This window comes from Loxodonta africana, chromosome 10 (assembly GCF_030014295.1).
Source record: "Loxodonta africana isolate mLoxAfr1 chromosome 10, mLoxAfr1.hap2, whole genome shotgun sequence".
Lineage (NCBI taxonomy): Eukaryota > Metazoa > Chordata > Mammalia > Proboscidea > Elephantidae > Loxodonta > Loxodonta africana.
Window position 1 is genome coordinate 109580143 of NC_087351.1, and position 288358 is coordinate 109868500.

Genomic DNA, 288358 nt, shown 5'->3' on the forward strand with positions numbered 1-288358 from the left:
CCCCTTTCTGTACCTGTATCGGTGTAGCATAGGAATGTTTCAGAAGGATACACAATAATCCAGCCGAACGCGCATTGCACTTACTGTGTGCCAGGCACTGTCTAGGTGTTTTGTGTATAACTAGCTCATTTAATCCTCGCACAATTCTAGGTGGATGGTATATTAGTACCCCCATTTTACAGATAAGAAAACTGAGGCACAGAAAGGCTGAAGAACCCCCCCAGGGTCACAGAGCTGAGTAATTTGGAGTGCTCAAGCTATTCTCCTAACTATTGGGCTGTGCTGGTGCCTCTGGGGCCCACGGGTGCTCGGGGCTGGGGGAGACCCACCTCTCACTGAACCCCATAACAATGACCTTTTCCCCATGCACATGGAGCATTTACAAAACGTGCTTTAATTCCATGTGAACCCCCGGGTGCTCCGGAAGGTCTGCTCATTCAGCCCTGGCCCCTTTGGGGCTGGTGGGCAGGGTGGGGACCTGGTTCCAGTGGGTACAATCTGGGGCCCTGGCTGATTCATGTTCCCCTCCCCCTCCCCCCAGCCCAGGTCTTTTCTGAGTCCCCAGGCCTAAGGAGGAGCCGGGCCAGCTGCAGGCATCCCTGGTGCTTCCACCTCTCACTCACTGACCCCAGGTCAAGCCTTGGCCTTCCAGTCTATGAAATGGGCGGCCGCTTCCTGGGGCAGCTGTGATCATGCCACCAGGCCGTGGTCAGGAGATGCCTGGACTACCTAACAGCAGGAGGTGGGAAGAGAGCCAGCAGCCCTTCTTGCCAAAACTGGGCAGGCTCCTTCCAGAGGGAGGAGCAGCGCCCTAACACAGCGAAACCATGCCATGAATTGTTGGAGGAGGGGTGCAGGTGGTCAGCCCCGCAAGGACCCATAACAGCAGAGGACAGAGCCTGCTGGGTGTGCAGGGATTTTCAGGGCAACTATCCCAGGGCTCAGAGGCATCAACCCCTAGGGTGGAGGCTGGGCGGGGACCCAGGCTACCTCACCACCCCCCACCCACACACACACACACAAACACACCCAGAAGAGCTTGGAGCCCACGGAGGGGGCATGCCTGGGGCTCCCGTCCACATGCCTGTGTCCCGTCCCTGGGCTGACCCGGAAGGGAGATGGAAAGGGGTCTTCACGCTGAACGTTGTGCCCACCAGTGCACGGCTCGTCTCTTCCCAACAGGCTCCCCCAGGCCTGGACTGAGCAGAGAAGAAACCTTCTGGGTCAGGGGCAGGTTCCTTCTCTTCTCCTGATGACGGAATCCCCTCCAGGCGCCAGACCGTCGGGAAGGCCTGCAGGAGGGGTGTCTCCAGGCCCCAAGACCCCCAGCTGGGGCCCAGCCCACTGGGGTGACAGGGGATGTTCCTTCTCCTGGTACAGATGCAGACCCTAATACTCCAAGAAGGAAAACGGGGTAGCGCAGCTGGAAAAGGGCGGACCTGAGACTGGGACCGAGAGTTCGCGACCCCGCTCCGCCTCCAGAGGCAAGCGTCATCTTCCCTCCCCGCCCCCGGGCGCGTAGCCCCTGCGGGCACTGCGAGGGGTGGCAGGCCAGCGAACTGCGAGGCCAATGCCTGCGGGGGACGGGGCGGGGGTCACCGCGGATCCCAACCGGGGCGGGGGGCCGGAGTCGCTGCCGGGGGTTGGGCCGGCCTTGGCCCGGTCGTGACCTCCGAGTGGGGCCCTAGCACGCTGGGTCCTCGCGGCCTCGCATTGGTAGCAGCCAGGAGAATCAGGGGCGGGCCACCCCACGTGCTCCGCCCCGGCCTCGGGTCCCCCACCCCCACCCCGGCAGCCCCCCGACCTCGGGCACGCCCCGCAGCCGCGCGGGCCACCTTTTCCTCTGACATCTGTCCACAGAACTGCAGAGCGGCCTCCAGCCGAACACTGCGACCGGGGGTCTGCACCGCCCGGACGGCGAGCTGGGTGGTGGAAAGGAGGCAAAAGGCTGGACCCTCGGTGGGAGGGCGGCGCCCAGGTTCCAAGGCTCAAGTCCCCTGATGGGGCAGAGTTAGTAGTCCTGAAGGCCGATATAGGGAGCTTATCCTCTGAGCACTGGAGTCCCTGGGTAGTACGAACAGTTAAAACTCCGGGCTGCTAACGGTAAAGATTGGAGGTTCAATCCACCGAAGGTGCCTAGAGAGAAAGGCCTGGCTATCTACTTCCACAAAATCAGCCTTGAAAACCCTATGGAGCACAGTTCTACTCTGACACGCATGGGATCGCCCTGAATCGGTGTTGAACTCTATGGCAGCTGGTTTGGTTTTTGTTTTCTGAGCTCTGGAAGGGAGGTGGGGTGGTTAGGTCCATGATAACAATAATAATAATAAAATGACAACGACGCGGGTTATGGAGTGCCCACTGTGCCCACTGCTCCGGGCACTGAGCAGAATATTTTATCCGCATAGCCCTGGAGGGCAGGGACTAGAATTCTGCTAACAGATGAAGTCATCTACTGGCTTGGGCAGGTGAACCAGCAGACCGAGTGAGTCCAGACTAGATGCTGCCCAGCTCCCTCTCCATTCTTACTGAGCATTGGGAGGGCAGTACAGAGCCCTGGAGAGAAACTGCAGGGTGAACCCCCACCCCAGGGTATGTCTGGAGGCCACAGCTGTCGTGGTTCTCAACCTTGAGGGCATCAGAATCCCCTGGTGCCCAGCCCCGGCGGCTCTGTGGCATTCCACCTGGGGTGCATTTCTAACTAGTTCTCGAATGATGCTGTTGCTGCTCCTGGTCCGGAGACCACTCTTTGGGAACCAGGAGGTGAAAGGGGCTGCAGGAGTGACTGCAGGGTCCCTTCCTGTGCCTCTTCTGGCCACACCCCAGGCAGGGTGGGTGTGCCCCCAGGCTAGGGGCAGCCAGGCTGCACCACCCTGAGCCCTAAGAGGAAATGGAAAGAGCAGAGACAAGAACCCAGAGGGAGAGAGGTGCCTGCCTTGACAGAGATCTCTGGCAGGGGACATAGCCAGGGGCCAGGCCACAGGGAAAGAGCCATGGGAATATCCATCCTCCCTCCCTCCCTGACCTCCAGCCAGGGCTCCCCAGTGCCCAAGCCCAAGAGCAAGTCAAGAGCCCAGAGCCTGGTAAGTCACCCTCACAGGCAGGCTTCAGGACAAGGAGAGGGTGGAGGTGGCACCTGAGGGGCTGATGGAGACAGGACACAGGTGGTGACAGCTATGCCGCTGCCAGCCCCTTCCTGCACCATCCCTGTGGTTCCCTACATCTTCCCCTGCCATTGGTCTCTTTGCAAACAGATCCTTCTGGAATGATCCTAATTCAAGGGGGCCAGCCATTTCTCACTGGAACCCTGGCAGAGACAGATGTTTTAGGGCTCTGTGTAGCCAGGCCCTGGGGAGCTGCCCCATCCAGCTCTGCTCAGCAGCTGAGCCCAGCCTGGTGTGCTCCCTTTGCCTGGGGGCTGTGGAGGACCCCAGGGTCGGCTTTCTGGCTTCCCGGGGACCATGCTTTTGGCTACTTGGGCCTCTATGATAATGGCTCCTCTGATTCCATCACCCCCTTTTGCTCCCCCACCACTGAGGGACTGAACAAAGAGAAGGAAGGGAGAAGTCCCCACCTCAGCAGTTCACGCTAAAGGGCGGGCAGACTTCTGTACCCAGCGAAGTTCAGATCTGGGTCCTGTAACAGTGGGGACCACTGTGGTCCTGTTCTCTCCTGCCCCCCATCGCTGGCGCCTTGCCCCCTCCCTCCACACGTTACACAAACATTTCTGTGGGCGCTTTCTTTGCATCTAGCCCTGGCAGGGTACTAGCCAGTGCCCCAGAGCTTCAAAGTCCTTCATGTGGTCAGCTCAGATGTCAAGAACAAGGAGAGAAATACCCTTCAGGAAGAGCCACAGGCTCTGAGAACCAGGCAGCGGGAAACCAGCTGTCATGGATTGAATAGTGCCCCCCCCCAAAAAAAAATGTGTCAGCTTGGCTGGGCCTTGATTCCCAGAGTTGTGTGATTGTCCACCATTTTGTCATCTGATGTGATTTCATCATGTGTTGTAAACCCTACCTTTATGATGTTAATGAGGTGGGATTAGTGGCAGTTATGTTAATGGACAGGACTCAATCTACAAGGTTAGATTGCATTTTAAGCCAATCTCTTTTGAGATATAAAAGAGAGCAGAGAGACGGGGGACCTCATACCACTAAGAAAGTAACATTGGGAGCAGAGCGCATCCCAGGGGTCCCTGCACTGAGAAGCTCAAACTCCTAGACCAGGGGAAGATTGATGACAGGGACCTTCCCCCAGAGCCTACGAAGAGTAAAAGACTTCCCCTGTAGTAGCCTCCTAGGCTGTAAGAGAATGAATCTCTCTTTTTTTAAAGGCATCCACTTGTGGTCTTCTGTTATAGCAGCACTAGATGACTAAGACACCCAGGAACCACAGCCAGGTAGGCGATAGGGAAGGTGGGGTCTCTGCAGAACCACCCATGGGCAAGGCCCACCAGGTACATCCAGGCCTGGAATATGGCCCTGCCCACCTCTCTGCCACACCATGCTTGCCTTTGCCCTGTGCCAGTCCTGTGCCAATGTTTCCTCTACCTGGGAGCCTCTTTCTTGCCATTGCTGAAATGGCATTGCTAAAATGTTGCTGAAATAGAGGCCTCCCTTCCGGCCCTCCTCTCCCTCATGTTACTTGTCCTCTTTCCTTGAAGCTCTCGCCACTACCCCAAATTCTCTCTTTACTCCTCCAGGCATTGGTTTGTGGTCCGCGTCTCCAGGACTAGAATGAATCCTCTGGTGTCTGTCTTGACCACTGCTGTGTCCCCCAGCACCTAGAACGGTAATGGCACACAGCAGGTGTTTAGTAGCTTTTTTTTGGTTGAATGAATTAATCTACATCTTTTTTTTTTCTTTTTAAGTAATGTCTTAGTTTCCTAGTGCTGCTGTAACACAGGAGCCCTGGTGGCACAGTGGTTAAGAGCTTGGCTGCTAACCAAAAGGTCGGCAGTTTGAAGCCACTAGCTGCTCCTTGGAAACCCTATGGGAGAGTTCTATTCTGTCCTATAGGGTTGCTATGAGTTGGAATCAACCCATTGGAAATGGGCTTGGGCTGTAACACAAATACCACAAGTGGGTGGCTTTAAAGAACAGAAATTTATTTTCTGATGGTTCTGGAGGCTCAAAGTCCAAATCAGAGTTTCGGCTTTGTCAATTACTTCCTTGTAGGTAGCACTGGGCATGCATCATTGGTTCTGGTTGATCCTTGCAAGGCATCTGTGCTCTCTGGGTGTGTGCCCAACTCTGTGTCTAATCTGCTCTTTTTGTAGCTCAGAAGTGATTAGGCTTAGGACACACCCTACTCTGATAAAAACTCTGATACGGTGTCATTAATATAACAAAGTAAACCCTATTCCCAAACAGCATTATATCCACAGCTGTAAAGATTAGGATCTGAACACATAGTTTGTGGGAACACAATTCAGTCTATATCAAGTGACTATGTGGAGTTTCATATTGTGGATGTGTTGCTGTTAGGTGCCATCGAGTTGGCTCTGTATAGGGGCTTTTAAAATTGAGGTGCTTGGCACATCTGAAATGGTTGGTTCAGGTTTGGGCCCAACTCCATTTTGTAACTTCTGCTTTTGTCTTAGTAACAGCGCACCTTACCCCTGAAGGGGCCCAGAGGCAGAGTAGGTGGTGACAGACAGCAGGGCCAAGAGGAGTTTGTCCTCAGGGGCCAACTGGAGGCCTACACGGTAGAAAGGAACCTAGAGAGCTTTCCTGCACGGAAGAAGGGAGACTTTCCCTCTATGCTTCCTCATCCTGATTGTGAGTTGTGTCTTGTTACTTCCTTAATAAACTACTTACCTGTAAGTATGGTCTGTGAGTTCTGGGTGTCCGTTGCAATAGGTTACCAAAACTGGAAGAGAAGTAGAGGGTGCCATGGGAGTGACGGCTGGTGTCAGGATTGGTAAAAAGGTATGTCTGACCTAGACCTCATAAGGATTGCCCTTGGGCTGATCTTGGTTTGCACTATCCCCCCTGCAGTTAGACGAGGCTGCTAATACTACCACCACTACTTCCGCTAGAATTTAACAATGTCCTTCTCCAGGGTCTGGTCCCTCCTAACAACATGCCCCAAGTAAGTGAGAGGAAGTCTCCATCCTAGCTTCTGAGGAGCATTCTGGCTGTACTCCTTCCATGACAGATTTGTTAGTTCTTCTGGCAGTCCATGGTATATTCGATATTCTTGGCCAACGCTGTAATTCAAACGTGTCAGTTCTTCTTCAGCCTTCCTTTTTCATTGTCTAGCTGTTACACACCTATGAGGTGATAGAAAATACTGTGACTCAGGTCAGGTGCACCTTAGCCCTCAAAGTGACATCTTTGCTTTTTAGCACTTTAAAGAGGTCTTAAAAAAAAAAAAAGGAAGTCCCCCAATAAGATGGACTGACACAGTGGCTGCAACAGTGGGCTCAAACACAGCAGCAGTTGGGAGGGTGGCGCAGGACCAGGCGACGTTTCACCCTGTTGTACGTAAGGTTGCTATGAGCCAGAGTGGACCTGATGGTACCTAACAACAATGACATTTTGTTTTTGATGGAAATTTAGGTTTTCTTTTTTTAAGGTAAAATACAAATAGCACTGTCATCACTAATATTGTACATTAAACTATGTCAGAGTCCCAGCAGGTGGCATGCTGAGCAGGGACATCAAGGAGGGGCTCTGTTGAGGTGTGGGCAGGAGTAAGGGAAGTTGGGAAGGGGGGGAACAGTTCCCTGAGGTGACAGTAGCAGGGAGTTGACACCACCTCTAGGTCCTCCAAGGGCAATAGGAAGGAGGAGTGGCCAGAGCCTGGAGATAGGAGCTTCACAGAGGGAGCAGGTCCCGGGCAGGAGCTGTGGCTTTCAGCTGAGATATAGCACGTGGTGAAGAGGAAAACAAAAAGCCAGTTGCCAGCAAGTGAACACCAACTCACGGTGACCTCATGGGTGTCAGAGTGGAACTGTGCTCCACAGGGTTTTCAGTAGCTGATTTTTGGAAGTAGATCGCCAGTGCCTCGGGATGGATTTAAACTGCCCAACTTTTTGGTTAGCAGCCAGGCACGCTAACCGCGCCACCCGGGGACTCCGGTGCAGTGGCTCTGGGGAATAAATGCCTGTTCTCCACCTAGCTCCCACTCTCGTGCCAGAGCCTCCTGGTGGCCAAGGGCAGAGGTCAGAGGGCAAGTTTACCTATTGGCACAGCCCATAAAACCAGGTAGAGAAGGGTGGCAAGTGGACCTGGAGGGGCGAGGGGGGAACGTCCACCCCTGTGCCCTCCAGTATGCCCCTTGTCCACAGGGGACACACAGAGTCCCTTCCACTCCTGGTCGTCGTGGGTGATGGCAGCAAGAGTATTGAGCAGCCCCCGTGCTCCTATATCAGGAGGCAGGTGGGAAAGAACAGGAAAGAAGCCATCCACATGACACATGCCCCTGCAGTCCCTGCTTCCAGGCAACCTGAGTGGCCCGAGGTATAAACAGGGAAGCCCAGCTCCTCAGCAGCATCTTTTTCTTTTTAACCTAGTAGGTGGTCTAAACTTTCATTCCTTCAGGACCTGGATCCTTCGTGGGCCTGTCTTTAATGGGTTCCCTTCCCTTTTCTCTTTTCCCAATAAGCAGACAATTAAATAAGGACGCCCTTTAGTGTCTCTTGGGTACAGACATGGTCTGCTTGTCCATGTGTAGAATCGGTCTACATTCCCTCAGTTAATTAGAATCAATTACCCCAGCTGGTCCAGAGGTCCCTTCTCTGCCTGCTGGTCCCGTGGAACGAGGAACCAGAAAGAGCCAGTGGGGGAGGGTGACCTGAGTTTTAATTCACTGGCACCAAAACTGAATTTCCTGGTGGAAGCACTCCTTTCTTGGACACTAGCCCAAGGTCACAGGAAGGAAAGCTAACATTCCTCCAGTGTGGTGTTTGGTATAATCGTTGGTTCCTGGACGCATGCATTTGGGCTGTGGGGGAGATGGCACCACGTAACTCCTGCTGGTTTGAAGCACACACCTCACCCTGCAGGAAAGCACTTCAGTCTCACAGCCTGCTATTTCTTATCTGGCACCACAGCCAGACTTCTGCGGGCCATCCCGCCATCCTTTCAAGGCAGCTGCTTCTGGGGGATGGGGCAGGTCCTAGGTTCCTGTTGTTAGTTGCTATTGAGTCAGCTCCAACTCATGGTGACTGTTATGAGTTGAACTGTATCCCTCAAAACTTTATGTCAACTTGGCTAGGCCGTGATTTCCAGTATTGTCTGGTCGTCCTTTATCTTGTGATCTGATGGAATTCTCCTGTGTATTGTAAAATCCTAACCTCTATGATGTTAATGAGGCAGAATTAGAGGCAGCTATGTTAATGAGGCAGGACACAATCTACAAGATTAGGTTCTATCGTGAGTCACTCTCTTTTGAGGTGTAAGAGAGAGAAGCATACAGAAAGGAGGGGGACTTCATTACCACCAAGCAAGAAGAGCTAGGAGTAGACTGCATCCTTTGGACCTGGGGTCCCTGTGCTGAGAAGCTCCTAAACGAAGGGAATATTGATGACAAGGACCTTCCCCCAGAGCCAACAGAAAGCCTTTCCTTGGAACTGGTGCCCTGAACTTGGACTTCTAGCCTTCTAAACTGTGAGATGATAAATTTCTCTTTGTTAATGCCATCTGCTTGTGGTATTTCTGTTATAGCAGCTCTGGATAACTAAGACAGTGACCCTATGAACAACAGAATGAAATGTTGCCCAGTCCTGCACTGTCTTCACGATCGTTGGCATGTTTGAGTTCATTGTGGCCATTGTGTAGTGCCTTCCGACCTAGGAGGCTTATCTTCCAGCACTACGTTGTTGTTAGGTGCCCCGGAGTCAGTTCCGACTCATAGCGACCCTATGTACAACAGAATGAAACACTGCGGGTCCTGCGCCAGCCTCACAATCGTTGTGCTTAAGCCCATTGTTGCAGCCTCTGTATCAATCCATCTCAGGGAAGGTCTTCCTCTCTTTCACTGACCCTCTGCTTTACCAAGAATGATCCCTCCTGATAACACATCCAGAGTATGTGAGACGTAGTTTCACCGTCCTTGCTTCTAAGGAGTATTTTGGTTGTACTTCTTGCAAGACACATTTGTTCTTTCCTTTGGCAGTCCGAGGTACGTCAGTATTCCTCTCCACACCACAATTCCAAGGGGTTGATTCTTCTTCAGTCTTTCTTATTCATTGTCCAGCTTGGGTCAGACACACCTTAGTCTTCAAGGGGACGTCTTTGCTTTTCAACACTTTAAAGAGGTCTTTTGCAACAAATTTGCCCAATGCAATGCATCTTTTGATTTACTGACTCCTGCTTCCATGGGTTCTGATTGTGGATCTAAGTAAAATGAAATCCTTGACGACTTCAACCTTTTCTCTTTTTATCATGATGTTGCTTATTGGTCCAGTTGTGAGGATTTTTGTTTTCTTTACGTTGAGGTGTAATCTATACTGAAGGCTGTGGTCTTTGATCTTCATCATAAGTTCTTCAAATTCTCTTCACTTTCAGTAAGCAAGGCTGTGTCATCTGCATAATGCAGGTAGTTAATGAGTCTTCCTCCAATCCTGATGCCCCCTTTTACTTCATATAGTCCAGCTTCTCAGATTATTTGCTCAGCATATAGATTGAGTAGGTGTGGTGAAAGGATACAGTCCTGACACACACCTTTCCTGACTTTAAACCACACAGTATCCTTGTTCTGTTCAAATGACTGTCTCTTTACCTATGTACAGGTTCCTCATGAGCACAATTAAGTGTTCTGGAATTCCTATTCTTGACAATACTATCTATAATTTGTTATGATCCACACTGTCAAATGCCTTTGTATAGTTGATAAAACACGGGTAAACATTTTTCTGGTATTCTGAAGCCAGGATCCATCTGACATCAGCAATGATATCCCTGGTTCCATGACCTCCTCTGAACCTGGCTTGAATTTCTGGCAGTTCCCTGTCGATATACTGCCTCAGTTGCTTTTGAATAATTTTCAGCAAAATTTTATTTAAGTGTGGTATTAATGATGCTGTTTGATAATTTCCGCATTCAGTTGGATCACCTTTCTTGGAAATAGGCATAAATATGGATTTCTCCCACTCGGTTGGCCAGGTAGCTGTCTTCCAAGATTCTTGGCATAGATGAGTGAGCACTTCCAGTGCTGCATCCATTTCCTGAAACATCTCAGTTGGTATTCTGTCAATTCCTGGAGCCTTGTTTATCACCAGTGCGTTCAGTGCAGAATGGACTAATTCAATACCATCGGTTCCTGATCACGTGCTACCTCCTGAAATGGTAGAACATTGACCAATTCTTTTTGGTATAGTGACCCTGTATCCCTTCCATCTTCTTTTGATGCTTCCTGAGTTTAATATTTTCACCATAGAATCCTTCAATATCGCACCTCGAGGCTTGAATTTTTTCTTCAGTTCTTTCAGCTTGAGAAATGCCAAGTGTGTTCTACCCTTTCTAACTCCAGGTCGTTGCACATGTCATTATAATACTTTGTCTTCTCGAGCTGCCCTCTGAAATCTTCATTTCAGCTCTTCGACTTCATCATTTCTTCCTTTTGCTTTAAGCTACTCCCCATTCAAGAGCAAGTTTCAGAGACTACTCTGACATCCACTTTGGTCTTTTCTTCCTTTCCTGTCTTTTTAATGACCTTTTGCTTTCTTCAAATATGATGTCCTTGATGTCATGCCACAACTCATCTGGTCTTCGGTCATTAGTGTTCAATGCATCAAATCTCTTCTTGAGAAAGTCTGTAACTTCAGGTGGGATATACTCAAGGTCGTACTTTGGCTCTTATGGACTTGTTCTAATTTTCTTCAGTTTCAACTCTAACTTGCAGTGAGCAATTGAGGATCTGTTCCACAGTCAGCCCCTGGCCTTGTTCTGACTGATGATATTGAGCTTTTCCATTGTCTCTTTCTACAGATCTAGTAGATTTGATTCCTGTGTATTCCATCTGGCGAGGTTCACATGTATAGTCACCATTTGTTAGTGAAAAAAGGTATTTGCAATGAAGAAGTTGTTGGTCTTGCAAAATTCTATCATGTGATCTCCAGCATTGTTTCTATCACCAAGGCCATATTTTCAACTAACGATCCTTCCCCTTTGTTTCCAACTTTCGCATTCCAATCACCATGAATTATCAATGCATCCTGACTGCATGTTTGATCAATTTCAACTGCAGAAGTTGGTAAAAATCTTCAATTTCTTCATCTTTGGCCTTTGTGGTTGGTGTGTAAATTTGAATGATAGTCGTATTAACTGGTCTTCTTTGTAGGCGTATGGGTATTATCCTATCGCTGACAGCATTGTACTTCAGGACAGATCTTGAAATGTTCTTTTCAACAATGAATGCAACACCATTCCTCTTCAAGTTGTAATTCCCAGCATAGTAGACCATATGGTTGTCTGATTCAAAATTGTCAATACTGGTCCATTTCAGCTCACTAGTGCCTAAAATATCATTGTCTACATGTTCCATTTCATTTTTGATGATTTCCAATTTTCCTAGATTCATACGTCATACATTCCATGTTCCAATTTTTAATGGATGTTTGCAGCTGTTTCTTCTCATTTTGAGTCATGCCACATCAGCAAGTGAAGGTCCTGAAGGCTTGACTCCATCCATGTCATTAACGTCAACTCCACTTGGAGGACGCAGCTCTTCCCTAGTCATCTTTTGAGTAACTTCCAACCTGAGGGGCTCATCTTCCTGCACTATGTCAGACAATGTTCCACTGCTATTCATAAGGTTTTCATTAGCTACTTCTGTTCAGAAGTAGACTGCCAGGTCCTTCTTCCTAGTCTGTCTTAGTCTGGAAGCTCAGCTGAAACCCGTCAACCATGGATGACCCTGACGGTATTTAAATACTGGTGGCATAGCTTCCAGCATTACAGCAACATACAAGCCACCACAGTAAGACAAACTGACAGACGTGTGGGGGCCCAGCACTATACCAGATAATATTTTGTTGTGATTCATAGGATTTTCGTTGGCAAATTTTCAGAAGTAGGTCACCACGCTTTTCTTCCTAGTCTGTCTTAGTCTGGAAGCTCCACTGAACCCTGTCCACCATGGCTGATCCCACTGGTATTTAAATAACTGGTGGCATTGCTTCCATCCCCACAGCAACACACACACCTCTACAGTACAACAAACTAACAGAAGAGCGGTGGTCTTAGGTTTTTTTTTTTTTTTTTTTTGTCGTATTTCTTATGCTTCGAGTTCATTTAACTTCTTGGATGTGTGGATTTACAGTTTTCATTAAGTTTGGAAAAATTTCTTCAGATATCTTTCTGTCCTCCCCCTTTCTTGCTCCTCTCCTTCAGGACTCCAATATCTTAGGCTATTCGAAGTTGTCCCAGAGTTTACTGACGTTCTGTTCTTTTTTTTTGGATTCTTTTTTCTCGGTGTGTCATGGATTGAATTTTGTTCCCCAAAAATATGTTGGAATTCTAACCCCTCTACCTGTGGATGTAATCCTGTTTGGAAATAAGGTTTTCTTCATTATGCTCGTGAGGCCATATCAGCCGTACACCTAATCACTTTTGAAACATAAAAAGAGCAGGGTAGGCACAGAGATAAGCAAGCTGACAAAGGGGGAGGACAGAGACTACGTGAACACGATGGAGGCAGACAGCCTAGAAGCTCAGGAGCTCCAAGGGTGGCCAGCTACTAGAAACTGAAATAGATAAGAAAGGACCTCCCCCGACAGCCAGTGCATTGAATTTCCTAGCTTCCTGAATTGTGAGAAAAAAAAATTCTGTTCTTTAAAACTACCCACTTTGTGGTGGCACAGTGGTTAAGAGTTATGGCTGCTAACCCAAAGGCTGGCAGTTTGAATCTACCAGGTGCTCCTTGTAAACCCTATGGGGCAGTTCTACTCTGTCCTATAGAGTCGCTCTGAGTTGGAATCTACAGCAATGGATTTTTTTAAGCACTAGCTAACTAAGATGTCCACAGGTTGCAGGTATTAAGATGCGTATATCTTTGGGCCATTATTCTGTCTCTCACGGTGGGGGTCTTCAGGGGCCATCTTGGAGGCTGCCTTTCACACCACGAAATCAGGGACTTGCATCCCTTTAGGTTTCCTGTCCCTTCCCTTTCTACTTTTCTGTGTCCATTGTCTTCATTCTCTTTCACTGCAGCTCAGCACATCTGTGGAGGTCAAGGAAGATGGCTGTTGACTGCTTCAGGCCTTGCTTCCTGAGACTCTCCCACCAGATAGGAGCCACCTGCTTTCCTGAGTTCCCGTATATATAAAAAAAAAAAAAAAACATGGGGAAGGATTTTGATTGGTTTGGCTTGCATCAGATTGAACCAATCAGCTGTGGCTAGAAGTTGATCCCTCTTAGCCAATGAAATCACCTCTGTGTGCTGGAGTGTTTTCAGAGAAAGGGGAAGAAGCATCATGAGCAGCAGAGTCACTCCCACTAGTCCCCCGTACATTGGGTTAAATGATGTAAACCTTTTTTATTTCTGCTTGTGAATTCCCAAAGGTTTGGAAACCTTTCCCAAAAGGTTTTCCGGGTTGGCGCAAGCCACACAATGACTGCAACAGCTTCCTAGTGGTCCTCCTGCCTCTTGTCTGAAATTAGCTGCAACAGGTACCCAACTGATCATCTCGTTCCCCTGCTCACTCCCTTCTGTGGCCCCAAACTCTTTGGCACTCCTCCCTTTGAGAAAGGGGTCTACATCCCCTTCCCTAGAACCTGGCCAGGCTTGTGACTGCATTAGCCAATAAAATATGGCGGAAGGGATGCCACGTGACTTCAAATGTTGGTCATAAAAGGCCATGTATACGGGAATGTTCATAGCAGCATTGTTATGGATTGACTTGTGTCCATAGGTCTTGTAAATCCTAATCCCTGTATCTGTGGTTATAATCCCATCTTGGACCGAAATTTCTTTGTTATGTTAATGAGACAGGATTAGTGTAGGGTTTGTCTTAAATCGATCTCTTTTGAAATATAAAAAGAGCAGATTAGGACAAGCAAGAATGCAGAGATGAGGGAAGATAGATGCCATGCCACATAAAGATCACCAAGGAGCCAAAGAATAGAAGCTGAAGAGACAAGGACCTTCTCCCAGAGCCAGCAGAGATAGAAAGCCTTCCCCTAGGGCCAGTGCCCTGAATTCAGACTTCTAACTTCCTAAACAGTGAGAAAAATAAATTTCTGTTTGTTAAAGCCACCCACTTGTGGTATTTCTGTTATAGCCATTGTTGTTGTTAGGTGCTGTCGAGTCAGTTCTGACTCAGAGAGACCCTATGTGTCACAGAATGAAACACTGCTCAGTCCTACGCCATGCTCACAATCATTGTTATGCTTGAGCCCATTGTTGAAGCCACCGCAATCCATCTCGTTGAGGATTTTCCTCTCTTTCACTGACCATCTACTTTATCAAGCATTATGTCCTTCTCCAGGGACTGATTCCTCCCGATAACATGTCCAAAATACATGCGATGCAGTCTCACCATCCTTGCCTCTAAGGAGCATTCTGGTTGTAATTCTTCCAAGACAGATTTGTTTGTCCTTTTGGCAGTCCATGGTATATTCAATATTCTTTGCCAACACCACAATTCAAAGGTGTCGATTCTTCTTCAGTCTTCCTTATTCATTGTCCAGCTTTCACATGCATATGATATGACTGAAAATACCATGGCTTAGGTCATCTTAGTCTTCAAGGTGACATCTTTGCTTTTCAAAACTTCAAAGAGGTCTTTTGCAGCAGATTTGCCCAATGCAATGCATCTTCTGGTTTCCTGACTGCTGCTTCCATGGGTGTTAATTGTGGATCCAAGTAAAATGAAATCCTTGACAACTTCAATCTTTCCCCATTTATCATGATGTTGCTTATTGGTCCCGTTGTGAGGACTTTTGTTTTCTTTATGTTGATTGTAATCCATACTGAAGACTGTGGTATTTGATCTTCATCAGTAAGTGCTTCAAGTCCTCTTCAATTTCAGTAAGCAAGATTGTGTCATCTGCATAGCGAAGGTTGTTAAAGAGTCTTCCTCCAATCCTGATGCCCCCTTCTTCTTCATATAGTCCAGCTTCTTGGATTATTTGCTCAGCATACAGATTAAATAGGTGTGGTGGAAGGATACAACCCTGACACACACCTTTCCTGACTTTAAACCAAGTGGTATCTCCTTGTTCTGTCCAAACAACTGCCTCTTGATCTATGTACAGGTTTCTCATGAGCACAATCAGGTGTTCTGGGATTTCCATTCTTCGCAATGTTATCCATAGTTTGTAATGATCCACACAGTTGAATGCCTTAGCCTAGTCAATAAAACACAGGTAAACATCCTATTATAGCAGCACTAGATAACTAAGATAAGCATTCTTCACAACAGACTAAAGGTGGAAACAATTCAAGTGTCCATCAACAGATGAATGGATAAAGGAATTATGGTATGTCCATACAGTGGAATATTCATCAGCTGTAATAAAAGAATGAAGTACTAATTTATGCTACAGCATGGATGAACCTTGACAACATTATCCTAAGTGAAAGAGGCCAGATACAAAAGACCACATATTATATGATTCCTTTTGTGTGAAATATCCAGAATAGGCAAGCCCATGGAAACTGATTAATGGCTGGCAGGAGATGGCAGAAGGAGGGAATGGGGAGTGATTACTCAGTGGGTATGGGATGTTTTTCTAGGATGATGAACATTTTTGAAACTAGGGAGAAGTGGTGTTTGTACAACGTTTGAACACACTAAATGCCACTGACTTGTACACTTTAAAATGCTTAACTGTATGTTATGTGAACTTTACCTCAACAAAAACAAGAAAGACCATGTAGCCTCACCCTGTTCATTAGAACACTCACTGTTGGTGCTCTGAGCCACCATGTGAGAAGTCCAAATACCCTAAGGCCACCATGCTGTGAGGAAGCCCAAGCCCCACAGAGAGGCCAAGTATAAGTGCTCCAGTCCATAGTCCCCACTGAACCCAGTCTTTGAGTCATGCCAGTTCAGACACCAGACTTGTTAGAGACAAAATTGCCATGATTCCAGCCCCTAGCCATTCAAATCTTCCTAGCCAAGGCTCCAGACATCATGTTGTTGTTGTTAGGTGCTGTCGAGTCGGTTCCGACTCATAGCGACCCTATGCAGAACAGAATGAAACACTGCCCGGTCCTGCTCCATCCTCACAATCGTTACGCTTGCAGCCCATCGTTGCAGCCACTGTGTCAATTCACCTTGTCGAGGGTCTTCCTCTTTTCCGCTGACCCGGTACTCTGCCAAGCATGATGTTCTTCTCCAGAGACTGATCCCTCCTGACAACATGTCCAAAGTATGTAAGACACAGTCTCGCCATCCTTGCTTCTAAGGAGCATTCTGGTTGTACTTCTTCTAAGACAGATTTGTTCGTTCTTTTGGCAGTCCACGGTATATTCAATATTCTTCACCAACACCACAATTCAAAGACGTCAACTCTTCTTCGGTCTTCCTTATTCATTGTCCAGCTTTCACATGCATATGATGCGATTGAAAATACCATGGCTTGGGTCAGGCGCACCTTAGTCTTCAGGGTGACATCTTTGATCTTCAACACTTTGAAGAGGTCCTTGGCAGCAGACTTGCCCAATGCAATGTGTCTTTTGATTTCTTGACTGCTGCTTCCATGGCTGTTGGTTGTGGATCCAAGTAAAATGAAATCCTTGACAACTTCAGTCTTTTCTCTGTTTATCATGATGTTGCTCACTGGTCCAGTTGTGAGGATTTTTGTTTTCTTTATGTTGAGGTGTAATCCAAACTGAAGGCTGTGGTCTTTGATCTTCATTAGTAAGTGCTTCAAGTCCTCTTCACTTTCAGCAAGCAAGGTTGTGTCATCTGCATAACACAGGTTGTTAATGAGTCTTCCTCCAATCCTGATGCCCCGTTCTTCTTCATATAGTCCAGCTTCTCGTATTATTTGTTCAGCATACAGGTTAAATGGGTATGGTGAAAGAATATAATCCTGCTGCACACCTTTCCTGACTTTAAACCAATCAATATCCCCTTGTTCTGTCCAAACAACTGCCTCTTGATCTATGTAAAGGTTCCTCATGAGCACAATTAAGTGTTCGGGAATTCCCATTCTTCACAGTGTTATCCATAGTTTGTTATGATCCACAGTCAAATGTCTTTGCATAATCAATAAAACACAGGTAAACACCCTTCTGGTATTTTCTGCTTTCAGCCAGGATCCATCTGACATCAGCAATGGTATCCCTGGTTCCACGTCCTCTTCTGAAACTGGCCTGAATTTCTGGCAGTTTCCTGTTGATATACTGCTGCAGCCGTTTTTGAATGATCTTCAGCAGAATTTTGCTTGCGTGTGATATTAATGATATTGTTCTATAATTTCCACATTTGGTTGGATCACCTTTCTTGGGAATAGGCATAAATATGGATCTCTTCCAGTCAGTTGGCCAGGAAGCTGTCTTCCATATTTCTTGGCATAGACAAGTGAGCACCTCCAGCGGTGCATCTGTTTGTTGAAACATCTCAACTGATATTCCATCAATTCCTGGAGCCTTGTTTTTCGCCAATGCCTTCAGAGCAGCTTGGACTTCTTCCTTCAGTACCATCGGTTCCTGATCATATGCCACCTCTTGAAATGGTTGAATATCAACTAATTCTTTTTGGTATAATGACTCTGTGTATTCCTTCTATCTTCTTTTGAGGCTTCCTGCATCATTTAATATTTTCCCCATGAAATCCTTCACTATTACAATTCGAGGCTTGAATTTTTTCTTCAGTTCTTTCAGCTTGAGAAACGCCGAGTGTGTTCTTCCCTTTTGGTTTTCCATCTCCAGCTCTTTGCACATGTCATTATAATACTTTATTTTGTCTTCTCGAGAGGCCCTTTGAAATCTTCTGTTCAGTCCTTTTACTTCATGAACTCTTCCTTTTGCTTTAGCTGCTCAACGCTCAAGAGCAAGTTTCAGAGTCTCCACTGACATCCCTCTTGGTCTTTTCTTTCTTTCCTGTCTTTTCAGTGACCTCTGGCTTTCTTCATGGATGATGTCCTTGATGTCATTCCACAACTTGTCTTCGGTCACTAGTGTTCAGTGCGTCAAATCTATTCTTGAGATGGTCTCTAAATTCAGGTGGGTTATATTCAAGGTCATATTTTGGCTCTCGTGGACTTGCTCTGATTTTCTTCAGTTTCAGCTTGAACTTGCATATGAGCAATTGATGGTCTGTTCCACAGTCGGCCCCTGGCCTTGTTCTGACTGATATTGAGCTTTTCCATTGTCTCTTTCCGCAGATGTAGTCAATTTGATTTCTGTGTGTTCCATCTGGCATGGTCCATGTGTATAGTTGCCATTTATGTTGGTGAAAGAAGGTATTTGCAATGAAGAAGTCATTGGTCTTGCAAAATTCTATCATGTGATTTCCAGCATTGTTTCAATCATCAAGGCCATAGTTTCCAACTACTGGTCCTTCTTCTTTGTTTCCAACTTTTGCATTCCAATTGCCAGTAATTATCAATGCATCTGATTGCATGTTCGATCAATTTCAGACTGCAGCAGCTGATAAAAATCTTCTATTTCTTCATCTTTGGCCCTAGTGGTTGGTGCGTAAATTTGAATAATAGTCGTATTAACTGGTCTTCCTTATAGGCGTATGGATATTATCCTATCACTGACAGCGTTGTACTTCAGGATAGATCTTGAAACGTTCTTTTTGATGATGAATGCAATGCCATTCCTTTTCGAGTTGTCATTCCCAGCATAGTAGACTACATGATTGTCTGATTCAAAATGGCCAATACCAGTCCATTTCAGCTCACTAATGCCTAGGATATCGATGTTTATGCGTTCCATTTCATTTTTGATGATTTCCAATTTCCTAGATTCATACTTCGTACATTCCAGGTTCCGATTATTAATGGATGTTTGCAGCTGTTTCTTCTCACTTTGAGTCGTGCCACATCAGCAAATGAAGGTCCCGAAAGCTTTACTCCATCGCGTCATTAAGGTCAACTCCACTTGGAGGACGCAGCTCTTCCCCAGTCATCTTTTGAGTGCCTTCCAACCTGGGGGGCTCATCTTCCAGCACTATATCAGACAATGTTCTGCTGCTATTCATAAGGTTTTCACTGGCTAATGCTTTTCAGAAGTAGACTGCCGGTCCTTCTTCCTAGTCTGTCTTAGTCTGGAAGCTCAGCTGAAACCTGTCCTCCGTGGGTGACCCTGCTGGTATCTGAATACCGGTGGCATAGCTTCCAGCATCACAGGCACACACAAGCCCCCACAGTAGGACAAACTGACAGACCCATGGGGGCAGACATCATAGTGGTGCCAAACTATGCTCTTGTCCAAATTCTTTTCTTTTTTTGGATTTTTGTTTATTTATTTTATTATGTTTTAGGTGAAAGTTTACAGCGCAAAATAGTTTTTCATTCAAAAATTTTATACACAAATTGCTTTATGACATTTGTTGTAGTCCCTGCAACATGTCAGCACTCCTTTCCACCCTGGGTTCTCAGTGTCCATTCGCCCGGTTTTCCTGTCCCTTCCTGACTTCTCATCTTTGCTTTTGGGCAGGTGTTGCACATTTGGTCTCATTACTTGATTGAATTAAGAAGCATGTTCGGCACGTGTGTTATTGTTTCAAGACCCGTCTAATCTTTAGCTGGAAGGTGGACTTCAGGGGTGGCTTCAGTTCTGAGTTAGCAGGGTGTCTGGGGGCCATAGCCTTGTGGGTTCCCTGCCCAAATTCTTGACTCATGAAGTACTTGCTCTCTTTGTGCCTGTTTCTTCACCTGTAAAATGGGGCCAATAACAGTACCCACCCTATACAGTTCTTATGAGGGTTCAATGAGTTAATATATGTAAAACTTTAGAATAGTGCCCAGCATGTTGTCAGTGCTGTGGAAGTGTTTGCTAGCTTCCTCCTTCTCTTATTATCTAATAAATGTGCCCAAGACTTGGTTTCCCCATCCCAATCTCCATTCCCGGCCACCTGGGCTACTGGGCCTCCTGCAGGTGCCTTTCCTACCTGCCCTGGAGTACCGTCTCTCCTCAGCTTGCTCCCTTCACCCCTGCAAACACCTTTTGCTGTATGGGGCACTAGGAACCTCTGCCCGGACCTTGGAGGCAGGGTATAGGCTCAGGGAGGCCCATAAGAACGACTCACTTCAGCCTGTCTATGGAACAATGGAATGGGGGAGCTGAGCAATAACACTGGTGCTATGGGAGCATGGAGGAGGGGGGCAGAGCCCCAGTGCCTCCTCCCATCTCATCAGCCACTGCCAAGGTCAGAATGGTTGTGGGTGACACTGACACTCTGGCCTACCTCGACTGCCTCCCCAAGCGCACGGCTTACCTGCATTCTCCACGCTCTCCTCCAGCCCAGTGCCCACGTCACCTGCACTCTTCATGCGGGCAGAAGCATGCATCCTACAGGGCCCACCTCTGTGTTCATTCAGGTAGCCATTCCTTCAGCCCTGTTAGTGAGCTGTCAGGTGCTGGGCTAAGGGCAGAGGACATGGTGCTGAGCAGAAATCTTATGCTCCTAGTAGTTTCCAGGCTAGTGAGCAAGCTTCACATGTACCAAATGTACTCAGTGCCAACAAAGAAAAGTATAGGGTGAACTGGAGCCTGGTGTTATCCCGGGAGTTAGGCAAGGATTCCCTGAGGGGGCAATATGGAAAAAGAGATTTGAGATTAAAGTAGACAAGCTGGGGGTGAGTGGCAGGAATCCAAGGTGGAGGGCCTGGTAAGTGCAAAGGCCCTGAGGCAGGAAGAAACTGGAATAGCTGAGGAGCAGCAAGGAGGCCAGTGGCGCTGGAGTTAAAAGACTGAAGGGAAGATGGTTAACAATGGGCTGGAGGGCTGAGAGGGACCAGGCAGAGCCTGCTGGGACAGGAGACAAGATAATGTACTGTTCAAATCAGGATGCTTGTGGGAGTGAAGGACACTGTGAATACTAACACTGCAACAAAGGCATAAAATGGAAACTGGCTCAGATAAATTGGGACATCTGGTCGTCCTACTTAAAGGTCAAGGTAAAGAATTTGGTCTTTAATCTAAGGCCAGCAGGAAGCTGCTGGTTTTGAGGCAGGTGACCTGTTTTTTTTGTTTTAACTTTTTTATTTTAAAAAAGCACACATGCAATAAAGTACAGAGATATAGTTTGAAGAAGTTTTATATGTGTAGACTCATGTAACACCAGATCAAGATACAGAATGTTTCCTGCCTTCCAGAAGGCTCTCTTGTGGCCCCTCCAATCCATATCCCCCAAAGGTAACCACTACTTAATGTCTATCACCAAAGGTTACTTTTGCCTATTCTTAAAAATTCAGTAAAAATATATACACAGTGACATGCACTAATCTGAGCACACAGTTGGAAGAATGTTTACTGATGTGTACCCTTGTGTAACCACCACCCCAATCAAGTCATTGAATGTTTCCAGATACCAGACAGCCAATATCATTCCCCAAGAGGTAGGTCCGATTCTGACTTCCAGTACCATAGACTGGTTTTGCCACATTTGTTTTTCAAGATTGAGAAAAGGGGAGCCCCCAGGATCCCCTAGCTTCCCACCACCAAACCCCTATCTGCCCCTCATCTGCTCCACTTAGCAGCCTGCTCCTACCTTTCCTTGGGTTACGGTCCCTCAGTCTGGGGCCTGGACCGGAACACTCCATCCCCAGAGGCTCTCACACCCTCCCATGGCCCCAGATCCCCCACAAGTTCGAGCGGGTCCACACACCCCCATGGCCCCAGATCCCCCACAAGTTCGAGCGGGTCCCTCCTCTCCAGATGCCACGGGTTGGTTTAGGGGGTAAAAACAAAACAAAGAACCCAGACCAGTTGCAGTGGCCTGGATTCCAACTCATGGGGACGCTGTGTTTTCGAGAACTGTGCTCCACATGGTTTTTCAACGGCTGTGACCTTTTGAAAGGCCTTTCTTCTGAGGTGCCTCTGGGTGGGTTCAAACCCCAACCCTCCCGTTAGTAGTCCAGGGCTTAACAGTCTTCACCACTAAAAGACCCCTCATATTCTCCATCAGTTTTCTTCCCCCAGCCACCCAAATAAACCAACAGAAACCAACGACTTTAGTAAAAGCAGCGGCTAGCCAGGCAATCTGTATCAAATTCACACCCTATACCATCTGTCTGAGAAGAAGGGGTAAATCGAAGCATGGGATTTAAATGGCCACGGCAGCAGGCGTCGCGAATACACGGGGTGACCGGCTGGAGTGACCCGCTGGTCGCCGCCTCTCTAGCAGCTGCGCCACATTGCGGGTGCGGCCTGGGCAGGTCAACCTTCAGGCCTGGGTCTCAGCTTCCCGGACCCACGTTTTAAGGCCGCTTCAAGCGCGGATGAACCCCGGTTTTAAAGCACTCTCCGAGGCCGGGACGAGGCACCGGGGCTGCGCCTGCGGGCGGCCATCGATGTCTACGGCGACCAGGCTGGCCCAAGACCCCACAGGCAGGACACGGCCCACGGCGCTCCGGGCAGCGGGCCGCTCGCCCAGTCCTTCCTGGGGGATCTTCGCATTCGATCGCGACCCCGGCTGTCTGCACTGGGGCCGCCTCCCGTACCCTCGGGTCCCGCGCGGGCCGTGAGACCGCGGCGCGCACTCGGACGGGGACGCGCGCACGCGCCGGCCGCGCACAGCCGGTGTTCAGTCTCGCGCACGCCCGCCCCTCGGCTCCTGCGCACGCGCCGGCCAGCAATCTCAGCCGTGCACTCGGCGGCGCTCGCCCCGTCCCGGCCCCGCCCCTCCTCCGGCCCCGCCCCTCCTCCCTCCGCCCCCGCCCACAGTTGCCTTCCCAGCATCCCGGCCTCCCTACGGAAAGCGGCGAGGCCCGATCCCGCCGGGAGCCGGGAGCCGGAGTGCAGGGCGGGGCAGCGCGCTGAGGTCAGCGCGGCGCGGCGGGCGGCGGCCGGCCCCGCCGTGGTTGGCTGCGCCCGCGCTGGCCGCGCCCTGGTTGGCTACGGGCCGCGGGGCTGGGCCGCTGGGTCGGGGCTGGGGTCGGGGCTCGGGCGCCGGTCGGGCTCGCGCAGCGCTCGGATCCGCGCCGCTCCAGGTCGGCGGCGGGCGGCAGGCCCGGGGAGGGCGCGGCGAGGGCGAGGGCGGGCCGGCAGGAGGGCGGCGGCGCCGAGGGGAGGGACCGGCCCATGGACCCGCGGGGCCCGGCGCCCCAGACGCTGCGCCGCCGGGACCGACCCCAACATGTCGGCCTAGGCCGGGGCGCGACGACGCGGACGGGGCGGCGACGAGGCGCCGCTGCTGCCGGGGCGCGCGGCCGCCGGGCCCCCGAGGGCTCGCCCTGACGGACTGGCCGAGCGGGCGGCGAGAGGCCGGCGCGTCGGGAGCGGGCCGCGCGACACCATGTCGGCCAAGGTGCGGCTCAAGAAGCTGGAGCAGCTGCTCCTGGACGGGCCGTGGCGCAACGAGAGCGCCCTGAGCGTGGAGACGCTGCTCGACGTGCTCATCTGCCTCTACACCGAGTGCAGCCACTCGGCCCTGCGCCGCGACAAGTATGTGGCCGAGTTCCTCGAGTGGGGTAAGTGCTGCGCCGGCCCGGCCCGGACCTCGGCCTCTGGCCGCCGCCGCCCCCCCGAGCGGCTACCTGGCCTTCCCATGCGCATCCTTCTCCACCCTGTCGTGTGTGCCTCCACCTAGAGCCTTTCCCCAGCCAGTCGGTGCGCCCTTATCCCTCGCACATCCGTGTCCCATCGTCCCGCCCCCTCATCCTGGCCCTTGGAGCCACATCCTCCGTTCCCATCCCCACCCCTCCCCCCCGCCGGGCCATCGCCCCGGCCGCTTCCTAGATCCACCCTCCGAGTCTGGATATCATTTCCTGCAGCACTCCCAGGGATATCCGCCCCCCCCCCGCACCTCGCCTTTGGGGTCCGGAGGCAGGTTGAGGAGCCCTCCCTCCCCACCCTGCCGAGCTGCGGGGGTAGCCGCATGTGCTTTCCGCATCTGCCTCGCCCACCGCCCAGTGGGCCCCCCACCCTTGTCTCCTGGGAACCCAACTCGAATGGCCCCTCCTACGTGACAGCCTGGCTCTATCCCCGGATGCCGGGGGCCTGAACACCCCCTTAGCACCTCCAAGGGATTTTTTAAGGCTAATTTTAAAATGTTGAGTCCGCCATGCAAGAGCACATTGCTTTTTTTCATTGTAATTGTTACAGACCGTTGTCATATTTTGGGGGTAGGTGAAAGTGTCAGTATGTGGAAGTCACTTAAAAACTTTCTTCATATGGTGTTCTTTGCATGCTTTCTCTAGTTCCAAATTCACTGAGGGATGTGATCATTTAAGAATCTGTAATGCCACTTATAGAGACATCTGACCAACTGTGTTTGACTAGAAGAAAATTTGATTAAGCAGCTTAATGATACTGTCATCATTTATGGATTGAGAATGGTGCATGTAAGGAGCACTGGTGGCCCGGTGGTTAAGAGCTCTGCTGCTTAAACGAAATTTGGTGGCTCTGACTCACCAGCCGCTCTGCGGGAGAAAGATGTGGCAGTTTGCTTCCTTGAAGATGACAGCCGTTGGAAACCCTATGGGGCAGTTCTGCTTTGTACCGTAGGGTCTCTGTGAGTTCAAATCGACTGGACGGCAACAGGTTTAATGCTGTAGAGTAACTTGACTGACTAACCTATATGCTTTACTGGGAAAATATTTTGATTAAGCCACATAATGATAGTTAGAACTGTGAAGACGGTAAAAGTGTAAAGTGAAACCCTTTTACTTCATCTTTCCCTAATCTGAACATGCTGTCAAGACCCTCTGACTCTTCTTACACCCAGAACAACTGAGAGGGAGAAGGCAGTGCCAAACCTATAAAAATCTTATTCTTGGGCCATGTGCGTCATTGGGCTAGGACAGCGCAGTCTGAACTAGTAGTTTCAAATCTTTGGCACTGATAAAGCTGGTATTTAAAATGTTAGCTGGAATTTGGCATTTTGTTTACGGATTAAAACTGAAGTTGCAGTATTCCTAAGGGGGCTTCCGCTTTTTGCTCTTTGGTGAAAAGTTGACGTGATGTCTTCTGAGAGCAACGATGGAGGCTGCCAGAGCCCCAGGACAGTGGGCCATTTCTTGTTTCTGAGGGGACCACCATTCCTGGTTATCTAGAATGTCAGTAAATTCAGAGTATTCGCTCTCTCGGGTCTTTTATCGACGCCAGTGACATGCTTTCCCACTGAATAATTAATTGACTTTCCAGTGAGGTCTTTGGTGTGTCTTAGGATCTAAGGCCTCTGAGCATTGCATTCACCATTCCTTCCTGAACACTTGATCTTGAAACCTAGACAGACCCACAGTCAGGTTCAACTTGGTGCACGGTGTGTGAGTAAAGCGTGACTTTGAGGAGGAAGCCGAGGGCAGAGTGGCGTGGCTGGTCAGGTGTGGTCTGGCTGGCTCTGGCCTGGGAGCTGCATGGTGACTCTGTGGGGATTAGTTGGAGGTTGGGTGCCCCCTGGACCAGTCGCTGCAATGCAGCTGCTTCTCGAAGTCCACACCATAAACAGGGTTGAATGTCACTGGGTGAGACTCTTAGCATGTGTGAGGGTCATAGTTTGAGATTTGACCTTTCCAAGTTTAAACAGAAGTTGGTGTGCAGTCATGCAGAAATGGTTTTCAAAGGGATATTCTGACTCTTTGGGAATTGCGATTACAAATAAATTACATTATTTTCCCCCTAAGAACTCAGTTTGCACAGAAGTGTAAACTTTTAAGTTACGGAGAAGAAAAATGGACTTAAGATGGCATGTTTATGAACTATAAATATATTTGGAAGTAGTATTAATTTTGTAGATGTTAGCATGTAACCCTGGAGTTACTTGTCACTAGTTACTATATGTGTGTACTGCTCACTGAGATTGGAAGGCAGGGAATAGTCTTTCAGACAGAGTTGTTTGCAGAGTGTTGTTAGGATATTTTAACCTCCAAGTTCTCAGGAATGTAGAGCTTATTACTTTTGCTCCTGGCATGCCTTAGTTTTGGGTCCACCTATACTGATAGCGGAAACCCTGGTGGTGTAGTGGTTAAGAGCTACGGCTGCTAGCCAAAAGGTCGGCGGTTTGAATCCACCAGGCACTCCTTGGAAACTGTACAGGGGAGTTCTGCCCTGTCCTGTAGGGTTGCTATGAGTCGGAATCAACTCAACAGCAAAAAGTTTGGTTTTTTTAAATACTGGTAGCACATCTGAGAATTAAAGAACACAAGTAAAATAAGGAGTTGTTGGGTGGCACACATGGTTAAGCACTGGACTACTAACGGAAAGGTTGGCAGTTCAAACACACCCAGAGGCGCCTCAGAAGACAGGCCTAGCGATCTGCTTCCAAAAGGTCACAGGCTTGAAAACCCTGTGGAGCAGTTCTAGTCTGCGTGCATGGGGTCGCCGTGAGTCGGAAGCCACTGGATGGCAGCTAACAACAGGTTAAGTAATCAGAGTGCTATAGTCACTTTCCAATATATTTGCTTATGAGGAATGCCTCTGTGTGTGTGTATGTGTGTGTGTATGCTAAATATACAGAGGCTCTCCGTCCGTGGGTTGTTAAGTTTTGGATTCACACACTGATGTTTGTAAACTTTCATGTTGGTTCCTGATGTGCAAGGGGATTGGCCTCTTCTTACCTCCTGAACCTTGCCTGGTGTCTAATGATAATTATGTAGAATTCTTGAAACTTATAAGCAGCTGGTTCTGCCCAGAGTTTGAGACTTACTGTGAGATTCTGAGGACATTCAGAAAATATAGATAATAAAGTTTTTAAGCTTTAAAAAAAGACTTTCTGGCTCTTATTATTACCACAGAGCCTGCGTGGGACAAAAGTCAATTTCTGCCTTCAGTTCGGGTTTTTGTCTTTAATTTTCCCTTGATTGTGTTTATAGTTTGATTAGCTTCCCCCTTTGAAATCTTGGACCTTAATTAAAAGTTAGACATACCTTGCTTAACAAAACAAACCTTTTTTTAAATTGTTTGTTAGGTGGAAGCTTACAGAGCAGTATAGTTTCCCACTCGATAGTTTGTGCATAAAGTGTTTCAGGACGTTGGTTTCCTTCTCCACAGTGTGTCACCACTCTCCCCATCTCTGCCAGTCTCCCCATTTCCTTTCATCCTAATTTTCTACCCCTTCCTGCCTTCTCATGGCCCTGGTGGCGCAGTGGTTAAAAGTTTGGTTGCTAACAAAAGGTCAGCAGTTCAAATCCACCAGCCACTCCTTGGAAGCCCTGTGGGGCAATTCTGCTCTGTCCTGTAGGGTCGCTATTTGTTGGAATCCACTCGACAGCAATGGGTTGGTCCTGCCCTCTCATCTTTGCCTTTGGGCAAATGTTGCGCTTTTGATCTCACATAATTGATTGTTCTAAAGAGCACGTTCCTCTCAGGTGTTAAAAGCTATTTTTTTTTAATGTAAATTTGATACCATTTGAATCAGAACATATGGAACACTTTAAAGTTTCTTCTAGTAAATAGCAACAAATGTGGACATCTAGATGTCCTTGTTGTTATGTGCCGCTGAATCGGTTCCAACTCATAGTAACTCCAGGTACAACAAAACGAAACACTGCCCTGTCCTGCGGCATCCTCACAATCGTTGCTAGTTTGAGGCCATTGTTGGAGCCACTGTGTCAGCCTGTCTCATTGAGGGCCTTCCTTTTTTTTTTTTTCACTGGACACGCTGCTTTACCAAGCTTAATGTCATTCTTCAGGGACTGATCCCTCCTGATAACATGTCCGAGGTACGTAAGGTGAAGTTTTGCCATCCTTGCTTCTAAGGAGCGTTCTGGCTGTAACTCTTCCGAGACAGATTTGTCCCTTCTTCTGGTAGTACACGGTATATTCGTTATTCTTTGTCAACACCATAATTCCGAGGCACCAATTCTTATTCTGTCCTCCCTACTCGTTGTATAGCTTTCGGCGCATATGAGGTGATTTGAAAATACTGTGGCTTGGGTCATGCACGCCTTAGTCCTCAAAGTTACATCTTTGCTTTTTAACACTTTAAAGAAGACTTTTGCAACAGATTTGCCTAATGCAGTACATCCTTTGATTTCTTGACTGGCGCTTCCCATGGGCATTGTTTGTGGATCCACGTAAAATGAAATCCTTGACAACTTCAGTATTTTCTCTTTTTTTATCATGATGTTGCTTATTGGTCCAGTTTTGTGATAATTTTTGTTGTCTTTATGTTGACGTGTAATGCATACTGAAAGTGTAGTCTTTGATCTTCACCAGTAAGTGCTTCAAGTCCTCTTTGCTTTCAGCAAGCAAGGCAGTGTTATGTTCGTATCATCGTTAGATTGTTAATGAGTCCTCCAATTCTGATGCCAGGTTCTTCTTCATATAGTCCAGCTTCTTGGATTATTTGCTCGACATACAGATTGAGTAATTATGGTGAGAGGGTACAACCCTGATGCACACCATTCCTGGTTTTAAACCACGCAGTATCCCATTGTTCTGTTCAGACGACTGACTCTTGGTCTATGTACAGGTTCTGCACTATCAGATTAAGAGTTCTGGAATTTCTGTTTCTGGCAGTGTTACTCATAATTTGTTATGATCCACACAGTCGAATGCCTTTGCACAGTCAATAAAACACAGGTGAACATCTTTCTGGTATTCACTGCTTTCACCCAGGATCCATCTGACGTCAGCAATGATAGCCCTTGTTCCACATCCCCTTCTGAATCTTGTTTGAATTTCTGGCAGTTCCCTGACTATGTACTGCTACGACTGCTTTTGAATGATCTTCAGCAAACTTTTACTTGTGTGTGATATTAATGATATTGTTTGATAATTTCCACATTGTCTTAGATCACCTTTCTAAGGTGTGGACACAAATACAGATCTCCAGATGTCTGCATGGACGTCTAGAATTTATTTTCTTTAATCTTAGGCATATAAACATAGTTTTAGCTTACATATGTGTTCATAGCATAAATATAATGACTTGTGTTACATTTTGATGGAGCTGATGTGTGAAATCCCAGCATGCTGGCACGGGGCAGGACTGTAGTGGTCACCTGCACACCAGGCCACAGGCCTAGAGTAGCTCGCTGCTAGTGTGGACACAGCTCATGGAGGTGACCGAGCGTGGGTTCCCAGTTCTCTGTCCAGGGCATCTTCTGTGACGCTGTGCCTCCTCCGTATCATGAACACGTTGATTTTCCTAAACTTTTGCCTTATTTCCTCATTTGTGGCTTTCTTCTTATGAGTGCAAAAGGTCTTCACTTACACAGAGTTCTCCTTCATAAAGGCGAACACTGGTGGCTTTTAACCTGGGGATACCCAGATCTAGGTGTGAGCAGGCTGATTGGGGAAACTCCTGCCTCAAATTAAGTAAGTAAGGTTTAACTGACAGTGGTAAACATTCCAAACTATATTTTAATCTTAAGGTTTCCTCTGGTTAGAATGTGTAACATGGGCACACTCTCTTTACAGATTTCAGGACTAAGATTTTGAAATAAGATGTAAGTTACAGGGAAATGTCGCCGTTGCATAATAACTATTACGCTAACATAATTTTGATTTCATAAATAGCTTTTTGAAATGCTGGTTGATATTGACTACCTAGACTGCAGTGGGACAGTTGAAACCAGACGTTAAGAAGCCAACTTTGTTTTCTCTTCTAAGAACTTTTCCAGTGACAGTCAGACTTTAGAGTGGGCAGCAGTATCTTTGTTAGGTCTAGACTTGCAGCAAGGGTGATTGTAGTGGGTGAATTGCCCTCACTCCAGGATACCACCATGTGCTGCCTGAAAAAGTTCATGATGTGCATTTGTGCAGTCGTCTGTTCTTCGAGCAAAGCACTCAAATACCTGTAAGTTACAGAGCTCCAGGTGCTGCAGGCTTGACGGGTAGCTCCTCTCGGGGCTTCCTGCCTCTGCCCTCCTCCCAGTGAAGAGCCAGATGCCCTTAGAAGCCCCATTTGTATTGACCTCGGTGATGCTGGTTAAACATGTGGGCAAACAGGGCTGTTAATTCCAAACTATATTAAATACAGGAAACTGTCGAGTGCTTTTCTCAGAGACACAAAAAGTATTTTTTGAGGCCGGCAAAGTGAAAGGGTCTTGGTAACAGAGACTGCATATAGATTTTACTCTTTTTATTGAAAAGGGGGTTAAAATAAAATTAAAGAAATATTTGAAAGAATCATAATAATAATTTAAAAAAACTAATCTCATCACCCTGCCTTCCCACAATATGTTTTAGTTATTGTTCACATTTACATAGGATCCTTAGATTCTTAGAATGTTACTGAATGACAGTGGGTTAAGTTACCTTAAATTTGCCGAGAAGCTCCCACAAATGGCTCTCTTGCTAATGAAAATGGATGAGAGGAAAATGCACTTCCATTAAGTCTAAAATCACAAGTGCTTTGACAGCGTGAACTGAGTATGGGAATCCTTTGAAGACTTTATCTGGGCTTAAGAACTTCATCTTGCTAGTAAAATAGGTACTACCTGTGAGATAAAGAAGCACCCCGATGGTGCGGTGGTTAAAGCGCTCAGCTGCTAGGCTGCTAATCGAAAGACTAGCCCCTGGAGGAAGGTCTGGCATCAGCTTCTGTAAAGATTCACAGCCTTGGAAGTCCTGTGGGGCAGTTCTGCCCTGTCCTGTTGGTCCCATGAGTTGGCGTTGACTCGAGGGCAATGGTTTGATTTTATAAGGTAAAGGTCACACTTTAGAGTCTGACTTTCAGCAGCCTGTGTTGAGTATTAGGGTTTGTTCAGCTTTATCAATTAGGTAGGTAGCTGTGGCAACAAACTTGCTTTTAGATTAAGACATTGCCAAAAGGATGGATTATGTAATTGGGGATTTTAGATTTTTGTTATTCTAAGTGAGGAAAGGATAACAAAAATTCAAAGTCCCCAATTTTTGTTATCCTTAGTGAGGAAACCTACCACTTGTGTCTCTGTTGTACTGTAGTAGCTTGAGTGTTGCTGTGATACTGGAAGCTATTCCACCGGTATTTTAAATACCAACAGGGCCACCCATGGTGGGCAGGCTTCAGCAGAGCTCCAGATTAAGACACACTAGGAAGAAGGACCTGGTAGTCTACTTCTGAAAACTTGGCCAGTGAAAACCTTATGAATAGCTGTGGAATGTTGTCTGATACAATGCCGGAAGATGAGCCCCTCGGGTTGGAAGGCACTCAAAATATGACTGGGGAAGAGCTGTCTCCTCAGAGTGAGCCGACCTTGATGACGTGGATGGAATCAAGCTTTCAGGACCTTCATTTGCTGATGTGGCACAACTGAAGATGAGAAGACACAGCTGCAAACATCCATTAGAATCGGAACGTGGAATGTACAAAGTATGAATCTAGGAAAATTCAAAGTTATCAAAAATGAAATGGAATGCTTGAAGATTGATATCCTAGGCATTAATCACCTGAAATGGACTGGTATTGGCCATTTTGAATTGGGCAGTCATATGGTCTACTGTGCCAGGAATGACAAAGAGGAACGGTGTCACATTCACTGTCAAAAAGAACATTTCAAGATCTATCCTGAAGTACACTGCTGTCAATGATAGAATAATATCCATACACTTATAAGGAAGACCAGTTTATATGACTGTTACTCAGATTTACTCACAAGCTGCTGATGCCAAAGATGAAAAATTGAAAGTTTTTACCAACTTCTGTAGTCTAAAATTGATCAAACATGCAATCAAGATGCATTGATAATTGCTGGTGATTGGAATTCAAAAGATGGAAACGAAGAAGGATCAATAGTTGGAAAATATGGCATGGTGATAGAAATAATGCTGGAGATTGCATGATAGAATTTTGGAAGGCCAATGACTTATTCGTTGCAAATACCTTTTTTCAATAACATAAACTGCAGTGATGCTCACAGACCTCATCAGGTGAAATACACAGGAATCAAATCGACTACATCTGTGGAAAGAGACTATGGAAAAGCTCAATAACAGAACAAGGCCAGGGGCTGACTGTGAGCACACCGTCAATTGCTCATATGCAAGTTCACGTTGAAGCTGAAGAAAATTAAAACAAGTCCGTGAGAGCCAAAACATGAACTCAGGTGTCTCCCACCTGAATTTAGAAACCATCTTAAGAATAGATTTGACATGTTGAACACTTAATAACCGAAGACCAGATGACTTATGGAAGGGCATCATACATGAAGAAAGCACGAGGCCTTTAAAAAGACAGGAAAGAAAAGGTCAAAATGGATGTCAGAAGAGACTGAAATTTTCTCTTGAATATGGAGTAGCTAAAGTGAACAAAAAAGTGATGAAGTAAAAGAGCTGATGAAAAGATGTCAAAGGGCAGCTCAAGAAGACAGAGTAAAGTATTATAATGAAATGTGTGAAGACCTGGAGTTAGAAAACTAAAACTGAAAGAAGAAAAAATTTAAGCCTTGAGTTGCAATATCAAGAGATTATATGGGCAAAATATTGAATGAAGCAGGAAACTTCAAAAGAAGGTGGAAGAAATACACAGAATCTCTGTACCAAAAATAATTGGTTGATGTTCACCCATTTCAGGAGGTAGCATGTGATCAAGAACTGATGGTATTGAAGGAAGGACCCAAGCCTCCCTACAGGCATTGGTGAAAAACAATTGAGAGAATACCGACTGGGATGTTTCAACGAGTGCAACAACTTGAAGCACCCACTCATCTCGGCCAGGAAATGTAGAAGACGGTTAGCTTCCTGACCAAGCAACTGGAAAAGATCCATATTTGTGCCATTCCAAAGAAAGGTGGTCCAATAGAATGCAGAAATTATCAAACAATGTCATTAATATCACACGCAAGTAAACTTTTTTTTATTGTGATTTAAGTGAAAGTTTACAAATCAAGTCAGTCTCTCACAAAAATTTATATACACCTTGCTATGTACTCCTAATTGTTCTCCCTCTAATGAGACAGCACACTCCTACTCTCCACCCTGTATTCCCTGTGTCCATTCAGCCAGCTTCTGTCCCCCTCTGCCTTCTCTAAACTTTTGCTGAAGATCATTCAAAAGCAGTTGCAGCAGTACATCAACAGGGAACCGCCAGAAGTTCAAGCCGGATTCAGAAGAGGACATGGAACGAGGGATATCATTGCTGATGTCAGATGCATCTTTGCTAAAAGCAGAGAATACCAGAAAGATGTTTACCTGTGTTTTATTGAGTATGCAAAGGCATTCGATTGTGTGGATCGTAACAAATTATGGATGACATTGCAAAGAATTGAATTTTCAGAACACTTAATTGTACTTATGCTGAACCTGTACACAAACAAGGAAGCATTGTTCAGATAGAACCAGGGGATACTGCAGGGTTTAAAATCAGGAGTGGTATGCATCAGGGTTGTATCCTTTCACCATACTTCTTCAGTCTATATGCTGAGCAGATAATCTGAGAAGCTGGACCGTATGAAGAACAGGGCATCAGGATTGGAGGAAGACTCGTTAACGTGCAGTATGCAGATGACACATGCTTGCTTGCTGAAAGTGAAGACTTGAAGCACTTATAATGAGGGTCAAAGACTACAGTCTTCAGTATAGATTACGTTTCAACATAAAGAAAACATCCTCATGACTTGACCAATAAGCAACGCCATGATAAACGGAGAGAATATTGAGATTGTAAAGGATTTCATTTTACTCGGATCAACAGTCTACATCCATGGAAGCAGCAGCCAAGAAATGATGTATTACATTGGGCAGACCTGCTGCAAAAGATTTTTAAAGTGTTAAAAAGCAAAGATGTCACTTCGAGGACTCTGATCGTTAAGGTTGCGTGTCAATTTGGTCAGGCCATGATTTTCAGTGGTTTGGCAGTTACGATGTAGTTTGGCAGTTGTGTGATGATGTGATCACTTCCATGATGAGATTCAATATAATATGATCTCCTCCATAATGGGATCTGTTGTGAGTAGCCATTCAGTTGAAAGGGAGTTCCGTTGGGGGCGTGGTCTGTTTCCAATGTAAGTGGACTTTCTGACAAGGTTCTCAAGCTTTTGCTTGCTCTGGATTCTGCAGATGGCTCCTGTTTGTCTGACCTCTGGTTCTTAGGACTTCAGCTAGCAGCTTACCTGCTGTCTTGCCTGCCAGTCATGGGATTCATCCGTCTCCACAGCCTGTGAGCCAGATCCCTGCTGTCTGACTTGGCAGTCTGGAGTTCGCCAGCCCCTGTGGCTGCGTGAATCAGGATAAGCCTCCAGCCTGATCCATGTTTCAGTCTCTACAACTGCATGAGCCATTTCCTTAATATAAATATTTCTGTATTTATGTGCTTTACTGGTTTTGCTTCTCAAGGGCTAAGGTGTGCCTGACTCAAGCCAAGGTCTTTTCAGTTGCATCATATGCATGCGAAAGCTTGACAGTGAGTAAGGAAGACTGAAGCAGAGTTGATGCATTTGAATTATGGTGCTGGTGAAGAATATTGAATATATGTACCATGGACTGCCAGAAGAATGAACAAATCAGTCTTGGAAGAAGTACAGTCAGAAGGCTCCCTAGGTGGTAGAATTTCGTGACTTCATCTTACGTTCTTTGGACGTGCTGTAATGAGGGACCAGGCCCTGGAGAAGGGCATCATACTTGGCAAAGCAGAGGGTCAGCGAAAGAGAGGAAGACCTTCAACGAGATGGATTGATACCATGGCTGTAACAATGGACTGAAACATAGCAAGGCTTGTGAGGGTGGCACAGGACTTACCACTGTTTTGTTCTGTTCTACGTAGTGTTGGCTATGAGTCAGAACTGACTGGATGACACCTACTAACAAGAATAGTGAGGAAAGACTTAGAAATTCAAAGAGGAATACATACCCAAAAGACTTGAAAGCATAGACTCAACAGAAATTTCTACACCAATGTCCATTGTAGCACTATTCACAATAGCCAATGGGTGGAAACAGCCTAAATGCTCATCAACAGATCAATGATAAACAAAATGTGGTACATTCATACAATGGAATACTACTCAGCTGGTTGGAAAAATGCAGTCTTGGTACATGCTACAATATGGATGGAGCTGGAAGACCTTGTGCTGAGTAAAATAAGTCCATCACAAAAGGACAAATGTTGTATGACTTCACTTATTTAAAAAGGCAGGAAGGCAAATGTATAAACAGCAAAGTTTATTAGTGGTTACTGGAGATGGTAGGGAGGTTAACAGCGATGGAAATATCACATTGATTAAGGGTAGAGTTGCACAGCTGATAATTGCAATTGCTGTCAGTAAGTCGTACACCTATAGAAAGTTTAATTGGCAAAAGTTGTGTGATAGATATATTTACAACAACAACAAAAGAGTAGCTGCTGAGGCTGCTTATGTACAGTCAAAAACCTCATGGGATTTGGTTTCTTGGTTTGGAGGTTTAGGGTGGTGGTTTCATGGGACATCCTAGTTAATTGGCCTAATAGCGTGTTTAGTGCTTCTGTCCTACCTCCTAGTTCATTGGTCTCTAATCGCCTGGAGCAACAGAGGAAGAAGGCATGTCAGGACTAGGAAGAAGATGTGGAATGTGTGGCTAATTGCCTCCATGAACAACTGCCTCTTTTGCCATGAGACCGGAAGAATTGGATGGTGCCCGGATACCACTACTGAACATTCCTATCAAAGATTCTTTTAAAGTAGCCTGATGAAAAAGCCTCTGAAACTGTTGCCCTGAGATAGTGTTTAAACCTTAAACCAAAATTATCCCCTGAAGTTTCCTTAAAACCAAACAGTAGTTTAGTTTAACTAGTAAAAAAATGTCTACCTCGAGCATTATGCTCTTTTAAAACTATCTCTCTGGGGCGAAATTGACAAGAGCAACTCGAAAGATAGGAACCTTAAGGGGTAGTAAATCTGTATTCATGGGGGAGGAACAAGTCGGAAAAGGAGGGTGAGAATGGTCGCGCAGCTGGAAGAATGTCATCAGTGTCACTAAATGGTACATGTAGAAACTGTAGAAATGATATACGTTCTGCTGTGTATGTTCTGAACAACGCAACAAAATAAATAAAAATTCAAAGAGAAATTTAAATTGAATCATAATTTCCATCAGATGCTATCCTTGTATTAGAACTCCTTTGGAGAAGATGTGGAAATTATTCTTTTAAGGTGACTCAAAGTTATTGAGGTGATGACAGTTACTCTGACCTCTAAAATCAGAGTCATGGGTTTGAAAACTGTTAAGAATTTTGAGAGATCATATGATCTGTCCTCTCCCCTTCTCCCTAATCCCTGACTCTCCTTTGGGTAAACCAGTTCTGGACATTTTTCCTAATCATTTCTGTTCAAGCAGCCCTCCAACCAGGGCTTCACCCCCTCCATGATAGACTATGGTCAACCTTGGTCCCCCTTGCGGCAACTGCTTTGAAATATCTCAGTTTTGTTTTAGCCCTTTCTTTCCATTCTCTTTATCACTGATGAATAATCAGTGCCCACAGAAGCAATAGTCAAGAAATCAAACGATGTATTATATTGGGCACATCTGCTACAAAAGACCTCTTTAAAGTTTTAAAAAGCAAATATGTCAGTTTGATGACTAAGATGTGTCTGACCCAAGCCATGGTCTTTTCAGTCACCTCATTGTGTATGAGAAAGTTGGATAATGAAAAAGGGAGATAGAAGAATTGATGCATTCGATCTGTGGTATTGGCAAAGAAAATTGAATAAACCGTGGACTGCTGGAAGAACAAACAAATCAGTCCTAGAATAAATAAAACCAGAATGCTCCTTAGAAGTAAGGATGGTGAGACTTCGGCTAGCTTATTTTGGACATGTAATCAGGAAGGACCAATTGCTAAGAAAAGACGTTATGGTTGGTAAAGTAGAGAGGGTCAGCAAAAGTGAGGGAAACCCTCAGTAAGGTGGACATGATAGCCACAACAGTGGACTCAAACATGACAACGATCACGTACATAAGCTTGCCACGAGTCAACTCAGTAGCAACAACTGCTAATTTCTGATTTTTCCAGGTTAGACGTTATCTGTTGACTTCCTTCTATGGAAGAAAAAACTTCAGAACTCTAAACTCCTCCCTCCCCCGGCCCCCCCCCCCCCGCCCCGGGTGCTAGAAACACACACACACACACACACACACACACACACACACACTCACTCCTTCATTTATTTCCTTTTTTCCAAATTTGGTTATATAATAATTTTTTAAATTGATATTTAGTATTTACATTATTACGTGTTCATAGCCAAGCCACATTAAAATAGATAGACAGACAGATTAGATTAGATTAGATAGATAACAAACCTGTTGATATTAAGTTGATTTCAACTCATAGCGACCCTATACAGCAGAGTAGGAGTGGCTGGTGGGTTTGAACTGCCAGCTTTTTGGTTAGCAGCTGAGCTCTTACTACAGCGCTCTGTTTCCTAATTTTTGTGATTAAATGAACTGTCTTTTCTTTCTGTTAGCTTGGTTTTGAATGTACAGTCATGAATTTAGTCTTAGACTTCTTAATAGAATTCTCAGTACAGTCAAACATCTCTAGTAATCTGTCGCTTTTAATTCTTTTCTTGGAGCCATCTCTTCCAGAACTTTCCATTTTCCTGTTCAAATCCAGACTGTTTGCTGTCTAGGCCTGCTCCTTAATAGTGGTCCTGGGATTTCTGTTCATTCCTTGCCATGGGAATTCCCTTTGTCCCCTCTGTTGAATCCCCTCTTTGGATCCCATGTCTTTCTTTCTCCTTTTGATCGTTTATATCACACTTAAATGACAGTTTGCCTTGGTATGGAAATTCAGGTTAGAAATTATTTTTCCTCAGACATTTGAAGGCATAGCTCCATTGTTGGCAGTGACAAATCTAAGGCCATTGTGATTCCTAAGCCTTTGTGTGTGACTTGTTTTGTCTCTGAAACCTTTAAGGACCTTCTCTTTACCTGTTGTGTTCCTTGGTGGATCTTTTTGGTCTTGGGACTAGGGTCCTTCAGTTCTGAGAAACTTAGTTTTTTTTTACATTGTAAAATTTATTTTGGTTTTGTTTTTTTTTTCTATGATTTCTTTTTTCTAGGCTTCTTAAGCCCTGGTGGTACAATGGTTAAGTGCTCGGCTGCTAAGTGAAGGTTCAGTGGTTTGAGCCCACCAGCCGCTCTGCGGGAGAAAAGACCAGTCGATCTGCTCCAATAAAGATTACAGCCTAGGAAACCCTATGACGCAATTCTACCTTGCCCTGTAGGGTTGCTATTAGTCAACAGCACATAACAACAAAGCCTTCTTGGTCTCCTATTGTTCAGATGTTGGACCACCTAGAATGTTCTCCTAATTTTATTGTTTTTTTCCATTCTTTATCTTTTTTGTTGTGATTTATTCGAGAGAGGGCTTCAACTTTATCTTCTAGTCCTTACATTGAATTTTTATTTCTGCCATTATAGCTTTCATCTCTAAATGTTCTTATTCACAGTATTCTTTTTTATAACATTTTATATGTTTCATAGAAGTAGTACATTAAAAATTGTTTATTAATTTTTTATGTCTATATCCATTTATACATAGACACATATAGACATTTTCTTTTATTTCCTGTGTTTCTTCTGAGGTCTTTTCTTTTTTACTATTTCCTACTTTGGTCTTTGTCTTTGATGTTAGAGATTTTTCTCTAAATTGTGATCAGGCTATCTTTTCACAATTGTGAGTGGACTAGTTGGAAACTCCCTGTATTTATGGGCAAAGTTTAAGTGATGAGTTTCACCGTTAGGAAATAGGGTGTGGGCCCTGCCACTTTGAGAGGGCACTACCAGAAGTTGTAATTCTTTCCATTGGGCCTGTCAGAAATTCCAGAGAGGAATTTCCCGTCTCCTGCCTGGGAGATGGAGGGGTTGGAAGTGGCATGGTAAATGCCTGGCTGCCAGTGTTCTGGGAAGGGGGGGGTGAGGGGGTAGACCTTGGGTGTAACTGCTTCTTCTGCAAACTTGAAGCCAGTCCTTCTTCTGTCCCGTTAGGACTCAGACCTTCAGAAATACTGGTGCCTCTGATAATCCTACCTCTTTGTCCCCTTCCCTTATCACACACACACAATTAGGTTTCAGTTTTCTGCGCTTTGCTGAATTAGATACCATGTCTCCATTTGCTTCCTTTTCACTTGCAAAATTATGTTGCCGTTTCTAGTCTGCTGTTATCTCCAGTCATTCATTCAACACAATTTTTTTTAAAGAAATTAGAATGAGCGAAGCGCTGCAGCGGTGAAAATAACAAAAGGTCTGCTCTCCTTGAGCTCATTTCCTCCAGGGCTCTGTGCCCACGGTGCTCGCCTGCGCGCTGTCTTTGGAGCAGGGTCTCCACGTGGCCCAGAGATGAGCTGTGGGTTCTCTGCACCCTACTTAACTGACAGTTACCCTGGTTTTCACCTCTGTGTGACATTGAAGTTATAGTTGCTGGTTTCTTTGATTTGAGTGTGTTGCTATTTCTATTCTTATCGTTAGAGGATGTCTTCCATTAGTAGAAGGAAGAAATGAGAATTAGGGAGGGCAGGTTTTTCATAGTAGCTGTATCAGTGTTAGAAGAGGTGGAAAAGAGAAATGGGTTAAAAGGGGGAATTGCCTGGGAGGTACACTGAAAGCAGGAAAAAGGAGTGCCTAGAGCGTCTCTATGAGTCTGAATCGACCCAAGGCCATACAGCAACAACAGAGCGTCTGCCTCCTCAGGGGCCGGGAAGAGTGGGAGTGGGTCTGCTTCCTCAGGTGAATGGGAAGAGCGGGAGCGGGTCTGCTTCCTCAGGTGACTGGGAAGAGCGGGAGCGGGTCTGCTTCCTCAGATGGGTAGGAAGAGTGGGAACGGCTACTCTTGGGTGGTGAAGTGGGGAGGTGTGTGTGGAGAGCCTCTACTGTGGAGAGGTTTGTAATTGGGCAAGGACTGCCTGTTTAAACTTTATCTCCTTTGAAATGCTGCGGAGCTTATCCTGTCTGACACCACAGCTTTGGCTATGCGGGAAGAAAGCACCAATTTAAAATTGACATGAGCAGAATAAAACGTCTTCTCGCCACTTAACATTTTTCTAAAAGCATAAATAATAGAAATGAAATCCAAAGGCCTATAGTCTCCCCTTACCGTGATGCCCAAGGCTACGTTTTTGGAGCCGTCACTGTGTTGTACTGCACCCTTGTTAGTGCGAAACATTTAAATTGAAGTAGTTGAATTTCTCAGTCGTGTGGTTTGAAAAAAATTAAATCAGCGGACTGAATTTATTTTTTTAAACTTCATTTTTATTTGAAATAGTATTTGTATTAATTCCTAACTGCTACCAAGAAAGATGTTGATTTCATAATTAGTGGACATTTAGCAATCCTATATGAAAATTCATTTTGCAGCCATGTCACAAATAGATTCTTCCCTTTTTTACCCAAAGTATTTGGAATAAGATTGTTAAGAAGTCTGTAAGTATATTAACAAATCACCTTTCTGATGTACCTTTAAAATTGGGAAAATGTCAATGAATCGTTTCTTTAAAATACGTAGGCAGTGTTATCTGAGTAAATTAGGAGTGGTCTCTTCCCAGTGTAACCAGTTCATTCAGGCAACAGGGATGGTATTTATATTATACTGTGTGAGGACAAGAAATAACTTCTCAAAGCATCAGATGTTAACAGTTTTATGTAACTGAAGTGATAAGCCTGGATATAGTTCCTTCTACAAATACTTATTTTTTAAAAAAGCAAGATTTGTGTTTATGTAGTTTTGATAATCTTTGTGAAATAACATGTTAAGAGGGTTATTGAACAAAAACTGGGTGTCTTATCAGTAATTTGAGAGGAACATTCTGTTATACTTGTAACTGAGTTTGTTTTTCATCACTTCAGAAAGGAACCCCGTACGCTTTAGCTATCACCCCCATCTTCACCTTCACCAGCCCTAAGCAACCGCAATTTACTTTCTGTCACTGTACATTTGCCTATTTTGGACATTTCATATAAATAGTCATACCATATGTGACCTTTTGTAACTGGCTTCTTCCACTGAGCATAATGTTTTCACGATTTGTCTATGTTGTAGCATGTATCAGGGCTTCACTCCTTTTTATGGCCAAATAATATTATATTGCATGGATAGACCACATTGTTTATCCATTCATCAGTTGATGGGTATTTGGGTTGTTTGTATCTTTTGGCTATTATGAATAATGCTGAAATGGACATTTATGTACAAGTTTTTGGGAGGACCTGTGTTTTCATTTCTCTTGGGCATATTCCTAGGAGTGAAATTGCTGGGTCACATGGTAACTCTGTGTTTAACTTAGGAACTGCCAGCCTCTTTTCCAGAGTTGCTTTACCATTTTACATTCTCACCTGGAGTGTTCAAAGGTTCTAATTTCTTCACCTCCTCGTCCACACTTATTATTATCTGACTTTTTATTATAGCCCTTCTGGTGGGTGTAAAGTGATCTCATTGTGGTTTCGATTTGCATTTCCTTAATGGCTCGTGATATTGGGTATCTCTTCATGTATTTATTGACTATTTGTGTATTTTCTTTTGAGAAATGTCTATTCAAGTCCTTTGTTTATTTTTTGGTTCGGTTTGTCTTTTTCTCGATGAGCTGTAAGCATTCTTTCTGTATGTTTATCGGAAGTATAATTTGCAAATGCTTTCTCTCATTTCGTGCGTTCTCTTTTACTTTCTTGATGGTGTTCTTTGAAGCACAAACATTTTTAATTTTTGTTGTGTGTGTTTTTGATGTTATATCTAAGAATGCATTGCCAAATCCAGGGTCATGAAGAGTTACACCCATGTTTTCTTTAAGAGTTTTGTCGCTTTAGCTCTTACATTTAAGTCTTTGATCCATTTGAAGTTCATTTTTGTGTACGGTGTTAGGTAAGGATCCAAGTTCATTCTTTTGCTTGTGGATACCCAGTTGTCCCAGCATCATTTGTTGAAAAGATTGTTCGTTCCCATCGAATGACCTTGGTGCCTTTGTTGGAAATCTGTTGACCGTAGACATATGGGTTTATTTTTGGACTGTCAGTTCTGTTCTGTTAATTAATATGTCAGTCCTTATGCCAGTGCCACATTGTCTTGATTAGTCTCGCCTAGTTTTGAAATGAGAAGTGTGAGTCCTCTCAACTTTTTTTTTCCTGCAGGATTATTTTGGCTATTCTGGGTCCCTTGAAGTTTCCATATGAATTTTAGGATCAACTTGTCAGTTTTTGCAAAGAAGTTTAGCTGCTATTCTGATAGAGATGCTTTGAATCTGTAGCTCAATTGGGGTAATATTGCTACCTTAACACTATTAAGTCTTCCTGTGAATGAACATGGAATGTCTTTCCATTTATTAAAATCTTCAATTTCAACAGTGTTTTATAGTTTTCAGAATATGTTTTGTACCTTGTTAATTTTATTCCTAAGTATCTTGTTGTATTTTATGTTGATGTTATTGATGGAATTATTTTCTTAACTTCGTTTTCAGATTGTTGGAAGTGTAATAAAAAATACAATTGATTTTCGTGTATTGATCCTGTATCCTGCAACCTTGCTGAACTGTTATTTCTAATGCGTTTTTTTTTAGTGGGTTCTTTAGGATTTTCTGTATACAAGATCATGTTATCGGCGAATAGAGATAGCTTTACTTCTTCCTTTCCACTCCAGATGCCTTTTATTTCATTTTCCTGCTTAATTGCCCTGGCTAGAACCCTGAATAGAAGTGAGAGCAGACATCCTTGGCTTGCTCCTGATCTTAGGGGGAAACATCCAGTTTTTCACCCTTCAGTATGTTAGCTGTGAGTTTTTCATGCAAAAACCCATTGCCGTCAAGTCGATTCCGACACATCAGGACCCTGCAGGACAGAGTAGAATTGCCGTGTAGTGTTTTCATGGAGTGGCTGGTGGATTCCAACTGCCGACCTTTTGGCTAGCAGCTGGGTGCTTACCACTGCACCACCAGGGCTCCATCAAGTTGAGGAAGTTCCCTTCTTTTCCTGGTTTGTTGATGGTGTTCTTATCATGAAAGGGTGTCATATTTTATTAGATGTTTTTTCTGTGTCTGTTGAGATAATCATGATTTTTATTTTTTATTGTATTGATATCATGTATTACATTTATTACATTAATTGATTTTCTGGTGTTAAACCAATCTTGTATCTGTGGGGTAAATCCTACTTGGTCATGGACTATTATTTTATGTTGCTTATACTAATATACATGGAAACCCTGGTGGCGTAGTGGTTAAGTGCTACGGCTGCTAACCGAAGGGTTGGCAGTTCAGATCTGCCAGGCGCTCTTTGGAAACTCTATGGGGCAGTTCTGCTCTGTCCTGTAGGGTCACTATGAGTCGGAATCAACTCGATGGCACTGGGTGTGGGTTTGGTATATTAATACATGCAATGCTATTGATCATTCATGCATTCCCAGAGTAAAACACACTTAGTCATGGCATTTTATTCTCTACCTGGACTGCGAAGCCTGTTGTATTCATGTTGTACTTACTAATTTTTTATGCATTACCAAATTAAGAATAGCCTGTGGTTTTGCATTTTGTATGTTATTTTTGAAATATTTTGGTATCAGATTTATGACAGTTCTGTGAAAAATTATGCTTCCCGTATTATAGAATGAAATTTTAAAGTATTTATTCGTAAAACTGCCTGAATATAGTGCCTTTTAGTGGGGAGTATTGTTAGACAACTTTCAAACTTTTTTCCAAAGTTAGTATTTTATTATTTTTTGGCTGATTTTAAAATTAATATTTCCCTGGAAATACCATCTATTTCATCAGTAATTTATGGCTTATTAAAGTAGAATTGTATATAAAATTACTTCATCACTGTAATTTCCCTTAGATCTGTGGCTATGTCATTTTTAAATTTCATTTCCTTCTACTTAATTAGGGAAATTATTGGTTTTATGTTGTCAAAGTTAGTAACATTTATGTAATGTTCTGTGACTTTAAGTGTTCCTTTTTTATCAAGTTGGCTTTAAGAATTGTAATCTAATAAACCACATTTATAGTAAATATACACGTGAATATTATTCACTCAAAAACCCAGCCCTGTGACTTGGGCCTGGAGAGAAGGCAGGTAACCTGCTGCTGTCAGCTGAGCGTGGTCCAGACGTCACTATGGAAGAGTTCCTTCTACTTTCCTCCTTATTTTCTTTGCTGCTTCTGGGTCGTACCCAGATGTCCCTGTTCCTTACACTCACATCGCGCTTTCTTGAATTTCTTTTTCATTTGCTGGAGTGTTTTCATGGGGGGAGGAGTATGGGATGTGTGTGTGTATAAAACTTAGTCCTCCCCTGCCATATAGGGAAGAGGGGTGGTAGCCTTTCCCAGTTAATGTCTAAAAATGTCTTACCGTATCCACAGTACCTCAGCAGCTTGACTGATTACGGAATTCTAGGTTTCAGATCTTTCCCTCCTGAAGAAGATACTGCTTCATGCTTATGGAGCTGATGAGGTGGGAGGTGGGTGGTTGGTAGCTAGTACCTTTTTTCCTGTCTTTCTGAGGATACTAATTAAAATTTTTAAAAATGTCCTCTGCTCAGATTCATCTCTTTTGTCTGTGGTCAGTTCCTTGTTCACCTTGGAATTTTCCATCTAATGCTTTTCCTTAAAAGACTGGTAATCTGGTTTCCATTTTGATGTTCATTTTTTAGAAAACTTCCCCCAAAATAATACAGAATTACTAGTTGTCCCTATTGAATGGTGATATTTTTGAGCTTTGTTAGATCCTCACTTGGTCAGATTTTATAGTTTTTCTTCTCCAATAACATTTTGGTGACGATTGGTTTGTAATATAAATAAAACTTTGTTTAACCATACGAACTTTTTAAAATCCATGCGCTTCTGAATTAATATCTATTTCATAGTACCACCCACGTCACTCTTTCTGTGGTTTATTTTTCTCTGCTACAGTAACTTTTGTTGATAATATTAACTAAAATACTCCATTCATTATATGAGGAAAATATTTTTCAGTAAAATGAACTTTAAAGGTTTTAAAAAAGAAGGTTTGGTGTGGAGAACATTAACTGTCGTTTTTCGTTTTCCTGCCGTGTTATCCAGTACCGTGTTTGTGAGGAAGGCTTTAGGTAAACATTTAGCAATATAAGCATTACGATAGCCGTTTTGATGAAAGTAGAGTCCAAAGTGCTGCTGTGTCGGCATCTGTCAGGGTTAGGATAGATATGTATATATACCCTGCTGGATGCTGAAACCATTAGTCATGACGGCTTTGCAGAGCTTGCACTAAAGTTTACCAGCTCATAAAACTGTTTTATGACCCAGAAGGAATGCCAGCAGTAAAACACACGAACTCGTAACGGATGAACTGGGCATGGAGCTGATTTTCGAGCTGCGGTATGCTTCCAGTGAGAAAAACACTGCTGCTGCTTTGGGACGAGAGAGTGTGGCGATTTGAATTCAGTCTTCCTGTTTCGAGTATTTGTGAAAGAAAACTCCTTTTTCAAAAATGTCTACACCAGTGCGCATTTCATGCCCTCAGCTGTGCTCTGTTCGATTTCATTAATGAAAAGTATGGGTTAATCCCATGTGTGAAAATGTTATTCTTCCTTTTTTGGAATGCCTGGTTTTGATATTCATTTTCATAATCAGTATTAACAAGCGATAGCAACAGGTAATATTTCCTGTTTAGAATTTAAAATTTTTTATTATAGGAAATCTCAGGAGTAGATAGACTAATGAGCCCCCTTTACAGTTGTCAGCTTCAACAGTTATCAACTCATGGCAAGTCTTATTTTTATCTTCCGTTTTCCCAGGAAGGATTATTTTGAGGCAAATTCCAGATACCATTCATAAAAATTTCAGTATGTATCTCAAAAAGACACTGTCTTGAAAAACATAACCATAATAACATTATAACTTTGGGAAGAAACAGCAGTTACCCGGTATCAAATATTTAGCCGTTGTTTAAATTTCTTCTCTCTTTTTTTTTAATAGTTGATTTGTTCTGTAGGATACAAAACAAAGTCTGTACTTGGCATTTGGTTTCTGCAGCTCTTAATGCTCTTTTAATCTGTAGATTCCATCTTCCCGTTGTCTTCTCCATTGGCAATTTAGTGAAGAAACCGGGCTCTTTGTCCTGTCCTGCTCACAACATTTTAACTTCCAGTGTTTTCATAGCTGAACAAGGTTGTTGTTGTTAGGTGCTGTCCAGTTGGTTCCGTCTCGTAGTGACCCTGTGTACAAAAGAACAAAGCACTGCCAGGTCTGGCGCCATCCTCACAATCGTTGTTATGCTTGAGCCCATTCTTGAAGCCACTGTGTCAGTCCATTTCATTGAGGGTCTTCCTCTTTTTTTCAGGCTCTCTACTTTACCAAGCATGATGTCCTTCTGCAGGTATATGAGATGTAGTCTCGCCATCCATGCTTCTAAGGAGCGTTCTGGTTGTACTTCTTCCAAGACAGATTTGTTTGTTCTTTTGGCAGTCCATGGTATATTCAATATTCTTTGCCAACACCACAATTCAAAGGCGTCAATTCTTTGATCTTCCTTATTCATTGTCCAGCTTTCACATGCATAGGAGGTGATTGAAAATACCAAGGCTTGGATCAGCAACACCTTAGTCTTCAAGGTGATGTCTTTGCTTTTCAATACTTTAAAGAGGTCTTTTGCAGCATATTTGCCCAGTGCAATGCGTCTTTTGATTTCTTGATTGCTGCTTCCATGAGTGTTGATTGTGGATCCAAGTAAAATGAAATCCTTGACAACTTCAATCTTTTCTCCGTTGATCACGGTGTTCCTTATTGTTCCAGTTGTGAGGATTTTTGTTTTCTTTACGTTGAGGTGTAGTCAGTGCTGAAGGCTGTGGTCTTTGACCTTCATCAGTAAGTGCTTCAAGTCCTCTTCACTTTCAGCAAGCAAGGTTGTGTCATCTGCATAATGCAGGTTGTTAATGAGTCTTCCTCTAATCTTGATGCCCCGTTCTTCTTCACAGAGTCCAGCTTCTCAGATTTTTTGCTCAGCGTACAGATTGAATAGGTATGGTGAAAGGATACAACCCTGATGCACACCTTTCCTGGCTTTAAACCACACAGGTTGGCATTTCTACACAGAGATTTCTAGGGCTTTGTCACTCTCAGAGCTCTCTCCTCAACGTGGTTTGTGTGGATCCAGGTTGGGAAGAGACCTGAGACCAAGCAGGAGGTGTGACTTGTCTACTCTAGAGGATGTGGTCTCTTGGAACCAGTGGAAATAAGAACCTGGGTCCTGGACATCTGTGACAGAACAGAGAGAAAGGAGAAGTGGAAGAAATGTGAATGTGCCACGCCAGTCCTTTGTGTCAGAACAACCCACCATGGCTCCAAGTGAACAAGGACACCATCCCAGCCACTGTGTCCTTGTTGGTTGTATGTGCTTGCTAAGCCTTGATGACTTACAGGTAAATGGAGAGAAAACATTTATCTTTTAGTATTTATCTTACCATTAAAAATATGTAAGATAGGTTATACATATGTGCGTGTGTGTATAAAACAGAGGTGGCCAGGGACACTTTGGAATTGACATTGAGGACTCAATTTTTAAAATGTGCTCTTAATAATAAACTTAATAGTAACTTATAATAAACTTTTTGGTTTTTCAGTTGAACTTAGTTTATACTTGTCCATCCTTGTGTGGAGAGTGATTCTTTACTCTCCAGTATGCCCAGATTTTTACTTTTTTAAAAAATCCGGCTCTTAAAAGTGAAACGGGTTGAGCATTCTGCACGCAAATAAAACCACACAAAGGCTGTGCTTTAGAAACAAGGAAAGCGAGGCCAGCTTCCTGGTGAAAGCATTGTGGGAAACACTAAGTGTGGGTGTGTAAAGTATTATAAGCCACTCACAATCATGGAGATGTTCTGGAAGAGTGTGGTTTTTGCAATCAAATAACGTTTGCCGTGTAATTCGTTTGATTTCACTGAAGCATTTGTTTAAGGAGAACTCAGGTTTGACGGCCGTTTTAGCTTAGGAAAGAAAATGCAGATTTCACCAAAGCTGGGTGTCTTCTTTTGAAATGTTAAGCATTTGCCAACCTTCAATAAAATTGAGTTACTTGGAAAGCTCTTTTCATTTTCCTTGATTCCAGGCATCCAGTGGGCAGGGTGGCAGTTTCAGCTGACCAACGGCTGTTTGAAGCCAGGGTAGTTGTTGGAAAAATTTCTGACATAAAACAGCCTTATTTCCTATTTATTTACTAATTAATTTGTTTTGGGGGGGCCAGCGAGCTAAAGATGTTGTTGTTATGTGCTGTTGAGTTGATTCAGCACGAAACAACATCTTTAGTTTACCGGGGCCAAAAAAACAAATTAATAGCGACCCCATGTGACAGAGTAGGGCTACACCATAGCGTCTTCTAGCCTGTAGTCCTTATGGGAGCAGATAGCCAGATCTTGCTGCCGTGGAGCTGGAGCCGCTGGGTGGGTTCAAACCGCCAGCCTTTTGCTTAGCAGAGCGCTTAATGAGGGAGACATTTGCTCTCCTTCTCTAATTGGTGTCTAGACTGATTTCCTTTTTGTTTCACCTCCTTTATGCTGATGTTTCTGTACTGCTGAAAAATATGAAGCACAGAAGTTTTGTCTTCTTATTTTAAAAGACATACCTCAGAAACGCGTAGGTTCAGTTGGATAGCGAGACATACCGTTAAGCGTGGATAGTGTAGCACCCATCTGAACAAAGCTAACTGCTGATGCTTAATTGATAGCATTTAAAGTGAGTGAAGCCGTTTGTATCACAACCAGGATTATTTCTGTTTCCTTAACAACTTGTTAAGCCTCATTTTTTGTAAATTAGGTTCTTCTGTATGTTCATAAGAGTTTTAAACAGCACCGTTTCCACCTTAAACCTGTTAACCAGCAAGAGGCTTTGGTAGTTTAGTGGCACACTGAGAAGCACAGAGTCTTGGAGGCTGGTGTGGGTGCCGGCTGGGCTCGGCTGAGGGCTGGGCCCCTCTACGTCTCTGCTCCCACTTTGGTGTGTCCCACTGAGGGCATGTGCTGGGTGACTCTTCCTCTGTCTCGGAAGCGGTCTCCCTGAAGGCCAGTCGAGTACTGGTTGCCGAATGGACAGCTATCCGACCCTCCTCTTCCTGCTCATAGTCATGTCTAGTCACTGGGGGCTGCAGCCTAGTCTTCGTTTGTGGCCTCAAGTGTCTGCCCATAAGGTTCATGTAATTTTGACAGGAGCAGTTTTTTTCCTTCCAGAGACCTTGGTTCCTGGTGTAAAAATACAGAGCTAATCACAAAATGCAGTAAAAGCTTGCAGGGATTTTGGATAAGTGAGGATGACCCACGTTTACTTTTTAACCTGTCATTTTGCTATGCCATCGTATTTCTGGAATATCGGCCCTCCGACCTAGAGAGGGGGCCAGGTAGGACTTGGATAAATCAGTATTTGGTTCTGGGCGAAGATTATAAGCACTGGTGACCCTGGTTTCTATGCAGAAGATTTAGGAGATTAAATAGACTCTATCGATCTCAGAACTTAGGCTAGAAACTCCCTGGCAGAAAGTTGTTTTTTTTTTTTCGCTAGGTGCTTTTCAGTTGAATGAAATTTAAAAATGAACAACAGCCCTGTTAAATGAGATTTCCACTTACTTGTACTCAAGTGGGGAAACCCTGGTGGTGTAGTGGTTAAGAGTTACGGCTGCTAACCAGGTCAGCAGTTCGAATCCACCAGGTACTCCCTGGAAACTGTATGGGGCATTTCTGCACTGTTCTATAGGGTCGCTATGAGTCGGAATCAGGCTTGTTTTTTTGGTGTACTCAGATCGAATAGTACGCTCCATGTATATGTACAGGTCATGAGCAGGTATAACAGAGGGGTAGATGGCAGTGGAAAAGCCTTCTTGGAAGCAGTGGATTTCGTTTGAGTTAAACAAGGTCAGTGTGGAGGCGCCTGTGAGGTCAGAACTCCAACGTCTTCGGTGTCCTCAGGCCTGGCAGAAATGGTGTTTGTGACGGAGACGGATGCAAGGAAGGCCCAGGGCAGCCCACAGGGAAGTGGTGGCTGTTTCGGGTCAGCTCACAGTGTCACGCAGGAAGGGCCTGTGCCCAGGAGAGTGCAGAGCGTGGGATGGAGGCTCAGGGCCCTCTCTTGCACCTATGGCGCTCTGGCTGGACACCAGGCCCTGTGCCGCCTGCAGAGGATGCCCTGTGTCCTTGGCAGGGGCCTGGCTGTTGCTTCTGTGGGCAGGGGACTCGCTGGAAGCCCAGTCAGGCTTCCTGTGATGGGTGTGTGATATTGTATGAATATAATGGCTCCTACTTAGTGACATGTTCTAAGGGCCCACAGTGCGCTCATTGCTTACAGTCATTGTCTCATTTAATCCCTCAATGACTCGCAGCCCTAGGATTATAACTAATTTACAGATGAGGGAACTGGTGCTCAGTTTAAGCACTTGCACCCAGTGGCGCAGCTGGATTTGAGCAAAGTCTAACTGAAGTGCCTGCTCCCAACCACTGTGACTGTTGCTTCTTTCCGGCAATGTCTTTGGATAGCTTTCATCTCTTTTGAGTGAGTGAATGAATGAATGAATGATGCACCTTAGTAGGCTTTGTTGTATGCCCCTGCACCCCCACCACCCTGTTGTGACCCATATCATAGGTTCGTTGTGGCTGGTTTTACTTATTCTTTTTCAAGTGTACAATTCAGTGGTTTTTAGTATTGCAAAAACGGCTTGGGGGCAAGTGTCTGACCTCCTCCAACCCCACAAGGGGGAGGGAGAACCAAGATCAACAGTGTAAGGCTGACTCCCGTGAGGTGGAGGCCAGGTAAGCTTCCTCTCTCTGCTGTGTTTACTAATTCTGACACCAACCATCCCTCCCATGGCACTCTCTGCTGAATTCGATAATTCTTTGCAGTGGCCACACAGAACTCACAGACCACACTCACAATTATGGGGTTTATTAGGGAAGTAACAGGTTACAGTTCAGGCTCAGGAACACTCAGGATACAGTTCTTCCATCGGGACAGCCTCTTCCTAACTGGCATGCCCGGCCCTGGCCTTAGGCCTCTCCCCAGAGACGCTGAGCTTTCTCTGTGGGCCGGGAAGCCCACCGCACCATCTCCTGCTGCGGAGTCTCTGCTGTCAGAGCTTGCTCGCTCCGCCCTTCCCCTTCCCCTTCGCATTCCTTCTCTTCCCCCTTCTTTTCCCCAGTCTCCCCTTATTCTTCTTCCTCCGTCATGCTTCTAGGAGCTTCTTAGCACAGGGATCCTGGGTCCAAAGGACCTCGCTCTCTGCTCCTGGCTGTTCTTCCTTGGTGGTGGTAAGAGCCTCCTCTCTGCTCTGGAATTGGTGCATTTTTAAGGCAAAGCTGACCAATCACCTTGGTGGGCCACAGTTACCCTGTTACACGGTCCTGCCCAGTCACCTGGGTGGGAGTTACAACACCATCGCTAGAAAGGCCACAGACCAAAGTAATTAATTGCACTGCAAATAATATTCACGGAGTTGTGAAGATGTGTATGAATTTGGCCTTCTGTTTTCTCAGTTTGCTTATTTATCCAACCAAAGCAAGCCCATTGCTGTGGAGTCGATTCCAACTCATAGCTACCCTATAGAGTAGAGTAGAACTGCCACATCTTTCTCCTGTGTAGCAGCTGGTGAGTTTCAACCACCAACCCCTCCGCTAGCAGCTGAGCACTTAATCACTGTGCCACCAGTGCTCCCTGCCATTAGCAAAATGGGTGATTTAATATTTTATCAAGTGCTTGGGGTGTAAAAGAGGTTAAAGGCAAATTTAGAGAATTAAGCACTGTCAAGATTGTGCCTCATGTCTCTTAAATGGGACCGTGTTATAAATTGAAATTATTGCATTGGTTAGAAGGCAGGTGGACACTATACTTGGCTACTAAAAATTCCCCTAATTACTGATAACTGAAATTGAGTTGCCTTCCTTTGAATTTTAAAAGTCTGCCCTGATGCTTTCCAAACTGTTTACTTTCCCATTTCCTGCATTCCTATGTTACTCTCCTCACTCGCTTCTTAGTTGTAGCTTCCTTCCCAGATGCTAGTTTATCAGTGTCCTGTCTTATACATACGTTCCTTGACCACTGTCTTCTGGCAGTGTGAGCAGGTCTCAGACTCGGGGGCCAAGCACCAGGAAGAGTCATCGACCTCACTCTGCTCTAGACTCTGGTGGCTAAAACGTGGGGCTCCTGCTTGTCCTTCCACCTCAGTTCTCTAGAGTCATTCACACAGATAAGCACATGGCCTCTGTGAGGAAGAGACGCAGACACTTCCCTTCCTTACCGTTCACATCCTCCTTCCTGCCCTGGCAGGTCACAGTCCCTTTAGAAATTGGGAGGGGGGGTCCCCTGTACGTGTAATTAGGAGGGCCCACGCTTCGTGCTGGGCAGGGCTGAAGGAATTCCTTCTTTATGTCTCATCCGGCTCTGGCACAGCACTTAGGCTCATTTCCTGTGCTGCTTTCCCTGGTGATGGAGCAGGAGCGGGGGATGAGCGGGCCCACACTGGCCCCAGGGTGTCCCTCCATAAGTTGTGATCGTTTGGCCTGCACGCAGGCTCCTTTAGACGTGATCTGCTGGGTGGAAATGACGTGCAACCATACATACCCTGTGATTGTATACTGCCTTTGTCTTCAGAGTAACCACTGGAGTGCTCGGGACAGCATTGACCGGTTCCTAAGGTTCATGGAGACCTAGTTAACAGTAAGAGCGGAAACCAGAAAACCATCGTTCGAGTATGGCCATCAGACTGTACTGTTGAGCTAGCAGAGGCCGTGTGCTGATGTCACATGGTCTCACACACTTAAGCTTGGCCTACTGTAAGCCTGTATGTCATCAAAACATATGTAACCACCCCAGTGGTTGACTTAAGAAAACAGTATGAATATATACAAATATATTTTCTTTATCAAAACCAAAATTTTTATCTAGAATTCCGTAGAGAAAGATCAGGAAAAACTGAAGAAAAATCAGTGAGTTAAAATCACTAATTCCTACAAAGAAAATAAATGTAGATATGTTTGTGTCCTTGCTGCCTTTGTGGTGTGGAAATGAACGATCTATCACAGGTACTGTGGGTCTGTGCGTGGGACCATCATCGGGTGAGCGCCCCTGTCACTGGAGAAACACTGTGTGGTCCCTGGTCACCAGGTACAGGCTAGGGGTACTGAGTACTATCAGTGCCTGTTTTAAGGAAATGGCTATTCTTTCGATTGCTTATTGAAGCCTGGGGTGTTTGTTTTGTAACCCTGGATTTGAATTTTATGGTTTATTGCTAGCATCTAAGCCAGAGAAAGTGACTTTTGTTTATAACCTCTGTGATGTGATCTGTCTCTGTGCGTGGGCGGTGTCTTAGTTATCTAGTGCTGCTATAACAGAAATACCACAAGTAGATGGCTTTAACAAAGAAATTTATTCTCGTACAGTCTAGGAGGCTACAAGTCTGAATTCAGGGTGCTGGCTCCAGGGAAAGCCTTTCTGTCTCTGTCAGCTCTGGAGGAGGAAGGTCCTTGTCATCAATCTTTCCCTGGACTAGGAGCTTCTCAGTGTAGGGAGCCCCGGTTCAAAGGACACGCTATTCTCCTGGCTCTTGTTCCTTGGTGGTATGAGGTCCTCCTGTCTTTCTGCTCACCTCCTCTTTTACCAATCTTGTAGCTTGAGTCCTCCCTTGTTAACATAACTGCCTCTAATCCCACCTCATTAACATCGTAGAGATAGGATTTAAAATATATAGGAAAATCACATCAGTTGACAAAATGGTGGACAGTCACATAATACAGGGAATCGTGGGATAGCCACTTGACACATATTTTGGGGGACACAATTCAATCCATGACAGGCAGGTAACTGTCAGTGTGGTGAGCACACAGGTTAGGAATGGACCATTCTTACCTCCACCCCAAGGTTAGTGGGGTTTTCTATAAAACATTTAGTGAAAATGATTTCTAGCATCTAATCCATGGATGATTTAACAGTCACAGTCTTCAGAGTTGTTTGTTCTCATATCTCTACGCCCTCTTCTTCCATTTTCAAACTCATCTAATCAGGTTTTTGTCCCCTACCACTGCCCCCAAACTCGGCTTTTGTCAAGGCCACCTGTGGTCACCACATGGCAAAAGCCAGTGGTTAATTCCCAGTACTCATCCACCTTCCAACATGCAAGTCCTGGTGTTTTCCCGACCTTGCTGGCGTTTTCCTTCTCTTCCCCTCGCTCTCGGAGTGTCAGAGTTCCTTCTCAGGTCAGTGCCAAGGGCTTCAGCTGTACAGCTCCAGCCCAGGCCTCTGCAGGACCCAGACTCCTGCATCTGCTGCCCTGTGATACTGCCACCCACAGATGTGCTCCCTCCCTACCCACCCCATCTCAGTGTGGAGACCTCCATCCTCTAGCTGCTCAGGCCAGCACCTGGGCTGCCTCTCCCACTGCACGTCCAGCCCAGCAGGAAATCCTGGTGGCCCTGCCTCTCGATGGGTCAGCCAGAGTCTGACGGTTTCTTTCTTTTTAACAGCTTTATTGAAATAAAAGTCATGTGCTGTAAAATTCTCCTACAACTAGTTTTTTAAGTCTGCGGCTCTTCCCTTGCTTGTCCAAGTACTGTATTCACAGTGCCTTTCTCTGTCCCTGCTCTCTGCTAAACTGAGAGAGCTCAAAAGGCAGGTAGAGGGTCTTGGATAGGGTGATTTATATGAATTTAGATTCGAAGCCTGTACTTCTCAGATCTTGCAGGGCATGCTGGAGGTGGACAAGGAGGCAGGACCCTTTCCACAGGGCTGGGAAATGACTCCAGGACAGAGCCAACAGGGCTGTGTCTTCAGGTCACAATAATGACCTGCTTCACAAAGGTGGAGCCCTGATGGCGCAGCGATTAAGAGCTGCGTCTGCTAACCAAAAGTTTGGCAGTTTGAATCCACCAGCCACTGCTTGGAAACCCTTCTACTCTGTCCTACAGGGTCGTTCTGAGTCGGAATCGACTCGACGGCAAAGGGTTTTTTTTTTTTTTCCTTGCAAAGGTTACCTCACGATGGTGACCTGACGTCATGAAGGTTACCTCACGGTGGTGATCTGGCCTCATGAAGGTTACCTCACGGTGGTGACCTGGCCTCACAAAGGTTGCCTCATGGTGGTGACCTGGCCCCAGCAAGGTTACCTCAAGAAAGCGAATTACCAGTTGGCAGGTGCCTGAAATCAGCAGTGGTCTGACATCGCATAGGTCTGATACAAGCCTCAGCCTTTGTCCACTCCTGTAGCTGGGCGTTTTGGAGTTCATCCTTAGGGACTTCTAAACAATAATTTGATTCGTTAAAGTGAAATTTCTTCAGACATTCAGAATTGTTGCATTTGAAGAGTGATACAAGTAAATGAGCATATTGAAGGATTTGGAGAAAAACTGCAAAGATGAGTAAAAGGTCCTAGAAAATTGAGCAGTGTTGGAAGGAGGAAGCCATGATTGTTCCACTCAGGAAGGAAAAGTGATTCACCAAGTCTCTTTACTCTGTGGTTGGGGCGCTTTCTTATCGCTAAAAACTTAAGCAAAAGAAACAGACAAGCTACCATTATTAGATTACAGTTTTTCTTGCTGAGTTAAATTTTAGAATGGGGTACGTTAGAGAGTGATAAAAACTTAGAAAAAAATTTTTTTTCTCATATGTCTGTCTTGGCCAGCATAGTCCCTACAAGCAAGAAGGTGACTTAGATGACCTCTTAGGATCCTCCTCAGTCTTGCATGTTTGAATTTTCTAGAAATGGCCTTCTGACAAGTCCTTAGCACTCTATAAACAAATAATAGGCACCATGTTTCTCTTCTTCCCTCTTATCCAAGGCTTTGCAGAAAGGGGAGACCCAGGTCACGTTACAGCCTTCAGAGCTCCAACCCCAGTGCTCTGGGCAGAGGGGGCACAGTACCCTGGGTAGACCATAGATGATTGACATTGCTTTAGCTTTGCCTCCCAGAAGCTTTGCTACTTCCTCTCTGTGTTGTCAGACAGATTTCTCGTCTTCTGATCCATGGTTTTCTTACCTATAAAATGGGGGGGTAATTGTGCTGACCTGGCAGGGTGGGTGGGTAGCAGTAATCAGTGCCACTTTGTAGCCACTCAAATGGTTTTGGTGTTTGTAGTGGCATTTGTCCTAGGACATGCTCTAAATTGGTGTGTTATTGTGTCAGATTCATTAGACTTCACCCTGGACTTGCCTTATTAAAATGAGGTCAAACAAAATGAAAGATCATTAAAACTTTCATATTAGCAATTCTACTGATTTCAGGAAGAAAAAAATGCATTTTTCAAAAGCTTTTTACCTGGTTTTCCCCCAAAGCAGTAGGATACCGTATCTTATTGTACTTCTCTCAAACCTGTCTTCAGTTAATTTTTTTGCGAGTATCTTCTCTGTATGGTGAAAGAATACAACCCTGACGCACACCTTTCCTGACTTTAAACCAATCAGTATCCTGTTGTTCTGTCCGAACAACTACCTCTTGATCTATGTACAGGTTCCTCATGAGCACAATTAAGCATTCTGGAATTCCCATTCTTCACAGCGTTATCCATAATTTGTTATGATCCACACAGTCGAATGCCTTTGCATAGTCAATAAAACACAGGTAAATATCCTTCTGGTATTTTCTGCTTTCAGCCAGGATCCATCTGACATCAGCAGTGATATCCCTGGTTCCACGTCCTCTTCTGAAACTGGCCTGAATTTCTGGCAGGTCCCTGGCAATACACTGCTGCAGCCATTTTTGAATGATCTTCAGCAAAATTTTGCTTACATGTGATATTAATAGTATTGTCCTATAATTTCCACATTTGGTTGGATCACCTTTTTTGGGCTAGGCATGAATATGGATCTCTTCCAGTCGGTTGGCCAGGAAGCTGTCTTCCATATTTCTTGGCATAGACAAGTGAGCACCTCTAGCGGTGCATCTGTTTGTTGAAACATCTCAATTGATATTCCATCAATTCCTGGAGCCTTGTTTTTCGCCAATGCCTTCAGAGCAGCTTGGACTTCTTCCTTCAGTACCATCGGTTCTTGATCATATGCCACCTCTTGAAATGGTTGAACATCGACTAATTCTTTTTGGTATAATGGCTCTGTGTATTCCTTCCATCTTATTTTGATGCTTCCTGCGTCGTTTAATATTTTCCTCATAGACTCCTTCACTGTTGCAACTTGAGGCTTGAATTTTTTCTTCAGTTCTTTCAGCTTGAGAAACGCTGAGTGTGTTCTTCCCTTTTGGTTTTCCATCTCCAGCTCTTTGCACATGTCATTATAATACTTTGTCTTCTCGAGCTGCCCTTTGAAATCTTCTGTTCAGGTCTTTTACTTCATCAGTTCTTCCTTTTGCTTTAGCTGCTCGACATACGAGAGCAAGGATTGGAGGAAGACTCATTAACAACCTGCATTATGCAGATGACACAACCTTGCTTGCTGAAAGTGAAGAGGACTTGAAGCACTTACTAATGAAGTTCAGAGACCACAGCCTTCAGTATGGATTGCACCTCAACATAAAGAAAACAAAAATCCTCACAACTGGACCAATGAGCAACATCATGCTAAATGGAGAAAAGACTGAAGTTGTCAAGGATTTCATTTTACCTGGATCCACAATCAACACCCATGGAAGCAGCAGTCAAGAAATCAAAAGACACATTGCATTGGGTAAATCTGCTGCAAAGGACCCCTTTAAAGTGTTGAAGAGCAAAGATGTCACCTTGAAGACTAAGGTACACCTGAACCAAGCCATGGTATTTTCAGTCTCATCATATGCATGTGAAAGCTGGACAGTGAATAAGGAAGACTGAAGAAGAATTGACACCTTTGAATTGTGGTGTTGGCGAGGAATATTGAATATACCATGGACTGCCAAAAGAATGAACAAATCTGTCTTGGAAGAAGTACAACCAGAATGCTCCTTAGAAGCAAGGATGGCGAGACCACGTCTTACATACTTTGGACATGTTGTCAGGAGGGATCAGTCCCTGGAGAAAGACATCATGCTTGGCAGAGTACAGAGTCAGTGGAAAAGAGGAAGACCCTCAACAAGGTGGATTGGCACAGTGTCTGCAACAGTGAGCTCAAGCATAACAGTGATAGCTCAGGACTGGGCAGTATTTCATTCTGTTATGCATAGGGTCGCTATAAGTCAGAACTGACTCGACGGCGCCTGACAACAACAACAACATCTTCTCTCTGATAATGAGCCTTTGAACAAGTGTGGAAGTCAATGAAATTTAAAGGCCAGGCCTGGTGGATACCTATCACAGTGTCTGCCTGAGGCAGAAATTTCACTTTGATTGACCTGTCGTGTTTTCAGTTTATAAAGAAATTCTTAAACTGGGTGTGATGCAGAAGAAGGGAAGTCATGTCTGTCACAGTGTGAAGGTAATGAGAATAATAAGAACCCTGTACCACACCCTGGTGCCACTCACCCTAAACCCAAGTTGCCGCTGCTTCTGATGCTAGATGTATACTGATGAACATTGGGAATCAGCTGGGGTGGGAGAGAATGGAAGCTATAAACAACCATGTGTGGCAGTTTGGACTTGGCAGGTAAAATCCTCTTATCTATCCCCCTGATCTAGAGAGGCAGAGCAGTGGACAAGCAGACCTTCTGCCCATGGCTCAGTTGTCAGTGTCTTTGTCTGCTGGGCATAAAAGTTATTCTGCAATGATGCCTTTCCGGTAGGAGGATGGCCAAGGCTTGGTGACAAGAGATGTTTGGCTGACAATGCCTACCGCTGCCTGGCTGATGTTGCGAAGGCTCTGGACAGCCGCAGACCTGCCGTTCCAGGGGTGCTCGTGGGCTGCGCTACACTGGGGCCTGTGGGGCCCCATTTTGTGGTACTTGGTGCACACACTTAGTGCAACCTGTGTGGTAGAACTTGCTTGTGACCAGTGTACCTTCTAGGTTGGTGGCTTAACTGGACTCTAGGATATGTTTGCTGATTTGGCTTATTTGCTTTTTGTTAAGCATGACATATGTGATCATACTAATATAACTGATCAAAAAGCAAAATGTCCACTTGTGAGCAGCCATCTAAGATACCAGTATTGATCCATACTCGTCCACAGCAAAAGAGAAAGAAGGAAACAGGCTCAAAGAGGAAACTAGTCTACAGGATTGACAGTCTGCACAAATCATGGCCTCATCCACCCTGCGACCAGAAGAACTAGGTGGTGCCTGGCTATCACTACCAGCTGTTCTGATCAGGGCCACAGTAGATGGACCATGACAGAATGGGAGAGAAGTTCTTAAAAAATCTAGACTTCTGGATTGGTTGAGACTGAAGGCCTCCCCAAGAGTACTGCCCTGAGATACTCTTTAAACCTTGAACCAAAACTAGCCTCTGAGCTCACCGTTTAGCTAAATAACAAATTGGTTTACAAAATAAAAGAATATCACCCGTGAGTACTGTGCTCCTTTAAAAAATCATCTGTGTGAGACCAAATGGTCAACAATTACTTTAAAACAAAGATGAGAAGGTAAGGGGGCAGAGAAACTAGATTAATGGAAATGGAACAACCAGAACAGAAATAATGAGAATATTTACACATTCTGAAGAATGTAATCAGTGTCACTGGACCATTTATGTAGAAATTGTTGAATGGGAACCTAAACGGCTGTGTAAACCTTTGCTGAAAATACAATAAAATATTCCTTTAAAAAAAAAAGTCACCCCGAAACGGTAGCAGTGGCTACTATTTAATGAGTACCATGCTGGGCACCATGCTCAGTGCTTTGTGGGGATTATTCAATTTAATACTCACAATGACTCTGAGGTAAGCACTATTATTCTGCCAAGTTTGCATAAATCTGCCAAGCTCATAGGGTGGTAGAGTGTTTGGATTTAGCACCCTGCCCCAGAATCCTTTGTCTGGCTACAAAGGATATGCCTTCTACTTTACCAAAAAAAAAAAAAAAAAATTCAGACCAAACCGATTGCTGTTGACTTGATTCCGACTCATAGTGACCCAATAGTACAGAGTAGAACTGCTTCATAGGGTTTCCAAGTTTCTAATCTTTACAGAAGCCAGAGTGCTACTATGTCTTTCTCCTGAGGAGTGGCTGGTAGGTTCGAACTGCCAGCCGTTCAGTTAGCAGCTGTACACTTAACCACTGTGCCACCAGGATTCCCACCTTCTACTTAGTAGTGGTGATATTAGGAGAGCTGTACTTTTTTTTTTTTCCCTCCTAAGATTTTGGTTCTTAAGTGTTAGTGTGCATCAGAATGACATGAAGAGCTTCTCAAAGCAGGTTGGGTTTCTGATGCAGTAGTAGAGCTGGGATAAAGCCAAAGCCGTTGCTGTCCACTTGATTCTGACTCATAGCGACCCTATAGAACAGAGTAGTACTGCCCGATGGGGTTTCCAAGGAGTGGCTGGCTAGTGGATTGAACTGCAGACCTTTTGGTTAATAGCCGAGCTCTTAACCACTGTACCACCAGGGCTCCAGGTCTGGGATAGGGCTTGAGAATTTGCCTTCCTAACAATTCGCAGATCATGCTGCTGCTGCTCTTGATTTGGGTAGCACCTTGGAGAACTACCAATTTATATATGGGGTGAATAAGCCCATCTGACTCTTTGCAGAGGACACATTTGGTCAGATGGAGATGGTGGGTGGAGAGGTCTTCAACCCACTGGAGAGAGGTGGTTTAGAAGTAGGGTACTGCGGGTGGAGCAACCTAATTTGTAACACTGAGGGGAGCTCCTCCGCCTGGAGAGGGGTGAGTGACTGAGGGAGACTATGGTAGGTCTGTCCCCCATGTTCCCAGGCTGATGCTGCTCGTCTGGGGAACAGACATTGAGAGCCCTGTTGAAAGAGAACAGAAGTAGTAAAAATATTATTATCCTAAGTTATTTAAAAAGTGGCTCTGAACTCTTCAGTCATTTGACAACCGTTGCTCATTCTGAACTTTTTATTTGCCTTTATCTTGTATTTAGAATGCATATATACTGGATACTTCTAGTAACTCATAAGAAGTAGTGTGGAAACCAGCTATCTCGGTGGTGTCAGCACAAAGGTTAATGAAGTATCCTGTTTGGATCTCTGGGGCGTTCCTGTGATGTCTGCACTAGGACTCCTCTGGCCTTGCCCTTAATGCTCCCTCCCACACATTGTTTTTTTTTTTACGAAAACCTATATCTGTATTCACAAGAGCAAGGGAGCGAGACCTAGAAAGATGTTTGCCATGAAGGTGGTTCACTTTGCACAAGGCTCTGTACTTTGCAGGGGACTCCCATAGGACGGTGTTGGATGGCTCCTGGGGGACACTCACTGCCCCAGATCTTTGCCTTCTTGGTTGGGGGCTTGAAAGCGTGATGGTGGTTCTCAGACAGGAAGATAGAACAGCTCTAAAGGTACTGAGAAATGAGGCACCAGAAGTGATTTCCATAATGATGAAGCTGGATGGACCAGATGAAGATAAATTGTGGGGTGGAACCTGTCAGGTGGTGAGTGAAGGCACAGAGAAAGAGCCAGGCCAGCCTGGAGCTGGTCCTGAGTTGAGGTGTGAACCTGGCCACCAGGTTGAATGAGACAGCTCCTGGTCTGGTGTCGACTCAGGGCACCCTCCCTACCTGCCTGCCGCACCCGGCTTCTCAGATTTTTACTGACTCTGTGCCTTACTTGTCTTCTGAGTCACAGTGTTAGTAAAGGGCTTCCTTCTAAATCCTCTAAAATCTTCAACTGCAGTAAGTTAAAATGTGATGTCTGTTTATTTTCAAGCATTTCTAGCTTCTGAGCACCAGCGTACGTGAAAGAGTTCAGATGCAGAGAACTTCACTGGGGAGTTAGTAGGGCTTCGGGGAAGATTGACTCTCCTCAAGGTGGTGATTCCTGGTGAGGACTTGTGACTGACCCCTATACAGGAGAATGAACACTCTGTCATTTAAAAAAGGGTTTTAGTGTGTAATTTAAACACATTTTCAAAGCCTTTATGGTAGATGTTAATCTTCTGTAGGTCTGTCTGTCAGCAACCTGAACTCTAAGAAGGAAGGCAAGCCGTTTGGAACTGTAAACTCATTCTAAGGAAGTGCTTGCAGAAAAGGCTTTCTCTCTCCGTCACACGCTAGCTATAAGCCAGACTCCGCTCCTACCCTGAACTAGGTTCTCAGGGCGTATGTCCTGCATGCTTAGCTGGGGTTGAATGTATACTCTTCCCACCTTATTGTTTTGCCCGTGACCACAGGCCCTGCTCCTTGGGGTGCTGTTCAGGAGCGTCTCTGCCTATAAGAGGAGTGTGCAGGTACTGTGGAGGTGTTGCCTCTGGAGCTACCCCATTACTGGGTCTTAACCGGTAGCTGCTACAGAGCTCTTGCTCTGGGCAGTGGCAGGTGTCGATCTTGCTGTCTCTATGGGGACCAGACCAGTCGATGGCAGTTGTGAAGATGGAGAACCATGTGATAGAGTGAGGTTAACTGTTCATTTGGGAGATAGGACTTCTGTCCCTCTTGTCCTCTGCACATAACTGGGCCTTTGGGACTCTTGTTTCCTCACTGGTAAATTGGATTCATTGGACTGGATAATCTGTAAGACCTTTTCCATTTCCCAATATATTGGTTATGGACCACAAAGCGGCTGAGGCCTCAATATAGAGAGCAGAGCAACCAGGATGAGCCATGCGGTTCTCAATCAGAGGGGGTGAGTGCCTTTGTCTCTTACTGTCTGTTCCCTATGTCTGCTTCCCATCTGCTCTCTGTGTTTGCTTCCTATCTACTTCCTGTGTCTACTTCCAATCTGCTTCCTGTGTCTGCTTCCCTTCTGCTTTGTGTGTCTACTCCTGTGTCTACTTCCCTTCTGTTTGCTGTGTCTGCTTCTCATCTGCTGCTTGTGTCCATTTTCCTGTGTCTACTTCCTGTCTGTTTTCTCTGTCTGCTTCTCATCTGCTTCCTGTGTTGGCTTCCTTTTCCTTCCATGGTTTGTCATGCTGTGACACAGCCATCTTTCCTCAGCACTGTCCCTCCCTGGGTACTCCTTCCAGCTGGTGTGATCTTATTTCTTCTCTTAATAAATAAACCAGAGAGGAAGGGTGAGAGTGGGGGTATTAGTTCCTCATTTCACAACAGTTTTCTCTCAGTTTTAGGTAAAGATTCTCCCCGCTATCCCCACTTCTCAACAAAGCATTTCCTGTTTAAAGAGAACAATGGGCTCCACTTTTTCCTTACAGTTTGGATTTTAGGAGTTTAGGTTTGGGAGCTGTACTGATAATTTGCTGGTGGGTGCCAGTAATTGATTCATTAATTCATTGCCTTTTAGGGCACGAAGCGAAGTTCTGTAGGTGACAATCTTGGGTTATAGAGGAATGAAGAGTTTAGGGGAAAATTTCTAGTAATAAAAGTTTAGCTAACGAAAAGGACAAAACTTTATTCAGCCTTTTTTGGTAGAAAATATTCCAAGATGTTGAGTATATTTTTACCTTACAAAACTACAGACCCACCCTGGAGATCGGATAGCCTTTTTCAGTGACTCATGGTTGTGATAACAGTTGACGAATGGTCCTTCCAGTGACAGTAATTGCTGAGCTCCTTCCATGGAGCCAGGTGCTTGAGAGGAGTGGTTACCACGATGAGGCTGACCCTGCCTTCCTGGGCCCTACAGTCTAGCAGAGAAGACACTGGTGGACAGGTATGCACAGGTGTGAAGCAGGGAGTGACAGGACCACAGGGGACCCTGTTGTTGGAGGTAAGACTGGGCTCCTAACATAGCGGTGCTGGCTGTAGGGTGGGGTGAAGGTGTCCCAGGCAGGAGGTCTGCTTCTGAAAACTCAGAATTGAATGAGAGCCTGAGCAGCTGAAAGAAGTGGGGGTGGCTTGACTGAGGGGAGCAAGGAGATGAGGGAGATGAGGCTGGAAGGTGGGAGGATGGTTCAAGGAGAGCAGGGCTGTAGAACAGTGAGAAGTAGCTGCATGAGACGGGGCTGTGTCAGGGAGTGGTCTGAGAGAGTGCCCAGGTGCTCTTGCTGAATGGGCAACAAGGTGCATGGTATGCAGGATTCCATGTGGGTGAGCCCCACGGGTGGCAGCTGCTCAGCCTGACCCAGCTTCCCAAGGCGGCTGACCATCTGTGGCCTCAGCATGTTGGAACCCAGGCTGGCACATGTCAGGTCCTCAGTGCATGTTTGTTGACTCCATGGCTTTTAGTGTTTGTTGATGGAATGTGAGGGAAGGGTCCTTTACCCTTTCTAGAATTTATAATAGGATGCTGGGGTGACCTTCAAGTTCATTATCACCGTGAAGATCAAGCATCATTTCAACATCACAGCAGACCAGTTTCTCCAGGCCATATATTCCGTAATGTCTGGCTTCTTTCCAAGAGAACCTGAGTGTACATGACATGTAAAGTGAATGTGTCTGGGTGTTTTGGTTGTTGTGCTTTTGTTTATTAACATCCCGGATGTATTAAGAGTGTGTGACACCCCACTGGATAGAATTCATAAAATTTTGTCTGTAACATTTTATATTTCAAAGAGCACCTGAGCCCTACGTGAAGTCAATGAAGTGAAAACAGCGGGCTGAAAAATGGTTTAAAAACTGTGATTTCCTTGCTTCCTCCCAGTAAGCACAATCTACAGTTGCCTTGAATAGATGGGTCACTCCCCGCCCCCGGAAGGTGGTGGTGTTCTAAGTTGATCATTTATTGAAAATACAAAACTGCAGTAGAATCTTTTAAGAAAAAACATCTGGTCCCTTCCCAAACTTAGGCGCTGTAGCAGTCACTGGTGTATTTGGTTCTGTTTCCCCACCCACCACGCCCTTCCCACCCCAGCCGGCTTGTCTCTGGGTCTTTCCCACCCCTGTAAATGGCACCCCATTCATCACGTTCCCGGGGCTACAGACCTGGCAGTCACCCCCACATCACTGCCCGTCAGCAAGTCCCGTGGATTCTACTTCCAAAGCATGTCCTGAGCGCATCCTCTTCCTCCTCCTCTCCTCTGCCACTGCCGTTGTCGTTCTAAGCCACCGTTGTCACCTCCTGCCTGGGTGCAAACTCCTCATCCTCTCCTCACCTCCAGACTTGCCCCTCTATAGTCTGCTTTCCGAATTGCAACAGATGATCTTTTAAAAAAGATTTTTTTTTTTAAGTTTGAAAGTCTCAAACTTACAGCGAAGTTGCAAATAACTACGGAGAACTCTCCCCACCCCTCAGCTATTTGGGACAAAGTTGCTTACGTGATACCCCATTGTCCTGAATACTGAGTGTGAATTTCCTTCCAACAGGGATACTCTACATAACCACACACAACCATCAAGTTCAGGAACTTAAAGTGGTACATCACTGCCCTCTAATCTCCACACCCCACTGGAGAGGTACCTATTTTCTAATACTTCCCTTTGTATTCAGGGATCCACTACTGAGATTAGGTCCAGAACCACTCACTGCGTTTCCTTGCCATGTCTGTTCAGTCTCTTTAGTCTCCTCTATCTTCCCTTGACCTTCACGACCATGACACTTTGAAAGATCACAGGCCAGTCATTTTGTAGAGTGTTCACATTGGCTTTACGCAATATTCCTCCTGTTAGATTCAAGTTGTCCATCTTTGGCAGGAAAGTCACAGACGTCATGCTGTGCTCCCCTGCCAGTGTCCTGTGGTGTGGCTACCATTTCACTGTGTCACATGTCCGGTGATGTGCATCTGCCAGATGTTGCTGTGACATCACTCTTTTTCCTCTATGGTTGGTAAGGCTTTTGTGTAGAGCTGTAGATGTCCCATTTCTTAACAGGTTTTTAATTTACCAATGTATTTATTTGTATCAGAATGGACTCCTGGTCTCCTGTTGTGTTTAATGGGTTAGAATCTGCTACTGGAGTCTCTATGTGGTGCAAATGGTTAACGCACTTGGCCGCTAACTGAAAGGTTAGGTTGGGGTCCACTCAGAGGAGCCTTGGAAGAAAGGCCAACTAGTCTGTTTTCCCAGAGGTGGCAGCAATGAAAGCCTTATGGAGCACAGTTCTACTCTGCAACACATAGGGTTGCCATGAGTCAGAATTGACTCAAGGGCAACTTTTTTTTTTTTTTTTTTTAAATCTACTGCTATCACTATTTATTTTGATATGTCATCATTCTTCCTTGCTAGGAATATATGTAGGTGCACACACATTTATGTCATGTGGCCCTTCTCCTTGGCCTCTGTCACTCTGGGCTAGGCCAGCGCGCTCCCCGTGGCATGGAGGCCCTCCTTCTGCCTGAGGTGTTGACTCCCTGTACGGGCCATAGGTATGCCTTCCTCTCACAAGTGTGTTCTGACACCCCTGTGCTGGGCCACCTTCCCCCACGGAAGCCCTCCTTCTCACTTTGTCTCGGCTCTGACACTTCAAACCAGGCCGCCCCCTCCAACCCCTACCTTGCTCAGGCTCTGAAATCCCTGCCTGAGGCTCTCTTTGTGGACCTATGCGGCTACCCATCACTTTTGAGTACATGCCTAGGGATGAAATTCCTGTATCATAATGGTGGTGCCCAACTGTTTTCCACATGGTTGTATTATTTTGACACTCCCACCAGCAGGTGAGCAAAGATGTCACCTTGAAGATTAAGGTGCCCCTGACCCAAGCCATGGTGTTTTCATTCACCTCATATGCATGCAAAAGCTGTACAGTGAATAAGGAAGACCAAAGAAGAGTGGATGCCTTTGGATTATGGTGTCGGCAAAGAATATACCATGACTGCCAGAAAAACGAACAGATCTGATCTGTCTTGGAAGAAGTGTAGCCAGGATGCCCCTTGGAAGCAAGGATAGTGAGACTTTGTGTTACATACTTTGGACATGTTATCAGGAGAGATCAGTCCCTGGAGAATGGCATCATGCTTGGTAAAGTAGAGGGTCACTGAAAAAGAGGAAGACCCTCAACGAGATGGATTGACACAGTGGCTGCAACAGTGGGCTCAAGCATAACAATGATCATGAGGATGGCACAGGACCGGGCAGTGTTTTTGTTCTGTAGTACATAGGGTCGCTGTGAGTTGGAACCAACTAAGTGGCACCTAACAACAACAGCAGCGCCACCACCAGCAGCGTACGGTTATTTCCTTACTTCATGTCCTCACCAGTACAACATTTGGTGTTGTCAGTCGTCTTTGATAGTAGCCTTTCCAGAGGATTTGAAGTGCTGTCTCATTGTAGTTTTGTGTTTTCCTGATGAGTAACGATACTAAGCACCTTTTTATGTGCTTATTGGTCATTCATATACCTTTGTTCCAGTTGTTTACTCATTTTTAATTGTTTGACTCTTTTTAATGATTTTTCTTAGTTGTTGAGAATATACACAGCAGAACACGCCCCAATTAAACACTTTCTTACATATACAGTTCAGTGACGTTTATTACATTTCTGAGTCGTTCCACCATTCTCACCTTCCTTTTCAGAGTTGTTCTTCTCCCATTAACATAAATTCACTGCCCACTGTGTACCCCCTAAGTTTCCTATCTAATCTTTTGAGTTTCTGTTGTACATTTGATCCCAAGTAGATCGTCCCTAAAAGGGCACAGTGCTCAAGCAGACATTCTTTACTAAAAAAAAAAATTTACTAGTAAGGCTTAAACTATTGTTTGGTTTTGAGAAGACGTCAGGGGATGTTTTTGGTTTAAGGTTTTTGTTTTGGTGATTCATTTTTTTGTCGTGATGAAAACATACATACCAAAACATGCCCACACCAAAGCGCACAATGACCTCCACATTTACAAATCAATGGCATTGACTACATTTTTCATGTTGTGCCACCAGTATATTTTCCACCACCATTAGCATAAACTTAGTGCCCCTCAAAAATTCCCCTTTTCTTCCTTCCTCCCAACCCTGGTAACAGTTAAGTCTTTGGTTTCTATGTATTTGCTTATTTCGTATAAGTGAGATCATACAGGTTTAAGTTTCAAGTTTATCTCAGGGCATTAGGTTCAGAGGTTCTTCGAGCCTCCATGCTCCAGAAAGTCTGGATTCCATAAGAATTTGAAATTCTGTTCTACGCTCTCCCTCTTTTGATCAGGATTCTTTTATAGAACCCTTGATCAGAATATTCGGTAGTGGTAGCCGAGCACCATCCAGCTCTTCTGGTCTCATGGCAAAGGATGCAGTTGTTCTTGGAGGCAGTTAGCTGCACATTACATTTCTTCCCTGTTCCTGACTCTCTGTCTTCCTCTGTTGCTCCAGGCAAATAGAGACCAGTTGTACCTTGGATGGCCGCTTGCAAGCTTGTAAGACCCCAGGCACTATGCAGCAAACTAGGAGGTAGAACAGAAGTACTAAACAGGGTATTAGACCAGTTAACTGGGATGTTCCATGAAATTATGACCCTAAACTTCCAAAGAAAAGAACCAAATCCTATGAGGTGTTTGGTTGTACATGGCAGCCTCAGTCCTTTCATGTTTTTAATGGGATCTTGATACCATTTATCACCTCATCTTGCAGTTAATGCTTTTACGTCCCGTGAAAAATATCTTTGCCCACTCCAGGATAGATGTGTGAGTTACTAAGCTGTTGTTTCTCTGCCCCAAACCCACCCTTCTATATCTATACTTTGTCAGTTCCTTCTCCTGGGTATGGGCTTCTGGGTTTCTACTTTGCCAGCCAAGGAGGGGCACTAGAGGAAGCCTGCACAGCTGGAGGAGGGACAAGGTGCCTTCCCACCTGCTTCTGTTACTTTGATGTCACCATGTCAACTCTTCTCCATCCTAGTAGCAAAAGTTCCTTCTAGTGGCGAGCAGCTGAGTTCATTTGGCGTATTCCCAACACTTGCAGAACCAACTTCAGTGTTCTCTCCTCCAAGCCCCCAGCATCAGCTGGCTTACGCCCCCTCCTCAGATACCTGGGGCCCAGGCCATAGGGCCCACCTTAGATACACTACCAGTCATAGCACCCTATCCTCAGAGGTCTGAGGTCCAGCCTTACAAGCCCTTCCCCCAGGACTCTAAGTGTTAGTAATACCACTTGCTTCTTGTATGTGCTCTCTCCATGGTAAGTTAGCGCTCCCTTTTGCTGTTTTAGTTACCTACTTAACAGTTCCTTATATTAAATTTTCTGTGTTCAGATAACTGGTGTGGCTTTTGTCTCCTGACTCTACCCTGACCTGTATAGTTGTGAAGCCATTCTTTGATACTTAAACCTGATACGACCATTAAGATTACAGATCAATATCACTCCTGAACATAGATGCAACAAAATATTAGTAAATTAAATCCAGCTACGTGTAAAAAGCATAATGCACAATGGCCAAGCCGGGCTTATCCCGGGAATGCAGGATTAGTCCGTCCAACATTAGGAAATCAATAATTTAATTCACCATATTAACAGAATAAAGGAGAAAAAAACATATGATTATTTCAGTAGATGTAGGAAAAGTGTTTGAGAAAACTCAATATCCATTTATGATTTAAAAAAAAAAAATCTCACTAGGAAAAAAAGGAAACTTCCTCACTCTAATAAAGGACATTTATGAAAAACTTACAGCAAACATCGTACTTAATGTTGAACTCCTGAATTCCTTCCCCCTTCAATCAGGAATGGTTTCATCGCTTCTAGTCATTGGAGGTTCTAGCCAGTCCAACAAAGCAAGAAAAAGAAAAGGCATAAGGATTGGAAAGGAAGAGCTGAAACTGCCTTTATTTATAGACAACATGGTTTTTACATAGAAAATGCAAAGAAATAAAAAAACAAGAACAAGAAAACCTACTAGAACAAATAGGTGAATTTAGCAATGTTATGGGGTTCTGCAGACATGATTTTTACAGAGAAAAGCCTAAGGAATCTACCCCAAAAAACTACTAGAACTAATAAGTGAATTTAGCAAGGTTACAGGGGTCAAAAATAATGTACAGAACTCAATTTTATTTCTGCATATACTAATATATATTAAAGCAAAAAATAAATTCAAGGAAAAATGTGCAAATTTATAATTGTAATGGAAAAGTTTAACATACCTTTCAAGCAGACAAAAAAATCAGTCAGGGTATAGATTTGAATTGACAGGTTCACTGTAAAACATAAATACACAAACACATACCTCAACACTTGTAGAATATCTGCTCTTTTTCAAATGCACATCGAACATTTACAAAAAATAACCACACGCTTAGTCATAAAGCTGGTTTCACAAATTTCCAAGGATTTGTGTCATATAGATCATATTCTTTGAGCACATTACCATTAAATTAGCAATCAGTAACAACGATAACTAGAAAAGGCTCATGCATTTTGAAATTAAACATACTTCTGTAACTTAAAGATAGAATCATATTGAAAATGAGACAAAATTTCAACTGAGCAATCAAAAAATGTCAAGTTGATTCCTACTAACGGTAACTTATTAGTTTTATCAGTGGCAAAGATTTGAGACTACTGGTTCAGACTGCGCTGTCCTAACCCAGTGACGCACATGGCCCGAGGATAAGATTTTCATAGGTTTGGCACTGCCTTCTCCCTCTCAGTTGTTTTGGGTATGAGAACCCAAGAGTCAGAGGGTCTTGACAGCATGTTCATATTAGGGAAAGATGAAGTAAAAGGGTGACTTTACACTTTCACCGTCTTCAGTTTTCTAACTATCATTATGTGGCTTAATCAAAATATTTTCCCAGTAAAGCATATAGGTTAGTCAAGTTACTTTACACACAGCATTAAACCTGTTGCTGACCAGTCTATTTCGATTCATAGCAACCCTATAGGGCAGAGAGAAGTGCCCCATAGGGTTTCCGAGGCTGTAATCTTTACAGAAACAGACTTCCACATCTTTCTTCCACAGGGTGGCTGGTGGATTTGAACTGCTGGCCTTTTGGTTAGCAGGTGAGTTCTTTACCCACTGTGCCACCAGTGTTCCAAATGAGCAGTAATATATCAAAAAAGTAGAATGTAGCTGAAGAAGTTCTTGGAGACAAATTTATAGATTTAAATGTTTATATTAGAAAAGAAGACTTAAAATAACCTAAGGATCTAATTTATGAAGTTTACAAAAGTACAACAGAAAGCTAAATAAAGTAGAAGGGAGGAAATTTAAAGATGAGAGCAAAGTCTAAGAAAATAGAAAACAGTCATACAATAGAGAAAATTAACAAAACCAAAGTGATTTATTTCAAAGATTTTTAAAATGATCGATGACAAGATTGACGTCTTGACAAGATTGATCAAGGAAAAAAATAAAGATGGGACAAATAAACAACGTTAGGAATTAAAGAGGGCGCAGTTGTCAAAAATACTGAGGATACCATGAGCAACTTTATGCTGATAAACTTGTCAAATGTAGGCGATATGTACAAATTCCTGTAATGTATGACTTCTACAGTTAACTCAAGAAGGAATAAAATGCTAGTTGTATATTTATTAAAGAAATTGAATCAGTAGTTAAAAGTTTACTTACAAAGGCAATTATGGCTCAGATGGTTTTACCAGCAGGTTCTTCCAGACATGCAAGGAATAAATCATTCCCATCTTACCCAAAGTTTTCCAGAGCACAGAAGAAGTGGGAGCACACCCTATCTCATTTATGAGCCTGGCTTAATCATGATACTAAAACCTAATAAGGAGATATGAGAAAATTGCAGGCTGTTCTTACTCATGAACATAATTTCAAAGTTGTAAATAAAATATTAGCAAACTTAATCCAATAACATGTGAAAAAGCTACCAGACAAAATTGCATTCAGAAGAATGCAAGGTTGGCTTACTTTAGAAAATAAATCGAGGAATTTATTAGTTTAAGAAGAAAGCCATTTCATCCCAATGAATACAGAAAAAATCATTGCTAAAATCCAGTATCCATTTGTAAAACTATTACCGTGATAGTTAAGATTGTCAGCTTGGCTGGGCCATATTTCTCAGTGTTAATATGTGATCAGCCCCTTGATGGGATCTGCTGTGAGTAACCAACCACTTGAAGAGGAGTTTCCTTGAGGGTGTGGCCTCATCTGAATATAAGCAGACGTTCTGGCTTTTTGCTCACTCTGGATTCTGCGGCTGCCTTCTGTTGGTCTAACCTCCGATTCTTGGGACTTGAGCTATCAGCTTATCTGCCAATCATGGGATTCTTAGATCTTCACGGCGTGTGAGTGGAGCCGTGCTTTCTGACCTGCTGATCTTGGGTTTGCCAGCCACTGCGGCTGTGTGAATCAGGAGAAGCCTCTATCCTAAACCACGAATTTGGGACGTTCCAGCCTCTACAATCACATAAGCCATATACACTTAACTGGTTTTGCTTCTCTAGAGAACCCAGCCTAAGACGTTACCGAATTAGATTGATTAACAAAATGTTGCTAGGTGCCGCTGAGTAGATTCTGACTCAGCGACCCTACAGGACAGAGTAGCGCTGCCCCATAAGGTTTATTAGGCCAAAATCTTTCAAGGAGCAGATGGCCAGGTCTTTTTTCCCATGGAGCTGCTGGTGGGTTCAAACTGCCAACCGTTTGGTGAACAGCCAAGCTCTTAACCACTGTGCCACCAGGGCTCCTGAATTAACAAAATAAAGTAAAACTAAGGGGAGCTGCCTTAACTTGATAACTATTTAACAACAGCAAAAATCCTGCACTGAACATAATAAATGATGCAACAGTGAAAGTATTCCCTTTAATACGTAAAACAAGACGAGAGTGCCTGATCACCACTTCTGCTTGCTGTGCCCTTAGTGGCCCTCACTCACTCACTAAGGCAGGGATATTAAGGAAGAGATAAAAAAGATTAGAAAGGAAGAGACAGATTGTCTGTTTGCAGATTATTTGTCTGAACAGAAAACCCAAAAGAATGTGTTGATGACTTATTAAAGTCAGTTTAGTGGAGTTGCCAGATATGAAATCGCTTGTGTTTTTATACTGCAGCAAGAAGTAAAAAAATAAAGAAGTACCTAAATAAACACTTACAAATAGATCTACTAAGATTTGCAAGATCTTAATTAAAAAAAAAAAAAAGGCTATTTGAAGAGTTTAAAGAGAGGGAAAGAAATTGAGCAAGAAGTGCTATAATCAAATGGATTGGAAGACTTCTTGTCACAGATAGGAAAGCTCTCAAAAATGATCCTTGGAGTCAGTTTAATCTCTCACTCAGCCGTTTGTTTTGATTGTTGTAGTTGAACAAGCTGATTTTAAAATTTAGGTGGAATAGTCAAGACACTTCTGAAGAATGAAAACAAAAGAGGTGAAGGGACTTGCCTTACCAGATAGGAACATTGTGACAGAGCACGATAGCTTAGACAGCAGAGCGTCGGAAGCAGGCCCCCATGAACACAGGAGTGTCACGGTTGACAGAGCCAGCATTGACCGTCAGTGGGTAAAGGGTGGGTGTTTCTGTGTGTGGTCCTGGGCGAACGGTGCCCACGTGGCAAGCAGACATCAGGCCACTGCTGCAAATGGCAGAGTCATTTCCAGCTGCAGGAAGGGCTGAACGTGAAAGGCAAACTGTAGCAGTTCTGGAAGACAGTCACTTTAGTTACCCTCATGGAAGGGAGGAGGCTCCTTAAACATGACACAAAAAATGTAAACCACATACAAAATGATTAGTATATCCAACTGCATTCAATTTTAGAACCTTTCATCAAAAGATACTGCTCAGAGGGTGACAAACCATAAATCAGGAGGAAAATATATGTAGCATATACAACTGTCTGGCATAGGTGACTATCAGGACATATAAAGAACCATCAAACAGTAAGAAAGAGATAACCCAGTAGGTAAACGTGTAACCTCATTGTAATAAGGAAATAAAATTGAAACCATAATGACATAATTTCACACTCATCCAACTAGCAGTAATTACAGAGTATAGAAAAATCGTTAAAGGAGTGCGAACACCTGCTTACCTGCTGCTGGTTGGAGTGTCAGATTGGCACATCCACTTTAGAGATCAGTTTGGTATTACCCAGCAGTTCTACTCCTTGATATAAACCCTATAGAAACTCTTGCACGTGTGAAGCCAAAGACACGCATAAGAATATTCTCAGCACATAAGAACTGGAGACAACTTGGATGTCCACCAGCAGACTGGACAGACAGGTGTGGCAAGTTCAGCCGTGGAGTACCACCCAGCTGTGTCGTGTGTGTCAGCAGCATCCTGGATGAGTCTTGGTTACAGAATGTGGTATGAGAAAAGTAAGGGGCAGAACACATTCCACGTGATTCTGTGTGTTTAGAATTCAGAAACATGTAAAACTAAGTATATTGCTTAGGGATGTGAGTGTTACAGTGTAAGAAAAGGGAGTGATAAAGCCCTGAATCACAGTTGCTTTGAAGTAGTGGGGGAGAGGAGGGGTCTTGGGACAGGGCATGAGGGGTGCCTTCACAGGAAGCGAGGGTTCTTTTCTTTAGCTGGCTTTGGACCCCTGGTATAGATGATTCGTCACACCGTGTATATAATTTATAAAAATTCTTTTAAAATTTATTTACTATTAAGTGAAAATGACAAAGAGTCCCACCACCTATGTTTTTTGAGACCACACCTGTATTATCTTCCACCCCCAGATCAGTGTTGGAGTCCTCCATCTTACAGGTGGACAAGCCAGGGTCCGAGGGTTCCAGCTCTGGTGCCAGCCTCGGCCTACTCGCTGCCTCTGTTGGCCAGTTGTGTATGATGGTGATTCCTTATGGCTCAGAGGTCAGCATCTTCCCAGTGTGTTTTTCAGTGGTTTCTTCTCTGTTTTTAACTAGTTTCTACTCAACAGCATTTTGAAGCACTTGATGTGGTCAAGTCTTCAAGTTGTTTTGCTTGGTTGTTTGGTTTTAAACTTCTCATGCCATGAGGGGAGATTTAGGAAAATCTGTTGTCTCCCTGCAATGGCTGTGAGGAGAATCTAACCACCCCCCAAAACCGTTTTAATTTTTTTGTAGTAAAACATGTATAACAAAAAGTTTACTATTTTAACCATTTTTAAATGTACATTTCAGTGACATTAATTATACCATGTTGTGCTACCATCATCACTAGCCATTTCCAAAAGATCTCCATCACCCCAGACAAACTCAGCAGCCCTTCAGCAATAGCTCCCGTTCCCTCCTGCCCCTAGCCGCTGGTAACCGCTGATCAGCTTTGGTCTCTGTGCATTTGCTATTCTGATACCTCATGCAAGTAGAATCATAAAATACTTGTCCTTTTGTGCTCCCCTCCTTTTACTTAAAATTTATGTCCAACCTGCTGTGATTTGGTCTCTTACTAGCACTGTTGCCTATCGTTAGCTCTTTGTTTTTCCACCTAGTATTTTTTATTTATTGTACTCAGGACAGGCCTTTTTCATTCCTACTTCCTTGCATTTTTGAAAAGTTGCTTGTTGGTTTTTTTAATTTTCCATTAATTGTTAAAAAAAAAAAATCAACAAAATGTAAAAACATCAAAAAGACAGTAGTGAACCCCAGTCTCTGCTGGTGCTGTCCTGACCACCTTGCAGACATGTCTCTGCCTACGCCATACCCATGCGGCTTTCTGTAAGTTGGATCACACTCTAGTCCCTAACGAGAATGTTTTGGACATCTTTCCACATCACTGAGTATAGAGCTAAACTGTCGTTTTTAATGGCTGCATGTTGTTTGTTGTTGTGTGCCATCAAGTCAGTTCCAACTCGTAGTGACCCTATAGGACAGAGTAGAACTGCCCCACAGGGTTTCCAAGGCTGTAATCTTACACAGCAGCGTCACCAGGTCTTTCTGCCATGGAGCGGCTGGGTGTGCTCGAGCTGCTGACCTTTTGGTTACAGCTGAACTGCGCCACCAGGGCTCCAGTGGCAGCTTAGTACTTTATTATCTATGGATGGGAAAATTCAAGTGACTTTTCTAAGGTGACACAGCTACCAGGTAGTGCACAATTCTGTCACCACTGGAATCTCCCTGTTAACCTTTCGTACCTGCCCCTGCGCTTGAGCGTCATTTGTCCACGATGACCTGCCTTTGCTGAGTGCAGGGACTTGCGTAAGTGCTTTGTATCCCGTTCGTCACAGCATCCTGGACAGAGGGATATTACTGTCTTACAGATGAGAACACCGAGGCTCACAGTGGCTTCTGTGGCAGTCAGGATTCAGAGTCAGGCCCAGATGTTTGTGCAGTCTGTGCTCACCCTGTGCTGTGTTCTTGAGGGTCTTTTTTAACTTTTTATTTTCTTGTCAAGAATATTCACAGCAGAACACACACCGTATCGACAGTTTCTGCATGTACAGTTTGGTGATGTTGATTACTTCCCTTGAGCTGTGCAACCATTCTCACCCTCCTTTTCCAAATTGTTCCTCTCCCGTTTGTGTAAACTCTTATGTCCCCTAAGGTTCCTATCTCATCTTTCAAGTTACTGTTGTCAGTTTGCTCCCATGTAGATGGTTCTTAGAAGAGCATAATGCTCAAGGCCAACATTCTCTTTTAAATATTTTATTGTGGTTTGGGTCAGAGTTTACAGAGGAAATTAGTTTGCCATTCAGTGTGACAGCATTCTACCCCCTTCTCCCTGGGTTCCCCATTTCTATTCATCCATCTTTCCTGCCCCTTTCTGCCTTCTGAACATTGCTTTTGGGCAAATGTTGTCAAGGTAGACATTCGTTACTAGTTAAGCTAAATTATGGTTTTGAGACTTCAGGGATATTTTTGGTTTAAGGTTTAAAGATCATCTCAGGGCAATAGTTTTAGAGGTTTATCCAACCTCCATGACTCCAGAAAGTCTGAATTCTATGAGAATTTGAAATTCTGTTTTATATTTTTGCCCCTTTTAGTCAGAATTCTATGGAATCTTTGATTAAAATATTCAGTATGTTCTTAAGGTTTTAATGGAATATTCAGGCTTTAAAGCAGGTCAAACCTGCATGTGATAGTAACTCCGGAAGTAAGTTACTTTTATCCCTACCTGCTCCTCTCTTTTATTAGCAATTCATGGGAGGCAAAATTATGGGGGGAGTGTAGAGTCAGTTAGTTTAATAACCCTTTGGTGACCCTATTATTTTCTGCTTTGAATTTTTTTTGATACTGTGTGTTTTCATTAATGGAAATATACGGAGTCATGGGGTGTGTTTAAATTTTTGGTTGGTAATACGGATTTTGAGAAATATTATCTGAGACTACATGGTTACCATTTGCACTCTCAAGCCTTCTGATTGATGGGTGACTGCCCCGGTGAACCTTATTTGCTAAAAATATGGCAGATGCCTTCCGTTAGGTTGTATGGAGAACCTATGGTTTTCCAAATATGACACAAAAAAACTAAAACCAAGCCCACCAGGGCTCCCTAACTATCGCACAGGAAACCATAAATACTCTTACGAGGCTGATCTAGGGGTACAAAAGCCAAAAGAGGCAAAATTTTAACCCAGCCACACTTCCTGGTTGTATTACCTTACTTACAGGCATCATACTCGAGGTATTTTTGGTTCAACTAACATTTCTTTCACCTTTCACCATTACGCAGGTTCCCACTGAAGGGTAGCAAATACTTTAAGCTTTCAGCGGAAAAAGTATACTCCCAAAGAACTCCAGAGGCATAAAAAGTGGTTGAGATACCACCATATGTCCACAGGTCACCAAAGGGTTAAATGATTAGCCCTCTTTAATGAAGAAAAATTGTATGTGAGAATGGACATGTAAATTATGATTGCATTTGGAGAAACTAAGCCAAACCCTCACATATTACAAGTAAAGGAGGATTTGAAGAAGATCCAGGAGGAACAAATAAAATTAGCATAAAACATATGGGCTAGAGGCTGGGGGTGAGAATAACAACTCACGTGGGAGAGTTTGTTGACTACGGGGTGCTTGTCTGTGGGCAGGCTGTCCAGTCACGAAGTGAGTGCCAGGTCCTGCGGGGTGGAGTGTAGGCCCTGCCACTCACTGTACGCTCCTGGGAAGAAATCCCCTACTGCTGCACAGAAACTTGGCTCCGTTTTCTCATCTGTAAAATGTGGATGATAATAGCATTAACCTCAGAACACCCATGCAGGACTGTGTGAGCAGAAGTGTGAAGTGCTAGCCCCTGACCGTGGTCACCGTTGAGCCCTGTGTGGCTCAAGGAGGATGGTTCCAATGTCCCGGGGGTAACACCAGCGCTTTTGAGAATGACATTGTCTTGGAGAATGTTTCAGGTCCGGTCGTGGCTCCATGCTGCAGATGGGTGGAGCTCAGCGTACACTCACCTATCACAATAGTTACAGGAAGGCAGCTAGCAATTACTTTATCAATAAGCACGCCTTGGGCCACAAATTCTTTTACAGGGAGATCTTTGTTGTAACAGTATTTGCTATAACAGATACTGAAGTTCAGTTGCTAATGACAGACATCCCCGTAAACACTTAAATACTGAAGTTGAACTCAGTGGCATGGCCCAGTGGATTAAATTTTTCTAGAGGACCAACATACTGGACTAAATCGTTACCTTTACTTTTTCCTTTGTAGCTAAACCATTCACGCACCTGGTGAAGGAGATGCAGCTGCATCGAGAAGACTTTGAAATAATTAAGGTGATTGGAAGAGGTGCTTTTGGGGAGGTAAGAAAAACTTCACTGTGTTCATTTTAGCTAGATTGCCAAAGTAGCAGCACCTCCCATTTGGTGGTGGTGGTGGCTGTTAGGTGTTTTCGAGTCGGTGCCAACTCTAGTGACCCTGTGTACAACAGAACAGAACACTGCCTGGTTCTGCGCCATCCTCACAGTTGTTGGCATGTTTGAACCCATTGTTGTAGCCTCTGTGTCAGTCCATCTCATCGAGGGTTTTCCTCCTTTTCGCAGACCTCTACTTTACCAAGCAGGGTGTCCTCCTCCAGGGACATAACATGTCCTGATAACATGTCCAAAGTACATGAGAGGAAGTCTCACCATCCTCCCTTCCAAGGAGCATTCTGGCTGTGCTTCTTCCGAGACAGCTTTGTTCATTCTTCTGGCAGTCCATGTTTTAGGTTCCTATAAACTGACTTTGGGATAAAGCAATTATTGATACCAGCTAGAGTGTTCTTGGTGGACAAAATATGAAAGAATTAGGAAGAGAAAAATAACAAGTAAAGTTTGTGACAGGTGAATTACCCTGAGTTATGGTTTCGACCAAAAAGCGTTTCTTACAGACCTTAAATGTACAAAAGTACGTTTGTTAATTGAAAATTTACTTGGCAGTCATTTCCTGAAACATGCAGGGAGGGTAAAGCAACAGCCACTTTGACCACATGTAGCTTGCCAAACGTCAGTACTCCATACTGTTTGCAAGTCAGGCTTCTTTGGCATTGAGGGAGAGGGCAGATGATAACAGAATTTAGGCGGAGGACGTTCATTCAGGTGCCTCATGAAAGGGCCCTATTCTAGAATGATGCAAGCAGTTTCCATACAGTAACTGGGTGCGTTTTGTTTTTGAGAAGGGGGTGGTGAGTGGTGCAGCCCTGCTCTGGGTTAGGAAGACGCACCTGGGAGGCTGTGGAGTGGGTGGACGCAGATGGATGCAGTCCTTTGGGGGCCCCACTCCCAGTACTCGCCCCTGGAGGCCAAGGAGAAGCCCATGTTCCCTCGTATCCAGCAGCAGACTCAGGGGTTTCACAGTTAGTCACATTAAGGGCTTTAGTTCTTAAACTTGAAGTGTATGAATACTTATATTTAACCTTTGGCTCTCTCAGGCTGGAGAGCTGTGCACCTTGGTTACTGAAGATGCGTCAACAGAAAGCTGTATGGGATATTGTAGCTGTATATGTCTTGGCTCTGCTTGACAGTGAACTTACTGGGCGTTACTATAAAGTGCCATAAAAACGTAAAGTGCAGGCCATACGTTTTATATTGTACAGACGTGATGGAAAGCAAAACAGTCATTTAACGAGCTCTTCTTTGCTCTGAAGTATCTCAGTATATGACTCCTGAGTTGAAACAAGGCCCACTGTCTGTCTCAGAAGAACATCTCAAAACCTTCTGCTGAGACACCTGCTGACACACTACTTTATCTGCAGGGCTTTAGGAGAATACATAAAAAAGAAAACACTTCTCTGAAAATCCTAAAAGCAGTCTGGCGGAGAGCTCACTGAGCCACCAAGCATGGGGGCAGTTGTACATTGAGCCTCATTTCTTCCCTGGAAACGGCTTTGGTCTCTGGCCAGACCTTCATTCTGAGTCCTTTGAAGGTCCCTGTGCCACTTGGCTTCTTCCCTTGCTCCCCCTGCTTCAACCCTGTCTTCATGCCCACCGTCCTCCACCCACCCTTTCAGAACTTTCTTGTCAGTCTCCCCAAGGGTAGAGGGAGAAGAGCACCCTGTTTCCAGGTGTTGCACTGGCATCATGGAGGTGCTGGCTTGGTGGCTGCCTTGGCCTCTTGGATGGCAGCTCCTGCAGAGCCCCATTCCAGGCTGGCAGGATTTCTGGTGTTACCACAGGACAGCCTCAGATCTAGACTGCCTTGACCAAGCTCAGGTTGCTGTGAGCTGGGATGGAACAGGAAACTTTATTTTTTTTTTATTCTGAGATACAGAGGTATACGTAAAACGTACAGCCAGATCTAATTGTACAGTGTGATGAGTTTTGACAAATGTCTCTACCTGTGTGACCAGCACCCCAATGGTTGTAGAGTATTCCTGTCACTCTACAAAGTTCCTTCCTGACCATCTCCAAATGCCCCTCCCCTTTGGGTCCTTCCCAGGCCAAGCTGCTGCTCTTCTGATTGTATCAGCCAGGAGCTGTTTAGTTAAAGGAACCACAGGAAAAAAGTTTCACACAGAAAGAAATCTCTAAGCTGTAGGTAGGTTACTTGATGATGTAAAGTATAATTTTTGTTGTTGTTCAGTTTATTTCTTTAGAAAGAAGAAAGATAAAGTCTTTAAAAGTCCACACCAGAGTCAGTCCAGTGTACATGCTTAGCAATGGCTTTTGTATACCAGGAGCTGCGTCAGGTGCTGGGCCAGGTGCTGGGAGTAGAGACCACCCAGGCCAGACACACCTGTGTCGGCACACCCAAAGATATTAGAAGGTTGATTGAAGGGAAGGAGGGGAAGAGCGAGTGGAAGAGATGACTGTAAAAAGGGAAAATGAAAGAATAAGGGGGAAAATTGTTTTGCCAAATAATTTATGGCTGTTTTTAGTGTTCTTCTTTGCCAGAGAACTTAACGTGAAACTCAGCTTTATGAGTCTCAAAGAAAATAACATGGTTCACCTCTCCAGGTCCTTCCAGATTAAGGTCAGCACGTCCTCCCAGCCCAGGCCTTTGCTCCTTTGCATTCTTTACCTTCATTCCCCCCTCCGCCCTTAGATCTTCTTTGTAGTCCCCTATCCTGGACCTTCCCTCAGAGTTAACCTCCATCCACCAGGACACTCCTGTCACCCCATGGCCTGGGCTGTGCGCCCCAGCTTTGCCCGCAATCAGGCCTCCTTGCCACTCACCCCTGCACTGGGCGGAGCGCCGCCTCACACTCACCAAACCCTCACCTGCTGTCAGCTAGAGCTTTGGACCTGCATGCAGTACTGCCACCATGCCATTACCTCTCTGGGCTGTTCTCAGGATCATGTACGTCAAATGTGCCCAATTGCAGCTTCTCTGCCAGAAAAACACTGAGTGAACCACAGAAGTCAGGACGCTCTTTACCAAATGGTGGGACCAGGATTTTTTCACAAATGGTTCTTGTTGAATTATATTAATGACCAGCCAGGGAGGAGAGGAGCTTGCGCTGGCAGTATAGCTTAGTTATGTGTTCAGACGGGAGCACTTAACCTGCTCCAACCCTGAGTATAGTCTGCTTGAGAGCCCCATCCCCCGAAAGAATTTGTGGAGCTTGATCTATATGCACAACTGTATGCAAGCAGCCCCTAGAGTCAGAGGAAGAGTTCTAGGTTATTGTTTAAACAAAGTGTAGAATATTTAGGTATTGTCCTTTTTCTTGGAATCACTGTCTTCCTGTCCTCGGCATCTTTGGGACAGCCCCAGTCCAGGATGTTCCTCCGATGTGGCCGCCTGTCTGGATTAGAGCTAATTCCCAGGAAGACAAGGCTGCTCTCTCTAAATGGGAGAAAATAGCGATAACAAAGAGTGGGCACCAGAGTTCTTACTCTTCTACATGTGGGAGAGTGCACTGGTCTTTATCCAGGCACTCCTTGTTCTTACTCTGGTCAGGATGCTAGCGAGCTTGGTCATCGGTTTCTAAGGCTGTAGCTAATGAACAGCCACCTAGGTGTGACGAGAGGTGGCAACAGGGAGGTGACCAGGGGACGGCTCCAGCCAGCAGGGCAGGCACAGGATGAGGCTGCCTAGGAGCTGGCTAGTGTGAGGCTGTTGTCTCAGACCCCCCAGGAGGCTCTGAGGTCTGTCAGGATGTGTTCATTGTGGTCACCCCCATCGCTAGGACCAAGGAAGATGGTCACTACTTATGACTGCCATTATAATGTAGTCTTTAAAATTAAGCACCCAAGAGTGAGAGGGTGGTTTGAGTCTGCCACTTCTCGGGCATGTTCTTTAGCCCCTCTGAGCCTCAGAGTCGGCACCTGTAAAGTGTGGGTGTTGAAGATACATGTCTTCTTAGGGTTGTTGGAGAAGTAATGAGAGGACGCACACATGCTGCCTGGCACCATGCTGGCCCGTGGAGGTGCCCTGTGCACATTAGCGTTCATGATCATTCTGACAGTGTGATGGCAGGGGGCAAGTAATTCAGTTTAAAAACTCTGGTCCATGCCTGCTGTGTGCAAGGAGGCATGCTGGTTGGCTGCCGTTGGTGGCAGAAAGGTGCAGAAGTCACTTAAATGACCGATGAGTCGTGTGCAGTGTTGTGATGGGGACACAGGCCAGTGAACGATGGGCTTACAGAGCAGGACGTGCCATGGGGTGGGGCAAACACCAGGATGTGCAGTGGTAGTGACTTGGGACGCCACGAGTCGGGATTGACTCAACAGCAACGGGTTTGGTTTGGGTTTTGGTTTGGGAAGTCCAGGAGGACTTTGTAGAAGAGGTGGCATTTGAGCTGTACCAGGAAGAATCATGGCTGATGGCACACATACCGAGTACCAGCTATGCACCTAACCCTGTTGGAAGCACATTAAATGTATTGACTCATTTGATCCTCACAGCAATCTTAGGAGGTCAGTCCTGCTCTTTCTCCATTTTACAGTTGTAGAAACTGAGGTAAAAGAAGTTAATTTGTCTAAGGTTACACTCCAGAGGCCATAGGGCTACTGTCTGCCCTGTGAAGGAAAGTTATTAAATGAAAGAAATGCTAAATACAAAAGAGCAGAGGTGGGGGTGGAGGCAGGGGTGAACAATGGGGGAGGTGAGAAGGCAGGGGTAAGCACGGGGTGGGGGATGAGAGGTAGGGGTGAGCATGGTGGATGAGAGGCAGGGGTGAGCATTGAGGGAAGCAGCAAGAAAGGATGGGGGGCATTAAATCCAGGGAGGAAAGTCTGAGAGCCCCTAAAGAGGTCTTAAAAGTTGTCATTATGAAAATTGCCAGCCATACTCCAAAGTAGAGAGTACAGTGAGTGGAGCAAGTGATATCATTAAAATTGCAGTATGGCTAAAATCAAGTTTGATGCTTAAAAGGGCAAATCTTTACTTCGTGGAAAACATCGTTTTCCTTTAACAGCTCATTTTCCAAGGTTCCCAGGTAGCTAAGATATTACTGTAGTTACACTAAAACATGCTAGCCTGTGGTTCAGTTAACGAAATTTTGTTAAACGAGCATTCGTATTCCAGGTTGCTGTTGTCAAAATGAAGAACACTGAACGAATCTACGCCATGAAAATCCTCAATAAGTGGGAGATGCTTAAAAGAGCAGAGGTCAGTATGGAGTGCCTACCCCCTAAACAAAACAAAACACAGTAAAAATGGGGCTTTGTGTAATAAGAGGGAAGTCAAGTATGAGCCTTCGCTCTTCAACTAGAGCGCGAGGCTCTCGGGTCAGCTTTCGGAGTCCTCTTGGGCAGCTGCCGCTCTCAGCATTGCTTTATCCATTTCCCAGACACACTGCTCAGCGCTTACCCAGGAGTCTGTTGGCTAGAGTTTTGTTTACTGAAAGGCAAATTAAGGTCTTCGTGGGAGTTTTAGGTATTTTTGCAGCCCTGCTCCATATGCAGAAGGTGAGGGGCCACATGTGCTCAGTGGGGCAGGAGTCCGAGCAGAGGAACAGAGGGCGATGGATGGAGCAGGTCTGAGGACCAAACCAGGGGATGTACTGGCAGCATCTTTCTTAGAAAGGAAGGACACAGGCTGGGTGGATGGAGACAGAGCTGGAAGGGGTATCTGGAGATGGCCAGAGAGGAAGCTGGTCTCAGGTTGGGGGTGAGACCAAGCGCCAAGGGGCGCTAAAGAGAATGGGGTCAGGGCATGACACTGCCCCTGGGGATTGACACGGAACTAAGAGAAAGTGAGTCAGATTGCCAAGCCATAGTCATCTATTTTTGTGACAATCCTCATGTTTCACCTGCCCGGCCCTTCCAAGCCTCTTGGGAGCTGACTGCCCAACCCCACTGCAGCCTCGGTGTGTCTCCTCAGCCCCAGTCCTGGGCTCTGCCCTGTGGACTGATGCAGCAGTGTGCTCGGGGAGGGGCCTCATCATCACCACCTGGCAACCCTCCCTTCTGTTTCACTCATCTTGTTGCCCCTCGGCCACTCGACTGTGGGAAATTCCTTCTTTGCTTCTCGCCTTTCTCATCATTCCACTCATTCTGTTTCCTGCCCCTTGTTCTGATTTAGTTTTAGGTGGCCCTTGCCCCTTTTGTCCTGGAATTCTTGCCTATTCTGCCAGTGACAGCTGCCACCGTGGGCTGATGACTCCAGGCACCATTGCCTTAGGCTAGCTCTCTCTCAGCCTCAGATTCCCACCACCTGGGTGGTCATTCTCTCTGCAGCGACCCCTGCACCTCAGGCCTGTGCTCCTAAACCCATGTAGCTTGTGCTCTTTCCCATCCGCACCTTGACCTCTTCCCTGTTGATGCACTCAGCATGGGCTAACCCACCTCCTGCTTAGAACTGCTGACCGGCCCCTGAGCACAGAGTGCTGGTGGCTAGGCTCTGCTTCCCATGGCCCCCGAGTTCCCGCAGAGTCTTCCCCCTGCCCCACCCCACCCCCATTCACTCCGCTGGCCTCCCCTTCTCCATCCTCACAGCCATCGTCTGCCTCATCTCATGTCTTCAGCTGGCAGCCCACCTCCCAGCCCTTCCCAGCCCTTAGTCACATCACCCCTGAACTTTAGTGAACACGGGAAGATCATTGAAGCATTTCTTATATAGGGGCAAAAGTAGCTGCTGTTAAGTGAAAGCCCGTGGAGAGGTATAAGGTGTTTGAGGAAAGAAATAGTAGTAACAAATTCCATTCAAGATTATATTTTCACACAAGTGATTTATGAAAGAAGGTAGGTGAGCCACATTTAATATGACTTGTTGTGATAACCTGTGGGATTCCAAAATTAGAAAAACCCTCTGGTTAGAGGGAGTTGATTCTCACCATATCTTATTAGATTAGTGAGTATTTATCCAAACATCATGGTGGATCTGAGATAGTGCTTTCACTGTCCAAAAAATAAATATTGATGATTTCATTTGAATCCCATCACACTTCTTATTTAATTGGCATACTCAGAAAAATCAGGAATGGCAGTAGATCCTGCTAGTTATCCTAGAATAGGTAATGGGATATGGCTACAGATATGGACATCAAATACTGGTTGTGGATAATTTGTCTTTTTTTTGTATATAGTAGGCTTATTTTAAACATTAAATTTCACGATATTGACTTCTAAAAATTTTCTTTAGCAGCTTAGTCACGTGAGGTAAACAGGAGGTGGCCAGTAGGAAGGCTGTAAGCAGTAGAAGTGCACAACTTTTAGACCAGACTAGGCTTTTTTTTTCCTTTTATTTTTTAAAAATAATTTTTATTGTGCTTTAAGTGAAAGTTTACAAATCAAGTCAGTCTGTCACATATAAGTTTATATACACCTTACTCCATACTCCCACTTACGCTCCCCCTAATGAGTCAGCCCGCTCCCTCCTTCCAGTCTCTCCTTTCATGCCGGTTTCGCCAGTTTCTAACCCTCTCTACCCTTCCATCTCCCTTCCAGACAGGAGATGCCAACACAGTCTCAAGTGTCCATCTGAGACAAGTAGCTCACTCTTCATCAGCATCTCTCTCCAACCCATTGTCCAGTCCCTTCCATGTCTGATGAGTTATCTTCGGGAATCGTTCCTGTCCTGGGCCAACAGAAGGTTTGGGGACCATGATTGCCAGGATTCTTCTAGTCTCAGTCAAACCATTAAGTCTGGTCTTTTAATGAGAATTTGGGGTCTGCACCCCACTGATCTCCTGCTCCCTCAGGGGTTCTCTGTTGTGCTCCCTGCCAGGGTAGTCATCGGTTGTGGCCGGGCACCATCTAGTTCTTCTGGTCTCAGGATGATGTAAGTCTCTGGTTCATGTGGCCCTTTCTGTCTCTTGGGCTCATAGTTATTGTGCGACTTTGGTGTTCTTCATTCTCCTTTGATCCAGGTGGGTTGAGACCAATTGATGCATCTTAGATGGCCACTTGTTAGCATTTAAGACCCCAGATGCCACATTTCAAAGTGGGATGCAGAATGTTTTCATAATAGTATTATTTTGCCAATTGACTTAGAAGTCCCCTTAAGCCGTAGTCCCCAAACCCCCGCCCTTGCTCCGCTGACCTTCGAAGCATTCAGTTTATCCCGGAAACTTCTTTGCTTTTGGTCCAGTCCAGTTGAGCTGACCTTCCCTGTATTGAGTATTGTCCTTCCCTTCACCTAAAGTAGTTCTTGTCTGCTAACTAATCAGTAAATAACCCTCTCCCACCTCCCCTCCCTCCCCCCCTTAACCACAAAAGTGTGTGTTCTTCTCAGTTTATAGTATTTCTCAAGATATTATACAATATTTGTCCTTTTGCCTCTGACTAATCTCACTCAGCATAATGCTACTTTTAATTTTTTATTGTGGTGAAAACGTGTACAACAAATCCTTTACCATTCACCAGCTTCTCTGTGTGCGCTTCAGTGACATCGACAACATTCTTCAGGTTGTGCAGCCGCCCTTGCCATCCTTTTCCGAATGATTCCACCACTCAGTGGTCCCTAAGCAAAAACTCCCCCTTCCCCTTCCTTCCCACTCCTGGTTAACGACTAGTAATCTTTGGTTTCTATGTATTTGCTTATTTAATATAAGTGAGATTTTATATTATTTGTCCTTTTGCAACTGACTTATTTCACTCAACATGTTTTTGGGATTCATCCATCTTGTGGCATGCATCAGAACGTCATTTTTCTTCACACTAGGTTTTTATTTCATCCTTTTTTTTTTTGGTCATAAAAAATACTAAAGTTTTTCTGTGCACCCCTTAAAAAAATTAAACTGTTGAATAATATCTGTATTGCTAACTGTGGGTCCCCAGTTAACTGGTGGTCACCAGGTTAAAGAATGGGTTTTTATTCTAAAAGTTGGCAGGTAGGTACTTGAGAATGAGGAGAACATTTCTTCTGAGGTGCAGTGCTGTTGGCTTGAGGTCAACTCTGTGGCCCACCTGACCTGGAATGCTCACCTGCCCTGTCCCCGTGTCTCTGAGAGAGTGGCCTGGAGGATGGGGTCGGGTACACTGATACCAGCTTTCTTTCTTTTTTTTTTTTTTTGACTCTTTTGTGTTTGAGGCGAAAGTTTACACACCAAATTAGATTTCCATTCAACAATTCATACGCCAGTTGTTCCGTGACAGTGGTTGCTATCCCCACGGTGTGTCAGCACTCTCCACATTTCCATCCTGCCTGCACCATTCCTTCCATTCGGTTTACGTGCCCCTCCTTGCCTTTTCATCTTTGCTTTTGGGTAGATGTTGACCATTTGATCTCGTATAGTTGATGGTTTAAAGGAGCACATTGCTCACAGGTGTTTTTGTTTATTTTTTAGGCCGATTTATTATTTGGCTGAAAGGTGACCTCTGAGAGTAGCTTAAGTTCCAGGTTAAGAGGGTGGCTTAGGGCGATAGTCTTGGGGTTCCTCCAGTCTCTCTCAGTTCAGTAAGTCTGGTCTTTTTTTATGAATTTGTGCTTTGTTCTACATTTTTCTCCCATTCTAACTGGGACCTTCTGTTGTGTCCCTGGGCACCTGTCAGTGGTGGCCGGACACCATGTAATTCTTCTGATGTTAGGCTAGAAGAGGCTGTGATTTGCATGGGCCGTTAGTCCCATGGACTGATTTCTTCCTTGAGTCTTTGATTTCCTTCACTCTCCTTTGCTCTAGGTGGGAAAAGACCAATAGTTGTATCTTAGCTGCTTGCAAGCTTTTAAGACCCGAGATGCTACTCACCAAACTAGGATGTAGGACATTATTTTTATTAATTAATTTTTGCCAGTTGACCTAGTTGTTACATGAGACTATGGTCCTGAGCCTTCAAACCCAGTAATTTAATCCCGTAAGGTGTTTGGCCGTGTCTAGGAAGTATCCCTAACTGCCCCCTGTGTGCTTTGTTGTATATATGAATATATATGCAGCACATGTATATACATACGCCCACAAATATGTACTCCCGTATGCCTTCCCACACCCATATAGCATACCCTTTTCATGACGAAATTGTTTTTCACTTTAAATTTTTTATACATGTAATTTTTTTTCATCAACAGAATGCATGCTGAATCATTGCATGTGTCTGAATTGAGGATGTCCCCCTGGACTCTGGGGGATAGGATTGGTAGGGCACATGTGCCCCTCTGGCCTTTGGGACACTTAGGCTTCTGTGGACTCTGTTGTAGGTTGGTGGGACACATATGTCCACACAGAGTGCACCTTCGTTCAATACCCTGTAAAAACAGTAACTTGTAGCACACGCCCTCTTCTTCTGTTTTAAGCAGTTGTGCAGGTCTCCTCCTGGTGGCTGCGTGTACTGTCAGTGGGAAAGCACCTTCCCTGTAAACCCAAGAGGAGGGAAATGTAGGTGGACATTCTCTATCCCACGGGTCATGAAAAGGATACATATCTACCTGTGTAATTACTCACATAATTTTTGCTTGTTATTACTACTGTTGCAAAATTATGCGTTCCTTTCAGTGTCTTCGTTTACCTTGGGCACGTTGTGCTGACTTCCCCCATGATGTATATTGCCTGTCCCATCTCCCGTCGGTACCAGTTTTCTTTCAGCCACCCGTTTACCAGGCCCCTCGGTGTCTGGGTTGCCATCAGCAAGGGGGTTGTGATGATTCCAGAACTATCTGTCTCTGAGCATGTGGACTTCACTAAGCTGATTGTTGAGCTGTGTGAGATCTCTCGTCTCGTTAGAGATCTGTGGAACTGGAACATGTCTGTATCTCGTTTTGTTTTGAAACAGTAGAAAAGACATGTTACAAAGGTCACTCAGAGATTCAAATAAGAGAAAACAGGTAGAACGGGTACTCCATGCCCTGCCCATCACAAGCTCTCAAAGCTTTGCAAATTTCAAATATGGGGAAGAGTTTAAAACTTGCGATGGTATTTGCTAAATAAAGAGAAAGTTTTCTTATAATCACGCCAAAGACCTGGTTACTGTTACGTACAGATGCTGCCCTTGCTCTGTTGTTTTTTTTTTTTTTTTTTTTTACCATAGCCACCTCAAAGCTAGCCTTCGCCCTTATGCTACTGGCCATAGGTCTTCATAGTAGAGTCCTATTACAATCTTGTGCATCAGTATATTGGGAATAAACCGCATTTGGAAATAGCTGACTCCGATCCGTAAAGAGGTGGGCATCCCACCCTGCCAGCCATGTGGCTACTACACGATGGATATAAGACAGAGTGGGCAGCTGCTGGGGTGGCTGGAGGAGGTTAATCTGGCCAAGAGAGGCCAGGTGATGCTGGGGAGGAGGAGCCCGGTCAGGAAACTCAAGTTTGAGGACCAGGCCATAGGAGGTGGATGCAAGGCCTCCTGGGAGGAAGTGAGTTCCAGCAGCCCTTGGCATGTGGGGCCACAGGAGTGGACAAAGGGAGATACGCTCGGCCTTTCGGTCCCTGTAGGGTGGTGGTGCAGGTGCAGGTGGTGAAGTGTGGGTCAGGTCTACTGGGAGGAGACCCGGCCTGCAGAGCTCTCACCTCGGCCTCTACACTGAGGAGAACGCTGGACAGCTTACCATCCAGGTGGACATGGACGAATTCTCCCCTTCCTTCTCCACAGACGGCGTGCTTCCGGGAAGAGCGCGATGTGCTGGTGAACGGCGACTGCCAGTGGATCACAACACTGCACTACGCCTTCCAGGATGAGAACTACCTGGTAGGTCCGTGCACTGGCCAAGGCCGTCCACGGTGCACACCCAAGCTTTCTGACCCCTTTGTTCTGTCACTAAGATGTGTATCCAACCAGGTAAAGCTGAGGTTTGTTTAATGGGGTCATGACCAGGTGGGACTTGTGAGAAATGGGCTTACGGAATCACTTCCTGTGTGCTCTGTAATTCTAGGTCACCTGATCATTTTGTTTACTCGAATTTTTTTTTAAATGCCTTCTATCTTGAATTATGGCAAAGAATAGGAAACTTGGGGCAGGGAGATTGAAGCTGGACCTCAGCATCGAGTGTGTGTCCGCCGGCCGTGTGAGGCACTTCACTCAGGGTGAGCGGCCCTGCCCTCAGTGAGGAGTCGGCCTTGTGGAGGCCTTCTGACACAGTGCGTGCATGGGTGACTGTTTCAGCATCCTTGTCATCTCTTTATTGCTCTGACTTGAGCTGGGAGTTAACTTCACTGTTGAATAATCACCTTTGTGGTTCACACATGTGCGTAGATTTTAGTGTTTATGAAGCGTAAATAAACACTATGGTTTAATGAACCATATACCAAGACAACTGGTTTTAGAAGTAGAAGGAAAGTCAAACCTTTGGTCTGAGGTAGCGAGTGATTCACAAGACCACTTTGTTCAGAAAGTTTCAAAAGGTCCCTGCCGTTGAGTGATGACTCGGGCTCACACCTCTGAAGCAGGTGGCCATGCTGCCTCCTCAGCAGTGATGGCAAGGGTCTACCTGGTGTCCATCACCACAGCCTCAGGGCAGGGGCTGACAGCCAGTTTCCTTTTCCATGACAACTGGCCTAGCCCTTTACCCTGAAGCCCCTTGATGGTAGGCTCCACCTGCTGCCACAAGCTGAAATGTAGGATTTCTTTTATTCATCTTGAAATACTATCTTCAAACACTGAGGGAATCCCTTAGATTTGAGGGTCCAGGATTAGGTAAAGCAGCTTGTTAGGCTCTGTTTAGAATTTAAAAATACACATTTTGGTGTTTATGGAGCGCATAAGGGCACCTCACTTTGTCTTCCCAATGGCCTTGTGAGCTAAGCATTCCTGATTTTTAATACTTTATAAAACGGGGTATCTGGGCAAAGAGAGGCTAAGCCGCTTGCCCGAGGGTGTCACACCAATGATAGGAACAGAGGTGCCCATCTGTATGATGGCTCTGGTTATGTGGTGTCGCCTCCCTTCCGACTCCAGGGTCCGAGTGCTCAGAGCGTCTCCACAGGAGCCCCTAAACTCCTTTGCCTTCTGGATCAGTGTACCTGCTCAGAGGACAGAAATGAGCTCTTGAATTCATTTCCTGTTTTGATAAGAGTGGAACAAAGTTTTCCACGAGTACTAGGCAACTCGGATCTGAGCAGGAGGAAGACACTGCTTCTGATTTTGTTGCTGATATTTTCACTGAAACCTGCATAGTGTGCTGCTGTGTGAAATGTTAGGTGTCATCTGGTTTATTCTAAGTTAAGATGCATCAATTAGGAATCCCAGCTAAGAAGCTGGCTTCTTGTCTAGAGAGATAGATGTTGAGCTTTTGGAATTGTTCATTTAGACATACAGTGAAAACTAAAGATGAACGAGAAGGCAGAGGTTTTGAAGCTCTCTAGTTCGTGGACGTAGGTCCAGTTATTAGGATCGTAGCCCAGGGCTTGGCTGCCACTTCTGCCATCCAGGAGAAGGTGTGCTTACGTAAGTGCCACACCTCTGGGACCACAGCAGTCAGTGCCTTATAGGGCTGTGGTGAGGGCGGAGTGAGGCCAGGATGGAAAGCACGGGACCTGTCCTTGTGCCCTGCGCAGGGCCAGGAAGTGAGCACTCCTATTAGACGTTTCTCCTAATATGGAAACTCAGGTTCCACTGGCCACCCAGCACACGTTCCAGAATACAGGTTTTCTCCTTGCGTCATCAGCTTTAGTGCTGACCACCGTACAGATCTAATCCATGCTATAGTTTTTACTGTAGGTGTCTCAGCTTGGAGTTCCGTAAAAATCAAACCTGTTTCACCAGTATCTAGAAGGGTGTTGCCTTGTTGATTTAACACAAAATCTCATGTGACATGACATGAAATGATTGGTCTCGTTCTTATTCCAAAAATAAGTTTCTACTTGTCTGCCTTATAAGCCCCTGCAGTTTGCTGCTCTTATAAACTTGTTTCCCAGGAGGCCGTTAATCAGACTTAGCTCTGCTGTGATGCTAGATGGCTAGGAAGACATGGAAACCATTGAGGGCCAGCTAGACATGGGCTGGGCTCATTCCATGGCTTTCTTTAGGGCCCAGGCCTTCAGTCTTTGTTCTCCTGGTTTCCCCTCAGCGGCCTCTGCGGCCTCTTCTCCAGAATCTCTCCAGTCTTGCCCCACCATCCTCGCTATCCTGCCTGGACTGCCATCGCAGCCTCCATGCCCCGACTGAGGCCCTCCTGCCCCTCACCCTCCAGTCTAGTCTCCACAGAGCAGGGAGGACACGGGACTACATCATTCCCACCTGGCCTCATCCTCACCTAACCCATTATGCTCCACCGCGCTCACCACCTCTCTGTTTCTCTGGTGTGCCACGTTCATTCTCTTCCTAGCCTTCCTGCACACATTGTCCCTCTGCCTGGAAAACGACCCCCAGACCATCACACAGCCAGCTTTTCAGGCCTCAGCTTGACTACTAGCTCCTTATAGAACTTTCCAGATCATGCTAGTAGGTAGCCTCCCAGCATGCTCTGCCACCCTGCACGGCTCTGTCTTCTCCCTGACACTTGGCGCTCTCTGAAACAGCCATGTTCGTTCTTGTGCTTGCTGGTGGCCCGTGTCCCTCCCTAGATGTAGTAAGCTCCTTAGAGCAGGGGCCTTGTGATCTGCACGTCAGTGCCCCTGTCACCTGAAGGATGCCCAAGGCCATTACTGAGAGGATGGGGGAGCAAGCGAATGGATGACTGAGTGAACAGACTCAGCTGGAATCATGCCAGATGAGCAGGGACAGAAAAACAGTTAGCTCTTACGACTCACTTTTGGTTGGAAGGCCCAGGCGATAGCAGCCAGGAGAGGGAGCCTGGCCAACGCTGCCTTTGGGGACAGGGTTGAGGCAGAGAGATTGGGAGTGCTTCACAGGGAAGGGGGGGGTCAAGGCGGTCTTGAGGCCGACGGCTTGCTTCAAATCCTAGCTCGCTCGCTTCCTGGCCAAGTCATCAGGCCTCTTTCCCATCTGTGCTGTGGGATCATGATAGTATCTGTGTGAGGGCTGTTGTGAGGGTTAACGGAGATTGTGGCTGTGATCGTATGGCCAGGAGGCATGGACACAGCAGCTGCCCATTGAATGGCGCTATCCTTAATGCTAGGTTCTCCATATTGAACCATGTTCCACTGGCTGAGTGAGCAAGGTGGTGCTGTTTCCTCATCCCCTCAGAGGACATGTGCATCTAGGGAGGTGATTCCTGCAAGGCAAGACGGCCAGGCCCTCTAGCAGTCTCTGTGGCTCGCAGCCCCAGCAATGGAGGAGCAGCTGCACCCCAACTCTGGTTGCGATGATCCTCCATCCAGGGCTCTCCTACCCTGGGGATGCTCTCTTACCCAGGGCTTCCTTGCCCATAACCTCAAAGTGCTTCTCTGGGAAAGCCGTTCACGGTTGGGGAGCCCCTGCAGGCCGACTGTGGCAGGATCATCTTCGAGTTTCCAGTGCCTAGCATTTTTCATACTGAAAATCAGTGTAGTGTGATTGGGGAGCAAGATGGGGAGGCAGGTAGGAAGGGGCTAGATCAGCCTGGGGGCCTGGAAACCAGGGTCAGGGTTTTAACTATCGTGAGAGCAAGGGAACGCTTTTCAACGATTTTAAGCAAGAGGACAACTTAACATTATAGAGAGTAGCTTGGAGGTGACAGGTAGTGATAGTACTTTGAAATGGACTGGTGGTGGTAGAGAGAAGTGGTGGCTCAAGAAGTATACCAAAAAGCCAAACCCATTGCCATCGAGTCAGTTCCATCTCATAGCGACCCTGTAGAAGTATAGGGAGGTGGAATGTCAAGGGCTTAGTGACTGACAGGGCGTGGAGGCTGAGGGATACGGAGGAGGTAAGGACAAGGCCAAGGCTTCGAAGTTGGACACACTGGGGTATTGAGAGCCCATCAGCCGAGGGTGGGGGCCTAGGAGGAGGAGCAGGTTCTGAGGGACGTGGACATGCTCGGGCTCCATGTGGTCATGCTGCCTTGGAGGTCCTGGGGACATTCTGCAGAGTTGTGTGGCAGGCCACTGGGTGTGTGGGTCCGTGTGAGTCAGGAGAGGAAACTGGGATAGACTGTAATCTGTATGTCTTCACTCCCTGTCGTTCATGAATACAAGTCATGTACACTGAGAGCTTGTTCTCTCTCCTGTTTTCCTTGTGGGACCCTGTTACTAATGATGTCACCATTGTCTCTTCTGGTAGTGTCTTAAAGCACTAAAAAAAATTGGGTACCTTAAATTTTATTGCATTACTTGTCTGCAAATATCTTTTACTTTCATGTTATTTGTTTGACTTCTAGAGCAAATACCCAAGAGTACAGTTTTCTTTAGACACCCAGTAGTCAGAGGGAAAAAACCAGAAGCCCAGAGTAGACTTGATTCTAGTCGCCTTCCCGATTCCCCTTTTCTAAGCACTGTTTGTTTTCTATGACTTATTCCTCAGTGGACATTTGGCCTTTTATTGTCAGGGTAGTCATGATTAAATATTGTATTTTCTCCTCTTCTCTCCCCAATTTGTAGTACTTAGTCATGGATTACTATGTGGGTGGTGATTTACTGACCCTGCTCAGTAAATTCGAAGACAAGCTTCCAGAAGACATGGCAAGATTCTACATTGGTGAGATGGTGTTGGCCATCGATTCCATTCATCAGCTTCATTATGTGCACAGGTAATTGACTTCTCACATCTTTTCTGGGAACCACATTTCCTGTGTTAACATACTCCTTCCTGAGCTCTTTGACTCCTAGACACCAGGGTGCGGGCCATCTCCAGAAGGTATGCAGGTGGCAGGGCTTTCTTGGTGCCTCGGTGCAGGGTGATCCACCACACGACCTCCTTTAAACCCCCCAGTGCCTGGTGCCTGGTAGGTACCAGCTTTCATTGTCCCTGTGTGGTGGCGTAGCTCAGAGCAGCTAAAGCCACCTTGTCTTCTGGTGCTTACATGACCCTGGCTGAGCTTCTCCCCTGCCAATACCCCCTCCTGGGGGAGCTGCAGGACCTGATGCCATTGTCCACTTTCCTAGCTCTGTTCCACACTGACCCTGTAGGGCCCGCAGCCTTGATTCCTGCCCTACCCCCCAGCACTTACAAGAGGAGGATTGGGTTGAGGAAGTGGGGCAGACGTCACAGCAGCAAGAAGGACCTGATTCAGTGATGGTGTGGTGTCTACTGAGGAGGCACAGTGTGAGGTGGAAATGGGGCAGATTGCCCTCTCCTGCTGTGCTGTCCCCCTGCCCCACCCACTGTCCTTGCTGCGAGGGTAACACCCTGTGACCTGGAAAGGGAGTCTGCACCTTCAGTCTGACATGTAAGGCCCAAAAACTCAGGCCTGTGGTGTATTTTTTTTTTTCTTTTACTGGTTTTACCTCTATTTTTATCAAAATAATTTTGTGTTGGAAGTTTTAAAAAGTCATGTAGTTCTACAGGGCTTTTAATGAAAAACATGAGTCTCCAGACCCTGTTTCACTTACCAAGGGTAACTTTGTAAACTCTAAGCTGCTGCTTCCAGTATTTACCTTCATGTTTCTAAATATCAGGCTTAAGTTGCTGTTTTCATCATTTTTCTTTTTTAATAACATCTGTTAAAATGACAACTCTTCATGCACACCGACATTCGCCCACAAACCTGGGTGCACACACAATCCCTCCTCACTTGTCTCCCACACATACTCTCAAGCTCTCCCCCTCCCTGCCATCTTCCCAATCAGTAAAATCATAACTTTTAGTGTTTATGGCATGGGTATATAACAGTTACTCATTAAATAAATGAGCCCTGTTTTAGTGGCATACAGTAGGTGCTTTTCTTTTTTTTTTTTTTAATTTTTATTAAGCTTCAAGTGAAGATTTACCATTCCAATCAGTCTGTCACATGCAGGTTTACATACATCTTACTCCCTTCTCCCACTTGCTCTCCCCCTATTGAGTCAGCCCTTACAGTCTCTCGTTTCATGCCAATTTTGCCATCTTCCCTCTCTATCTTCCCATCCCCCCTCCAGTCAAGAGTTGCCTACACACTCTCCCGTGTCCACCTGATTTAATTAGCTCACTCTTCATCAGCATCTCTCTCCCCCCCACTGACCAGTCCTTTTCATGCCTGATGATTTGTCTTCGGGGATGGTTCCTGTCCTGTGCCATCAGAAGTTCTGGGGAGCATTCTCTCTGGGATTCCTCTAGTCGCAGTCATACCATTAGGTGTGGTCTTTTAGTGAGAATTTGGGGTCTGTATCCCATTGGTCTCCTGCTCCCTCAGGAGTTGTCTGTTGTGCTCCCTGACAGGACAGACATCGATTGTGGCCGGGCACCAGCTAGTTCTTCTGGTCTCAGGATAATGTAGGTCTCTGGTTCATGTGGCCCTTTCTGTCTCTTGGGTTCTTAGTTGTCATGTGACCTTGGTGTTCTTCCTTTGCCTTTGCTCCAGGTGGGTTGAGACCAATTAATGTATTTTAGATGGCCGCTTGTTGGCATTTAGGACCCCAGGCGCCACAATTCAAAGTGGGATGCAGAGTGTTTTCATAATAGAATTATTTTACCCATTGACTTAGAAGTCCCCTCAAACAAACTTTTGTTTTCTCTGGAGTTAATACTTGCCTTGTTTTTCATTAGCTTACCTTTCTACATAGCTGTCTGTAATTATGGCTGAATTATAAAGCTCTGTACATTCAGACATGTCTGGCAGTCTTTCTGCCTAGATTTTTCTTGGAGATCTCCCTTCTGGAACTTTGCTGTTCTTTCTGCTTTGGTTGCTCATTACACTTACTGTAGTGTTCTCATTCTAGGGTTCTTTTCAAGTGAAGAGATTCCTTCCTCACCTCTCTGGAATTGGATCCCTTGTTTTCCAAATCACGTGTCTTCCTCTTTCTTGGCTTATTCTCCTGATTTGGTGACACACAGTCAACTCAGTGGCAATGGGTTTGGTTTGTTTTTTTTATCCTCCAGTAGTTTCTGTGAAAGGAGGGGTGTAAGATAATTTCATTGAGATCTTGCCTGTCTAAGAATGCCTTTATTGTGTCCACATATATGGTCGATAGTTTATCCAGTATGGAATTTTAAATTGGAAATTGTTTTCCCTTTGGGACTTGGAAGGTTTCACTCCTGTCTTCCTCCTTCCGTGTTGCTGTTGAGAGATTCGAGGCCATTATGATTTCCATGACTTTGTATTGTGATCTGTTTTTATCTTTTGAGATTCTCTCTTTATCCCTGTTTTTTTGAAGTGTCCTAAAGGTTCTCAGTCAGTCTGGGCCCAGTCAGGAGAGAAATGACAGTGATTTGGCCAGGGAAAGTTCATGTAAGGAATTGTTCACTGTAACAGAGGAGTGGCATAGTGAGAGATTGCCTGGTAAGAAGTAAAGAGAATGCTGAAGAATACAGGTAGGACCAGCAGATAGAAGGAGCAGCCACGGCCCTGAGGGCTGAGGTCTGGATATTGTTGGAGAGGGCACGCTGTGGCTCACAGGATGGCAGAGAAGTCTCTGTAGTGCCGCGCCCTGGGGCTTGCTGGAAATACTTCTGGAACTTGCTGAAAATCTGCCATATAAGGTGACAGGGAAGGCTGTTGACGGGGAGATGTCTCCCCAGAGCACTGTGTTACAGAAGTGCCTGATGTAAGGGTCATACAAGAGGAAGTTGCTGGCCACACACCGCAGGACTGGACTCAGGAGAAGCCACTTTTGCTGAGAGCACAGTACCCTTCCCCTACTGTCTCTCTAGCACCCCCTACCAACACAGCTTAGCATTGGGCCAGCAGGCAAGAAGGATGAATTTGAAGCTGAGAGGTGGTGGTGAGTCACTCAGTTCACAACTGAGTGCTTCGAGGTTCCTGCAGATGTTCCCTGGTGTAGGTGGTTCTCACTCCTTGGCTGAGCACTCTGTGTGGGTACTTGGGTCCTTCTGTTCCAGGAAATGTCCTTATGCTTGATCATCTCTTCTCTGAGTTGTCTGTTCCATCTTTCTTGAAGTTCCGTTATTCATATATTGGACCCGTTGGACTGGTCCTCTCATTTGCTATCCTTTTTCCTATTTTTCTTCCATCTCTATACTTTTTAACCTACTTTGGGGAGAGTTTCCCAACTTCTAGGCTTTATATTAAAGTTTCACTTTTGTATTATATAACGTCCAAGACCTCTTTTTTTTTTTCCTCTGGAGTTAAAGAAACATAACATCCTGTTCTGGCTTCATAATTAGAGATTCTTCTATGTCTCTCGGGTACCAATTATACATGCGAGTTTCCTCCTGCTGCCTGGATTGTCCGCCTCTTCCTTTTCCTGTTTGTTTGGTCTCTGACTTCCATGTTAGAGGCTCCCCACTGGCCCTCATATTTCGGAGCAAGATGTTAGGGAAAAGCTGCACTGGAAGCTGTGTGTCCTGTGAGGGCTTCTGCAGGGAGCAGTCAGACGTGGACCCGGCCATTTTCTTTGGGGCCCCAACTATCCATTCGTCTCTTCCTTCCCTTGAGCCTTTCAGGTACCCAGAGATGAATCCTCCCTGTGGAGAGGGAGATGGGAGTGGTGAGTCAGGACTTCCACCTAGTTTCCCTGTCTTCCCTACAGCTTCACCCTGTCTTAGCCATTCCTGGGGTCTCCAAGCCCAGAGTCCTGGCTCAGTCGCTCCCAAGAGTAAATCTCCAGTTTTCTTTGGGGGGTTTAACTGCTTCTTTTATAGTTGTCAGCAAGTCCTCAGTGTAGCTCTGCCTGCAGTGGGACCCAGTGCCCCATTTGTGAACATTTCTGGAGTTCTGTGACGCACAGTATTCCTTCCCCCAGGCGAGGTTGTCTGCGTCCCGGCTCTGCTCAGTCTGTTACTCCTGAGCATCTCCTAGCCCATGGAATGGTACTACATCATCTCCGCTGCCTTTTCATTGCTATTTCTTTGTCCTTGTGGATTTAAAAAAAAAAAAAAAAATACATCTTTACTGTCATCTGGAGTGGTGCTGGACAGGGCCAGAAAGAAGTGTGTTGTGTTCAGCCTGTCCTGGTCACCTTTGTGAGCCTCTTCTCTGACCGACGGCTTCTGTCTCCTCCACCTGATGCAGCCAGGCCTGTGGCTTCAGCTCCCTGCAGGGGCTCATCGGGAGGCTTATGGGGGGCCCTGGCTGGGTGGGTCTGGTCCAGCCTGTCTCCTCTATTTCTCTCCCTCAGCTTCCGTCACAGGCCACTTGCTGCAGCCTCGTGCTGCTGGGAAGATGGCTGGGTTCCAGCCACCTTAGTGAACCCCTCCACTCTGGGGAAACACCTGTGTCGTCACACTAGGGCTGGAATGCAGGCAGCTCACTGATAGTTGTGTTCTGCCCACTCTTGGCCATCCCCATGTTGGATGAGGACAAGGAAGGGCAAGTTCCTTTCCCATAGCTCTTCTCTGGGGGTCTCTCCGTTGGTTGGAAGGTTGGAAGCCCCTTACCCGCCTCATAAGTAGCGATGTGGAGCAGGAACAGTACCTTGTCATGGTACCATGCTCCTTGGTCTAGCCAAGGGGGTGGGGGCAAGGAGGATCGGGGCTCCTCTTGGAAGCCCTTACAGAGTAGGCTGGCTCTGCAGCCTGGGATTGGGGTGCTGAGCTGAGCACACTGTCCTCAGCTTTGGGCATAGTTACAATTGGGAGTTAGCAGGAAGAACCTTCTTGACGCCCTATTGTACCTTGGCCTCTTATGCCCCAACATTTCCTCTATTACGCACTCCTCGCCCCCACCCCCGCCCCCCTCACTGCTCGGTACACTCCCCAAGCACTGCCTCTGGCCCCGCCCTGGCTCCTGCAGAGCCTGTACTCAGGCCACGGTGCCTCTGCACAGTCAGAAGACTTTCCTGGAGAAGGCTCCTCCTCTGCGGGCCCTGATGGCACCCCAGTGACAGTCCCCACTCTCCATCTTCCGACGTGTGCTACCTTATTGCAGGCGAGGAAGCTGAACGCCTGCTTCGGGCCACGTGGCTGGTAGGTACCAGAGTGAGGCTCAGACCTCCTGCCGCTGCCTGTGGCTCCGTGCTCCATGCTGCCCTGCACTGCCACTGCGCCACAGGACAAGTCACAGCAATACAGCTGCCTCTTTCAGGAAGATGAGTCCTGCTCAGCAGTTTTTTGTTTTCAAGTGGCTGCTTTTATGGCAGTTATTGTGGCAGTTCCCACATGTGGGGCTCATATTCCATCTTCTTGACAGAACGCTGTCTCACTTACGATGGAGAGAGGAGCATCGTTGTGTTTGTCACGGGTCTCCAGGGAAATTAACTTTACCACCTTTTTTGTAGTTTAGTCTTTTCCTATTTTCTCCTCTAATTACAAAGCTTTTCTTCTCGTTTTCTTAATTGACTTTGTGAAAGTTTTACTCTATCATTTGACTTGTGGGCATATTACCCGTTGCCATCAAATCGATTCTGACTCAATATTAGGAGACATTAAAATATGTAATTCAAAAACTTCTTCTCCCCGCAAACAGCTCATTAGTTAGACCAAGTGCTTGAATGACTGTGTCTAAAAACAGTTTCGCGTTTTTGCTGGAAAGTTTAAAAGTAAGATTTTGTACGAACCCGGTCCTCCACGTGTCTCAGGTGGGTGCCTCATGAGTGAGGTGAAAATGACCTTTCATGGGGTCAGAGTTGAGTGAGTTTTGTTGGCACAAGAGTGACATCACTGGTTGTTGAGCAGACATGGGTCAGAGCTCACACTGTGGCCCTGGCATCTTTGCCATGGCTGGTGGTGGCAAAGATGAGGCCCCACCACTGGCCTTCTGCAGGCTTCACAGCTCCGGCCTGGCTTTGGCAGCGAGAGCCCAAAGAGCCCGTCTCTAATGCTCCCATGGACCCTGTGGAGGTGCGCACAGCCTCTCCCCAGAGGTTAGGCAGGGACCCCTGGGTGCCCAAGGAAACCACTGCTGAGAAAGGCAGAGTCACATCCTCAGAGAGAACAGAGCCTACTATGTGAATGAAGTAAGAGCCGGGTACATTTTTAAGAAAAGGAATATTCAGAGCACAGTAAAGGACTTGGAAAATAGACAGTGTAAAAGCAGAAAGTCCAGTAGAAGGGCTGGAAGGAGAAGTAGAGGAAACCCAGCAGAGAGATAACCAGACAGGAAAGGTGAGGTGGCTGAGCAGCTCTGGAGCCACCCCTCCTCCGGCCAGCAGTGCCTTGGAGGCCGAAGCTCATTCACACACTGGGCACCACCCTCTGCCCTGTGGTTTCACAGCAGGACAGGACACATCCTGGGAAACAGTTGGAAGCTGGAGCTGATGGACCACTCAGGACAGGTGGTTGTGGACTGGCTGCCCTATTCGTTGTGGCAGAGGAACAGCTGCTACCTTTGTGGCTCTGAATGGGCCATCCACACCAGCATTTAAAACCAGAGGCACAGCTGTCATGAGAAGGAGTTTTCAGAGGAATTCTCAGCAGTCTGCCACATGCTAAAACAATGCTGCTGCTGGCCTCGGAGCGATAACAGGCTGCAGTGGTCCCAGGCCCGGTGGTGGCCCATGGGATGTTCATACCCCAGTGAGCTGCTTATCACCATTGGTGGCGTGAGCCCTGCTGGCCCCCCTAAAGGGCTCTGATTCTTTGTCCCCACTGTATGAGGCCCAAGTCTTGTCTGAAAAGACTCAGGCCTTGCCCTGGGCCGCCCAGATGGTCTCGATCAAGAGGGCCCTTCAGTGATGCCAGAGCCTCTTAACAGCATTCCTGCTGTCACCTTGCTCAGCTTTTGAGGGCAGCGCCTTTGTAGCCTCCCTCAGCACAAGTAGCCAGTTCACTTCTCAGTAATGACATTTATTAGCACTATTGTGTTCTTAAATACAGACTCACACTGCCCAAATCAACACTGAATGCCATTAAAAAAAAATAAATAGTGCATGCAAAAAGGTTAGGAATTGAACACAGCTGAAAGGCATAGAAGGAGGCCTTCCTTCCTGGAGACCCTCCGTGGCCTGTCTTCCCAGGTTAGCTGATGTTAGGCCCCTGGGAAGATGCCTGTTTGGAGGAATTATTGACAGCCAGATGCTCTTTTACCTAGAATGCTTGCTCCCTGTCCATCTGCTCTTTGTGTCATTAAACACCCTGCTAATGGTGTTCTCGTGGCCCCCTAACCATTTCTCCTGTTTACTTTGGTTTTTCTGAGTTCTTGGGAAACGTATGTGTATGTGAAATTACGGATGGCGGTCTTAAACAAATCTCTCTATATAATTGTTTCTCCATTTCTCTGGATCATGGATTGAATTGTGTCCCCCAAAAATGTGTGTCAACTTGGCTAGTCCACATTTCCAGTATTGTGTGATTATCCACCATTTTATCATCTGATGTGATTTTCCTTTGTGTTATAAATCTTACCTCTATGATGTTAATGAGGTGGGAGTGGCAGTTACGTCAATGAGGCAAGACTCAATCTATAAGATCAGGTTGTGTTTTAAGTCAGTCTCTTTTGAGATATAAAAGAGAGAAGAGAGCAGAGAGACACAGGGACCTCATACCACCAAGAAAGAGAGCCAGAAGAACAGCGTGTCCTTTAGACCTGGGGTCCCTGTGCTGAGAAGCTCCTAGGCCAGGGGAAGACTGGTGACAAGGACCTTCCTCCAGAGCCAACAGAGAGAGAAAGTCTTCCCCTGGAGCTGGTACCCTGAGTTCAGACTTGTAGCCTCCTAGACTGTGAGAAAATACATTTCTTGTTGTTAAAGCCATGCACTTGGGGTATTTCTGTTACAGCGGCACTGGATGACTGAGACAGAATCTGGTACCCAGAGTGGGGTGCTGCTCTAGCAGATACCTAAAATGGAGAAGTGGTTTCAAAACTGGGAGTAGACAGAGGCTGGAAGAGTTTTAAAGTACCTCATAGTAAAAACCTAGATTGCCTTGAAGAGACTGTTGGTGGAATTACGGACGTCAAAGACAATTCTGGTGAGAACATAGAAGGAATGAGGAGAGCTGTCTTACTGGAGACAGTATAGGTGGCGAGAAGCAGTGGCAGAGAAGCGGCAGCCGCAGAGAAAGGCAGCCGCAGAACCGGGAGACCAGTGTGAGACAGCACCGGGGCCAGCTCTCAGAGCGAGAGAGCTCAGTGCCTTTGCACAGGAGGCTTTCTGGCGGAATGGGGTGCCTTCGGGTACTGAGCAGTGGAGCTAGGCATGCCGCCCCACAGAGCAAGACAGCTGAGTGTCTTCCAGCCGAAGTTTACTGGGAGTGGGGTACTTCCAGGCACTTATTGGTGGAGCTGAACAGCTTTGGAACACTTGCCCCAGCAGGGTGGTGCAGCCTGAGGGGCCAAGGAACCAGGAAGCAGAAGCTGAAGAGATAAGAAACACAGGAAGCAGAGCTGCCTCAGTCTCAAAGGGTGGAGCCATGGCCACAGGAGCTTCTACGGGTGGGGCCACAGCCTCGTGGGTTTCAAAGAATCAGATCTTCACCAGCTCAGTTCTAGAGCGTGAGGCTGCCATTCACAAGTGCCAGTGGAATGAGGCCAGATCTGCTGCCCAAAGCTGAGGTGGCAGAAGAGTGGGGCCTCCTGGGGCCGAGAGGGTAGGGTCGACACTCAAATGGACTCGGAGAATGAAGCTGCTCAAAGCCAAGGGAGCAGAGTTGCCATTCCAGTGGGCCTGGAAGGTGGAGCTGAAGCCCAGAGCCAAAGGAGGGCCTCCATTCAGAATCCAGACAGTGTGGCCAAAACTCCGAGTCTGGAGAGCCAAGGCCATTACCTAAATGGTCTCAGAGAACAGAGGATTAATTTTAAGCTTTGAGAGCTAATGTAATGTGTTCTCCCAACTTGTTGGTGGCTGTTATCCTTTCTTTCCCTCCAGTTTCTCTCATTTGCAATGGAAATGTCCAGCTTTGCCTGTTCCACCATTGTATTTTGGGAGCAGTAACTTGTATTCTAAATTTCATAGATTAAGAGGAATTTTTGGATTTTGGAGTCCAATTAAGATTTTTGCTACAGTATGATGGGGTGAATATGTTTTACATGTGGCAAGGACTGAATTTTGGGAGGCCAAAAGTTGGAATGTCATGGATTGAATCACGTCCCCCCAAAGCGTGTGTGAACGTGGTTAGTCCTTAATTCCCAGTGATTGTCCACCATTTTGTCATATGATGAGATTTTCCTAAGTGTTGTAAATTTTACTTCGGATGTTAATAAGGTGGGATTAGCAGCAGTTATGTCAATGAGGCAGGACTCAATCTAAAGATTAGGTTGTGTCTTAAGTCAGTCTCTTTTGAGACAAAAGACAAAAGCAAACAGAGAGACGTTGGGACCTCATATCACCAAGACAGAAGAGCCAGAAGAACAGCGTGTCCTGTGGACCTGGGGTCCCTGGGCTGAGAAGCTCCTAGGTCAGGGGAAGATTGATGACAAGAACCTTCCTCCAGAGCCAGCAGAGAGAAAAAGCCTTCCGCTGGAGCTGGCACCCTGAATTCAAACTTCTCGCCTCCTAGACTGTGAGAGAATAAATTTCTGTTTGTTTTAGCCATCCACTTGTAGCAGCACTAGATAACTAAGACAGTCTGTGAATTGGTCTGCTTTCCATTCCAAAACTAGAAAGTTAAAAATACAAGATGAGGGATGACCCAGTGTGTGTTCTAACCTGAATAGAGTAGTCCCATCACACTGTTCTTTAATCCATTCCTTCCTGGAAGCCAGGCACAGAACTTGTCATAAAACCTCATCGAGCTTCTCTTAATAAATATATTCTGTTAGAGTTACTTCAAGAGAGTCCTCATTAAGAGAGTCATTCTTCATTACTTACATGTGTGCGGTACAGAGGGGATGGTGACTAGACGGCATCAGGCAGGGGTGTGAGGAGCAGTGAGCGCCACAGCGCGGCGGTCACACGGGACAAGGAGAGGGTCGGTCTGCATCTGCTTCCTGGGAGAGTGTCCCTTATTCCTCCTTCCCTCTCCCTACTTCTACCTCTTTCCTCTCTTTTTCTGTGAAAAAAGGAATGCAGAATAAGTAGTAGGAGTGTGTTAGATTTCCAGAGAATGCTGCCTGTGGACTTGAGCACTTCAGCCAGGGAGAGGCTCACGGAAAACTCACTACTGTGCTGCGTGAAAGAAGCCGAATCCCATTCCTATGAAATGTGCTCTCCCCGTCTCAAAAAAAAACCCAAACCCATTGCTGTCAAGTCGATCCCAGCCCTTCACAACCCGATAGGACAGAGTAGAACCACCCCGTAGGATTTCCAGGGCTATAATCTTTGCCGAAGCTGATCACCAGGTCTTACTCCCGTGCAGTGGCTGGTGAGTTCAAACCACTGAACCTTGGATTAGCAGCTGAGTACTTAACTACTGCGCCACCAGGGCTCCTTAATCTCAATAAAGCTGTTCTTAAAAACAAACTTATTTATACCTTCTGTTGGTCATGGCATCCGGCATAGCGTGTTCATACAACCTTCAGAACAGTCTCTTCTCTAAGGAGATGAACAGTAGCTTCCCTTCCTCCAAACACCGGCAGGTCCACGGGGGAAGGAACGCACAGTATAGTCACTGTTGAAAGAAGAATGTATTCCTTTGAAGATTCATTTAGATATGTAGACAGTTTAGAGGAAAGAGGATTTTTTGTTAGTGAATATAATATATTCAGCAAATGTTTTAAAGTAGATGTCCCTCAGTTTTCTCTTGTGCAAGAAGGGGAGAATAATACCTGCATCAGGAAGCTGTTCTGAGGATTCATTGCAGCACACTATGTAAAGCAGGTGCCGTACCTGGCCCAGTCGGCACTAATAGCTGGAGGCTGCTGTCATCACCGCCTGCCCAGTATCGCTGAGGTCACTGCCCTCTGTAGTTGTGATAGGCCGGATGGGTATAACTTAGCAAGTCCATTTTTTATTTTTCCAATTGGTTCACTTTGTGTAGATTTTATTGAGGTATATATAACACACGTTCAGAGAAGTGCACAAATCCTAAGTGTTCATTTTTACAAAATGAACACACTTGCAACCAGCACTCAGGTAAGAAACATTACCAATCCCCCCAGAGGCCCCACCTGGCCTCTCCCAACCTCTTCTCTTTCCTTGCTGCCCAGAGCCAGCCACCACCTTAACCTTCAGCAATGCTGTTCGATAGAACATTCTGTGATGATAGAAATGTTTTATACTGTGCCGTCCAATATGGTAGCCACTAGCCACATGTTGAAATGTGACTAGTGTGACTAAGGTACTAAATTCTTCATTTTATTTAAACTTAAATGCAAGTAGCCATATGTGGGTAGGGACTGCCATACTGGACAGCGAAGCACGAAAAGCACAGATTAGTTTTGCCTGTTTTTACATATATATGTATACAGTCTGGAAAGCCTGGTGACATAATGGTTAAAGTGCTACAGCTGCCAACCAAAAGGTCAGCAGTTCAAATCCACCAGGCGCTCCTTGGAAACTGTTTGGGGCAGTTCTACTCTGTTCTGTAGGGTCGCTGTGAGTCAGAATCGACTCGACGGCAGTGGGTTGTGTTACGGGTATATAGTCAGCTCTCCGTATCTGTGAGTTCTGCATCAGTGGATTCAACCAACCATGGGTTGAAAATATTCGGGAAAAAAAAACTTAAGGGCCTGGGCACAATGCAGAGGGCAGTATAAAACAAGACGGGATTTGACTGAGGAACAGTACATGGCTGTGAAGGAAGAAGCTCCCAGGGGGACAGAGGCAGCCGTGCCCCGACACAATTTGGACAAGTGAGGACACTAGGAATGGGGTCGCCTGACATAGGATCTAGCAGAGCATGTTTGCGGCAGAGGTCTTGGGTCCGCAAGGAGAGAACAACGTTGCCAGGCCCAGAACATAGCACTCTGCACCATGCATGTGCAGGTCCTATGTCACCAGGACCTCCTATGTGAAAGACCCTGGCTTGGAGAGCAGCCTGCAGCAGGAGGGCCCAGATGCAGCTGCCCTTCAAAGTGCCTTCTTTGATCCAGTGCTTCAGGCATCCACCCTCACTTGGTCTGTCCATTGGTATTCCACTTCATGGCGAAACAGTGTTCATTCCTGTGCTGTGTTGTTTAAAAAAAAAAAGCTATGCCATTTTGTACAAGGGACTTGAGTATCTGAAGATTTTAGTATCCTCAGGGGATCCAGGAACCAATCCCCTGTGGATACCGAGGGGCGATTGTGTGTGTGCATGTGGGTGTGTGTGTGTATTTTTAACATGTAGGTTCAGATCACACATTCCCTGCTTTAACATGCGTGTACGAATGTGATTCGCGGCCTTCTCAGGGTATCACATCCAGAGGCACACGGTGTCCAGCTCCACTTCCTGGTGGTTAATTAGATTATCCGGTTAAGATTTTGTTTGGTTGTTCCACTGTAGAGCTAGTATTTTTTTTCTTGCCCCTTGCAACTGAAAGGAGTCTGTGGGAGATACTTTAAGACAATGCAGATATCCTCTTCCTGACCAAAAGTTCCTCCCTAGACATAGTTATCTGTTGATGACCTGTTGTAGAACCATCCACTGCCATGGTTCCCCCTGTATTTACCAGTCATCAGGCGACTTTCTATTTATGATCGGCATGGAATCATGGATTCTTGTTTTCCCCCAGTGATTTATAATCTATCACTGTCTTTAAATTTTGTGCTCCAGTTGTCCCAAATTTGGTCAGTGGAAGCCCCTTCTAGGTGACACCTTGTTTGTGATGTACCCTCATCATTTTTTGAGAACTCCCTTAGTTTCTGGCTCATCTTGTACCTTCCCTGCCCCAACCCTGGAATCAGTCATTTCTCTGAGGAGCCCTGGTTCCGTAATTTGGGATGTAAATTCACTCCTGCCTTCCCCGATTCTGTATTTTTGTCTCCCTTCTACATTGATACTTCTGGCTCCTAGCGCCATCAGCACATTCTTATTTGCTTAACCCTGTGATACACCCAAAATAATGTTAGAATTGCTTTGGCCATACTACTACAGAAAACAAGCCTATGGTGAAGAGTTTAGGATCTCTTTGCATTCTCCCCTACCCCACTCTCAGCCTCCACATGCACACATGTCAAATTCTGTGTTCATAAGTTACTTGGACTTGTTTGCCTCCCTCCCTCCTCCATTGTTTCGTATTATTCACTTAAGATATTGTCGGAATCATTGGTTTCGGTCAGTTTCCCATTTTAGGTACCCTCTTACCATCTTTGTGATTTAATTTTATTTTTTAAATACGGAGGACATTAACACACTTATAAAGAATCTTAACTGTCCAAATTTATACTCAGAGAAGTATCACTCCCTTATCCCGCCTCATTCCCACTACCTTTTATGAGTAACTAGTTCATGATCTCCTGATTTATTCTTTGTGTGTGTATGAGAGAGAGATAAGCAAATATGGTTTCCTATTATTTCTTATGCAGAAGGTAGCATACTAAATATGTAGTTTTACATTTTGCTTTTTCACTTCATAATGTATCCTAGAAATTATTCCACATCAGCTCATAGAGCTCTTCATCTTTTTTTTTTAGACATAGCACTCGATTATATGTAAATGTTGTTGTTAGGTGCCATCAAGTCGCCTCTGACTCAGTGACCCTATGTACAGCAGACCATATATATAACCGAACAAAATGCTGCCAGGTCCTGTGCCATCCTCACAATCGTTGTGCTTGAGCACATTGTTGCAGCCACTGTGTCAGCCCATCTCATTGAGGATCCTCCTCTTTTTTGCTGTCCCTCCACTTTACCAAGCATGATGTCCTCCAGGGACTGATCCCTCCTGATAACATGTCCAAAGTATGTGAGATGAAGTCTCGCCATCCTCCCTTCTAAGGAGCATTCTGGCTGTACTTCTTTCAAGACAGATTCGTGTTATATGTAAATACCCTGGTTTATTTAACCAATCTTTTATGGGTAGACATTTAGGTAGGTTTTTTGCAATGATAAAGAGTGCAGTAATGATTAACCTTGTGCATATGTACAACATTTCTGTATTGTTGATGTATCTTTAGGATAAATACCTAGAAATGGGATTGCTCAGTCAAAAGATAAAATGCATATGTGGTTTTATTAGATGTTGCTAATTTCTTCCATAAGGATCGTACCTTGTTGTATTCCCACCAGCACTGTATGAAGGTGCCTGTTGGTATGCAGCTTCACCAACAGAATGTATTTTCAAACTTGTGAATTTTTGCCAATGGGTTAATGGATAGGAGATGTTATACAGTTGTAGTTTTTCTTTTTTCCTTTCTTATGAAAGTGAGCATTGTTTTTATATGTTTGTGTGTATGCTTGTGTGACTTGTCTGTTTCATTTCTTTTGCCCCATTTTCTAAAGGATATTTGACTTTTTTTAATTCAGTTTTTTTTAAAAAAAAAATTTGTCCTTTATCTGTGATATAGTTGCAGATATTTTTCCTGGTTCATCATTTGCTTTTTGACTTCATTTATGGTGTTTTTTGCTGTCAGATTAAACAACTTTTTTTATGTAACCAAATTTATTGATCTTTCCTTAGATCTGGAGTTTGAGTCATAGTTACCAACATTTCTTGTACTAGTTTCGTGTTTTCATTCATACATAGTTTCATTTTTTATATATGGATCTCTGATCTGAGGTTTGTTCTTATGTATATCATATGAAGTATGGATCTAATATTATATTTAAATCTCTCTCCAGCTGTCCTAACAATTATTTATTTAAGACTATATTTGCCCCAATGATTTGAGATTCCATCTTTATCATGTACTTAATTTCTTTATGCAGCCAGTTTGTTTCTAGATATTCTGTTGTCTTTCTATCTCTTCATGCACCAGTACCATATTTCTTTAATTATGGAGGCTTTGAAATCATATAGGACTAGCCCCCCAACATAGTTTTTTCTCATCAGTGTTTTTCTAGCTGTTTTCATATGAACTTCAGTATCAACTTATCTGGCTCCAAAAAACAGCCCCTTTTTTAAAAAATCTGTTGCTCTCTCTCAGTGTATAAATTTAGATCTTTTTTTAATTCCTGGAAAGCTTTCTTGGTTTATATGGGGCCCTGGTGGTTCAGTAGTTAAGAGTTATGGCATGCTATGGCTGCTAACCAGAAAGTTGGCAGTTCAAATCCACCAGCTGCTCCTTGAATCCATATGGATTATAATTTTAAATATTAGTTCTGTTTCATTGTTTTGATTTCTTCTTCAGGGACTCCAGTTATGTATATGTTGGATCTTCTTTGTCTTCAATTTCCATCTTCCACCACAAAACTTTATCTCATTTTTATTCTTTTAGTGCTTTTCCTGCCTTCAGTGCTTTTCATTAAATTTTCATTTGAATCTACTCTCCTTTGAGCATTTTATAATTTAGTCTTCATTTCTGATAAGATTTTTTCTTCTGTTTTTCCCTGAGTTAAATCAACTCTCATTTCATTCCATTTCTTCTTGGTTTTGTCTGTTTATGTTCTTAGTTTTTGTTTTCCTCATTCATTGTGGGGTTTTTGTTTTGTTTGTTTTTCATATTCCTGAATGCTTACTTGAGGATATTTATTTAAGTTTGAAGCATTGTATTACAGTTTTCTTTTGCTTTGTGGCCTTTTTTCTTAAGAATTTTCATCTTTTGCTCACATTTGTGAGAATCATCCATATTGTTAGAAGTAGTTGGTAGTTTAATTCTTTCGTTGCAACGTGGTATTTATCACACAAGTCTAACCCAGTTTATTTATCTACTGTCCTGAAGGTGCGTATTTGGATTGTTTCCACTTTCTGGCTCTTGTGAGTAGTGCTGCTAGGAACACACTTGTACGTGTCTTTTGGAACAACTTCCTTTGTTTTTAAAGTAAAGTTTGTTCCCTTTCATACTTCTTCATCTTATAAGTGGATTCCACCAGTAAGGAGTAGTAGTTCCTTTAAGTCTGCTCCCACCCTGCTCAGCGGTTGGTAGTACAAATATTGATTACATGTGGATCGTGTTTAATCTGCTTTTTAAGACATCTGCTTTCTGTGCACATTTCGGAACAGCAAAGAACAGCAGTTAAGACAACAGGCCTTAGTGAGACTGACTTGTGTTTACTTTCCTGCTCTACCACTTGCTGCCGTGTAACTTCAGGCAGATTACTCAGCTTCTTAAGCCTCCGTGTCCTCATCTATAAATTGCCGTTCTTTGGGTATGTGGTGGTTTGTCAGCCTGCTGTGGTCTTGCCCCAAATCTTTACATGACTCCTTTAGTTCATCAGTCTCTGCGCCAGTGTCACTTCCTGACAGTAACCACCATCCACCACACTGTAGCGTGCTGCCTTGTTTCATATGTCTTCACAGTTCTCCATAGTACTTACCCTGTAGATTGTACTGCATTCTACCACCTGGACTCACACTGCATATTTATTTATCTGCATGTTCACTTCCTGACACCTCAGCTAGTTTGCAAGCTTTGCGACGTCAGGGGCAGCGTTGTGGTAGATGCAGGGTCGAGGACAGTGGCTGGCACAGAGGAGATGCTCAGTAAACACTTGTTGGGTCGGGGGAATGTAGGAATAATAGGTGCCTTGTCGGGTTAATTGGGGATAAATGAGTTCCTGACACACAATAATAAGTGGTGCTGGTGGTGGGTGCTACTGCCAGACCAGACTGAATCAGCGTGCGGAGACGTCCTCTCCTGGGTTGTTGTAGCTGTTAACGCAGTAATAGTAGCACTTTCTTATCTGCTCCACCACTAATTACAGGCTTTAACTTAACCTCATGGGTTGCACGGAAATGGTTAATTTGTGTATTTATTTTACTAACAGAGACATTAAACCTGACAATGTCCTTTTGGATGTGAATGGTCATATTCGCCTGGCCGACTTTGGATCATGTTTGAAGATGAATGATGATGGAACTGTATGTATATTTGTTGGAGATTTTCCATTTGGTTTTGGGCTTTGCTTGCAATAACAAGGGGCTTAAAATTTCTGTTTGAAATACAATTAACAAACCATGTTTATTAACGTGAATTAAAAAGATGAATCCATTTGCTAGACAGCTGACATTTTCTATTTGGGAATTTTTTTTTTTAAGTTTAAAAACATCTTTAGTGCCTTTTATGTTTACAAAAGTAATACATATGCCTTCTAACATGGGAAGTTTTCAGGTCCCTCACCCGTAGGCATCTAAGAGCGTGCCAACCCCACAGTGAGTTGTGTCAGGCAGCTCGCGTGTCCTTTCTCACAGTACCCGTGTAGGCTGGGCAGGTGGGCAGACCCTAACTGTGTGGCTGCATTTCTTATTTTGGGGAAGAGTGGTAGCAGGTGACTTCCTATCAGTGTTTTCTCTCTATGGGTGTTGTGGGCCTAGAGGCAGGGGTCTTGGACACTCAGAGTATGATGAAAGCCGGGTGACACTCTCATGGTAAAACACAAGGAGGGCTCCTGGATTCACTGGATCCACATTCATGGTCAGAGACCAGCGCTGTGGTCGAGTGGCCTGAGGCATGGCCGCCCCAGCTGCGCTCAGAGTCCAGCTCAGCAGCTCCCACCAGTGACAGGCTCCATGGTATTAGGGAGTTTTTCAGTTCTCTGCTGTGGCAGCTGTTGAGGCAGTAATCTTCCATGTTAGGGAGCGTTTTCTTTAAAACCTTTCACTGCCATAAAGTCTAACGAAAAGTGCTTCTCCAGAAAAAAGCAATTCCTTCCATTCTTATGAGCAGGTTTTCAAGAGGTAGTATTTTAAAAGACCCCATAAAACTAGCATCAGTTAACAATGTTTTGAAAGAAGTGACTGAAGTGATTACTCTCTTTCTACAAAGCCAGCCTGCCTGGCTGTTAAAAGTCTTTACCACACACTGACAAGTTGATATGTTTACACAGCCGTCAGGCCTAGTCACCGAATGTCTATAATCATGGCTGTGGTCTGAGCTGGAGCCCTGGCTACCTGCTTCCCACCTAGGTTCTTAAAACCTTTCTTAACATCCATATCACTACCACCCTGTGTAATATTTGACCTGTGTCACAGTGCTGCACTTCTGGTTGTCTGTAATCCACAGGGAGGCTCCTGCAGGCTGGGCCAGCCTGTGGGAACAAGAGGCTAGGCACAGGTGTGGGCATGGGCTCTGCTGACCCCTCCAACTGAGCATCCACAACACCCGCGACCATGGCTGCTGCTCTGTCCCTGGGTACCTCTGCCCAGAGTTACCAAGGCTGAGTTTGGTCTCGGTTGCGTAGGCCCTCTGTGACTGTTGTCTCTGGTCCTCCCTGACCCTCAGTCTTGTAGACTCGGAAACCTCAGGGGTGGCCCCATGTTGTCCATGTGCCCTGCGACCACCTGCCGGGTGTGCTGCTCCTGTGCATTTACCCCACCTAGGGGCCTGCTCCATGGGAGCCTGATTATCACGGCTGGAGGCAGAGCCAGGTGCTCAGTAAAGGTGTCCACTGGGCCCCTGGGTCTCCTGCCACCAGACCAGATGGACATCTGCTCCTTGAATACCCCAGCCTCTGTGGTCATGGTTGTGCCCTTACGAGCCCAGCTCTTGCCAATGCAGCTTTCTGTAGCAGGGCTGCTGCACTCAGCAGCACCTGCTATGGAGGCAGCCTGGGAGCTGCCCTGCCCCTTCTGGGGTCCGTAGTGCACCTTAGTTGACGTTGGATTTGAGCTCACGGAGGCTGCCTCACTCCTCTTCACACACCTTCCCCAGTTGGACCCCTCAGACAAGAACCCATGACCACACCTGTCTTGGCCTCTATTTCCATCGAGGAAACAGCTAAGCACCCAGCTGTGCCTAGCCCTGCTTCCAGATATTCCACCTGGGGAGACAGAGTGGACTGTGGGTTAGCAGCATCCACACCATGGGGAGCCTGCTAAAAAGGAAGCAGCTGTGGTGACCCAGAACCTCCGTTTCAGCAAGAGCCCCTTGGGCCCCACACAGGCGACAGTCTGGCAAGGGCTGGTCTGGACGCACGTGGTCCCCACACCACCCTTGGAGCAGCCAAGAGCGGCTGGGAAACACTGACCGCTGTGAGAGATTGCTGCCTGGCGACGTGGTGTGGCATTTGGGCCTCAAAAGATGGGGGGTGCAGGAGAGCCATGTGTATTCTGGAACTGATAGCGTTTAGTACTACAGGACAATACGCGTTTGTGTTGAGTTTTGAATTATTAAGTTTTTAAGTTATGATCACTGGCCATTTTTATCCCATGATGGTTTCATTTTCTGGTGCCCCTGTTTTAGAGAAGGTAGTTAATGTGGAGTTAAAGGTGTATGAGGATCTCCCTAAACCCAGCTTTCTCTCCCAGGTCCAGTCCTCCGTGGCCGTGGGCACGCCCGACTACATCTCCCCGGAGATCCTGCAGGCCATGGAGGACGGCATGGGCAAGTACGGCCCCGAGTGCGACTGGTGGTCCCTGGGGGTCTGCATGTACGAGATGCTCTACGGAGAGACACCCTTCTATGCTGAGTCGCTTGTGGAGACCTACGGAAAGATCATGAACCATGAAGTAAGACACTGCATTCCCATGGCCCGTTTCTCCCAGTGCCCAAACATAGGCCTGGGATAAAGAGAGCAGCAAGCCTGGAGGGAGGAAGAGGGCCCGGAGAGGGTGAGGGTGCTTAGGCAAGGCATGTGGCACTCAGGATGGGCAGTTGGGCGATTTGGGAGAGACTCAGGTAGGATCTACCCAAGCTGCAGACATGGCAGATGTGGCATGAGAAAAGGGAAGCAGCAAGGTGGTTTCTGGTTTGGGGCGATGGTGTTCACCGAGCCCAGGGTCCCTGGAGGAGAAGGGGCTTCGGTGGAGGCAGGGCTGGGGAGGGAGGCCTGGGCGGCCTGTGGTAGGGGCCAGGTAGGCAGGTGGGCCTGTGGATCTGGGTTTGTCAGGTGCCAACTCAGATTCTCAAGCTGCTCTCCCACAAGTCACTGTCACTAACTGGTCACAGGGCTCAGCAGAGCAGTCCTTACCCTCTGGACCCCATGTCCTTTCCTCTCTTTTCTTTTTCCTCTCCCAGCTATTCATTTTTCACTTTGACTTTGCCTTCGTTTTCTTTCCTTTGTTTTCCTTCATTTTCTATTTCCCTTTTTTGTCATCTTTCTTTTTCTGTATTCTCATTACTTGGGTCTGCCTTTCTAATGCCATCTCCTCCCTATTTATCGGTATGCTTCCAGCATCTCCTTTCCTGGCCTGCTCTGCGCCCCCTTCCCACACACATACCCCAGGAACCTGGCCGCGGGCCTGCCCCCTAGCTACTCTCCAGCTGATGGCTCGTGGAGGGAACAGAGCAACACTAGATGTGGTAAATGGTTTCTACCTAGCTCAAAGTCAAAGCAAAAGTTACACTTCAAAATTTTTTCCCAAAGTGGGAGTGTGTTTTTCGTTTATAAATTAACGTATGCATCTTATAAAATGCAGTCAACAGAAGCGCATACAGTAGCTGGTGGGAGTCATCTCCGTCCACTCCTCAGTGATAAATGCTGGGTAACAGGGGCTCGATGCTGGGAGCACGCGCTTCCCCAGGCTCCCGAGTAGCCCGCCAGGAGGCTCATTGTGCAGCAGCTCATTTAGTCTCCACCCGTCCCCTGAAGACCCCGGAAGGTGGTGCTGCTGCTCGTTTCCCTTTTCAAGATGGAACGGTGAGGTCTGGAGATGGAGGAACACAGGCAATGAGGGGCACACAGGCTCTGCACACAGGCCCACAAGCCAAGCTGGGTGTCTGTGTGTGTGGGTGTAAGTAAGTGGCATCACCCTACATAGACCAGTTGCCATTGACTCAACTCTGACTCATGGAGACTCCATGTATGTCAGAGTAGAACTGTGTTCTGCCAGGTGTTCAGTGGCTGATATTTCAGAAGTGGATTGCCAGGCTTTTCTTCTGAGGGGCTTTTGGGTGGACTCGAACCTCCAGTCTTCCGGTTAGCAGCTGAGTGTGTTCACCGTTGACCACCCAGAGACTCCCACACTTCATACAGTCAGACTTGTTTGGCCAGTATATTTTTGACATCTTCCCATGTCAGCACACTGAAATGTTCTGTCCCGTGTGTGTCCACGTGTGCGTACACACATGCACACACACCATACCTTTTATTACCAAGTCCCTTTTTGAAAGATATTTAGGCAATTTGCGTTTTTCTTGGTTAAAATATAACGTTATGAACGTGTTATGTTTTCTGTTTTTGAGTATTTCCATAGATTACGTTTCTAGATGTAGAATTGTCGCAGATATTGGTGAAGTGCCCTCTGCCAGGGCTTTGCCGGTTTACATTTCCCCAAGAGCGTTTTGTCAGCAGCCTGCCCCTTGGATGGTGAATGTTTATTATTGTTTTAATTTATATGCAGTGTGGTAACAAGTCTGCCGTGAATAAGCCCTATAAGCCTAATAATTTTGTTTGCCCTTCTGAATTTCTGAATTCATTAGCTCTGGTTTGCATTTAGTTACCATGAAATAAAAAAATGACTGTTGCCTTGGAGCAACAGTAAAACCTGCCAAAGTGGGAACCTGTGTAAGGTGGAAACCTGTCAGCAAAAGAAAACAAATATTTTCCACTAATAGAAAGCAGTAGAAAAGTGGTAAGACTACACCCTGTCAAAGGGGGAAAACTTACAAGCCCTGGACTAACAAGGCTCTGGTTCTTACACGTTTCACTGCATTATTTCCACTTTATTGTCTGGAATGTCTGTACAGCTTAGGTTTTTCTGAGTAAGTCTCAACTTTTCACTGTTTTCTGCCCTCAGGAGCGATTCCAGTTCCCTTCCCACGTCACGGACGTATCTGAAGAAGCAAAAGACCTCATTCAGAGACTCATCTGCAGCAGAGAGCGCCGCCTGGGGCAGAATGGGATAGAGGATTTCAAAAAGCACGCCTTTTTTGAAGGTCTAAATTGGGAAAACATACGAAACCTAGAAGCACCTTACATTCCAGACGTTAGCAGCCCTTCTGACACGTCCAACTTCGACGTGGACGACGATGTACTGAGGAACACCGTGAGTGTAAAAGCCATCTGCCTCTCAGCATCGCTTCACAGCGGGGCCAAGAATCTCAGGTTGTGTTGAAGGGCTTGCTTATCAGGATAGTGAAGCTTAGAGTAGTAGTGATTTTTTTTTTAAATCAGGCAATTGTCTAAAGGAAGTGCCCCTGCTGTTCTAACCCTCACCATGGTCCTAAATGTCCCTTTAGAAATGATGGACCACTCGGTGTCAGGAAAATTGAGTTACATGGCTCTTGTTTTAGAGCATCAGAAATGCATTTGCTTTTATTTTCGTGGTGTTCTCTACTTACCATACTAGATTCACTGCAGCTCTGTCGTGGGGCCTGGCTTCTCTCTGGCTGTCCAGCCTGCTGCTCACAGTCTTACCCCACATAGGAGAGCGTGTTGCATCTTTCAACCATCTTACGCCTCCGGTGTCTGGATTTCTGTTCCTTTATACATCAGGAGTTCAAGAGTGACAGTGATGGTGTGCGGATTTTGAGTCTTTCCGCTGACATTGTGGATCATGGATTTTCCAAATTGGTTTGGCCCAGGGGCTCATTTGTTGCTCTGCTCTGCTCTGGCAAGGCTGATGTAGACGGCTGGCTTAGATGTAGTAGTTAGCACCTTGGGCCCGGTAGAATTTTGCACACATGTTGTAAAATTATTTTGGCCTCATCAGACCCAACCTTTTTAGTACAAACCTGTGGCTTGGTTTAGGGGTAGAGAAACTGAGGGGTAATCAAGTGCAAGAATCTTCCCTATTGCTCCTTACCTTGGAGAATTTCTCCTACTAAAGGAGCCCCATTTGCTGAACATTTTGTTCTTAAGTGACCTTGGGAAAACTATTGGCTCTTTAACAGCCTCAAAGTGGAAGAGGTTCTTTTTTGTGTGTGTGTGCTTTAAGTGAGAGTTGACAAACCAAGTCAGTCTCTCATACAAAGACTTATATGCACCTTGCTATATATACTACTAGTTGCTCTCCCTCTAAGGAGACAGCACACTCCTTTCCTCCACTCTCTATTTTCGTGTCCATTCAGCCAGATTCTGACCCCCTCTGCCCTCTCATCTCCTCTCCAGACAGGAGCTGCGCACATTGTCTCCATGTGTCTAGTTGATCCAAGAAGCTCACTCTTCACCAGTATCATTTTCTATCCCATAGTGCAATCCAAACCCTTTCTGAAGATTTGGCTTTGGGAATGGTTGCTGTCTTGGGCTAACAGAAGGTCTGGGGACCATGATCTCTGGGGACCTTCTAGTCTCAGTCAGACCATTAACTCTGGTCTTTTTATGAGAATTTGAGGTCTGCATCCCACTGCTTTTCTGCTCCCTCAGGGGTTCTCTGTTGTGTTCCCTGTCACGGCAGTCGTCAGTTATAGCTGGGCACCATCTAGTTCTTCTGGTCTCAGGCTGATGTAGTCTCTGATTTATGTGGCTCTCTCTGTCTCTTGGGCACATAATTACCTCGTGTCTTTGGTGTTCTTCATTGTCCTTTGCTCCAGGTGGTTTGAGACCAATCGATACATCTTAGATGGAACAGAGGTTCTTAAGGAGAAACTAGCAAGCGCCCCTTGTAGCTCGTTAACAGCATTGTCTCTTTTACACTTCAAACTTGACTTGATGGCTCCATGTTCAGAACAAGAGCAGAACTTGAGAAAAGACCAAGAAAGTGTTATGTGGAAAGGACTTTTCCCAGACTCTAAAGAACTTCTGTGCCAAAATGGCCCAGATAGATTGTAAATCTGGATTTGTTTTGAATAAAGAAGGATCCTGAAAAATAGAGTTGGGAGAAACTTGTCTAAGACAGTCTGACCTTGGGTTCCAAATCTCTCCCCCGTGCACTGGGCCTCTGTTTCAAACCAGGAACCTGAGTGTTGCCAGACCTCCGGCCCGTGTTTGTCCCAGCGACTTCACCCTGGTCCGTGGTATTAGTCTCTGCACAGGATTTTGTTGAGTTGTGGCTTCTGTGGCTTAAAAAATGTTTGCGTATCACTAACCTGTTTTAGGTTTGGCCTTACGCCACTGTCATCATCAGAATCGGTGTGTTTACCCTCTTAATTGCGTGTACATTCAGCCGTAGAGCCAGGAGTGAAGAGTACAAAGATCTGCCTGCGCTAAGCTCGCATGCAGATGACGCCATGGAATCAACATTCTAGAAAGCCACACGGTTCTCCCTGGCACATTCTTTTTTTTAATTGTATGTTAAGTGAATGTTTACAATTCAGGTCAGCTTCTTGTACAAACACTTACACACACATTGTTATGTGACCCTACTTGGCTCTCCCTGCAATGTGACAGCACACTCCTCCTCTCGACCCTGTATTCCTGAGCCCGTTCAGCCAGCTCCTGTGTCCCCCGCCTTCTCATCTCCCCTCCAGACAGGAGCTGCCCACATAGTCTCATGGATCTACTTGAGCTAAGAACAAGAACCACACTCCTCAGCAGCATTATTTTCTGTCTTATAATCCAGTCTAACCTTTGTCTGAAGAGTTGGCTTCAGAAATGGTTTTAGTTTGGAGCTAACAGAGAGGCTAGGGCCCACAACCTCTGGGGTCCCTCCAGTCTCAGACCATTAAGTCTGGTCTTTTTACTAGAATTCGAGGTCTGCATCCCACTGTTCTCCTGCTCCATCAGGGATTCTCTTTTGTGTTCCCCGTCAGGGGAGTCATTGGTGGTATCCCTGGCACACACTTGACAGTCATGTTTTATAACACCCTTTCCCCGTTTTTCCCCTCGTTTGTTTGAACGTGGAGTTCACGTATGTTGTGTGTGTTCTTGTGCAGGAAATATTACCTCCTGGGTCTCATACAGGCTTTTCTGGATTGCATTTGCCGTTCATTGGTTTTACATTCACAACGGAAAGGTAAGTCCAGATATATCACTCCGTGTGCGTGCATGCTCGTGTTGGGGATCGTGGAGGGCCTTGTTCATGGAAGTCGGGGATGGTGGTTTCATCCCCTAAAAAGGCAAACCTGGTGCCTGCATGGGATCACTTGGAGTCAGCAGACTGCTTCTGTAAAGAGCAGGTGGTAATGGGCTTTGCGGCTGCTTATGGTCTACCCTGTATTATTATTGGGGCCCTGGTGGCAAAGTGGTTAAGAGCTTGGCTGCTAACCAGAAGGTTGGCAGTTTGAATCTACCAGCTGCTCCTTGGAAACCCTATGGGGCAGCTCTACTCTGACATACAGGGTCACTATGAGTCAGAAATGACTTGACAGCAGTGGGTTTGGTTTTGTTTTTTATATTATTATTATTTCTTCTGATTTCTTCTTCCCCTTCGAATATTAAAAAGTCAACCATTCTTAGGTTGTGGACTGTACGCAGCAGGCTGTGGGTTGCAGTTTGCCTGTTCTGACTTATGGGGGCATCAGCGTTGCCAAGATTGGTTGGTAGGAGAGTCAGTGGCCACGGCCACCAGCCCTTGGTTCTTGGTCATGCTCGGCAAGAGCCATCTCCCCTGACAGCACTGTGCTTGGCTGTGTAAGAATGTTTGCATCCTCTTGGTAGGTCCCATTCGTGGAGCTGGAGTGCAATCCATGGCAGGCATTTTGCCTGTTGTCCTTGATCTCAAATGGGCCTCGTGGCACAGTGGTGCTTCCTGGGGTGGCCATATGGGGCCCAGGGGAGAGGCGTTAGGAAGAAAGGCTGGTGAAATAGAACACTACTTCCAGAGTGCATGATGGACCGTCACAGAATTTGACTGATGATGTCTTCCGGCACTGGTACCGGAGCCAATGAGAATGTCTTCAGCAGAGGTGATACTTCTGCTTGAGCTTGTAGACAGTTTTTTCTCGTGTGAGATAACCAGGGCTGAGCAGCACTTAAGCCAAAGCGATGGCTGATAGTGCCTAGCCTACAGGAAGCTTTGTAGGCTGCAGTAGGCTTACAGATTTATTGTCCCCAGCACAGAGGCCCTTGACCTTCCTGGTGCCCCTGCTCACAGGGGTGCTCATCAGACACCCCAGGGCTCCCTCCCATGACAGCCCCTGCAGTGCTGAAGGGACAGCGCCCAGGCCTTGGCCGGGTTCTGTCATTTGGACGTAAACGTATACGCACGTGCTCAGCACCTTCAGTGGACTCCATGGAGGAACTCAGAAGACTCTGCTCAGGTCATTGTCACACAGAAAGCTGAGCAGAGCTAACTCTGGTGAAACGGTCTAATACTGAGTGTGGCCACAGGGTGCATCTGTAAGCCAGCTGGTCCCTGGTGAGTAGCTAAGCTGTGCTTCTCAGTGCCGGCATCTGGAGGGACCCTAAGGGTTCCTGAGTCCACAGGTAAAGAAGGGGCCCCCCAAAGAGTTGGAAGAGCTGTCCCCTGATCACTCAGGTGGCCCACACTGTTCTGGCTGCCTTCGGTTGTCCTCGGGCTGGGGCCGGGCCAGTGAGTGAGGGGCCCTCCTGCTGTCCACCAGCACAGCTCGTTACCGAAGGAGCCTCTTGTTCTTGCATATCTAGGGGAGCGTAGGTGATGATTCAGAAGTTAAGTTCCCCGCCTTAGCAGAAGCGTCTTCTTTTGACCAGCGCTGAAGGAGCCTCCTCCTCAGTCCCCTGTTGATCGTCTAGTCATTTGCAGTAAGGAAAGTCTTGTCTAATTTTGGCGCCATAAGCAATGCCATCTATCCACAGGTATTTTTGTTTGCCAATTTAAAAAGACTGGCTCTCGCCCCGGGAGGTGTTTAATGCTAGTGAACTCACAACACGTTGGCAGTGGAGTGACCAGCCTGTTGCCCTGTCTTGCAGCTCCTTCTCAGACCGCGGCTCTCTGAAGAGCATGATGCAGTCCAGCACCCTGAGCAAGGACGAGGACGTGCAGCGCGGCCTGGAGAACAGCCTGCAGATCGAGGCTTACGAGAGGAGGATCCGGAGGCTGGAACAGGAGAAGCTGGAGCTGAGCAGGAAGCTGCAAGGTGGGTGGGCCGGCTCTTGGGGACGCACCGGCCACCACACCATGGCTTGCACTCAAGTTGGTGTCTCTCTCACCCCTAGAGTCCACACAGACTGTCCAGTCCCTTCACAGCTCAGCTCGAGCCTTGGGAAGCTCCAACCGAGACAAAGAAATCAAAAGGCTAAATGAGGAAATCGAGCGTCTGAAGAACAAAATAGCAGGTGAGGGTTCTAGAATGTAGCCAGTTCATTTCTGTTCTCGGGTGTTAATCTATTCAGAGGAAACTTTGAGAGTTCTTTCCATAAGGTGGAAAAGAAAAGCTTCAGCAAGCCTATTTACAGCTCTGGTATTTTGTCAACATGTTTTGAATAATTTTCTCCACCTTGATTGATTCTAATATAATTTTGTAGTTACCGGCTAGAATCAGTCAATACCTAGTATTCTATCCCTAAAACTCTTAGGATAGTTTGCATTTCTCTCTTAGTTTTTCTCTTGGCAGCTTTGTGAGGAAATTGCTGTACTTAATTTCTGTCTTTCTCTAAACTCTGCCCACTTTGCAGTATTTTAGGTGCTAGATTTGTTGGGACCATTCTTTTGTGGCCCCGTGGTTATCAAAGCTTCCTAAAGACTCTCCACAGTTTTTCAGCCTTAACCCTGACCCTCAGACAGACTGGCTCTGCACTTGGCTCTCACCTGCACATCACACCTCGAACCTGTCATTGTCTTTCCGTTTCCCATCTGAACCTCACCACTCTAATCCAGAAGAAGCCTTTGACTGAGTCCATTATTTATGGAGCCTTTATTGCACCCATGCAGGGGCCAGGCCCTGTGCCGGCTCCCACGACAGGGTGTGAGACAGACGGGCGGGGGAGTGCAGCCTGGGACTTGGTTTGGGAAGAGCTGCTGCTCAACAGGCTATCAGAGTCAGCTTCTGTACATGCAGGGCACTTTTGTGTGTGTGAAGGTCAAAAAAGCCTCTAAATGAGGATGATTGCTCTGAAATATTAAATAATTTACTACCAGTAAGCGTGAGGTACCACCAAGGTTTGGCTGTCCCTGCACGTAAAGGAACACGATCTGTTGTTACCTTGGCCCAGATTCCGGTAGGCTCGAGCGACAGCGTGAGGATGCTGCGCTGCTCCGCCGAGAGCAGGAGGACTCCACGCAGCGGCTGAAGGGGCTGGAGAAGCAGTACCGCGTGGTGCGGCAGGAGAAGGAGGACCTCCACAAGGTAACCAGGCTTCCGTTTTGTTCAAGAAGGGCGTAAAGGAGGTGGCAGAGTTTGCAAGGTTGAGTTCATGGCAATGCTAAAAGACCTCCTCCCAGGCGCTGGCTTGCGTCAGGCTGCTGCAGTGGGTGGGAGTGAAGCTGCCCCAGCCCCCGCCCCATCGCCTGCAGCTGGTGTGCTCTGTGTATCGCCATCTTTGCCCTCCACCCTACCTGTGGAGCCAGTGGAGTTCCCCCCCATCTTAAAAGAAGGAAAGGAAGGTCAGAGGATGGGAGGGTTTCCCGACGCAGCACCTGTGCCTCCTGGCCCACCCCCTCCACCACGCCACCCCGCAGGCTCTGATAATGATTTGTTAAAGCTTGGGTGACCACCTCTCCCAGTAACTGCTTTATAAAATTGATTTCCAGCAAATGTGTCAAACTATGTCTCAAACACTTAATACCACGCTTAGGGTTGCGTTTTCTGAATACATTAATTTATACACTTAAGTAGTTGAATCTATGGTTTGTGGTTTGGTCTCTAAAACGTACAGCGTTTCAAAACCACGTTGTCTGAGTGTTATCACCAGCAGTGATGCATCAAGGGGTCGGGTCGGGTGGGACCCCTGCCCTGAGGCAGCCACCCAACTTGCTCTGAGCCAGGCCGGGGACCTGGTGGAGGTGAGCCCCATCCCCCCACCCCCGGCCAAGTCAGGTTCACATCCAGCCTCAGAGTGGCAGGTGCTGAAGTACAGGGACAGCCAGTCTGTTGGCCAGACGGGCTGCAGGGAGGCCGGGGTGGTTAGTGCCACCGTTGGCAAAGCCGGGCTTCAGCCGGGAAGACTGACTGGCATTCCCACCCACCTCAAGCCCTGGTGAAGATGGGCCATCCAACGACTTGTGTACGCGTTTTTCACTCTTTGCTTCACATCTCAAGGATTTTTGTGTATCATGTCCTTCTGTGATTTAGTGGAGTTTAAGTGTGAGCACCCATGCTGTGGGTCTTTCCCCTGTGATCGTGTAGATGACACAGGAAGAGCTGTGGGTTGCTTCCTGCTGTGGCCAGCTGTTCCCACGTGTGAGGAGGGTCTTCCCTGGTGCCGAGTGGTGCTCAGCAGTGGACCAGGTCATCCTTCCAGCTGCCTGTGTGGCTTGCTGGGGCAGAGCACAGGGCCTTTGCAGAGAAGGTCAATCCTTGGCCAGATGGCTGTGATCTGTAATCAGCACTGAGAGACTGAGCTTGAAGCCTTCCAGGTTTTTGTTGAACCAGTGTAAAATGTATACAATTCTTTTTGTTCAGCAACTGGTGGAAGCTTCGGAACGGTTGAAGTCCCAGGCCAAGGAGCTCAGAGAAGCCCAGCAGCAGCGGAAGCTGGCTCTGCAGGAGTTCTCCGAGCTCAACGAGCGCCTGGCCGAGCTCCGCTCCCAGAAGCAGAAGGTTTCCCGGCAGCTGCGCGACAAGGAGGAGGAGGTGGAGGTGGCCATGCAGAAAGTCGACTCACTGCGGCAGGAGATGCGCCGATCCGAGAAGTCCAGGAAGGAGGTAGCTTTCTCACAGATCAGGGTCGTGCTGGCAGGACCTGCGTGGTCTTCGTAGAGCACTTGCGAGACAACTTTTGGAAGCTCGACTGCAGTGCTGCATGAATTAACTTTCAAATGGACTTTAGATTTGATGTGAGCCAAGTTAATCTACCAAGCATAGAGTCCGTGCTTCTCCCCCCTCAACACTTATTTCTGGAATTATTAGAAGAGGCTCCTACAGTACAGATTTTTGAAATTCCCTTTCAGAGTAAATGGGGGGAGTTCATACATGACATGTAACAGCAATGCGCTGACCTGGGATAGGGCGTGGCTGGCACGACTGAGCACCTGCGCTCAGGACCACGGGCGCAGGCATAGCAGGCATCAAGTCAGGTGCCCTGGGTCAGTGGTTCTGGAGCTTTTTGGTCCCAGGACTCCTTTACACTCTGAAAAATGACTGAAGACCTCAGGAGCTGTCGTTTGTGCAGATTATGTTATGATACATGCACATTAGAAATTAAAACGGAGGCTTTGCTTATCACCTGTCAGATCATTTAAAACTTACAACAGTAAACCCATTACGTGTTTTAAATGTAAATATCATTTTATATGAAAATAATTTCGGAGCCCTCGTGGTAAAGTGGTCAAAGGGGTTGGCTGCTAACCAAAAGGTCAGCTGCTCCCTGGAAACCCCATGGTGCAGTTATAGTCTGTCCTATAGAAAAATATTTAGTGGGAAGCGTGGCTTTTTTTTCCATTTTTTGCAGTTTTCTTTAATGTCTGGCTAAATTGAAAACAGCTTCCTGAGCACAGTATCTGCATTCAAACTACTGTGAATAGTTGTTTTTGCTGAAGCCCATGAAAAAAGTCAGCTCCTCAGCTAGGTGGTTAGAAAAGACAGGGCGTCACAGAACCCCCCGAGGGCTCTTGGGTACCCACTCCGAGAACTGCTGCCCTAAATATTCTGAATGGGCTACACTTAATGGGTGGCAGATTTAAGCAATACTTAGTTTAAAATTCCACTAAAATTGACTTGATTTAAAAAAAAAAAAAACCCAAACCCGTTGCCAGCAAGTCGATTGCAACTCACAGAGACCCTATAGGACAGACTATAACTGCACCATGGGGTTTCCAGGGAGCAGCTGACCTTTTGGTTAGCAGCCAACCCCTTTGACCACTTTGCCACGAGGGCTCCGAAATTGACTTGATAAACCGTATTAATTGGAAGGCCTGGCAGGACGTCCACGCTCTTGTTCTTTCTAAATTCAGGTCTCTTTGTCATTTAACCTCAGAATGCCTCTTTTCTTCTTAGACATTTTGTTTTGCAACATAAATATATTTGGAGAAATAGCCGACTGCAACTCATGTTGGTGAAACCCCTAATTAAGAATTAGTGTTTCAGTGATGGGTGGAACGATAATACCAAATCATCAATTTAAATTAGATTTTAAGCTTGTTTTATTACTAATCAGTTAAGTCCTGAAGTATATTTCTTAACTTCTAACTTGTGATAAAATTTGATGAAGGCTGAAGAAATGCAAAGATCCTTCAAGCTTTTGTCCACGGAGAGGCCCCTTTGGGCGGAGATTTAATTGACACAGTGATGCCGGTTTTGTGTTAATAACAAGTGGGTTTTCTCCTTTTCGCAGCTGGAAACTCAGCTTGAGGATGCTGTTGCCGAGGCGTCGAAGGAACGCAAGCTCCGCGAGCACAGCGAGAGCTTCTCCAAGCAAATGGAAAGTGAGCTTGAGGCCCTCAAGGTAGTGCTTGGCTAGGACCTTTGTCCTTAATAGGAGAGCGGGCGGTTTTCTCCTTACTGACTGACAGTGACCGTGGTCCCCAGTAACCTGTCTGTCAGGCTGTACTTTACGGATGAGATGCGGGGAAGTGGTAGGATGTGAGCTCTGTCTTTGTTACGGTTTTTCACCTGTAAACCAAGTGGTGGTGGTGTTGGGTGCCATTGAGTCGATTCTTACTTCTATCAACCCTATAGGACAGAGCAGAACTGCCCCGTGGGTTTTCCTAGGCAGTAAGCCTTACGGGAGCACATCACTGTATCTTTCTCCTATGGAGCTGCTGGTGGGTTCGAATCACCGACCTTTCAGTTAGCAGTAGAGCACTTAATCATTGCGCCACCAGGGCTCCTTTTTAAATCCAAGTACGTCGATTTATTCCGTTATCTAAAAGTTTCCAGCAGTTTATCTTAAACCCTAGCAAACCGACCCCTAGTGGCCTTCTTTATATCCTGATTTATAAATTCATCAGTTCTGGAATTGACGGCCTTCTCCGCTTACTTACTGGCTCATCATCAGGACTCCCCCTCTTTCCTTGAGAGCAGAGACTTGGGGTAGCCCTGTTTCCAGAGGGTGCCCAGTGCCAGGTCAGCCTCACAAACTGCTGTGACATACATGAGTGCATGGGCCCAAGTGGGCCTTCAGGCTGCATGGCAGTGCAGACGGCTCTAGAGCCCAGGCGGTTCTGGGGCACCACCTCTGCAGGGCAGGAACTGTCACCTCTAAAACGCACCCTTCAGTGATTGTGAGGATCACGTTCCCATGAGGTCACCTAAGTCACTAGGTACAGTGCCTGGGTGTGGCAGACACCCAGCGACGGAGCCGTCACCGTGAGGGTCAGGAAGCAGTGTTGTACACGTAGGGTGGACAGCATTGTACCACTCACAGGAGGACACAAGACTGACCGTTATTGTAACCTTTGTCTCCAGATGAAACAAGGAGTCCGGGGGCCTAGTGCCACCTTAGAACATCAGCAAGAGATTTCCAAAATCAAGTCTGAGCTCGAGAAGAAAGTCTTATTTTATGAGGAGGAGCTGGTCAGACGCGAAGCCTCCCACGTGTTAGAAGTGAAGAACGTGAGGAAGGAGGTGCACGACTCGGAGAGCCACCAGCTGGCCCTGCAGAAGGAGATCCTGATGCTGCAGGACAAGCTGGAGAAGACCAGGCGGGAGCGGTGAGTCTCCACACAGTGCTCCGTAGCCTGTACCCGCACGTGGACACCAGCGCCCACAAAGCTGTGAATCCCCAAAACTTTCTTTCCCTCACCTCCTTAGGCATAATGAAATGGAGGAGGCCGTAGGCACAATAAAAGATAAATACGAACGAGAAAGAGCAATGCTGATTGAAGAAAGCAAGAAATTAACTGCTGAAAATGAAAGGGTAATTTCAAACACTGAGTTATATTGTATGGAAATTGTCGTTTTTTCCTTCTTGAATCTTTGAAGCTTGTGTATTTTAGAGATTTTAATTTTTAATTGAAGGAACAAGTTTGGTTAAAATGGCTGCTTTTATTCCGTCAGTTACCTGAACTCACCAGCTCTTTCACTTTTAGGTTCAGATTGAAATTGAAATGTGTCTTAAGTTAGAGCCTATCAGAAAAGTTCATAATCATGAACTTTGGTTGGAAAAATCTCACGAAGATTAAAGACAGCATTTAGGATCTTCAGAGAACTTAGTTTTAGTAATACTGACATCATACTTAAAGGATGCCAGATTAATGGTTTGTGTGGCAAAATGGTTTCATTTCAGCTCTGTTCCTTTGTGGATAAACTAACAGCTCAGAATAGACAACTGGAAGATGAGCTGCAGGATCTAGCAGCCAAAAAGGAGTCAGTGGCCCACTGGGAAGCCCAGATTGCGGAGATCATTCAGTGGTAGGTACCTGAGGCCAGACCCCATGGCCAGCCCTGTCCTGTGTGCACACCGCTGCTGCTGGACCACCTTCAGCCTCACCCCTCTGCCTTTTCGCCCACACGCTGGTCCTCTAAGGTGGAGGCACAGCGCTTGTGGCCGTCCCCCTGACATGTTATGTCTGGGCAGCAGTTTGTCCCTTGGCCATCATGCTGGGCCAGCACTGGGGAGCCAGCCTGCCATCTTACCGACAGACTTGGCTCAAGCTGTCGGTTCAGAGACTCGTGTTCTCTGTGAAACAGGCAGGGAAGAAGACTAAAAGGGCAGCTGGGGGCTGGCCCGTGGGTTCTAACGGCATTAATGCGGTGCCATGCGTAACTGGTGTTTGGGCTAATGCGAAGCTGGATGACTCCAGTCCTAGGAAGGTGGGAATGCTGTCGTCTTACTCGGCTCCTCACTAATGCCTGTGCTTGTGAGACAGAACCATCTCTGCTTTGCTTCCATTCTTTAGGGTCAGCGACGAGAAAGACGCCCGCGGTTACCTTCAAGCCCTTGCTTCTAAGATGACCGAAGAGCTCGAGACCTTGAGGAGTTCTAGTCTGGGATCAAGGACACTGGTAGGTTTTTCCTGAACCATGCTTTTTTATTACTACAGTATTCATTCATGGTTTTAAGTATGAACGAGGCAGTTAAGAACTTCTCAGACAATTCATCAACGCGAAAGACTTGTGAAGGCAAGGAACTTGGGCCCCAGTTTGAGGAGCGCCACCATTTTGTCAGTTGCCAGGATATCACAATTTCTTATCATACTGCTCATTTGGTTAGCAAATAATTGTCAAGTCCAGAATGATCAGAACTGGCTTCTGCCCTCCAGGAGTTTCATTAAATTATCCATTCTTTCAGTCAGTATAGTTTATTTGTGAGCTCCCAGAGTATGGCAGGCACTGGGCTAACCCTGTCTGATTGTTAAACCTGTAGGCGAAAACAGTACTGTGAGACTCTGCAGGTGGGGCGAGCAGGTGGGCGGCTGGCATCTGACCCTGCCCAGCGCCTACGCCTGTCCTGCAGCTCTTGGTCTGCAGGCCCTGGTCCTGTTCTGCTCTTCACTGCTAACCTGAGTTCAGTTTACCCTTTTTATTTTTTTGCACATGTAGGTTATTCTCAGAATAATTTGCAAAAGTAATAGAGGGACAGTAAACACATTATTAAAATTTTAACCAGGGTCTAAACTTGGCAAACCCAAATGTTTGAAGGTGTATTTACCTGCATGGGCAGTGTCCTTTGGATACAGCTAGCAGCTCCTCCCCTGTCCTGGATGAACCTGGACCACATCCACCTGTAAATACCGACTCCAGGTGCCAGACCCGTCTCGAGTAGTTCCAGACTTACCATTGCATCTCCTTCTTGATCTTTCATGGTCAAAACACAGTACTTTTGAAAAAGTGGACAACTCATGAATTTTATTGAAGAAAGAAATACAGCTGTGTTCTCTGCTCCATAGCTGCAAACCATTTTCATTTTAAAATTTTAAATTTATAAATACCAATTAGAATGATCGATCCAATAAGTTTTTTCATTCCTATGCTTTCTCTTTCCTTCTGTTGTTGTTATTAGGTCCTGTCAAGTTGGTTCCGACTCATAGCGACCATATGTACAACAGAACGAAACACTACCTGGTCCTGTACCATCCTCGCAATCGTCGCTATGTTTGAGCCCATTGTTACAGCCACTGTGTCAGTCCGTCTCATTAAGGGTCTTCCTCTTTTTCTCTGACCCTCTGCTTTACTAAGCATGCTGTCCTTCTCCGTGGACTGATCCCTCCTGATAACATGACATAGTCTTGCCATCCTTGTTTCTTCTTGCATGGGTTGTACGGCTTGCAAGACAGATTTGCTTGTTCTTCTGGCAGTCTATGGTATATTCAATATTCTTTGCCAACACCATAATTCAAATGCATCAGTTCTTCAGTCTTCGTAATTCATTGTCCTGCGTTCTTATGCATACGAGGAGATTAAAAATACCCTGGCTTTGGTCAGGCACACCTTAGTCCGCAAAGTGATCTCTTTGCTTTTTAACACTTTGAAGAAGCTTTTTGCAGTAGATTTGCCCAATACGTCGTCTGATTTCTTGACCGCCGTTTCCATGGGTGTTGATTGTGGATCCAAGTAAAATGAAATCCTTGACAACTTCCATCTTTTCTCCATTTATTGTGATGTTGCTTACTGGTACAATTCTGAGAATTTTCATTTTCTTTGTGTTGAGGTATATTCCATACTGAAGGCTATGGTCTTTGATCTTCGTCAGTAAGTGCCTTGAGTCCTCTTCACTTTTAGCAAGCAAGGTTTTGTCATCTGCATACCACAGGTTGTTAATGGGTCTTCCTCCAATCCTGACTCCATGTTTTTATTTACATATCCAGCTTCTTGGATTATTTGCTCAGCATACAGATCAAATAGGTATGGTGAAAGAATACGACCCTGATGCACAGCTTTCCTGACTTTAAACCACACAGTATCCCCTTGCTCTGTTCGAATGACTGCCTCGTGATCTATGTACAGGTTCCAAAAGGTTATCTATAATTTGTTGTGGTGCACGCAGTCGAATGCCTTTGCATAGTCAGTAAAACACAGGTGAACATCTTTCTAGTATTCTCTGCTTTCAGCCGAGATCCATCTGACATCAGCAACATAGCCCTCATTCCGGGTCCTCTTCTGAATCTGACGTGAATGTCAGGCAGTTGCCTGTCGATGTACTGGTGCGACTGTTTTTGAAGTATTTTCAACAAACTTTTATCTGCATGTGATATTAACAATGTTCAATCCTTTCCCCATTCTGCTGGATCACCTTTCTTTGGAATAGGCACAAATATGGACCTCTTCCAGTCGGTTGGCCAGGTAGCTGTCTTCCAAGCTTCTTGGCATAGACGAGTGAGTGCCCCAGTGTTCATCCGTTTGTTGAAACATCTCAGTTGGTATCCGTCAATTCTTGGAGCCTTGTTTTTTGCCAATGCCTTTTCAGTGCAGCTTGGAGTTCTTCAGTACATCAGGTCTTGATCATGTGTTACCTCCTGAAATGGTTGAACATTAACCAATTCCTTTTTGGTTAGTGTGTATTCCTTCCATCTTCTTCTGATGCTTCCTGTGTTGTTCAATATTTTGCCCATAAAATACTTCAGAATTGCAACTCGAGGCTTGAATTTTTTTCTTCAGTTTTTTTAGCTTGAATAGTGCCAAGAATGTTCTTTCCTTTTTGGTTTTCTAACTCCAGGTCTTTGCACATTTCATTATAATACTTTATCTTCTCGAGCTGCCCTTTGAAATCCTGTGTTTTCATCATTTCTTCTGTTTGCTTTAATTACTCTGTATTCAAGAATAAGTTTCAGAGTCTTTTCTGACATCCAATTTGGTCTTTCCTTTCTTTCCTGTGTTTTAATGACCTCTTGCTTTCTTCTTGTATAATGTCCTTGATGTCATCGCACAACTTATCTGGTCTTCATTAACGTTCAGTGCATCAAATCTCTTCTTGAGATGGTCTCCAAATTCAGGTGAAGTCTGCTCAAGTTCGTACTTTGGCCCTCCTGGACTTTTTAATTTTCTTTGGCTTCAACTTGGACTTAAATACAAGCAACTGATGGTCTGTTCCACAGTTGGCCCCTGGCCTTATCCTTACTGACGATGCTGAGTGTTTCCATCATCTCCTTCCCCACGTGTAGCGGATTTGATTCCTGTGTATTCCCTCTGCTGAGGTCCACATGTATAGTTGCCATTTATGTTGTTGAAAAAAACTATTTCCAGTGAATAGGTTGTTGATCTTGCAAAATTCTATCATGCAATTGTTCGCATCATTTCTGTCACCAAGGCCGTATTTTCCAACTACAGATCCTTCTTCTTTGTTTCCAGCTTTTGCATTTCAGACACCAGTAATTATCAATGCATCCTGATTGCACGTTTGATCAATTTCTACCTGCAGAAGTTGGTAAAAACCTTCAATTTCTTTAGCTTTGGCATTAGTAATTGGTGTGTAAATTTGAATAATAATCATATTAACTGATCTCCCTTTGAGGTGTATGGGTGTTATCCTTGATAGCATTGTACTTTAGGATAGATCTTGAAATGTTCTTTTTGACAATGAATGCAATGCCATTCCTCTTCAATTTGTCATTCTCAGCATAGTAGACCATATGATTGTCTGACTCAAAATGACCAATTCCAGTCCATTTTAGCTCATTGATGCCTAGTATATCGATCTACAAACGTTCTGCTTTATTTTTTAGAACTTCATCTTCCTAGATTCATACGTTGCACCTTGCACGTTCTCATTGCTAATGGATGTTTGCAGCTGTTTCTTCTCATTTTGAGGCATGCCACATCAGCAAATGAAGGCCCTGAAAGCTCGACTGTATCCACACCATTAAGGCCAGCTCTACTTGGAGGAGGCAGCTCTTCCCCAGTCATATTTTGAATTCTTTCCAATCTGAGGGGCTCATCTGGCACTGTATCAAACAACGTTCTGCTGCTATTCATAAAGTTTTCACTGGCCAATTTTTTCAAAAGTAGATCGCCAGGTCCTTCTTCCTAGTCTGTCTTCGTCCGGAAGCTCCTCCACTCATACGTCAGTTTGTCATACTGTGGTGGCTTTCATGTTGCTGTGATAGTGGAAGCTATGCCACCAGTATTTAAATGCCAGCAGGGTCACCCGTGGTAGACAGGTTTCAGCAGCGCTTCCAGGCGAAGAAGTCTCTTTTCCTTCTAATCGTGTTTATGTATACAGCAGCACTTATGAACTACATTAAATAAATTTTGTACACGAAAATCGTAAAAGATGAAAGAATACCATCGTGTCCTTTTAGCAAAATGGATAGTTGAGACTTTGTTGCAAAATACTCTGTGAATCGGTCTTCCTGTTAAAGGACTAACTGGATGAGAATACATTACCTTTTTATCCTTAGAAATATGTCATTCACATGTATGTACTATTCACTCATTGAGGCTTGTGAAAACCCATCTGGGGTACGGTCATATGAGGCCCCCGAGTTCTCATACAGGCTCGCTCTCACTGTCACCGTCAGTGTCTAGAGAGGGTGCCGCTTCTCACCCCTCTGCTCTGTCTTCCCATTGTCTAGTAATTGTGAAAGGTATTCCTCCGTCTGCTCTCTTTTCTTTGCTGTTACAGGTTGAAAAGGAAAAATTCAGAATTCTCAGATGAGTTAAATGAAAGTTAAAAAAAAAAAAAGTCTGCCAAGATGGTGTCTCCAGGACTGCTCCTAAACCTGCCTGAAAGCTGACGTAATACACTGGGACACTCAGTAAAGAAACTAGGGAATGAAGCCATCAAGATGGTTTATTTCGTTATTGCGTCATCCTTCTAGTCATTTCCATTATCCTTCCTTTTTCTTACCATTTTAGTCTTTTTTATTATAGCACGAAGTGATCGATGAGTAGTATAACAATATGTTCCCAGTATAATGCAGTAGCAAAATGCTCCAAGATAGAGGAGAACTGAGATAGGTGATACCTCATAATGTACCTTAGGGTCATAGAAGAGTTCAACAGACCGTAAGATAATTGCAAGGTAGAATCCATTTCTTTCTTCTAAAAAAAAAGTTAAATTTTGTTTTTTGGAAGCCTCTAATAAGAAATAAAATTTATGAAATATCAAAATTAAAACTGGATCCAGCAGACGTTGATAATACCTGCGGGTTTAATACTTGAATATTAGTACTTGAAGTAATAGCAAAGGTTAGGTTAGAGAACAATGAATCACTTGTTCGGTGGCATTCATTTTGCTGAGATGTGTTGGTGTTTCCGCCGGCGTTTGCAGGACCCGCTGTGGAAAGTCCGCCGCAGTCAGAAGCTGGACATGTCTGCCCGGCTGGAGCTGCAGTCTGCGCTCGAGGCTGAGATCCGGGCCAAGCAGCTGGTGCAGGAGGAGCTGCGGAAAGTCAAAGACGCAAACCTCTCCTTCGAAAGGTGCTTTGTGTTGTGTTCTGACACACGGTGGGAGCTGGGTTGTGCTGTGTTCGGATGCGAGGTGGGAGCTGGGGACCACACAGCATGGGGCCAGTACTGAGCCTCGCAGATTCTGGAAAGCTGGAGCACCTAGTTCACAGGGCTGACATGAGGGCAGCTGGGCCAGGTGACCTGCTGAGCTCTGCGGGGTGTGGCCTCTGCACTCTGTAGATGCCTGATGAGAGCTTGTTGGAGTCGTGTGCACGTGCCCCTGGCCCACCACACAGGTCATGTGAGTGCTTCAGACGACGGTGCAAGGGGTTCCCTAGCGTGGTGTGGGCCTCTCTCTCTGAGTGCGGAAAGAGGTGTTTGTCTTCCACGTGCTGGGGGGCGAGAGACACCACACATCTGACAGGCCCCTCTCTGCCCTCCCAGCACCTTGGGCCATTAAATTGACCCACTTAGAATTTTTCCTGTGAAGCTGACACTGACATTTAAAATTCAGATTGAAGATGGTATGCCTGTTCAAGACTTTGTTTCCAACTTCAAGCAGTCATAAGAACATGATTTTCCTACAGCAACAAATTAAACAAATGTTTGTTAGACTGCCGCACTCAGGATGACGGTGTTGCGGCCCTGCTCCCGGCCCCGGAGACAGCCTGCTGGTTCACACCCTCACCTTCCAGAGCCACACACAGTGCCTGTTCTCAACACGCTTAAAGCCATTTGTGTTTTATTTTAGTAAACTGAAGGATTCCGAAGCCAAAAATAGAGAATTACTAGAAGAAATGGAAATTTTGAAGAAAAAGATGGAAGAAAAATTTAGAGCAGATACTGGTAAATCCCAATCCTAAACTTCTGAATTATTTAAATATAAGCCTTTTTTAGTGAACAGTTTTATGTTTTCTTTTTGATTTAACTATTTTAGTTACACAGAGCACTTACATGGTTCCAGAGACAAAATGGTGAAGCAGGGTCCATTCGGAGCTGCCTTCCCACCACAACCCCACCCACAGAGAGAGCCTCAGATCTCCTGGTTTCCACCCTCTGACTAGGGGAGAAATAGCATCTCAGTGCAGATTTAATTTCCATTTTTCTTATGAGTGGAGTTGAGCATCTTTTCATGTGTTTAAGGGCCATTTGTATTTCTTACTCTGAATTATATGTTTGTGTTTTTTGCCCCTTTAAAAAAAATCACGTTTTTAGCTTTTTTCTTAATTTTTGAAAGTTCTTTATGTATTGGGGATTAGATCCCTTTGCGACCTAAGTTGCAAATATTTTTCCTCATTTGTCTTAGATCTTTTTACTTTGCTTGTGATGGGTTTTTTTTTTTCTTTTTTTTTTCCAAGGCAGTGTTTGTATATTTTTGTGTGTCAGAATTATCATTCGTTTCCCTTTTTTGAGTTGTAGTTAGGAAAAGATTCCCCACCCGCTGGGTATTCAAGAATTCGCCTTTGTGTTCTTCTAATACGTGTACAATCCCATTTTTTTAATTTAGATCACTGGTCCATTTGGAATTCTCCCTCATGTGCACTGTGGGAGATGGATTCAGTTTGACCGTTCTCCTTATGGCCAGCCAGTTATTGACAGGTTCTTCTCCCCACTGACTTCAGATGCAGTTCTTGTTGTAGGAAATTACGTGGGGACCGGGGTCTCTCCCTGCCTTTCCCACCTTTCTCCAGTGTTTGTGCACAAGCGCTGATTGATTGCAGTCACCGAGGCTTTAGTGAATGTGTTCTCGTGTCTAATCAGTCTGCTCCCCCAAACCCTCTCGCCACAGCTTTCAGATCTCCTAGTCTTTCTAAGGCTTTCTTGCTTGGTTACTCTTCCAAGCGAACTCTGTGTGTGTACGTGTTTGTGTGTGTGTGCTAAAAGATGTGTAACAGAACATTTGCCATTGTAACCGTTTTTACATGTACAGTTCAGTGATATTAATTACATTTATATTATGCAGCCATCACCACTGTCCACTTCTAATTTTTAAATATAATCTGTTTTATTTTTTGTTATCGTCGCTGAGACTATACGCAGCAGAACATACACCAATTCGACAATTTCTTCATTTACAGTTCAGTGACATTGATTACGTTTTTCAAGTTGTGCAACCATCTAGCCCTCCTCTTTCAAGTTGCCGTTGTTAATTTTCATCCCATATAGGTAGTTCTTAAAAGAGGACAGTGCCCAGGGCAGATGTTCTTGACTAATTCTTTTCTGTCACCTTTAACGGAAACTCAGCTCCCCTTAACATCTCCCCGTCTCCCTCGTCCCCCAGCCCCTGGTGACCACTGGTAGACTTTGGTCTCTGTGTGTCTGCGTGTTCTGTGCATTTCGTATACGTGGGATCATACCATATTTATCATCTTACATCTGACTGACTTCACTCAGCATGATGTTTTCACAGGCCACCTATGCCATAGCATGTATCAGGACTTCATTTCTCTTTATGGCTGAGTAATAACTCATTGTATGTACACATTGCATGGTGTTTATCCACTTGTCTCTCCATAGACACTTGGGTTATTTCCACCTTTTGGCTGTTATGAATAATGCTGCAATGAATATTCATGTGTAAGGACCTGTTTGGGTCCCTGTCTCCAACTCTTTTGGATCTGTACTTCGGAGCAGGCTTGCCGGGTCACGTGGTAGTTCTGTGTTAACATTTTGAGGAACCGCCAGACTGTTCCCGAATGAATGTTTCAATCAGGTGGTCTAGCTCCAGGAAAAAGCCTAATGGTATTTTTACTGAGATCACATTGAACTTGTCTGTTAACTTAGGGGAGAATTGGCATCCTTATAACACTGAGTCTGTCATCTAAGGTTAAGATACAGTGTTTTGAATGTTTTACCTTGACTACCCTTTGTTTCTTTCTCACAGGACTCAAACTTTCAGACTTCCAGGATTCTATTTTTGAGTATTTCAACACTGCGCCTCTTACACATGATCTGACGTTTAGAGTAAGTAATCATAACAAAAAGTGACAAATGAAGTTAATTTCTAAGTTGGAAAAAGCATAATGTGATTTGATTAGCTGCGGGGCCAAAACCACACCAGTAAATTAACACACAACAGCTTATCTCAAAGCTGTGCTGACCACTTCGTTGACCTGGGATGTTGACTGTGTGTGAGGATATTTGAGGCATTTGAAGTATTCCCAGAGGAGCTTCCCAAACTAAGTGGAAGCTGTTGGAGGAAGCGCCCAGCTTCTTCAGGGCAGGAAGGGACACTGGTCCTTGGCAGTGTAGTGAGCAAATACAAATTTTCACCCGTCTCTGGCCTGTTGAGAATAACTCAGTCATGTTACCATCGTAGTTGACATTTACATGGCTGTGTAGTTGAGTTTCAGTGATGGTGGAGAAGGGCCGTTTATAAGAACAAGCCAGTGCCAGGTGACCTTGCGAAGATTCTGGTGTTGGGGTTAAACACACTGCCCTCCACTCTGAAAGCTGGCTCATCCTTGAACAGCTCCAAGCATGCTCTCTAGGCCTCATGGCCGCAGGCCTATTTAGGAAGCCGCTCTGCTCCGGGGCACCACCTCTTCCCTCTGCGCTCCGGCACCTCAGCGGAGTTCCGGGGAGGCCGGACACCCTTCCCCTCATTTTCCAAAGTGATGGTGGCGGATCCTTACCAGCCACACCTGAAAGCAGCCCAATAAGCACTGATACAGTCAAGGCGAGCCTCTAATGGGGCTCTGACTGTTGTTCTTGGTTTTCCAACAGGAGAACTGAAAGAATCCAGTAGAGTGAGCATGTGTGTATCCCTCACCTAGTGCTTTGCTACATGTACTTTCTCTCTCACATACCAAACCAAAACCAAATCAGTTGCCACGGAGTCAGCTGTGACTCCCAGCGATCTCTTGTGTCAGAGTAGAGCTGTGCTCCGTAGGGCTGAGTTTCCAGAAGTAGATTACCAGGCCTTCCTTCTGAGGTGCCTCTGGGTAGACTGAAACTTCCAGCCTCTTGGTTAGCGGCTAAATGTGTTAACCATTTGCACCCCCCGTGCCTTCTGTCTACATACACTTGACTTTTTCTCTCAGAACTATTGGACAGAAAGCCGTAGGCATCAGAATCCCCTAGATATTTCAGCACTGTTTTCCTGAGGTCAAGGGCATTCTGCTGCACACCATGACACCACTGTCAGACACCCGTCAGGCGTTTCACACCAGTGCGGCAGTGGTATCCAGTACACTGTCCATGTTCACATTGCTCCTGTGGCCCCATCACGGCCCTCCTGAGCGGGTTGCCTTCCAGGTCGGGATCCAAATGGAGATCCTGCCTGGCATTTAGCTTTTGGGTTTCTCTGGTCCTCTGATCTAGAACAGTGCCCCGTCCCTTTTTTTCCTTCTGTAACACTGACGTTTTTCTAGAGGACACACCAGCTGTCTTGTAGAACATCCCACACTCTGGGTTTGCCCATGTTCCCTCTTGATTAGATGTGGGTAAACATTTGGCAAGAACTCTGCATGAGGGGTGCAGTGCACGTCCTGCTGCCTCCCTTAGGAGTCAGATGTCTGTCTGCCTGGGTTGGTGATGCTGCCTGCTTATCCAGCCCTGTCTGCTGGGAAGGGGTCCCACCCCTGTGTAAGCCGGGAGCCACCTGGGAGTGACTACGTGGCTGGCCATCCGCAGCCTCCCTCCTGGTGGTTTCAGTGACGTCTGTGCCTGTAAAACTGGGGCACATTTGTATTGTTCCCAACCCTTCTGGGCACAGAAATGTTTTTTATGAAAGTGGTGGTGAGCTCTTTCCCTGACATCCTCCATGCTTTAAGAAGACAGTGTGTTTAACCACTGGGTGCACACAGTTCCTCCATGAGCCACCTGCTACACAGCCAGTGCCTTCTCCAGCCACACCGTCCAGTCAGGCGTGAACTCAGAGGTCCCCCAGAGCTGGAGCTGTCCAGACACCGTGTTGGCGGGGGTGGAAGCCTAACTCACCTGCCAGACCTCACTGAGGGGAAAACGTGCTTACATGTTGGGCTTCGACAACCAGTAATTGACCCAGCCTTTCCCTTGCGCCTTTATGTACAAAATCGGATGTCATGGTGCGCGCTGCACGCTGCATGCTGCACGGGCGGGCGGGCGCAGGTGTCTTCTGTGTGTGCGCCGCATCCCCAGGTGGACGGGCTTGCACTTGGCAGCCCATTAATTACACCTGTTGGGCAGTGTCAATCTGGTTCATCGGGGCCCTGAGGCGGACACTGCGTTCAGCAGCATGCTGTCCTTCCGGGTGCTTCCCAGCTCTCTGCAGGGTTTGGGGGCTCTGATCACTGCCTTCTTGTGCCAGCAGCTCCCACGAAGCACACACACACAGCACCTGTGCACCTGCCTAAATAGCAACCATCTGTGGTGAGGAAAGGTTTTCAGAGTACTCATCTAAAGTAAGGTCCCTTTTAAATAGTTTTAGCATGTAGATTTAGCTTCAGGTAGACCATTGCTAAGTTCACTTGAAAATCTTGAGTTGTCAGAACAGAGCAAAGCTTGGCTTCTCTGCATTATGAAAGTTGCAGTGAAATTTTCCTTCCTTGGCAGTGACCTGGCCAGAGCCTTCTGGTTCTGGCCCCAGACCTCAGTTGATGTTAGAGTGTCTTCCCAGGCCCCTGAGGGAGGGTAAGAAGCATCGGTTAGTTTATCTCAGGCTGCCAGTGTAGCTAAAGTTGCTTGTGAATACGATCATTTCCCAACTCACACCCTTTGAATGGCAGGAAGAGGAAAAGGCCATGAGCAGGTGAGGACAGCCAGTTTCTTGCCTTTGATAATAACAAAATTGTCAGGCTCCACTTGCCAACGCAGAGGCCCTGACCCAGGCCCCAGAACCTGCAGGGCAGTGGTCCCGGGAGGCAGGGAGGCTGTACCCTCATGTGCAGGGTGGCCAGGACACAGGGTGGGAGCCCAGGGCCCCTGTGGACTAATGTTGTTTATAAGAACCTGTGGTTGAAGTCTGCGTTCTGCAGAGTACGCCCTTCACCCCTGCTCCTTGCTGTGTTTTCACAGACGGGCTCAGCTGGTGAGCAGGAAGCACACACGCCAAAGCCGGAAGTGTCACCATCCATGTCTGTGCCCACAGGCATAGAGCAGCAAGAAGTAAGAGGCTGTTGCCCCGTGGTGCTCCGGGGTCGGTCCTTGACGCCCACCCCGCTTCGCTGCAGCCTGTGAACCTAGTGATGGCAGCACTCTTGTGTCAGGCCAGTCAGCCTTGTCCCTGAGCCCCACTTGTAGCCAGAACTTCTTCCTGGACCCTCATGCACGGTCTCTATTTTCAGGATCACCGCCAGCTAGGTGAGGGGTGCCCTGACAGGTGTCTCCACAATGTCATCCATTAAAGATGCAAAACCGCTCATTATTAATAAGTTCTAGAGAGAAATGACTCCTCAACAGTGTGTGGCACCCACGGGCAGTGCTGAGATCAGCACCACACTCACCTGTCCCTGTTGTCTCCCAGGATACGGCTCGGGCCCTGCCAAGGCCTCCTGCAGTGCTGCCACCCACCATGCCATCCCTCACCCTGGCTGGACCCAAGGTAGGCCTTGCCTTGTGCCCTCCGCAGCTTCTTAGTTTTAGAAAACACCTTCTGTGGCACCGTGAGACCTGTGTTCTGGTGTTGGTCCACTCTGAGTGGTGTGCGACCCAGGAGACTGCCGGGCTGTGTGTGTGTCCTCGTCACACCAGCCACACCTACCTGCAATTTAGTTGCACGTTCTGAGTCCAGCCCCACCCTTCCGTCCCACCTTCATGGGAACCACTGCGGGTTGTGTCACTGTCCAGCTCTTTCTCCACAAGCTTGTAGTCACGTATGTGTGCACACGCGGAGCCGTGTGGTTTGTTGTTGTTTGGTGCCATCCAGTCAGTTCCGACTCAGAGCAACCCTGTGTATGACAGAAGGAGACACTGCAGGGTCCTGCACCATCCTCATAATCATTGTTATACTTGAGCCCACTGTTGCAGCCACTTTGTCAGTCCATCTCCTGGAGGGTTTTCCTCTTTTTCGCTGACCCTCTACCAAGTGGGGTTTTTACCAGCCCAAACGGGATTAACGTACACATGCAGGTTTGTAACCTATCTGTTGCAAGCCGTCCTCATCAGGGCTTCTGCCTCCTTCTCTGCATGGCCTCTCGCTGCCTGTCTTCCCCTTTTCCTTTAGTACAAACCTTGACACAGATGGAGCACTCCAGCCAGAACAGTGCCCCTGAGATCCAGGCTTAGCAAGCACGGGGCCAGGTGTGCTCACAAGTCTTTTCACTTTTGAATGAAGACGCAGCCTCTTTTCAGGTTCAGCCATCGACAGCCAGGCCAGCTTGATTTAGTTTGAGACTAACTAGTGGTTTGGCTTTTGGATTTAGATTCTTGTAGTCAGGCAGACAGGTAGTGTTTTATTTTACATAAGACGGGATTCCCGAGAGTCACAGAGCGCAGCTGTGAAATGCGTTCCAGTCCCCACAGCCCTGGGGGTGCCCATGCTTCTCCCATCCTGGCCTTAGCCCCTCCCCTGCCACCATGCTCCAAGCTTTCTGCTTAACTCCCTAGCTTTTCACAGATGGTTTCCCCCATAGATGTGACTCCTTGAGTAACATGGTTTTATTTTGCGGGTCTGGGCTTTCCAAACACTCTGTGACTCGTAGTCTGCAGCCTGCAGCTTCCCGTCTCGCTGCATGTGTGACCGCATCATGGTGTGTCCACCCCGACAGAGACCTCAAGCGCTCTCAGCCTCTGGTTGCGAAGAGCAGGGCTGCTGTAGACACTCGTGTGTCTCTCCCTGCGGGGGCTGCTTTCGGGGCCGCCCCGCCCAGCACTGAGCTGGTGGCTGCGGGGCCTGAGGAGGAAGGAGGCAGAGCCCCTTGTCGATGCTGACTGTACTCCTTGGTCAGCCCTGCTGTGGGACATACATGCCCGGCAGTGTCACTGCACCTCCTCAGCTCCTTACCAGCAGGCCCAAGTCGTTGATAGAGTTGCGTCCCAGCAGACTGGCCCCTCGTCTCACAGTTGGCTGCTCCCCATGCTGCTCTCTTCCAGCCTAAAGCGCACCAGCTCAGCATCAAGTCCTTCTCCAGCCCCACGCAGTGCAGCCATTGCACCTCCCTGATGGTTGGACTCCTCCGGCAGGGCTACGCCTGCGAAGGTGAGTGGGGCCCTGCCAAGGCAGCCACCCAGGAGGCTTAGGGTCCATCACGTCCATGGTTTTATAAATGCTCAGTCAAGTTGGTGGGAGGAGCGTGACCCCCTGCTGCAGCAGGACAGTGCCAGCTGTGGGGCCCCGGTCAGCTACGGACCATTACTGATTGTAAAATGCAGTGTCCCCGGCTGTTCTAGAAAGTTAGGGAAAGCAGAGAGTGAAAAGAACTCCAAAGCTCTCCATTATGAAATCATCTAGAGAAAGCTGCAATTGGGCCACATCTATTTCCTTCTAGTCCCCATTACTGTCATTATGGTATTTTTAGGACGCCGCCTGTTGTGCCTGGCCCTGGGCTGGGCTCCATGCCCACCTGGATGTGGTGGCCTCGTCCACCGTCATGCCCAGGCAGGGGTCACCCCCGCCCCACACTATAGATGGATAGGAGTGGCCACACAGGGTGGGGCCCGATTGCAGGCTCTGCACACACCCGTCACGCTGTCCGGGCTTGCCGTCGTCCTAAGAAGTGGTTTAGTCTTCACTTCTTTGTGGTACACAGCAGCAGCGCATTTCCTGTTATGTAAACTCAGTGAGCACTTGGACTGGCTGCCAGGACCCGTCTCATTGTTGTCACCCTGTAGCAGGCATGTGGCTTGTCCCTGTGGTAACACCGAGCCTGACCATCGGGTTGAGCACTGCTGTGCAGGGCGACAGTCATCACTCTGTGACAGTGCCCCCGCGAGCGAGCTTGCACCCGTATGTGTGCTCCTACACACGTGTTGAGAACTTACTGAGTGCCAGGCCCCGAGCTTCGCGCCAGTCCTGTCCACAAGCTGTCTTTGGCTCGTAGCTCGTCTGACCTCTTTCTTGGTGACCCTGGGTGGCTACAGTTGTCATCTCTGCAGTGCGCTCTGCAGTGACTCCGCTTCAGGAACAGGTTTTAACATTGCTACTCCTTCCCTCTCCCAGTGTGCTCGTTTGCCTGTCACGTGGCCTGCAAGGACAGCGCCCCCCAGGTGTGCCCCATCCCTCCTGAGCAATCCAAGAGGCCCCTCGGGGTAGATGTACAGCGAGGCATCGGGACTGCCTACAAAGGCTATGTCAAGGTAGGTGGCGGGAAGGAGGTGGTTCTGTCCACCTCACGCCTGGCACCTTCCTATCTTGTGCTTAGCACCATGGAGGCGTGACGGTCCCCCAGATCCCCACTGCTCATGACAGCATCTCTTTTGCGACGTGAACTGACACTGGAACCAGGCCTGGGAGGCCCCTCACCCTGGGGAGGGATCATCAGGTTGATGTGGCCAGTGTGGCTGATCTCAGTAGACCTGGGTCCCAGACCCCCAGACCGACCCTGGGCTCCGCAGGTCCCAGACCCCCAGACCCTGCGACACACATCGCCTGCCTCCTGGGCGGAGCATCTGGGCAGGTGCGTTGGAGGACTCCAGAGCTATGCGGCGTGTGGTGCCCGCTGCACGTGGACACCCTAAGCTTCATCCAGCTGTTCGCCCACCATGTTCCGTGTCAGGTGCAGATACATATGGCGTACCTGATTCTCCCACCTTCCCCTGCAGCATGTTTTATCAGGCACGTGGAGCACTCCCACCAGTGCCCTGAGCCCAGGCATGTTTGGCCAGAGCATGAGAGTGTTATCCCTTAGGAGCACAGTGGCAGCGCAGCGGCTGGAGGGCAGCACAGGCCCGGCCCCGGGTGCACAGGCCTGGCCCCGGGTGCACAGGCCCGGCCCCGGGTGCGCAGACCAGGCTGCAGTTGCCTTGAAGACCTGCTATCAGGCGCAGTCTCAGGCCTCGCTGCTTGGTAAAATGTGTCCCTGTTGGTTTGCAGGTCCCTAAGCCCACCGGGGTGAAGAAGGGTTGGCAGCGGGCCTATGCGGTGGTCTGCGACTGCAAACTGTTCCTTTATGACCTGCCCGAGGGGAAGTCGACGCAGCCCGGTGTGGTCGCCAGCCAGGTCCTGGACCTCAGGTCTGTCCGCTTACCAGCACTGTGTTACTACTTTCCTGTTTTTAACCTTTGGCCAGAATAAGAATTTGTTGCTTTGGTAATTTTGGCTGCATTCATACCTTCATGTCCTCAATTATTGCATAGGTCCAAGAACAGGTGACATTTAGCTGTCAAAGTACATGCTATGAACTTTTTCCGCCTTGAATCTTTTTGCATTGAAACAGATGCAAAATAGGCATTTAACATAAGGAAATCGCTTGCTGAAAACAAGCAAAAAATACTCCCAAGAATAAATCGTGCAGCAGGAGCTGGGTGGCCTGGTGTGCTTCAGATGCCTTGACTGGTGCCCTGTGAGGCCGAGGCGTGGGACAGTGTGTGTGAGGGGCCACGGCTGCGCCCTCTCTGCCCCTTGTCCAGTGAGGCCGAGGTGTGGGACAGTGTGTGTGAGGGGCCACAGCTTCGCCCTCTCTGCCCCTTATCCAGTAAGGCCAAGGTGTGGGCCGGCGTGTGTGAGGGGCCACAGCTTCGCCGTCTCTGCGCCTTGTCCAGTGAGGCCGAGGTGTGGGATGGCGTGAGGGGCCACGGCTTCGCCCTCTCTGCCCCTTGTCCAGTGAGGCCGAGGTGTGGGCCGGCATGTGTGAGGGGCCACAGCTTTGCCCTCTCTGCCCCTTGTCCAGTGAGGCCGAGGTGTGGGCTGGCATATGTGAGGGGCCGTAGCTTTACCCTCTCTGCCCCTTATCCAGTAAGGCCGAGGTGTGGGACAGCATATGTGAGGGGCCACAGCTTCTCCCTCTCCACCCCTTATCCAGTAAGGCCGAGGTGTGGGATGGCATCTGTGAGGGGCCACAGCTTCGCGCTCTCCACCCCTTGTCCAGCAAGGCTCCCCTCCGTTAAACACACCATGAGGACAGTCTCTTCTTCCTTTCCACCTGTTCTGAGCTAGCGCATCTGTCCTCTATTTCCCCATTTGTAAAGTGGAGTGATAGCAGCACTGTTGACGGCATGGAGCTGTTGCAGGAATTAACTAAGTTAGCAGACCCAGCACCAGGCCTGGGCGCATACAGCTTTTGTCACCGCCTTGTCCTCACCCTATAACATGGGTCCTGTGCTGCTGTCCCCTTGCTCCCAACGACAGGGAGCCAATACTGCTGGGCCCTTCTCTGGGCCAGGGCCTGTCTGGGAGCCTCCTGGTCTCCAGCCTTGGTTCCTGGGGGCAGGGGGCCCACAGTGGGCACATTTAAGACAGCTGCAGAACACGTGTCAGAATCATCTGGACAGACCAGCATGGCCCACTTCCCAGTGCCCCCATCCCACGGGGCAGGGGTGGCAACCGGCTGGTGCCCGTGCTCTGGAAATGCTGCCAGTGGCCCTGTGGCAGCTCCCACCGTGCACACTGCCCTGGCCTGGCAGCAAAGAGGCGTTCAGCCTGAGCACGTGTCCCGGGGCCCACAGAGCTCAGAGTAGCACCTGTGTCAGACTGGGGAGCCTGGGGTGCAAAGCGTAGTGGAGAGAGCATTTCCTAATTGCCCCAGTGATTTATGTCCCATCTTGAGACGGACTTATCTGACCAGGCCAGACACAGACTGAGTCATGGGCATGTTTGTAGCTGAGGTGACATGGCACGCAGGGGGGCTCTTACCTCCGGCACCATTCAGCCACTGCAGGGCTCTCAAGTAGCCGGCTTGTCAGTGTTCGTCATTGTAAGTATGTCTTACCCAGGTGGAGGTGGGGGTCCCACCTGGTCTTCTAGAAAATAGATTCATAGAAGTATCATTTCTTGTAAGGTTTGCTATACGAAAGAGTGAAAGGCAGGGGAGAGGGAATGGAGACGGGGATGTGAGTGTGTGTGTGTGAATGCGTGAGGCTGTGTGTGAATGAGTACGTGTGTGAATGTGTGTGTGAGTGCATGTGAGGGAAGCTGTGTCCTTCCCAGGTGTCCTCAACGTCTTCTCTCTTAGCAGAGATGAGGATTTTTCCGTGAGTTCAGTCCTGGCTTCAGATGTCATACATGCTACACGCCGAGATATTCCTTGTATATTCAGGGTATGATATTGCTTATTTTTTCCTATTTTTTAGAGACCGTTTCATTAATAGTTTTTTAAAAAGCCACACGGTTAAGACAAAGCAGTTTTCTTAAATGCTTCGTTGCGTCCCAGGATGTGCTAGCACAAACCCAAAGCCTCTGGTTTCTCCTGCCCTGCCCTGACGCCTTTTTACACGTTGAATGTGTCTACCCGGTTCACCCTGTCGCCCCCACCAAGCACAGCCCCCTCCACACAGCCATGCCCCCGTTGGGGGACCTTCCTGGCTCCTTCCACCGGCGCCCATCTCCCCCTCTACCGACCCTCACTTTTTACCTGCTCCTGAAACCCCCCTCCTGGGGCTGTACCTCAGCTCCTCTGATCATGAGGCTTTTAGCACTAGAGGAGGCCCGTGATGAGGATCTGTGAAATGAGCCAAGGCCTGGCCAAGTGCTCCCCAGAGCAGGAACAGTAAAGGGCCAGCAGGAGGCCCTGCTGCCAGCGTCAACACGGGGTTGGGGGGCGGCGCTCAAGGCGCTGGCAGGGGTGTGGGTCAGGGGAAGATGCCTTCAGCACCCCAATTGGGAATTTTATACACCCAGTAAAATCGGTGGTTTGCCACAAAAACCAAGTCTGTGAATCATTTTTTTGTTAAATCACTTTATTCAGAACCCTCCACCATCCCATCTGCTAAAACAGTGACCTGTCACGGAGGGCGATGTGCTCAGTGGGGGTGACGGGGTAGACACACTAAACAGGTACAAAGGTCAGGGCAGGGCAGGAGGGCGGAGAGACCAGAGGCTCTGGGTCTGCATCCTGGGACACAGCAAGCACTGAGGAGAGGTGCCTCAGGGCACTTTTGAGGAGCAGGACTCTGGAGACTGGTTTTTGTTTGACACCCACTTCTCCTTGGGCGCAGTGTTTTTATTTATTATCATAAAGTAACTCCAGAAAGAAATTTTTAAGTAGATTGCTAGACCACAGTTTTGACAAGTGCAAAGTTAATACCTGAAAACAAGGGGCTCCACCCACCAGGTGGGTGGGTCATTCTGACCCTTCCTGCTGTATGCTGGCAAGGGTCTCCTGTGAGGCAGCCGAGGAGCTGGCCAGGCTGGCAGCTCCAACGATCCTCTGGGGTCAAGACTCTGCACCCACCAGTCGTCCTCGAGTGCACGTGCTCCGCTGCAAAGTGGCTTTCCCACAGGGCTGGTAGGCAGCTGCCTGGTGTATTTGGTCGTCTCATAGCTGTTCTCTGTTCTGTTTCTCCTGTCTCCCGTTATGAAGGTGACAGCCTCTCTCTTAGGTACACCTTCTAAGACCAGCTCACTGCTCATTCTGACAGAAAATGAGAACGAAAAGCGGAAATGGGTTGGGATTCTAGAAGGCCTGCAGTCGATCCTCCATAAAAACAGGCTGAGAAACCAGGTGGTACACGTGCCACAGGAAGCCTATGACAGCTCGCTGCCTCTCATCAAGGCTGTCCTGGCAGCAGCCATCGTGGGTATGTACAGGCACTGCTGCCGGGCCGCGCTGTTGCGTGTGGAGGGTAGTGCTGCGTGCAGGTGGTCCCTGTGGCTGCAGCCGTGGCGTCCGTTAGAACGTGTCCGCGATCTCTCAGGTGGGGGCCTCGGGCAGTGCAGACAGTGAATGCACTTGGCCACTAACTGAAAGGTTCGTAGTTCAGGTCCACCCAAAGGCACCTCCAAAGAAAGTCTTGGTGACCTGCTTCCCCGAAATCAGCCAGGAAAACGCTGTGAGCACGGTTCTCCTCCGATACACGGGGGTCACCGTGAGGCAGAGACCACCCAGCAGCAGTTGGTTCTTCTCACACGCTTTAAGAAGCACGCCATCCCTGCTCACGCCGCTGGTATCCTCGTCGTTCTCACTCCTCCCCTTCTGCCCTTACAGATGGCGATAAGATTGCTGTCGGCTTGGAGGAAGGGCTGTACGTCATAGAGCTTAACCGCGACGGTGAGTGAGCAGGGCAGGCTGCTTCCTCAGCAGGGGCGTGCACAGCAGGGACGGGGAGGCTTTGCAGGGCTGCAGCAGAGACACAGGTCAGTTAGGAAGTCTCTTGAGTCACCACATCAGGTTCATAAATCAAGGGAAAGGCAAACCGCTGATGAAACAGGTTGCCGAGGGTAGGACGAGTGTGCGGCAAGTGTTTGTCCAGTGCCCTGGGTGCTCGGGGCTGGAGCAGCAGGCGGGCGCCCTCTCCCAAAGCTCTCATGGTGGGGTCGGATGGTGAGCTCAGCGCTGCCTACCATCAGACCTTTCGAGGAGAGGGCATACGGGAGCCCTGGGCAGTTGGGCAGCATCCCAGAAGAAGTGAGTCTTCACTGAGGGACACGTGGTGCCTCTGCTTCAGACGTTGGGATGTCATTCCTCCCACGAGGGAGGTGCCCCCTGTCTTTGCCTCGCAGCCTGAGTCTCTGCACAGAACCTAAGGAGGCCAGGCCGGGTGCACCGGACCACCACAGCCCAGAGAGGGTGTGTGCTGGGAGTAGCCACCTCCTCACAAGCCCAGGTGGGGTCAGAAGAACAAAGCTGTCACCTTCCCAGGATTGCGTAGCCCAAGGCCATCTCTGTGTGGAAAGCCGCAGGCGGGATCCTGGTCTAGATGGTTGTCAGGGGCATTGCGTTCATTTGGGCCGCATGGGGAGCGGAAGGTTCAGACAGTACTTCTCCAGGGCCTGGGGGGCTGGAGACAGCTCTTAGTTCCTCACATGCAGCCTAAGGGTTCTCGCCTCAGGGGTGAGTGGAGTAAGGGCCGGGTCCACCCCATGGGGGGACACCGGAGAGAGGAGGTCAGGACGGCCATATTCTCTGCATGGTACAGGGCCACACCGTGCAGTGACAGGCATTTGGCCACCATGGCCAACGTGCAGCAGCTGGCAGGGCCACACAAAAGCCCCATCCAGTGGTACTGCTCGGGGAGGGTGGGTGGGAGCCAGAGACAGAGACATGCCAGGAAGCCTACCAGTGGTAGCCCCACTGCTCTTGAGTAGGGAGTTGTCTGTGTGATGGGAAAAGCTCAGGAGGTGGGAGTAAGCTCGGCAGAGTGCCAGAGACGGCGCCCTGCGGAAAGGCAGCTTCAGGCCGGCCGCAGGGGGTGGGGTGCCCGACACCTCACGTTGCACCCTTCTCTGCAGTGATCGTCAGGGCGGCCGACTGCAAGAAGGTGCACCAAATTGCACTCGCACCCCGGGAGAAAATCGTGATCCTGCTCTGTGGTCGGAACCACCACGTCCACCTCTACCCGTGGTCTGCCTTGGACGGGGCAGAGGGCAGCTTCGACATCAAGCTTCCGGAAACCAAAGGCTGCCAGCTGATAGCCACCGCGACACTGAAGAAGGGCTCTACCACCTGCCTGTTTGTGGCCGTGAAGCGACTGGTGCTCTGCTATGAACTGCACAGAACTAAGCCTTTCCACCGGAAGCTCAGCGAGCTGGCAGCGCCCGGCACCGTGCAGTGGATGGCCGTGCTCGGGGACAGGCTCTGTGTGGGCTACCCGTCTGGGTTCGCCTTGCTGAGCACGCAGGGCGACGGGCAGGCCCTCAACCTGGTAAATCCCGCTGACCCCTCGCTTGCCTTCCTCTCCCAGCAGTCTTTTGACGCCCTGTGTGCTGTGGAGCTCAGAAGTGAGGAGTACCTGCTTTGCTTCAGTCACATGGGACTGTACGTGGACCCGCAAGGCCGGAGGTCTCGCATGCAGGAGCTCATGTGGCCTGCGGTTCCTGTCGCCTGTAGTATGTATATGTTTTCTGTTGCCATTTCCCCGTTGTTGCCTCCTCGCCAGCAGCAGCGTCTGTGCACTCTCGCTCTGGCTCGGCGTTGTCCCGTGGTCCAGTGGCCACAGAGCTGCAGAGGTGGGCCTCTGGTTCCCGAGGGGGCCAGGGCAGCCATGGGGCTCGTGGGGCTGCAGGCCTGGCACCTCCAGGAGCTCAAGGCTCACCTGCCCTGCGCCTGCTCCCACCAGGAAAATGAGGCTCTTTGCCAAAGTCTTTGCAGATGTCCCTGCAGCAGAGGACCCCGTGGTGGTAGCTGGCCTCCCTGGGCAAGAGCAAGGTGACAGGAAGAAGAGACCGGCATTTTCTTTTTTGCTTACAAGACCTTCTTCATGATAATGTATTAATTCAGGCAGTAATCAGAACCAGCTCATGGGTGTTGGTGGCCAGAAGCAATCCAGCTCTCCAGTCCCGCCAGGAGCCTCTCTGGGCATGGGGTTTCGCGTGCTTCTAGAGCTGTTCTGATGTGCCCTAAGCAGCGTGCTGTGTGCATGTTGGTGCTGGGCAGGCGTCCGCTCGGGAAGTCACTGAAGGCCCAGAGAGTGGGGAGCAGGGGCAGGAACTATCCCCGAGGCACCTCAGAATACCCTGCACATGGCCCCAGCTGGCCGGACGGAGGCAGCGGTGATTAAATGAGCCAGCCAGATGCTGTTTCGGGGCCTTCACCCTCCCCTTCTCATCCCTCCACCGCGCACGCCTCGTCACCCTCCATTACCCAGCCATGTGCAGTGGCCACATGCAGGGCCTGCTTCTTGCGGCTCTTTCTCCAGAACAGTATTGTTTTGAAATGAAAGGGCCCGGCCACTGAGTTGGAAGTTTCCAAATCTTGATTGTTGGCCCTCCAGTGTTGACCCAACATTCCTGTCACTCCGCTCTGCCCCCAGTTCTTGGTCCACCTGTGTGAGCACTTCCTTTTTTTTTCCCATGCAGAACAGACAGTAAGTCAGCCTTAGAGCTTGCGGAAAAACTTGTTCCAAGCCCTGCACGGGCACTTTAGATCTGTGATCTCACTTTAACCTCCACCCCACAGTCTCTGCTTACAATGGGGATATCAGTCCCATTTTACAGATGAGGAAACCGAGGCTCTGTAATGTTCATAAATCACACGGCAAGGCCAAGTTCAAATTCAAGTCTGTCAGACCTTACAGTCTGTTTGCTTCCGCCAGTAACATTTAACTTTTTAGTTGAAGTTGCTGTTGTGGTGGACGTCTCAGTCTATCGATTTATCAGTGTCTTAGTCATCTAGTGCTGCTAACACAGAAATACCATAGGTGGATGGTTTCGACAAACGGAAGTCTATTCTCTGACAGTCTAGTAGGCTAGAAGTCCAAATTCAGGGTGGCAGCTCCAGGGGAAGGCTTTCTTTCTGCCAGCTCTGGAGGAAGGTCCTTCTCATCAGTCTTCCCCTGGACTAGGAGCTTCTCCGCACAGGTACCCCGGGTCCAAAGAACACACTCTGCTTATGGCACTGCTTTCTTCGTGATATGAGGTCCCCATGTCTCTCTGCTTGCTTCTCAGTTTTATATTTCAGAAGAGATTAGGTTAAGATACAGTCTAACCTCATAGATCTAGTCAGTATAACTACTGGCGATCCATCTCGTTAACATCAACAGTGATAGGATTTACAGCACCTAGGGAAGTCACATCAGATGACAGAAGGTGGGCAGTCACCCATTCCTGGGAACCATGGCCTCACCAAATTGATACCCGTGTTTTGGGGGGACACAGTTCAGTCCATGACAACCAGCAAGTGACACGCACAGATGTCTTCCTGCCCGTAAAGCCCGTCTGTGGAGATGTTCCTCTGGTAGCACCCTCGGGCCCAGCCGGCTTCCCACACCTTGTGTGCCTGCCTGAGAGCCAGCCTCACGGCCGTAGTCGAAACATTCCTTCGGAGACAGCTGGGGTCCTGTTTTAGTACCAGTTATGTCAGTTTCTCAAGCGCGTTTGTTCTTCATATTCAAAAAGAAAGGGTCGTTCAGCAGCCAGTTTGCATTCTGTAATAGGAACGTAGTAGAAGCTTTTTAAAAAATCATCTTCATTTAGTGAAGTATGATGTAATAAAAGATTAGCTTTTAGTTCTGGGAAGTAGAAGAACTGGACCCAGAGCCAGCTGACTCCTTCCTGGGCTGGATGGCCGCCGTCCCAGCTCTGCGTTTCTGCACAGACCACGCCAGGTGGGCTGTGTTGACCCTGGCAAGTGACGGGGGATGGTGGCCGTCTGCTGAGCCGCCATCCTCAGCTCTGCCAGGTGTTTCCTACTGTTCTAAAGGAGGGGACACGGTCTTATACTTCAGATGCAAAGTGGTCCCTGGCTCTCGGCCTCGGGTCTGGTGCGCTGTCCAGCAGTGCTGGTTCCCCGGGGTGAACGGGAAGAGGCCGACGACAGGGCCAACCACTCTAAGGAAGACCAGAGTGCCTTCCCTGATGTCTTTACACGATGCTCCCAGACAGACCGCATAGGTGAGGCCTGAGACAGCCCTTGGGCCTGACCATAGAAAAGATTCAGAGCCCGCAGGGTGGGTGAAGGTGGGCAGGTTTGGCCTGAGAGTCACGCAGCCGTTAAGCAGCCTGGCTACTTGGCGTCTCCGGGAGAAGGCGTTTGCCTGATCTTTCAGCACCTGCCTGGATTCTGTTTCATCTGAATTAATAAGCTGTTGCAGCAATCACGTTGTAGGAAAACTAAACGGAAAAGGTAACTAAAAACAGTCACCTTCAGCACCCATACACGGCTGTACAGTGTGTCTTGGTTACAGAGGTGGCGGGGTGTTGAAGCGTTTCCGGCTATAACGGTGTGAGCTTTATGTGATGTGAACTGTAGACTAGAAGTGGGAAGAAGCATGTAATTACCGGAGCCCACCTGTCCCCTGACATGGGGCAGCACTGCCCACCTGGGGCAGTTTCTGACATGCCGCAATGTCCCAGCATCTGCTGGCAGCCGAGGGCGCTCACTGCTTTGCACCTCCGTCCACACTAGGTTGCAGCCCCTCCCACGTCACCGTGTACAGTGAATATGGTGTCGACGTCTTTGATGTGAACACCATGGAGTGGGTGCAGACCATCGGCCTGCGGCGGGTAAGGCTGGGCAGGCGGCTCCCTGGCTCTCTGCTAGGATGCTGCCGCCTGGGCCACCATGTCACCACTCTGCTTTCCTTCCAACAGATCCGACCACTGAACCCAGAAGGCAGCCTCAACCTCCTCAACTGCGAGCCCCCACGCCTCATCTACTTCAAGAGCAGGTTCTCTGGTGAGCCCCGCTCAGAGGGCAGGAGTAGGCGGAGGGGTCTTCCCAATGGTCTGTGGCCCTGTCTCACAGTGAGAGTGGCCGTGCCCCTGACATGTGGTGCCTGTACACTAGGCCCACGGCCCATGGTCACCAGGGCCCCTCTGTTCCGCAGGCACGGTTCTCAACGTGCCCGACACCTCTGACAACAGCAAGAAGCAGATGCTGCGGACCAGGAGTAAGCGGTGGTTCGTGTTCAAGGTTCCTGAGGAGGAGCGGCTGCAACAGAGGCGGTGAGGGCAGCGCCAGGCTGGCGGGATCACATGGGGGGCTGGGGCACAGCCGAGGAGGTCTCACGTATGAGCCGGAGGCCAGGGCACAGCCAAGGAGGTCTCTTGTATGGGCCGGGGGCTGGGGCACAGCCGAGGAGTTCTCACTTACAAACCAGGGGCCTGGGCACAGCTGAGGAGGTCTCGTGTATGGGCCAGAGGCTGGGGCACAGCTGGGGAGGTCTCGTGTATGGGGTGGGGGCCAGGGCACAGCCAAGGAGGTCTCGTGTATGGGGCGGGGGCCAGGGCACAGCCAAGGAGGTTTCATGTACAGTCCAGGGCCCGGGGCACAGCCGAGGAGGTCTCATGTGCTTGGGGTCTCAAAGCCACTCTCGCTCCCCAGAGAGATGCTCAGAGACCCAGAGCTGAGATCCAAGATGATCTCCAACCCAACCAACTTCAACCACGTGGCCCACATGGGGCCCGGCGACGGCATGCAGGTGCTCATGGACCTGCCGCTGGTGAGTGTGGTCCTGGGGTGGGTGGGGACTCTGGGCGGGGCCCCACTCAGACCCAGGCAGTGGCGTGGCAGGTTAGGGAGGAGCCTGGCTTTGCGGTGCCCTGAGGGGGCACAGCTGCAGGGGCCCCTGGAGGTTGGCCCCGTCACTCCTACCTTCTTTGCCGTGGGAACGGCCGGGCCCTTCCCCGCCAGCCTCCCAGCGCACTTGTCTGCACGTCTGTGGTGGCCCACCCTTAGGCTGCCCCTGCTCCAGCGGGTGTTCATGGTGCTGCTTCCTCTGCCCAGAGTGCACTGCCCTCCACGCAGGAGGAGAGGCCCGGCCCTGCGCCCACTGGCCTGTCCCGGCAACCCCCGCCTAGGAACAAGCCGTACATCTCGTGGCCCTCGTCAGGTACAAAGGGCGCCGGCCAGCATGGCAGTGGGCGGTGACGCCTACGGGGCCGGGAGGCAGGCCCCAAGATGAGGCACACCTGAGACGGTCTCTTGTTCTGCAGGCGGGCCAGAGCCTGGGGGGGCCGGGCCTCTGAGGAGCATGTCTGACCCCGACCAGGACTTTGACAAAGAGGTGAGACTGGCCTCACCGGCAGAGCAGCCCCGGGCGGTGGACCCAGCGGGGCTCTGGGAGGAAGGGCAGGCCCTGCACAAGGGAGGTCATCGTGACATCTGGGGAACATGAGAGTGCATGTGTGAGTGCGTGTGTGAGCCGGGGGGGGCCTGAGCCAGCTTCTCTCCAAAGCGGATGTGTGCTGTCCACCACTCCTTCCCCTCCCACATGAGCTGCCTTCTTGTGCTTTGAATCTCGTGTCTACACATGGTGGTGGCTGCCACCTCTGCTCGGTCCTGCCGTGGACTAGGGGATCTGGTAGAGGTGATCTCCCTGTTTTTCTTCAGTAGTTTCTTAGCCATTTTGTATCTCCTTAAATAAATGGTAAAGCTAGTTTGTTGGCTTCATAGTCAAAAACTGTCATGTTGAGATTTGGGGGACCAAGTTGAATCTATGGTTATTTGGGAGCATACAACATCTCGAATCTCTTGTCAGGGAGCATCGTGTCAGCCGGTGGTTTCCCTCCTCGAGGATACACAGTTCCCCATCAAGGCCACATGGTCCCCCTGCCCCCATTGAGGGTGTGCGGGTTTGTTGTTAGCAAGCATATTCTTAAGAGCGCCGAGGTTTTTGTTGCCACTGCGAGTAGGATATAATCTTTGATGACGTTTTCCGGAGTTCGTTGCTGGAGATGATACAGGCTGGTGACTTGGGGATGTTCTGTGTGCTGCCACCTCCCTGATTGCTGACTGGGTCCGGTGTCCCACTGATGGCCTTGGGTGTCGTAGGCAGTTTTGACAGTTGTGTCTCTGCCCGTGTGAGTACGCACGTGTGAGTGCATTGTGTGCCCGTGTGTCTGCGTGTGTTTGTTAATGATTGTGCGTGGCCACAAGTACACGTGTGCATTCATGAGTGTGGGTGTGAGCATCTGAGTGTGTGCCTGGGTGGCTGTGCATATGTGTGTGTGAGCATGTGTGAGCGGCCTCTCCCTGTGCTCTGGCCAGGGCTCCCAAGTAGTGTCAATTCATATCCCTGATGCCCTCTCCTGGCCGCTGCCTCAGTTTCTCCACTGCCCTGGTGCTGATTGTCATTTCTAATGAACAGCTTTCACCTGGCTAAGGAAGCACTTTCTTTTCGCACCTTGGTAAGAGTTATGCCGTGAGGAAGGGGTGGTGAATACTAACTAGGCAGGATTTTTTACATTTCCCAAGTGGCTTTCATGGGTTTTCTCAGTAACCAGTTAGCGCGTTGAGTCACACCAGCCTCCCTAGTCCTTAGAGCAGACCCTCCTCACCTGCAATGCTGTACATCAGTACGTGTTGACCTGGGGTGTGAACGTCTTATTTACAGTTCCTAATCTGTGTTTGGAAACCGTGGTGGTGTAGTGGTTAAGTGTTACAGCTGCTAACCAAAAGGCTGGCAGTTCAAATCCACCAGGCAATCCTTGGAAACCCTGTGGGGCAGTTCTCCTCTGTCCTGTAGGGTCGCTATGAGTCAGAATTCACTCGACGGCAATGGGTTTGGTTTGGTTTTTTGGTTAATCCATGTTTATCAGTGAAGTCACCTGTGTTGCTCTCTCACCTTTGGTAGGTTTGTATGCAGGGCCCTGTCTGCTCCAAGTACTGAGTTGTGAGGTTTTGCATCTCCTAGTGGCTGTGACACTGGGCTTCTCTGTCTGTAAGGCCTTAGAGCCCTCCCCCAGACTGCCGGAGGCTGGTGATGCTTAGAGGCAGGTCTCTTTTCCCTGCTTTACTTTTTTCAAACCTCCAGAAAAGTTGTAGGAACAGTAGGGAGTGGAGTGATGGAAAACTCCGGAAATGGATAGTGGTGAAGGCCAGCATGGGGAATGTAGTCAATACCACTACGCTTAAAAGGTTCAAATGACAAACTTTTTTGTTACACATATTTTACCACAATTTTTTTTAAAGTATAGGAAAGAGAACCCCCATACATGCTTCACCTGATTGGTTTTGGCCTGTTGACTTTTGGGAGAACAGTGTGACCCTAAGTCTCAGCATCATGGCCCCCACGCACTCTCGTGGTCTCCTGCGAATGCAGGCCACCTGCGGGTCACGACGGCCCACACAGACAGTCCCACAGTGACCCTGTGTGTTCACCCAGCAAGCTGTCCACACACAGACCCCTCCTCTCCTGTCCCTGCAGTGATCTCTGACACCTTCCCTCAAGTCAGCCTGGGGCCGCGAGCGCAGGTCTTGGCAGTCCCATCGGCTGTGTCTTCTGGGACAGTGACTTTGCTCAGAGATGTCCAGGCTGGTTGTGGTGCACAGCGTGCCTCCCTCAGGATTGAGAAGGGCCTGCACCTAGTGGCCAGCACCTATACTCCCCAGGGACAGATTGATTCACAGAAGTCTGTGTGTGTGTGTACACAAATACACACAAGCACGCATATACACTTGCACACTCACGCACATGCATTTTTGCTGAGCCATGTGAGTAGGTTGCCCACGTCGTGCCCTGTACGTAAGGGTGGAGATCTTCTCTGAGGAGACCCCAGCATGGCATTAAACCCAGACAGTGTACCTCTCACGCGACATCTGCCCGTGCCGATTTCAGTGTCGTGATAATGCCCTCTGAAGCGAGGCTTTTTTTAACAGGACCTGCCCACTGCACTTAGCAGGCCCACCTTACGGGTACTCCTCTTTCATCAGGACAGTCCCACAGCCTGCCTTTGTGCGGCGTGATGGTGGCAGCCTGCCACGTCAGAGGCCATTTCTGGCCAGGCCCAGCTGACGTCTCCTGTGACACCATTCATGCCGGTGCACTAGTGGGCCGTCATATCCTCTCAGTGGGCCAAGGCAATGGCACCTGTCTGCCGGCACCAATGCACTGGCCACATTTGACCACCTGGTTACTGCGTCACCTGGCTCTTCTCCGGAGGCCCTGTCCTGTGATGACAGAGCCATCAGTGGGGCAGGGTATTAGGTTTTATGGTGCCTCACAGCAAAAGGACCAGGAGGGTGGCTTGCAGACAGCAGGTTCCAAGCAGAGAGGAGGCACAGTGTCACATCTGACCCCGAGCATGCCGTAGCCCGCTGGGCTGCACAAGGACCAGAGCACACCCAGCCGCCAGCATGTGCACTTATCTACCCCTTCTTGTGTTGACAGCCTGACTCGGATTCCACCAAACACTCAACCCCATCCAACAGCTCCAACCCCAGTGGCCCACCAAGTCCCAACTCCCCCCACCGGAGCCAGCTCCCCCTGGAAGGCCTGGAGCCGCCAGCCTGTGACGCCTGAGCCATCTGCCACCCGCGCCACAGCCAGCAGCCCACACCAGCCCCATCAGTGCCAAGACTGAGCGGACCCTTGGTGTCATCCGAGGAGATGTGGAGTGGGCGTGTAGATAAGGAGATGCAGAAAGTCTATTAAACCATGTGCAGAGCTGTGCCGCGTCATCTGTGTGGTAGCCAGGCCCACCACCTGCAGTGTGGTGGCAGTTCTGCTTGGTGGCGACGGTCCCACCCATCCCCGCTGCAGCCAGGGCAGCTGAGAGGCCGTGCAGGCCCCCCCTTGGGGCTGAAACAGACCTCCCGCTTAGGAAGCAGACACTTCCTGTGTCCCGAGACTGCTTCCAGGGCCTCAGGAGACTAGAGAAGTCGTCTGTGATTCCCAGAGTCACTAGAATTTTGAGACACAGGAAGGGGAGGGTAGTTCGTGGCCTTTGCATTATTTAGCCATCGCAGGCTCAGCTGAAGTCTTTCTGCCAACCTCCCAGTCAGGGACTAGTGCCGCCTGCCCACCCATGTGCTAGCCGCAGTGTCACCGGCATCCCCTGCTGCAGTCAGCTACGTTCCGTCTCCCACTCACCTCCCAGCTGCTGCTGTCAGCCTGAAACCCCACACCCTGGGCCAGGGTGGCATGGCGCAAGCAGGCCCAGGGAACCAGGCAGCAAGTGCTGGGACCCCCCCCACCCCCACCCCCGCATGGAGACCCCGTGATTCGTAACCCAGAACCGATCACGTAGACTCACCCACACACTCCGCGTCCCGGCCACAGCAGCAGTGAGGCTCGCGTGTGTTTAATCTCACTCTCCTGTACTATATGTTGAGTAATTGGGTTTGTGACCCTGTGTCATTAAAGGCTTGTAATTAACTGGCAGCCGACTCCGCCTGTCGTCCGGCTCGGACAGTTCACCACTTCTGTCCCAGGCTCCCCACCCTCCCGCTGTCTTGCGGCGCCGACCAGGGCACACATCAGGTTGGCGCTGAGTGGCGGAGGCTCCCTGTGCACCGAGCTGCCCCACTGCCCTCCTGGGCCTTCTGCTGGGGCTGGCACCTGCTGGGGGTTCTGGTTTTTACTTTTTTAATGTAAGTCTGAGTCTTTGTAATTATTGAATCGTGAGGACATTTTTGAACAATTTACCTGTCAATAAAGAGGAAGACGGCAGTTTTAAAGGTCACAGGGGTCTGTCTTCATGTGTGACGGTGACACCATCAGCACGTCTGGGTTCCCAGAAATCCCAGAGTAGAAATTCTTACTCAAATGGAAGAGCCACCCTCTCAGGGAACCACACGGAGTCAGCTGTGTCCCACGTGGCCAGGCTGCGAGTGGAGGGGCCCCAGGTAAGTGGTGCCCTGGCTAGGACCTCTGCTGGTTCCCAGATGAGCCCACAGGGCTGAGACCCTAGGGGCAGGGGGCTCCTTGCTCCCACCCAGGGCCCAAAGAGAGAGGCTGTGCAGGAGGGCCACCCCAAGTGTGGGAGGAGGTGTGAGGAGGGGAGCGGGTCTGCAGGTGGGGCCCTGGCCGGGGGTTCACTTCCCTGGGGCGGGGCTGGCCGTGCTGGTGAGTTCTTCTAGCTCAAGAGCAGAGCAGCACCTGGGCAGGTGGTATGGGGACGAGCAGAGATGGAGCCGGAAGGCGGCTGGGCAGCCAAGCACCAGCACGGGTGGACGCCCAGTAGTAACATTGGCGTCACTGGGCATTAGTCACAAGTAGTCCCGGCACAGACCTCGCAGGCATCCGTGAGCCCTGGAGGCCTGCGATATGGGGACACAGCCATTCTGGCTACGGACACGCGGGTGTGGGGATGGGCGGGGAGCACACTTGGTAAACCCCTGCAGCTCAGGGACTCTCTGCAGTCCAACCCTGACCTCAGCCAGGACGGCCTGTCTCCACATCTGCTCATCACCACCCCTCAGCAGATGGGGACCTGGCCTCTGTCACCAGCGTGGGGGGGGAGGTAGACGGGCACATCTAGCTCTGGCCCCCAAAGCCCATGCCACACCCACTGTCCAAGGTCAGAGACAGTGTCCTCCACGTGTGGGGGAGGGGGGACTGGAATGAGTGGGAGCAGCAGGGGCGCCACAGGGTCATCAAAAGAAACTTGCAGAAATATCAACCAGTGCTTGGGGAGGGACAGTGTGGGGCAGCGGAGGGGTGCTCAGTCAAAATCCACCTCGAGGATTAAAGCAAGTAAGGATGGCAAAGCGCCTCGCAGATCTGGACCAGGAGGCATCGACTGTGTGCCAATTTTGAAAGCAAAGCGCTAGCTGAATATATGGTGGTGGTCACGAACTAAGGAGCCCTGGTGGCACAGTGAGTGGTTAAGCGTTCAGCTGCTAACTGAAAGGTCAGCGATTCGGACACCAGCGACTCTTCAGGAGAAAAGACTTGGCGATCTGCTCCCGTAAAGGTGGTTGTTGCTAGGTGCTATTGAGTCACTTCCGACTCAGCGACCCCGTGTAGAACAGAACCAAACACTGCCCCGTCCTGCGCTGTTCTCACAATCACTGCTATGTTTGAGCCTATCGTTGCAGCCGCTATGTCAGTCTGTCTCGTTGAGGGTCTTCCTCTTTCACTGACCCTCTACAAGAATGATGTCTTTCTCTAGGGACTGGTCTCTCCTGATAGCACGTCCAAAGTATGTGAGATGAAATCTCGCTATTCTCGCCTATAAGGAGCATTCTGGCTGTACTTCTTCCAGGACGGACTTGATCACTCTTCTAGCCATCCATGGTATAGTTTGCATCCTTCGCCAACGCCATAACCCAGATGCACCAGTTCTTCTTCCATCTTCTTATTCACTGTCTAGCTCTCGCATGCATATGAGGCAATTGAGAATACCATGGCTTGGGTCAGTCATGCTTTAGTCCTCAACGTGGACTTTGCTTTTTAACACTTCAAAAGATTACAGCCTAGGAAGCCCTATGGGGCAGTTCTACTCTGTCCGTAGGCTTGCTATGAGTCTAAATCGACGGGGTCAGCAACTCGCAGCAGCACTCCTGTGCTGGAAAACCATACTGAGCAACACGCTTCCTGGATCAAAAGGGACAAGGACCACGAGGGGCTGTGGGAGTCTTCACGGGGAGCCAAAAACGGGGCAAAGCTGACCCAATGTCAGAAGAGGGGAGTGGGTACCGCAGAGGTGGGGACCCTTGGTGCACTAGGCATTGTGCACCTGTCTGTATACAGTTGTCCACACATTAGCATGAATCACCGGCCCACTGTCAGGACCCACTCCCTAGGTGAACACCACCCTGTGGGGAGAAGGGCCTCACCTTGCATGATGGATGCCAGAGCTGCCAACCTACCCCTAGGATGGCCACCCCGGAGCTCGGATACCCCCATCTGCCATCTGAGCAGCCCTAGCCCTGCCCCACCAGGAGGTAGACCGCCTTGCCCCCCAGGACAGCACCTTGGGCCCAGAGGGTTGGTCTGCCCAAGCACCTCCAAGTCCACCAGGCTGGCTCTCAGCATCCCAGTGCACATGGCACCATTCAGAGCGCGGTGGTTGAGGGGCCTGGCACGAAGGGGCTGGGGTGCCCACCTCTTTCCCCCCACCTAGTACCTGCCTCCCCTTCAGCCAGCTCCCCACCCCTCCCCCCAGTTCTGGCTTCCACTGGGTACATAGGAGGCCTCGGGGGGCTCACTGGTCAGGCAGCCCCCTCCCCCAGCCCTCTGGTCGGCAGTGTGACCTGCTGGAGCAAGAAGCAGGGGAGGTTGTGTCCAAGGCTGACAGCAGGTGCAGAAAACCCCTTTATTGGACAAGGCCACCCAGACCTTGGCCTCCAGCTGGGGTGTGGGAAGAGGCGTAGAGGAAGGACACGAATATTCAGGTCCCCGGGCCAGGCCGGGCAGGGGGCATGGCGGGGGGTGCGGCTCTTTCAGGCCTCCGCCTCGGCGACAGCGAATAGCGGGTTGATAAAGTAACTGCGGCTGGTGGTCCCGGCGTCCGCCTGCGGGGCAGGGGGCTGAAAGGGAACACCTAGTTAGCAGTGTGGAGTCTTGCCCAGGTGAACCCGCGCCACCCCCGCCCGCCACTGTCTCACCGGCTCTTCGGAGGCCGCGGAGCCCGTCAGGTCGAACACTGGGTTGTCGAAGCCCAGGGGGGCCCCGGCCGGCGCCGGGACTGCGTCCTCCCCACGCCTCTTCCATTTCCACCTGGGAGACAGGAGTCGCCAGGTGAGCCCCTCGGGGGATACCCTTTTCCCACCCACCAAGTGCACCTGAGCCCCCTCCCCGCGTACCTGAGCGTTTCGGCCCGGCGCAGCAGTACCACCAGGAGCACCGCCAGGAGCAGCGCGGCCGCGACAACACCCCCAAGTGCCACGCTGGGTCCCGGCTGGTGCAGCCCCGCCGCGGAGCCACCCTCGATGGGCGCGCCAGATTCGCGGACGGTCGCCGACAGGATGCCAAGGGCGTCTCCTGCAACGCAGGGCGCGCTTCAGTCTCCCCACCCGGCGGGGGTGCGGGTGGCAAAGGGCAGGGGTAGCGGCGCTAACCGTGCTCGGCGATGTCGGCCAGGACGTCCTGGGCCAGCCGGGTGGCGCTGCCTGCCCGGTCCTCGGCCTCGGCCAGCACCACCTGGATCTCCGTGTCGGACTCCCGACCCGCTGCCTCAGGGACCCGCCGCGTGCGCCACACCTTAGACACGGCCACCTGCAGTCCCTGATACTCGGGCTGGCAGAGAGGGGACACCGTTGGCACCAGTACTCTCCCCGGACCTGCAGGGACGCTGGGGACAGGGGCAAATAGTGGACTGGGGACGAGGGTGGCGAGTGTGGCCACAGGGTCCCTGCCGAGGGGCTGCGCACCCCTCTGCCCGGCGGTGCCGCAGAGGGGCCGGTGGGAGCTCCGTTACCAGGATGAGAAAGGAGCCCAGCAGTCGTGCCCGGTACCGCTCCAGGTCGAAGGCGGCGCCGTGGGTCAGCGAGACGATGGCTCCTGCGCGGGAAGACAGGGTCAGTCAAGGTCAGACAGGGTCAGCGCGGCGGCAGGGGGACAGACAGGCGGTGGATCCCCACCGTCCCTGCAGAGCAGTCCGGGTGGGACAGGGCGCTCACCGCACAGGTCGCAGCACTGACCCACAGGCCGGAGAGCGTCGTTGCAGGCAACAGAGGGACAGCGGCCGCCCAGGGACTGGAGCAGGGCTGCGCAGACCCAAGGCAGCTCCTGGGGAGGGGGCGGATCAGCAAAAAGGAGGGCGGGTCGGCGGGGAGGGGGTGGGCCCCGCTAAGCCAGCTGGAACTCAGGGGTGGCCAGCGGGGACCGCGGGGTTCGCAGCTGCGGACCCGAGAGTCAGGCCTCCTGATTTCTCCATCCCGGCCTCCCTGCCATCCCCCACTGCCTCGCCGCGCCCCCGGCCCACCCGCGCTGACCTCGTCGTTGCCACAGACGCAGCCCGACGGGTCTGTGCAGGCCTCGGGGACTACGCGCAGCGCGCCCGGCCCGTGAAAGCGCAGGCGGCCGGAGCGGGACGCCAGGAAGGCGGCCAGGTCGTCGTCGCGCGTGAACGTCTGCGGGGCCCGGACCCCACCCGGGGAGGACACGAGTTAGAACGTAGGAGCCCACGCGCGCGGACCGTGGGGACGGAGGGCGCCCCGGGGACCCCACCTCACCTTGCCCAGGACCGACACGCTGCGCACGGTTCGGACGCCGGGTCCCAGGCCCACGCGGAAGGACGTGGCCAGCGGGAAGACGACGTCGTCATGTCGACAGGGCACGCGCTCGGCGTCCATGGAGAAGAGGCCGCTTACCGCGTCCTCTGAGCGCCACAGGCGCGGGTCGTGCCACAGGAAGCGATCGGGGTCGCGGAAGAGCGCGGGGCCGCCTAATGGGGCGCATTTCTGAGCCCCGCGAGGGACACGCTCTCCCGGCGAGCCCTGCCCCAGACACGCCCTCCTGGAAGCCAGAGTCCCTGAACCCTCCCTCTCTCCCAGCCCTGCCCCAGACACCTCCTCCTGGAAGTCCGAGTCCCTGACCCCGCCCTCCCTCCCAGCCCTGACCCAGACACCTCCTCCTGGAAGTCCGAGTCCCTGAACCCTCCCTCTCTCCCAGCCCTGCCCCAGACACCTCCTCCTGGAAGTCCGAGTCCCTGACCCCGCCCTCCCTCCCAGCCCTGCCTCTGAACATGTTCTCCTGAAAAGCCCGGCCCCCGGACACACCCTTCCAGGAAACCCTGCCCCAATGCCCTCTCACCCTGCCAAGCCCTGCCGAGGACACGTCCTCCTTCCGAGCCCCTCCTAGGACACGATCTCCCCTCAAACCCCGCCCAAAGCCTTGCCCACCGTAAAGCCCTGAGGCTGTCATACCCTCCCTCCATGTCCCACCCTCCCCAGCGCCCCGCCCATGGCCACGCCCCCTCTCTGTGCCCTGCCCCTTCCCGGGAGTTCGGCCAGCTGCCCACTAACCTCACCTGCGCTACAGTTGGGGTCCCAGGTGGTGACTGATGCGCTGAATGCCGCTCCAGAGGCCAGGATGAGTTCGCCGTCCAGCGGCAGGAGCTGCGGAGGCTCGGGCTGAGGCGGTGCCACGCGGTGGCTGGGTGGCCCCAGGAGGTCCCGCCCGCGCCCACCCGGCTCCCGGGTCCCTGAGGAGCAAAGCCCAAGTGACCACGGAGAGGGCCAGCGTGAGGCGGGGCCAGGATGAGGCAGGGCAGGACACAGCTAGCAGAGCGACTAGGATCTAGCCAGGGAAAGAAAGGGGAAGGGTGCTTTGTACAGGGGTGGGCCTGCAGGAAGAACAGTGTGGGACTGCCCCAGACCCTGTGAACCGCGGAAGGGCCAGGGGGTGACACCTGTCAGGTAGTTACCCTACCCCATGAAACTGTAGAAGCGAAGGAGTTATGGGTTCCAGGAACTCAGTTTTAAAACTGTGAGAAGTCTCTGGGGAGGGGAAAGGCCACGCTGAAGTGTGTTAGGGAGTGGAGGGGGCTGCCAGAGGTGAGAGGGGATAGGGACCTTGAAGTCGACCCTTCTTCCCTCCAGGTCTGGGCCCCACCGCGGAAGCCCCTTTGCCACAGAAACCAAGCCACAGCCCAGGCCTCAGGTGTAAGAGGGAACATGGAGCACAAAGGCCCAGACTTAGGGGGCTACTGACCAGCAGCCCCCTGACTCCCCCACCTCTCCCCCAATGCCCCTCCCCCACAGAGCTTCTCCTTCAGGGGTTGGGGCCTAAGGTGATGCCTGGGCTGCTCCGTGCTGGGGTCATGAGGGATTCTGCACTGTCAGGGACTGTCCACCCAAGGATAACCCATAAGGACAGGGCTGCTCTTCAGCCCTTACCCGGGCACCCGACCTGACCCAGAGTGGGAGCTCACACATGAGGGTGTGGCTTGAGACATCTCCACCCTCAGATGCCCCAGGTGATGCTGCAGACAGATTCAGGAGTGCCCAACAAGCTCTATAAACACATCTCAGCAGGAGGGAGGGGTAACAAGTGTGAGGCCCAAACAGGAAATTGGTTTTTCAAACAAATAATGGGAAAAAATAGAAAATAAATATGAAAAATACAATAGTCAAAAGGAAGCCCACAATAGTTAGAAGGACATCAGAAGTGGTACAGCTGAAGAACGCCTCATGAGGTGGGTGTTCACACCAAGAAACTCCCCTGGAAGACAACAGGAAAGGACTAGGAGACAGAAACTATGAGAGGTGACCACAGGAGGACAGACACAGAAGTGCCAAAATTCAGATACCAAAAGTCTCAGAATGAGGGATGAGGAGAAGAGGAAATATTTGGAGAAAAAAAAATGAAGATGAATTTTCCGGATTTGAAGAAAGTTGGGAAACCTCATGACGGGTCTCGTTGATTGTCAAACAGAAGAAATAAAGACAATCCACACCTAGACACATGACAGTAAGTTTAGGAATATCAAAGACAAAGAAAACATTCTAAAAACTTCAGAAAGAAAGAACAGATTATACAGGGAGGAAAACAAAATCAGATCAGATTTCTCAACAACAATGAATGCAAAAAGACGACAGAGTCATATTTTAAATATAAAGGGAAAAAATATTCAATCTAGAATTTTATATGCAGCCAAACTGTCACTGAAATATGAGGGTATAATAAAATGTCCTCAGGCCAAAAAGGAAGGCATCGCTACACAAGAACTATTGCCACACAAAGACCTACCCTGAAAGCACACCTGGAGAAGTAAGAAGGGAGACAAATCCAGAAGCTACAAAGAGATATGGGAGGCAAACCAAAAAAACTCATTGCCATCCGGTCGATTCCAACTCATTGCAACCCTATAGGACACAGAAGAGCTGCTCCATAGGGTTTCCAAGGCTGTAAATGGAAGCAGACTGTCACGTCTTTCTCCCTCTGATCTTCTGGTTAGCAGCTGAGCTTTTAACCACTACACCACCAGGGCTCCAAGGGGGATGGAATATGTAGGAAAAGCTTACTGTTGTCATTTTTAAAAGCTAGAGCTAAAGTGTGATGGAATTGGAAGAGGGGAAACCAAATGGGGCCTTGGGGTACACTAAAGAAATTACTTGTTAGAGGGAAGACACGGATATTCAAAAGTTTAAGAAATCAATTTAAAAAACAAAAAACAAAAACACCACCATCAAGTGGATTTCAACTCATAGTAACCCTATAGGACACAGTAGAACTGCCCCCAGAGAGTTTCCAAGGCTATAAATAGAAGAAAACTCACACCTTTCTCCCACGGAGAGGCTGGTGGGTTCAAACTGCTGATCATTTGGTTTGCAGCCGGGTGCTTTAAACATTGTGCCACCAGGGCTCCCTTAAGAAATCCACAACACTACCAAATTTGACCCAAATATGTCTGTCAGTTTGTTGTACTGTAGGGGCTTGCATGTTGCTGTGATGCTGGAAGCTTTGCCACCGGTATTCAGATACTAGCAGGGTCACCCATGGAGGACAGGTTTCAGCTGAGCTTCTAGACTAAGACAGACTAGGAAGAAGGACCCAGCTGTCTACTTCTGAAAAGCATTAGCCAGTGAAAACCTTATGAATAGCAGCGGAACACTGTCTGATATAGTGCTGGAAGATGAGCCCCCCAGGTTGGAAGGCACTCGGAAGATGACTGGGGAAGAGCTGCCTCCTCAGAGTAGAGTCGACCTTAATGACGTGAATGGAGTCAAGCTTTCAGGCCCTTCATTTGTGGATGTGGCACGACTGAAAGTGAGAAGAAACAGCTGCAAACATCCATTAATAATCAGAAGGTGAAATGTACCAAGTATGAATCTAGGAAAATTGGAAGTCATCAAAAACAAAATGGGTTGCATAAATATTGATATCCTAGCAGTGAGCTAAAATGGACTGGTATTGGCCATTTTTAATCGGACAATCATATGGTCTACTACATCAGGAATAACAACTTGAAGAGGAATGGCATTGCATTCATTGCAAAAAGAACATTTCAAAATCTATCCTGAAGTACAAAGCTGTCAGTGACAGGATAATACCCATACACCTAAAAGGAAGACTAGTTAATACGACTATTTTTCAAATTTATGCACCAACCACTAAGGCCAAAGATGAAATAATTGAAGAGTTTTACCAATTTCTGCAGTCTGAAATTCATCGAACATGCAGTCAGGATGCATTGGTAATTACTGGAGATTGGAATGTAAAAGTTGGAAACAATGAAGAAGGATACGTAGCTGAAAGATATATAGCCCCCGTGATAGAAATGATGCTGAAGACCACATGATAGAATTTTGCGGGACCAACGACTTCTTCATTGCAAATACCTTTATTTACCAATATAAACAGCAGCTATACATGGACCTGGCCAGATGAAATACACCGGAATCAAATCAATTACATCTGTGAAAAGAGACAATGGAAAAGCTCAATAACTTCAGTCAGAAAAAGGCCAAGGGCCAACTTTGGAACAGATCATCGATTGCTCACATGCAAGTTCAAGTTGAAACTGAAGAAAATTAGAACAAGTCAATGAGAGCCAAAGTATGACCTTGAGTGTATCCCACCTGAATTTAGAGACCATCTCAAGAAGAGATATGAAGCATTGAATACTAATGACTGAAGACCAGACGAGTTGAGGAATGACATCAAGGACATCACACATGAAGAAAGGATCATTAAAAAGACAGGAAAGAAAGAAAAGACTAAAATGGATGTCAGGAGAGACTCTTAAACATGCTCTTGAACATCAAGTAGCTAGAGCAAAAGAAAGAAACAATGAAGTAAAAGAGCTGAACAGAAGCTTTCAAAGGGTGGCTCAAGAAGACAAAGTAAAGTATTACAATGACATGTGCAAAGACCTGGAGATGGAAAACCAAAAGGGAAGAACACGTTCTGCATTTCTCAAGCTGAAAGAACTGAAGAAATTCAAGCCTTGAGTTGGAATATTGAAGGATTCTATGGGAAAAATATCAAGTGACTCAGGAATCATCAAAAGAAGATGGAAGGTAATAAAATCTATTAAGAAAACATTCTGCATCCCACTTTGAAGAGTGGCGTCTGGGGTCTTAAACGCTAGCAAGCAGCCACCTAAGATGCATCAGTTGGTCTCAACCCACCTGGAAAGGAGAATGAAGAACACCAAGGACACAAGGCGATTACGAGCTCAAGAGACAGAAAGGGGCACTACAGCGACTACATCATCCTGAGACCAGAACTACAACCGATGACTGCCCTGACAGGGAACACAACAGAGAACCCCTGAGGGAGCAGGAGAGCACTGGGATGCAGACCCCAAATTCTCATAAGACCAGGCTTAATGGTCTGACTGAGACTAGAAGGACCCCGGTGGTCATGGCCCCCAGACCTTCTGTTGGCCCAGGACAGGAACCATTCCCGAAGCCAACTCTTCAGACATGGATTGGACTGGACAATGGGTTGGAGAGGGATGCTGGTGAGGAGTGAGCTTCTTGGATCAGGTGGACACTGGAGACTATGTTGGCATCTCCTCCCTAGAGGGGATGGAGGGGGTTAGACGCTGGCGAAATGGACACGAAAAGAGAGAGTGGAGGGAGAGAGCAGGCTGTCTCATTAGGGGGAGATAATTGGGAGTGTGTAGCAATCGGTGAATACGGGTTTTTGCGTGAGAGACTGACTTGATTTGTAAACTTTCACTTAAAGCACAAAAAAATTATTAAAAAAAAGAAGAAGAAGGAGATGGAAGGAATACATAGGGTCACTAAACCAAAAGGAATTAGTCGACATTCAACCATTTCAGGAGGTACAATATCAGCAGCAACCAATGGTACTGAAGAAAGAAGTCTAAGCTGCACTGAAAGTATTGGCAAAAAACGAGGCTGCAGAAATTGACAGAACACCAATTGAGATGTTTCAACAAACAGATGCAGCACTGGAAGTGCTCACTCGTCTATGCCAAGAAATTTGGAAGACAGCTACCTGGTCAACAGACTAGAAGAGATCTGTATGTATGCCTATTCCCAAGAAAGGTGATCCCACCAAATTTGAAAATTATTGAACAATATCATTAATATCACATGGAAGTAAAATTTTGCTGAAGATCATTCAAGGGTGGCTACAGCAGTACATCAACAGGGAACTGCCAGAAAGTCAAGCTGGTTTCAGAAGAGGACATGGAACCAGGGATATCATTTCTGATGTAAGATGGATCCTGGCTGAAAGCAGGATACCAGATGTGTTTTATTGATTATGCAAAGGCATCTGATTGTGTGAATCATAACAAATTATGGATAACACTGCAAAGAATGGGAATTCCAGAACACTTAATTGTGCTCATGAGGAACCCGTACAAAGATCAAGAGGCAGTCATTTGAACAGAACAAGGAGACACTGCATGGTTTAAAGTCGGGAAAAGTGTGCATCAGGGTTGAATCCTTTCACCATACCTATTCAATCTGTATGCTAAGCAAATAATCAGAGAAACTGGACTATATGAAGAAGAACAGGGCATCAGGACTGGAGGAAGACTCATTAACAACCTGCATTATGCAGATGACACAACTTTGCTTGCTGAAAGTGAAGAGGACTTGAAGCACTTACTGATGAAGATCAAAGACCCCACAGCCTTCACTACGGATTGTACCTCAACATAAAGAAAACAAAAATCCTCACAACTGGACCAATAAGCAACATCATGATAAACAGGGAAAAGATTGAAGTCGTCAAGGATTTCATTTTACTTGGATCCACAATCAAAACCCATGGAGGCAGCAGTCCAGAAATCAAGACACATTGCATTGGGCAAATCTGCTGCAAGAGACCTCTTTACAGTGTTGAAAAGCAAAGATGTCACCTTGAAGACTAAGGTGCTCCTGACCCAAGCCACGGTGTTTTCAATGGCCTCCTATGCATGTGAAAGCTGGAGGATGAATAACAAAAACCGAAGAAGAACTGACACCTTGGAACTGTGGTCTTGGAAAAGAATATTGAATATACCACGGACTGCCAAAACAACGAACAAATCTGTCTTGGAAGAAGTACAACCAGAATGCTCCTTAGAAGCAAGGATGGCGAGACTGCATCTCACATACTTTGGACATGTTGTCAGGAGGAATCAGTCCCTGGAGAAGGACATCATGCCTGGCAGAGTACAGGGTCGGCGGAAAACAGGAAGACCCTCAATGAGATAGATTGACACAGTGGCTGCAACAATGGGCTTAAGCATAACAACAACTCTGAGGATGGCGCAGGACCGGGCATTGTTTCCTTCTGTTGTACGTAGGGTCACTATGAGTTGAAATTGACTCAATGACACCTAGCAACAACAGCACAACCATATTTGAAAGGAGCCTCAACTGCTAAGCCAAAAGATTGGTAGTTCAAACCCACCCAGTGGCCCCAAATTTGAAAACCTGGATGAAATATGGGGTCCTGGAGGTGCAGTGGAGCCCTGTTGGTGAAGTGGTTACGAGTTCAGCTGCTAACCAAAAGGCCAGCAGTTCAAATCAGCCTTGGAAACCCTATGGGGCAGTTCTACTCTGTCCAATAGGGTTGCTATGAGTTAGAATCAACTAACCACAACAGCTTTGTTTGTTTTGTTTTGTTTTGCTTATGAGATATATCAATTTCTAGAAAGATTCAAAACGTCAAAATTGACACAAGAAGCAATAATTTGGATAGATGAGTAAACATTAATGAAGTATAAATGTTAGTCAAAGACTTCCTATCCCTAAAACCCTCAGTCCAAATGATTTAACACGTAAGGTCTACTAAACTCTCAAGGAACAATTAATTTATTTTTACATGACTTGTGCCAGAAAACAGAAGAAACAGAAGAGTGAAAATTGTTTTTTGTTTGTTTGTTTTACGTTGTTGTTGTTAGGTGCCGTCGAGTCGGTTCCAACTCATAGTGACCCCATGCACAACAGAACGAAACACTGCCCAGTCCTGAGCCATCCTCACAATCGTTGCTATGGTTGAGCTCATTGTTGCAGCCACTGTGTCAATCCACCTTGTTGAGGGTCTCCCTCTTCTCCGCCGACCCTGTACTCTGCCAAGCATAATGTCCTTCTCCAGGGACTGATCCCTTATGACAACATGTCCAAAGTATGTGAGATGCAGTCTCGCCATCCTTGCTTCTAAGGAGCATTCTGGTTGTACTTCTTCTAAGACAGGTTTGTTCATTCTTTTGGCAGTCCATGGTATATTCAATATTCTTTGCCAACACCACAATTCAAAGGCATCAACTCTTCTTTGGTCTTCCTTATTCATTGTTCAGCTTTCAGATGCATATGATGTGATTGAAAATACCATGGCTTGGGTCAGGGGCACCTTAGTCTTCAAGGTGACATCTTTGCTCTTCAACATTTTAAAGAGGTCCTTTGCAGCAGATTTACCCAATGCAATGCGTCTTTTGATTTCTCCACTGCTGCTTCCATGGCTGTTGATTGTGGATCCAAGTAAAATGAAATCCTTGACAACCTCAATCTTTTCTCCATTTATCATGATGTTGCTCATTGGTCCAGTTGTGAGGATTTTTGTTTTCTTTATGTTGAGGTGTAATCCATACTGAAGGCTATGGTCTTTGATCTTCATCAGTAAGTGCTTCAAGTCCTCTTCACTTTCAGCAAGCAAGGCTGTGTCATCTGCATAACTCAGGTTGTTAATGAGTCTTCCTCCAACCCTGATGCCCCATTCTTCTTCGTATAGTCCAGCTTCTCAGATTATTTGCTCAGCATACAGATTGAATAGGTATGGTGGAAGGATACGGCCCTGACATACACCTTTCCTGACTTAAAACCAATCAGTATCCCCTTGTTCTGTCGAACAACTGCCTCCTGATCTATGTAAAGGTTCCTATGAGCACAATTAAGTGTTCTGTGATTTCTATTCGCAATGTTATCCATAATTTGTTATGATCCACACAGTTGAATGTTTTTGCATAGTCAATAAAACCTGTTTTACGAGGTCAGTGTAATTCAGATTCCAAAATCAGATGAGGAGGCATTATACAAGATAAGAACATGTATAGGCCCGTTCTACTTTACAATGCAGGTACAAATACTCTAAAGAAAATACTAGATAACTAGATCTAATACTGTATTAAAAAAGACGTGGGGATCAAGTAGGAGTCGTGTCCCAAGAATGTAGGGATGGAGGGTGGAACACTGTTACTTCTAAAAGCCAAACGTGTTGCCACTGAGTCAGTTCCAACTCATAGTGACCTATAGGACAGAGTAGAACTATAGAGTTTCCAAGGAGTGGCTGGTGGATTCATATTGCCAACCTTTTGGTTAGCAGCCGAGCTCTTAACCACTGCGCCACCAGGACCCCTCATCTCTAAACCAAAAAAACAAAACCCACTGCTATCAAGTCAATCCTGACTCACAGGGAGCCTATAGGACAGACTAGAACTGCCCCATAGTGTTTCCAAGGAGCACTTGATGGGTTTGAACTGCCGATCTTTTGGTTAGCAGCCGAATGCTTAACCACTATGCCACCAGGGCTCCTTATCTCTTCAAAAAAAAACCGTTGCCATTGAGTACATTCCAGCTAATGGCCACCCTATAGCTAGGTCATATATACAATGATGTTCCAGCAGATGGCAGTAGAGAGTCTCGTGACCACAAAATTAGTATACTATAGCAGAGAGAAGTCAAGCCTCTTGAAGAAGTAGCACGTTTTGTAACCCACAGGAAGCTGTCAAGACATCAGCCTTCAAAGATAGCTCAATCTCAAGAAATTTTATTAACAGGCTACGGGAAGAAAATCATACCTCGATTGACATAGAAAACGATATTGACAAAGTTCAACAACCTATTTATAACTTTTTTTTAAGCTGCTAACAAAATAGCAACAAGAATAGAATTTCCCTGATTTGATAAAATTTATATACCAAAAAAAAGCCCTGGTCATGCAGTGGTTAAAGCACTCAGTGGCTAAATAAAAGGTCGGCAGTTCGAACCCACAGCCACTCTGTGGGAGACAGATGTGGCAGTCTACTTCCATAAAGATAGCCATGGAAACTCTACGGGGCAATTTTACTCTGTCCTATAGGGTCGTTATGAGTTGAAATTGACTTGATAGCAATGGGGTTTTTTTTTGGGGGGGATGTTGGGGGGACTTATATAAGAAATATCACATTCAGTGGAGAAACTTGAAATGCCTTCTTTTTAGCATTGACACAAAACAATGATGCCCACTTTTATCAATCCTGTTTAACACAGAAGTCCCAGCCAATGCTATAAGGAAAGAAAAAGGAATCAAAGGAGTTAAGACTGGAGGAAAGAGGGAATAACTGTCATTATTTGAAATAATAATTTTTTTTTTTTTAGAGAGTATACCACCATGCGTTTGTTGTACTGTGGTGGCTTGTGTGTTGCTGCGATACTGGAAGGTTTGTCACCAGTATTTCAAATACCAGCGAGGTCAGCATAGAAGAGGAAGACCCTCGATGAGATGGATTGACACAGTGGCTGCAACAATGGGCTCAAACATGGCAACGATTGTGAGGATGGCGCAGGACTGGCAGTGTTTAGTTCTGTTGTACATGGGGTAGCCATGACTTGGAACCTATTAAACACCACCTAACAACAACAATAATGAGACAATATAATTTTTTTAAATTTGGGCAACATTCACCATAGCAAGCAAACCTATAAAATATTTACAAATTGACCAATACTATACAACATCTTTCAAGGATTTCATTTTACTTGGCTCCACAATCAACGCCCACGGAAGCAGTAGTCAAGAAATCAAAGGTCATATTGGATTGGGCAAATCTGCTGCAAAAGACCTCTTTAGAGTGTTGAAAAGCAGAGATGTCACTTTGAGAACTAAGGTGTGCCTGACCCAAGCCATGATATTTGCAATTGCCTCATAGGCACAGGAAAGCTGAGCAATGAATGAGGAAGACCAAAGACGAGTTGACACCTTTGAATTATGGTGTTCGTGAAGAATATCAAATATACCATGGACTGCCTGAAGAAAAAACAAGTCTTTCTTGGAAGAAGTACAGCCAGAGTGCTCCTTGGAAGTGAGGATGGTGAGACTTCATCTCGTGTACTGTGGGCATGTTATCAGGAGGGATCAGTCCCCGAAGAAGGACATCACGCTTGCTAAGGTACTGGGTTATTGAAGGACATTATGCTTGCTAAGGTACTGGGTTACTGAAGAAGAGAAGACCCTCAAAGAGATGGATTGACACAGTGGCTGCAACAATGATCTCAAACACAACAATGATTGTGAGGACAGTGCAGGACCAGGCAGTGTTTTTTTCTGTTGTACACAGGGTCACTAGGAGTTGGAAATGACTCAGTGGCAGCTAACAGCAGCATACAATGTCTTTATGGGACATTCTGAGACTCTAAGAAAGGACAAGGGTGATCTAAAATATTTGCAGGAACAGTCTGTGTCTTGGATGGATGACCTGATATTATAAAGCTCTCATCCATTCCCAAAGAAAAGTGCAGCCTTTTTGTTGTTGTTGTTGTTACCTTATAAGCCTATTCTGAGCCGCCTTGGTGGTGCAGTGGTTAACAGACCGGCTGCTAAGTGGAGGGTCAGAGGTTCGAGCCCAGCAGCCGCTCCTCAGGATAAAGATATGGCAGTTTGCTTCTTTAAAGATCTCTGCCTTGGAAACCCACTTTCTCTGCCACAAAGAGCTAGGGAACCTTGTAACAGAAAAGTGGGTGAGTTGCCCCAAGAGCTGAAGGAGAACAGCGTGGTGTTGGTATGAGAACAGGCAGAGAGATCCGCATATACACCAGGCACTTGGTGAACACGAATCAGAGGACATGGCTGGCTCATTTGTGGGAGGACAGTGGCCGTGTGGCTCACTATCACGAGCAAAATAAAGCTGCTTTCTAGCTAGCGTCACACTCAAAGATATGTCTCAGAGGGCAGAATCATGACGCTAATTGAGGCAAAATATAATCCATTACTAAGGAGCTGCGAAGTGATCTTAGTCAAAACACCAAAAATCACAGTTAAAGACAATGGATTTGGATGTTAGATTAAAATGAGGATCCCTGGGTGGTGCAAATGGTTTCCCTGGGCTACTAATACATATATATATATATATATATATATATATATATATATATATATATATATATATATATATATATATATATATATGGTCCCTATAAGTCGGAATCCACTCGAAGGCAACGGGTTTGATTTTTTTTCTTTAACTAACATAAAGGTTGACGGTTCGAACGCACCCAGCGGTACTGCAGAAGAAAAGGCCTGGCCAACTGCTTCTGTATAGATCACAGCCAGGAAAACCCTATGGAGCAGTTCCACTCTGTAACACGTGGGAGCGCCAGGAATTGACAGGACAGCTAACAACAAGATTAAAATGGTCAGCAAGGGGGCCCGGAGAGAAGACTTGCAGCGTCTCAAGCCGTTGATGAAGAGAAAATCCGAGATCCCGAAAACCTGAAAACCAGGTAAAGGAAAGAAAGCAAGCCCCTGTGAGAGGAGTGCCAGACCAGAGAAATGCAAAAGGGAAAGCCGATGCCGCCTCGTCTGTTACTAGAGCAGCATCCAGGCGCTGGACCAAGCACCGAGCTGGGGATGGTGCAGGCGGGGACCCTGTCCTGTCCGGCGGGGCCGGGGGCGCCAGGGCAGCGCTGGGTGGATTCAGGCGCCCCCGCACCCCGCCCCTGGGCAGTTCCCACACCTAAGCCTGGAGGGCGACGAGGGTGCCCCCAGGCGGCCGTGCGCAAGTGCGCAGGGAGCGAGCCATGCGCTGGGTCCCGCACAGAGAGGGGAGACCCTCTGGGCGGCGGGGAGTGGTTGAAAGAACCAGGCTGGAGGGACCCCAAAATGTATGTGGAACGAATGAATGAATGAATGCTGCCCAGGCTCTTCCAAAGGAGAAGATAACCACAGTAACGAAGTCGGCCCAGAGGGGCTCGCAGGCTCGGCACCCAGCCACCCCGACTCCCCCTCCGCGGCGCTTTTGCGGCGGGGTCCCCAACAGCTTCCCGATGCCGCTCCCCCACACTCACTCCCTACCTAGCCTGGTTGCCATGGCGACGCATCGACTTGGGGGGCCGGGCCGCAGGGTCCGGGCGCTGCCCACCGGGTGCCCCCTCCGCAGCCTCGCCGCCCTCCCCGGTCAGTCCGGGATGGACCCGAGCCAGCTCGCGGGTGGGGCAGGGTGTCAGAACCCCGCGCGGTGACACCCCTGCCCCAGCCCTGCCTGGCGCGGGCCCAGACTCCCGACGTTAACAGCACAGGTAAACCCAGCGCCCTCGGAGTGGAAAACAAGACTCGCGGGCCCCAGCGCCTGCGTCTGGGCGGATTGGGCCGGGCCACCCCCACGCTCACACGCCCGTGGCTCCAGGGTGAGAATCCCCGCCCCGGAACTCACAGCCCGAGCCGCTCCCGCTCTGCCCCTTGTTGGGAGCCAGCGACCCTCACTGAGGTGCGACCGAGGCTGGCAGGCCCGCAGGTGACAGGCAGTGACTCAGCGCAGGGTGCGGCAGGCTCTGGCCTGGCGTCCCCCCAGTGAACTCTGAAGTCGCATGAGCGAGGAGCCAGTGAACTCATCTGTGGCGCCACCGTGGCCACCAGGCTACCTGACTAAGGGACAGGGCGGTGGTGTGCAGTGAAACTTCAGGGTAGCAGAAGTTTGAATTTATGTTTTACTACTCATGTGCCATGCCCATGAAATGGTGTTCTGCTTCTTCTGAATTTTTCCAACCATGTAACTTGTAAAACCCGATTCAGCCACACAAGCCAGAGGGATTTGGCTGCAGTCTGCTGAGCCCTGCTGTACACAAGACATTAGGTTTCTTTCTCAAGGGCCTTATCAGAGTCTTTAAGGCCTGGCACGGCTCCAGGCAAGCGCAGTAGGCAGCACTCCCCAAACCTAAGGGGAACCTTTACATGAGGAACCTGTACACAGATCAAGGGGCAGTTGTTCGGACAGAACAAGGGGACACTGATTGCTTTAAAGTCAGGAAAGGTGTGCGTCAGGGTTGTATTCTTTCACCACACCTATTCAATTTGTAGTGACCAAATAATCTGAGAAACTGGACTATATGAAGAACAGGGCATCAGGATTGGAGGAAGATTCATTAACAACCTGTGTTATGTAGATGACACAGCCTTGCTTGCTGAAAGTGAAGAGGACTTGAAGCACTTACTAATGAAGATCAAAGACCACAGCCTTCAGTATGGATTACACCTCAACATAAAGAAAACAAAAATCCTCACAACTGGACCAATGAACAACATCATGATAAACGGAGAAAAGATTGAAGTTGTCAAGGATTTCATTTTACTTGGATCCACAATCAACAGCCATGGAAGCAGCAGTCGAGAAATCAAAAGACGCATTGCACTGGGCAAATCTGCTGCAAAGGACCTCTTTAAAGTGTTGAAAAGAAAAGATGTCACCTTGAAGACAAGGTGCACCTGACCCAAGCCATGGTATTTTCAATCGCATCTTATGCATGTGTGAGGTGGACAATGAATAAGGAAGACCGAAGAAGAATTGACGCCTCTGAATTGTGGTGTTGGCGAAGAATATTGAATATACCACGGACTGCCAAAAGAACAAACAAATCTGTCTTGGAAGAAGTACAACCAGAATGCCCCTTAGAAGCAAGGATGGCGAGACTGCGTCTTACATACTTTGGACCTGTTGTCAGAAGGGATCAGTCCCTGGAGAAGGACATAATGCTTTGTAGAGTACAGGGTCAGCAGAAAAGAGGAAGACACTTAATGAGGTGGATTGACACAGTGGGTGCAACAATGAGCTCAAGCATAACAACGATTGTAAGGGTGGTGCAGGACCTGGCAGTGTTTCGTTCTGTTGTGGGTAGGGTCACTATGAGCCAAAACCAACTGGATGGCACCTAACAACACGAAGTGGTTATGGAACCCTTTTCCCTTCAGAATTCCCATCATTCTAGGGAACATGAGTGTTCTGTGAAGCAGTTTGAAAACATGGTAGTCCAGACTTCTAAGGGTGGTCTTCCAGACACCAGGACAGAGAAAGACTTTCTATTTGGGTCTCACAAACGCCCCCACCACCAAGATGCGGACCGCTCCGGCTGGGCCTGACAAATAGATGACAGAATTCGGGAGTGGGGGGAGAGGCACACGCAGAGGGGGCAGGAAGCACTCCCTACCCCACTGCCGGCAGGGACCCTGGCACCAAGCCCTCCTGCTCTTCCCCTCCCCACGACGTGTGGCTCCCTGACCTCCCAGAAGCCCCCCAACCCCAGAGGCCACAGGTCAGGGGCCAGCAGATCCCATGTCAGCGGGGGTCACGAGGCACAAGGCCAAGGAAGGGGCTTAAGGGAGACGTGGGTGGGCCGCCCCCCGCCCCCCATCCCCCACCAAGCCCTGTCCTCTCTCACCAAGTCTGAGACGCTGTGACCTTCCCGCACAAGAACCGACACCATCTGCAGGAAGAGCAGCGTCAGAGCGGACGGGGGGGGGGAGGAGAGTGACCCCTGGACCCCTCCCACCCGGACCACGCAGAGGAGCCCAGGCCGCAACGCAGGGCCCCGTGGGGACACCAGGCACCTTGTGGGCCGGGAACTCGACGGCAGCGCTGGCGCACGGAGTCCGGTTATTGCTCCAGTTGGCAGCGTCGTCGAAGTCGGTGTTGGGGACCCAGAGTTTGTAGGCGGCCTGGGTCAGCGCTGGGGAGGCGGCCAGCTGAGCGCCCGCTGAGGCCGCAGGACCTCTGGTCTGGGCCGACCCGGCCCGGGGTCCCTGCCGCTGCCGGGCCCCAGGCCTTCGCCCCTGCCCACATCAGGCCGCCCCGCCCCCCCCGCCCCGAGCTCCCGCCGGGGCTCTGAGGAACTCCTACCCGATCCGCAGAGCCCTCACAAACGTCCCCACCACCAGGACGGGGGCCGCTCCCCGCCCCGCCCGACAAGGATAGTGGCAGTCCCGGGAAGTGGGGCAAGGCTGGCCTCTGTTCCAGTCTGGGGGTCGGAAGGCTTCCTGGAGGAGGCCCACCCGGGCAGGAAGACCTGCGGCAGGAACGCATCCCAAGTCTGGGCGCCGCACGGGCAATACCCCGGCTAGCGAAGGAGCGGGCTGGAGGGATGGTGACAGCAAAACAAGGGGCTGGGGCGCAGGACTGGCCAGGCCGGGTCCGATGGGGAGGAGGCTTCAGGGAGTGGAGAGGGACTCGGCTGCAGTTTCTGCAGCTCCGGGGGCATTGGGGGCGGGGCAGGGGCGGCACCGAGGAGCGGGTGTGTTCCAAGGAGCATGCGCTGGCCCGGGTGCGAGGCGGAGTAAGCCGCTGCTGCGCCTTCCCGGGAGGGGAAACTGAGGCGGGCTGCCGAGCAGCTCAGGCTCCCGCGCGCAGTCGCCACTGAGCCGCTGCATCCTCGGGTACCCGCGCATCGCCCTCCGAGGGAGGCCTGGCCGGGTGTCGCGCCCCCCAAGCCTTCGCCGCCCACCCATCGCGGGTCCCTGGCCAGCCTCCTGGCTGTCGGGGCCCGGGGCCGCCCGCTGCCGTCCCAGCCCCCAGCAGCGCGCCCGGCCTACCGCAAAACTGCAGCCACAGCACGACCCGGCCCAGCGCGCCCATGTCGCTGCTCCGGGGAAGCGAACCTGCAGACTTTGCCCCGCGCGGCCACGTGACCGGGAGGGTTGGGGTGGGGGCCTCCAGGGACAGTTATACATTTACCTGCAGGAGCGCCTGGCCCCTCAGGAAGCACCTTCTCGGCTTGCTCCCTCCCCCACACTCACCCCTTCAGCTCCTGAGGACCTTGCAGGGGACAGACTCGCCCATGAAATGTGTGTGTGGGTTGCAAAACATTTGGACTCACCCCTTGTTCTGTTCCAGCTGGGGCCACAGCAGCACCTGGTCTCCCCACCCTCCACGCAGGTCCCCCTCCTTCCCTCCTGGCCTGGATAGATTGTGGATGGTGGCTGGAGGATAGAAGGATGACAGCGGTGGGTGGTACCTGGATGAGTGGATGCATGGAGGACAGGTGGATGGTGGAGAATGATGGGTGGAAGGATGGTGGATAGGTGGATGGTGCATGGTGGAGTGTGTGGGTTGGATGGTCGGTGTATGGTGAGTGGCCAAGGGTGGGTGGTGTGTGTATTGGTCAGTGGTGGTAGGAGTCCCTGTGTGGTGCAGTTAAGAGCTCAACTACTCGCAGAAAGGTTGGCAGTTTGATCCCACCCAGAGGCACCTTGGAAGACAGGCCAAGAGGTCACAGCCTTGAAAACTCTATGGAGCACACGAGGGGTTGCCATGAGTTGGAATAAACTCTGCAGCAACTAACAACAGTGGGTGGATGATGAATGAACAGATGGGAGATGGTGGGTGAATAAATAAACGGACGGTCATGGAGGGATGGTGGACAGAGAATGAGTGCTGCGCGACTGGATGGATGGTAGAGGGCTATGTGAATGGTGGATGGTGGGTGTTAAATGGCAGGTGGCGCAGTGGTTAAGAGCTCAGCTGCTAACCAAAAGGTCAGCAGTTTGATTCCACCAGCTGCTTCTTGGCAACACTATGGGGCGGTTCTACTCTGTCCTATAGGGCTGCTATGAGTTGGAAGCGACTTGACGGCAACAAGTTTGGTTTTATGGTTTTTAGATGGTGGCTAGATAGTGAATCACAGCAAGTTGGAATTGACGTTGACACACAACAACAAAAGATAGTGAATGGTGGATGATGGAGTCATCCACCATTCATTATCTCATGGTAATGAGGATAGTGGGTTATGAAAAGACGGTTAATGATGTTTATGAGGAATATGACTGGATGGATGTTATTGGTGAATGACGGATGGTGGCTAGACATTAAACGGTGGACAGACAGGTGAAGGATCATAAATGGTGGATGGTGGATGGATAGAAGATAGTGGGTTGTGGAAGGATGGCTGCTGATGAACAGACAGGTGATGGATGGTACATCAATGTAGATATTTGATAGTGGATGAAAGGATGGTGTATGAATAAGTGGGTGGATGGTAGATCATAGATGGTGGATGGTGGGTGGATGAAGGAGAGTGAATTGTGGAAGGATGGGGAGATGAGTGGTAGATGAGATCAAGCAGTAGCTGAACGGACTGACGGTAGGTGAATGGATGGTTGGTGGCGAAGGATGGCGGATGGAGGGATGAGAGTACAGAAGTGATTGGACATATACATGGATGGGCGGACCGGCAGGTTGGTGGGCAGATTGTGGATGAGTACAGGATAGGCGGGTAGAGGGGTGTTGGATGGATGGGTTGGATGACCGTGATGAATCAGAAGAATGATGCTTGGATCGATGCTTAGAAGGATGGATGGATGGATGGTGAGTGAATGGAAGATGGATTTGTGGATGATGGGAGTGATGGATGGTACAGGGTGGAGGAATGGATGGGTGGTGGGTAGATTGTGGATGGTAAATTGGATGAGGGGTGGCAGGGAGGATGGTGAATCGATTGATAGGGGGTGGGTGGATCTCCCCAGAGGCTGAGAGATCCTTTCTTTTGACAAAGGAAGTGGATTACACAGAGGATGGGCGGCAGGGTAGACTCTTGGATGGCTGGCCTGGGGGGAAATGGGAATGCTCTGATATCTTTGACCCCCACCTTCCATTCCCAGAGAGGTTGTGCTGCATGGTGAGGGACTTCAGGCAAGCCTGGATCCAGGGGGTGTCTCCCTCTGGCCCTGTCTCTCTGCCCCCCTCCCACCCTCCCAGGCTTGGCTGCCTTCCCACATAGGCTCCTCCACTGGCAGGGTGCTCTGGACTGGAGGCCTCTGATTGGTTCCTGGTTCTACTCCTGCACCAATCACCATGGCCAGGGATTGCTGTGCTCTGATTGGCCAGCCCAGTCCACCCTCTAACTCCTGGTGGAGGTGTGCTGCACTGCAGACCCACTAGGTAGAGAAGGGAAGAGCCAGGCAGAGTGACCAGGGTCCCCACTCAGATGCCACATGTCGGTCACCGCCCCACTCCCTCCCACCTCTCTTCTCCACAACTCTTTGTGGGAACCAGGAGCTCCCCCCCCCCCCGCCCCGCTCAATTCCTTGCTTCTCCCCTACCTTTAGGCCTGATTTGCTGAGTGACCTTGGCTGTGTCCTCCTCTCCTCTGGATGGACCCAAGCTCAGCTTGCTGGTCCATTCCTGGATACCAGACAGGAGGGGGAGCAGGAGGGGCAGCCCCTCCCCTCATTCAGGACTTTGCACCGTGCACCCTTCCTAAAGCCCACCCAGCTTCCCCTGACCCTCAGTGTCTGTCCCTGGACAGCCCGTGGCTGACTCTTCCTTGCTCACATTCTGTGCCCTGCTTGTGAAACAGGCTGCTCAGCCATATTGAAGACCCCAATCAACACCTCTTCCCCCCCCCCCCCTTTGTCTTGCTAACCACGTTTGCTTTGAGCAACATTTTTCAGGAAGTCACAGCAGGTAGTGGCTCCCTCCACTGAACTAGCCCAAGTTACACCCTGAAGCAGGGATTGAAGAAATCAAATCCTTCATCTGACCCTCCCGGACCCCCAAATACGGGCATGGGAGGGCTAAGGGCAGAAGTTCCAGGTACCAAACTCAACGCCGGACGTCACTGGAAACAAAAAGCTCCCCAGCCCCCTTAGTCGGCGAGCATGTGGCCTTACGGTCACCAGACCCCACGCGCTACTTGTATGCGCAGACAATAAACTTGCCACTTTCAGTTTCCCTTGCAATCAGCGTCCGTCTTTTTTCAGTTGGCTAATAAGACAGGACGAGCGGCATTCGGTTACAAATTCTGGTGACTCTGCCGGGACGGCCGACTGTGAGACCCTGGCAGTGAGTATCCGGACCCCAGAAACCCCTTAAGGCGCGCCCGATCTCGTTTCATCGGTAAGGAGTCTTGGCCAGCCACTGCGATTCCCGCTCCGGACGAAGTCTGCCGTGTCCCCACCTCAGCTCAGGAACAGAAACTGGACGGAAGAGGCCTCTAACTTCGGGTAAGCGCGCTCGATCAAGTTGTTCCACCGGTCTTGGGGAATTAGGCAAGAAAAGGGGCGCCAAGCGCAGTCCTAAGACCAGACCCCATAACAACGAGGGAAATAGGGGTTGTGGCCCACTGGGACCTAATTAAGGAGCCCTGGCCCCGTTGGTGATTTGGGGGTTTCAAGTCCCTCCGCAGTTTCTTGGAACACTCTTTCTCCCCTTATCTTAGTATCCACTCTGCTCTCTTTTTGGTCTCCATCTTTTATTTCCTCTTTCTTTCCTCTCCACGTGGAAAAGTGTGTTTTTTTCACCCCTGAGAAGATTGTAATCCCAAGAATTACTAACCCTGGCTGTGGGTTGTAGATGTAGGTCTTGGTTTAAGAATAGCCCAAGAAAATAAGCTTGAGAGTCCCTCCGTGGCCTTAAAGTTTTTTTCTTTTATTTCTCTTTCTTAAAAAAAAAAAAAGAGAGAGAGAGATACATGGCAAGAACAGATTTTCAGTCTAGACTGGGACTTGAATCACAATACAGAGAACACTCCAAGCAGAGTATTAAGATTTTAAAAAGAGGTTCTCTCCCAGAGCTGAGAAAACTGTTGGCTGCAGCACGTGAGACAAATAAATTCCTATTACGCTAAAAGAAAAGCTTCAAAAACTGAAGGAAGTATAGGGTTAAAAATCTCTTGGCTAATAGAACAGACCTGCCAAGTTTACTCTGAGATAAAGAGAAAGAAATTGTTATCTTCTGCCTTTCAAAATGCCTAGGTGCACTTAAACATATATAAATGAATTGAGATGACTCCCGCCACCCCCAGTCTCCCTAACTAAGAATTGATGGATTCATTTACAAAATTGCTAAAGAGCATTGGTACTTACTGGGTAAACAGCCTTTCAGAATGCCTCCATCAATTTAAACACGAATCAGAATGACCTAATCTTGTCTTCTACCTACAATTAAAAGGCAGGTAGGGCAGGGCAAGATCAGGCCTTCTCAGCCCCCAGCCCTAGTCTCCGGGGTCGTACAGCTCCAGGGAACCTTTTAAAAGATTCCTTTCAACTAGATCCCACCCACTGCCTTAGAGTCGATTCGGACTCATAGATAGAAACTCTTTTAAGACAAAAGATAAAGAAAATTGCTGTTTTACTGTAGTTATCAGAAACTGAGTGGATCCCAATCATAAAAAAAAAAAAAAAACTGTAAACAAGTTCTCTCTATTGTAAGAGAACGTCAAGAAGCCCAAAAGAAAAAAATATGTGTATGTGTGTTTTTAGGTCTGCTTTTAATAAGAGTCAGTTCACTTTGGCCGTTTGAAGAAATAAACTGTAAGAGATATACAAGAAAAAAAAGCATTTAAGAGGCTTATTAAAAAAGAAATTTACTTGATAATGGTCAAAAGTTTTATCTGCTTGACTAAAATATAATGGTTTAATTTATACAATTTTTAAGAGCTTTAATGTTAAATAACATACAAAACAAAGAATTAGGTTTCTCACTGGTAAAATAACAAAATTGTCTTTGATTACTGAGTTAAAGAGTTAATCTCTTCTTTGTGTATTCTGCTTCAAAGACAAAGGTTCAGTTTGTCAGCAGAATCAGATTCCTGAGTCAGAAACTAAACCACATGGCTTTAATAAAAAAAAACCTAAAGTTTTTACTGTAAGATTTTTGATTGAATACAGTATTGTTTCTTAGTAACTTATGATAAACTCCTGACAAGTTGAGAAGCCACAGAATTTTTGTAAAGAAAAAGGCATAAAAAAGTTTATTTAACATGCTATACATAGAACGTGTTGTTAAAATCATGAGAAGTGCCTGATTCTTTCTCTTTGGGTTAAAATTTATGTGTTAGTGTTTCCTCTTGTGTTTTTGCCTAATATTAGGCAGCAAATGATTGCTAACTTGGTTAAAACTTCATTTTTTTGAATCTAGCAACATCAAAGCCAATAGATTAGATGAAGAATTACTATTCAGGTATTTAGAGACTTGATAATCTGAAAATGTTCCTGGGATATCCCGACTATATGGCATTATGTCTCAAGGTTATTGTTACATTGGAAGTTCTTTAAAAATATGGTTAATGGTTATTATTGAAAATATTTTTATCTAAAGTTTTTTTTTTTTTAACTGATTTTATTTGGCCTTTACGTTATGCTTGTAATTAATTTCTAACAGGTCTTTCACTATAAAAAATTATGTTGATAAATTAATCATTACCATCTTAAGTTTTGTCATCTACAGGTAAGTTTTTACTGATTTTCTGAAAACATTTGACCAGAATATCTCAACAAAAAGGATGGACTATATTGTTGTTAGGTGCCGTCGAGTTGTTTCTGACTCGTAGCGACCCCACGCACAACAGAATGAAACAACTGCCTGGTCCTGAGCCACCCTTACAATCGCTGTTATGCTTGAGCTCATTCTTGCAGCCACTGTGTCGGTCCACCTCGTTGAGGGTCTTCCTCTCTTCCGCTGACCCTGTACTTTGCCAAGCATGATGTCCTTCTCCAGGGACTGATCCCTCCTGACAACATGTCCAAAGTACGTAAGATGCAGTCTCACCATCCTTGCTTCTAAGGAGCATTCTGGTTGTACTTCTTCTAAGGCAAATTTGTTTGTTCTTTTGGCAGTCCGTGGTGTATTCAATATTCTTCGCCAACACCACAATTCAAAGGCGTCAATTCTTCTTCGGTCTTCCTTATTCATTGTCCAGCTTTCACATGCATATGATGTGATTGAAAATACCATGGCTTGGGTCAGGTGCACCTTAGTCTTCAAGGTGACATCTTTGCTCTTCAACACTGTGAAGAGGTCCTTTGCAGCAGATTTGCCCAGTGCAATGCGTCTTTTGATTTCTCGACTGCTGCTTCCATGGCTGTTGATTGTGGATCCAAGTAAAATGAAATCCTTGACAACTTCAGTCTTTTCTCCTTTTGTCATGATGTTGTTCATTGGTCCAGTTGTGAGGATTTTTGTTTTCTTTATGTCGAGGTGCAATCCATCCTAAAGGCTGTGCTCTTTGATCTTCATTAGTAAGTGTTTCAAGTCTTCTTCACTTTCAGCAAGCAAGGTTGTGTCCTCTGCATAACGCAGGTTGTTAATGAGTCTTCCTCCAATCTTGATGTCCCGGTCTTCTTCATATGGTCCAGCTTCTCGGATTATTTGGTCAGCATACAGATTATGGACTATATTAGATTTATGAAAAAGACTGTGACTAGACTCAAGCAAGGACTAGACTCAATCAAGATTTCCAGAACTCCTATATAAAAGTGGACGGGTTCATAAATTGCAGTCGATCCAAGATCACTTAAAACAAAATTAACTACATAAAATGGAGTAAACGGAAAGACACTATGGGTTTTATGTAAAAATATTGTTGATGTTTTAAAGTCTTTCTAAAAATAAGGAATGCTTAACCGTTTTCCTCCTACTACCAGATTAGGGTCTGTGCCCTGGAGCAGTTGAGCCAATAAATGTACTCCAGGTCAGAAAGAGTGAGCAAGTTTAAGAGATGTGTACCTCACCTGAGACCTGGCAAGGACACAAACTATCTCGGTGGAGCGATTTTACATTAGAGCTTGTGTAGGGTTTTATGAGGGTTAAAAGTGTCTTTATAGCCCACAGATGGCTAGAAGAGTTTTTCATTACAGAATGGTGACAGGGGACTCCGTAAGACTGAAGAGACACAGGCCAAAACGTCTCTTTATCTGGCTAAAGACATACATGACAGACAGCTGGGCTCTAATCTCCATGTGGAGGGTTGTAAGTCATAGGTAGATAGAATAAAATGAAGTTGTTTACATCAAATTAGAACAAAGAACACAGTCATGAACAGAGGTACATAAAAGAAAAGACAGACAGAAAAAAAGAGAAAAAAACTTATGTTTATCACGGCCTTAGTTATGTCAACCTCTCAGCCGCCCATTTTAAAAAAGAGAAAACATACGAAAGAGTATTATCTAACTAGTGGGTTTAAATATTATAACTTTTGAGTTAGAAGTTCCTGTTAATAAATTTAACAAAGCTATAAATATTATAACCAAAAAAGTATCTAAAGCTTGACCTATGATTTTACAAATTAAAATAACATTAGATTTCCTATTAGTTCTCTTAAAACAGTTTTGTGCCTCAATAAATAATTATTGCTGTGTTTATATTAATATACAAGCCGAGGTTTTACAAAATACAGTTGCTGCTGTGACACATGAAAAGCAGTTACTGATGATGCAGAAACAAACGCCTCATGAGATTTGCTTCCTCGGTTCAAAGACCTTAGAGTTTTGGTTTTATTAGTTATCTCAGACAATTGGCCTAATATTATTGTTAGGGTTTCTACCTCCTGATTCGCTGTATAGTGCCTGAGATCTTAAAAACCAGACAGTGCCCAATTACCATTTATTGAACATTTTTTGATCAAAGATTCTATAACAAGATCTTGATCCAAAGAAGAAAACCATGAGACAGTTATATGTAACTCTCCTAGAATCCAGATTTCTGGCTTTCACAGAGGTTGGGGCAACCTACATAGCCCATCGCCTTTAGATGTCCTTCTGAACATCAAGCTTTGGAAAAAAAGAAAAAACTGATCCCTGAAGCCACTTTGAGTCAAACAATTGTCCAGATAAATTAACAAGACCATTTACTCTAGACATCGTATTTTTTTATTTTAAGAATTCAGTCTGTTTTGAGAAACTAACTCCAAAGATCAGACTGAGACTTATGTTCAGGGTAAATCAGTAATCAGTTTAGTCAGTCTTCAGAACAGTGTTGTATAAAATACCTGTCTAATGTTTGTAACCAAACTCTCACCTTCTTGCTATGCAAAGAATTGTATATCTTAAAAAAAAAAACAGGCTCTCAGATCGACCTCATGACTCAGACTCCATTCTGTCTTAAGTCTTGGCTTCTAAAAAAGTGACCCATGACTGTTAATAAGAAAACCAAAGAGAGGCAGCTTGCCCTTGAGACTTTGTGTTTTAAACAAATTAACTAGAAATCTCCAACAAGAGAAGTCCATTCTGTATTATCTTGTTAATCCTGTGTTCTTTAATAAAAACTTGTTTGTCACATGTAAATTTTCTATACCTTCTGTTTTCTCTAGAGAAACTTAGTGTGCTTTATAAATATATTTTTGTGTGGTAGATCCAACTACACTAATTTAAATGATTCCTTTCTAACTAATAGTAAATTTATGTAGACAATCTCATTTAGATTTCTGGCAAATGTGTGGACAGTGCACTTTGAGAACTTTAAGATTAACTTTAGATATTCGTAATAAATACTAGAAAGGTAATATTAATTTGTTATCCTTTATAAAACGAGAGTCAAGAAAAAGCCCGTTGGCCCAACACTCAGGGTATGGTTAGTAACGTCAATTCCTACTTATAGTATATTTGAATTAGAGAAATTAAAAAAAAAAATTATCAATCACTATGGGACAAAACAAAGTTACTAGCGGGATAGAAACACAACAGTGATCTCTGACCTCATTAAGCCAAGGTGGCATGAAATAACAAAATAGCCTTGGATTTTATTTATTGGTCCAAGGAAGTGTGATATGTGCTGTAACAAATACCTCTTGTTACATTTAGATAAGTAACACAAGAGGAAAACAGAATCTACAAATAGAATTGGACAAGTTCCTTGGTTACACACTGTGACACCCTTACGAACACCAGATTTATTTACACTACGACAAGTAATATTCTTAGTCTACATCCTGATAGTATTAGGCGATGATAAAACTTATCTTCTATTGTCTTACACACCTAAAAGAACAAAAGAAGGCCTCGGGCTAAAATGTTGATGTACGTTGAGCTTGCTCACTTTGGCAATGTGACTGATGAGAACATCGCTCTTAAGATCCTGGTGAAGAACCAGAGGGTATCCGGTGGAAAACCAGCACCGTGACTTTAAAGAACCTGCCATGGTCTCCATCTAAGAGCTCGACTAAGTCCAGGTATTGATCACCGATGTGGTATCTCCAATCTCTGATCAAAAAGAGAGGATGATTTAAAAAATAATATTAGAGTCATTATTCGCTATCCTTGAGCATAGAGAATGTGACCCAACTAGAGCTGGGCTTACAAGGACTCACAAGGACACATCAACTGGGCCCTGAGATATAAAGACAATAAATATCTTGAAAAATGTCTTTGAGGGAACCTTTCACATAAGCCAGAACACAAAAGACTTTCCACTCTTATCTCTCTATTAACATCTAGTGAACAGATATTTGTTGGATCAGCAAAGACCCTCCTGACCGTCGTGACCAGTGATCGTTAAGGAAGACAATTCAAAATAAAAGATCGCAGGTTCTAGCCAATTTGTGAAAAGGTGAAGCTTTTGATAGTTTCGCTCATTTTATACCCTGTAATATTCTTAAGACTTAAAAAGACATGAAATAACAACACGCTTGTCTGCTTCCCACTTTTGCCTTTTTAAAAATATGCACCAGTAAAAAGACTTAAGTGGCTATTCAAGAGAGAAAAAAAAGACTGGCAAATCAGCATCATAAAAATGAGTGCTATAAAAGCGTTAAGAATTGTTTTTGCTCCAGCCCTGTTACTCGTTTCTGTTTTAACCTTTGCTTGTGTTGTTTCTCTAGATAAGCTTATGCGTCTTGGTGTATGCCTTAATGAGTTGGTGCCTTCTCCCCGAAAGGGTGGAGTCATTTCAAGTGATTCAGAAGTTCCAAATGATGGTTGCCCAGAAATTTCGACCCATCCCCCTATCAAGAAGAGAGACGACAGCCTAATAAGAGACCACTGTAGATACAAGAGAGAGAAAACAGTTTAACGCGGACAACACCAGAGCTCCACTTCTCTAGCCCTTAGACCTCTACGCCCCCATCCAGCAAGAAGCAGCTAGAGAGACATGGCACCCTGTTTCCCAAGACTGAGAAACCTACAACAAAAGGGGGGGACTGAAACAGGCTGCTCAGCCATATTGAAAACCCCAATCAACACCTTTTCCCTCCTCTCTTTGTCTTGCTAACCACAAGCTTGTTTTGAGCAACACGTTTCAGGAAGTCGCAGCAGGTAGTGGCTCTGTCCACTGAACTAGCCTGAGTTACACCTTGAAGCATGCACAGATTAAGGAAATCACATCCTTCAACGGACCATCCCACACCCCCAAATATGGGCATGGGAGGGCTAAGGGCAGAAAGTTCCAGGTTCCAAACCCAAGCCCCGACGCCACTGGAATCAAAAAGCTCCCCAGCCCCCTTAGTCAGCAAGCATGTGGCCTTACAGTCACCAGACCCCACACACTCCTTGTATGCTCAGACAATAAACTTGCCACTTTCTGTTTCCCTTGCAATCAGCGTCCGTCTTATTTCAATTGGCTAATAGGAGAGAAGAACCCGAGTGGCGTTCAGTTACACTTGGGGCCCAGTGGATGCCCCAGACACTCAGGGAGCAAAGGACGGTGGGAGACCACTCAGAGGCAGACGCCTGCCCCGCCAGACCCTGTAGCCCAGCAGACTCCTCGGGGCTGGGAGCTCAGGGACTCTTTGGCCCTGTATGGCCCCCCGTTCTGGACCTGGGAACCCTCATCTCCAGGTGGACCTTCTCTTTGGACCCTTCATTCACCCACATGCTAGGTGCCAGCAGACGGGTGCTAGGGAGCCCTTCCCGGGCTTGCTGAGGATAAGGTGGACTCAGAGGAGGTGAGGCTGGAGCTGGTTGCCAATCTGGTTGCTGGGGCCGGGGGTTGACAGAAGTGAGAGGGAGCCACTGGGGTGTGAGGATTGCCACTGTATGCCCTGGGGTAGCCCTTTGTCCTGGGCAGCCTCACCGGCCTCTGGGCCACTTGCCAGGTGCCCTTCCCCCCTTCCACTTTGCAGAGGTGGTATGAAAGGCAGGCAGGCTCCCTGTGCCCCTCTTGCAGCAGCACAGTGAGAGGAGGGGTGGGGCGGGGTGGGGGGAAGCTGAGTTCTCAGGAGAGGAGGCAGCTCAGCCCCTGCTTGGTGCCCCTTCTTCACTTGGGGCCATGGAGAGAGGGGCATATACCAGACGGGGAGTTGAGGCTCTGGGGCACTGGCCAGAAGCTGCAGCCAGTGAGTCAACTGAACCCACACTAAGATGGGGGGGTCCTTGCTCCTGTCCCCGCCAACTGCCCTGGTCCTGTTTCTGGACCAAAACCAAAAAGCCGTTGCTGTCAAGTTGACCCTGACTCATGGTGACCCCATAGGATTTCTTGGCTGTAATCTTTGGGGAAGCAGATGGCCAGGCCTTTGTTCTGTGGCCCTGCTGGGCGAGTTGGAGCCGCCAGCCTTTAGGTTAGTAGTCAAGCACAAACTGTGCTACCCAGGGACCTATTTTTTCTGGACAAAAACCAAACCCATTGTCTTTGACCCCTAGGACAGAGTAGAACTGCCTCATAGGGCTTCCAAAGAGTCCCTGGTAGATCCGAACTGCTAACCTTTGGATTAGCAGCTGAGCTCTTAACTACTGCACCACAGGGCTCCTTTTCTTCTGGACAGGAGGGTTTGTCATCTGCCCCTCCTGCCTTTGTGTTGAGGGGTGATACGGGGGCACGAGGGGAGCTCAAGATGGAGGAGCCACACTAGGTCAGGGATGCCAGTGAGATGCTGCTGTGGGGTCATTTCATGGGTATCCCCGTGGTGAGGGAGGGGCTTATGGGTCTTCCCATGGTGAGGGGGGAAAGCTCAGGGGTCCCCTCCTGCGGTCAGGAGGGGCTGATGGGCCTCCCTGTGGTGGTGGGGGGGCTTGTGGGTTCCCCATGGTGGGAGGGCCTATGGGTCCTTGCAAGGTGGGCTCATGGGTCTGCCTGTGGTGACGGGGGGCCCAAGGGCCCCTGTGGAGGGGGATCGTATTCACCTCTATTGTAGTGGTGGTGGTGGGGCGGGGAGCAAACACCTGAGGAGGGTGGGCCAAGGAGAACTCAGTCTTGCTCATAAACACTCACCCTCCCTCCCTGGGGGAGGGTCCAGTGGGACTGGCTGGGCCAGGGGCATGGGATTGGACACGACACAGGCCACTGTGGCAAAGTGTGGGCAGCCAGTGAGGCTGGTCATGGGTGAGCAGTCTTCCCGCCATCTGGGACGTCCCCTCTCCACCCACAGAGGCTGCTTCAGTGTGGAAGGGTGAGAGGCCACAGGGTGGGGCCTCCTGGAGCCCAGTGCTATGGCCACGTGTGGGCCCCTCCCGCCAGTGCGCCTGTCAGCGGTCAGGGCCCCCTGAACACAAGGCCAGGGTCCAGGGCCCAGCAGGCCAAGGTCAGCATGGAGTGCTTTCCACACGGGGTCCCCTTCCACGGCAGCACCTCTGTTCTCTGGGCCAAATGCTTGCGCCATCCCGTCAGTCCATTTTAACGGTGGCATAGGGCTTTCCTGCAATGGGGCTTCCAGTGCGGTACAGTCAACAGGAACTAGACCTCGAGGCTCTCCAGAGTTCAGCCTTCTCTCAGCTCCCCCGGGCCTCAACACTGCCCGCTAAGTACAGCTTTACCATGGTGGTGCCCCTCCAGCAAGGGCACTCTCCGCCCTGGGCCCTCCATGGGAGTTTGGGTCTGCAGTTCTGAGCTGGGACACCTTCCCAAGTCTCCACCCAGCAAACATGCCCTGGTACCTCGTCCTCGGTCAGCTGCAGGGTTAGGACCCAACAGGCTTGCCCTTGACCCCTTGAGCTAAGGGAGGAGGGCAAGGCTTGCAACAGGTCAGAATGGCTCCCTCCCCGCGCAGCCAGGACCCTCCAGCCGTGATCCTTCTGGTCCCCACAGGGCATCACCTGTCCTGGGGCTATGCTTGGTTGGACCTGTCCCTTCTTCTCCTCTCTCACCGTGAGGTTGGGGCTTCAGGCTGGAGGGAGGAGGCAGGAGGCCTGGGTCCCTGGGAGGAGCTGCACGGAACCCTGCTCCCATTTTGCCTCAAACCTGAGACTTTCTGAGGCTGCTCTGTTGGGTGGTCCCCCGTCAGCACCCCCAGTCAGTGGCCAGCCCCGTGGGGTTTTCCTCCTTGGTGTTTATCACTGATTCCTTTCCAGGAGGACTTGGGGGGAAAGTTCCAAATGGCTGAAAGAAAAGCCCAGTTTCTGAACCCAGGCTCGCTCCCCTCAGTGAGCTGGACACCCCCCAAGTGCAGTCAGCGCAGAGGGCTGGTCCTGCCCGCGGGCCTGCTTTCCTGGGCCGCCCCGGCTCTACACGCCCAGCCACCTTTTCTCCGTCTACCTGCTCACTGTTGGCGGTTGGGGTCCACAGCAAAGTGTCACAAAGAGGATGGCTAAAAGGACAGAAATGCGTTGTCCCCCAGTTCTGGAGGCTGGCGGTCCACTTCAAGGCGTTGGCAGGGCCGTGCTCCCTGTCTGCTCTGCGGGAGGCTTTCTCGTCTCTCCCAGCTTCCGGGGCCCTGGGCGCCCCTTGGCACACACCTGCCGTGTAACCGTCTTCACTTGCCATCTTCTCTCTCTGTCTCCTATAAGGCACTGCTCAGGTGGGATTAGGGCCCACCCTGCTCCAGCGTGACATGTTAGCCTGATATCGTCTTCAAAGACCCTATTTCCTAACAAGGTCAGTTCACATGTGTAAGTTAGCACTTCAACATGTCTTTTTGGGGGACACCTTTCAACCTACGTCAGGGCCCATCCTTGGACACACTGGCTGTAGGGTCACCTGGGGACCTCGCCCAGTGTCCCTGGGTGTGATCCAGGCTGAGGAGTGACCCCAGGCCTGAGTGCCCGAGACGCCTGTGTCACATTGGAGTCCAGCCCCTCACCACAGGGAGTGGGGACTTGGCACCTGTCCCTCTCGGAGGGTCCCGGTGTGGCTGTGCCCCCTGGCTGGGGACTCCCGGGATGCGGGGGCAAGTGCTGGAAGAGCTGGGAGACCACCCTCTGCTCTGTGTGGACCTAATACTCCCTGTCCAGTGATGGCAGGTGTGGGGACTGTTCCTGGTCCTGGAAGGGCTCTCTGGAGGGCCACTGTGGCCACCATGAGCCTAGAGACAGCAGAAGCAGTGCAGTCATTAGACTGGCGTGAACCGTGAGGACTGGCTGGTGACCGTGCGGGACCACGGGGGGCAGAGCCTCTGGGGCTTGTTCCTCCTGCCCTGTAGGACACATGCGGCCACCACGCTCTGTGGGGACTGGGCTGAGCAGGCAGCCGCGATGGTTGAGGAGGCTGCAGGGACACGCCTGGTGGGAACCTGGGACAGTGTGTGGGGCGGCGGGGGGGAGTGCCCAGCCAGTTCCAGTCCCTCGGTTCTAGTGTTTGGAAAGCAGCCCCCACCTGGGAATTTAGGGGGCCCTTCAGGGAGATGCAGGGCTTCCCGTCCTGGCCAGCTGCAGTAACCATAGATGCAGTGACCACCGAGGACAGGGAATTGGATGCAGAGGCACTTCACGGGGTGACAGATGTCGGAGCCACCCTGGCTGACCCTGCAGCACTACCCGGAACCCCACTCCCACCCCACGGTGCCACCTGGCGGTCACCCTTTCACACCCACCTTGTTTCAGGGAGGTACAACTGTGCTTCCATTTCACAGGTGAGAAAACTGAGGCTCAAGGAGGCTAGGCAGCCTGCCCCAAGTCCCACAGCCAATGAAGTGGTAGAGCCAGGCCTGCCCCAAGTCCCACAGCCAATAAAGTGGTAGAGCCAGGCCTGCCCCAAGTTCCACAGCCAATAAAGTGGTGGAGCCAAGCCTGGACTCCAGTTTTGCGGGATCCACCGCCCCCTTCTGCCAAGCCAGACGCCCGCCAGGCACACAGCTTGGCAGGAGGTTGGGGGCCAGGGCCCAGCCTCTACCCCAAAGACTTGCTCAGAGTCAGCCACTGCCTGGAGGGCAAGCCACGAGGTCACTGCAGGACCAGCTACAGGACCTGCACAGCCCAGAGCAAAACGGGAACGTGGACCCAGGCTCAAAACTGCTCAGGAATTTCCAGATGGCAAAAGCAGAGTGTAACCAAGTGCCAGCCTTCCCGAACTGGGAGGTGGGCGGGGGGGGGGGCCTGTGAACAGGGTGGGGGCCCTTCTGAGCGAGGGGGTGCCCTGTGTGACCACACAGTTTGCCGCCCTGCAGCGGGCCCACCCCAGGACACCCCTCAGAGGCCACGCAGGGAGGACCACAGGAGGTGATGAAGACGCCAAGACTCCTTGATCAGATTTATTTTCCTCTAATAAGACAGTTTAGCATTTCAAAGTTTAGCATTCTACACTCTTACAAACTTTAGTTATTAGCATCAGAAACACAAAAACATTGCAAGACCTCAAAACACAAATAAATACCAAATAAAACCACACACAATGTACAGAAAACAAAAATATCAAACATGATAATGCTATCAGAGTCCGACGCGGTTAACTCCGGTTAACAAGGTTATTGCTGAGCCGTCACTCGCACTGTCTCTGTGGTGGTGGTTCTCAGAAGAGCAGAGTATGGACATGAATCACTGGTCACGATCACTTGTACTGTCAAGATGGGGCCTCACAGCTAATGGCTACTACAGACAGCAACTTGGAAAACAGGCAGATTACAACGGGTCAATGGGACTGGCCTTCTTTGGTCTTTGTTTTGGGTAAGAGAACTGAACACAAGAGGTGTATCATCAGAGAAAAGAACGCAACTCTAAAATGCGCACAATTGTCTACATGGGTTTGTCACAGATGTTTTACTTCTTACAGAAATCCTTGGAAATAATGCCGGCTTTTGTGTTTTCCAATTGAGTCATTTATTTTGTTGTGAAAGGTTACCTTCCTTGCCTAAGGGGACTAAGTTATAAAATCAATCACCACGAATCACAGGAGTGGGACAGCGATCCTGGACTTGACCTCTTTTTCACTGAGAAAGTTAGATGTGCTCTGAAGACAGCAGCTGGCGGGGGAAGGTGGGGGGTCAAGCGCGCGGGTCTGGGCGCAGCAGTCAACCCCTGCCCTGGACTAGGGTGGGACCCATCTTGCAGGTTTGCCCTGAAACTCCATCGCTCACACTTGGTGCCAGAGAGGAAAGCCCCACGTTGTCTGGATGGTGGCTGGCCGGCCTCCCTGTCCCCTTGGCTGTCCTGCTCCGCCCCAAACCACGCCACCAGACGGACGGTGCTGGCATTTCCAAAGACCAGCAGCCTTCAGACGGACTCACTGGCTTGGACCTGAGCGCACACTTCACTCTGGGGAAGATGGACCTATGGGATTTGCAAGCGGGAGACAGACATGGTCTGGGGCTGAGAGCAGGGATGGGGGGCAGACCCTCCTTCATCTTACAGACCCTGCACGGGGGCGCCTCCACCCCTGTGGCTACTCAATGCCAACCTGGACTGGGAAAATATAGCATCTTACAGCTCCATCCGAGCTCAGGCAGCGCCCAGTAGAGGGGCACGTCTGGAGGGCCATGGGCTGGGCAGAGCCCCCACGGGGAGTCCACGCCCAACCCATTCTGGAAAGAGCAGTGGCATGGTACAGATGTGGCACCTGCGAGGTGGCCACCCCCTGCACCCCACTGTGCCAAGGAAGGGTGCGACATGAATCGTGCCACTGGCTCTCCAGGGCCCTGTGCTGACCAGATGACCCTCCTCTGGACATGGCCTGTTGTTTAAAGGCCGACACCACCCACCCACCCACTGCAGATGCCAGGGCTTCTGTGGGTACTGCCACCTCGATGCTTCTGAAGTGAAGGGGGTTGTTCACAATGACACCAGGGCCCCTTCACTCATCCAGAAAGAGGGAGGATAGAAGCCTGGAGGGAGCGAGGCCTTGACTCCCTGTCCCTTCATCGAGGTGGGCAACAGGAGAGTCACTTGTGCCAAAGAACCGGCTCGGCAGGGAACCCACTCCCAGCACCTTTCAGAGCTCCGGGTGGCGGGTCTGAGGGTCACAGGGAGGCACAAGCAGGGGCCCTGGAGGGACGAGGAGCACAGCACTGACCGGTCCCAAAGCCACCTGGTGCCACAGGCAGGACAGAGCTAGGGGGCAGGCAGGGACGGGGAGAAAGGAGCTCAGCCGCAGCCCTGCCCACACCGCGCCATCCCGAGGTCCCCTTGCATAGGCAACACACGGCAGTGTGCCCAGGCACCAACACTGCACGCACCCCTCACGTCATATGGGACACACTCTCAGGAACAGTGCCACTCTTGTCTGACTGGTCCTAGAACAATTGTCTTCTCAAAATGCCACCTGACCCGGGAAATCAAGTCAACTTATAAAAAGGCTTATTTAAGTTCACTTCATCCAGCCAGCTGGGGCTATGTCTGTCTAGTCCCAAAGGGCTGCATGAGGTGTAGCCGTTCCCCGCCCCCATGCTGGAAGGCCCCTCTCTCGGCCCAGACCAAACCTGCACCCCAAGCGCAAGCACAGAGCCGGGCACTGACCTGGGTTCTCACATACCATGAGCACTAGCCCTAGATGGCCCCGAGGCTGCACACCTGTGCCCCTGCAGCTGCGGCTCTGCCCACCCTGCCTGGAGGGTCGTCTCCCTGCACAGAGAGAGGCCTGAGCTGGGAGGCTGTGCTGGAGGCAAGGAGACTGGCGTGGTCTTCACATTGTCACAGTGAGGAGGGATGTGGACAGCGAGTTCAGTGCAGACGGCAGTGTGGCTTCTCAGAGCACTGGGGGTGTCTGTCCTATAGGGATGCTGTCACCTTAGCCACGGCCAAGAGTGCCCACAAATACTCTTGTGTACATGACCCTGTGCCTCTTGTTGCTGGGACCCTGTGAGGCAGGGGGGCTGGCTTCCATTGAAGTGGTAGCCAGGCTACATGTGGAGACCACACCCGTGGACACCCGAGCAGCGAGCACCAGACAACACCAAGGAGCCCTCGAGGGAGGCGGCTCGAGACACGGCCATGCAAGCTGCTCTTCCCAAGAAGGTCTGAGCACCCAAGAGAGAAGCGCGCATGGAGGAGGGACCCAAGGCGTTTGCTCCCTATCCCATCCCACAGGGACGCACCTGGATACACCTGTCCCCATGACAGCACTGCCACTGCTGCCACAGCCCGGGGTGCCTGGGAGGAAGCCGAGGAGCGTTCCTCTGTCCCCTGGGCCCACCTGGGAAGGCTGCTGACAGTCCCCCCTCAAGAGGTGGGGCTTCCTAGCAGTTCCCCCAGGAGGCAGACGCCCAGACTGGATTTAAACCCAGGAAGGGGAGGGTTTTTTTACCAGGTCAAAATGTTGCTTGTCCTCAGTTGGTTAATACCGTGGGTGCTTTTTGTGAAGGGAAGAAAGTCGCAGGGAGGCCCTGAGATGGCCTCAGGAAAGCCGTCTGGGGCACAGGCGGACTGCCAGGTGGCCCCCCCACCCCTACACCTGCAGGACTTGCCCGGGCAGGTGTGTGTGTTGGGGGGGGGTCAGCACACCTCGGAGGGAATAGGGGTCTCCACAGCCATCTGTGGGAAGTCCTTCCTGTGAGCGGTGACGAGACTCATGACTCCTTAAGTGGCCAGAATCGGTGACAGGGACTCACCCCAAAGCAACTCCAGGACTGTGGGGAGAGAGGCGGATGGAGAGAGAGAGGAGAAAGGATAAGAGCTGAGCACGTCACACACAGATCACGGCAGAGCCAGGGGCGGCGCAGCCACGCACGTCGGCGCGGAGGATGGACGCGATGGAGGGCACCTCCAGCAGGCACTGGGGCAAAGGCACACCCAGGACAGGTGGCAGCACCAGAGACGCGCGGGCCACCGGGGCACCAGCCCAGCCGTCCCTTGCGACGAGGTGGGGGGCCCAGGGGCAGGCAGTGGGGGCGCGGCCCGGCTAGCCAATCGCGGGCACGCCGCTTTGAGCAAGTGGCACAGATGCGGTGGTTCGCACACACTGGTTTGCCTAAAGCACCCATCGCGTGTAGCACCCGTCAGTGTTAAAAGCACCCAGAGGGCGTGGTGCATAGCAAAAGGGGAACTACAGGAGGAGGGCCCCAGACTCCCATCACAGTTGGACCATGGGTAAAAGTAAACAGTGAGTTGAGAGGCGCCTTTTGGAGGCGCAGGCTGGGGTGAGGCCCCCGTGACCGCCTCCCGCGGATAGTGCTGGGTGCCTGCCGGGCAGCCTGGGCGGCCCCAGGGCAGCGGTCTCCGGAATGCTCAGAGGACTGCTTCGAGCTGTCTGTCGTCCACAGCTGGGGGTGGCCCCGGGCCAGGGTGCTGCTTTCGGTCCACATCAGCTTTGGGGGGTGGGCCGGGCTTCACAGAGCGGGGCTCAATCGCGGGGCCTAGCGATTTGGAATCTGTGACAATTCAGCGGTGGAGGGTCTACAGTGACACTGAACACAAACCCGGGGTGGAGAAGCAGCATGTCACGTCTAAGGCACAGGCACAGATGCCACCATCTCTACGCAGCCACGTCGCCATCGGAGATCACTGACAGGTGCGGCTCTAGGACGGAACGAGACAGTCTGCTGTGGCTGCCTCAGCACAAGTCCCCTGGCCCACCCCTGGACGCCGGACACAGGACTGAAGGTCTAGGCCGTCAGCAACAGAGCGCGCCTGGACACGTGGGGCAGAATTTTAAAAACCTACAGGGTTTTGTTTAGAACTCCAAAGTTCAACTAATGCCCTATTTTAGGGTGAAAACAATTATAAATCTGAAAATGATGCACAGCATCCATGAGCAATTTTCCTCTCATAGTAATTTTGAAGTAGTGTCATTAACTACGACAGATATCGAAGGTTTACATTTCTAACGAGAAATAACAACAGATTGGATATTCTCTTTCCTATCACAAGTGATAACCAGTGTTTGATATTTTACATTTTCTTCCAAGAAATAGCAGTCTATCAACGTTTTAAAATAAAATGTTTGCTGTAACAATTATCTGTAGAACTTTAAATTAAAAAAAATGATTCTGAATTTAGAGACTTTCAAAAAAGACCTAGGTATACTTCGGGGTCTTCTGACAAACAAATTATTAAAACAGAGACCAGATGAGGCCTTAAAAATAGACAATATACTATATTTGAAACAAGATTGAACTCCTGAATTTTAGATGAATATATCAGAACTGCGTAATTACTTCATAAATTCTTCTTTGACTTAACATGCTGACATCTCCAGCTATCCCACGTGTTTGTATGTTTTGTTCTTTTTTTGGTGTTCAAGTTTAAGAAAGAAAATTCATGTTTCTTTTGTTTAACATATATGTTTTCCATCTTAATTAGCTAGATCTTTAGAAATGAAAATGAAAACCTCCTTCGACAGCGACATTTACCTCCGCGGAGGATAAATGGGTCTTCAGAGTTGAGTGTTACTAGTCTATTAGAAAGCAGGGCGTGTGTGGACGTGGGCTCCTCCCGTCGGCCGTGCCGGCCACCTTCTGCCGTTCCGCCATTCCACAAGGTCCTTTCTGAACACGAGGACCTCAGTGAAGACAGGCCGGTTCAACCCCCCCAACGGAGTTACCTTCTGCTAATCCATCTCCCCGGCTACTCGTCAGGGGTCGGGCAGATCTGAAGTATCCACTATGACTTTAATAAAAATCGTATCATCTTTAATATATGTCCCGTTTTCTAGAACAGTTTGGGCCACAAAGACTGGGCAGCCAGAAGCAATATTCATCTCTCCAGTGGGCTTCTTGAAGCTACTGCTGTTGGGGTCGGGCTTGAATGCGTCTCCCAGATGGCGCCGAGAGGACCCCTGGTCCATCAACATGAGCGTCACTTTCTGCTTGAATGGCCAAGGGAGCAGAGCGTCATACTCTCCACGCATAATGACAAAAAACAGTGACAAGTGCGTCCCCTTGCCCATTCCGTCCCCGTTCAGATAGACCCTGGCACACATCTTATAGCCAAAGTAGCCGGTGTAGAAGGGCTGGCTGTAGAGAGACAGGGTCTTGCCCATGACGGCCTCCTGCTTCCGCCGCCTGTAGTCACGAATCTTCCAGACCAGCACGCCGTTGTAGCTGGCGGTCTCCAGAACCTGGAAGCGCAGGTCCATGTCAGCCAGGCGGATGTCATGGACGCTCAGCATCTGGTCGTGCCGGCTCAGCTGCGACTCCAGCAAGCCTGCCGGGGTGAGGGGGAAAGGCGAGTTAGACAGGCAAGCACCACAATAGGAACTGGCAGGTGCACGCGGGCATTTGAACCAGACAATGACACAAGGTTTACTGTAGCTATCACAGGGTGATGGAGGGACATCCCACCCAGGAGTCACCCTCCAACACCCCTTGTCTGCAGCATGTCTCAGGTTCCCGCAGCCCTTCTCCCACCCACGGCTCCCAGCCAATGACTCGCACAGGGCATGGCCGCCTTTCCTTCCTGCAGCCACACAGCAGAACCCCGTCCTGAAATCCTGCAGTCCTCTGCTCCCTGAGCCTGAGCCGCTCCCCTCTCCACTCTACCTCGGCCTGCTTCACCCCATCCCCACTGTGGCAAGTCCACCCTCCTTCCCTTCCACCATCAATCCTTCTCCTACAAACACTCAGAAAACTCCCTCAGTCCCCAGAGCAGGGGGCCTGTGGGGCTTGGGGGCCGGATCCCTTTTCTCCTCTGTCCTATCATCTGCCGCTAACCCGGGGCCAACTCCACCCTGTGGCCCCTCTCTCAGGGAGTCCCTGAGATGCACCAGGACTAAGTGGTCCTCCCCAATCCCTGACACTCGGGGCCTTGCAGGGAGGGGACATTCCCAGAGGCACACATTTCTGTCTCCACTGGGGAAGCTCAGCAGGAAAATCACAACCCTGCACAGGCACCAAACGGAACAGAGAAAAGCTGCCGTTAGGCACCGTGCCACTGTATGTCTGTTCCATGAAGTCACCCGAGGACCTGCAGGGCTCACCACACAATAGTCCCAGGTGCTGCCATACCCAGGGTCCTTCACAACCTGAGTCCTGTCCCACCCTGTCTCTCAGCCCTGCCCACCCTGGGACACCCTGGGTCCCTCACAGCCTGCGTCCTGAACCACCGTCCCTCAGTGCTGCCCACCCTGGGACACCCTACGTCCCTCACAGCCTCTGTCCTGCCCTCTGCCAGATCCTTCACCTCCACCTGCCCTGGGTCCCTGACAGCCCGCGTCCTGCCCCACCCCGTCCCTCAGCGCTGCCACCCTCACCCGTGTTGCGCACGGCCTGCCCTGCACTCTTGTCCACGCTCTCCAGCTCTGTCACTCTGTTCTGCAGGGACTCTACACTGCTCTTCATGCTGTCGGCCTCCTCCCAGTTCTGCCGGAAGGGACGGATCTCTTTGTCCAGTTCTTTCAGTTTCTCTGCTTGGCTGTCAATTACTCGCTGCCAAAGTCAAGGTGTGAAATGCAGTTAGAACCCTGAGAAACAAGCGAGGAGGCCAGCACAGGGGCAGCAGTGCTGCTGGGGGGAGACGCGCCAGCTCAGGGCCTGGGGAGCCATGTCAGGACCACAGAAACCAAGGAAGACCTGTGCCAACAGTGACGGCCTCAGGCTGCACTGGCGGGGAGTGGCTCTGAGCTGTCCTCTCTCATCCTAGGCCAGCGCCCAGGGTCGCCGCCTCCTCTCGCCTCCCCTCAGCCACCCACCGTGGGCAACAGGACCTCCTCAGGCTCTGCTGTCTGAATGCCCAGAGCCCCACCCACCTACCCTCACAACCCTGGTTTCCAGAACTCACATGCACCCCCTTGGTCCATTGGACATCTCGGGGAGACCAGAGGAGGAGACTGAGGCACAGAGAGGTCTCACCCCACCAGTGCAGAGGTCGCTCATCGAGGTCTCAAGTTCAGGATGGTGGACATCCTCTGAGGGCCGCATGGCCTAAGGGGCAGGGACCTCAAAGGGCCCTTCGCCTCCTCTGACCCACCAGAGAGGGAGGACAAACAGTGAGTCCTCCCTCCTCTGCACCCCCGGCCGCCCAGGCCCCAAGAGGGACACCTGCCTGGGACGCCTGCTCCACACAGGCCTGGTAGCTGCCAGAGGGCCCTGTGAGAAACCAGGGCCCAGGGCTTCTCAGCCCAGCCCTCCTTCCACTCAGCCCACTGGTTGGGGGTGGGGGCGGGGGCAGAAAGGCAGGGACATTTCCAACAAGCACACAGTCACCGACAGGGCAGCAGGATCTTAGGCTCTCTTAACGTGGACACATTTTTCCAGAAACACAGGGACCATCTAAAATCCACATTAGTGAGCGACAGTAATGGGGTGAAGTGAGCCCCTCAGCAGCAGCGGCCAGTCTGCTTTAAAGCTGCTGGCCAGCTGGGGGATGATGGGCCCACGGAGGCCACAGCTGCACGGCCCTGCCACCTAACACACTTCCCCTTTTTGGACTCCATTTTTAAACACTTAAGTTTTGTCACCTTTGCTGGCTGTTAGTAACACAAGCACAGGCCCACAGGTCTAGTGGCCTCTCTGGAGTAACAGTGTCATGTTCTCCTGTCCTCTCTGGTTAGTCAGCATGATAACTGCCACGGACTGCACACTAATGTCATACACTGAGCTTAAATGGACGCTAATGAGGAAGACACAAGTTAATGAAAACGAAGACAGTAAATGAGGATCTGGTTGATGGGTTTTGTCGCAGGATGCCTGGGGTAAGTCACTCATCGTTTCTAACCCTCGGACCCCTCAAGTAAAGAAGGGGTGAACCCTCAGGTAAAGAAGGGGTGACCCCTCAGGTAAAGAGTGGAAGACATGGAGCCGCTCTGTCCCAAGCCCAGGGGCATATGGGACACTGGACGTGGAGGCGTGTGGCCACACGCACCATCCAAGCATAAGATACTTTGGAGCCTGATCACATGGGCAGGACTGTGGTATCTGAGATGAGGGCTCCTGCACTCACAGGGGGGCTCCCCCAGCTGCCACACAGTGGCCCCGAGTCAGTCAGACCCACACACACAACACACGTAACACACATACATGCACACGCACATCCAGAGACAGGGCTCAACCAAATTATTCAAAGGGGTTTTTAGACACAGCAAGGGAACACGCCTGATTTTTCAGGAAGGCCTGTGCACTGACATACATGGCAGTCTCAAAGCAGGCAGCTGACCGAAATCGAGCTTTCTCTGTAAAATGCCACACATATGCTCTCACTCCTTAAGAGTGGTCTACACCTCAGCCACCGGAGGCTTTCTATAAGGTAAGTCTTAAACGGATGTGTGGGATTTTACGAGAAAAGAATGCAGAAGCTGAAGTGAAGCACAGGCTGCTCACCATATAAATAAATCCCAATAAAAAGGTCTCCTTTCTGGAGTGCCTTTGTCAGTCCCATGAACTACACACTTCAGGGCTTAAACTAGCATTTCTGTGGGCTGTCCCTGGAAGCCTGCACACAAATATTATCTGTGTGAGGCAGTATGGGCGGTGGCCATGGTGTCCAGGGCCGTGTGAAGACCGCTGCCCACAGCCCTCAGAGTCCAGGGCTGTGTGGAGGGGGTGCTGACCATGGCCCTCAGAGTCCAGGGCTGTGTGGAGGGGGTGCTGCCCAGGGCCCTTAAGAGTCCACGTCTGTGGGGAGGGCACTGTCTACATCCTGTTTCAGTTCCCACTATGCGGCTTTCAGCCCTGCAGACCCACTGGTTGCAGGAATGATCAAATCCATCTATTTCTTACCAATAATGGGAACATGAGAATTAAGCTAATATCTGCTGTCATTTTAATTAAGAAATACAGGATCTTTAAAACGGAAAATATTAACAAACAGTTCTTCCCCTGGGCCAGCAAATGCAAACACACTGTTAAATTCCAGCCCCCTGACACCTCCTCACTGGGTTACTGGGTCTGGGACACCTCCTCAGACTGTCAGCCCTGCAGTACCTCATACGTGCTCCTACCAGCCTTGGGGGCTCCAGGGCTGTGAGGGAGTCAGACAAGGCGTGAGGTGACCACAGTAGAGTGACCCGTGCCATCACAGAGACTGTGGAGCCCCAAGGAGAGTGGGGCCGGGGCAGAATTCATGGAGGCGGTAGCATTTACGCTGACACTTGGGCTCTGGGGAGGAACCGAAGCTGGTCATTAAAGGATGGTGGGGAAGAGGGCCCTTGAGGGCAGGACATCCATCAGGGCCTAGAGCCTTTCAAGGGGCAAAGAAGGTTGATTTGGCTGCAGAGAGCACGGACAGTTGGAAAGGTGGCTGGCGTCAGTCACACAAAGCTCTCTGGCCGTGATAAGGAACGTGGGCGCAGCCCTTCGCAGGGGCATGGGAGCGTTCTGAGGAAGGCAATAGTGAGAGGGGCAAGTCCAAGCTGGGCTCTTCTGAGAGGGTGAGGATGGACAGAGGAAGCTGAGAAGCACCTCACATTAGTAAGAGCGCACCTGACTCACGGTCGAGTCGACACCCCAAGAGTCCAGCAGGTGGAGGCCCTCAATTGGTGCTTTCTGGGCCACTGACAGCCAGGACCTCTCCCCACCAGTCAAATGCTGCAACCCCACAGCCATACCGAAGGTGAAACTGAAGCTCACTTTCTGTAAATCCCATGGCTGGGGGGCCTCCGTGCATACCCTCACTAAACAGTGAACCATACTAACAAGTCTCAACATCTTTAGCCCCTGTTCCTGGACTTGAGTTAACCCAGGGCTCAACATCCAGTCTGGCCCGAGTCCCGTTCTTTAAAATATGACCTATTTTCCTCTATGCTGTTCTGGCTGTCGTGTCACCTCCTCCCACTTTTCACCCAGCCCTCGCTTCTCTGGGCCCTAGAGACTCGGTTTCCCCCTTTCTTTCTGACTCTGGCCTCGTTGGTTTATTCAATCACGAAAGTTTCAAAATAGAAATCATACATAATGAAGTGTATAGCTTTTCAGACTAATGGGGGAAATGAAGAAAGCAAGCTGAATCACATAAAGTCTCTCCGTGCTCAAACGCATCCATGACGTAGTTGGAAGCTTCTAAGTGTTTCTGTTGTAAACAGACCTGCTATCTTACTCTTCTCTTTTCTCCCGCTGGCATGAAACCTTCTACTGTGACTTGTACTTCCTTGGCATTTCCGCCCCTCTCTGAGCCCCAGGGCAAATGCAGCAGCTACGCTGTGAAGAGCTGGCATGCTCAAGGCACTGCAGGTGACGGGCTGCTCAGGTTGGACACGTTTCCCTGGCACAGGGGCTTGACTGGCCACCCTGGATGGTCTGACCAACAGCTGGGTGGGCCCTGAGCAAAATGCCTGGGGCCCCTGGGGGAGGCTTGTTGGAGTTTTATGCGACGTATCATTTGGCTTGATCAAATAGTAGTGATGACTTGCACCTTCTCTAACACAACCTGATGTTTCATTTTGTGTTTTACTGTCTTTCTGGGCAGCCACAGAATATAACACAAATAAAATTAATTCAATAAATCCCTATGCAACTCCAGGTGTTGTGACCATGCTCCGATGTTAGAATGTGAGTAAAGGCGTGCTCGGACATGCCAGGCTGCAGGATCGGGAAGACTCTCTTCTGGGTAATTTAGGGAAACACCACACATACAAGGTCTGCAAAACAACTTCCAAAGCACAAGTGGCTCTCCCTCAGGCATGCGTGACGCACATGGGGAGTACTGTAACTAATGGACTCTACACGCACGCTTGCGTGGCTACCGAGAAACACCCCAGCATGTATCTGATGAGGACCTGGGCTGATCACAGAAATGAGAAGTGACATCTTAATCAGGTCTGTTTATCAATCATCTGTTTTTTGGAGGTGCCATTGAATTGTTATGGTGAAAAAAGTGAGTACCATATTTTTACACAAATAACGTGTGCGCCACACTTTTTTTTGCTAAAAGCCACCCCCCGTATTTTAGTAAGCACACTATCTTAATTTTTAACAGCAACACATAAAAAAATTAACATAGTGTGTTTATCAAAATACCTTGGGGAGAAGGCATGGTTGGCCAAAAAAAAAAAAATTATAACATGCGTGTCATTTGCATAGCAATACGTGTACCGCTTAGAAGCACACAGAACAAACAGTTTGGCCTCACTTTACTTCAGGCAGTGAGCCTGTACACAGCACAATTACCCAAGGACAAGATGAAATCCTAAATAGTAATAAAAAGTGACTACATTTTCAAAACACAGGTTTTAAATCTTATCTCATCAACAGTGAGTCATAGGCCCAGAAGGTGACAGCTGACTACAGAGATGGGGGGAGGGGAGAACTGACCCTGGCCACCTCCTCTCCTCGTGTGTTCACTAAAAAACCCTCTCTTCTTACATGGCAAGGGGCCTTGGTGGCACAGTGGTTAAGATCTTGGCTGCTAACTAAAAGGTTAGCAGTTTGAATCCACCAGCTGCTCCTTGGAAACCCTACAGGGCGGTTCTACTCTATTCTATAGGGTCCACACAGTGGCTACAACAATGGGTTCAAGCATAGCAACAATTGTGAAAATGGCGTAGAGACCAGGCAGTACTTCCCTCTGTTGTGCATAGGGTTGCTATGAGTCAGAACCGACCTGACGGCACCTAACGACAACAATAACCATGTGGGCATTACGAGTTGGAGTCGACTTGAAGGCAACAGGTCTTTTTTTTTTTCCACATGGCAAAGCAAGAGAAACAAAAGTTGCCTCTCTAAAACTTGACAAAAGACAGCTTTAGCTCAACCATCTCACTAAGAAAGTCCTAAAGGAGAAAACAGAAGACGTGTTCCTCTACCTGGTGATCCAGCCACAGCCTGAAGCATCTTACCTGTAAGTGAAGTATCTTGGATTCATTATTTCGAAGCATTTCCTTTTGTCTCTCAATTTCAATTTCGAAGCTACAGATCTGATTGTGCAAGCTTTGAATGCTCTTGTTTTTCTCTACGCTTTCATTCTGCAGCAAGGAAACCTGAAAAAGAATTCTTCTGTTAATCTAAAAAAAACCGTTTTAATACTAATTAAATACAATTACAACAGTAGTAACCGAACCGTCACAATAGGGGCCTTGTGTTAGGTCACCGAAAGATGGTGTTCCCAGAACAACACTCCCTCCACAGAGGAATTGAAGTCTGGGGATTCTGCAGGGAGTCCCGTTGGTGTGTTCCTCAGAACCTCTCCCCATAATCGGGGATGAGGCAGAGCCTGGCAGCTAAGGGACCATTAGGATGAATGGGATGCTTCCTCAAGTTTCTGCTGAAAACGAACACGTCTTTTACGGCAGCAGCTTTCAAACTTAGCAGGGAACGTAGTAAGAAACACTCTTACGTGTCAACCCGTAGGTACACCCACCTGTGTGTGCATACACCTAAAAGCAGATTTCAAAACCCACACCTGCCCTAATCACTTACAATGCGCCCTGATACACTCCATGTTATTCCTTTTTTTTTTTTTTTTTAAATGCTGGTCACAGTCCACTAGATCCTTTCACAATCCCCGCACAGGCCACACCCTGCAGTTGGAGAAGCCCTCACAATACAGTGAGAAAGCAAGGTGAGAAGAGAAGTCAGAATAAAAACCTACCAGTGTGGCAGTTAATCCTCAGGTGCCCAGCAGGCACTGTGACAAAAGTCCCATAGCATTTGCCTATAATCCCCTTAATGCTCCCAACACCGTGCTCACCTGTGATGCCCGCGCCACACACCTGTAACACCGTTAACACTGTGACGCCCGTGCCACACTCACCTGTGACACTCTTAACACTGAGACGTCCGTGCCACACTCACCTGTGACACCCTTAACACTGAGACGTCCATGCCACACTCACCTGTGACACCCTTAACGCTGTGACGCCTGTGCCACACTCACCTGTGACACCCTTAACACTGAGACGTCCGTGCCACACTCACCTGTGACACCCTTAACACTGAGACGTCCATGCCACACTCACCTGTGACACCCTTAACGCTGTGACGCCTGTGCCACACTCACCTGTGACACCCTTAACACTGAGACGTCCGTGCCACACTCACCTGTGACACCCTTAACACTGAGACGTCCATGCCACACTCACCTGTGACACCCTTAACGCTGTGACGCCTGTGCCACACTCACCTGTGACACCCTTAACACTGAGACGTCCGTGCCACACTCACCCGTGACACCCTTAACACTGAGACGTCCGTGCCACACTCACCTGTGACACCCTTAACACTGAGACGTCCATGCCACACTCACCTGTGACACCCTTAACGCTGTGACGCCTGTGCCACACTCACCTGTGACACCCTTAATGCTGTGACGCCCTTGCCACACTGACCTGTAAACACCTTTAGCGCCCACGCCACAGAATTCGCCTGTAATGCCCCTAATACTGGGGCCACAGCATTCACCTGTAACGCCCTCACCATGGCCTTCACCTGTGATGCCTGCACCAGTTAAAAGGAAGCGCCTGCCAAGTGTGCACTCCCAGGCCAACCTCTAACCTTTTCAAAATCTCTTTCTGGAAAATAATCTGTTCCTGAGCCACCTTCCACATGGTCTGAAAAGACCCAGGGTGAGAGGGCTTCGAGGGCGGCTCTTACAAGGCTCCTGTCTCACAAGATTCCCAGAAAGGTATTCTGAAGTTCTGGAACAAAGCCCTGTAGATGTCTGTGTTTACACATCCGCGTGCTGTCACCTCCCTGGGAGGTCCACCCACCCGCTGGGCTGAGGATCAGGACTGGACTCTGATGTGTCACCTCTAACGCGAACTCCCCTGGGGTCACCGGGGCCTGACTACCAACCTCAGGGGGCAGGTGACAGCCTCGGGGCATCTCAGGACAAAACTGCTGTGGGCAAGAACTGATGCCTGTTGTATTCTGTCTCAAGAACAACCCAGCCTAAAGACGGGCGCTTTCCATATGTGACACAATTCACTAAGGCAGGAAGCACTCTGGGTGCGTGGCATTCTGTTTTATTTTAAAAAACGAAACGTGCTTACGAAGGAATGTGAAACTTGCAAGGTCTCATGGGCAAAATATGACTCACTTCCCTAGGACTTTATTTAGGAAAATTAGTTCCTTACCTAAAAGATAATGTCTCAAATGTCCATCAACAAGTGATCGACTTGCACTAACCCAGAAGCAGTGTATGTAGCACCACGACATTCTGTCAAAGACGGACAGAATTCCTAGACTCGAGTCTCACATCCATACAGGGCAGGCACCACGTAGGCCAACCCCTTTTACGAAAATCTTAGTCATATCTCCCAAAACATCGGCCATTTTTTTAGCAATAAATGAAGTAGTTGGGAATGAGCAGAGCACCTCGCGGGGATGAGCACACTGCATGCCATGCTGACTCTCGGGTCTTCTCTTCTTTGGGGACTATTTGAGCCAGAGAGCACGGCTCCTGGGTGCCGAGGGCTTGCTCCCACTCGTCTTGTCTGTGAGGCAGACATCTCACACACAGGGAAGTCTACCTGGCAGGTGTCTCCAGGATGCAGTGTCACCTCCGCACAGCAGAGGGGAACAAGACGCCTGGCTTTCCCCTGAGACCCTCCTCACTGGGGCAATTCTCTCACCCAGCCCTTTTGGTGTGGGCACTCTCCATTTCCCTTTGACTTATCCTTTAAGATGGGCATTTTTCAATCAAGATTTCATAATACAGTTTCCTTTAGTTTAACCATAAATGTTATGATCAGTCGTTCTAAGCCAACTCAAATATTCTACTGCAGATGAGCAAAATAACCTAAGAAAGTCCAGCTTAATAATTCTGTAATGAGAAACACATCTCCACGTTAGGACGCATAAGCTTCTCCATCCTGGCCCAGTCCTTCTGCGGGCCCAGTGGGGGAACAGACGTTCTCGTGAACATAAACCAGCACACGCAGAGCTGAGTTGGTCCTGACGCCCACGTGGGGACCACATGCTGACAGACAACACCAGAGATGGATCCTTGAGCAATACCCAAGAGGGCCAGCCTTTCCAACATCATGAAGTCACTGTATCCCAACATTCTCTTGCCCAAACTCTGACCATTTCCACCATGGCTTGGCCGGTGTGAGTTTAAGTACATGGTGGTACTCACAGAGCAAGAACCCAGTGTAGACGTGTGTAAGGCAAGCTACCCTCGTATACTGGTGTCCTGGGGTTTCTAATGATGCCAGTCATTCACTTTGAATGGGAAAAAACACAAAACAGGAAGTAAGGAGATGCACATAACCCAATGGACAACCAGCCGGAAGAGATGCCCACGGGGCCTTGGCCCTAGAGGACGACTGGGGCAGCTCTGTCCACAATCGCCCACCGGGTGGCCAGACCTCAACCTGCTAACCAGCATGTAACTAGTAGGGCTAATTCTTAATGTGGAAAGATGGTTCTTTCAAATGAGAAACACACCACCGAAGAGCGACAAAAAGCCCTGAGATCTATGCCTATGATTTTTAAAAGGAAAAACAAGATGTTCTTTAAAAAGAGGGAAAAAAAGGTTACATGTAAACCCTAACTGAACTCAGCTAATCCTGAGATGCACACTGTTAGAAAATCCTGATGACTCATCTAACGCTAAGTTTATTTTACTGTCAAAAAAAGTCGTCTTTTGCTCCACTTGGGTATGTACATAAAACAACCAATTTTTTCATCCTTCTCAAGTTTAAGCATTTATACTAAAAAACTATTTCATGTCAGATTTGATGAAAATCCTTTGATTAAATATTTTGATTTGGATGCCTACAAGGCTTGCCTCTTTCAAGTGCGTTTAAATTTTGAATTGCCTGGATTTAAATCTCAAAACGAGACCTTCAAAATCTTTACAAATCTTGAGAAAACTCAAACGTTCACGCCACCGAAGGCTCGGGCTCATCTTAGTCAGCTCCCCCAGTCCCTACCAGCACTGGGTCTTCCACACCGCAAGTTCTCAATTCTTGTTTGTTGCACACTGAATTGTTTGTATTTCTATAAATAAACCCCGACAGGAGATGCTGTAACAACTGCTCCTTCTCTATCAGTTCTTAGAGATTTTCGACTTTTTGTGCATGAAAAAGCTGGAACATCACAGAATAGACCCCACTGGGAAGAAGCACTACAATGGGAAGGAGCCTGCGGCTGACTTCCCAGCGCCCACAGTTAAGACCTCTGTGCGAACAAGTCTGAGGAAAGGAAGTCTGTCTGGAAAGTGGTCTGCTCAGCGCACCGAACTTCCGCAGAGCAGCAGCCTGGAAAAGCAACAGGAAAGACTAGTGACAGGAAATGCTCTTCCTACTTGTCTCTTACAAAAGACAAAGAGCTGACAGGCACTTAACACCGGTCATCTTCCAGATAAAAGCCAGATAGTAAATATTTTGTGCTCTACGGGTCATAAGGTCTGTGTCGCAACTACTCAACTCTGCCGCCGTGGTGGGCGTGGGAGTGAATGAGCGTGGCTGAGCTCCAGAGAAACTCTTGCTCACAAAACAGACAGAGTGGGCGGGGCTGTGAGCCAGGAAAACTCTATTCACAAAAGCAGACCTGGGGGGTGGGGGCGGGGCTTAAGTTTGAAAATCTTGTTCTAGGTCAATGCTAACATGACCACACCATGATGAAAAAGTTCTTTACACTTGCTTGCTTGGGCAATTAAAACAAAAAAGAACGCACAGATAAAAACGAAATGCCTTCATTTATAAGCTCAAGATCACACAAGGGGAATTTACTTTTTGACAGTCTTTTGATACTGCTTCTTTTATCTAAAAACCATAATGATAAAAAAACTTTTCCTCTTTTAAACAATTTGAAGTCGCTGTTTCATGTGTATATATATATGAAACCCTGGTGGCACAGTGGCTAAGTGCTATGGCTGCTAACCAAAGAGTCTGCAGTTCGAATCTGCCAGGCGCTCCTTGGAAACTCTATCAGGCGGTTCTACTCTGTCCTATAGGGTCGCTACGAGTTGGAATCGACTCGACGGCAACGGGTTTGGGTTTGGATTATACATAAATAAACAAATAAATAAAATTTTGGTGTATATATACACAGAAAGGTTGGCAGTTTGAGTCCACCCAGCGGCACCCCGGGAGAAAGGCCTGGTGTTCTACTTTTGAAAATCTGCTACTGAAAACCCCGTGGAGCACAGGTCTGTTCTGACACTCATGGAGTCACCCTGAGTGGGAGTCAACAGCAACAAGCTGTGTGTGTGTGTGCCTATGTGCGTGTGTGTGTAGAGAAACAGAGAGAAGGGAGGTGTACCTTCTTCTCCAGAGAATTGCTCCATTCCTTCAGTAAGTTCACGTGCTGCACTGCAGAGCTGGCCTCGTGTGCCTTAATCTGCTGGTTTGTTCCCTGCGAGAACAAAGAGGCGAAGCATTAAGCCAATTCACGCCACCAGAAGCACAGAAAGACCAACAATGACTCTAAAACTCTCTCTACCCGCGAAGGGGACACTTATCCGCAGTTGTGGCTACCTGGTCTACTGCATGCAGGCGAGCAGGCGACAGCACCCAGCAGCACGAGCGGCGAAGCGCTCTGCAGGTCTGCCACCGTAATCCTCAGCCCTCACGCTGGCAGTACCTTCTGTCAATTCACCGCTCACGCTTGGAATGCCAAGAAGCTACAGTTTAAACTCCTATCACTTTTGTTCCTTTAATATGATTTTTTCATTAAAATTTTGAATGGAAAACGTTTAGGTATCAGAGTTACACCCACATACTGCTACGAAAGCAAGATGCAATCCAATCAGGATTTACGGTAATTTACTAGAACACTAATCTGTCAGCTCAAACACACTATCAGGAGATGCACTGTTCCTCGGCCTTCTAAGTCTACTTAGTTACGTACAAACACAGCGTATCTACAGAGTACATAAGATGTAGACCATTTTCAGAATCAGGAATAACACACGAAATGGTGCCTCCTGTGTTTGAGGAAATGATCGGTATGAAAATATAATTTGTTTTGGTAGTGGAAAATTAAGAAGCCGCAGAAAACATTTTAATGATCTCCAAAACATATACTCTGTACATGGACTATCCGTGTATATATATGTTGACACAAGTGTCGCCGTGTATGAACATATATATACACGTACACAAAGAGAACGGATGATGCTACACCAGACGTTGACAGCGGCAAAGGCCCAGTCTCATTACAGACCAAAGCAAAAGGGAAGGCTACTGTCACTCTGAAGCTTTCTATTTTCTAAGAGAACAGTGAAACGCCAACAGCTTTACAGGGATCTCATAACAATGTACTGCTAATACATAAAATTAGATATAAAATACTTCACTTGTAACATATACTTTACTTCCCTCTGACAGTTTAAGATAAACATTTAAATGGAAACTCAGTTCAAATCCTCTAGCAATCTCAGATGTATTAAAAAAAAAAAAAAAAAAAAGGAACAAACAAAACAACCGGAGACGGGTTTCTCACGCTACATGTGTGGCAGGAGCCGACGTCCCTCCCTGCCCCCGTCCCGGGAGAGGTGGCTGGTCTGGCCTGTCATGACAGGCACGTCCACGAGACGCACTTAGCACACACATGCATGTGACCCTGGTGGATGTGTCGTGATGCGCACACTGCTGAGCTGTGTCCGGCTTGGTGTTTACTTCTATTCAAATCACATAAATTTTCCATAACAATTTTTCTAGAAACCCCCAAACTATCATTGCTGGTCTCAGATGGAGCTCTTCTGATGTCAGCAAGCTGACCTGCCCCTCGGCAGAGGGGTCCACTTGCAGACTCAGAACGTCACAGGCAGAGGAAGCAAGCGCCACCTGTGCCCTGGGCATCTCCATTTCATGACAAAGACTGGAAGAGTCTAGAACCTGCATGTTAACATGGTAATATGATAACTTTCTCTCATTGCAGAATGCCAGTGACCGGAAGGACAAATGTCGGATACTGACCTGAAAAACGCAGCCATAACGCTTAAAACTACAGGTGCTGGGGGCATTGACACACTCTGACAAGTGTGCACTCAACTGCAACGGGAAAGAGACGTGAGTTGTGGCACGAACGTTTGCACGAACATGTTCAAACATATTAAGGGCACAGATCGCATCGGGGCTGCACTGTTCAGAAGGGTGCTAATCAGCTACAGGTGTGCATCTATTACCTGCTCCCTAGACTCGCAGGCAGTACAGCCACGTGTATACACACATACACTGTATACAGAAATACATTTACTGTAACGTTTCTCAAACTTCCCTGTTTCTTTAGAACAAATTGTTCAAAATCTGACCTGCTGTCTACAGTGCCAGAATTTTAAAAAGTTAAAAAAAACAAAACAAAACAAAAACGCAAACTGAAATGCACATTTATAGACTATAAACAAAAATTGCATGAAACACAAAAAATATAAAGCATTCAGGATGCAACTGGGTCACACATCTAATAAACAGTACACAAAAGAAATATATTTTAAAAGCGAGCTTACACAAGGTGCCGTTACTCTTAGTACTAGAGATAGCTGCGGGGAGGTCTTCCGGTCTCGGGAAACACCTTCCCCCTCTGTCTGGTCATAGATTCATTGAGACTTTAAAGCCCTCTAAGGTCCTTCTAATGATGCGCATCTCAAGACTGCACCTCTAATTGATAGGAAGAACCGGGGGAAGAAATCTTGTCTTTCAAGGAAAGCCCTCACTCAGTCTGATGTTGGGGCACCAGCAAACAAAACCACTTACAACGCTCCTTGGGAGAAAATGGGGTTGGAATGACAATATTTAAAGACTTTGCTTATGTGCTAACCCAAAAACCAAACCGGTTGCCGCTGAGTTCATTCCGACTCATAGCAACCCTATAGGACAGAGTAGAACTGCCCCATAGGGTTTCCAAGGAGTGGCTGGTGGATTTGAACTGCTGATCTTTTGGTTAGCAGCCGAGCTCTTAACCAGTGTGCCACCAGGGCTCCAGTCTATGCACTAGGCTGACACAATTTAAAAGGAGTCCCTTCCCTTACTGAAGAAATTCTCATTAGGGGCCTCCAGGGAGAGACCTTTATATGCCAACCTCAGGCCCCATGCTGGGAGCTGGGCTGCGGCTCCTGTGGCGTGTTTTTCTGAGCATGAGGTGTACATGGACCAGAGTGGCCACTCAGGAGGGGGCCACTAGCTTCCGCATCTCCTAGGTCCACAGGACAGGGTTGGGCCTGCCCTGGTCTGTGTGTGGCGCAGAGGGAAGCAGCACTGTGCCGACCTCTCGCCCTGTTTCCACAGTTAAGAGAGAGCAGACGTGTGGCAACAGCCTGGTGTCACCCATCGGCCCGAGGCTGAGAATAGCCTTCTTGGAAGGCCACTGAGCAGGCAAAACCAGGATGGCTGAGGATCTAGCAGCCTGGGGGACACCAGGGGCACCGTGAGGAAGGCCCAAAGGCTGGTCTCAAGTGGCCACAGGTAACGCATACAATCAGGAATCCAGCAAGTCTAATGCTAAAATCAGGGACACGCTGAGCTGATAGATGTTATTTTCAGTGTACTACTTTACCTTCAGAGCCCTGGTGGTGCAATGGTTAAGAACTCGGCTGCCAACCAAAAGATGAGCAGTTTGAATCCACCCAGCCGCTCTTGAGAAACCCTATGGGGCCGTTCTACCGTGTCCTATAAGGTCGCTATGAGTCTGAATCGACTCGCTGGCAATGGGTTTGGTTGTTCTGGGGTACCTTTAAGTTCAGGGTTGTACTTTTCCTAAATTGGCTTTATTATACCATTACCCTCAGAGCCCTGTGAAATTTATAAGAGCTTCTGAACAGAGGTGAGAATAAACTACAGCCCCACAGCACCTCCACCAGAAACCCAAGATAAATGTAGATTTAAAGATTGTTTAATAAAAATAACTTGAGACAAAACGGAAGCAGCTTTTGCCCCTAATTGAGATAACCCCGACTGAGTAAAAACTTAGGGAAGTGTCTAAATTACTGGAACTACTTTAAGAGCACAGTCTCTTTGTATGTGAACTGATGGAGGAACTGTTCACGGCCGTGGTTTAAAGTCCATGTGGATGGTGCTGGGGGCTGGAGGCTGCCATAACAGGGGGGCCCGGCTCACCCATCCACATCAGCATCTGGGAGGGCTCCCCATCTGTGCCCTGGCCCTATGCCACACAGGCCTTCTCACTCAGCTGGGGACAGGAGGCTGGACTGACCCATCCCCTGATATCCAGGCAGAATTCAGGCCTGTTGGAAAATACTGGGGCCCTTCAGACCCTATCGCCAAAGGCTAAGGGACTACCTGGAGACCAGGGGCACCACACACCACCGGGCCCATGAGGGTGTCATGGTTTCTGTCATGGCAACCAAAAGGCATGCCTGCACAAGACACCAGGTCAGGATTGGGGGCAAAAAGACTCCCTGGAGCTTTTCCATCTGAATGTGTCCTGATCACATGAAGCAGAGGGAGGTGCGAGAGTCAGCCTGGGGCGGGGCCTTGGCCCAGCACCTCCCTGCCCCTGTGCTCACCCTGACTGCTCTGGAGTATCTCTAAATTCACTTATTTTCTTGAGATAATCCTGTAATAATCCCATATTTCATAGACTTCAATTGCTTTTTTAAATTTTCCTGTAAAAAACTGTCACCTTTGCTGTCATTGTGGATTATTTATCCTTGGAAATATTTTTTGCACTGAATTTACCCCTTTGTAGCTTTAAGTGTTTGTTTCTGAAATTTCTGACTTGCAAAAACTAGCCTGAGGTTTTCCTTTCTGCTACAGGTACTACTGTGAGGATCTGTAACAACAGCAGACCTCAGCGATGGGGGAGTGGACTCTCGGGGCACGCTCATCCCAAAGCCCTCACGCCCTGGAGTGGCCCACGGCTCTTACCTCGCTCCTCAGAAGTGTCTGGACGCTACACTTATGGGGACAGGAAACCACCACGCAGGGGCACTCAGTGTCCTCGTGTTTCTGTGGAGGAGGGAAGGGGCGGGGTTACTGTGCGAACACACCCAGACCTCCTTCAGCCCCCCACCCCACGCCCCCACACGGACCCAAAGCAAACGCTCTGCGCGCTGTCATCGCTCTGAGCAGCAGCCACTAAAACCACAATCCTGAATGCCGCGTCTCTACCCTCTTTCCTTTTCAAAAAAGAATAGTTTCATTACAGGCATATGGGCACCAATTAAAATATTTTGTTTTGATTGTTTTTAATCTTGTTGAAATGGAACTCTGCTACATGAGTCTTCTGTGACCTGGCTCGTTATTTTGCTTCTCGGAGTGACCCACGGCTGGCATATAGCTATGGCTTCTTCATTTTCACTGACGCACAACACGTTTCACGGTTGTGCAGTGATGTACTGTCGTTGCTGCATCACAGTACACGGAGTGAGCCTACCACAGCTTATCTGTCATCTGCCTGCGATGGACGTTTGAGCCGTTTCTAGATTCTGCAGTTCTGGTCACGCTGGAACACGATGCCAGGCAGGCATGCGCAACGGTTTCTCTTACACATTCAGGTGAGGGGCTGCTAATGAATGCAGCATGTCAACGCTTAATGTAATAAAACATTGCCCAGGCTGTTCTCCTATATATACTCCCACCACCACGCATACATTTGCCCATAAAATGGTCTTTGCAATTCTGATTTCTCACAAATCGATACAACCGTTTAAAGACACTGCTATTCAATAATTTCTGGGAACCCTGGTGGCGTAGTGGTTAAGTGCTACAGCTGCTAACCAAGAGGGTGGCAGGTTGAATCCACTAGGCACTCCTTGGAAACTCTATGGGGCAGTTCTACTCTGTCCTATAGGGTCGCTATGAGTCACAATTGACTCGATGGCAATGGGTTTGGTTTTTTTTTTTTTTTAATTCAATAATTTCTAGATTAAATGCACAAGAAGGGATTTTTTTTTTCCCTGACATGCTAACTTATAAATCAAAAAAAAAAAAGACTTGGAAAAGCTGATGGAATGTTCATACCACAGCTTCAATACCGGAAGGCAATCCTCACATGAACCGCAGTGGGCCAGAGGCTCAATGCTTTATCAACGTCCACTGTATTGATAATGTGGTATCTTGGACAGGCTACGAGACCTAGAAAATGTAGGAAAATAAGCATGTCCTGGGGTCTCAAGAGGGTCCCTGGTGGCACAGTGGTTAAGCGTTTGCCTGCTAACGAAAAGGTCGGCAGTTTGAGGACTAAAGCAAAAGCTAAGAAGTTTCCTGGACACATCCAAACACTCTGAGGGACAGAGTAGCTGGGGCTGGGGCCTGGGGACCACAGTTTCAGGGGACACCTAGGTCAACAGGCCTAACAAAGTTTATTAAGAAAACGTTCTGAATTCCACTTTGGTGAGTGATGCCTGGGGTCTTAAACGCTTGCGAGTGGTCATCTAAGATGTGTCAAGTGGTCCCATCCCCTTTGGAGCAAAGGAGAATGAAGAAAACTGAAGAAACAAGGAAAATATTAGCTTAAGAGACTAAAGGACCACATAAACCAAGAGACTCCACCACCCTGAGACCAGAAGAAGTAGATGGTACCCAGCTACCACCAATGACCACCCTGACGGGGAACACAACAGAGACTCCTAGATGGAGCAGGAGAAAAGGGTGGAGCAGAACTCAAATTCATATAAGAAGACCAGACTTAATGATCTGACAGAGGCTGAAAGAACCCCCAAAACTATGGCCCTGGGACGCTCTGTTAACCCGGAACTGAAACTATTCCTGAAACTATTTCTTCAGACAAAGATTAGACAGGACTACAAAAAAAAATTATACATCTGAGTGTATTTAGTTCAATGAGATACATGAGACCAAATGGGCGGCTCCTGTCTGGAGGCAGGATGAGAAGGCAGCAAGGGATGGGAACTGGTAGACTGGACACAGGAAACCCAGTATGGAACAGTGTGGGGATTGCAACTAATGTCACAAAACAATATGTGCATAAATTTTTGTATGAGAAATTAGCTTGAACCATAAACTTTCACCTAAATCAAAATTAAAAAAAAAAAAAAGATCTAAGAGAAACCATACAGAGAAATGAAGTTATCAATAAATTTGCTGATGTCTGAAAAAAAAAAGGCTGGCAATTGAATCCACCAGCCACCCCTTAGAAACCCTATGGGGCAGTTCTACTCTGCCCTATAGGGTCACTATGAGTCAGGATTGACTCCATGGCAATGGATTTTTTTTGTAGGGTACCATGCCTCCCTGAGTTAGACTAAACAAGTGAGTCAGATCTGAGAGAACAGAAAGACTAGGGAGTCAAATCACACCCCTGATGGGCTGGGTGGCCCAGGGAAAATTCCAGAACCTTCCCTGGCATGTGAAAGAGTGATCGTGCAACTGCTCTGTCAGCGTCAGGGCCATCAGGTCAGGTGAGGGACGTGCGCAGACGTGGGCTCAGACACATGCTCATTACACTTACAGCAGCAGGCCGAGAAGGAGCACAGGGCTGAAGGCGTTAGAACAGTCAAAATATTTTTCATCACTACAGTGTTTATTATTTACACAACTCAGGTCCCCACACTCGCTGTCCTCCTGGGCCTTCACACCCGTTGTGCCTTTCTCTCCTTCTCTAGATGATGAATTTGAAATGCAGACCAAATCAAAGCCCGCTCCCCACTAAAGTCTTCCTTGACCCTGTCACATGATGTGAACCAGTCCCTCCTTACTGGCTCTTTATTCGAACAGCAGTATTTCCCACACTACAGCGTACTTGGTTGCTTATTTGGCTGTCTCCCTCACTGGGTTGTACACCAAAGGAGAGAGACCATGAGTCATTCTTTTTTGTGTCCCTAGCATGGATCTGGGGCCCATTGGCCCTCGGCGGCTGTCTCGTGGGCGCAAGTGCCGTGCGGGTGTTTTAAAGCCAGGCTCTTCACAGCCTTGTCCTGTGCTCAGCATCAGCCACTTAGGTGGTCTCTGACTGACACACTCTGCAATTCCTTCTCAAATGAAAATTTATTCCTGGATTCTATCCTGCAAATAAAGGTAACAGATTTTTGCAAGAAGCAAGGTATAACTCTGAGGGTGATACGCTAATACTCTAAGGTCTGGAATACGGTTCACTGGGTATGTGTCTCATTCACCCGAATTGAATTACTGAAGGAATTATTCAATTACGGTAAATACACCAAAAATCAAACCCGAGGCGGTTGAGTCGATTCCGACTCATAGCGACCCCACAGGATAGAACTACACTGTAGGGTTTCCAAGGCCATTATCTTTAAGGAAGCAGACTGCCACATCTTTCTCCCATTGGGCAGCCGGTGGGTTCGAACTGCCGAGCTATTAGCAGCAGAGCGCTTAACTACTGGGCCATCAGGGCTCCTTAATTATGGCAAATACTATTGCTATTTGCCAAAGGGGAGGGCACAGTCCTTAAAAGTTCTTAATAAATAGAAATGTTTACAATACCATAGAGGAAAAAGACTTCACAATGCAAGAGAAGTCCCAAGACAGGAAAGCCATTCCAAGTTTGGTAAACACGAAGGTTACAGAGAGAATATCTCACCTCACACAGAAAAGCAAAGACAAGGTTTCGTCAGTGTTGGTCCCTAAGTGTTCCCGCAGGCTACCAGGCATGCCACTGTGGCCTTCACTCCCTGGCTGTGCGCTGGAGTCCCTCCAGCTGATGACCTCCACTGGTCCCCACCTGGCTGGCCACACCGCCTTCTGGGAAATGCTGACGTTGCCTCTGCAACCCCACTGTCCAGCCCCTGCCTGCCTTACTGGCCCCTCCTGGGGTGGACAACCCCTTGGACACTCTGTAAGCGTTCATGCACCCTAGGCCTCATCCCCTCCTCCCTGCTCACTCCATCTATTAACATGACTGGTGCCTGGCTTCAGGCTCCTCAGTTTCCCCCAAACCTCCTACCTTCCACGGGCCCCTCTTGTAGGGCACCCCCGTCACCCAGAAGCCCTATTAATAATGCTGTGTGTCATTGTTAATTCTGCTGTTTCCTGTACCCCATATTCACGCCATCGGTGAATCCAATTGGCTCTATGGTCACCACGGATGCTAGGTACAATTGCTCCTCACCCCCCAGCATCAGGCCTGGCCTGCCTGGCTTTCATCCTCCCCCAGTCTCCCTACCTACCACCCTGCCAGGGTGACGCACCCCCTTGCTCAGAGCCGTGAAGCGCCCTCACCCCCTGCCCAGGCCACCCTCCACCATCCTGGGCACCTCGCCTCTGCTCAGCGCACAGAGCCCCGGGGGCTGCTCCTGAAGCACACACGCAGGCCCACGTCCCTCTCAGCGTGGCGCGCTCATGTTCTGCCCCTCTGCTCAGTGCATGGAGCCCTGGGGGCTGCTCCTGAAGCGCAGACGCAGGCCCGTGTCCCTCTCAGAGTGACATGTTCACATGCTGCCCCTCCGCTCAGTACATGGAGCCCTGAGGGCTGCTCCTGAAGCACACACACAGGCCCACGTCCCTCTCAGAGCAGCGCACTCACATGCTGCCCCTCCGCTCAGTACATGGAGCCCCGAGGGCTGCTCCTGAAGCACACACGCAGGACCACATCCCTCTCAGAGCAGCGCACTCACATGCTGCCCCTCTGCTCAGTGCATGGAGCCCCGGGGGCTGCTCCTGAAGCACACACGCAGGCCCATGTCCCTCTCGGAGTGACATGTTCATGTGTTGCCCCTCTGCTCAGTGCATGGAGCCCCAGGGGCTGCTCCTGAAGCGCACACGCAGGGCCATGTCCCTCTCAGAGTGGCGTGCTCACGTGCTGCCCCTCTGCTCAGAGCGCTCTTCCCGGAGATGCTCACGTACCCATCCTGATGGCCTCAGAGAGGCCCCAAATCACCCCCCTGTACCCCCCCAATGGAGATTCATTTTTCTGCATAGCACTTAGCATCACCTGACACTATATATTTGTTTGAAACATAATTTGTAATTTATTTGTCATTTCTTCTACTAGGAAGTCAAGCTGAGTGATTTGTTTAGCTTAAATACAATTCCATCTCTCTGTGTCACAGAGCTCTTTAGCAGCAGGTAAATGCTAAAGTGCTAATTACCCCTCCCACCAGCAGCCAAGTATCACTGCAAAGCCTGGCTCCTAGAACAGTGCCTGGCACGCAATAGGTACTCCATAAATAGCTGCTCAATGAGTGGGAAGATATCTGAGTGTCCTTGCACCAGTGCAGCTGATTGTTTTCAGTGTTTGTCCCTCACTCCCAACATCCCGCTTTCGCTTTAATTTGCACAGAAGTGCTCTGATTCTAACGTGGGTACAAGATAACTGCACCAAGATAATCCAGGTTTTGAAAACGTTGTAAATTCCCATCTATCTCCACGAAAGACAGCTGCGCTTCACTGCCCATTGCCATCCAGTTGATTCCAACTCGTAGCTACCCTATAGGTCAGAGCAGAACTGCCCCATAGGGTCTCTAAGGAGTGGCTGGTGGATTGACTGCTGGCCTTTTGGTTGGCAGCCATAGCTCTTAACCACTACACCAACAGGGTTTCCAACTTCACTAGTGTCGGGAAACCATCTTGCTGAAGGCGATGGTGGTCACAGAGCTGAAACGGACCAAGCGCCCACCAGAATTTTCAGGCCATTTCCTGGGACAAGTTGGAAGTCTACATTTTTTGAGTAGTTAGTCTTCACTTCTTTGACACTTTCGAATGGTATTCAGTCAAGGCAATGGAAATGTTAGTCACATAAATCAAAACAGTCAAAACAAATAAAGCTTAACTCTGAAATGAGCAGATGAAAACTGCTCTTTACTCCCGTCTTCTCTCTTTGTTCCTGTTAGAATAGTCGCTTCAACAGCTATATTCTGTGAGGACTCACATCTGAATGGGGCAGGGGAGAGGTGGACAGGGGATACTGCACCTGCAAGGTGATCATTGGAACCTGGCTTTTACAGTGATTGCACGTGGCCTCGCGGTATTTACAGGCCTTTTCCACGTGGTCACAGAGGTCTTTTCTCAATACTTTTTCTTTGCAGTCAGCACGGACACATGGAAGTTCTTCAAATTGGCAATCATTTTTTAAATGTACCTGTAAGACAGAAAATTCGAAGTTCCTACTTGGCAAAATCTCACCCTGAAATACCAGAGTCTAACTTCTAGGCAATTAAATCCGGCAGAAGTATTTCTAATCTGCCGCTGTATGAGTTTTCGACAGTTGCGAGTGACAAAATGCATTAAGGGGCACAGAGTCTCATGTGCTATTTAGTGATTACTCAAACTCTACTGCTTTTGAAGAAGTCAGTCAACTCTTTCTCCTGGGTTTTGTGTTATTCCAACCCAAATATCCTTCCAGGGTAAAATATGATACTAATCGAGAGATCTAAGTTATGCAGAATTTTGTGATAAAAAAGAAAGAACAAGCTTTAATGAGTCTTTGGAAATTAAAACTCAATTCAGATTTCTTTCTATTCTAAACAGGGCGGGGTGTTTAAAACCAGGTGACACGTCTGCCAATGATGTCTACGGTAAAATGAGTTCCTGTATGTGGCCTTTTGTCTCAGTTCTTTGGAGAAACGGTTGGGAGATTTTTTTCCCCTAAGCTCTGAAGAGTTACCTTTGCCCTATTATTTGAAGAAGCAATTTGGGGAGGGGGTTCCCAGGTTGTTTTTTATCCCAGAGTGTTTGTTACAGAGAATTCGCTGGGTTGACCAACATTTCCTGGGTAAGCTGTAAACAACTTGATGGTCTGATACTTTTTGTCTGGCCCTGGGCTGTAGTCTGCCCTGTGATTGGTCTATTTTATGTACCCTGCAAGGACTGGTCAATTTGCTATGCAAATAGTGGCTTGAAAATCCACCCTACAGGATTGAGTGACTTGTGGTGTACTGAGGGGATTGGTCAGTTGGTGGTCCTGCTGGGAGTGCCATGACTTGAAATGGACAAGGAGTTTGGTTACATAAGTGGCTAACTACACAGAGGTGTTTCAGAAAAAATAGAAAAAGAAAAAAAGAGGAACCTCTGAGAAGAACTGTAAAATGGGTTAAGAGTTTTAATGCTGAAGGTGGTGAGAGGCCCAGAAGGGGCCCTACAGCAGAGCTGGTGGTAGTGGCAGAAAACTGCTATTATAAGAGGGGCAGCTGAGCAAGCTGCTACATTAACTATGTGCTGCCAGTTAGCAGTGAAAGGGCTGACAGCAGGGAGGTCAAAGGCAGGGAGGTGTGCATGGCTAAGAAGGCCTGTGTGCTTGCACAGCTAAGAGGGCTATCCTGATTGGAAACTCCTCTGCACTAAAGGAGGGAGGGATGTGCTCTCACCGCGAGGTGGCCTTCTAGACCTCACCTAGGTACTTCTGATCCTCAGTTGTAGCCTCTTACTTAATAAATCACTTAACTGTAAGTATAGTTTGTGAGTTCTGCAGGGCCACTGCAATTAATTATCAAACCAGAAGAGAAACAGAGTGCTGTGGGGGGAATGGCTGGTGTCAGAAATGGTGAAGAAGTTAGAGAGTGGAGGTATGTCTGACCTCCATCTCATAGGAAGCAGCTCTGTGCTGATCCTGATTCTTAGCCCCCATGAATTGAGGCAGTTCTTTATGACGGTAGATTATAATGTCATAAAAGTTCCATTTCATATCCAGGAAATTCTGACTGCTTTCATATATGGTGGTTTGCAAGATTAGCGTACATGTGGTCTTAGATGCCACATGAGATGCCCATTGGTTGGCTGACCCAGGGACCCGTGTTTCACAGCGTAAACCCACAGCAGCACCTACCAGCAGAAGCCCCAGGGTTAGCTGTTCTGCACAGCCCCGGCTTTCATTCCGACAATAGATCTGAAGAGCTAGGATCTCTCTCTTGCAGCAATTGTCCTTAAACACCTGAAATGGAAAGATAGTTGTTTTAGAGGATTAATATTTTTTAATCTCCACATGCTGCCACTTTGGACAAGGTAAAACCACTTTAAAAAAATCAGGAGAGCAGCTCTTAAGTGGACCTCAGGAAGCACCGAGGACCATCCTAATTGCTACAAGGAGGATGAAGGTAAGGATGAGGTAAGAGGTACAATTTAGAGAATATACCCTTACCTACCACCTTTCATTAGATGAGCCAAAAGAAAATGAGTTACACTGAATAACTGAAGATCATTTTGGATTACCTTTGGCATAATCTCAAGACAAGGGCAGAGCAGCACTGAGTCCATGAGGGTGGAGTTCACAGGCCACAGATGCCAGCATGTGAAGGGGGCCACAGACGCACGGGGAGTGCACTTCCTTGCCAAGGATGGGAAACAGCCTGCTGTAACCCAGTGTCCTTTATAGACTGCTTGCCAGAGAAACACAGATGCTACTGGAAAGGACCTTTTTTGAGTGGTTTGTAAAATATTTATTTTAAATCACTCTGCTAAGGTGATATTGCTTATTGCTCTTTTTTTTGCCAAAAAAGGTGGCAGGGTTCCATTAAAAGAAAAAACAAAACTCTGGGGTTAATCTGATAATAAAAATGTTCAACTTTAAAAAAGAAAATTTTCTTGCCTTCATTTGATTTTATTTTTCCCTTAGAAAACATATTTGCTACTTGTACTAGGAAATTACTCTTACTCTTTCTAACAACACCTCTTAGTCCTCAGGCATTTCTAAGAAACTCCCACCTGTTAACACTTTATGACAAAAGGAGAAATGGACAGGGATGGTACCAGACAGGGATTTCAACCCCACAGGCAAAGAAATAGAACCGACGGCTGCTAAGAGTTAAGGATAAACTAATTTGGAGTTGAATCTAATCCTTCACAAACATGACTTTTTAAAAAGAGTCATTATTTAAGGTACCAGAGTCAACAAAACAGGTATTTTTAACCAGTAAGAAACGTGCTTCCTTTTCATGCCATCATGTTCTTTAAGTTATTTGCATTTAACCTTATGGATAAAAAACATTGGATAAGAACACCAGAATAATAAAAGTATAGCATCTTGGAACTGAAAAGGACCTTGGAATATTGGCTCTGTTTTAATAGGTGAGGAGCCTAGGCCCCCATGCAGCCTGCTCCACTTGGTGGCCTGGGAGTGGTACAGCCATACTTTCCCATAAGGATCCATGCTTCTGCCAATCTCATTACAATTCCTCAACAAAACTAGGAAACACTCTTCAGCTGTCAGTGCCATTGAAGAAGGGGGACAGTACTTCTGAGTGACAAAATACGGATACTAAACAAAAGCATCTCAGTCTATGGCTTCAGCTCTCTCTTGATCATACAAGCTGAGATGCTACTAAGTAGAAGTGAGTGACTTGTTTCCTTCAGAACAATTCCCTCTCTGTGAGTAACTGACACCTTTATCTGCAGGTAAATGCTAAAGAAGGAAAGGTTCGTGGACAGTTGACCGGTTCCAACCTAAGCTGTCAGATCAGATGCCCTCACCTGGTTACGCCCACCTGGTCTGTCCTGACGGACAAAGCCAGTCTGCAAAGTGCTTTACGCAGGAAAAAGCCAAGAGCAAGGATTTGATTGCAAAGTGTAATGACCTACATTTAAAGATCTGTTACGGTCATGAATCAAAATATCAGAAGCACTCGTCTTTATTGACATTTTAAGTACTTTAAGAATGAGTCGTTTCAAACTCAGTGTGTGCCTGGCAGGGTTTGGCAGCACTGGATGACCACCTGTCAGAGGTTAGGGCCCCAGGTGGGACGCTGGGCGGGCAAGCTAGAAAGGTCCCTCCTGCTCTGACAGTCTGCAGTCACACCCAGGAGCTTCAGCCAGTACATGTGTGCATGCGTGTGGATATACACGTGTGATGTACCTGTGTACGTGTGCATGTGTGTATATTTACACGGGCACACTACATGTGTGTCTATATGTGTGTGTGCATGGACGTGTGCATGTGTGTGCATACCCATGTTGTGTGTATGGACCTGTGCTGTGTGCATGCACACGTGCACGAAAAATGCTGAAATCTCACGTCTAATGATTTTGAGATATGCATGGGGGGCAGGGAAAGAGCAAATTCAAATAAATACCTCAGATTAGCACGTTTGACAGCAGAACTTAGTATAATATTCAAATACAAGCGATCTGGGATAAAGACCCAGGTGACAGCAGTGGCTCTGGCAACGGGCACTGCCAGGGCCAGGCGTGAACCCAGCACTCCTGTGACCCAGACTCCTCCGCCCTCCCACAGCCGCCTGCAGGTCTACGAGGTGGTGTTATCATTACAGCTGAGGACACAGGCTCGAAGGGTCAGAGTGCCAGGGCACAGAACACAGACTGTGTGACCATTACCCAGCTTAAAACACAACAGAGTAATTTCTTAAATATCAGAGTACCTTATCTTTAACGATGCTTTCTTGACACGCAGTACACTTCGGACTAGCGGAGCTGAGGGAAAAACACAATGAACCTGTTAGAGCATGAGCCCATCTCTCATTTGAACTCAGCAGATACATCAAACTATTTAGCTTAAGTTCATGGTCAAATTCACTATGTGAAGCTTATAGCAGCAGCCAGAGCTTCAACAGGCCACAGTGAATTTGGTTTAAACATGAAGCCCCAGGAGAAAAGGGCCGAATTAACAATAACAAACAACAAAAAAGGTAACTTTTCAAAAGGAAGTTTGTAATCAGTACAGTTTAGTTCAGTCTCACTTGGAAAGCCCCTTCAATTAAAAGAAAAGTGAAATTTTATTTCAGAAACCAAAACGAGCTATCTGCGGATGGGCCCTAAGTGCCAGCACTCGTCCATCACTGGGAGAGTCCTGAGTGATCTCGCTTTTTAAAAATAGCCAATACTTTACCCACAAGCTATTTTCTTCACTGCATATTTAAACACTAACGCAATTCCGCAGACTATAAACAATATGAGAATTTTAAACTGACCCTGTTTAAAGAAAGCACTCGTCTCCTGTATCACTCCTGTCCCCAGAGTCAGGGCACAACTGCCTCTCCCCGCAAGCTGCCTGTCTGGACTTGGTTCTCATCCCATCCCACCCTGTGCCTGGAATCCACCTCCTATAGGTTAGAAATAAAAACGAGATGTGAGCTCTTGCTACCTCCATGGTCCAGCCTATAAGCGCCAAGAGGCCAAGTGGGGCATGGGCAGCCCGGTCATAAGCAGCAGAGGGCAGCATGTGTGTATGTGTGGCTGTGAGCAGAGTGGGGCCAGCTCCATAAGACCTGGAAGCCACGCAGGGGTGTCAACGGCTCATGGGGTAGGAAATTATTTTAAAATAAAACCTCATTTATTTAGACTCTACTAGTATGGAACTGGAAACCTTGGTGGCATAGTGGTTAAGAGCCCAGGATGCTAACCAAAAGGTTGGCAGTCTGAATCCACCAGGCGGCTTCATGGAAACCATATGGGCCAGTTCTACTTGGTCCTATAGGATCGATAGGAGTTGGTATTGACTTGATGGCAATGGGTTCTGAGTATAGAGCCGAGAGCATTGGTGGCGTAGTGGTTAAGAGCTCAGCTGCTAACCAAAAGGTCGGCAGACTGAATCCACCAGCTGCTCCCTGGAAACCCCGTGGGGCAGCTCTACTCTGTTCTATAGGGTTGCTGTGAACTGGAATCGACTTGAGGCCACAAGGTCTGGTTTTGGTTTTTTAGTATGAAGCTGACTGCCTGGGTTGTGAAAATGGTTAATCTGCTCAGGTGCTACCTGAAAGGTTGGAAGTTCGAGTCCACTCACAGCCACCCTGGAAGAAAGGCATGGGGATCTACTTCTGAAAAATAAGCCACTGAAACCCTGTGGAGAGCGGTTCTGCGCTATGCCGTGTGTCAAAGCAGACGCCCCAGCAACTGGCTGGTTGGTAGTATGAAACTTGTACCAATTCAAAAAGAAATCATTATAAATCTTTTACATCCTTAGCCCAAGGGACTGAGCAGCAGCTGAGTGGGGTCCCTGACACCTGAGGGACAGAGGCAGAGGAGGAAGTGGCGAGCAAAGGAGGGCCTGGGAGCCAGACAAGGAGCACCCTCAGCCCTCCCCGCCTCCTTCCTCTTCCTCCCCTTTGCCCAGCTCCTCCTCACAGGGCCCACAGAGCCCCCTGTAAACTTACACATGGGCTTCTACTGAGTTCTCCTAAAGAGTTCACAAGTTGAGCTCTGAATATTTTATTCACACTTCAAAGCTTTCAATCTTTAGGTTTTTTTTTAGAGAAATAAGTGAGCAAAGAGGTGGGCAAGGGAGACAGGGATGGCGGGCGCGGCCGCTGGGGGCCCACCTCAGCAGGGCAGCCATGCAGGTCTCACAGAACCGGTGTCCACACTCCGTCTGCCTCGGGTTGCACAGGACAAGGCGGCACTTTTCGCACTTGTACTTGTCCTCCACGGTCTTCACAAACTTCTCCTTGTAGCCCCCTTGCTCGGGGACAAACCCGGCTGCCCCAGCACTGCGGTCAGAAGTCGGCTTCAGCGGGGGGTTGGTCTGCAGGGAGCCTGGGGGGTCCATCTTTTTACTGGGCTCCATTTTGGGAAAGAGAACTTCTGCAGGAGGAAACACAACAAGTGAGTAAGCCCCACCACGTCATTCGCCTGAGAGAAAAGCTTTCTTCAGGTGACACATCACACGCAAGCCTCCCTCCCGGCTTTAACACATCATGGGAGCAAGACGTGCTCAGATACGCTCTACCCTTTTCTCTTTCTGGAAACATGACTGCTAACTTGACTATTTAAAAAACCTTCTAAAATGTCCGTTTTGAACTGTATTTTCAAGATTCCCTAGATTGCGGGGTTACTCTGCTGCCATCACTTCAAGGTCCACGCATCACTTCCCCGATGCTGGCTGAAGCAACGGCTGTCCTCAGCCAGCTGCACTTCCCCGTTAGCCTCATCTCGGGACTCAGGGCGCAGCAGCACACGCAGCGGCCATCCTGTGAGGCCTCTTGTTCCGAAAACAGGACTACTGCGCCAGATGTGGTTCCGGGTACCACGCGGTTCACCCAGGGCTCCTCGGATCTGGAGATGGCATGGCTGCGCCCACCCTCCCTGGCCTCGTCACCCTCATATCATTAACCTAAGCACAGGGCTTCGGAAAAGAGCCTCACGGACTCACAGGTGCTTTCGAACCCTCTCCTGACGATACTCAGATGGGCACACACCAGGAGCTGGCCTCCACTGTACCATGAGGCGGCAGAGGCTCAGGGGTCACTGACCAGAGACTGCCTGGGACTCAAGGCTGGCAGAGAGCAGAGCGGGAGTGGACGGGGTCTCCTGTCCCACCATGCCGGCTCTCCTCACGCAGGCGGCTACAAGTTAGTTTCAGTGGGTGGCTGCTGCCCTCTGCTAGTCCTCTTCGCTGACAGAGTCTGCAGCTCTGAGAATGAGTCCACAAGGACCCTAGCCTGAGCGACCCTGCCAGCCGAGACCCCGAGACCCAGCAAATGAAAACAGACAACGACATAAAGGAGAGGAATAATGTTCACCAGAAGCATTAGCTTTAATAAAAATTACAAAATGCGTGAATACATATGCATCAATAAGCTGATGAATGATCCTAAATATTTATTAACATTTATCTGAAGCATAAATTAAACACCTTCAGATGGTGGGATAAAGGGTGGTTTCTCTTTTCTGTTATACTTTTCTTTTCTGGATTTTCTACAACTGGCATGCAGTTTTAGAATAAAAGAACACATTCTGAATGCTGGACAATGCCATGATCCACTCGGGCACCGGACGCTGCTCCTCCACCCAGCTCCTCCCACCCTTGCTCAAGCCCTCTGCCTGGCAGCCTCAGCACAGTCTCAAAAGAACACATTCTGAATGCTGGACAGTGCCATGATCCACTCGGGCACCGGACGCTGCTCCTCCACCCAGCTCCTCCCACCCTTGCTCAAGCCCTCTGCCTGGCAGCCTCAGCACAGTCTCGGGGGCTCAGCTGCACCCCCTGTCCTGTCATCAGCCCCAGCTGGCCCTGCCCCTGCGCACACATGCCTGGGTCAGCAAGGAGGGGCACTGTAGGGGTGGTGAAGGTGGGTCGGGGCACGGTAGCCTCAGGGCAGAGCTGCTGCCCAGGTGCCTGGCACAGGCTCCACGGGCTGCAGCCAGGACTTTTTCATGTGGACTCTGACCACCTGCTTCGTTCTCACCGCCTTCTCTCTCATGTGAAATGGTAACGCACTTGTTGAACTGCCAAATGATTTTCTTTCAACTCACTGAGTCCCTCCAAAACTATGGTCTGAACCAATCCATCTATCTTTGCTACTTCCAAAATTAAGGGCCAAGGTCTCTCTGCTCACGAGTCCTGGGCATCCACCTGGCCCTCCTCAGTGAGGCTCAGCTGTGAGCGCTCCAGGGCTGGAGGCACGGCAGGCCTCGGGACTGCGTGTCCAGCCACTCCCTCCCATCCTTGTCCCTGCACTGCCTCTTCCTGCCTCTCTCTGTAGGAGGCTGAAAGAAGCAACGTTTCACATAGGGCGACAGGCGACAGATTAATGAGCCGGTATTCCACTGTGCGTGGGAGAGCTTTAATAAAACACAATGTTACTGCGCCAAAGTGGGGGCCTTGTTGAAACTCACCTATTCACGAACTGTTTTCAAAATGACCTCAAAAGGCCAATGACCCTTTGCTTGCAAACCTGTCCACCAGAATCATGTTCATTAAGATGCTACGTATACTCTCCAACAGCTAGCTAGGCAGGAAAGGCACTGGGTGGGGGGCCTCGTGTCAGAGAAAAGGGCCCACCAGCCACCTGCCTCTGGTGACTTGTGCCCCCTCCTGCTGTCCTCTGCAATGGCTGCCCCCCTCTGGAAGGCACTCCCCAGACCCCCATGCTGGACTCTCCCCCTTCTCACGGAGGCCCGCTGGGCCTACCCCACTTTCCCTGCCCCCTGCCCTGCCCTGCTCTTTCCAACAGCACGTCTGGCCTGCTCCTGTACAGGCACTTACTGTCTCTCTCCTTGGGAGGGAGGTAAGCCCTGAGGTGCCAGTTCTGTTTCTTTGACTGACAAACCCCAGGCCCCTAGAATGGTGCCTGATGGAAAAGAAGGTGCTCAACAAACGCTTGTTGATAAACAAACAGATGGCAACAGAGGTCCGAGATACTGAGACCACACGGTATTTCTAGGATGAGCTGACTCCAGGAGCAGGGAACATGTCAGCTCTTTAGACCTGACCCTATAGTTTCACACCCTGCTTAGATTATGGACTACTTACAACTTCAGTTTATGATTTTATCCTATAGTGCTTGGGTAGCTGTGGTGCTCAATAGTTTTCTGATGAGGAACACTTGTTCCTGGGAGGTGAATTCCTATTTCAAATACAAGGGAGAACTAACCTAGGATCAAGCTCACGATAAAGAATGGATGTTGATGAACCTGTAACATGTCCTACTCTAAATAAGCGGCAAAGAGTGCTGTTTTGCACCACTTGTTTTTACCGAATACTGAAGAGAAACAAGCAGGCCAAAGGTGACAAAGCAGGGCTGTGGCAGCCCTGTCCCAACAGCGCAGTAGAATCTACAGCTGACAGGTCTCCTGGGGCTGACCCCGTGATGCTGGACACTCATGTGGCATCTGTGCGAATGGGACACCGGGGCTCAGAGCCCATTCAGTGCGCCCGTTCTTGGCCCACGCACTGCTGTTCCTGGGCTGAGCTCACAAGATAATGGTCCCTCAGGGAAGGAGGGAAAAGGGCCCTGGGTGCTGAGGTAGAAGACCATGAACGCCAGACCATCACCACCTAACACTCACAATGAGGAGGAAAGAAGTGTAAGAAAATGATCTAAATGTGAAATGTCCAGAACAGGCAAATTCACGCAGGCAGAAAGTAGCAGCTGCCAGCTGTGGGGGTGCAGGTGGGCCTGGGGGTGACAAAAATATTCTGGAATTAGATAACAGTGATGGCTGAACAACTTTGTGAACATCCTGAAAACCACTGAACTGTACACTTTAAAGGGTGAATTTTATGGTATGAGAATTACAGCTCAATTTAAAAAACTATCTAAACAAGGGCATTAGAAAGTAACTGTTCAGAATGGCCTGGTGTAGGTTTGGTTAAGTTGTGATATTTACATTCTTCAAAATGTACGGTTCTAAAACTGAAATCACATGGTACCTGGTGCTATGGACAGATATATGAGGAGTACAATAAAATAACAACAACAAAATAAATAAAATTGAAAGAAAAAGAAAAAAAAAAGATTATCAATGCTGCCAAACTGCCTCCTCAAAAGGTTACGCCCATCAGTGTGTTTCCTCCAATGCCTATCAAACTACCAGACAAACCTTATTTTATAGGAGAGAAGCCCACGTCACTCAAACATGATGTTGTTGTTGTTAGGTGCCGCTGAGGCAGTTCCAACTCATAGTGACCCTATGTACAACCACATGAAACACTGCCCAGGCCTGCACCGTCCTCGCCTTATGCTTGAGCCCACTGTTGCAACCACTGTGTCAATCCATCTCATTGAGAGGCTTCTTCCTCTTTTTTGCTGACCCTCTACTCTACCAAGCACGATGTCCTTCTCAAGGGGCTAGTCCCTCCTTATACCACGTCCGAAGTATATGAGACGCAGTCTCACAATCCTTGCTTCTAAGGAACATTCTGGCCATACTTCCTCCAAGACAGATTTGATCATTCTTCTGGCAGTCCATGGTATATTCTATATTCTTCACCAACACCACACTTCAAAGGAGTCAATTCTTCTTTGGTCTTCTTTACTCACTGTCCAGTTTTTGCATGATATGAGGCAATTGAAAACACCGTGGCTTGGGTCAGGCTCACCTTAGTCTTCAAGGTGACATCTTTGCTTTTTAACACTTTAAAGAGGTCTTTTGCAGCAGATTTGCCCAATGCAATATGTCATCTGATTTCTTGACCGATGCTTCCACCTTTTTTTTTTGGCCTAATGGTGTTTTCTGGAGAGCACTTTTGGCCCGCCGTGGTTTCCCCTGTTCAGCGAGCATCGCGGGGTGCCTGCTCTGTGGACACCGTCCTAATGGAGCCTGTCTGCAGGGCTCAGCCATGAAGGCTCAAGTGGTGCCACCCACCAGGCCCTCTGCACCACGTACATGCGAGACTCCTTCTGAGTGGGGATTCTGCAAAGCATGGTTGAACTGCACTTTATTTCCACAAATGTACTGGACAACTGTGATGCACGAGGCTCAGCACCAGCACTCCAGGGGACACAGGGATGATGGAGGCAGCCCCTGCCTTGAAGCGTCTTTGAGGGAGTCGGGATGCTGGGGAGAACAAGAAACTGTCCAGGGTAATAGCTACAACAAGCAGCAGAATGTGAAAAGCACCATCCTAGAGCTTTTTATTAGAGCTGCAAATGGCTGTGGGTCTCATGAAGAGGAAGACAGCACCTCTGTTTTTGGGAGACCCAGGGGCTTCCTGAGGTGGACTTGGGCGTGATTCCAATTCCGTCGAGGAAGACAAGGAAGGGTGGCAGACACAGCACTGCCAGGTGGTGACGCAGGGGAACTGGGGACCAAAGTCTCGGGGGGTGGGGAGAGCTGATGTCATCACAGATGCGATGCAGACAGGCTGAGAGGTGCCAAAGGCAGGGCATCTGTTGGTGTGGGTGTGAAAGCCAGCCCAGCAGACCTGACTGGAACCCTTGGGCACAGCCTTTATCTTCTGCAAGCTGTGCTTTTATTTTTTTCTTTTTAATTCATTTGAAAAGCAGGTGCTACCTCTAATTCTCACAGCATTATCAGGTATCAGTGAGAAGATACACGTGCTCCCCTGAATGCCCTGCAGCACTGTAAGCGTGGAAAATTATCCTCCTGCTGAACAGCGGCAGCAAGTCTGACAAGGACAGGGCTGTGTGCTCATCTGATGGCTCAACGCCTTTGTTCAAAAAGTCCCTTATTGGCAATTAGGCAAGAAAAAGAAATAAAAGGCATTCAGACTAGAAAAAAAAAGGAAGAAGTAAAACTGTATTTCAGATCCTAAGGAACTGCCTAGAGGCTAGCTGAACTAATAAATGTGTTCAGCAAGGTTGCAGGATATAAGATCAATTTCTAAGAATCAATTGCATTTCTATACACTACTAATGAAAAATCTGAAAATGAAATTAAGACAACAATGCCAACATCAGCAAAAAAAGACTATCTAGGAATAAATTTAACAAAAGAAGTGCAAGACTTGTATACTGAAAACAACAAAGCATTGTTGAAAGAAATTAAAGAGCTAAATAAATAGAAAGATGTCCCATGTTCATGGATCAGAAGACTTAACATTAATAAGCCAGCAATACTCCCCAAACTGATCTACAGACTCAGTGCAATGCCTATCAAAATCCCTGGTTTTTGGACAAATTAATAAGCTGATCCTCAAATTGACAACAGCAATTTAAAAGGTCAAATACGAAGCTTAGGGGGCAGTGAGTTTCCATCAATTGCGAGGAGGAACAATTCAGAAAAGGAGGATGAGGACGGCTGCACAAGTTGAAGAATGTAGTCACCATCACTGAATTGTACATGCAGAAATGATTGAACTGGTGTATGTTTTGATTTGTATATTTCCAACAATTAAAAAAAAAAACTGATCCTAAAATTCACATGGAAATGCAAGGGACCCAGAAAGGACAAGACAATCTTTAAAAAGAATGAAGTTGGAGGACTCAGATTTCCTACTTTCAAAACTTATTACAAAGCTAAATAATCAGGACAGTGTGGCACTGGCATCACAACAGATACACAAATCAATGGAATAGAGTTGAGAGTCCAGAAATAAACCCTCCCACTCACGCTCAGCTGATTTCTGACAAGGGCGCCAAGGCCATTCAACAGCAAAGGACGGTATGCACTTAGTGACCTTACAAACGATATGGGATAAAGGAGGCTTTACTTCTGGGGACTCTCCACACCACACAGCAGCCTCCCTCCTGCCCACGTGGTCAACTCAGCTAAGCTCTGGCACAGAAAGCACTGCTTCGGGGAGGACAGGCAGGTAAGTTCTAAGACCTCCCTGGCTGGTGTCCTTTCTTGCTGTTCAAAAACGTATTATGAGATATCTGATACACACAAAATGTCATGTGCAATCTATAAGCAAGTTATGAAGCACAGCAAAATGAACCCCAGAACTCACTGAATAGTCAACATCTACCTGTGTGTTCCTTCCCTCCCCACCTCCTGCCTCTGCCCAAAAGGAACCGTCAGCATCAACTTGGTCTTTATAATTCTCATGCTATCAGACATATTTTTCTTTGTACACAATACACTTTTGCTTGTTTTTGAACTTCATAAAAATGACGTCATACCCTGTATGTTGTCCTTTTTCTTCTTCTACACTGAGTGTTTTACATTTTCATCCATGTCTGTCGTGTGTGGATGTAACTCATTCCTTTTTGCTGCTGCTCTGAACTGCTGGCACATGTCTTCTGGGGCGCTCCTACAAAACTTTCTCTAGGGTATATATACTAGGATCAGGGATCAGCAAACTATGGCCTGGGAGGCAAGTCTAGTCAATGGCTTGTTTTTGTAAGGCCCTTGAGCTAAGAATGCTTTTTAGGTTTTAAGAGGGCTAGAAAAACAAACAAAACAAAGAAAAATATTCGACAGAGGTTGTATGTGGTCAGCAAAGCCTACAATCTTGCCCTTTACGGCAGAGTTTGCCAGCCCCTGCCCTAAACTCTACAACCAGAGATGAAGAGAAAGTGTGGTGTGCAGGTTGTATGAACGCTCTGCGTCACAAACTAGTGCCAAGCTGCTCTCCAAAGAAAGGCAGCAAAGCATGCACCCGCCAGCAGCTTGTTTCTATTAATCCATACCCTCACTCACCAACACTTGATATCCTCACACATATTAATTTATGACAATCTAGCAGGCACATTTTTTTTTTAACATTACCCTGATAATTTAAAAGTTGGACATCTTTTCCTGTGTTCATGAGCCACTTGTGTTTTACCTTCTGTGAAATGCCTGATTGTGTCCTCTTGCTGTTTTGCATTGAGTTATTTGTCTTTTACTTATTGACTTGTGGGAATTCGTCATACATTCTGACTACTAATCCGTTGATTAGGAACCCTGGTGATGCAATGGTTAAGCACTCAGCTGCAAACCAAAAGGTTGGTGGTTCAAACCCGCCTAGCACCTCCATGAGAGAAAGACCTGGCAATCTGCTCCCATCAAGATTACGACCAACACAATACAGGGGAGGTCAGCACAATTGGACTAAACCAAAAGCAAAGAAGTTTCCTGAATAAACTGAATGCTTTGAAGGCCAGCGTAGCAGGGGCAGGAGTCTGGGGACCATGGTTTCAGGGGACATCTAAGTCAATCGGCATAATAAAATCTATTAAGAAAACACATTCTGCATCCCACTTTGAAGAGTGGCGTCTGGGGTCTTAAACGCTAGCCATCTAAGATGCATCAATTGGTCTTAACCCACCTGGAGCAAAGGAGAATGAAGAACATCAAGGACACAAGGTGATTACAAGCCCAAGAGACAGAAAGGGCCACGTGAACCAGCAACTACATCATCCTGAGACCAGAAGAACTAGATGGTGCCTGGCTACAACCAAAGACTGCCCTGACAGGGAACACAACAGAGAACCCCTGAGGGAACAGGAGAGCAGTGGGATGTAGACCCCAAATTCTCATAAGACCAGACTTAATGGTCTGACTGAGACTGGAAGGACCCCAGTGGTCATGGCCCCCAGACCTTCTGTTGGCCCAGGACAGGAACCATTCCCGAAGCCAACACTTCAGACGTCGACTGGACTGGACAATGGGTTGGAGCGGGATGCTGGTGAGGAGTGAGCTTCTTGGATCAGGTGGACACTTGAGACTGTGTTGGCATCTCCTGCCTGGAGGGGAGATGAGAGTGTGCAGGGGGTTAGAAGCTGGCGAAAAGGATGTGAAAAGAGAGAGTGGAGGGAGAGAGCAGACTGTCTCATTAGGGGGAGAGTATTTGGGAGTGTGTAGAAAGGTGTATACGGGTTTTTGTGTGAGAGACTGACTTGATTTGTAAACTTTCAATTAAAGCACAATAAAAATTATTTGAAAAAAAAAAAAAAAAAGATTACAACCAAGAAAACCGTACAGGGCAGTTCTACTCTGGCACATAGGGTTGCTATGAGTCAATATCAACTTGATGGAACCCAACAACAATCCTTTGATAGTTATATATATTGTAAATGTCTATTCCAAATTTGTGGCCTGACTTTATCTGTGGTGTCTTTTAATAAAGATAAATCATTAATTTTAACGTGGTGGCATTTATCTTTATCTTGGCCTTTTAAAAAAATGTTCAGTTTAGCTTGTGCGTGATGCTGATGAAAAAGACCCAACCCAATATATCTGAAGCCACAATAGAAAACAATTTTAATTCTATCACAGCATCATTTTTAAAAAGAATGATATTCTGCTCAAATAAGACTAGCAGATGAGCCACCAACTGTTTCAAACAGACTAATAACACTGTTCAAGAAAAATATCCTTTCTGAGTAACAGCTGCCTCAAGAAAGAAATGATACAAGCCCTGAGCAGAGCCCAGCAGGAGGGCTCGTGTCCCTCTGCATCAATGAGGTGCCAGCATAGGCCTCCGCCTGCTCTGAGGAAAGCAGGAGCTGCTACCCTGGTAGGTACCAGGACCAGAGGACATGCGAACACTCTCAGGTTTAGTGACGCCAATGAAATGGCTGAGTAAAGAACTCCAAAAGTCCATCCCTACATAAAAGCAATGAAATAACTGTGAGAATTAACTTTTTAGGCACTCTGGAAACGAACCCAGAGCTTGCAGCAACCAGAGGAGCACCTAATTAGAAAATCTGGCTGAATCTGGTAAGAACAGCAAGCTCTATGGCAGTCTCACTTACCCTGGTCCCATCCCCAGCTCCCAAGAGACAGTGGCCTTGAAGATAACAAGCCACATTCTCAGTACAAGCACAAAAACCTCATTTGTAAAGAATTGTGGTTGTTTGTTTTGACTGGTCTACAGACTCTACGGAAGAAGGGCTCAAAGGGCTTGCCTTTATCTCCCCCAAATGAGAACTTTCCCAAGCAGCTATGTAAGGTGTCTGTAGCAAACATTTACAGGCAAATATATTAGTTACTGGTGCCTGAGGCAATGGATAACTGTTGTGGCAAAAAAACAGGCTAATTAAAAACTTCAGAGAAAAGGCTGGGAATAAGATGCTTTGGGGGAATGAGGGCTTTAAAAAGCTGGCTGCAACCTATTTCTGGGAATCTAGAGGACCACATGCGTGGCCAAACCAAAAAACCAAACCCAGTGCCGTCGAGTCGATTCTGACTCATAGCGACCCTACAGGACAGAGTCGAACTGCCCCATAGAGTTTCCAAGGAGCGCCTGGCGGATTTGAACTGCCGACCCTTTGGTTAGCAGCTGTAACACTTAACCACTACGCCACCAGGGTTTCCCTGGCCAGGGCTGTGACAATGTCCAGGAAAGACCTGATGAGGCCCGAAGCTCTCTCCTCTAGCTGACCTTCGGGCTCTGTGTGAGCAGGAAATGAAGGCTAAGGTAGAGTTGTAAACTTCTTGCTCAGTGTTGATGACAACAACACACACATACAGAACCCATCTGTAAAAGCTGGCTAAGGGATTTTTTTTGGTTCTAGTCATTTAAGGAAATCTCTGTTGAATCACTTAGCTAATGAAACAGAGACTTCAGTGGCCACACGCAACAAAGAATACAGACTCTACAAGATTTGTTTAAAAAAGTCACTAAACAAACAACAGCAACTACAATAAGAAGCAACAACAAATCCTAGGAGGAAGTAGTCTGATTTTCAGAGATGCCACATTATAACATCCAAAGGGCTCATTTTCAACAAGAAGTTACAAGGTATGAAAAGAAATAAGAAAGTATGGCCTATACATAGGGACAAAAGAAATTAATAGAAATGGTCCCCAAGGAAATCCAGACATGGAACTTACTAGACAAAGACTTTAAATAAGCTATTTTATACATGTCCAAAGAGCTAAAGGAAACTATGGCCAAAGAACTAAAGGAAACCACAAGAACAATGTCTCACCAAATACAGAATACCAAAAATAGAAATTATACAAAGGAACCAAATAGAAATTCTGGAGTTGAAAAGTATAATACCTGAAATGAAAAATTCACTAGAGGGGTGCAATAGCTGTTTTGAGCAGTGAATGTGAGGATAGGTCAATTGAGACTATCTAGTTGGATGAACAGAAAGAAAAAAAGAAGGAAGAAAAATGAACAGAGCCTAAGAGCCTAAAAATGAATACAGTCTAACAACACATGCTTAATGGGGGTCTCAGAAGGAGAAGAGAAGAAGAAAGAGGCAGACAGAATATTTGAAGAAATAATGATCAAAACTTCCCATACATGATAAAAGACACAAATCTACATATCCAAGAAGCTCAACAAACTCCAAGTAGGGTAAATTTAAAGAGATCCACACTCAGACAGAGTATACTCAAAGTGCTGAAGAACAAAGACAAAGAGCCTCATGAAAGCAGCAAGAAAGAAGTGACTCATTGCATACAAGAAATTTTCAATAAGATTAACAGTTGATTTCTCAGTAGAAACCATGGAGGCCATGAGATAGCAGGATGACATATTCAGAGTTATGAAAGAAAAAAACTGTTAGCCAAGAATTCTATATTTGGCAACAATATCTTTCAAAAATGAAGGAGAAATTAAGACATTCCCAGGTACACAAAACTGAGAGAGTCCACTGCTAGATAAGCTATACAGAGGCCTGTCCTACAAGAAATATTAAAAGGAGTCCTTCAGGTTGAAATGAAAGAACACTAGATAGTATCTCCAATCCATGTGAAGAAATAATACCAGTAATGATATTTACACAGATAAATATAAAACTCAGTATTAATGTACTTCTGTTTGTAACTCCTCTTTTTTCATATCTGGTCTAAAAGACAACTGTATAAAACAATAATTGTAAGTCTAAGTACATGGGCACACAATATATAAAGATGTAATTTGTAACAACAGCAACATAAAGGATGGAGGTAAATAGGAGCAGTTTTCTGTACTCTATTGAAATTCAGTTGGTATTAATATGAACTAGATTGCTATAAATTAAGATATTAAAACCCTTTCATTACCACAGGCCTAAATGGTGTGCCAGCCATTTTTTATGCCTCTGGATCTCAGGGGTAAGGTGTTATTCTGGTTCTAATGCATCTAGCATCAAGGTGGGTCCTTTTGAAATGTGTGAAGCTCAGCAGACCAGCATAAGAGCCTCACTGTTGTGTAGGCTGAGTATTCTATTAGGTGATGCTTTCTGGATGTATTAGTTTTGTAAACTTTTGCCTTTCTTCCCTTTATTTCTCTGAGAAAAGGCTTGCAAGCATAATCGTGGCTTTCCACGGTAAGTGTTAGGAGCCCTGATGGGTTCGTTTGGTATTTCTGTGTCATATTTGGAAAACCAGAGGTTTCCCATGTAACCTAATGGACAGGTGCCAAAAATAAATTATCTGCCTAGTTCTCGGTGGCACACTGTGATGACACAGATTGGTGGCACCAAAGTGCCACTTGCCTCATTGGAGTATTACATTGCCAGACCATCTTTCTCAAAATTCATACAAACAACCCCAAATTTAAACATATTTAATTAGTAAGCATGCTAAAAACACACACCATCAAAAAAATTTTTTTAAATAAATAAATAAAAATTTGGTAACGAAAGGGTTAATGGTAATCCCCAGGGTAACCACTAAGAGAATAACTTGAAAATACAGTAAAAGAAACAAGGGAACTAAAATGGAGCACTAAAAAGTACCTATTTAACACAAAAGAAGGCAGAATTGGCAGAACTGAGGGACAAAAAAAATAAACAATATACAGAAAACAAATGGCAATATGGCAATTAAATAGGTTAAATGTAAATAGATTAAACGTCCCAATTTAAAGCAGAGATTGGCAGAATGGCTAAAAATCATGATCCAACTATATGCTGTCTATAATAGACTCACTTTAGATCCAAAGACACAAATAAAGTGAAAGTTAAAAAAAAAAAAAAAGGGAAAAGATATTCTATGCAAACTGTAGCCAAAAGAGAGGTGGAGTGACTATACCAGTATCAGACAAAATACACTTTTAAAATTCTTGTAAGAGACAAGAAGGACATTATATAATTACAAAAAGGCCAATTCATCCAGAAGATAAAGTAATTATAAACATATATCCACTTATCAACAGAACCCCAAAATACATGAAGCAAAAATTAACAGAACTGAAGGGAGAAACAGTTCAACAATAACAGTTGAAGACTTCAATACGCCGTTTTCAATAATGGGTAAAACTAGACAGACAGCTCATCAAGGAAAGAGAAGACTTGAAAAACCCTATAAACCAACTAGACTTAATAGATATGTGTACAATGCTCTATCCAGTAACAGCAGAATACAAACTCACCTCAAGTGGTTCTCTAACACAAACAATATGTTAGGCCACAGAACAAGTCTCAAAAATTTAAGACTGAAATCACACAAAGTATGGTCTCTGATCACAATGGAATGAAATCAGAAGTCAGTAACAGAAGAAAACTCGGAAAATTCACAAATATGTGGAAATTAAACCACACATTCCTAAATAATCAATGAGTCAAAGAAGAAATCTCAAGGAAAATTTAAAAAATACTCTGAGATGAACAAAAGCACAACATACCAAAACTTATAGAACGCATCAAAAGCAGTGCTTAGAGGAAACTTTGCAGTTATAAACATCTACATCAAAAAAGAAGATCACAAATCAGTAACCAGACTTGACACCTTGAGGAACTAGAAAAAGAAAAGTAAACTAAACCCAAAGCAAGCAACAAAAGAAAAAATAAATTTCATTTCCTCAAAATTAAAAACTTTGGTGCATCAAAGGGCACTACGAAAAGTGAAAAGACAACCCACAGAATGGGAGAAAATATTTGCAAATCATACATAAGGGTTTAGTATCCATAATATATAAAAAGCCCTAACAACTCAACAACAAAAATATAAACAACACAGTTTTTAAAATATCAACATTTCTCCAAAGACAAGAAGTGGCCAATAAGCACATGAAATGATGATGGATACTATCAGTCATTAGAGAACTGCAAGTCAAAATCACAATGAGATATACTTTCTACCCACTAGGATGGCTATAATAACAAACAATAAAAATGAAAAATAACAAGCGTAAGGATATCGAGAATTTGGAACCATCATATATTGCTGAAGGGAACATAAAACAGGGTAGTCACCGTGGAAAAGAGTCTGGAAGTTCTTCAAAAGGTTAAGCAAAAACTTGCACATGAATGTTCACTGCAACATTATTAATAATAGCTAAAAGGCAGAAACAATCCAAGTGTCCCTCAACGGATGAATGGATAAACACAATGCGGTCTCTACATACAATGTCTACTTTCAGTCAGAAAAAGGAATGAATTTCTGATACATGCTACAACATGAAACCATGATGCTAAACGAAAGACGACAGATACGAAAGGCCGCATTTTGTGTGATTTCATCTATATGAAATGTCCACAATAGGCGAATCCATAGAGACAGAAAGTAGGATAGTAGTTTCCAGGGGATGAGGAGTAAGGGGATGGGGTGTGAGTGCTTAATGGACACAGGGGCTCTTTTTGGGGTGATGAAAATGTTCTGGAATTCAAGAGTGGTGACAGTTGTACAACAATGTGAATGTACTAAAACCTACTGAATTGTATACTTTAAAATAATTAAAACCGTGAATTTTATCTCAGTGAAAAAATAAATTTAAGAAATAATTTTAAATGGAAAAAAACTTAAGGGAGTCAGACACCCAGATCCCTCTCCTCATCACACACAGCCAGGTAACCACCCCAGAAGACCAACAATAACAACAACAACAAAAAAAAACTAGAACATTTGAACATAACATAATTCTGTTTGCCCAAATTTATATCCAAAGAATTTCATGTCATCCTGAGTATTTAGTAGTATTTAATAGGAAAAGTTAAGATGGAGAAGAATAAAGATATTGGGAGGTAACGAAAAACTAGGCTTTAAGCTAAATGTTTTAAGCTAAATGCAGAGAAATAAGAAGAAATTAAGTGGCAAAGAGGACAACTGCCAAATCGAACTTGGACCACACTGACTGGCAGTATGAACTGTAAATGGCTGTCTACTGCAGGCAGCCATTCTTGACCCCGAGGCTACAACAACAATATCTATTTTAAGTATAATTCCAAAAGGAAAGACCATGTTCAAAGTTCCTCAAAATAAGAACGATTATAAAAATAAAGTTCCTCAATTCTTAATAACAGTTCTCTAAAATGTATAAAATTAAAAGCAAGAACACCAGAAGGCTAAGTCTTTCTAAAACACCTGTGACGGTAATTTCTCATCTTTGACTCTATCTGGTCTCTTATGCCCAGCTTCAGACAGGCCAGGAATCCCACAGGTGTTCCATACGTAGGCTGATCACAGAAGCGGCAGTAAGTTAGCAAAGTTGGATTTTTGGAACCTTCCAAAATGGAAGATTATAAAAACTTTTGACTAGATTTCTGCACTGGGCAAATCTGTTGCAAAAGACCTCTTTAAAGTGTTGAAAAGAAGTCACTTTAAGGACAAAGGTGTACCTGAACCAAGCTATGGTGTTTTCAATCGCCTCATATGTATGCGAAAGCTGGACAATGAAAAAGGAAGACCAAAGAAGAGCTGATGTCTTTGCATTAAGGTGCTGGAGAAGAGTACTGCATATACCACGGATTGCCAGAAGAACGAACAAATCTGTCTTGGAAAAAGTACAGCCAGAATGCTCCTTGCTGAATGGTAACAATACATAAAATTAGCAAAGAGAGTGTAAAGGAAACAATAAAGGGAAAGTGTGTGACTAAGACATGGCTATTCATAAGGTTTTCACTGGCCAATGTTTTTTCAGAAGAAGATCCCCAGGTCCTTCTTCCTCCTCGTAAGCTGGGAGCTTCACTGAAACCTGTCCACCATGGGTGACCCTGCTGGTATTTGAATACCAGTGGCACAGCTTCCAGCATCATAGCAACACGCAAGCCACCACAGTATGACAAACTGACAGATGAGTGGTGGCTTGAATGACATAATGCCCCATAACGTCCGTTCAGGTAACGTCTGACGGCATATACATCTGTGGTCTGGCGTGCACCCTCCAGGGATGCCCACAGCCAGACTTGGCAGCAAGCCTGCCCCCCCACCCCCCACCTGCAGGAACAGGCATCCTGCCAATGGGAGGAGTAGGTGGCCAATCCTGCTCCCAAGCACCCAAGGTCTGTAGGTATTGGGGGACCCAGCTGGGGCGGGATCACCAAGATAGCTCATTTCCTTTTATTGATAAAAAATGTTGTATTGTATGGATGTACCACAGTTTATCCACCTATTGAAGGACATTCTAGTTGCTTCCAATTTGGGGCAATTATGACTGTTGCTGTTGTTAGGTGCTGTCGAGTTGCTCCGACTCATAGCGACCCCGTGTGCAACAGAACAAAACACTACCCAGTCCTGCGCCATCCTCGCAATCATTGTTATGCTTGAGTCCATCACTGGAGCCGCTGTGTCAATCCATCTCGTTGAGGGTCTTCCTCTTTTTTGCTGACCAAGTGCTATGAATAGAGCTGCTATGAAGATTTGTGTGGACATAAATTTTAAACTCATTTGAGTAAATATCTAGTGGTGTGATTGATGGGTCACACGGTAAAACTAAGCTTAGCTTTGTAAGACACTGTGAAACTGTCTTCCTGTTTGGCTGCGCCATTTTGCATTCCCACCAGCACTGAATCAGATTCTCTGTTGCTCTACATTCTCGTCAGCATTTGGTGTTGCCAGGGTTTTGGGTTTTAGCCATTCTATTGGTGTGCAGTGGTATCTCACTGCTGTTTCAATTTGCAATTTCCTAACAACATATGATGGTGAGCATCTTTTTATATGCTTATCTGTCATGAGTTTATTATATTCTAAGGCCATACTCAAGGGAAAAACTTAATTATTTGAGAAAATCATTCACAAACATTTAGTTTCTAGCCAGCTACTCAGGCAGCCTCTCTCTGACAGGTGAGGCTTACCTGTATTTAGAAACACAGGAAAGAGGTAGGCTGGAAGCCTCTTCACTCTCCTCTTTGCCTCCACTGCTCTAACGATGTAGTTTGAGTTCCTTACTGGTGAGAGTTAAGTTGAACTACATTTCAGTTGGAGATTAGAAACTGGAAACAAAAGTACGACTGCTGACAAAAGAGTGTTCCAAGAACTGGAAAGTCCGGGGAAAACCAAAAAAGGGAAGCATCAGATAAACAACGAAGATGGCTTCTGCTAGCAAAAAGTAGTAAGCACAACACATATGTAGAGAAACCAGCTAAACATCAAGCCCAGCAGAAAAATGCCAAGTGCCATCCAAGTGATGCCAATAAAGGGAGAAGGGTGCAGACAAGGGTGCCCTGTTTGTAAAAACATTTTCTGGAAATCATGCTTATGCCAACATTTCAGCACACTGACTCTTTCATGATACCTGATGATGCCAAATACTCGGCCATGGGAGAGGCCCACGGCTAACATACAAGGAAAGCAAACACTGGAGGAAATTAGGCTCTTATTAAAAGCCCCTCTCTTGCACAGACTCTCCTCCTTCTGCCTGTTGTTTAAAGGTAGCGGCTGTGTGTATGTGAGAGAGAGAGAACCATATAGACAGACACGGGCGACAGCCAGAAAAGAACCTGATTAAGCCATGTGTAAAACTTGGTCTTAAAAAGTTTGGGAAAACAATAGCTATTTGAGGCTTTGCACTGTCAATACCCCTTAGCTGATATGATTTAGGATTTTTTAGAGCACTCATTCAACCCTACTACATGCACAGATGCTGTGTCTCTCCTGGCCCAGGCCAGAGTCCTGCTATCAGGACAGGGAGGAGAAGAAGGAGGAGCTGAGGAGGCCCCTTGGTCCACTGGACAAACAAGGAAGGGGGGTGGGCACGGTCCACCGTGGATGCCCCCAGGCCAGGCTTGTGAGCCTGGATCTGAAGCCCTTGGGCTATATGAGAGAATAAGACGCTGCACAGGGGATAAGGTCATTTCCCTAGGGTATCAGCTTCACTTGGACAAATGAATGAAAAGCATAAAGCATGCCATATTAAGCAGTAGATTACAATATTTAAAGCTATTTTTAGAATGAAACACAAGCTTTCAAAAAATACTGGTTCTCATCTCTCCGCTTCTTCCCACTCTCTTGCACAGACTCTCCTCCTTCTGCCTGTTGTTTAAAGGCAGCGGCTGTGTGGGTTCTGATCTAAATCCTCTTCTCTTGTCCTCCACACAACTTGCGCTGGGCAAGCTCATCCACTCCAAGGCCTCGCCCACCACATCTGACCAAGTGAGCCTCCAGCTCTCGGGGCCCCGACTCCTGAGCTCCAGGACAGCCCCACTCTTGCTGTACTCCATGCTGCCTCGTATTCACCATGGCCCAGATGGCATCGTCACCTTCCATGTGCCCCATTTCTATTCGACACACCCCTACCTATCTCCCCAAATAACCTGCTCCTCGCTCAGGGAATGACACCACCACCTAACCAGCTGCTCACCAGAACTTTACAACTATCCTCACCTCACTGACTCTGACAAGCAATCGTCAACCAAGCCTACTGATTTCATCACCTGGCAAATCTACTCAACGTATCCTCACCACCACCCCAGTTACAGGGCGTGAAGCTCTGGTTCCAGTGAGATGCTCTCTCAGACTGTTTACTCATCTGCAGTCTCTTCTGGCTAAAATAACCAGCTTCTAGCACAACCCTCTCATTTTACACACAAGGAAACTCAGGCCCAGAGAAGCAACATGTTTGCAAGATCCCAAACCTATTAGGCAAAGAAATTGCAACTGGATACATAGAAAAACTGATTAGTTATACATATATGAAGAAGCAGCACATAACGATGAAAGTTAACACCTTTTTTTCTTTTTTAAGTAATAACCCCTCATACCCCCTTCCCCTAGCTCCTGGGAACCACTCATCTACATTGGTCTCCATGTGTTTGCCTGTTCCAGATGTTTCATGTAAGTGAGATTATATAAGACTCGTCCTTTTTGTGTCTGGCTTCTTTCGCTCATCATGTTTTCCAGGCCCATCCAAGTTGCAGCATGTACTAGAATTTCATTTCTCTTTATGGCTAAGTAATATTCCACTGTATCCAGGTACCACATTTTGTTTATCCATTCATCTGTTGATGGACATTTGGGATGTTTCCACCTTTTGGCTGTTGTGGATAGTGCTGCACTCAACACTGGTGTACACATATGGATGACTCCCCGCTTTTGAGTCTTGTGGGTACAGACCCAGGAGAAGAACTGCTGGGTCATATGAAAGGCCAACATCTTTCTAAAATTTAAAACATCTTCTTTCCTAGTACGCTCACATGATGGAATACTGTGCAGCTGTGAAAGCACCAAGGAGGAGCTCTATACTCGTGATCTGTTGTTAAATCCAAAAAACAGACAAACCAAGGCAGAGAAAAGCTTGTATGGTATGCCACTGTTTCCTAAGAAAGGGAGCTGTGTGCACACACACACAGAGATACATATAAAACACATATACATGTATGTCTACATAAATGTATATTTACATATATACGCTTATATTAAAAATGGAAAGATAAACCAAAAAGCAGAAAAAGCAACCTATAAGAGAGAGAAGAAGCAGGGCAGAAAGATCAGGAATGGAGGCTAGATTTCTGAAAATATTTTATTTTGTGGCTTTGACTCAGAACCATTAAAATGTTTTATAAACATTATAAAACAAATTTTTAAAAGAAGCTATTCCTAAATTATGAAATAAATAAACCTAACTGCATAACCTGTAGGTGGCACAGTGAGGAACTGGTTCAAGTGACTTTAAAATATAACCATTTGACGGTACATCTCTAGGGACATACCCTCAGAGGGGAGGAAACTGCAGAAAACCTTAAACTGTTTTCAGTAATCACATAGCTAGTGATACTGGTTTTGTTTATTCTAATACTACCACATACTTTATATTAAAGCAGGTAAGTAATGATAATGTTGTTAGGAACCAAGATCCTAACAGCATAAAAGAAAAGGAGATATAAATATAACATCAAAGAAGTAAAATCTATACAGCCCTAATTCTAAACTAAAAACAGTACGAATTCATGATGTAGTGTCACTCAGAAAGTATATTTCCTGGCTGTCCACCAGAAAAACCTAGGAACAATAACCGGCCCTGTGGGAAGGTGCATCCCTGGTGCCTAGATGTGGTCTCAAAATACCCCTTGCACAACAAGGAACCAGGTTCTTGGAGACACAGCCAATTCCAGGTCTTGGGCAGGGAAGGCACAAGATGAGTCTAAAACATCTTGCCATATAGCAAGCAAGGATACTAGATTCCTAGGGTCCTGTCAAAAGGATGCAGGAGTCAGTGGAAGACGTTCCTGCTGGCCAAAAATGGTATAATTTTAGCATCTATAAGAATAATAATGGCACCCAGATGTAAATCCATCTACCTACGGCCACCTGATCTTTGACAAAGTTCCAAAGTCCATTAAATGGGGAAAAGACAGTCTTTTTAACAAATGTTGTTGTTGTTGTTAGGTGCCGTCGAGTCGGTTCCGACTCATAGCGACCCTATGCACAATAGAACGAAACACTGCCCGGTCCTGAGCCATCCTTACAATCGCTGTTGTGCTTGAGCTCATTGTTGCAGCCACTGTGTCAATCCACCTCATTGAGGGTCTTCCTCTTTTCCGCTGACCCTGTACTCTCCCAAGCATGATGTCCTTCTCCAGGGACTGATCCCTCCTGACAACATATCCAAAGTATGTAAGACGCAGTCTCGCCATCCTTGCCTCTAAGGAGCATTCTGGCCACACTTCTTCCTAGACAGATTTGTTCGTTCTTTTGGCAGTCCACGGTATATACAATATTCTTCACCAACACCACAATTCAAAGGCTTCAACTCTTCTTCGGTCTTCCTTATTCATTGTCTAGCTTTCACATGCATATGATGTGATTGAAAATACCATGGCTTGGGTCAGGGGCACCTTAGTCTTCAAGGTGACATCTTTGCTCTTCAACACTTTGAAGAGGTCCTTTGCAGCAGATTTGCCCAATGCAATGCATCTCTCGATTTCTTGACTGCTGCTTCCATGGCTGTTGATTATGGATCCAAGTAAAATGAAATCCTTGACAACTTCAATCCTTTTTCCGTTTATCATGATGTTGCTCATTGGTCCAGTTGTGAGGATTTTTGTTTTCTTTATGTTGAGCTGTAATCCATACTGAAGGCTGTGGTTTTTGATGTTCATTAGGAGCTTCGGTGGCTCAGTTGGTAAAGTGTCAGACTTTTAATCTGAGGGTCCAGGTTTCAAGTCCCTGTTCAAGCATTATTCTCATTATAAATAAACCCTGGTGGTGTAGTGGTTAAGTGGTTTTAACAAATGGTGCTGGCAAAACTGGGATGTCCATCCGTAAAAAAAATGAAACAGGACCCATACCTCACAGCATACACAAAAACTAATTCAAAATGGATCGAAGACCTAAATATAAAATCAAAAACTATGAAGATCATGGAAAGAAAATATAGGGTCAACACTAGGGGTATAAACAGGATACAAACCATAATTAACAATACACAAACACCAGAAGGTAAGCTAGATAAATGGGATCTTCTATAAATTAAACACACTCATCAAAAGACTTCACCAAAAGAGTAAAAAAAGCACCTATAGACTGGGAAAAGGTTTTTGGTCTGATCTCTAAAATCTATTGGAAAATCTAACACCTCTACAATAAAAAGACAAATAAATCAATTAAAAATTGGCAAAGGATAGGAACAGACACTTCACCAAAGAAGACATTCAGGCAACTAACAGACACATGAGGAAATGCTCACGATCCCTAGGCATTACAGAAACGCAAAAAAAATTACAATGAGATACCATCTCACCCCAACATTACTGGCACAAATCAAAAAAAAAAAAAAAACCCGAAAACAAACGTTGGAGAGGTTGCAGGGAGACTGGAACTCTTATGCACCGTTGGTGAGAATGCAAAATGGTACAACTATTTTGGAAAATGATATGGTGCTTCCTTAAAAGGCTAGAAATAGAAATACCATATGGTCCACCAATCCCACTCCTAGGAATATATCCTAGAAAAACAAGAGCTGTCCCACAAATGGACATATGCACACCCATGTTCACTGTAGCATTATTTACAACAGCAAAAAGATGGAAGCAACCTAAGTGCCCAACAACAGATGAATGAATAAACCAACCGTGGTACATACACACAGTGGAATGCTACAAAATGATAAAGAACAATATGAATCTGCAAAGCATCTCACAACATGGATGAACCTGGAGTGCATTATGCTAAGTGAAAATAAGTAATCACAAAAGGACAAATATTGTATGAGACCACTGTTATAAAACACACAAAAATGTTTCCACACAGAAAGAAACAATCTTTGATGGTTACTAGGGAGGGGAGTGGTGGAGAGGGAAAAACACTAACTAGGTAAGTGGTAACTTGGATAAAGGGTAAGACAGCACACAATACTGGGGAAGTCAGCACAACCTGACCAGGGCAAAGTCATAGAAGCTTCACAGACACATCCAAATATCCTGAGGGACTGAGCCACTAGGCTGAGGTCTGGGGACCATGGTCTCAGAGGATATCTGGCTCAACTGGCATAATACAGCTTACAAAGAAAATGTTCTATATCCAACTGTAGCATCTGGGGCCTTAAAAGCCTGCAAGCAGCCATCTAAGATACATTTACTGGTCCCATTCCAGCTAGTGTAAAGGAGAATGAAGAAAATCAAAGACATGAGGGAAAGATTAGTGTAAAGGGCTAATGGACCACAACTACCACAACCTCCACCAGATTGAGCCCAGAACAACTAGATGGTGCTCAATTACAACCACCCACTGCTCTGGCAGGGATTTATAATAGAGGGTCCCAGACAGAGTGGGAGAAAATTGTAGAGCAAAATTCAAATTCATATACACACACACAAAAGACAAGGCTTGCTGGTCTGACAGAGGCTGGAGAAACCCTTAGAGTATGCCCCCCGCCCCAGACACCCTTTTAACTTCATCCTTCAGCCAAAGATTAGACAGGTCTATAAGAACAATAATAACACAGGTGAGGAACGTGGTTCATAGTCCAATCATGTATATAAGACTAACAGGCACGCCAGCCCAGAAGCAAAGATGAGAAGGCAGAAAGGGACAGGAAAACTGGACGAATGGCAACAGGAAACCTGGGGTGGAGAAGGGGGAAAGTATTGACACATCGTGGGGTTGGCAACCAATGTCACAAAACAATCCGTGTATTAACCGTTTAATGAGAAACTAATTTGCTCCACAAACTTTCACCTAAAGCACAATAAAAAAACACTGAAACATAAAAAAAAAAAATTATAGCCTTGGAAACTCTATGGAGCAGTTCTCCCTGTCCTGTAAGGTCCCATGAGTCAGAATTGACTAACGGTGATGGTGGGGGGGGGGAGGGGGCCGGAAAAGAATAATAATGGCAATGGATTAAAACATGTATGTTTAAATTAATGAGCTTATACTGATACTTAAAACAGTCATTGGTCACTTTGCAAGTATGCTCTGGGACCATCTTGTTCTTTTGAGAACTGACAAGTAAGGAGAAAGAGTCAAGCATCTATTCTGCCCTCCCTATACTAACTGTCCCTTAGGGTAACAAGTAGTTGATAATTTCTCTCTCCAAAGTATGACAGTTTATCAAGGAAGAGTAAACGACAAAATTAAGAGTATCATCATTTTGCAACCTCCAAATGGAGAAAAAAGTGAAGCTGTCAAAGGTTTCATTCTACTTAGATCAACAATCAATGTCGTGGAAGCAACGGTCAAGAAGTCAAATGACATACTGCATTGAGAAAATCTGCTGCAAAGGACCTCTTTAAAGTTTTAAAAAGCAAAGACATCACTTTGATGACTAAGGTGCACCTGACCCTAGCCATGGTCTTTCCTGTTGCTTCATATGTATGCGGAAGCTGGACAATGAAAAAGAAAGATGGAAGAATAATTGATGCATCTGAACTGTGGTGCTGGCAAAGAATACCGAATATACCGTGGACTACCAGAAAAATGAACAAATCAGTCTTAGAAGAAATATAACCAGAATGCTCCTTAGAAGTGAGGATGATGAGATCTTAGCTGACTTACTTTGGACACGTCATCAGGACAGACCAATCACTAGAAAAAGACATCATAGTTGGCAAAGTGGAAGGTCAGCAAAAAACAAGGGAAACCCTCAGTAAGATGGACTGACACAACAGTGACAACCATGGACTCAAACATACCACGACCATGAAGATGGGGCAGGGCTGGGTAACATTTCTTCTTGTTATACATGAGGTTGCCATACGTCAGAGCTAACTGGACAGCAATTAATAACAATAACAATGAATTCTGAATGTCAGCAATGATCATCTCAGGGAGCTAACACCACAAAAGAAACAATCAGACCTTGTGAGCCTTACGGGGCGGGGGGCGGAGGGGAGCACATACTACCCCTAGGGACAGGGAGTTCATGCTTAAAGGCTGAGCCTGGATGTGGTCAAGTCTCCAGATCCACCCATCATTCTACAGGAAATATGGGTGACAGAGGAACATTTTAAATGCAAGCAGCAAAATTAAAAATACGGAAACTTTTATCTATAGGGCAAATAGCTTGGATTTTCCAACAAACAAAATGCAAGGAAAAAAAGAAATTGGGAGGAAGCAATCTATTGATTAAAAGAGGTAAGAGACATATCAATTAACTGCAATTGTTTGGATCTTGCATCAAACAAACTGTAAAAAAAAATTGAGACTACTGGGGAAAACTGAATAGTACTGTGATCATGGATGAAATTTTAAATATCAGCTTTCTTGATACTTTTCAATGTATTAAAAAGAACTATGTATTAAATTTCACTTTGGATGTCAACATTTCAAACCCATTTTAATGTTCTACCATATTAAAGAATTCTTAATTTCAAGTATAAAATGCCACTAAACCACAAATTAGAGGTTAAAACACAGGGTATTTTGTTTCCTTTCAAACTCCTAGAGAAAGACGGTTAAAGAGCAAAGAGTTCATGTGTCAAAAGATGCAGTTCTCAGCAGACACAGGGTTTCTCCATCAGCCAGGTGGCACCTTTCCTGTACTGGGCCTCCTTCTAGGGGATGTGGGGCTCGGAGCTTCAGAGGCTGGCCTCTGAGGCAGAGATGTGTGCCCACTACTCCTGGTTTTCAAAAACTTATTAATGATGACTGGGTGTTATGGACTGAATTGTGTCCCCCACAAAAGGTTAAAAGAGACCAGAGACATATCAACTAACTGCAAAAGATACGCTGAAGTCCTAAACCCTGTATAACCTGTTTGGGAATAGGTTCTCTCTTCGACGTCCTAACCCCTTCTGAGTGGTGTCTTATAGAGGGGAGAACAGACACAGAGAGAGTCTCACAGGGGGAAGACTCCATGTAAAAATCCATCTACATGCCAAAGAATGCCAGAGATGCCTGGGGCTCCCAGAAGCTGGAAGAGACAAGGAAGGACCTTCCCCTAAAGTCCCCAGAGAGGGCATGGCCCTCCTGTCGCCCTGAGTTCAAACTCCTAGCCTCCAGAACTGGGAGACGATAAATTTCTGTTCCTTAAAGCTACCCACTTTACGGTATTTTGTTACTGCAGCCCTAAGGAGACTAAGACACTGGGTCATAAGGTGTAGTGTCTACTATTCTCAAAGTTTAATGTTGGTTGAGAAAATGAAAAATAAAAACGAGATCAGACACAAGTCAAAACAGTGTGTCATGTATGAAGAAGATAAGCAAATGCATCTGTGAAAGAAAAAAATTGCTAAAGCCCCAAAGGGGCAAGCTCAGGATGCTTCTGAAGTTAATTATTTTTACGCAAAGAAGTAACAGTAGAAGGAGGAAATCTATGCAGATTCACATCTCCTAGTGACATACCTGTGTGTCATATGCTGTCAGAAGGTTTGTCCACGCTTGGCTGGGAGTAGGAGACTTCAATAAAGAGAGATGTCAACAGTGTCAACCTTGTCCTCCTTCAAACAAAGCAGTGGGGTCCCTTATCTAGGGAGGAAGCATAACACGTGGTCAACTCTCATCTGCAGAACTTAAAAGGCTTTTCAAAATAGAATTTCAAAATGTAAATTTCCATAAAATGACCAAGTAAGGAGTTTAAGATCAAACATTTTAACCACGCTAGGTGCAGATGTGGTTTGAGTTATCCACATTTTTTTTTAGTTGGACCTGAATTACAAAATCTGCATATCTTCACATTATTTTCATTTTTAAATCACTTTTATCATGAAATATTATACACATATAGAAAAGCAGAGGAACTATATATGTATAGTTTCATGAACAGTTAGCATATAAACACCAGTGCAACCACCCCCCAGGCCAAGGAACAGAGCACTGCCAGTACCCCAGGAAGGCTGGGTGCCCCTCTCTGGTCCCGAATCCCTTTCTCTCCTCTATATAACTACTACTCTAACTTTTAAGGAGCCCTGGTGACACAATGGAGCCCTGGTGGCACAGTGGTTAAGATACTGCCTGCTAAGCATAAAGATCGGCAATTCGAATCCACCAGCTAGCTACTCCTTGGAAACCCTAAGGGGCAGTTCTACTCTATCCTGTAGGGTTGCTACGAGTTGGAATCGACTCACTGGCAACAGGCAGGCTTGGGTGGCACAATGGTTAAGCACTTGGCTGCTAACCGAAAGGTCGGTGGTTCAAACTCACCCAGCAGCTCCATGGGAGAAAAGACCCAATGATCTGCTCCCATAAAGATTACAGCCTAGGAACCAGGGTTTCAGGGGACATCTAGGTCAACTGGCATAATAAAATCTGTTAAGAAAATTTTCTGCATCCCACTTTGGGGTGTGGCATCTGGGGTCTTAAATGCTAGCAAGTGGCCATCTAGGATGCATCAATTGGTCTCAACCCACCTGGAGCAAAGGAGAACAAAGAACACCAAAGACACAAGGGAATTATGAGCTCAAGAGACAGAAAGGGCTACATAAACCAGAGACTACATCAGCCTGAGACCAAAAGAACTAGATGGTGCCCAGCTATAACCAATGGCTGCCCTGACAGGGAACACAACAGAGAACCCCTGAGGGTGCAGGCAAGCAGCGGTATGCAGACCTCAAATGCTTGTAAAAAGACCAGACTTAATGGTCGGAGGTCATGGTCCCCAGACCTTCTGTTAGTCCAAGACTGGAACCATTCCCAAAGCCAACTCTTCAGACAGGGATTGGACTGGACTATGGGATAGCAAATGATAGTGGTGAGGAGTGAGCTTCTTGGATCAAGTAGACACATGACACTATGCAGGCAGCTCCTGTCTGGATCGGAGGTGAGAGGGCAGAGGGGTCAGAAGCTGGCCGAATGGACATGAAAATAGAGAGTGGAAAGAAGTAGTTTGCTGTCTTATTAGGGGGAGAACAACTTGGAGTATAAACCCAAAAAAACCCACTGCCATCAAGTCAATTCTGACTCATAGTGACCCTAGAGGCCAGAGTAGAACTGCCCCATAGAGTTTCCAACGAGCGCCTGACGATATGAACTGCCAACCTTTTGGTTAGCAGCTGTAGCACTTAAGCGCTATGCCACCAAATACTTGGAGTATATAGCAAAGTATATATAAATTTTTGTGTGAGAGACTGACTGTATTTGTAAACTTTCACTTAAAGCACAAAAAAAAAAAAAAAAAAGGATTACAGCATAGAAAATCCTATGGGGAAGGCAGTCCTACTCTGTCACATGGGGTCACTACGAGCCAAAATCAACTCGATGGCACCTAGAAACAACGGCCCTAACTTTTATGATTCTCATTTCCTTGCTTTTCTTTAGAGCTTTGTAGGTATGCAGCCCTAACATATATACTTTATTTTCATCCTCTTTTGAATTTTATACAAATGGGATCATATTGTATGTATTCTTTTGCCTTGTCTTTTTTTTTTTTGCCTGACATTGTTGATGTACCTGTAGTTTATTTTCATTGCTGTGTAACAAGCCATTGCATAAATACACCATAACTTATGTATCTATTCCCTTGTTGATGGACCTGGCCAATCAGAGCATCCTCTTCTGGGCAGAGATAGGCTCATCTCTATAAACACACAACCCACCAAGTCATAACTAACAAAGTCTTTTCTTCACCCTCTGGGCCTAAGAGAAAGTCTCGTTCTTTCTCAAAGAATTTGAACACGAGCACATAGAAGTCTGGAGCTGATGCTGCCATCTGGCAAGTATGAATGAAGGTCCTGCCTGAGAACAGAGTAAATCCAGAGGAAGATGCTGGGGGAGAAACCGACCAAACAGAAACATCTGCAGCCAGCCCTACCTAAGATTTAGGTCAGTCATTAAGTTCTATTTTTAATTAAAACAGCTACAGTCAAGTTTTCTAAAATTTACATCACAATGAGCCCTCACTGATAGAATCACATATTTAAAAACATGAGCTTCAATCTACTCAAGAAACTGCATACCAAAACCAAACCCGCTGCCGTTGAGTCAATTCCGATTCACACTGACCCTACAGGACAGAGTAGAGCTGCCCCATACGGTTTCCAAGGACTACCTGGTGAATTCGAACCCCCGACCTTTTGGTTAGCAGCCATAGCGCTTAACCACTATGCCACCAGGGTTTCCAAGAAAATGTACAGGTCATATTTACAGTGCACATATATGCAAGTATACACATATTCCCCAAATTCTTCCACCCTCAGCTTTATACTTCTAAGCCATTTATCACCCAAACCTGGACTACAGTTCTTGACAAATGAGCAAGGTAGGCCTGAATGTTTCTTTGGCAAAAGAGCTAAAAACCAATAGCTGTAATTTACGTGTCCACTATAAACACTGCACTGAATATACTATCCTTGTCAGGCCTTAGTAATAAAGCTATGGTAACCACATAAAACGTATTAGGAAGCAGCAATCCGTTTTAGTCTCAGGAAGTGTTTGGGTAAAACTGGAATGATTTCTTCCTTTTGAAAGTCTGGTAGAATATAAAATGGAGCCATCTGTGCCCCAAAATTTGTAATTACCGATTGAAATTTTAAAGCGGTTATAGGATTATTCAAGGTTTTCTATTTCCTCTTCAGTCGCTTTTAGTAAATTGTAGTTTGCAAGAAATTTTATCTAAATTTTCAAATATACTGGCATGATGCTATTTATAATATCCTTTTATGATATTTTTAGTCTAATGAATCCATTGTGATTTCTATTTTTCGTTTCATTTATTTATGCCTCTGTTTTTTTTTCCTTACCAGTTTCATCAGAGGTCTGTCAATTTTGTCAGACTCTTCAAACAAACAACTTTGTTGTTTTGTTGGTCTTTTCTTCCTTAAGTTCTCCATTTGATTAATTCTGGTTGTTATTATGTTCTTCTGGCCTTTTTTAATAGTCGTTTCCAATTCTGATGTTTAGCCTATTAATTTTGAGCTTTTCTTCTTTTCTAAGGCTATTTTTTTAAGGCTATATATTTTCCTCTAAGCACAGCTTCATTCTACAAATTTTGTTACGTTGTTGTCAGGTGCTGTCGAGTCGGTTCCAATTCATAGTGACCCCACGCACAACAGAACAAAACACTGCCCGGTCCTGTGCCATCCTCACAATCGTTGCTGTTTCAGCAGCCACTGCGTCAATCCATCTCCTTGAAAGGGTCTTCCTTTTTTTCGTTGACCTCCTTTACCAAGCATGATGTCCCTCTCCAGGGACTGGCCCTCCTGATAACATGTCCAAAGTACGTGAGATGAAGTCTCGCCATCCTTGCTTCTAAGGAGCATTCTGGCTGTACTTCCAAGACAGATCTGTTTGTTCTTCTGGCAGTCCACGGTATATTTAATATTCTTCGCCAACTCAAATGCATCAATTCTTCTTTGGTCTTCCTTGTTCAGTGTCCAGCTTTTGCAAATTCCACAAATTCTGATATACAGTACTTTCATTATCATTCAGTTAAAAATATCTGCTAACTTCCATTACATCATCCTCTTTGAGCCATAGGTTATTCTAAAATATTTATTTTTAAACTCCTGGGGATTTTATAATTATCTTTTTGTTACTGATTTATAGATTAATTTCACCATGGTTAGAGATTATAACCTGTATTATTTCAGTGCTTTGAAATTTATTGAGACTTGTACTATGGCCTAGTATTGGGCAACTTTTTAATAAATGCCCTATGTTTGCTTTAAAATAAAGTATATGTTACAGTTTTTAGATAGAATGTTCTATTTGTATACATTAGACCAAGGTTATTAGTCCTGTTTAAAACTTTTGTCTTTACAGATCTTTTTGAGGGAGGGGGGAGGGGAAGGAGTTTTTCCTGCTTGTTCCATCAATTATTGAGATGTTTATTGAAATCTCCACTGTGATTATAAATTTGTCTATTTTTCCTGGGATGCATGTCAATTTCTACATCATATATTGTGAAGTCGTATTATTCTGCTCATCTACATTTAAAATTGTTATGATTTCCTTTGGATTGCTTTTTATCATTACAAAATGTGGTAGAGACTACGTGTTCACTAATTACCTCCTGGACACAGAGCTAAATTATATTTCCCAGTCTCCCTTGAAGTTAAGTTTGGTTATACAACTCGAGGCCTGATGAATGGGATGTGAACCTAAGAAATGTACACCTCCAGGCCTGGCCCATGACCACTTACATGATTCTCTACACTCTCTCTTCCCCAAATGAAAAGGATCGTGCAAAATACTCCAATGTCCTAGGAGATGGTGGAGTCACAAGGGAGAAGAAACTTGAATCCTTCAACGACTATGTGGAAAGCAATCTGCCAACTAGGACTATCTCATTGGACTTTGTGTGAGCAAGAAATGAACATGTTCACAACAAGCTACTGAAACGTCCAGGTTTTTGTTACAGCAAGTAGAGTTACTCACCCCGTAACATAAAATGGCCCTTGTCTGTAGTACTGCTTTTTGCCTTAAAGTATATTTTGTCTGAAACTATACAATCCTGCTTTTGGTTAATATTTGCATGGTTTATCTTTTTCCATCATTTTACCTTCAACGTTTCTGAATCCTTGTTTTAGACGGGTGCCTTCGAAACAGCATATAATTGGAGTTTTTAAAAATCCAATTTGACATCTTCATCTTTTAATGGGAACACTCAGTCTATTTACACTGGAAGTCCTTACTCATATTTATATTTAAATCTACTATGTTACCAGGGACTTTCCATTTGCCTTCTTTTTGATGATTTCTTATCATTCCAGTCACCACTCCCCATTAATCTGGAAGTTACATACTCTATTTCTACTCTTCTAGTGCCTAGTTTAGAAATTATAATCTGCAGTTGACTTACCAAAGTTCAGTGTTAACCAATATGCTTTACCCTTCTCTGGGAACCTTAAAACACTGACTCCACTTACCATATTTACAACTTATAAACTTCTGTCATGTGTATATACATATGTGTATATATTTAAAACCTGTAAGTCATTATTAAGTCATTTAAATATACCTACTATCTTTGTTTTCTAGTGCTGTCATAACAAAAATGTCCCAAGTGGGTGGCTTTAATCAACAGAATTTATTGTCTCATAGTTTTGAGGCTAGAAGCCCAAATCAGGGCATTGACTGTGAGAGAGGGGCTTTCCTTGTCAGTAGCCCCAGGCATTCCTTGACTTGTACATTGATCTTCCTGCAGTTTCTATTCCCTGTGTGTCTCTCTGTGTGTCTGTTATAAGATACCACTCAGAAGAGATTAGGTTTGGGACTTGCCCTGCTCTAGCAGGACCTAGTTAACATTAAAAACCTCTATTTCCATACAGGGTCACATTTATAGGTACAGGGATTAGGGCTTCAACCTGTCTTTTTGGGGAGTATAATTCAATCTGTAACACCCACTTATACACTACTTGCTTTGCTCTTCATTCCTTCTTGTAGTTCAGACCTATCTAGAGTAATTTTCCTTCTGCTTGGTGCCAAACTCTTTTGTCTGTCTGTAAACATCTTTGTTCTTGAAGGATATTTTGGCCGGGTACAAAATTTTTTTTTTTTAATTAACTTTTATTAAGCTTCAAGTGAACGTTTACAAATCCACTCAGTCTGTCACATACAAGTTTACATACATCTTACTCCGTACTCCCACTTGCTCTTCCCCTATTGAGTCAGCCCTTTCAGTCTCTCCTTTCGTGACAATTTTGCCAGCTTCCCTCTCTCTCTATCCTCCCATCCCCCCTCCAGACAAGAGCTGCCAACCCACTCCCAAGTGTCCACCTGATATAATTAGCTCACTCTTCATCAGCATCTCTCTCCCACCCGCTGACCAGTCCCTATCATGTCTGATGAGTTATCTTCAGGGATGGTTCCTGTCCTGTGCCGACAGAAGGTCTGGGGAGCATGGCCGCCGGGATTCCTCTAGCCTCAGTCAGACCATTAAGTGTGGTCTTTTTATGAGAATTTGGGATCTGCATCCCACTGATCTCCTGTTCCCTCACGAGTTCTCTGTTGTGCTCCCTATCAGGGCAGTCATCGATTGTGGCCGGGCACCAACTAGTTCTTCTGGTCTCAGGATGATGTAGGTCTCTGGTTCATGTGGCCCTTTCTGTCTCTTGGGCTCCTAGTTGTTGTGTGACCTTGGTGTTCTTCATTTTCCTTTGCTCCAGGTGGGTTGCGACCAAGTGATGCATCTTAGATGGCCGCTTGTTTAGACGCCACATTTCAAAGTGGGATGCAGAATGTTTTCACAATAGAATTATTTTGCCAATTGACATAGAAGTCCCCTCAAACCATGTTCCCCAGACCCCCGCACCTGCTCCGCTGACCTTTGAAGCATTCATTTTATCCCGGAAACTTCTTTGCTTTTGGTCCAGTCCAATTGAGCTGACCTTCCATGTATTGAGTGTTGTCTTTCCCTTCACCCAAAGCAGTTCTTATCTACTGATTAATCAATAAAAAACCCTCTCCCTCCCTCCCTCCCTCCCCCCTTCATAACCACAAAAGTATGTGTTCTTCTCAGTTTTTACTATTTCTCAAGATCTTATAATAGTGGTCTTATACAATATTTGTCCTTTTGCCTCTGACTAATTTCGCTCAGCATAATGCCTTCCAGGTTCCTCCATGTTATGAAATGTTTCACAGATTCGTCACTGTTCTTTATCGATGCGTAGTATTCCATTGTGTGAATATACCACAATTTATTTACCCATTCATCCGTTGATGGACACCTTGGTTGCTTCCAGCTTTTTGCTATTGTAAACAGAGCTGCAATAAACATGGGTGTGCATATATCTGTTTGTGTGAAGGCTCTTGTATCTCTAGGGTATATTCCGAGGAGTGGGATTTCTGGGTTGTATGGTAGTTCTATTTCTAACTGTTTAAGATAACGCCAGATAGATTTCCAAAGTGGTTGTACCATTTTACATTCCCACCAGCAGTGTATAAGAGTTCCAATCTCTCCGCAACCTCCCCAACATTTATTATTTTGTGTTTTTTGGATTAATGCCAGCCTTGTTGGTGTGAGATGGAATCTCATCGTAGTTTTAATTTGCATTTCTCTAATGGCTAATGATCGAGAGCATTTTCTCATGTATCTGTTGGCTGCCTGAATATCTTCTTTAGTGTAATGTGTGTTCGTTCATATCCTTTGCCCACTTCTTGATTGGGTTGTTTGTCTTTTGTGGTTGAGTTTTGACAGAATCATGTAGATTTTAGAGATCAGGCGCTGGTCTGAGACGTCATAGCTGAAAATTCTTTCCCAGTCTGTAGGTGGTCTTTTTACTCTTTTGGTAAAGTCTTTAGATGACCATAGGTGTTTGATTTTTAGGAGCTCCCAGTTATCTGGTTTCTCTTCATCATTTTTGGTAATGTTTTGTATTCTGTTTATGCCCTGTATTAGAGCTCCTAGGGTTGTCCCTATTTTTTCTTCCATGATCTTTATCGTTTTAGTCTTTATGTTTAGGTCTTTGATCCACTTGGAGTTAGTTTTTGTGCATGGTGTGAGGTATGGGTCCTGTTTCATTCTTTTGCAAATGAATATCCAGTTCTGCCAGCACCATTTGTTAAAAAGACTATCTTTTCCCCAATTGACTGACACTGGTCCTTTGTCAAATATCAGCTGCTCATACGTGGATGGATTTTTATCTGGGTTCTCAATTCTGTTCCATTGGTCTATGTGCCTGTTGTTGTACCAGTACCAGGCTGTTTTGACTACTGTGGCTGTACAATAGCTTCTGAAATCAGGTAGAGTGAGGCCTCCCACTTTCTTCTTCTTTTTCAGTAATGCTTTGCTTATCCGGGGCTTCTTTCCCTTCCATATGAAATTGGTGATTTGTTTCTCTATCCCCTTAAAATATGACATTGGAATTTGGATCGGAAGTGAGTTATATGTATAGATGACTTTTGGTAGAATAGACATTTTTACTATGTTAAGTCTTCCTATCCATGAGCAAGGTATGTTTTTCCACTTAAGTATGTCCGTTTGAATTTCTTGTAGTAGAGCTTTGTAGTTTTCTTTGTATAGGTCTTTTACATCCTTGGTAAGATTTATTCCTAAGTATTTTATCTTCTTGGGGGCTACTGTGAATGGTATTGATTTGGTTATTTCCTCTTCGGTGTTCTTTTTGTTGATGTAGAGGAATCCAAGTGATTTTTTTATGTTTATTTTATAACCCGAGACTCTGCCAAACTCTTCTATTAGTTTCAGTAGTTTTCTGGAGGATTCCTTAGGGTTTTCTGTGTATAAGATCATGTCATCTGCAAATAGTGATAACTTTACTTCCTCCTTGCCAATCCGGATACCCTTTATTTCTTTGTCTAGCCTAATTGCCCTGGCTAGGACTTCAAGTACGATGTTGAATAAGAGTGGTGATAAAGGGCATCCTTGTCTGGTTCCCGTTCTCAAGGGAAATGCTTTCAGGTTCTCTCCATTTAGAGTGATATTGGCTGTTGGCTTTGCATAGATGCCCTTTATTATGTTGAGGAATTTTCCTTCAATTCCTATTTTAGGAAGAGTTTTTATCATAAATGGGTGTTGGACTTTGTCAAATGCCTTTTCTGCATCAATTGATAAGATCATGTGGTTTTTATCTTTTGTTTTATTTATGTGATGGATTACATTAATGGTTTTTCTGATATTAAACCAGCCTTGCATACCTGGTATAAATCCCACTTGATCAGGGTGAATTATTTTTTTGATGTGTTGTTGAATTCTATTGGCTAGAATTTTGTTGAGGATTTTTGCATCTATGTTCATGAGGGATATAGGTCTGTAATTTTCTTTTTTTGTAATGTCTTTACCTGGTTTTGGTATCAGGGAGATGGTGGCTTCATAGAATGAGTTGTGTAGTATTCTGTCCTTTTCTATGCTTTGAAATACCTTCAGTAGTAGTGGTGTTAGCTCTTCTCTGAAAGTTTGGTAGAACTCTGCAGTGAAGCCGTCCGGGCCAGGGCTTTTTTTTGTTGGAAGTTTTTTGATTACCGTTTCAATCTCTTTTTTTTGTTATGGGTCTATTTAGTTGTTCTACTTCTGAATGTGTTAGTTTAGGTAGGTAGTGTTTTTCCAAGAATTCATCCATTTCTTCTAGGTTTTCAAATTTGTTAGAGTACAATTTTTCGTAGTAATCTGAAATGATTCTTTTAATTTCATTTGTTTCTGTTGTGATGTGGTCCTTCTCGTTTCTTATTCGGGTTATTTGTTTCCTTTCCTGTATTTCTTTAGTCAGTCTAGCCAATGGTTTATCAATTTTTTTTTTTTTTATAATAACTTTTATTAAGCTTCAAGTGAACGTTTACAAATCCAATCAGTCTGTCACATATAAGTTTACATACATCTCACTCCCTACTCCCACTTACTCTCCCCGTCTTGAGTCAGACCTTTCAGTCTCTCCTTTCTTGACAATTTTGCCAGCTTCCCTCTCTCTCTATCCTCCCATCCCCCCTCCAGACAAGAGTTGCCAACACAATCTCAAGTGTCCGCCTGATATAATTAGCTCACTCTTCATCAGCATCTCTCTCCCACCCGCTGACCAGTCCCTTTCATTTCTGATGAGTTGTCTTCGGGGATGGTTCCTGTCCTGTGTCAACTGAAGGTCTGGGGAGCATGGCCGCCGGGATTCCTCCAGTCTCAGTCAGACCATTAAGTTTGGTCTTCTTATGAGAATTTGGGGTCTGCATCCCACTGATCTCCTGCTCCCTCAGGGGTCCTCTGCTGAGCTCCCTGTCAGGGCAGTCATCAATTGTGGCCGGGCACCAACTAGTTCTTCTGGTCTCAGGATGATGTAGGTCTCTGGTTCATGCGGCCCTTTCTGTCTCTTGGGCTCTTAGTTGTTGGTTTATCAATTTTGTTAATTTTTTCGAAGAACCAGCTTTTGGCTTTGTTAATTCTTTCAATTGTTTTTCTGTTCTCTAATTCATTTAGTTCAGCTCTAATTTTTATTATTTGTTTTCTTCTGGTGCCTGATGGGTTCTTTTGTTGCTCACTTTCTATTTGTTCAAGTTGTAGGGACAGTTCTCTGCTTTTGGCTCTTTCTTCTTTTTGTATGTGTGCATTTATCGATATAAATTGGCCTCTGAGCACTGCTTTTGCTGTGTCCCAGAGGTTTTGATAGGAAGTATCTTCATTCTCGTTGCTTTCTATGAATTTCCTTATTCCCTCCTTGATGTCTTCTATAACCCAGTCTTTTTTCAGGAGGGTATTGTTCAGTTTCCAAGTATTTGATTTCTTTTCCCTAGTTTTTCCTGTTATTGATTTCTAGTTTTATTGCCTTGTGGTCTGAGAAGATGCTTTGTAATATTTCGATGTTTTGGACTCTGCAAAGGTTTGTTTTATGACCTAATATGTGGTCTATTCTAGAGAATGTTCCATGTGTGCTAGAAAAAAAAGTATACTTTGCAGCAGTTGGGTGGAGAGTTCTGTATAAGTCAATGAGGTCAAGTTGGTTGATTGTTGTAAGTAGGTCTTCCGTGTCTCTATTGAGCTTCTTACTGGATGTCCTGTCCTTCTCCGAAAGTGGTGTGTTGAAGTCTCCTACTATAATTGTGGAGGTGTCTATCTCACTTTTCAGTTCTGTTAAAATTTGATTTATGTATCTTGCAGCCCTGTCATTGGGTGCATAAATATTTAATATGGTTATGTCTTCCTGATCAATTGTCCCTTTTATCATTATATAGTGTCCTTCTTTATCCTTTGTGGTGGATATAAGTCTAAAGTCTATTTTGTCAGAAATTAATATTGCTACTCCTCTTCTTTTTTGCTTATTGTTTGCTTGATACATTTTTTTCCATCCTTTGAGTTTTAGTTTGTGTCTCTAAGTCTAAGGTGTGTCTCTTGTTGGCAGCGTATAGATGGATCGTGTTTCTTTATCCAGTCCGTGACTCTCTGTCTCTTTATTGGTGCATTTAGTCCATTTACATTCAGCGTAATTATAGATAAATAAGTTTTTAGTGTTGTCATTTTGATGCCTTTTCATGTGTGTTGTTGGCGATTTCATTTTTCCACATACTTTTTTGTGCTGAGACGTTTTTCTTAGTAAATTGTGAGATCCTCGTTTTCATAGTGTTTGACTTTATGTTAGTTGAGTCGTTACGTTTTTCTTGAGTTACGGAGTTGTTATACCTTTTTGTGGTTACCTTATTATTTACCCCTATTTTTCTAAGTAAAAACCTAACTTGTATCGTTCTATATCGCCTTGTATCACTCTCCATCTGGCAGTTCAATGCCTCCTGTATTTAGTCCCTCTTTTTGATTATTGTGATCTTTTACCTATTGACTTCCATGATTCCCTGTTATGTGTATTGTTATTTTTTTTTTTTAATTAATCTTAATTTGTTTGTTTTTGTGATTTCCCTATTTGAGTTGATATCAGGACATTCTGTTTTGTGACCTTGTATTGTGCTGGTATCTGATATTATTGGTTTTCTCACCAAACAATATTCTTTAGTATTTCTTGTAGCTTTGGTTTGGTTTTTGCAAATTCTCTAAACTTGTGTTTATCTGTAAATATCTTAATTTCGCCTTCATATTTCGGAGAGAGTTTTGCTGGATACATGATCCTTGGCTGGCAGTTTTTCTCCTTCAGTGCTCTGTATATGTCGTCCCATTCCCTTCTTCCTTGCATGGTTTCTGCTGAGTAGTCTGAACTTATTCCTATTGATTCTCCCTTGAAGGAAACCTTTCTTTTCTCCCTGGCTGCTTTTAAAATTTTCTGTTTATCTTTGGTTTTGGCGAGTTTGATGATAATATGTCTTGGTGTTTTTCTTTTTGGATCAATCTTAAATGGGGTTCGATGAGCATCTTGGATAGGTATCCTTTTGTCTTTCATGATGTCAGGGAAGTTTTGTGTCAGGAGTTCTTCAACTATTTTCTCTGTGTTTTCTGTCCCCCCTCCCTGTTCTGGGACTCCAATCACCCGCAAGTTATCCTTCTTGATAGAGTCCCACATGATTCTTAGGGTTTCTTCATTTTTTTTAATTCTTTTATCTGATTTTTTTTCAGCTATGTTGGTGTTGATTCCCTGGTCCTCCAGATATCCCAGTCTGCATTCTAATTGCTCGAGGCTGCTCCTCTGGCTTCCTATTGCATTGTCTAATTCTGTAATTTTATTGTTAATCTTTTGGATTTCTACATGCTGTCTCTCTATGGATTCTTGCAACTTATTGATTTTTCCACTATGTTCTTGAATAATCTTTTTGAGTTCTTCAACAGTTTTATCGGTGTGTTCCTTGGCTTTTTCTGCAGTTTGCCTTATTTCGTTTGTGATGTCTTGAAGCATTCTGTAAATTAGTTTTTTATATTCTGTATCTGATAATTCCAGGATTGTATCTTCATTTGGGAAAGATTTTGATTCTTTTGTTTGGGGGGTTGGAGAAGCTGTCATGGTCTGCTTCTTTATGTGGTTTGATATGGACTGCTGTCTCCGAGCCATCACTGGGAAACTAGTTTTTCCAGAAAATCCGCTGACTAGTACGCTGGCTCCAGGCTCTGAAAACAATCGCTGCCTCTCCGTATTTGTTCGTTCTCCGTCTCTAAATCTGTGTTTGTTGTTCAGGGTTCGTATATTGTTATGTATGTGATCGATTCACTTGTTTTTCCGAGTCTTTGTTGCAAGAGGGATCTGCAGTAGCGTCCACCTAGTCCGCCATCTTGGCCCCGCCTCCAAAAATTTTTTCATTCAATATAATTATTATACCACTGTCTTTTTAGCTTTCATTGTTGCTGTTGCTGTTGAGAAATTGTAGGTAATCTCCCCTCCACCCTGAATGCTAGTAAGTTTTCTCCTTGTGTTTGGTCTTCTGCGGTTTCACTATGATGTCACTAGATATGAATTTCTTTTTATTTATCCTGCCAGTCATTTGTTGGGCTTTCTGAATGTGTGGTTTAGCATCTTTCATAGTTTCTGGTTTTCATCCATTATGTTTTCAACTATTGCTTCGCACTGTTCTCTCTCTCTCTCACACCTTCTCAGACTCCAATTATACATATGTTAGGCCTCACTATTTTATCTATGTTTCCTGTCTTCCTTTTCTTTTTCCATATTTCTACCACTGTGCTCCATTCTGATTTCACTTTTTGGTTTAATACTATAGTGAATTTCATTGATTGATATTCCCATGTTAAACCAACCTTTCATTCCGGGTGAAATAAACCTCACTTGGTCTTCATATATTATCCTCTTTATATGTTGCCGGATTCTATTTGCTAAAAATTCACTGGGGATTTTTGTGTGTGTGACAACTACTGCTCTGCGTTTTTCATTACTTACAGCACTGGGGTTTGGGTTATAACATCTTTGTCCAGTTTTGCTATCAGGATGATGTTGCTCTTATAGAATGAACTGGGAACTATTCTCACCTCTTCTATTTTATGAAAACGTTCCTGTCTGATTAGTATTATTTCCTCCTGAAGTATCTGATACAATTCACCAGTGAAGCCATTTGAGGCAAAGTTCTTAGCTATAAATTCAATTTCTTTAATAAACAGAGTTATGCTTGTTATATATTTCTTCTTTAGTGAGCTTTAGTGGTTTGAGTTTTTCAAGGAATTTGTTCATTTTACTTAATTTGCCAAATTTACTGGCATAAAATTATTTATAAGATTCCTTATTATCCTTTCAATGTCTGTAGGATCTGTCATAATATTCCCTTTTTTATTCCTGATATTGGCAGTTGATTTTTTTTCCGATAAAAAAAATTTTCTGGATATAATATATATCTTTTAGTTGTTAGTCTACTTTCAAATAATATTATACAACTTCATACTTATATCATACTTATTCCATTTCTCCTATCCTTTGTGCTATTGTTAACATTTATATACCTCTACAATTATAATAAACTCCACAAAACATCTGTATTTTGCTTTATATAGTCATTTATTCTTAAGAGATTTGAAATGGGACTATTTATTCATCTATTTAACATTTCTGGTTTTTTAATTTCTTTGAGTAGATGCAAATTTCCATCTGGTACCATTTTCCTTTTACTTGAACTTTCTTTAATGTTTCTTGCAGTGCAGTTCTTCTGGAAATAAATTCTCTCAACTTTTCTTAGCTAACAAATTATTCTTTATTTAACTTTCATTTTTAAAAGTTACTTTCACTGGGTACAGAATTCCAAGCTAACAGGGTTTTTTTTTTTTTTTTTCCCATCAGTATTTAAAAAATACCACTGCACTGTCTTCTGGCTTGAACAGTTTTTGACCAGAAGTCTGCTCTCATTCTTATCTTCATTCCTCTGTAACAAGCCTTCTTTTCTTCTGGCAGCTTTTCCATAATTTTTTCTCGTTATCACTGTTTTTTCAGCAATTTGATTATGAGATGCCTTGATATGGTTTTCTTTACGTCTACTCTGGACTTTCAAGGCTTCCTGGTTTGTAGTTTTTATCAAATTCGGAAATTTTTCAGTCATGATTTTTCAAATATTGTTTCCATTCCTTCTGCTCCTCCTTTGAGGACTCCAGTTACATGTCTGAGTTATACTGCCCCACAGGCCACTAATGCTCTGTAATTTAGTTTAGTTTCCTTCTCTCTGTGCTATATTTTGGATAGTTTCTATTGCTATGTTGTCAAGTTCATCAATCTTTTCTTCTGCAGTACCTAGTCTGCTGTTTATCTACTGTAGTTTTCATCTCTAGAAGTTCCATTTTTATATTTTTCATTTCATTCATTATGCTTATGTTTTCTTCTACATTCTTGAACATATGCAGCATATATATAATAGTTATTCTAATGCCCTTGCCTGCTAATTTCACCATCTCTGTCCAGTTCTATTAATTGACTTTTCTCTTGGTTAATATATTTTCTTGCTTCTTTGCATACCTGATTAAATTTTTGTTAGATGTTGGACAATAATTTTTTTTTTTTTAACATTGTTGAGTGTTGGATTTCACTGTATCCGTTTATAGTTTGGGCTTTGTTCTAGGAACACAGTTAAGTTACTTCTAATCAGCAACTGAATCAGTCAATCAATACAAAGTTCAGAGCAGCCTTTTAGTCTAGGGCTAATTCGGCTCCAATACTAGGGCAATATCCTTCTGAAGAATCTATCAGACGCTCTAGATGGAAACGTTCTTCCAAACCCACCAACAAAGATTAAAAAGCAAGCCTCCAAAGGATCTAAATAATTCTACTCTGGGTGGTGGGAACAAACTATTCCCAGCCCTGTGTGAACTTCAAGAATTGTTGGATCTAGTCCTTCCTGGTGGTGGTGGTTGTTGTTGCTGTTGCTTTTCTTTTTTTTTTAAATATCTTACTGTATCTTAGATGAAAATTTATGCAGCAAATTAGGTTCCCCTTTAACAATTTTTACATGAATTGTTCCATGCCATTGGTTACAATTTCTACAATGTGTCAGCATTCTCATTTTTCCCATTCTGTTTGTTCTGTTTCCACTGATGTAGCTTCCCTTCTCCTCCTTGCCTTCTCACCTTTGCTTTTGAATAAATGTTAACCGTTTGGTCTCATATAGTTCATTGTTTAAGGGATCACGTTACTCACAAGCGACAGTGTTTAATTTATAAGCCAGTCTATTATATGGCAGAAAGATAACCCACAGAAATAGTTTCAATTCCATGTTCAAAGGTTATCTGAGGGAGATAGTCTCGGGGGTTCTGGTGATTCTTTTCCTGACTTAGAGTTCTTCCCTCTCACATATGTGCAGATCAGTACTCAGCCAAAGCCTCTTGGGGCCCCTCTCAAGATCTCTGAGACTGTTTCTAAGCGACTACTCCGCTCTCATACTTTGCCCCAAAACTCTAGCTCCCTTGGCATTCCTGAACTCTGAGCTCTGTTTGCTCACTTAAGTGAGGTGAGTGGCTCTGTTTGGCTTCCTTCTCCCTGCCTTGCAACCTGGAACCTGCCTCTTGGCCAAGGTTTGGCAAACTATGGCTTATGGGCCAAATTCAGTCTGCCATCCATTTTGTAAATAAGATTTTACTAAAACACATGCATATATATTCATTTATGTGCTGTAGCACAAACGCAGCCCTAGACCAAGGCAGAGCTGAATAATTGTGACAGAGACTATATGGCCTGCAGAGGCTAAAATATTACTGTCTGGCCCTTAATAAAAGGTTTGCAGACTTCTGCTCTAGGGAGTAAACTGGAGTAATCATAGGGCTCATTCCATTTGTTTCTCTTATTTCAAGGAACACATTCCTAACTTGCCTGCCTCAGACACAAAATTTAAGAGTGTACAAAAAAACTCAGTAATCGAGATAAATATTCTAATACAATACTTTAAAATACCCAGACTAATGTAAAAACTCCATGATGAACAAGGTATCAAAATTTTAAACAAAGACAGGGTCAATAACAATGCCATGCCAAGTCATGTTGGAGCCTGGGACAAAAGAAAAAATCATTAATATCAATCCTGTCTTTACTCAAATTTTTATCATGGTTTTTCCATTAAACTTTTCTTTAAGTGTTGCATTAAAACATTATTTATCTCAACTGCTGAGTTTTTGGTGCCCTCTTAAATTTTGCACCCAAAGCAAGGAGGCAAGCACCTCACTCACCTCCCTCTAGTCCTGCTTGGAGGGTAAATATGGACCTTGTTATTTCATCATGGTGGAAACAGAAGTGACTTACTTACTGAGTGGAATTGGACTAATACCTTATAACTACAGGAGGTAATTAGAATCAGCAAACTAAACGCTTTCTTCCTTGGTGATGTCTTAGAAACAGAGATTGCTTCAACCCGGGACATTATGCTTTAATTATTTGCCACTATTTGCAACTAATGTCTCATATGTACACGTTCTCACATATACCCATCAGAGGAGATCATAAAATGTCTGTCAAAGGAATATAAATTAGTAAACAAAAGCAATCTGCAAACAGGAAACGTACTATAAGGTCATAAAAACTTTGTTAAAATTACTACATAAATGTATGTACACAAAGATAATGCGACTGCAAAACAATACCGTGTTATACAATAGCTGGTGATAACCCATTTACATTATGAGGTTCACTAGAAACAGCCAGATGCCACAACCATTACCAAGTAAATTTACTGTTTGGTTAAAGTAGGTGCCCAGTCTCTGAACACATCAGTTCAATTAAAATCAAATCAACCAACAAATTTCCTTTCCTGATTTTGCAGGATTACCACCCTTCTAAAATTAGCAAGCTCATTTTCTAAATATTCCCAACTCCCATTATTATCTAATAAACCTGGTAGGAAAGAACTTCACGAGAAAAAGAACTGTCTCTTTACTATGTGAGAACAAAAGAACCTCCATGCATACAGCCAATTTCCACATATTCTCTACAATGTTAGTTCATTTCCTAAGGCACAGGTGCAAGGAAATGTTTTCAAATATGATGACAAAAAAGCTTCTTTCTTAACTAAGAATTTTATGATATTAAATTTACTGTGGGGGCTTGTGTGCTGCTGTGATGCTGGAAGCTATGTCACCGGTATTCAGATACCAGCAGGTTCACCCATGGAGGACAGGTTTCAGCTGAGCTTCTGGGCTAAGACAGGCTAGGAAGAAGGGCCCGGTGGTCTACTTCTGAGAAGCATTAGCCAGTGAGAGCCTTATGAACAGCAGCGGACCACTGTCTGACATAGTGCTGGAAGATGAGCCCCTCAGTTTGGAAAGCCCTCTAAAGATGACTGGGGAAGAGCTGCCTCCTCAAAGTAGAGTTGACTTTAATGACTTGAATGGAGTCAAGCTTTCGGGATCTTTATTTGCTGATGTGGCAGGCTCAAAATGAGAAGAAACAGCTGCAAACATCCATTAATAACCAGACCGTGGAATGTATGCAGTGTGAATCTGGAAAAATTAGAAATTGTCAAAAATGAAATGGAACACATAAACATCGATATCCTAGGCATTAGTGAGCTGAAATAGACTGGTATGGGCCATTTTGAACTGGATGATCATGTGGTCTACGACACTGGGAATGACAACTTAAAGAGGGATAGTATTGCATTCATCCTCAAAAAGAAGATTTCAAGATCTATCCTGAAGTACAATGCAGTCAGTAACAGGATGATATCCATAAGCCTACAAGGAAGACTGGGGCATCAGGATTGGAGGAAGGCTCATTAACAAGCTGCATTATGCAGATGACACAACCTTGCTTGCTGAAAGTGAAGAGGACTTGAAGCACTTACTAATGAAGATCAAAGGCCACAGCCTTCAGTATGGATTACACCTCAACACAAAGAAAACAAAAATCCTTACGACTGGACCAATGAGCAACATCATGATAAATGGAGAAAAGATTGAAGTTGTCAAGGATTTCATTTTACTTGGATCTACAATCAATGCCCACAGAAGCAGCAGTCAAGAAATCAAACGACACACTGCATTGGGCAAATCTGCTGCAAAAGATCTCTTTGAGGTGTTAAAAAGCAAAGATGTCACCTTGAAGACTAAGGTGTAGTTGACTCAAGCCATGGTATTTTCAATCACATCATATGCATGTGAAAGCTGGACAATGAATAAGGAAGACCGAAGAAGTATTGATGCCTTAGAATTACAGTGCTGGAGAAAAAAAATTGAATATAAAACAGATTGCCAAAAGAATGAACAAATCTGTCTTAAAAGAAGTATAACCAAAATGTTCCTTAGGAGCAAGGATGGCAAGACTACGTATCACATACTTTTGACATGCTACCAGGATAGACCAGTCCCTGGAGAAGGACATCGTGCTTGCTAAAGTGGAGGGTCAGTGAAAAAATGGAAGATCTTCAACATGATGGATAGACACAGTGGCTGCAACAATGGGCTTAAGTATAACAATGATTGTGAGGATGCTGCAGGACCGGGCAGCGTTTTGTTCTGTTGTACAATGGATCACTATGAGTCGGAACCGACTTGACAACACCTAACAACAACAACAAACAAGACAGATCAGTAAATGTGACTATTATTCAAATAAGCACAGCAACCACTGAGGCCAAAGATGAAGAAATTGAAGACTTTTACCAACTTCTGCAGTCTGAAATTGACTGAACATACAATCACGATGCACAGATAATTACTGGTGATTGAACTGCGAAAACTGGAAACAAAAAAGGATCGGTAGTTGGAAAACACGGCCTTGGTGATAGAAACAATGCCAAAGATCCAATGATAGAATCCTGCAAGACCAACAACCTCTTCATAGCAAATACCTTTTTTCAACAACTTAAACAACGGCTATACACATGGGCCTCACCAGATAGAAAACACAGGAATCAAATCGACTACATCTGTGGAAAGAGACGATGGAAAAGCTCAATATCATCAGTCAGAACAAGGCCAGGAATTGACTGCGGATAAAACCATCAATTGCTCACAGGAAAGTTCAAGTTGAAACTGAAGAAAATTAAAGTAAATTGAGGAGAGCCAAAGTATGGCCTTGAGTATATCCGACCTGAATTTAGAGGCCCTCTCAAGAAGAGATTTGATGTGTTGAACACTAATGACTGAAGGCCAAACCAATTGTGGAAAGACATCAAGGACATCATACACGAAGAACGCAAGAGGTCATTAAAAAGACGGGAAAGAAAAAAAAAATCAAAATGGATGTCAGAACAGACTCTGAAACTCGCTCTTGAACATCAAGTAGCTAAAGTAAATGGAAGAAATGACAAAGTAAAACAGCTGAACAGATAGATTTCAAAGGGCAGTTCAAGAAGTCAAAGTAAAGTATTATAATGACATGTGCAAAGACCTAGAGTTAGAAAACCAAAAGAACACACTTGGCATTCTCAAACTGATAGAACTGAAGAAAAAATCCAAACCTTGAGTTGCAGTACTGAAGGATTCTACAAGGAATATATTAAATGATGCATGAAGCATCACAAGAAAATGGAAGGAATACACCGGGTCACTATACCAAAAAATGCTGATTGACATTCAACCATCTCGGGAGGTAGCATATGATCAGGAACCAATGGTACTGAAGGAAGAGGTCCAAGTTGCATTGAAGGCACTGGCAAAAAACAACGCTCCAGGAATTGACTGAATACCAATTGAGATATTTCAACAAATGGATGGATGTAGCACTGGAAGTGCTCACTCATCTATGCCAAGAAATTTGGAAGACAGCAACCTGGCCTATCAACTGGAAGAGAGGCGTATTTATGCCCATTCCCAAGAAAGGCGATCCAACCGAATGCGGAAATTATCAAACAATATCATTAATATCACACGCAAGTAAAATTTTGCTGAAGATCATTCAAAAGGGGCCGCAGCAGTACATCGACAGGGAACAGTCAGAAATTCAAGCCAGATTCAGAAGACGACGTGGAACCAGGGATGTCATTGCTGATGTCAGATGGATTCTGGCTGAAAGCAGAGAGTACCAGAAAGATGTTTACCTGTGTTTTATTGATTGTGCAAAGGCATTCGACTGGATCATAACCGATTATGGATAACATTGCGAAGAATGGGAATTCCAGGACACTTAATTGTGCTCCTGAGGAATCTGTACATAGATCAAGAGGCAGTCGTTTGAACTGAACAAGGGGATACTGTGTGGTTTAAAGTCAGGAAAGGTTTAAAGTCAGGGTTGTATCTTTTCACCATATCTATTCAATCTGTATGCTGAGCACATAAGCCAAGAAGGTAGACTGTATGAAGAATGGGCATCAGGATTGGAGGAAGACTCGTTAACAACCTGTGTTATGCAGATGACACAACCCTGCTTGCTGAAAGTGAAGAGGACTTGAAGCACTTACTAAGGAAGATCAAAGACCACAGCCTTCGATATGGATTACACCTCAACATAGAGAAAACAAAAATCCTTACGACTGGACCAATGAGCAACATCATGATAAACGGAGAAAAGATTGAAGTTGTCAAGAATTTCCTTTTACATGGATCCACAATCAACGCCCATGGAAGCAGCAGTCAAGAAATCAAACGACACATTGCATTGGGGAAATGTGCTGCAAAAGATTTTAAAGTGTTAAAAGTGTTAAAAAGCGAAGATGTCACCTTGAAGACTAAGGTGTGCCTGACTCAAGCCATGGTGTTTTTAATCGCCCCATATGCATGCAAAAGCTGGACAATGAGTAAGAAGACCAAAGAAGAACTGATGCCTTTGAACTATGGTGCTGGCAAAGAATGTTGAATATACCACGGACTACCAAAACAACAAACAAATCTCTCGTGGAAGAAGTACAACCAAAATGTTCCTTAGAAGCAAAGATGGCGAGGCTACATCTGTCACATACTTTGGACATGTTATCAGGAGAGGTCAGTCCCTGGAGAAGCATATCATGCTTGGTAAAGTAGAGGGTCAGCAAAGACTCTCAACATGACGGACTGACACAGTGGCTGCAACAATGGGCTCAGGCATAACAATTGTGAGGATGGCGCAGGATCAGGCAGCATTTCATTCTGTTGCACACAGGGTCACTGTGTATCAGTACTGACTCGACGGCATCTAACAACAACAAATGTAGTGGACGAACAAAGACCATGACATTTAAAGTCATAATTTATATGAAGAAGACTGTCTAGTACTCATGAATCTGAAATTAATGATCAGACAAATACAACTCGCCACGTGGATTCACCCAGAGGCCTCTCCCCTATAATCTGCTCCTTCTGGCCTGGCCTCTGGGCGTGGTTCTACCCCGCCCAGCGGGCTCAGCGGCCCCTCCCCTCCCAAGGCCCAGCCTCCCTTATCACAAGAGCCAGCTTACAAACTGTCCCACTAGTCCGACTTTGTGCTTCTGTGCTTTTGGTCCTGCTCTCCCACTCCCAAAGAGCCCTGGTGGCAGAATGGTTGCATGCTCAGCTGGTAGCCAAAAGGTTTGCAGTTCAAACCTACCCAGCAGCTCTATGGGAGAAGGACCTGGCAATCTGCTTCTGTAAAGATTACAGCCTAGGAAACCCTATGGGGCAGTCCTACTCTGTCACACCAGGTTACAATGAGCCGAAGATGGACTCCATGGTACCCAACTCCCATTTCCTCCACTGTCTGTCAAACATGTACACGTCAAAACTCCAAAAATATCAATGTCTAGCAGATGTTTTTGCCCCATGTTAAAGCCAAGTACCTTTTTTCATTACAGGCAGTCGCCAGGTTACAAATGAGATCCATCCCTAAGTCTGTCTTTAAGCTGAATTTGTAGGTATGTTGGAACAGGTACGTACGGTTCTTATTTAGCATCAGTTAGTCAAATGCTTTGTCTTAGTGTGTAACATATATTTTACCTTTCTACGCAGATGGAACACTTCTAAAGCGTGCAATGTTTTCATGAGCGTCACAAAGTAGTGTGTGTGCTCGTTATTACAAACCATTGTATTCAACTCCAATTTTTAATATAACAGCAGTCCGTTCACAAATACCGTAAGTCAGACATTTGTAATCCAGGGGCTGCCTATATTTTGGATTTCAGTTTTGGCACTCCCTGAGTTCATTTATCCTCTGAGGACTAACGTGACATTCACAACCACACGCACCAAAGGCAGTACCATCAGCTGAGCTAAATAATGTCATTTCTGACTTTGACGAAGATACTTAAGGCCTTGACTAGGCTGAAATAAATTTTTTCACATCATTTACATAATTATTTGCTTATTTCTAGTTACTTTAATATGAGAGCTGACTAGAACTATTTAGCTCACCTTTGAAAAACATTATCCAAAAGGATGTGAAAGAGGAGGAAGAAAAGAGCTAGTTAAGAGTGAAACGACTGCCCCATGTGGTGGGATAATTTTTTAAATCATTCTTTGGGGAAAGAAGCCATGTTCTGGAGTGACAACACAACGGTGAGGGGTTTTCTGTTTGGCTTTTAGCATGGTAATCAAAATCTGTGAAGCCTTACCCATCTGAATATTTAAGACTAATTTTCTGTTATCATGACCAAACACCCATTACTTGAAAAATGTGAGGCACACTTTTGCAACTACACAGAGTCATGATAGAAATTTAATGTATCTAGTTTAACAGTTCTAGAATCTTTTTGAATTTAATATTCTTCACGCTACATAAACCCTCTAAAATAAATTTACCTCATAATCAAATCTGATCTGTCTATTGTTAAAATTGGGAGACCCACCAGTACAAACTTTCCTACCTGGCATCTAACTGGTCATATTATTTTAGCTTGAGTTGTACGAAGTGTGAAATCTTTCCAGGTCACCTTGAAATTTTCATCTAATTGGCCTTTCAAATAAACTATTCTGCAATGTTGGCTTTTGCTTAGTATAGTTAAGATTCATTACAGTTTACTCAGTGAATTTAAATAGAGATTTGTTATGCAACATCAAATCTCTTAGGTTTCCCCAAAAATTAATCACTATTTTGAACACAGAATGTTCTACTGTCAACACTTCTTATACAAATAAAAGGGCTATATTAATAAAATCTTCTTTTGGAGTAAAATTAAAATAAATCTGTAAATGTAGGTTAGAGTAGTGTATGACTGACTTTAGAAGACTGTAAGCGACAAGAGCCTGGGAGAAGGGCATCCAGTGAGTGAGTTTCACGGTGGACATGCTAGACCAACGTCTCCCTCCTGTTCTCGCGGCCCTCACAGTGCCCAGCACCACCTTGTGCACGGCCCCCGGCTGAGCACCAGGTAGTCAAGGGCAGTCAGGACCACAACCTCCCCATCTGACTCCAGGGCACCACGTCCTTCTGACCCTCACACTAGGGGCGTGTGGGGGGTACTAACCATATGGGTGACACTGTCAGAGGGAGTGACACCAAAACGACTGTCTGCAAAATTTTTGTGCAGTGCTTCCGCAGAAATCTATTTATTTTTATAAAAATATTCCTATAGTTCACTGCCAACAGTTGTGAGGATGGCACGGGACCAGGCAGTGTTTTGCTCTGTTGTACACAGGGTCACTACGGGTCGGAGCTGGCTCAATGGCACCTAACAACAACACAACATTCCTGTAGTTGTAACGACAATTTTTCCGAAGCCCAGCTTACACGTATCAGTATACCTACAAGACTAAAACTCTATGCTAACTTACTTTCTGAATCTTCTAATGCCCTCCAGTCAGAGCTGTTGCCCAGTTACAACGATGCTTCAAGTGTTTTTATCTGCACGTGCTACAAGCACGCACTGCTGCTTTCGTTGCTGCTGGTGTTTTTACAGTCACTAATTTTGTCAAATATTCTGGTGTTTTAGCTACAATACTGTGGTAATTAGCAATGGGGGTGAGTAACGCCATGAGTTACCACATCGGGTGACACCAACCCTAGTTACATCACTGCAGATGTGCGCAGTAAATATGTTTGAGTGACGGTACTCCTTCTTCAGCTTGGTACTTGTAAATGTAACTTATGAGAAATGTCCTTAAATGAAAACATCAAAAGCACTGGGCTGAGTTTTACTAGCTTTCAAAATTACTTTATTCTCCTTGAGAATCCCCATTCTTAAATTTGATGGACTATTTAAATCTGGTACCCTTCACAATGTATTTGTTCACTTACATGAGAAAGAACTTGAAGGAAAAGTAAAGGAAGGACCCATCAGGATATAAAAAGTCATCTATTCTTAGCTGTTTCCTACTCCTTGGACGAGGGAAAAAATAGAAGCATTCAATAATATGAAAAAATAGTAAATTAGTAATGGAAAAAATCTTTCCTAGTTGAATCAGAACACACATGGCAAACTCTGAGACCATTCTGTCAGAAGGGTCGATGTAGATCATCACAGACACCTGATGGGATGACTGTGGCGTCCCATGTTCCCATTCATTCACGCGTCTACGGTGGGACAGGCACCCTGCACGGAGAAGGAGAAAACACAGACGGGGCCCTGTCCTCACAGAGCTGACAGTCTAAGGGAAAGGGGACGTCACACGGGTAGTTACGTGTGTGTGCGCATGCACCGAAAGCTACCGAAGGGGAAGGACGTGGTGGGCACAGTGGTGACACCCACATAAAAGGCGTATAGGGACAGCCTTCCTGAGAAGGGGATGTATAAACTGAAAGGTAAGTAGAAGTGAACTACTATCTATAATTCTCAGATTTTGAAATTATAGAATAGGTAAATTCCATTAAAAAAATCAAATGTTTATAAAGCGGTTCAGTCTTAAACATCAATTCAACATTTCATTTTATAGGTTGTACAGAAAATAAACTTCACTACAATTCTAAGGTATTGAACTTTTTGTTGTATAATACTGCTGTTGCTAGGTGTCATCAAGTCAGTGCTGACTCATAGTGACCCTGTGTACTCCAGAACGAAACACTGCCCGGTCCTGCACCATCCTCACAATCGTTGCTATGTTTGAGACCACTGTTGTAGCCACGGCATCAATCCATCTTGTTGAGGGTCCTCCTCTCCTTAGCTGATCCTCTACTTTACCAAGCATGATGTCATTCTTCAAGGACTGGTTCCTTCTGATAACACGTCCAAAGTATGTGAGACAGTCTTGCCACTCTCGCTTCTAAGAAGCATTCTGGCTGTACTTCTTCCAAGACAGATTTGATTGTTCTTTTGGCAGTCCACGGTATATTCAATTTTCTTTGCAAACATCCTAATTCAAAGGCATCAATTCTTCTTTGGTCTTCCTTATTCATTGTCCAGCTTTTGCATGCAAATGAGGCAACTGAAAATAGCATGGCTTGTACAGTAATAGTGCTTGATAAATATTAACTGAATTGAGTGGGTTGCTAGCCAGAGTTTAGAAAATGTGTTTGTTAAAAACATATTTTTCTCTTAGCACATCTTTTCCTAGCACCAGATTCTATCTGCACACCAAATGACTTCCAGGCCTTAAATTACATTTCAAAATTATCTTTATTAAAGGTGATATAAGAGCTGTTTTCTATAACTGATCCATTGAAAGCCTTGTTCTAAGTTAATATTATACTGTATACAGAATTTTTAAATGAGTAAATTTGAAAGCAGGGAGTGAATCTGCTCTACAAGATTTGAAGTTCCAAGTTGTAATAAACCACATCACACATATGCAGAAATGATAAAACCATCCACCATTCTTAGACATTCTCAGAAGCTCAGCTGGGGGAAAAACAAGGAATGTTTGAGGAACTGTGGATTTTGAGTTAAGGGTCTTAACTAAGAAAGATCCCTGCACTCTGGGCAAGGCACCCCCTGGCTGAGGGTGAGAGAAGGCCATCAAGAAGGGCAGCAGACAGCCCTCAGCGGGGAGGGAGGAAGGGCCTGCCGGGCCTACACAGACCCAGCTCTGACACTTAGCTCCACACCATGGGGCTGAATTTCCCCATCAGTGGCCAGGTGGGTTGCAAATCAGATTAGTTCTTGAAGTTTCAGCATTTTATGATCTATGTCTTCAATAGTCCAAGAGGCATCTCCTTCTCACCAGAAGGTAACCCAAGCCCCACTGCCAGCCTTTCTTTGCAAAATGTTTCACCTCAGCCTCTTCTGCTCTGGGGGACACATTTCACTGCCGCAGCAGGAGCCTCGAAGACAGCAGTGTTGGCTTTCTTACGTAGATGTCCCAGAGCTGAGCACAAGCTGTGTGGGGCACCTCAGAGGGCTCCTTATCCCAATACGAGGGTCTAAAGACCCTTGTCAAAGAATCCTAATTAACGAATCTGCCTGTGAAATGCCATCCTGTAGCATATGTAGGGCTCATCGAAGCATGACAATCTGTCATTTTTAATTGAATATCATGTCTGTTTTTGACAAGTCAAGATACTGTCCTCCTTCAATTAATTTTTTTCCTCCTAAACCAAAGAACAATTTTAACGAGATTACACTGCTGAATTCATTTTTAGTTTATCACAGACTTCTAATATTAGTGCCCATTTCACTTGCCGTAAATTGACGAGCCCTCATCTTGACCTGAACGGCAGTGAACAAAGAATACTAGGTTTCTTCCTTCAGGGTTTTATCCCATCTAAACTACGTAGGGAACGTGAGGGCAAACTCTTTGCCGAGGCGCCTGCCTTAGAGGCCTGATGAAGTGAAGCCCTTAGGTAGACAGCGTCTAGATGACCAGACTCCTCAGATCAAGAAAAATCTGGCTCCTCCACAATCTAAAAGCAAAAAACTTTCTCCATCTGAAAGGTTACTTCTAAGACTCTTCTGATGCGGTTCTCTCTTAAGTAGGATAATTCAATTCTCTCTCACAAGTAGAAACACATTTATCCTGGGTTTTCTATTCAGGCCAAAGAGAAACTTCTGAAGACTGTATTCTTGATCCCCTTCTCATGTTCTGGATTCTCCCACGTGCTTACTGAGCAACAGGGTCCAGGTGCTACCAGATCTGTCCCCTGGCGTTCTTGCTTCCCTGTCACATTTAAAAACCATCCCCAAACCTGCCACAAACCCATCACTCCCAAGTTATCTAGCCAGTGCCTGAGCTCCTGTTACATGCTGAGCCAAGATACAGCGCTGAGAAACAGCTTCCTGCCCTTGGAGAGCTCTTGGTCTAGGTGGAGACAGGCGGGGACGAAGTACCGCGAAGTTGCCCTCGCTAACAGCCGCAGAATTCGGGTGGCACCACCAGCATATGTCCCTCCCTCTTGTCAATCGGTACAGACAGCGGCTGGGCAGGAGACAGGAGGCACAGGTGGCGGCATCTGTGTCGGGAACAAAGACCAGGCAGGTGGCACAAGTGTGTTCGTCCAGGCCAAGGGCAGACAAAGCCCCCCATCTGTTTTTGTATCTAAAGTTTCACTGGACCACAGTCACACCCATTCCTTTATGTACTCTCTGCAACAGCAGAGCCACCCACTGGCACACAAAGCTTAAGATGCTACGGCCTGGCCTTACCCCTGGCCCGGGCTGTTAGCAGCCCCTTCCTCTTCCGGCCGTGCCTTTGCTCCTGCCCATGCTGCCAACTTTCATGAGTGCGTGTGAGTGTGTGTCAGTGTGTGTATGTCTGTGTGTGAGAGAGAGGCAGGAGAGAATGCCTCTGTGTGTCCTGCTATGCCCTGAACTAGCTCCTCACTCACCAGATCTCCCAGTGCTCTGTTCTGATTCAACAGAGACCTTCTGGAGACGTCCTTCCTGCCTGCAGCATAGTCTCTGTCCTTACTGAAAGCTTATGTCTTACTGAAGACTTGACACGAGCTCCCGTCCGCATACAGACACTCATCAGTGCTACAACCAGTCCGGCTTCACCCACAGCTTCTCACCTTCCCTCTTCCCTCGAGGTGAAGCCATGCACCCAACAAGCGCTGATGGCGTGCCCACTAGGTTCCAGCCACCCGAACCACTGGTCGACACACACATGCACGCAGTCCTAATCTCCCCTTTGTGTTTGTCTGCTGAGTAAACTACATTTGTCATCGTTGATAGTTGCTGTTGAGTCGATTCCAACTCATGGCGACCATGTGTGCAGAGTAGAACTGCCCCATAGGGTTTTCTTGGTTGTAATCTTTATGAAAGCAGATCTTCAGGCCTTTCTTCCAAGGCACCTCTGGGTGGGTTTGAACCACCAACCTTTGGCTAGTAGTTTAGTGCTTAACCATGTGCACCACCCAGAACCAAAACCAAACCAAACCCATTACCGTTAAGTAGATTCCAACTCAAGGCAACCCTATAGGACAGAGTAGAACTGCCCCATTGAGTTTCCAAGGAACACCCGGTGGATTTGAACTGCCAACCCTTTTGGTTAGCAGCTGTAGCACTTCACCACTATGCCACCAGGGTGCGCCACTCAGGGACATCTATATGTTAGATTGAGAGTCTATCATTTCGGGGTGATGAAAGTGTTCTACAATCAAACAGTGGTGATGGTGCACAACTCTGAGCACACTGAAAACCACTGAATTATACACTTTAACAGGGTGAATTTTATAGTATGTGAATTTTATCTCAATGAAGCTGTTACTTAAAAATTTTTAAAAAGCCTGATTAGCAAATAAAAGTATGAATTTTGTACGCTTTCCATCTCTAGCATGTGATAAAAGGCCATCTCCAATACTGCTGAATGAAAACACTAAGGATTCCAGTAACTAGGCTACATAACAAATTGCTCCAAAATGTAGTGGCACAAACACCCACTTGCCACATTCACAGATTCTGTGGGCCTGGAACCTGGACAGGATACAGCAGGGGTGGCACAGCTCTGCTCCACAGAATTTGGGACCCGAGATGGGAGGCAGGAAAGGTAGAATCGTTGGAAGGGCCGATGGCTCACATGTCGGGAGCTGCTGACTAGGGGCCTCCAAACTGCTCCATGAGGGACTCTCTGGGGGTGTCTCTGTAGAGTTTGGGCTTTCTCACAGCATGGTGGCTGGCTGGCTTTCTCCAGAGCGAGTGTCCCAAAAGGAGAAGCCAGGCAAAAACTGTACCTTTTTTGGCCACATAAACCAGAGACTCCATCAGTCTGAGACCAGAACTAGATGGTACCCAGCTACCACCAATGACCACTCTGACAGGGAACACAACAGAGAGTCCCTGACGGAACAGGAGAAAAGTGGGTGTAGAACACAAATTCTGGTAGAAAGACCAGACTTAATGGTCTGACTGAGACTGGAGGAACTCTAGAAGACATGGCCTCAGGACTTTCTGTTAACCCAGAACTAAACCATTCCCGGAGCTAACTCTTCAGACAAAGATCAGACTGGACTATAAGACATAAAATGATACTCATGAAGAGTGTGCTTCTGAAAAAAAAAAAAAAAAAAAGAGCGTGCTTCTTAGCTCAAGTAGATGCATGAGACTAAATGGGCAGCTCCTGTTCAGAGGCGAGATGAGAAGGCAAAAAGGGACAGGAGCTGGCTGAATGGACATGAGGAATCCAGGGTAGAAAGGAGGAGTGTGCTGACATTATAGGGATAGCAACTAGGATCACACAACAACGTGTGTATAAATTTCTGTATGAGAAACTAACTTGAGCTGTAAACTTTTACTTAAAGCACAACAAAATTAAAAAACTCTGCCCTTTTTAAGACCTAGCCCGCAAGTCACCAAGCATCACTTCTGCCATGCTCTATGAGTGAGGCAGTCACAGACCCAGCCCAGACCCAAAGGAAAGGGATAGCGACACCCACCTCTTGGTCAAAGTCCCGTTGTAAGAACATGTAGGATGAGAGATGTTATTGAGTCCATTTAGGAAAATAACACTCTCCCACACCAAAATCTCAATCTTGAAGACTGGCAAAGTAAAAACCTGGGTTAACTGGCATCTGACTAAAAATTAATCTGTATCAACCCTTGTAAGTTGAGCCTCTTCCAAATATTACCCTGCGTCTTGCCTTAGTTAAATACAGGACAGCGACCTTGATTTAATCTGTGACGATCAGGGTCACTGCTGGGTGATCACTGGTCACTTCAGCTTTTCTGGAGAACACCACAGACAGGCTGCAGGCCAGTACACAAGCCCTGATCTCGGGTTCTGTGCTCATCACAGCCACAGCATGTGGCCTGGGGGCAGAGGTCATGCCCTCCTCCCCTGAGGATGTCTCCGACAAACTGCATGGAAGTTTAAAGAACGATAGAAGAGAGCAGGATGGGAAGACAGGGATTTTCTAAGTTCTAAATTAGTGAGTTCTATTCCCGTTATTATGACAGGCCCCTCCTGATAAAAGAAAAACAAATGGAGAGCAAACCTCTTCTGCTGGGAACGCGATCCTTAGGAGAACAGAAAGCCAGGAGCAGCCCAGAGCCAGGTTTCTGATCCGAAATCTGGTTCCAACCAGCTTCGGGACCTTAACCAAGTGGCATAACTTCTTTGGCCTCAGTTTCCTCATCTGTAAAATAATAAAGGGATGGAATTAGATTCCTAACTGAGGTCTGTAGGCAAGTGACCGAGACATGCCTGCTCACGGGCACCTGGAAAGTTAGACCCCCTGTGAAGTTTTTATAAATCAGCTGCCGTTGAGTTGACTCTGACTCCTGGCGAGCCCAAGCGTGCAGGGTACAGCTGCTCCTCAGGGTCTTCAAGTCTGTGACCTTTCGGAAGCACATCGCTAGGACTGTCTTTTCAAGGCCTCTCTGGGTGGGTTCAAACTACCAACCTTTCGGCTAGTAGCTGAGTGCTTAACTGTGCCACGGCAATACAATGGACTACTTTTGTATGGCCTTTCTTGCCATGGTCTTGTAATTCCCACCCAAGTGACTGGGTGGGACTTGCAAATAAAATAACTGTGGCCCACCAAGGGGACTGGTCAGCTTTGCCATTCTGCTAGGCTTAAAAGAGAGCCAATTCCAGAAGAGAGAGAGGATCCCGCCACCACCAGGAAGAAGAGACAAGAGCAGAGCGTGTCCTTTGGAGGCTTGCTAGACGAGGAGGGTACCTCTGGGCACTTAGCAGAGCCAGGCTGCTGGTCCTTGGAGCTAGAGCTGAGCACCTGTGGGCCAAAGCTTACTGGCCGAGTGGGGCAGAGCTTAAAGACCTTTGTAACACTTGCCTGAGCAGGGCAGAGGCCAAAGGGCCAGAGAGGTGTACCTGCGAGCACAGCTGAGAAGAGCCCGTCCTGATGGAAGAGCTGTATCCTGAGAGTTCCTGAACCCAAACTGTAACCTGCTACTTCCCAAATAAACCCCATAATCGTGGAATATTGTCTATGAGTTCTGTGTGGCCACTGCGAGGAATCACAGAACCCAGTAGAGAAGTAGAGTGCTGTGGGAGGGACGGCTGGTGTCAGAATCAGTAAAGATGGTGGAGAGAGGAGGCATGTCTGACCTCCGCCTCAGAGAAATCAGCCTGGGGCTGCTGATCTTGGTTCTTCTTCCCCCTTGTGAAGTTAGAGGAGGTCAGATGACTCTGCGTCAAGCCATTCCAGCCACTTAGGGACTCTCGAAATTTAACTATATGACCTGAATGTTTATTAACAAAGAGAGTGAATGCCACACGAGTGTAAAAAGTGTTCCTAGAGCCTGGCCTGGCCCTCTCACAGGGGCACCTGCCTCAGCAGCTATTACCCTGTCTGGGGTTGCCGGGCAGCTTCCACCACCCCCACCTCCAGACCCAGGCCTCCTCTGCACTCAGGATGTGTAGGTGCGTTTACAAATGTTAACAAACAGACATTTCGGTCCCACGCAATCAAGATATCCACAGAGTTTACATGACCAAGGGGAACCGGTTTTCAAAGAAACTATGCTACAAATATTTCTAAGAAACAGCAAACAAATTACTATAAACATAGTGGGTACACATCCAGTAATTATCACAAGTTTGGCATTTTGGATATGGGTCTAACATGGGCCTCCTTCCCCAAAGCCAACCGTTGTAGTATCCTACAAACAGAAAAGGCAAGGCTGCCACCCAGGAAGTCAGGCCTTCTGCTAGAGCCCTGTGGTGTATGACTAAAAAACACTCCTCAGGTGGATGAGAAGGCTCCTCCCAGAACCCTCCAGCACAATGGTGGGCTGCAGCCATGCTAGCCAGCCTCAGGAAGCGCTGACATGCCACCTCCCCTCAGTCTGCACCACACCACAGACCAGGTGTCAGGATGTCACACAGAGGCTCGTTCCCCAAATACCCAGGCAGATGTCACCAGAGAAGGAGCTGAGCTGAATGGATCGCCCTGGT

General features: G+C 46.7%; 3 protein-coding genes and 1 non-coding gene across 12 annotated transcripts in view; 2 read left to right on the top strand and 2 right to left on the bottom strand.

Annotated features, from left to right (window-relative positions):
- Positions 1 to 23335: 23335 nt before the first annotated feature.
- Positions 23336 to 158955, top strand: CDC42BPB (CDC42 binding protein kinase beta). Of its 3 annotated transcripts, none has more exons than XM_064292930.1 (37): positions 23336 to 23546; positions 78164 to 78255; positions 83405 to 83488; positions 89845 to 89940; positions 94668 to 94816; positions 111763 to 111856; positions 114242 to 114442; positions 116672 to 116920; positions 119688 to 119767; positions 121645 to 121811; positions 121891 to 122010; positions 122887 to 123020; positions 124296 to 124538; positions 126166 to 126276; positions 127239 to 127483; positions 127584 to 127689; positions 128059 to 128183; positions 128672 to 128777; positions 133981 to 134129; positions 134851 to 134945; positions 136984 to 137063; positions 140097 to 140186; positions 140545 to 140622; positions 142113 to 142218; positions 143179 to 143315; positions 144052 to 144191; positions 146132 to 146213; positions 147476 to 147692; positions 148100 to 148162; positions 149344 to 149940; positions 152957 to 153054; positions 153142 to 153226; positions 153378 to 153495; positions 153875 to 153992; positions 154229 to 154382; positions 154486 to 154556; positions 157662 to 158955. In XM_064292930.1, the coding sequence occupies exons 1-37, from the start codon at positions 23372 to 23374 to the stop codon at positions 157791 to 157793; spliced, it is 5187 nt and encodes a 1728-aa protein (XP_064149000.1). In that variant the 5' UTR covers positions 23336 to 23371; the 3' UTR covers positions 157794 to 158955. The 3 variants fall into 3 exon arrangements, with proteins under 3 accessions (XP_064149000.1, XP_064149001.1, XP_064149002.1); XM_064292931.1 differs by having other exon boundaries at positions 23337 to 23546; positions 154277 to 154382; XM_064292932.1 differs by lacking the exons at positions 153378 to 153495; positions 153875 to 153992; positions 154229 to 154382; positions 154486 to 154556; positions 157662 to 158955 and having other exon boundaries at positions 23337 to 23546; positions 149344 to 149756.
- Positions 158956 to 161390: 2435 nt separating this feature from the next.
- AMN (amnion associated transmembrane protein) lies at positions 161391 to 179727 on the bottom strand. The gene is made up of 12 exons (XM_064292934.1): positions 179685 to 179727; positions 178707 to 178825; positions 178538 to 178582; positions 164191 to 164278; positions 163394 to 163605; positions 163154 to 163291; positions 162839 to 162947; positions 162637 to 162719; positions 162278 to 162455; positions 162023 to 162200; positions 161825 to 161936; positions 161391 to 161746 (listed from the first exon to the last, which is right to left on the bottom strand). The coding sequence occupies exons 1-12, from the start codon at positions 179725 to 179727 to the stop codon at positions 161660 to 161662; spliced, it is 1392 nt and encodes a 463-aa protein (XP_064149004.1). The 3' UTR covers positions 161391 to 161659.
- Positions 179728 to 195181: 15454 nt separating this feature from the next.
- The window catches only part of TRAF3 (TNF receptor associated factor 3), a 130858-nt gene continuing 37681 nt past the window's right edge, over positions 195182 to 288358 (bottom strand). For 4 of the 7 annotated variants that reach the window (XM_064292936.1, XM_064292938.1, XM_064292937.1 and 1 more), the window contains exons 2-13: positions 286434 to 286574; positions 255436 to 255558; positions 229767 to 230028; positions 227871 to 227922; positions 225326 to 225430; positions 223475 to 223642; positions 217513 to 217593; positions 214606 to 214680; positions 212948 to 213040; positions 207577 to 207717; positions 202063 to 202237; positions 195182 to 201017 (exon numbers count right to left, since the gene is read on the bottom strand). In XM_064292936.1, coding sequence (XP_064149006.1) covers positions 200446 to 201017; positions 202063 to 202237; positions 207577 to 207717; positions 212948 to 213040; positions 214606 to 214680; positions 217513 to 217593; positions 223475 to 223642; positions 225326 to 225430; positions 227871 to 227922; positions 229767 to 230011 — 1707 coding nt within the window. In that variant the 5' untranslated portion in view covers positions 230012 to 230028; positions 255436 to 255558; positions 286434 to 286574 and the 3' untranslated portion in view covers positions 195182 to 200445. Of the gene's footprint in view, positions 201018 to 202062; positions 202238 to 207576; positions 207718 to 212947; positions 213041 to 214605; positions 214681 to 217512; positions 217594 to 223474; positions 223643 to 225325; positions 225431 to 227870; positions 227923 to 229766; positions 230029 to 238156; positions 238302 to 255435; positions 255559 to 286433; positions 286575 to 288358 lie in introns of all 7 variants that reach the window. The other 3 variants (XM_064292939.1, XM_064292940.1, XM_064292941.1) reach the window with 3 other exon arrangements.
- Positions 250757 to 250829, top strand: TRNAK-UUU (transfer RNA lysine (anticodon UUU)). The gene has a single exon. It is a non-coding gene; the product is annotated as a tRNA-Lys (tRNA).

Bases quoted from the DNA above. Each gene is read 5' to 3' on its own strand.
- CDC42BPB (XM_064292930.1), top strand. From the start codon at position 23,372: ATGTCGGCCAAGGTGCGGCTCAAGAAGCTGGAGCAGCTGCTCCTGGAC. The intron at 78,256-83,404 runs GTAAGAAAAACT...TTCGTATTCCAG, and splicing joins GAAGAGGTGCTTTTGGGGAG to GTTGCTGTTGTCAAAATGAA. The intron at 147,693-148,099 runs GTATGTACAGGC...CTGCCCTTACAG, and splicing joins CCTGGCAGCAGCCATCGTGG to ATGGCGATAAGATTGCTGTC.
- AMN (XM_064292934.1), bottom strand. From the start codon at position 179,727: ATGGGCGCGCTGGGCCGGGTCGTGCTGTGGCTGCAGTTTTGCG. The intron at 163,606-164,190 runs GTGAGGTTAGTG...GCGCCCCATTAG, and splicing joins GGACCCCAACTGTAGCGCAG to GCGGCCCCGCGCTCTTCCGC. The intron at 163,292-163,393 runs GTGAGGTGGGGT...CGGGCCCCGCAG, and splicing joins GCGTGTCGGTCCTGGGCAAG to ACGTTCACGCGCGACGACGA.